General features: G+C 35.4%; 4 protein-coding genes and 2 pseudogenes across 4 annotated transcripts in view; 5 read left to right on the top strand and 1 right to left on the bottom strand.

The window, feature by feature from the left end:
* The first annotated feature begins 57,299 nt into the window (after positions 1 to 57,299).
* LOC150092717 (U4 spliceosomal RNA) lies at positions 57,300 to 57,413 on the top strand (annotated as a pseudogene).
* A 3,196-nt stretch (positions 57,414 to 60,609) lies between these two features.
* On the top strand, positions 60,610 to 132,838 carry LOC150092716 (hsp70-binding protein 1). The gene is made up of 5 exons (XM_090414362.1): positions 60,610 to 60,927; positions 76,097 to 76,292; positions 92,882 to 93,103; positions 102,751 to 102,906; positions 132,157 to 132,838. Exons 1-5 carry the CDS (start codon positions 60,805 to 60,807, stop codon positions 132,438 to 132,440), a joined length of 981 nt encoding a protein of 326 aa, XP_090270488.1. The 5' UTR covers positions 60,610 to 60,804; the 3' UTR covers positions 132,441 to 132,838.
* A 20,478-nt stretch (positions 132,839 to 153,316) lies between these two features.
* Positions 153,317 to 233,692, top strand: LOC150092714 (peptidyl-prolyl cis-trans isomerase FKBP4-like). Its single transcript, XM_090414533.1, has 7 exons — positions 153,317 to 153,859; positions 160,502 to 160,762; positions 178,803 to 179,050; positions 198,390 to 198,473; positions 202,862 to 203,098; positions 211,635 to 211,817; positions 227,964 to 233,692. Exons 1-7 carry the CDS (start codon positions 153,511 to 153,513, stop codon positions 228,102 to 228,104), a joined length of 1,503 nt encoding a protein of 500 aa, XP_090270659.1. The 5' UTR covers positions 153,317 to 153,510; the 3' UTR covers positions 228,105 to 233,692.
* Positions 175,758 to 175,873, top strand: LOC150092715 (5S ribosomal RNA; annotated as a pseudogene).
* A 13,766-nt stretch (positions 233,693 to 247,458) lies between the features above and the next one.
* Positions 247,459 to 265,047, top strand: LOC150092713 (lysoplasmalogenase TMEM86A-like). Its single transcript, XM_090414264.1, has 3 exons — positions 247,459 to 247,574; positions 261,035 to 261,440; positions 264,761 to 265,047. Exons 1-3 carry the CDS (start codon positions 247,548 to 247,550, stop codon positions 265,045 to 265,047), a joined length of 720 nt encoding a protein of 239 aa, XP_090270390.1. The 5' UTR covers positions 247,459 to 247,547.
* Positions 265,048 to 282,965: 17,918 nt separating this feature from the next.
* Positions 282,966 to 288,358, bottom strand: part of Taf11 (TATA-box binding protein associated factor 11) — a 17,535-nt gene continuing 12,142 nt past the window's right edge. The window contains exon 4 of the mRNA XM_090414659.1: positions 282,966 to 283,361. Coding sequence (XP_090270785.1) covers positions 283,228 to 283,361 — 134 coding nt within the window. The 3' untranslated portion in view covers positions 282,966 to 283,227. The remainder of the gene's footprint in view (positions 283,362 to 288,358) is intronic.

Raw genomic sequence — 288,358 nt, 5'->3', positions numbered from 1 at the left:
TCTAGAAAAAATTACCTCATTTAATAAAAAAAAATAACTTTTTTTTTATTATTTATTTAGCCATACAATTTAGTGTATACATTATATATTAACTACATAACATATTCACTAAAGAACCCTACAGTCCTAGCGCATGAGACTAAGTCAATTTACTAATAATTTCCTGCATCAATTTTGCTATATATGTGTAAAAATCTGGGTCTCACTAGTGGTTCGCTATTATCCGCGGAAGGCAATGGAACCAGACCCATGAATACGGTGGGGCCTACGGTACATGATAATTATCCTCTGGCAAGAAACTGTCTAGTAAGCAAGATATATACACGATCTACCAATAATTGTCCAGACACTTTAGCAATTTACAATTGATACCAGCAGGCGAATCCTAATATTGGGTTTGTCCACCTTTGGCTATGATCACCTCCTGCACCCTATGAGGGTGCAGAAGGTGATCATAAAAGCAGCACTGAGTTCAGCGACCGATCGAGAACGTGCTGTTTTGGACCTCAATCACCGCTCCAATGCATCCCGCAGGTGTTCAATGGGATTGAGGTGAGGATTCTGTGAAGGCCAGGGCAGTCGTTTAATACCCATCTCTTTGTACCATTCCATAACAGCTGCAGCTTTGTGGCATATGGCATTGTCGTCTTGATAGTAACACGGGTCTCTTCCATAAAGACAGTGTAGGCAGCACCTGATTATCCAGAATATCAAGGTCACTGAGCTGTCATCATCGAACCGCGGACAAAACCAGTGGACCCACTCCAAAGCAGCTAAATGCACCCAAAACCATTACTCCTCTACCGTAAACTTTACTATGGGTACAACACCCTGGTAACAAGCGTTCGCCGGGCTGCCTCCACACCTTGCCATCAGACTGGAAAGAAGTGAACCTCGATCCATCGCTCCAGAGCATCGTTTTCCACTGGTCAATTGTCCAGTTCACATGCTCTTTGCACCAGGCCAAACGAGCCACCTTGTTTGTTGTGATGTTCGACTTGTACAGCTGCTCTTCCGTGGAAACCCAGTAAATGAAGTTCTTTTCGTACAGTATTAGTACTCACCATGATGGTGCTGGCGCTCTGGAACTCATCATGGATGGTCTCTGCCGATTGCCACCCGCTTTAACGCCCTCCTGTTCGTGTCGGTCATTTTAGTCGGCCAAGCCTAGATGTTTTCCTGCACAATGAATTTCTCCATTCGTTGATCACATCGCAAACCATTGATTTTAGATGCTCCAGTTGAGTGATAATGGCACGTATGGACATGCCACCAATGTAACAGTCCACAATGACACCTGTCTTAAAGTCACTGCGTCAATCATCATCAAATTTCTGATATATACCCTCAAGGGGTGTACGGGATATGAGAGTACTACATGAAAAATTACATCATTACTAACTTCCTATTATAATTTTCCTCAAAATCATTCTGTTACCTGTCAAGACTCCAACATTATCAGTTCTTATATTTCTATCTTCTAAGGCACTTTTTACTGTATCAATCTACTTATATCTTGGTCTTCCTCTGATTCTTTTCCCTACCAAATTGGCAGAGAACCCTTATTTTGCTAATCTTTCCTCGCCCATTCTGTTTAAGTACCCATTTCATCTGAGATTAGCTCTGCTAACGCATTCCTGGATACTAACAATATCAAGTTCTTTCCTAATATCCTCGTTTTAATATGATATTGCCATTGATGCCATCTGTTCATGCCCCTAAACTTTTTCAGGACTCTCATATCTGCGTCTCTAGTCTTTAGTCAAGTGATTTACTTCTAACCCAGCTCTCAGATCCATAAGTTAAAATTGGCTTGAATACTGTCTTGTATACAGCTAGTTTAGTGTTTTGATTAATTTCTCTCTTGTTCCATATAAATTTATTCAGTTGATTTCCTACCATACCAGCTTTGTTGATTCTGTTGTCTATTTCCATATTAAATTTACCATCTTCACTAAAAATCGTGCTTAAGTAGCAGAAATGCTTTACTTGTTCTATAGGTTCTCCATTCACAATGCAGTTGATATTTTCAATATTTCTTCCTATTTTCATTGTCTTTTTAACCGCATGATAAGTTGATAGTCAAACTAGAGCGGATGAGGTTGGATATTAGATTGGTACATTGGATTGGGGACTGGCTATCTGATGGGTATCAACAAGTTGTGTATGGGGGAACGATATCCAGGAAAAGGAGAATTACTAGGGTGTGCCTCAGGGGTCTGTTTTAGGTTCTTGTATATTAATGATATTGGAGAAGATTTGGATGGAGATATTCAGTTCTTTGCAGACGATGCAAAGTTCGGACGAACTATGAACAGTAGAGAAGATGTTGTGGCCTTACAAGACGACTTCAATAAATTGAGTGATTGGGCACTGGAATAGGGATGTGAGTTGAATGTTGCAAATTGTAAGGTTTTAAAATTTGGAAAACAAAAATGGGATGTAGAATTTATGCTTGGTGAGGATATATTGTCGGAGGTGTAAGAAATAAGAGATCTAGGGGTGATATTGGGTAAGGATCTGAAATTTAGGGGACGCATAGCCAAAATTGTGAAGACAACACAAAGGCTTCTGGGAATGATATGGAGGACACTGACTTGTAGATGTAGGGAGATTCAAGTTCCATTGTATAAGGCTTCGATTAGGGCACACATTGTGCCCAGATTTGGTCACCTGGTTTTCAGAAGGCCAAAGAGATGGAAAGGATCCAGAAGCGACTTACAAAGATACTTTCTAATCTCCAGAATTGTTGAGTATGAGGAAAGATTGAGAAGATGCAATTTGCAGAGTCTGGTGGACAGGAGGAAGAGGGGGAGATATGATAGAGACCTACAAGTTAGTAAGGGGTGGTTATAGATCAATGCTGGGGAGGTTTTACAGGAAATAGTGGGAGATCAGGGGGGAACCAGAGGTCATCCCTGGAAACTGTATAAAGAGGGTAGTATGAGTAGGGGAGTGTGAAGCAGGGTTTTTTTTCATGCAGAGTTGTGAATGATTGGAATGTCTTGCCTGAGAGTGTGGTGTCTGCAGAGAATTTGAGTGTGTTTAAAGCACGTATGATGAGCTGTGTTATGGTAGAAGGACCTCCTAGATGAGTCTTTGAATCCATGGGATCTTGGATGATAATAATAACAATAAAAATGCTAACCTTCATACAATATCTATTACAACAGTTATTCAATTTAGTCAGGGAATCTTGCACACTTGTAGCGGATTTATTTAGAAGTATAACATCGTCAGCATAAATCAAAGAGCTGACATTAACATCTCCACTTTTGATATCAGGTTTAATACCACTTTTCTTCATAATGTGATCCATATAGATAATGAATAACAGAGGGGATAATGTACATCCTTGTCTCACACCATATTTAACATTAAACCACCTCCTGTACTTCCTTCAATTCTATCTGCTGACTTACAACTCAAATAAAGACTGAGTATTCCTTGATATAATGCCCCATTGACACTATATAACTATAGCATTTCGAATAGGTTCTCTCTTCGCACCTTTTAATATGCCATTTCCAGATCGACAAAACTTCAATACAGATCTTTGTTATGTTCCCACGATTTATCCACTATTTGTGGTAAAGTCAAAATCTGATCTTCACAACCTCTATTTGGTCTGAATTCAGCTTATTCTTCACCAAGCTTCTTTTTCACAATCCTTATCAACCGTTTCTTAAGTATACTTGCATATATCTTACCAGGAACACTCAGTAGGTATATAGTTTTGTAATTCTCACATTCAGTTTTATTTCCCTTTTTATATATGGTACTATGAGGGCCTTCCTCCAATCATCTGAAATTCGTCCATCTGTCCAGGCCTTCGGGACTATGCAGTGCAGCCACCGTAAGACTTTTTTATACCACCATACTTCAACATTTCTGGTCGAATATCATCTAGTCCTGCTGCCTTTCCACATTTCAGGCGTTTGATGGCTTTTTCTATTTCAAGTATGGATATGTATTCCAGACTGCACGCCTGGTCAGTGGTTTTTGCCACTGTGCTGTCATCACTGCTTGTTCCATTTAGCAATTTTTCGAATTAATTACTCCATACTTCAAGGATATCTTTTTCTCCTGTTTTCATTTCACCTTTATCATCTCTAATTCCTTTTACAGCACTCTTCCTCCATTTCTGAGATTCTTCAACAACCTGCATGTTATCTTGCAACCTTCTTGCTTTTTTTTTCTATGTTCTTACCTAAACAAAAGTCCTCCCATGACTTTTGTTTAGCTAGTTTTACACACTGTTTAGCTTTCTTACATTTGTCTCTGTATTCTGTAAGAGTAAAAGCTGACTTATTTGCCAGGAACTTTTGATATGCTTTCTTTTTTTCCTCCACTGCCTCCTTAACTTCCTGTGACCACCATGGAGTTCTGATTTTTATATCCTTGCAGACAACCTCACTACATGTTTCTCTCCCTGAATCAATCAGGGTTTTCTTCAAGGCTTGCCACTGAATCTCCAAGGTTTGGTTCCTGTTCTCAAATTCTTTCATTTTCTTTTCAATAATCTTTCTGTATTTCAGTCTACAGTTCACATCTGAGAGCTGCTCAACTTTTATTCGCTTTAAAACTTTCTTACATGCTATTCTTTTCAATATGAAATTCAATTTTATCCTGCTCAAGACTAAATAGTGATCACTTCCAATTTCAAATCCTCTGTACACTCTGGTGTCCTGCACCAGGGAGAAAACATCACTATCAACAATAACATAGTCAATGAGATTTTTCTTATTCCTAGCCTGTTCTCTCCATGTGAGCTTGTGCACATTTTTATATGGACATGGACTGGTTATTTTAGTAATAACCAGTCCATCTCCTGAGCAGAAATGCAGCAGGTATTTGCCATTTTTATTAGCTTTACTCTTTTCTCCAAATTTTCCCAATATATTTTTTGTACGTCTGACAATCATTTCCTACCCTGCTAATTAGATCCCCAACAAGAATCAACTTTTCAATTTTCATTTTATCAGTTGCTTTCTCTAAAGCTTTTAAAAAAAAACTCCACTTCTACCTTAGTAAAACCTTCTGTGGAACCATAGGGCACAAACCAGTCTCATTGTCCTGTTCCCTATTCTGATATTTTTGCCCACATCACTCTACTTGATACTGCCTGTCATTCAAAAAGATTAGCCTTGTATTTTGTGTTGAATACTATGGCTACTCCTTTTTCTTGATTGTCATTGCCTGAATATAACATTTTATTTATTGCTCAGAAAGATCTCACCAGTTTTTGTCTTTTTTTGTGTCAGTCACCCCTTTTAAGTCGATCTTGTACTTATCTGATTCCTCAATTAGCTCCATTTCTTTGTCATTCAGGCTTCTTATGTTGATAGTACTGATCTTGAACTCTGGTGACGTTGAGTTGGGGTGGGTTTTAGGATTTGTTCCAGTAGCTGCCTTTTCGTTGTTTGCCCTGGTTTTCTGGCGAAATAACGGGGACCTTGTTTAACCCGTTGTTTACAACCAGCGACGTCCCAGCTGGCATGAAATTCTGTCATGTTGTACCATCACGTTTTATTTTGGTTTAAGCCAATAAGAATACAATTTGGTTCGCTAAATCCCAAATTGCTAGCCCATCCTCGTTCGTTCAGTATCCAGGTAGATACCTAACAGGGTGACCATGAGAAAGTGAGGACTGGACATTAGGTCAGAAGCTCTGATCGGTTCTCTGCATTCCTTTAAAGGCTATGTGGAGGTCACCTCTCAGTTATATAGCTTTGACCCTTAAGTACCCCTCATCAAATTGCTGATATATACCCTCAAGAGGGTGTACAGGATATGATAGTACTACATGAAAAATTACATCATTACTAACTTCCTATCTATAATTTTCCTCCAAATCAGTCTGTTACCTGTCAAGACTGCAACATTATCAGATCTCATATTTCTGTCTTTTAAGGCACTGTACCGTATCAATTCATCTATATCTTGGTCGTGTTCCTACCAACCTGGCAGAGAACACTTGTTTTGCTAATCTATCCCCTCCTATTCTGTTTACATGACCATACCACCTGAGATTGGCTCTGCTAAAGCATTCCTGGATGCTGGCAATGTCAAGTTCTTTCCTAATATCCTCGTTTTTAATATGATATTAATTAATTAATGCGTATTAATATGTATTTAAAAAAATCAGCTAACGCCTTTTTATTCCCGTATATAGGGAGTAGGCGAGGCCATTTTTAGCCCTATCTAACTTTTGGAGACTGAGTGGGCAGTTCAATCACCGGTAGCCAATCAGAGTTAGCTGGCCCAAGTCTATCACTAATTAAGCGGCACGCAGTGAAGAGAGACGGCTCTACAGGTGCCGCCATCTCGTGGTCCCTAACCCTAATACTCGTATTTAATGTCTGAAATAATGTGGGTTCTACGGTCGATTTTCTTGAGTTTACGGGACGAAAAACCCGCTTGCCCATGCCAGAGATCGACTAACTCGGGAACCGGTCGTAAAAAGGCCTAGAAAAATTTCTTCTAGTCACCGACTAGACTCGAAATGAAGTCTTCCTTCGTGCGGCCAAGCGCCGTAGTGTACAAACGCCACATTCACTGAGCTACACAGGCTCTTATGTATTAATCTTAATAAATAAAAAAAAATCAGCTAGCCCGTTTTTGTTCCCATATAGCAGGGGTGTTCAACCCGTCGATCGCAGAGCGATTTTTGGTCGATCTCTTGTGTATTCCTCCTTACTTACAAATTTAATTAAAACTGAAAACCTAATATTTTATTTATCATTATTTTGTATTATTTTTAATTTGCTTTAAGTGTATTGCTATTGTTTATTTATTTTTCATTGAAATTGTCAAATCGGTAATTTTCTTATAAGTCCGGGTAAATGAATTAATTTGGATCAGTGGAAGTCAAAAAACAAGCCGAGTGAATAAGCTTATAATCAAAGTGTAAAAACTCGATTGTAGCTTAAATATTAAATATTCCAAAGCACATTTACATCGATTTTTTACTTAGGTTAAATCCCATATGAATATTGTAAAAAAATAAACTTTATTTGTCTCGGTATAGTTTTAGATGTTTTTGTAAATAACTCTTTTGAAGCTAACTGTATGTACTGCTTTAATAAGAATATGTTAGTGTTAAAAATAAAGGCAATGTTTTTTGTGGCATTAAAAAGATTGTTATTGAAACTTGTATGTATGAGAATGGCTTGCAGGCTCTAAGTGTAAACATCTCCGAAGTCAGTCAGAAAGAGTTCAAACAACTTTCCGATGGCCAGCAACTTACAATCAAAAGAAAGCGGGGGAGAACAAAAGGCGTGCCAAACTTGAAACTTAAAATGAAAGACTCATACCGATTCTTTGGGAGTTGCCAAACTTCATGCGAGGTCTCAGAGGTGGCCTAATAAAAAGGGACTGAAGCAAGCAGGAGGGGACCCGGTTCCATAATTGCTGTCAGAGAGGTGGCCTCCAGGTCCAGAGTCGCCGTCAGAGAGACTTAACGGATCCACGTTGCTTGAGGGAGAAGTTTCCCGCTTCCAGAAAGGAGCTTCTCGGTTCGAGACGTCGCTAGAGAGAGGCTACTTCTAGGCTGCAGACAAGGTTTCAAATTGCCGAAAGGAAGAGTTCCAATTGCCGGAGAAAAGTTTCCAGGCCAGGTTAATGTCAGACATTCACCAGCGTGTTGAGTTTTCATTACAATTTGATGAATCAAACGACTTCACTGATATTGCTCAGTTAATGGTATTTAATCGCATGGTATTTCAAGATTATTCAAGTAAAGAAGAACTTTTGAAAATTATACCATTATTGGGAAGGACTAGGGGAGAAGACATTTTTTCGGCATTTGATGAATTTGTGAAACAACACAAACTTCCGTTTTTAAAACTTGTGTCCATTACTACTGATGGTACTCCTGCAATGATAGGTAATAAATCAGGCTTCATTTCATTATGTAAAATCAATGACAAGTATCCAGATTTTTTAACGTACCACTGTATTATTCACCAACAAGTACTGTGTAGTAAAAGATTAAACACAAAAGATGTTTTGGATCTTACATTCAAAATTGTAAATTCTGTTCGATGAAAAGCCCTGCAACGGTGGTTATTTAAATTACAGGCAGATGGTGATAGGAAACTTCTGTTGTACAATAACGTTCGCTGGCTCACAGAAGTCAATTTTTAGAAAGATTTCTTATATTAATTAACGATATAAAAATTTTTCTTGATGAAAAAGGAGATATATATATCCACAACTGAGTGATAAAAGATGGATGTTACACTTATCATTTTAGTAGATTTCAGTACGAAATTAAGCAATTTAAATTTAGAGTTACAAGGTAGAGATAAAAATTTAATTGACATGTTAAGTTCAATAAAAACTTCCCAACAATACTTACTTTTATTAAAGAAAAATATAAATGACCGCGAATTTAGACATCTCCCATATTTATTAAAATATTTTGAACAAAATCAAGAAATGCTTCGCTATGATTTAAAAGAATTTATTCGTGAAATAGAATTAGTTGAGGAAGAAATAAATTCAAGATTTAAAGAGTTTAATAAAACACTGAAATGATTGTATCTGTTATCAATAATCCATTTCAAGAAAACTTGAACATCACAGAAATTTCAAATAAAATTAGTGGGCTGTTTTATATAAACCAAGCTGAAGTAGAACTTGAGATAATAAACATTCAGAATAGTTTACATTTAAAATCAATAAACAATGAAGTCATTTATAAATACGCACATGAAAAATTCCCATTATTAACTGATATTGCGAGAAAAATTCTGTCGTGTTTCAGATCGACATACTTGTCAGAATCCGGTTTTTCAAATATGACCATCATAAAAAAATCAATTAAGAAAACAAATTACAAATGATCATTTGGATGATTGTCTGCGATTGGCCATTTCTTCATATCAACTTGACTATGAAAATATTGCGAGGTCCAAACAATGCCAAATTTCACATTAACTTTTTTTTTTTAATCAACCAGCATTTCCTGTAACTTGTGAGTTTGTAATCAATCTGTTATTTTTTCTAACTTTGGTTTTCCAAAATAGAGAAATAAATATTTTATTCCAATATATATATATATATATATTTGTTGTATTGAAATAATTAAAAGTGATAAATAAGTTTTTAAATACACAAATAAAGTTTTTAGTTGTGTATTTTTTTCAGTTGTTTATTTGTGCGTAATCATGTATCAGGTTGGTGAACGTGATCTGTATAAGAGAGTAGATCGCCGAATAACTTTTTATAGAAAAGTAGCTCACGTAGTAAAAAAAAGGTTGAACACCATTGCCATATAGGGAGTAGGCGAGGCCGTTTTTAAGATGTATCTAACTTTTGGAGACTGACTGGGCAGTTCAATCTGCACTGGTAGCCAATCAGAGATAGCTGGCCCAAGGCTATCACTAATTAATCGGCACGCAGTGAAGAAGGCGGATAGTAAGTGCCGCCATCTGGTGGTCCCTGACCCTAACACAATATATTTAATGTCTTAAAATAGTGTGGGTTCGACGGCCGATTTTCTTGAGTTTCCGGGAGGAAAAACCTGCTAGCCCCTGCCAGAGATCGACTAACTCTGGAACCGGTCGAGAAAAGGCTTAGAAGAAGTTCCTGTAGTCGGCGACTAGATTCGAATGCCTTTCGTCGTGCGGTCAAGCGCTGTAGAGTGCAAACGCCACTTCTACTGAGCTACACAGGCTATTTATTGATAAATTAATATTATTAATTAATATGTCACTGTGTTAAGGTGTTTCAAATTAAAGTGTCCCTATTGAGAGCAATCAGTAGTGAGAAACAGTAGATAAAATACCCTCAAGCTTGGAGAGAACCCTAAGCAGATCATGGGAATGAGATTTTGACAATTAAACAGAACTTCAAAAGTAACCGATAGAGGAAATATGGCGCTGTGAGCGGGACAAAATTCATTAAAGTGAACTGGATGGCATATGATTGTCAAATTATTCTGAGGCAATCACAAACGAAGTTACTCATTGTTTATTGTACTCATTTCATAACATAATGTGATACAAAAAACATATCACATAGAGCTGACATTCTGCAAGCAGCTATCTAGCATATCTTTATCATCAATGGAAGTGATAGCAAATGTGTTGGCCTTTGCACAAGACCAACAGATGATAACGCCATAGAGCACTGTCTAGAGTTGAACGCAAGTGATTTTTTGAAAGATTACACAAATGAGGTGTGCGATTTTGTCTTTCAAATCAGCCAGGTGAAGAACTTTTCCCCAATACACCGTTCTCTATCCTCTTTATTCAATAATTGTTTAACAGCACATTCTATGTAGGCAGGTGCTCCATCTTGCATCAATACTCCTGTTCAGCACCCTCTTTGCTGTAGTTGAAGGATGGAGAAACTACTCAATATATCCTGATAATGCACAGCCTTCACTGTGCTGGTCACAGGTCCAGTTCAAAGGATTCCTTTGAAAAAACGGCTCAATAACAAACCTGGCTGTAAATCGTATCCACACTGTGACCTTCAGCGAATGCAAGGGAAGTGTGTTGAAATGCATGGGGATTTTCTGTAGCCCACATGCATCAGTTTTGAGTGTTTGGTTCCACAAATATGAAAATGTGCTCCATCACTCCACAATGTTCAAAGGCCAATCCTCATCCACCTATAGGTCAGAAATATCAACGCAAACGTTTCTCAGATGCTGAAATCTCCCATATGCTACATTTGGCTGTGTCTTAGTTTATATGGGTAGAATTGCAATGCTCCAAAGTTCTCCATACTATTGTGTATGGAAAATCTAATTGTCTTGTTGAGTCAAAGTAAGACTTATCGCGCAAGTCGAATGAGTGTAGAGTTAGTCTCGCTTCGTTTATATCGCGTTTTGTCCACCTAGTATACAAAATTCACCATCTTTCCTCAATGACAGCGCCATATTTCTCCTATCAGTTATTTTTGAACATTTTGTATTGTCAAAATATCTTCTTCATCCTTTGGTTAGGGACGATACCCACCACATTTGAGAGTATTTCACGTGTACATCAGTGGGAGTGGCGATTACATCCTCTGTGCTAGGCAGCCCGAAGATAGACTTGAGTTTAAGTGAGTTGCTGACCAGAGGAACTTTTACTAAGACTTTCTTTGACCGTTTCCCTAGTTAATCGATCTCTGTCACAAGCAAGCAGATTTTTCTCCCAGAAACTGTTTCGTCCTATAAACTCAAAAAAATGGCCATAGAACCCACACTATTTCAACAAGAACATATCCTATCAGGGTTAGGTCCAAAGAGATGGCAGCACTTGTTTTCTAGTTTCGTCATCAGTTCTTTGGTCAGCTATCGCTGATTGGCAACTTTTGGAGATTGAACTGCCCACTCAGTCTCCAAAAGCTAGATAGAATTAAAAGGCCTTGCCTATTTCCTATATGGGAATAATAGTCGTTAGCTGATTTTATACACAGTTGACCCTTGAACAACGTGGGTGTTAATGACATCCACCCCCGCGTTGTTCGAAAATCCGCGTATAACTTTTGACTCAACAAAAACTTAACTACTAATTGCCTACTATTGACCAGAAGTCTGAACGATAACATAGCACAGGACCACTGGTCTGGTGCAATCGATGCGATTACTTCGCGGTAGCGTAGCCTATACACTAATGCAATAGTGCTCAAATTTTTATGGATATTGGAAGTTCCTCTTGCAGTTTCTGCCCCCACAGCCCAATTAGGAAAGGTGGGCTTGAAGATGAATGAATGAATATTTGTTACCTTTCACAACAACTTGTTTATGCGAAAGTGGTTTTTCATCTTTAATTACTTTAAAACATAATTATAGGAAACAGGCTGGATGTACCCCTTGTATAGATAGATAAAACTATAGTTGTAGTATAACAATGGAAATAAAATAAAACATATATATATATATATACACATTAAATTTTGTATGCATAAATTAGATATATCGATAAACACAAAGAATGACATACAACTTAACAAATCTTATAAAATTTAAACATTTCACTGTTTAATCAGTGATATGGTTGCGCTTGTTTACGCTTGCACAGTTCATCAATGGTTGAGGTTATCTTGCTATGGTAGAGTCACACGTCATCATCAACATCCAGCCTGTTTCCTATAATTATGTTTTAAAGCAATTAAAGATGAAAAACCACTTTCGCATAAACACGTTGTTGTGAAAGGTAACAAATATTCATTCATCTTCAAGGCCAACCTTTCCTAATTGGGCTGTGGGGGGCAGAAACTGCAAGAGGAACTTCCAATGGCCACGAAGCTCCGCCACCAAGTTCAGGTGTTCTGGTTGGACTCCCAAACGTGTCCACCGAAGGTTTTGGATACAATCTATCCAGCGGACAATGGAAGCTTACATATTGTCACAAGATATCTCAATCAATTCTTCTTTATTGGACAATGGAAGCTTACATTTTTCCAAATCAAATGTAAAGGGGTCTTGAATTCATTCTTGCGTTTCATCAGGGGATGGAAAATACTGCCTTGTAAGAATTTTAAGAGGGCTTAATTAAAAGTAAACGATTATTTGTTCTAACCGTAGAAACCATTCTAGTTCTTGTAGTCTCAAAGAAAGTCGAAACTGGTTGTTCATGAAAAAAAGGTGTACGTCATTGTGGAGTTCAAATAAACGGCAAAGAACATTTCCTCGTGACAACCAACGTGCTTCTGTGTAAAGCAGCAATCTCTTATGCAGGCTACCCATTTCTTTATAGATAATTGAAAAAAGTCGAGACTTCAGTGGTCGGGTTTTGATAACATTAACCATTTGTAAATGCACTCTCATCCAGAACTCTTTTTCAGCTATCAGCGCTTCACGTGAAGACAATAATGAGTGAACTTACATTCTGGTGCAACTTGTTTTATACGACCTGCTAGTCCTGTGATATAACCACTCATTGTAGAAAGTTTTTAATCTTGGGTATATAGTATATTAAAGATACCAAGCAATTTTATAAGCTAGGTTTTAATCCTTTTTCCCAAGTAAGCAAACGGACAAGTAAGTCAAGTTTGCGCCTGTACGTAGTGCAAGTCTGAGGCAACCCTTGGTAAAGGTGGAGTAAGTTCCGATCACTTTCGTTGGTATTTTTCCCCTAATGCAAAGCACATCCCCTTGCAGAGATGTATGATGCTATGCATTAAGGACAAGGGTCACTTTAATGCATAGCATTAAACTCGTGGTAAAGGTGGAGTAAGCTCTGATCACTTTCCTTGGTATTTTTCCCCTAATGCAAAGCACATCCCCTTGCAGAGATGTTTAATGCATAGCATCATACATCTCTGCAAGGGATGTGCTTTGTATTAGAGGAAAAATACCAAGGAAAGTGAGCGGAGCTTACTCCACCTTTACCACGAGTTGCTTCAGACTTGCACTAGGTGCAGGTGCAAACTTGACTTACTTGTCTGTTTGCTTACTTGGGAAAAAGGATTAAAACCTAGCTTATAAAATTGCTTGATATCTTTAATGTAACCACTCATTGCTTTTGCTCCATCAGTATATACAGAAATACAGTTTTTCCATTCAAGGTTGTTTTCGACAAAAAATGAATCAATCGTATTAAAAATATCCTCACCCGTAGTAGAAGTTTTAAGAGGCTTACAAAATAAAATATCTTCAAATATTGCATCCTGGAATTTTCCACGCACAAAAACAAGTAATTGACTTAGCTAGCACAGCTAAGTCTGTCGACCCATCCACTTGTATGGAAAACCACGGGCTACATTGAATAGCTTGAATGAGTTAGTCCTTAATATTACAGGCCATATCTTTCACTCGAGATATGGCTCGAAGAAATGGTTCTGACAAAGTTTGCCTCTTTTTGACCAAACATACAAGAAGCTATTTCTTCCGCTGCTGGAAGAATGAGTGACTGGCCTATTGTGCGAGCCTTTCCTGCTTTGGCAATTTGAAGGCTTACTTTGTAAGACGCTTTAAGTGCACTTTCATTTTCTTCATACCAGAAAAATGTTTAATTATTGTTTTTCTACTACTCAAGTCTTCTAAAAGACGTTCAAAATAGCTTAAGGGCTCATTTTTTAAATGCTCATGTTTTGTTTCAAAGTGTCGCTGTAAAAGAGACGGTTTTATAGAATTTTGAGACAGGACTTCAAAGCAAACAATGCACTGTGGATTTGGTTCTACTAAATTTCCTGTCCATGTAAAGCCAAATTGTAAATATGATTCATGATATTTACGTTTTTAATTTTTTGATCACTTGATTGTTTAACATTTAATGTTCTTTTAGTTACTGCTGAATCCACCTCTTTACTCACATGGGAATCTGCTTCGGCTCCACATTACTTTTCTTCTTAATTATCCATGTGTCAAGGCACTTTAGAAACACGTTCATTTAAGTACTTTGTAAGACTCTTTAAGTTCGCTTTCATTTTTTTCCTACCCAGACAGTAAACTGAAGACTAAAAATAACTTTAAGCACAGCAACTGAAATAAATCACAACAAATACATAGAGCAGAAAGAAGTTACATTCACTCACTTGGAATGGATGTTTTGACTGGGCGATCAGGTGTTCGGGTAAGTTCGGCTCTCAAGTAGAGAAGGGAAGGGAGGATTGACAAACGTATATAGACATGAACTACAGCGCCGCGCTTCGTCACTCAGTTCTCAGAAATTAATCAGTATCAATGTTGCCAACTTAGCGACTCTATTAGATCTAGCGACTTTTGAGGTCTCACGGTAAACCCCCAAAAATTTTACCACTGTATCCCCAAAGCGTACGCGTACACCACACTGAGAACCCTAGACTAATGAATGAATCGTTATAAAATTTTATTTTTATATTAATTAATTAATTTAACTAATTAATAACAGTTAATTTTATGCAGTTATGATTTATATATTATACTGCATCTTTAAGTTTGTTTACATTTCTCTTAACTGCAAATGTTATACCATGTACGGTCTGTAAGTGTTTGCTTGCATAAGTTTTGATAAATTTTAACTTTTTATAATATATTTGTGTATACTTTCCTTGATTTGTGTATATTTCCTCGATGAGTCTGTCGACTCCTTGGAGTTGCCCGGAATAATAATACTTTATGGTAGTAAATGATAAAATAGACTAGTGTCTACATATATATTTTATGTATTCATGACATACCTAATATTTTCTTAATTTTTTCGATATTTCTAGGCTACGCGGTTCGTCTGAGAGGTTTTTTTTTTTAAATTGTCGCAAATCTCCAAAAAAATTTCCAATGTATTTATTTAAAATAAAAAAAAAACGCCTATAAGTGGAACCGCCAGTTCAAACCCGCGTTCTTCAAGGGTCAACTGTATATAGGAAAAAAATTATCCTTGATTATATATGTATATATATATATACATATACTAGAGGGGATACGCCACCTGGCGCCTACTTCAACCCCCCCCCCGAGTTCCGGACTGGCAGGCCGGTTCTCCTTGAATTCTAATGACTCGAATTTTGAAGACTCGACACTCAGGGTAGTCCCTGAGTTTCAAAACGTTTCAAAAAACGTGACATAAAAAGGCTTAGCATTATATATATATATATATATATATATATACCCAAGTTAAAAAGTTTTTTTAACTTGGGTATATTATGTATTAAAGATACCAAGTAATTTTATATAAACTTGGTTTTAATCCTATTTCCCAAGTAAGCAAATAGACAAGTAAGTCAAGTTTGCACCTGCACGTAGTGCAAGATCTGAGGCAACTCATGGTAATACAGAGCCAGTCTGAGGCAACTCGTGGTAAAGGTGGAGTAAGTTCCGATCACTTTCCTTAGAATTTTCCCCTAATGCAAAGTATCCCCTTGCGGAGATGTATGATGCTATGCATTAAAGGCAAGGGGTCACTACCCAGACCGGTTTCGACCTTTATTGAAGTCTCGTCAATGGGAGCCAGACCTGACTAGACTTCAATAAAGGTCGAAACCGGTCTGGGTAGTGACCCTTGCCTTTAATGCATAGCATTATACATCTCCGCAAGGGGATGTGCTTTGCATTAGGGGAAAATTCTAAGGAAAGTGATAGGATCTTACTCCACCTTTACCACGAGTTGCCTCAGGCTGGCACTACGTGCAGGCGCAAACTTGACTTACTTGTCTGTTTGCTTACTTGGGAAATAGGATTAAAACCAAGTTTATATAAAATTACTCGGTATCTTTAATATATATTAATATTTATAATATATATGTATATTAATATGTAATATGTAATATATATATATATATATATATATATATATATATATATATCCTTGATTATATATACAGGGTTATTCCAAATTAAGGAACAGATTGTACTTTTTTATGAATTCTTTATTTTCAGCAATATAAACATGACTAAACGTCACATGACAGGAAAACTGTCAGCTATTCAGGCACTCTATGTATGCACCTCCTGTAAGACGATACACATCAAAACGATAGTCCATTTCTTGCCAGACTCTTTGTACTAGTCGACAGTTATTGACTTCAGTGCTGCTACAATTCGATGCCGAAGTTCTTGCAACGTCGTGGGTAGAAGTGGCAAGTAAACGGTATCTTTAACGAATCTCCAAAGTAAAAATTCGCAAGGGGTTAGGTCTAGGGATCTGGGTAGCCACTTGCACAGCACAAGATCATCTGCCACTTCGACCCGTCCAGCGGTTAGGAAAAGTTGCGTTGAGATATTTACGATGAAAGTGATAAAATTGATTAAGAATTACCTACATTACTATGAAATAGACTTCGCCAATATCATCGAAGATTTCGCTAACAGAAAAGCAAGAAAAAATAACATTTTAGAATGTTGAAATTGAAGTTTTACTTCAAAAATAAACAAAGTGTTTTAATTTTTTTTTTTTTCGTATACGTCGTTTTGACTTTTTGTAATATTTTTGGTATTGAGAGGGGCGACAAACTCAGGGACCGCCCCGGGCGGCAACAGCTCATAGCTATGCCACTGGGTTGGATATCTCATTCCGGTAAAGTACATAACTGTACACTAACTAACATTGAACTGATAGCCATTATCATTTACCTGCACTTCCAGCCTATTCAAATCATCTTGTGAATGGGTGATTTGAACGTTAGGAGTGTCTCTTCTTGCCCTGCCCATCAGCAAATAATTGAAGATCTTGTCAGATCTTTTCCAATATCACTGATTTAACAAAAAAAAAAAAAAAAATTACCTCAAATGTGAGAGATCCATACCCCTCATATCTCACTTTCTGATACCTGTCATTAAGCCATCCACTTATCCAAGCCAATAGTTTACATTCCAATCTTACATTTTCCACTTTTGCAACAGCCTTTCGTGTGATATTCTATCAAAGGCCTTATCAAAGTCCAATAGTACTATAATGTTTGCATTCTTTTTATCCAACCCAGTTGTAACATTATTATAAAATATGAGCAAATTACTCAGACATCAGTTTCCTTTGGTAAACCCATGCTGTTACTTGCAAAGGATATCTTGTTTTCCCACCTATTTCTGTATGCGAGTTCTTACTAACTTCTCCAAAATTTTTAGAATTACTACAAAGATACTGACAAGTCGATAGTTAGGCACATCACTCTTTAAACCACCCTTCTGCAATGGAATTTTCATACATTCTTTTCATTCCTGTAGGATCTTTCCTGAACTAAGACTCAAATTACTCAAATATGTCAAAGCTTAGATTGTTAGGCAGAATATTTCTTTGGCATACTTGCTAATATCACATTTGTCCCTACTGCCGAATTCTTACCTAGGTTCTGAAAGTTTCAGACCCTCCTTCTGATGTACCTCTGCCCTTTCATCCAATGTAGTGGTAGCACTGTGCACTATGTTACACTAGGATAATAGATCTTGGCGCAGTGAGCTCTCACTCATTATTTGAACTACTGCCTCTACTGATGATACAAGGGTACCGTCTGCATTCAATCTTTCTTTCTTTTACTAGTAGCATAAATTTTTTTTAAATTATTTTTGGGTGGCCTGCACATCCAATCTCTTTTATACTGTAACTCAGTTTTCTGAACAACTTTCGTAACTTTTCTTGTTTGCGCTTTACGTATTTCATAAATCTTCTCACTCTTATTCTCACGATATTCCTTCCACATCATCTTCTTATGGATCTCTTGCTTAATAAGACTGCACTTCTATTTCACTCCCATCATATTTGTTGTTCGAACTCTCGGGACATATCCAGATATTGCATCATTTAAGCATCCTTTCGAAGCTTCCCAGGCAAATATCCTTCATATTCAGTAATTAATACATACTGACTGACTTATAATTTCCAGATTTGTACTTCAGCATACAACCAGTCCTGATTGGAACACTCATATAGTTGGTCACTTTCCAGTTAGTATGGCATTCTGTCACCAACTGGTATTAAAAACAATCACATTGTTAACTGAGAGAAATTCTACGCTATAATGAAATCTAACTCTTTGTCTTCGCTTCTTATGCCACTTGAGAAAGTTGTCTCGGCACAGCTCACTGAATTCTCCTTTATTCTTATGAAGAATTTTTTCTGGTATCCAATCAATATTGAGATAATTAGATCACCTATGATAATTACTCGTTTGGTGCCCATCAGGGCAATTTGGCGATGCATTTTTTCATCCCCAGCAAATGAAACGCCAGGTTTATAGCAACAACCCACCATATATTTCATCCTGTTAGCTTCCATTCATACCACATAACCTTAAAGAGAATGCACATCCTCTGATACACAGGATATTATTACTATTATTGCCTTCGCGAGTTTCTATCCTAGCTGGATTCAATTTATCTGGAATTAGTAGTACTTTCCCTCCTCTGCGATCTCTTTTGTCATTCCTATAAATACCCTACTCTTTACATTCAATTCCGCTTACATCATCCGACTCTTAAAGCCAGATTTTGCTAATGCCAATAATTTCATGACATGTATTCACCACAGTAACAAATTTAACCACTTTATTCCTGTGCTCCTCACATTTGCGTATATACATAAATTAGCTTTTCGGCTTTACAGTCTGCTTGGATCAGGTGGTCAAGTTTCTCTTTTCCCTCTCAGATTGTAATTTCCAGAACTCAAAGCATGGTATATCCCTTCACCAGATTCATACCATGCTCATGGACATTCGTATCACTATTGCGTCTGCACATCCAAGCTGGAGTTACATGCACATCCTCGGTATTTCTCCCAAAATAAGGAATATTGAGTATTTCTCCCAAAATAAGGAATATTTGCTTTGGGTCTCCCAAAATGAGACCCAAAGCAAAGAATCAGGGAAACTTAATAATTTCCCTAGGCACCTGAATCCAAATCCATTCAAGTGCATGCCATCTCTTCTTATACAAGTCTTTTCTTCCACTAAACCCACTCCAAAAACTCAGCAATTTTTTTCTACATAGCCTACGCATTGAATCATTTGCTATCACAGCCATCTTTAACTCATTACTGTCGCATTTCGGCAATAAACTAATCATTTTTACTTTTTCACTTTTCTTTCTCGGTTCTCTATCAAATCTATCATATCATTTCATACTGTATTTTTCGCTATTAAATCCGTAGTTCCGACAAGAATTACTATCTCTTACTTTTCTTTTCTGTTTCTCTACTGACTTTGTTAGTGTTACAGCTCCCGTGAAATTCGATACAGTGACTCTTCAAGCACCAGTCTAATTATCGAATCACTTCGATAATTACTACCATATGACTTCTTTTTTTTTTTTTAATATTTTAATTGACTTACCTTGTTATTATTATTATGACACATGGAATTAATACACACAAAACACAGAGGAACTCTTTAATGGCCTAACATAAAATTTTAAGCATATCAAATTAATCACTGCCGATCTGCTTGACCAAGTGAATGAGAATATTAGAGAAAAACAAAAGATTAACCATTTCTGAGTTGAGTACATATTTCTAATATATTTTTTGTTTGAGTATCTTATACGATTCCAAATGAGCTTCCCTTGTGGAACTTACCCAAATCTGATATGCTTTTTTGTCTCATTTTGTAGCGAGATTACTGCTTCATGAATCCACACTTTCAGATGTTCATATGATTCAGAAGTATATCAGTCCTCATTTGCAGTAATGTTTTGCCTAAGAGATAATTCGCATTTTCTATCATTCTGCAGCAGATTAAGATTATACCTAAGCTCAAGAATTTGTCTTCTTCAACAAATACCTTTCAAGAAACTATATTACTTAGGATCTAGTTTATAGGAAAAGCAATTTTTGGAAAACTAAGAGGTAGTGATCAGTATTGCATTTCCCTCCCCCTACCCATATTGACACCCTGAATGATTATTCTTCTAGATAAATTAAGTCTATTACTCGATCTCAATTTAATTTTTTATTTTTATCCAAATACTCAATCATCTGTTTGTTTATTCCCAACTTGGCCGTACAGTTTCCGTTAACTAAAATTCTGTGAAGAGCATCAAACCAAAGTTTCATTTAGATTCGTCAGAGAAGCACTTCAGGAACTGTTCTTCCAAATATCTGTAATATTACTTCAATCAGCTTTCGTTTGACTTCCCATATTCATAATCTTATTTATACATTTCTTTTTTTTTGCAAAAAGGACAATCCAGCCTTTGCACGTTGCATAGCACCTCCTCCAATCCCTTCCCTTTCTTTTTATTTCAGTGAGTATTACTATTTACATTCATTTCCTTAATTTCGTCTGTTGCCTCCACCAATTTCTCTGATAAACTCTGTACATTCCAAGTTCTAAAGCAGTATGACCCCTTAACCCTTGCCAAAGCAGCAGCATCGGGTTTGGAAGCAAAAAAGAGGAGCTAAGAGAAGCCACATAGGAATGATGAAAGAAATGGATATTAATTAAAGAAAATGGAAGAAGAAAATACACACTGGCAGTGGACCATAGTAGTAGGGTAGCCACTCTGAACAAGATCAAGATAAGATACGGAGTCGTGATGATTGGTTGTGCTGATGATGACGTCATGGGTTCGGAATGTTTGGAATTTTTCTGAGGACCATCTGAGTGTGTGACGTCACGTTGTTTGTTTAGTTCGCGTATGGAATTATGGGTGATGATTAGAGAAAAGGATTCGTGTCGTGATTGATGGGGAACTTTGAACAAGACCAAGATAAGATAGGAATCGTGTCGTGGATGTGTGTTGTTATCAGATGAAGATAAGTGACGTAATCTGTTAGTTGTAAATAAGTGACGTTATTGTTTTGAATGGAAAATGAAGATATATTAGTGTATAAGGATTCGTGTCGTGATTGGTGGGATACTTTAAGCAAAATAGGGGTAGGGTGAATGGGGCAAGCGAGGTCAGTGTTGTGGATGTGTGTTGTTATCATATGAAGATTAGTGACCTAATTTGTTACTTGTAAATAAGTGACGTTATTGTTTTGAATGGAAACGGAAGATATACTAGTGGATAAGGATTTGTGGTCTGATTGGTTGGACACTTTAAACCAAACAAGGGTAGGGTGAATGGGGGTAGCTACATCCGTGTCGTGGATGTGTGTTGTTATGACTTGTAGGTAAAGAATCGTGACGTCATGTGTTTGGAAATTTCTGGGGAACATATGTCTCTGTGACATAACGTGATGTTTGATTTGCCTATGGAATTGTGGGCGTGTTTTTGAGATAAGATATCTTGGAATTTTCCCAGGGTGACACACATCCGTCATTGTCTTCAGGTTTTGTGTTTGGTTGCCTATAGATGGAAGTACTAATTTTCCAATATAGTTTGGGGTATTTCTTTCCTGTTAAATAATATGGGAATTCATAGAGTAGAGTAGACTCTAAATGGCGGCAGCGTTTAGGCTTTTCTGAATAATTTAATTATATACTGGTATCCCTCAAACACACACTTCTTTTTTTTCATATACATAACTCATCCAAATATTTTGATTTGTCTACATTAAGATCTTAAAATTCATTACTTTTGCTGATTAAAGTTATCTTTTTTTTACAAAATGTTTTGACTACTGTTATTTTTAGTTTACAGTCAAGAGATAAACCAAATGGTATTTTAAAAATAAATTAAAATAAAGAGAGACTTAAATTGATAACTTTTTTATGTAGTCTAGAAATTCTGATGATAATTTAAATTACTTACAATCTTTCCAGAATGGGGACATCATGGAACTATCGAGGTTTTCAGACTACTCCAAATTGTTGATTTTTAACATATATTCACAGCACAAAACACAAAAACACAAGGTCTGAAACGCACTTGACTCTTTTTCCTTATAGGTTTATATGCGCTTCGTTTCTTTTCTTCACTCATGGTGTCACGGTGTCATTTCCCTTAGCCAATTTGTTGTCCCTACTTCTGAACTTTTCTGACTGGGGGAGCTTGGAATTCTCCTGGTCTTACTTGAGGGTTTGATAATACTTTCCACACGACAATCCAAACTTCACCTTTTTCATGACTCACATCCTCCCTTTGATGTTTTGCGTGGTATTATCAGTTCGGAGGTTTGAGTATGTGAACGAAATGTTTACAGATAACTCAAACATTGTCAATATGTAGCATTAGACAATTTTCTAAAATAATTAATGACAAGATATCAGTTTCCCCAGTTTTTTTAAACCAATATATATAATTCCAATCAATAAATAAATTGTGTGAATTTCTTTTTCCAATACACTGTAGATTTTCAAATGTGTTATCTTAAACTGTGTCATTTCCTTTCGCTTTTTAGTTGAGCCTACTTGTGAATTTTCTGATTGGAGCATTTGCACTGATGTTCATTTATGTTGACGATTTCTGACTCATTTATGCTCATTTGGTTTTCGCTCTCTTTCAGACACTATGGAAACATTAGTATAGACATTTGTAAATCATTAACCACTTCCGTTCATAGATGTATCACGGTATTCTTCAAAGGTAAAAACAGATCATTCTTAGCTGTTGAACTATGGTATTTACAGAGGCAACAATTTTCCATTAACTCATTCGCATTTCTAGAAGCATAGAGATGCGATTTTTTTACAATAATAAAACAGAATTGCATTAAGATATAATGTTATGAACTTTTATATCAATTTGTAATCAAAATAACTGAGTAAAGTTTCACTGTTGAAAACGCAACAACAGCACACACCTTTGTACATTAAGTTACAAATGCATATTTTATATTTTATATTGCTCAAATATAAAATCACTAAATGCTAACAGTTGCAGTTTAATTCCAAAAGCTCTGAACTTACTTATGTAGAAATTTATTTATTTTTCTTTCGTTAGCATTAGTAAGTTAAGTAAAACGAAAATGAGACAAACAAGATTTTTTCCCATTCCTAACTAAACAAAAATTAAGACATTAAACTTAACACGTGTCTGATTTTTTTACAAGAAAGAAAGAAAAATTGTAAAGAAAAATAAATGCTCGGGCTAGTGGAGATGAGCAAGCTCATCATTTGCAGATATCATTAGTAATGTCACCTCCAACTGATACTGATAACTTTGGAGGGAAAAAAACATGCGTTTTTTTTTTAAATATAAAAACACATCAACAGTATATCCAGCAGCATGTGAAAACATGTCACTGAGTCATCTGCACGAAAGGTTCAAATTTAAAGGAACAGTCGGGGTAGGGCATGGTAAGGGTAAACAGTACTATAAGAAAAAACCATAGAGTCGAGTGACTTTGGACTTAAGGCAATCGTTCATCCACTGCAACTGCTGTATTGTGTTGTGGTGTTTTGTGTCCGGTAAAGTAAATATAATGGGTGAGCCACAAAATTCTTTGAAAGTTTGTCTTTGTGAAAAGTTCTAATTGTTTAGAATTTTGTAACAGAAAGTTAACATAAAATATAAGATCAGAGCTAATAATCAGATAATAATAAAAATAATAATAAACTATTTATTTGTGGTGCCATACAGTAACAAATTCCCAATGATCACAAAATGAAAATTAACTTTCAGATGAGAGTCACATTTTCAAAAACCACATGATGACAATTCTGCAAACATGGGACGAACCTTTGAACAACAGCGCAAATTTAACAATAAGAATATTAAGGAACAAAAAATATATTGTATTTTTCACTTTATTTATTTTTATATGTTAGATTAAGTAAATACATTTGTAAATATTATTTCACTCAAATAAAATGTGTAAATTTAAATGAACAAATTGGGTGTTGTGGATGTGTTATAGAAATTTAAGTAAGACCTTTTCTTTTGTCTGTTTCCTTGTGAAATTTCATGCTACAAACTGACCAGAGACTTTTTCTTGAAAATCCACTTAGTGAATTAAAAGTCTTATTTGTTCATGCAAGCCCTCATATATTTCAGAAAACCGTGTCAGTTCTTGCAAGCAAAAGGAATCGGGTATTAAATTAATATCCAGAATTTTAGTGGAGAATATTTCACCTGAAAATGACAATTTTGTTATTATATCCGTAGATACCTCCAACAGACTAGAAAAATAAGTCGTATTTAAAGTACGACTGTTAGAATGTGGTTATTTTACAGAGTGAGACATTAGATATTTTAACCCAACAGGTTACTTACTAAAAGTCTTTAAAATATTGCTGTAGAAAAAAGGTATCGTAGTGTGCAGATAAAATCAAGTGACTTGAGTGTGATTCGAAACTTATTTCACAGCATTAACACCCATACATTCTAGTGTTGGGGAATTAAAAAAACAGAGACCAAAGCAAATAACAGAATTGTAGTTTTGTGAATAAAGTATAAATGAACTGAAAAGTGACAATTTTGTTATTACATCTGTAGATACCCTCACCGGACTAGAAAAAAACAGTTGTTTCACATTCTAACAATACGACTGTTAGAATTTGGTTATTTACAGAGAGAGACATTAGATATTTTAACCCTTCAAGTTACTAAATTCTTAAAGAGTTTCTTGTAGAAAATAAAAAGGTATCGTAACATGCAGATAACAAGTGAATCAACATGCAAATGTCAAATAATAATCGCCATTGGAAGAGAAAAATCAAAAAAACATTAGCATGCTATAGCCAGACCGGTTCTTCATTTAAATGATACCAAATGATGAAAACAATATGGGTAGGAATTTTAAAACTTTGGAAAGCTGATGAATTTCTTGCTTGCTGTGATCATAAATAGTTATTTGAAGGTAAACGATTTATTTTTCTTTACAATTTTTCTTTCTTTCTTACTTTCTTTCTTTCTTTCTTTCTTTATTTTCATTTTGACAACATAGGTAGGAATTTTAAAACTTTGAAAAGCTGAAGAATTTCTTGCTTCCAGTGATCATAAATAGTTATTTGAATGTAAACATTTTATTTTTCTTTACAATTTTTCTTTCTTTTTTTTTTTCGATGGTTGACATTGTTGCATATTGTTTTCAAGAAATATTAACCCTGCTTTCAGACACGTGTTAAGTTTAATGTCTTAATTTTTGTTTAGTTAGGAATGGGAAAAAATCTTGTTTGTCTCATTTTCCTTTTACTTAACTTACTAATGCTAACGAAAGAAAAATAAATAAATTTCAGTTACATAAGTAAGTTCAGAGCTTTTGGAATTAAACTGCGACTGTTAGCATTTGGTGATTTTATATTTGAGCAATATAAAATATAAAATATGCATTTGTAACTTAATGAACAAAGGTGTGTGTGCTGTTGTTGCGTTTTCCACAGTGAAACTTTACTAAGTTATTCTGATTAGAAATTTATATAAAAATTCATAACATTATACCTGAATGCAATTCTGTTTAATTATTGTAAAAAAATCGCATCTCTATGCTTCGAGAGATGCGAATTTGTCGGTAACTGGCTGATCTTATTCAGGAAAAGACATGTTTAGTTAATGGAAAATTGTTGCCTCTACTGTAAAAACACTACTCAAGCAGCCAAGAATGATCTGTTTTGATCATTTTGTGTTGCAAGGAAGTGATTAACTGATAATACCACGAAAAATATCAAAGGGAAGATGCGAGTCTTGAAAAAGATGAAGTTTGGATTGTCGTGTGGGAAGTATTATTAAACGCTTAAGTAAGACTAGGAGAATTTCCAGATCCCCCCCCCCGGTAAGAAAAGTTCATAAATAAGGACAACAAATTGGCTAAGGGAAATGACACAGTGGCACCATGAGTGAAGGAAAGAAACGAAGTGCATATTAACCTATAAGGAAAAAGAGTCAAGTGTATTTCATATTTTATGCTGTGAATATAAGTTGAAAATCAACAATTTGGAATAGTCAGAAAACCTCAATAGTTCCAAGATGTTCCCATTCTGGAAAGACTGTGAGTGATTTAAATTATCATTAGAATTTCTAGACTACATACTAAAGTTATCAATATTAAGTCTCCCTTTATTTTAATTTATTTTTAAAATATCGTTTGGTTTTTCTCTTGACTGTAAACTAAAAATAACAATAGTCAAAACATTTTGTAAAAAAAAGTCTTTAATTAGCAAAAGTAATGAATTTTAAGATCTTAATGTAGGCAAATCAAAATATTCGGATGAGTTATGTATATGAGAAAAAAAGGGTGTGTTTGAGGGACACCAGTATATAATTAAGTTATTCAAAAAATCCTAAACTCTGCTGCCATTTATACTCTACTCTACTCTATGAATTCCCATATTATTTAACAGGAAAGAAATACCCCAAACTATATTGGAAAATTAGTACTTCCATCTATAGGCAACCAAACACAAAACCTGGAGACAATGACGGATGTGTGTCACCCTGGGAAAATTCCAAGATATCTGAATCTCAAAATCTCAAATCTCAAAAACATCGCCCACAATTCCATAGGCAAACCAAAGCATCACGTTATATCATAGAGACATCTGTTCCCCAGAAATTTCCAAACGCATAACGTCATGATTCTTTATTTACAACTCATAACAACCCACATCCACGACACGGATGTTACTACCCCAATTCACCCTACCCCTGTTTGGTTTAAAGTGTCCCACTAATCACACTACAAATCCTTATCCACTAGTATATCTTCCGTTTCCATTCAAAACAATAACGTCACTTATTTACAACTAACAAATTAGGTCACTAATCTTCATATGAAAACAACACACATCCACGACATTGACCTCGCTTGCCCCATTCACCCTACCCCTATTTGGCTTAAAGTGTCCCACCAATCACGACACGAATCCTTATACACTAATATATCTTCATTTTCCATTCAAAACAATAACGTCACTTATCTTCATCTGATAATAACACACATCTACGACACGATTCCTTATCTTGATCTTGTTCAAAGTGCCCCACGAATCACGACACGAATTCTTTTCTCTAATCATCACCCATAATTCCATATGCGAACAAAACAAAAAACGTGACGTCACACACACAGATGGTCCGCAGAAAAATTCCAAACATTCCAAACCCATGAAGTCACACACAATGACGTTATCATCGGAACAACCAATCACGTCACGATTCCTTATCTTATCTTGATCTTGTTCAGAGTGGCTACCCTACTACTGCTGACCATGGATGGGCCGCTTCTCACCATTAGTTTGCAAGGTTTTGACATCGTGATCTTCTTTCCAAGCTAACAGCTTATGGTCATCCTTTCACCTTTTGTGGGTGGATCATCAACTTCTTCTTTGGTCACGATGATTCATGATGGATGGGCCATCAGATTTTTCAATTATTGCTGGAACACACCAAAGCTCTGTGCTTTAATTTACACTCTACGTCTACATTCATGATCTCTCTCTCTCCCTCTCTCTCTCTCTATCTATCTATCTCTGACATTCAATTCTATTCATAGTTTTGCTGATGACAATATTCTTCGTTTACAAAACCGTGTAGTGCTCAGGTGATTTAAGCTTCAAGATGTTCTATAACCAATGCTCTAAACACAATGCCATCAAAACCCAATCCTCTATCAAGAAAAATATGTTCCATTCTTCCTCACCTTTGACAATATGTATTCTGCTCACTAACGATCACTATTCTCTTCTTCAGTTGATGTGACTTTCAAAAAAAAAAAAAAAAAAAAAACCCTTGGCATTCTTTACCCTTCTAAATGATAATTCTGTTCTTCTCGATTCCTGACACTTTATAAATCTCAAATCCACCTGGCCTTAGAACATTGTTCGCACATTTGAAGTGGCGTGACTAAACCTCACTAACAATGCATGACTTTATTCAAAAAAAAAAAGCCAATGGCTTAATAGATGATTCCTCCCCTCTAACTTTCAGTGATAGCTTCCAGTTGCTTTCCCATAGACGCTCTCTTGCTGCATTATATGTTTCCTATAAGTATTTCGATGGATGCTTCTCCACTGAACTAGCCACTACTATTCCTCCACTTTTCTCTAATCATGTACGAACAGAAGTAGTTGCTAGCAGACATTCGTATGCAATTCATCTCAAAATTTATGGTACCAAATTCTCATCATCTTCCATTCTGTACACTTCTGTTCTTTGGAACAGTCTTCCCCTATGATTACAATCCCTCTTTAAAAAATACATTAAGAAATTCCCGCTGTAACCACTTGCTCACACAGGACTGTCATAGTTCTTGATACATGTGTTTTTTGCTTGATTGCAATTCAAGTTGTGTAGAAGGAATGGTGTGCGGTTCATAGATTTATGGAGTGAATCTAATAAACCAAAGGAATTATACTTTAAGGATGCTCGTATCAAAATTTATAACTGTGACGTTCGTTCTCGAAAGACGTGCGGCTCAAAGGGAGATCTAATGAGTAGAACAAGAAAACTAATGACTCTGGGGAAAATGGTTCTAGCGAACTCCAATTGGATAATATTTATATATACACGTATATATAAATGGCAGTTATGCCTCCTGCGGTCAGTCTTTTGATGAATTGTGAGAAGTGTGATAGATATATTGTGAATAATGGTTAGTGCGGGACTTCCGTGATGAGTGTTGGATCCTGTGGAGAAAACAGTCAATAATAATAAGTAGACGATATTTGTATGACGTCAATAATGATTTTTTTTAAAATGCTATTTTAAAGCACAGATATATGAAAATATATGAAAATACCTGTGATTTAAAATGGCATTACATACTATGTTGAAATTTATACCACAGAAAAATCAGTCACAGTTCCAAATTTGCATACCGAAATCAACGTGTGTGTGTTGCTTATATTAATGCATATAACAAGCTGCGCAATAGATGACTTTTTTCTCGAATGCCTTATGTAAAAAGCTGTATTAAAGTGCCATATCAAGGGTTTGATATTATCTACAGAAAATGTTGTCACAAATTCCTTATCAATTGTTCATATTAGGGATTAGTCAAATAAAAGTACGACGATTAATCTCGATTTTCGTTTTTCATTAGTATATAGTTTAGACAGTATAGTCATCGCACCTGTTTCTTTAAATACTTTAACTCACAGTCGAAATATAGTCACTGAAATCGCCTTTTTCCTGCTACCAGTGACATACTTGACATAACTAAGAAAATGGGGTTCTTTTCCTGATTAATTAAGCATATTTTAATGTTTCGATTAGCTCATCTAACAGATGACAACATAATTGTGTTTTGAGAAGCACAATGACTAAGCATACAGAATGATATTAACCAGACAGTTCTGACAGAAAGTATAAAAAGAAAGTTGCACAAGATGTTATCAACCGACCCTTTGGTTCACAGTTTACTTTATTTCCACTTCCTTGGTAACGTTACGGATCTATTAAAACAAGTTCATATGGGGAGAAGGGGATAGAAATGCTTTTATTTAAATCACACCGTCTGTTCAACAACCCTTGCGCTTCGAAGAGCTTCACCGAAAGCTGCCATCCTTAGGCGAACCTGTTCAGTTTGAATCAATCACGAGCTTTACACGAAAAACAATCTGCAACTGGGTCTGTAAATTCAGGTCAGAGAATATCGCATACATCCATCTACTAGAAGGTTGAAATGTCTAGAAATTCGGTCGTTGACATTAACACTTTGTTTTTCGCGAAAGTACTACTCAGTAAAATGATGAAAAGCAGGTTTCAAATAAAGATTTATTTATAGAACATGTCATCAGATGTGCAATGTAATAACAATGCGCGCTGTAGCTTTTGTGGTGTAACGAAACGACGTGTTTTGAATCCCCCCAACGCTGCAGCATTGGGGGATTCAAATGATGCATTCCCCAATTCTGCCACTTCCATATGTACGACACGGGATCATCTGCATTTATTTTAATCCATACTGTGTCTCATATCCCTTCGCATTTCAAGAAGGGAGGAAAACAAATCATGTTAAAAATACAGGACTACCAGAACAGAGAAATTACGTTTCTTTAAGTTTAAATAATTCCTTGATTTTAATATTACTAAATGCAGCTTTTACTAAGCATATTAGTAAACAAAAGCCTATGTTTAAATAAGACTGGTTTACTTTTAAGCATTATTATTTTTCGTTACACCCGTTTTCAGTTAAATCATTTAAGTATGCTTAGTTGTTACGGCACTGAATATTTATTATTTCTATATGATGTGAAAATGGGGGTATTAATATTTTCAAAATATAAAGTAGAATGGTCAAACATCAAATATATATTAGAAAATGCTGCAAGAGAGAGTTTGAGAATAAAAAGAAAATGGATAAGATGCAGAGATCTAAGACAATGGGACGAAGAGATCAAACAGATAATTGAGGAAAAAATATAGCATATAAACAATGGCTAATTGAATTTATATTCAATGAATGAGTATAAAAGGAAAAGAGCAATAGGAAAGAAAGCATGTAGAAAAAAAAACAAAAAACCAGAGAAACATGAAAATTTTATAGCAAAATTAGAACGGGACTGTACGTTAAAAAGAGCTAAAACATACAGAATCTCCAAACAAATGAATAACGATTTAAAAGAAAGAACAAAAATCGATATAATCGAACCAGAAACCTGACAGGACTATTTCCAGAAGTTAAACAAAGCAGAACAAGCAAGTCACCAGGAGAAGATAATAAAAACACAGAGCTTATTAAATTTGCAGGTAAAGAAGTTAATACCAAATTTCTAAAACTTATAAACCAAATATACAAAAAGGGAAAATCTCCAAAAAGCTGGGGAAGAGCTCTAGTGATCCCAATTTACAAAAAAAAGGATAAAAAACAGACTGCAATAACTATCGTTATATATATATATATATATATATATAGATAATGGACAATATTATCAATAAATGGAGAGAAGTAAATACATGTGGCTTCCAAATTAATCGATATACGAAAATAGACAACTGCTCTTTGACCTAAAACTGTCAACGAAGAAAACTAAACGCGTGGCTTTTCACGGAAATAACCCTGTCAGAAGTAAAATAGTAATAATTAATAAAATAATTGAACAAGTTAATAATTTTAAATATTTAGACGGTAAACTATCTTGCATAAATGAAATAGATATTGATTTTAAGATGATAAACTTTATAAAAATCACTGGAGTAATTAATAACAGAACCTTTAAACCTAACAATACAGAAACACACAAGACAAAGTTTACAAAACAATAGCCAAACCTACACTATTATATGGAAATGAGATATGTACCTTCGGAGAAAGAGATATATATATATACAGAGAATTCAGGCAGCAGAAATGAAATTCCTTAGAAAAACAGAAAAACTAATCCTATTAGATAAAAAAAAAGAAGAAATAGTGAAATAATTAAAAATCTTAAAATTAATTCCATAACAGACTCAATGATTAAATATAGGAAAAACTGTTAGACCATATAGCAAGAATGCTGAGAGAAAGATTACGAAAAAGATCTTAATATATAAGCCTAGAGGAACAAGGAATAGGGGACGACAAGAAGACGATGGACTGAGTGCGGAGCAGGCCACTTGGCCTAGAACCTGGATAGGAAGAAGAAAATATAAAGTAAAATAGTTTTCTCTTCAATTAGTCAATAACAAACAAGCAAAATCTATGTTCATCAACTACATGTCTGTGGGGAGATAACTTACAATTCATGAAATGATTTTTTGGCTATACTACTGCACCTCCCTCCTCCCTCTCCATCGTAGCTCCATCCTTTGCAGAAGGATTCTCAAGATCGAAGGCTGCTGGTATATTATTATATCATTCGATCATGAATGCACTCTTTGAAACTTTGAAAACTTTGAAAAAATCGTGTATTACTATGTGTAAAGCAACCAAACACCTTTTTACATAGCTTTTAAAAGAAAAGGACTTTACGAAATTGCCGAAAGCGCTTTAATTCCGCAATGAGAGTAGACGTTTAGTCCTAGTTAACTTTTGAAGACTGATGGGCAGTCAGATTAGCCATCACAGATAGATAGCCCAAGGCTATCACAGATTTTAATTGGAATACAGGGAGAGAGATCGGCAGAAAACTGCTAGTAGCTCCCAACAATGTATGTTATTTTTTGAAATAGTGCGAGTTCTATGTTGATTTTCTTGAGTTTTGCGATTAAAAATCCGAGTTTCCAAGAGAAAAACGAAATCCAAGAGAAAAACTATTTGCCTTGCCAGATATCCAACTCGGGGATCTATTAAAAGAAAGGCTTTGAGAAAATTCAGCTTCGGCATGTAGACTCTGGCCTCAGGTTTGTTGCTAGTGTTCATGGTTCATGTAAAATGTGATATATTCAAGAGAACGGTAAATTGACGCCAAATTTCTTAGTATATTGGTTTCTCGTGGTACCAGTGTGTCTCATTCAGCGTTTTCCACTGCTGGAGTAGTGTGATTTTACTCACTTTAAACTTAGATTCGCTTTCGAGGACTTCTGACCAGAGGTGTCTGATAGTGTGCATTAGCAGTTCCTAATATTAGCATTTCAGGTACCGGTGTGGTCCGTTTTGTGTCCTGAAAATGTTTCAAAATTAAAAAACGGAAATCACACTGAGGCATTCCTTTATATTTTCTGATAATGACAGATCATTTTCATTCTACCTTTGATTGGAAAGAACCAGAATTTGATTCTCGTCGCTGCGAGAAGAATCTTTATATACACTTTTTTTTTCTCTCAATATGTGGCTCCTACCCACGAAAGGCTTCTATAAACCTATAGTACATTAGTACCGTGGGTGGGCTAAGGATATTTATTAATTTTATATATTTTTTGTATTTTTTTTCATGTATTTTTTACGTAGTCCTGAAACTCTGCTCTAGAGACCAAACATGGAACTTTTTCAAACATTTCAGACCTCTAATAAACGGGACGGTGGTCTCACACCTGGCGATGAAATTCCTCTCCCATCTAAAGACAATCACAAACATCACAAAACAACAGCTGCTTTTTGATCAGTTAAAAATCAGAAAGTGTAAACAAAGTAAATGCATGTAATTTCCATGCTATAGAATGAGGGAGATTAAAATTTGCTGTTCAGCTTTGTGGAAAATGTGGAGCATTTAATTAGATTTTTTTTTTTTTTTTTTGCAAGGGGATAGATAAGTGTTTAAAGGTAAATGCATATTTTCTAAGTGCATGTTACTTCTGAATTCCTATCCATACACCCTTGCAAAAGAATGTGGAATTAATTCCACGTATGCTAGTTACAGTTACTTCTAACATACGGAACTAATTGAGCACTCCATATTTTCAATGAAGCCGATTTCAGCCTCCGCGCTATGCGATTCCTAAACTTAGGCCTGGAAACATTTACTAAATTGTTACAATCATGGGCGGATCGTGCATAGGCACTGTGGAACTGCAGCACCCCCAATTTTTCTCGATATATGAATATATTTGTTTGTAATATTTAATTTTATCATCAACAATCCTATACAATTCTCTTATTTTGTATAAAAAATAATAAAAATCTATCTTGTAGCACTTAGGAGGGCGAAGGACGCTAGCAGCACGCCGAACGCTACTGTATATAAGAGTGAAGAATAATGCTTTTAATCCCTGCTATCTGATAGATTACTGTGGAGGGAAAAATTTATGAGCTACGTGCTCAGCCCGAGTTGGGCAAGTTATAGATCTTGAAAGGGAACTAGGATGACCTTAGGTCGTCTATATTTGCATAATTCGATTCATCATAATTTGCTGCTTCTTGGACTGATTCATTTGGATGTGAGGATGATTTTGAGACGTACTTAACTGCTAAAGATTGCAGGAAAGAGTAGATATAAGGGATATTTGTGTCTCGATGAAGTTGAACATTTTTAATGTACTATGGTGCATTTAAGATCATGCGTAAGCATTTGTTTTGCAGTCTTTGCAGTTTAAGTATATTTGAGCTTGAAGTATGGCTCCAGGCGGGGGACTCATAAGTGAGGATATTGAGCTTGTTAACAGAAACTTGAATTTTGGAGAGGATGACTTTTTCAGCGATTTTGCCCATATTGGAAATCAGACTGATGGGGCGATAACTTTGTGACAGCTGTGGGTCCTTACCAGGCTTATAAATAGGGACCACATCTGCCAACTTCGAAGCACAGGGAAAGTATTTTAATCTAGGCATGGCATTTATTATTATTGTAAGATGTACGATGGCCTTTTGGGGTAGCAGTTTAATAACTTTATTAGGAATGCCATCAGGTCCAGGAGCTTTTTTATTTTTTAAATATTGTATGATATCGTAGATTTCGGCTGGAGTAGGTGTGAGTTGGTTGGTACAAGTATCACACTGTTTTAGTTCGTATCTGACGTGGCGGTGGATTTTATAAATATGATTGAAGTTCAGGTTATCATAAGATGGGCTGCACTGCTTTTCTAAGTTTTTGACTACAGTTTCGGCTTTTTCAGCATCTGAGTGAACTATGCCTAAATCCGATTTGAGAGAAGGAAGAGTTTTCTTTTTATTTTTGATATTTCTTAACAGTTTCCAAACGGTTTGATCACCGGGTGAAATGGAAGCTAATTTATCTTCCCATAGTTTGTTTCTGTGGGCCTTCAGTGTATCTCTCACTGCACTATTCAACCGGTTGAGTAACTTTTTACCCTGGTATTAAAGTATCCTTTTCTTGCCTTATTCTTTTCTCTGATTAAGTTTATAATATCTTCTGGAAGCCTTTTAGGCTTAGAAATAGGTGTATTTGAGGTGATAGATGATAAGGCTGCATTGATTTGTTGAGTAAATTTATTGATTGCAGAATCAATTTCTTCTTTAGAGTTAATATGAGGAACAGGACCAAAGTAGCTTGGGAGCACATTGCATAATTTTCCCAAGGTATGAAGGCGTGAGGCGGGGAGAACAGTCCCTTCTCATTGCCTAATTGGAGCAGAATAGGGTTGTGGTCAGAGATTAACCACAACGTCAAGTGAATCCAAGTTGTACTACAATTTGACATTTTGGAGGACAACTATATCTAGGATGTAGGAGGAGTCAATTGGAGTGAGATGGGTTGGTATTGAAGGACCAGCCACAGCTATGAAATTGGAATTTGAGTAGTTAAACAGTATGCGGCCATTTTTGTTGGTAGATTTACTGTTCCAAGTAGGATGTTTTGCATTGAAATCTCCAGCGATGATGACCGGTCCTTTTACTCCAAGGATGGCATCCAGATCTGAGGTCAACAATGTTTTTGATGGAGGGTTGTAGGCAGCAAAAAGTTTTAGGTTTCCAATTGAGTTTGTGAAGACATTAATGCCTGTGATTTCGAGGTTGGTGGTTGTAGGGTTGGTTATTGAATGACGGTTGATATAGTTTTTGATAAGGGTGGCTGTACCTCTACCTCTATACCCAAGTTTGTCGTTTCTGTAAATCTGATACCCTCTGATTTTTAGGTTGTCAGCAAGCCTCAGGGGAGTTTCATTGATTAGAAATATATCTGGGTTATATCTATTATTGAATTCCTGGATTTCCAACACTTTGTTTTTGATACCGATGGGGTTCCAAGCGATAATCCTAAGTGAATCTGGGGTGATTTTTTCCTATGCATCAGACAGTGCAGATAATATGGATTGGGTTTGCTGTAAGAATCTTTTTGTAACACTTAGTGATGGATTTCAGTTGCTGAAATCCTGCAGCACATTTGCAAGAGAAGAGGTGATAATAGCTGATAGATTTGAATGTGGATTAGCCAGGTTCTGGTTTTGTACTATCTGTTTGAAGTGAGCCACATCAGCATATGTTCTCGCTTGATGTTGAAGATTCATTTTCTTAAGGGGCTCAGTTAATGGTAGGCGAGCACCTGTTGTCATGTTCTCACTCTTGGAGGACTGAGGAGCTTGAATTTCAGGAACTCTCGCACTATATGACCAGGTAGGTTGATTATTTGGATCGTTCCATCTGTTTTTGGGGTGATGTATACACCCTCTATAATCAGCAAGGTGAGGACCGCCACAATTAGCGCACTTAGCCGGGGTGGATTATGGCTTGGTGCAGGTGTTTGTGGGGTGATTCGCGCCACATTTTAAGCATCTGTACTGGGCTTTGCATACCTTCTGGGCATGGTCACATTTTTGGCATCTGTGGCACTGCCCAGAAGATGCTCTCTTCTTCAATGGTTCTGGGGTGATTTTAATCCACAGATTGATTTTATATTGTATATGACTTTGTAAATATTATGAATTTCTACTAAGACTAAAAGCATTGGCATCTTATTTGATCTGAACATTCTACTGGCCTTTATGGGAGGTAGTCCTGTAAGTTGAGGTCAGTGACTATTTCATCCGTGTCAATATCCTCGGAGACTCCTAGTAGGACCACTTTCAGATTTTTTTTCGGAAGAAAGCAAGTGAAAACGTGTTCCTCTTGCGTCCAGCTCCTTTGTAAGATTTCTATAATTAGCCACCGTGGCGGGCTGAATTTTTATGCCCTCATTTACATTTTTAGCCGATCTATAACTTATTTGTAAGTTAGCCATGGTAGTTCTTAGTGTTGTCCATCTCTGCTTTTCCCTTAGGATAATCGGTGGCACCTTTTCATTGGGGGAGGCAGAGGGGTCTGAAATGGGAGCGTCTTCGTCCATACCAACATCATTTGTTGGCTCATCAGCGAGAGTTTTTCGCTTCTTACGAGCGTGGATCTCTCCTTGATCAGAAGGATTAGAGGTAGAGACAACTAGATTGAGTTTTTCCTCCATTTAAGGAGAGTCTTCATTTTTCTCATGATCAACCTCGGGTGAAGAATATAAGTTTAAGTAGCCGGGCCATTCTCGTTAAAATTTTTTGAGAAGCTTTTTAACAAAAGTGAGTGCTAGCCCTTTGTCGAGTGACTCGATAATGATGTCAGGGTCGATCATGCTAGTAGGCCATTTCAGCTTGAACTTCTTTTGAAGTTTATTAATGAGTCCGGCTCTTCATCGAGCAAATCAGTGACGGCGTCTAGGTCAGGCACGCTCATATCGATTTAATTGAGTGTGAGCGCAAGAAGAAATTCCGCAGCTCTAGAGACCTGCCAGCAGAAATTATGTAGAAAATCCCGCAGTCGCAGAGGACTGCCAGCAATACCAAGCGTTGGCTAATTACGCGAAGCAATAGCAATTAAATTGCATCAAAAATCAAAAGTCAAAGTCTTACCTTGTGCTCCACTATCAGTGATCAGATGAGTCTTTTCATCTTCAATCAATCACTAATTTACAACACCAATCACTCTGATAATCCTGAAGAAAACATCGTAATCCATTGAACACTCAATCTCTCCGTTTCCCCCTTCCATCGCTAGCAGCACTGTGTTTACCACAGTGTCATATTGCTACGCGCGCAAACATATGCACGTCATAGTCAGATGCGACCTATTAGCGTAATGCGACACTGTCCGTTGCGCGGTTCCACTGTTGTTTATATGCATGTGCCAATAGTAGTGTTCGTAGTACTTATCTTGTTTACCCCGTCTCTTTAAATATTTGGACCTTACAATTAAAGGACATTACAATTTTGAACATTACAATTAATTGTAATGTCCATTGTAAATCCATTCCTTTAATTACAATTAAAGGAATGGGTTATATTTTTAAGTAATTTTGAATTATAAACTGTATAATTTTATCGATAATAAATATATTTTTTCATGTTTAATTTTTTTTTAATTTTTACCAAAATTTTGATATTTTATCCAAACACGTATACACTGTACTTACAGTGTGTATGTATATTTCAAAAGTTGCAGCACCCCACGATTTCAAGCCAAGAGCCGCCACTGGTCACAATAATAATAATAATTCTCACTACATTAAAATGAAACCTTGTCAAGGTATGAGACTGCTGATTATTTATGTTATAAATTATACTGATATAGCTTTAATTCATACCTGAAATATAGGAAATGCAAGCAAAATTAGAATCATATTTCCCGGCACATTTCTACGTGCCCAGTGATCAATATTAGGTCTAATAGTCTTCTATAATAATGATATCCTTTACTTAATCCTCTGGTCAGATATTAAATTAAATATACACGTAATAATCCACCGTTTCACGAATTACATCTGAACCTTACGTAGCAACGCCTTCCAAGTCTTAGAATTAAATTAAATGTACACATAATAAACCACCGTTTCACGAAGTACATCCGAACTTTACGTAGCAACGCTTTCCAAGTCTTAGAAACATTTTCGGTTGCGCCCCCTTTCTTTTCATTAAATTTTCAAATAATTACCTTAACTACTGTATTTACATTAAATGTAATACTTCAGTATCCAAACCTTTGAAATGTATACATTTTTAAAAAAATATAAAAGCGATTCGCACTAATTTTGCTGTGTATAAATTGCTTCCAAAGAAATATGTTTAGAATTCGCAATATATGGCAAATGGTTAACTACGGATTTTTGAATTTATAGTTTAGGAATTTTAGTTTTAGTTTCCTGTTTGTATATACTCTGAAAAATGGCAATTTTAAATATCTACGAGGTGGTCTGAAAAGTTCTCGGCCTAACAATGAAAAAACGAATTTATAATTTCAAAATTATTTTTATTTTTCAACATAATCTCCCTTAAGATTAATACATTTATTTCGGTGATGCTCCAGCACCATTATGCCGTCCCTGTAGTGGTTCTCAGTAAGATCTGCAAAATACCCCTGTACAGCTGCAATCATTCGAAGAAATCTTGATTTGAAGAAAAATACTGATCAGCGAGGAAGAGCTTTAGTTTTGGGAAGAGATAGAAGTCAGAGGGAGACAAATCTGGGAAATAGGGTGGATGTTCCAATAATTCATAGTGCAGATCCCTTAATTTTCCCATTGCCAAAACACCTTTGTGTGCAGGTGCATTGTTCTGATGAAAGATGATTTTTTTCTTCTGCAAACCGGGTCTTTTCTCAAGAATATTTTCATCTAGTCTGGTTAAAAAATGGGAGTAATATTCCCCTGTTATTGTTTTACCCTTTTCAAGATAAATAAAACACAAAATGCCTTTAGCATTTCAAAACACCAATGCCATGACCTTTCCTGCTGATGGAACCGAATTTGTCTTCTTTGGCGATGAACAACCGGCTTCTGTCCCCTGTTTTGACTGCTGTTTGGATTCTGGTGTGTAATGGTGAATGCAAGTCTCATCCATGATAATAAATCATACAAAATCAGTTTTATTCTTGTTAAAACACTCTACAAGCACTGTTCAATGATTTTCATGTGAGTGCGTTTTTGATCTGCTGTAAGCAAGCGTAGCACCGATTTGCGCAAAGCTTTTTCATTTGTAATTCTTTATGCAAAATATATCCTACACCAGTGGTGGCCGGTAAAAATTTTAAGTAGGGGTGCTGCAATACAAAAAAAAAAAAAAAAAAAAAAAAACCTGTTTTTCTTAATCAGTAACGAATTTATTAATAAATAAATTTACATATTAAAAAATTGCTTTATTAAAAATATTTCATCCTCACCACGAACAAACACCAATAAGAAAAGTTTCGTATCAATAGCAATAACAAGCGCAAACGAATATCGGCTTTAGATCGCAGCGCATTTGTTCCGTGTAACGATAATTGAAAAAATATAATTCTTTTCATATTTTCAACAGTAACAGGCGTCATAAGTCAGCCTTGTACCTATAATAAATAAATAATTATATGTTATTTTAACAAAATAAAATAAGATTTACAAAAAATAGTTCACCAATAAACGTTTCATATCTCACAGAAATAACCCGCGCTAGCTTATGATACACTGCCCAAGCGGCAGTGTATCTAATGACGTACCGTGCAATGACAAGCGCAAACGAATATCGGCGTTAGATCGCAGTGCATTTGTTTCGTAATCTAAAGCGTTAATCGAATAATAATTCCAATTATTAACTATTCAATCATTGTCGAAACATAAGCTGTAACCTTTAACATGTTGTATTGCATTTATATAATGTTGTAAGTAGTTATTATTTATAAACACAGACAAAATTTATTTTTTTTAATTTTTTCCTTGGGGGTGCTACAGTGTCGCAGTGCTTATGTACGAGCCGCCACTGTCCTACACGTTCTTTTGAAATGCCTATAGTCTCAGCAATTTCATGCACTTTGCTTCTCCAGTCATCCAATACCATATCGTGCATTTGATCAATGTTTTTTAGTGTTGTTACACTTTTGGACATCCTTCACGTAAATCATCTTCAAGGCTGATACGGTCACGTTTAAACTGGGAAGTCCATTTCTTAAGTGTCGGAAACGAAGGAGAAGAGTGCCCATAAACTTTTATGAACTTCGTATGAATTTCATTTGGCGTTAAACCTTCTTTTACAAAGAATTTTATAACCGCACGATACTTAATTTTATCCATTTCAATGGATACAGACAACACTTTTGCTTCAGACAGCTGTATAAAACAAACTATTTGATAGAATGACTTGCAATTTCACATGGATTCTTATGATATATGTACTGACTTAGAAAAGAAAAATCTTGACGATAGTTTTACCATCTATGGTCGAGGCCGAGAACGTTTCAGTCCACCCTCTTATTTTAGTGGAATTTATGAATGAATGTCAAGGTAGTTTCAAGTAATATATACGGTACTGCTCAAAACAATGTACACAGTCCTATTACACAGTCCTATGCTGTAAGTTATGTACTGTTATCGGGACATTACTTTGCGTGTCCTTCCAGGAAGAAGAAGAAGAAGAAGAAGAAGCTTGTCAAGCTGTCTCGGAGCTTGACTTAATAAAGGATTCTACTATCTATAATCTTTTTAGCCCGATTTTCACAATCAGAAGCACAATACATAAACAGAGTTGTTCCGGTATCCTTGGTTGGGGTATGTTCGGGATTTTAAGCAAGTTTGCAATATGAAAATCATGAATAAACATCAGATATAAATGTAAATATTAGCTTTCTCATGTTGAGTCCTGTAGCTGCGTATCTTGTGTTGCGTGTTAAACAAATTGGATCTGACAATATAACTACCAAATTACTTAAGACCAAAATAGATTTCTTATTGTGCCAGTAACATGATACATTTATTGTACAAGTAACATATCCAGTGGAGTTATCTTCAGGTTCCAATTATTTTAAGCGTTAACCAGAGATAATAATCGCGTCCAATGAACGGTATTATTATTATTATTATTATTATTATTAATTGCCACATTCTGAAATCAATATCAGAATGGAAACAACTGACAATCCCCAAAAAAGGACTATCTATTCTCCACATCAACATCAGAAGCATTCAAAAATACTGGCTGACCCTGCAAGCTTATCTGAAGGAAGATATAGACGAAATAGACATTTTAATACTGACTGAAGTATCTACCACAAACGAAGAGGCATCCTCCTACCAAATGCCACACTTCCAACAACACAAACACTGCAGACAAACAAAACGAGGCGGTGGTATAATAATATTTACCAAACATAAACTAGAAGTAACAGAAATAAACTATAAATTAGAACACGCAGAAAACATATGCATCGAAATTAAAAACATCAAACAAGAAAACTCCCTGTTATTAAACGCAATATACAGACCACCCAACTTAAGCACCACAAAATTCCTAGAAGAACTAAATAGATGGCTTTCAGCCACGAAAGTAGGCACCTCAAAATACTTGATAATAATAGGAGACATTAATATAAACATTAGGAACATAAATAACAACACAGAACAATACCTAGACCTATCATCGGCATATAACATAACCCCATCCATACAGTCGTATACACGAGAAGAGATAGTCGGAAACACAACAACCTCAACCTGCATTGATCATATAAATATAAGGGCCCCTCCTAACAGCCACACAGTAGCCGTCATAACATGCAAACTAGCAGACCATTATTTCACAGCATTGCAGTTACACACTGAACCAGAACCCATAAAAATCACTGAGACTACAAAACAGTATCATAGCATTGTAAACGAAGCAATAGTGAACGATGAAATCAGAAAAACAGACTGGATGCAGATAGTATCTTTAGACTCTGCTGAAGCTGTATGTAATCTTAAACTTGCATTTAACAAAATATACAACAAAGCATTAACAAAAATAAAAATACGCCCCCAAACGAAACAAAATCCATGGATAACAGACAACATACTAACAGACATACAAAGAAAAGATGCCCTATGGAAACAACTTAAGAAGTCACCGAACAATATCGCTTTAAAAGCTGAATACAAAAGAAAACGGAATCTCCTAACAACCCAGATTCGAACGGCAAAAAGAAACTATTACAGCAACAAATTAACAACAGCACAGAATGACATAAAGGAAACCTGGCACCTGATTAATGAAATGCTGGACAATATACACAGAACCACTGCCACAGAAACAATAAAACACAGCTTTGCCTGCGACCCCAAATCCCTCAAACAGTTGGCAAACAACTTTAATCAGCACTTCGTGAACTCTGTCCAAAAGCTACAAGAAACAACCTTTCCTCACACATACGAACATTCTCCACTAGGTCCACAAGCAACCCAGTCGATGTGGTTCCCCACAGTAACAAAAGAAGAACTATCACTGGCAATTCAACAAATTAATACTAACAAAGGACCGGGGATAGACGGAATCAGACCAAAAGACATCAAGAAACACTCAACCGACCTACTTCCAGTTATACAAAAACTGTTAAATAAAATCTTCGAAACGGGACACATACCTGAAACACTGAAGACTGCATTAATCACACCCATACACAAACATGGAAAAAGAAACATAATAAGTAATTACAGACCTATCGCCACGCTGCCTGTAATCAACCAAATCATGGAGCGCATTGTACATCAGAAACTCTCCACATACGTTGAAAAATTTCAAATCATACCCAAAACACAATATGGCTTTCAAAAAAATAAAGGAACAGCAACACTCCTGGAAGATTTCACAGATCTAATAAACGCTGCATTGGACAAAAACAGAATAACATTAGTGGTATTCATTGACCTAACAAAAGCATTGGACACACTAACACATAAAACCTTGTTAACGAAACTTACCCATATCGGAATTGGAGGTCGCCTACTCCAGTGGTTTAAAGCATACACGAAAAACAGAAAGCACATCACACGTATAGGATCAGCACACAGCAAAGAGGTACATGTAACCTGTGGAGTACCGCAAGGAGCTGTCCTATCTCCCATTCTATTTAACATACACACACACGACATAAGCCAACTCCCCCTAAAAAGTAAAATCTTCCAGTATGCAGACGACACTGCCATAGTATCCATTCACAACACTGCAAAAATCGCTTACGAAAATATACAACACGACATCAATCAAATCACTAACTGGTTAACCGAAAACGGCATATATATAAACCCTGGAAAAACAAAGCTAATGATATTCAAAAACCCCCAAACCGTGCCCATAGAAACTAAATATCTCACTATCAAACATTCATCCTCCTATACACAAAGTGCAGAACCTAAAATAACAACCATCACACAGGTGAAAACAACACGCTACCTTGGACTTCACTTCGATGCAGATCAAAGTTGGAATAGCCATACAAACTACCTACATACCAAGCTTAGGATAATAGCAAGCAAACTATACAGATTAAAAGACATTGCCCCAACCCACATAAAAATACTAATCTATAAAGCATTATGTGAAAACATTTTAAGATATGCAATCACATCATACGCATTCTGCGCAGACTACAGACTTAACAGGCTACAATGGTTGCAAGACAAAATGATAAAACTGATATTCTGGGAACAACCCACTCTTATGCAGGAAGCATGGACAAAACACAAAATATTTAAGGTGAAACACTTACGCCACTACACAGTCATGTTAAAACACTACTACAGCCCAACATATAGAGTAACCAGAACAACACATCAAATAACAAGACCACAGTCAACAAACTACATAACATATAAGTACAACAATCACTACGGCAAAGCCACCCGAAAGTTCTACGTACCTGACATGATAAACAAACTGCCGTTCGACAGCAGAAACCTAGGAACATACAGAGAGCTGAAACAGGCACTATATAAATATTATAGCGAGAATGAAAATTAGAGCAATTCCTGTTTCTCTCTCCCTCACCACACATACACAAACACACAAACCACGACAACCCCCCTCTCAAAAAACTACCACTACAAGAACACAAAGAAACAAACACACCATGTCTAAATCCAACCCTATTTGCACAAAAAAAAAAAAAAAAAAAAGTTAAACTGTAATAGCAGTCAAAGTCTTTCAAACACGTACCAACAAACAGTAAAATCAACACCTGGCTTGTGACCACTATAGGAACACAACCATGAAACCACCACCCTCTGTCATCTATTATCTTCCTCAGATAAGCTCTGCTAAGCTTCGAGGAAGAAAATTACTAACTTGCAAGTATCTGTTAAACACACCTGTAATGCTTTATAAATATTATATACATATAATTACTACAGCAACTATGTATGAAATTCATCTGAGACATTAAAAAAAAAAAAAAAAAAAAAAAATTCTGTATAATCCTTATTGTAAATACTGTAAATATTATTATTGTATGTAACTTATACTGAGACATAATAAAATGTAAAAAAAAAAAAAAAAAATTATTATTATTATTATTGAATTGTGTGTGTATGCTGCATTACTGCATTGTATCGTGAATTGTGTGCACATTGGTGCCAATCCATATTTAGCTAGTTTAAAAAAATGTATATTCATATTTATAAAATGTACTCTGCATTTTGTATATCGAATTTTCGTACTGTACAGAAAAGATAATATGTTTTTCATTGTGTGTGTGCAGATACTCTGTGTGATAGTAAACCTTATCATTTTCATTGTAAAAACAAATAAGTCGTTTATAAAAAAAAAAAATAAAAAAAATAAAAAGAAATATTATTATTATTATTATTATTATTATTATTATTATTATATTCTAAATTCAAAAATTCTGTATAAACCTTATTGTAAATATTGTAAATATTATTATTGTATGTAATTTATACTGAGACATAATAAAATGTTTAAAAAAAAAAAAAAAAAAAAAATTATTATTATTATTATTATTTCATTATTTTATTCACATAATGGATTCACAGTCAAAACAGGATATCATTCAAAAAACATTTTGACTGGTGATACAGAGCAATTCAGATTCTGCCTAAGAATCTAAGAATAGTCTGTCAGGTAGCGTCTTAAAATATACACTGTCGCAAGTAATGCCGTTTTTTGTAGATCATATGTGGTCACTTCGTTGATGTTTAATTCTTGTAAATAGTTGAATAGCTTCTTTGAGATTGCGTTAAGTGCACTAATAACAATTGGGATGACTTTGGTGTGTTTGAGCCATAGCCGGCCAACTTCGATTGCCAGATCTTGAAATTATTATTATTATTATTATTATTATTATTATTATTATTATTATTATTATTATTATTATTATTAACTGGATGAACGGCACAAACTGCCCAGTCGTACTTTATACAATATCTGCGTTAATCTGTTTATGTTTATTAATTAATCAGTCATGAGGTAACGCACTGTTACATTATACTTATTCCTTTGTTATTCAATCATTATGTAAAATAGCTGGTTTCGAGGAATATAATTATCGAAAAGCGAAATTAAAGTGGGTAAAATAATATAATTGGAGAAGTGTTTCGATCTATGGTTGTAAAAATAAAGATTATGGAAAGTTACTGTGAAAATATATCGTGGAAATGGGGTAAAATGACTCCAATGAAAAATAAACGGGAATATTTAAAGAGATCGAATTTACATTACAAAAAAATAAAGTAAATTCATCAGAATTTTGCTTATATTTATTTGCAATTCCAGATCAGAATGAAGGTCTACAGCAACATTTCTGTCTGCAACGCCTGAATATTCAAGGAGTCCACAACCGTTTAGGAAATCAAATAATTTTACCAAGCAGATTAATAGTTTTTACACGTGACAATCGTTGAAATAGCTTAGAGGTCTTCAGCTTCCAACAATGATTCATAGGCATCTGCAGAATTCAAAACCCCTGGTCCAGAAAACTTTTCGTTATGTTTTGGCAATGGAGTGGTGAATGCAGTATACTAGAAATTAATATCGTTAATGCAAAAATTACATGTATTTTGAATTTTAAAATTAATATTAGAAAATATTTCATTTAATTAAAACGAGATTTTACAGATATGATGGGAAAAAAATCTTTAATCATATTCCTGAAATGTTATTTTAATTCAAATAAACAAATAGTCATTAAATTCTGTAAAAAATCAACCAATGAAAATTATGTATGAAAAAAAAAACTAAATTTTAAATTATGCAATAATTTATATTTTTATCTATAACCAGAATATGGAATATTCTATAGAATAAAAATCTGTCTTTTCATTCTGTTTACCACCCCTTTCATTTATCAATTTGAAAAAAAAATGAAATTTTCTAGGAACAATTTTTTTCTTTCTTTTCTTTTCTTTTTTTTTTTGTGCATGTTTTTCCAGTCACTTTTATAACGAGTTCATTCCTTGAAAATACAGTGACCAACCATGTTTTGTATTGTCAGCACTCGAATAAAGACCATTTGCAAGGAAGGACGAGTATTTATTTCTAACTACAGACGGCTGCCCTGACTGATATTTGTGACACACACACACACACACACACACACACACACACACACACACACACACACACACACACACACACACACACACACACACACACACACACACACACACACACACACACACACAGAGAGAGAGAGAGAGAGAGAGCCTGTCGTTGTCTTGGGGACATGGAAGCATTACATCATATTCGTTTTAAACAACAATGGAAACTGTTGTATTCATAGAGAAAGAGAGAGTTATATTTTACTTCTGGTAACGATATAAGTTCTCAATGTCATATTACTGATATTCTTAAGTTGTTTGCAAATAACTCAATCATTAACTAATAGTAAAAAGCTGGCACAACAACAACACACACACATACAAATGTTTCATTCCTTTCTGTTATTGGTCTCAGGCTACTCCAGATGTATTTACTAGTATTCAAGCATGACTAAAAATCGTTTGTCTGTTTTCCTTCCTGAGAATCCTCACACCCTACAGACCAATTATTCGGAATATTTCCTTATCAGTGAAATCCTGTTAACGTTCAGAACGGGTCGAAACATTGGGATATAAATTCCACAAGGCACTGAAAGTGTGCTACAGGGATGCCAGTCTGCACAGACCAAATCTCATCTCGTAGTTTCCCTAAAGTAGAGTAGAATACATTATGGATTATGTTGTGAATAACTCGCTTTCATCTCGTCCCACAGCTGCTCAGTTGAACTTATATCCGGTTAATAACAGGACAGTGAAGTATGTGCGGACTGGCACCCCTGTGGCACACTTTCAGTGCCTTGTGAAATTTATATCCCAATGTGTCTACTCGTGCTGAACGTTAAATGAATCGTTCGAGAACAGTTATGATGATATAGCCTTAAAACATGGTTCGAGATCGACATTTAGAGATCGACTAACTTGGTTCCCGAGTTAATCGATCTCTAAAATGGGCAAGCGGGTTTTTTCTCTGGGAACTCGGGTTTTTCGTCCTGTAAACTCAAGAAAATCGACGTCTTTTTCAGACATTAAAAATATTCTGTTGTGGCTAGGACCCACGAGATGGCGTCATATGTTAGCCGTCTCTTCACTGTGTGCCAGTTAAATTCGTGATAGCCTTGGGCCAGCTATCTCAGATTGGCTACCAGTGCAGATTAAACCGTCCACTCAATCATCAAAAGTTAGATAGGGCTAAAACGGCCTTGCCTAATTCCTATACGAGAATAAAAGGCTTTAGCTGATTTTTTTTTTGACCCTCAAGGACTCATCGCGAGAGGTCACTCTACTACTCCGTTACACACATCTCACCTTCTGCCCTGCTTTCCAAATGCACAGAACGCCACCACCACCATCAACTCCATCTACCATCCATCACTACCACCACCAACAACAGTATTTTTTGTCTGTAAATTGCGTGTGTTCTCAGATCGATTTGCCTGAGATTCATAATGCCGCCCTAAATTCCTAACTGGGGTGACTGTGTGAATGTTGTGTCTATTTGTGCAACCACCCTCGATTTCTGCGTGAAGACATCATTCTGCACAATAATGCTGTGTCACATGCCAACCACACACACACACACACACACATACGCGCGCTCGCTAGTGGGTACGACTGTAACTGCAAAGTTTAAACTACGAACTGCACTCTCCTGTTTTTACTATATCTCTGACATTGGACCACGATTAAAGGCTGACAAGCTTCAAATGCATATGTATCAGAATGGATTTCTATATCCTTCATATGAGCACTTGTTACGTTATTTATTTATTTTTTAACAATACCTTTATATACTTGTAGATGGATGATACTGTAATTAAAATCTTACCAGAACTTGAAATGTGATGGCAGAGAATATCGACCTCATTTTTTTATCTAAAAAAAAAAATTAAAAAAAACTCATTAATATCTGAAAATATAACAATTAGATTTATTTCATTTCAACCATGAATCAGCTTTTCTAAATGGCTATTCAGAAAATAGTGAGGAACAGCTCATAATGAGGTTATGAGAATAATTATGCAATTAATTTTGAAACGTTTAGAATATCCTAGAAGCCAAAACCTGAGGAAATTAGAAAGTGAATTGCTCGGGAAAAAAAAATAGAGTAAATCTTTGGAGGCAGTGTAAGATTCCTTTGCAAATTGCGCAGCAATTTTACCCTGCCTCTCCTATTAAACCAGGAAAAAATATTTTCGCCAATCCTGCAAACAAACGTAGGACAAGGATGGAGGTAGGGTATGTTTAAACTCTTTCAAACGAATCACTTTTTTTATGTGAATCCTGCGCATGAAGGTTACAAACTACCGTGGGTTGGTTGAAGATTAGATAATCCAGAATCCCTGCTACTTAGACCATACATGGAACATTTTTCAATAGTTGCTTCAGATCTCTGGTAAGAGGGCGAGGAGTTAAAACCGGCTGTTTAAATTCATTCTCACCTGAAGACTTTCACAAACATTCATGTAATAGTGGAATTCGAACTCACGATATATTGGTTGGAGAGTGGGTTCCCTATGCACTCGGCCAACAAAGCCACAGATTTTAAAAGTTGGGATGAATAAATGAAAGGTTACAGCTTCCATTCACCCAAAAAAAAAAAATATATATATATATATATATATATTAATCGACCTTTTCCATCTTATTTGCATTTTTATTTCTCCACTTTTCCTGAATAATCATAAAACAACACAGCATAGAATTTTTTTAATCTTAAAAATTCTCTCGCTCACTTTTGATCACATTCTGTTTGTCATCCAAGATCAGTTTTCATTTCTTAGGTTGAGTTTCACATCTACCATCCAAAATACTTCGCCATTCAACTGCTAAACCTTTATAAGTCCAAAATCCACCGAAACTTAGAATATTGTTTTCATATTTGGTTTTGCGAAAAAAAAAATCGGTCATGTTGTACCATCAAAAATACTTGATTATATTGAGAAGAGAGCTGTTTGCTTTATTCATGATTCCTTTCACATGGACTCCCCTATATGCTCTGTTTCTGCATAATGTCTTTCCTACAGGTATTTCTATAGGCTCTGCTCCACTGAACTGGTCATTATCATTCCTTCTAATCACGTACGAACAAGGGCAGTTGCTGTCAACATCCATACACGGTTCAGCTCCAGACTTATCGACGCAACTTCTCATTGTCTTCCTTTATACCGTCTTCCTATGCTCTGTGGAATTACCTTACTCTTACCTTTTCCCCCGCTAATGAATACATCCCCCAGCTCTTCAAGAAACGCATTAACAGATTCTTTGCTTCTCTAACGAAGTGAGAACACGTCCGCTGTCCACGTGTAATATGGTTGAGATCTGCAGGGTTCATATAAATTAATAAATAAATATATCTAAATTCCCTAAGCTATCGGTTTATCTGGAAAGAGTTTTGCAAATATCCATTAAATTCACAGTATGTAGCCGCCAACGCTATGACGTAGTCATACAAGCAATTCGTGCACTTATTGTGCTAAAGATGATTGACGATAGCATATTGACAATTGCTATTCTCGACGCAAGTGACATCATCAAATCATTTAGATGTAATATATTAAGACTTGCGAGACATGAAAGCTATCACTCAACCTGTAGTTACCTTGTTGTGCTACTAGTTAAATTATTTCACATAACCATAATTTCTATACAATTAATGGATTATGCTTCTTGATGATACTGCTATAATGACATCTCTCAAGAAGCTCTGCTTTATTCCAGCAAAGCTTCTGAGAGATATATGAGCATTTGTTTGCTCTAACCCTAACACTATATATTTGCTTAATATATAGTGTTAGGATTAGAGGCCACGATACAGTGACTGTTTTTCGCCGTGCTCTCCTTCCTCGATGCCTTTTTAAAATTATTGATAGCTTGCTATGATGATTGGCTAAGGGTGGAGTCAGGGCCGACGGAAACGGGCATGCAGAGCAAACGAGCGTCGATACGAAGGGGCGCCGCCGCTGGGGCACGGTTCATAAGTTCATTTTTAAGAAACAAAATTTTTATCATAAAAATAAAAAATTCTTAGAATGATCAATATTAAAATAAATAAGGCCGGTGTATCCGGCCTTATTTATTTTAATAAATTTTTGTATATATGTTGTACAATATATACAAAATATTTTGTACAATACAAAATTAATAAATTTTGTATTGCTGCCTCTTTGATCAGTTGGCTGTTTACAATTTTGCAGCGAGAGCAGCAAAATTGTAAACAGACGATTGTTGTGTCTACTGCAGATTATCTAAAGTGATACAGTGAACATGCACAGAAACGAATTTTCATACAAAACATTTGTTGCTACGTAAACCAGTCATATGGTACGCACCTCAGTAGGCTACTAACAGTAGCTCAGTGTGGACTATTATTTCGTCTCTGTGTCGTGTTTTGTAATAATATCTTGTGGGTATAAAATAGAAATGGAATCAAAAATTAAATAAAAAGTTATCCGGTGCACAAAATCGTAAGCGTCATGCTGCGAAAGATTCAGATATTAAGAAACAAACTGAGGCTCTTAATAAATGTATTGAAATATTAAAATATTTTGATGCAGATTGTAACCAACTCGATACATCAGAAATCAGAGTTGAAGAACCGTGCACATCATCCAGTTTGCATGAGAGTACTATTGCAACTATTGAACAAGATAACAAGATGCATGATTTAAGTGAAAAACAGTTAGGAGAAGATTTAGTTGTAGTTGACCACGAAACTAACACATTGTTAGTCTCTGTAAATTTAGAAGATCCAGGTGAATGTGGAAATAATGATGAAAAATTACGAGTTGTTTTAATTGAAATGGGGCCTGTTCAAAAGAAGTAAATTTGACGACACTTATTATAATAGAAAAATGGAAAACGGGGAGCTCGTGCCAAGAACATGGCTCATTTATTCCGAAATTTTAAATTCTGTTTTTTTTTTTACTTTTGTTGCAAACTTTTCGCACCTATTGAATCAAGTAGTCTTGTAGAAGGTTATAACGATTGGAGAAATGTAAGTACAACTTTGCATAGACATGAGACTAGTTTAACTCACATGAAAAATTTCTTAAAATGGAAGGAACTTGATAAAAATTTAAAAAACAAAACTACTATTGATTGTCAGAACTCAAATCATGTATGAAATGGAAAAGAAACATTGGACTAGTGTTTTAGAATGCTTGATTGAAATTATAAAATTCCTTGGTAGCCAAAATTTAGCTTTTCAAGGATCATCTGACAAATTATATGAAAGGAATAACGGCTGTTTTTTAAAATTAGTCGAACTGTTTGTGAAGTTTGATCCCGTTATGAAAAAAAATGTTGAAAGGGCCCTACAACGAAACAACAGAGTACACTATTTGAGTAAAGACAGTCAAAATGAAATATTGGAAACTTTAACGCAATTAGGGATACAATTTTATTATCAATTCGAAAATATAAATATATTATTCCATAATTTTAGACTGCACACCTGATACAAGTAAAACAGAACAATTGACCATTATTATTCGATTTGTTTCCTGTGACAATGGAATTGTCAAGATCAGGGAAATTTTTTTAGGTTTTACAGATATATCAGATTCCACAGGACGTGGTTTATGTGCAACAATAATGGAACAACTGGAAAAATGGAACATTCCCATTGAAGACATGCGAGGTCAAGGGTATGACAATGGGGCAAATATGAAAGGGAAAAAATATGGGCTCCAAAATTTGCTTTTGAACAAAAATCCTCGAGCTTTTTAGGTGCCATGTGCTGCTCATACTCTAAATTTAATCATCAACGATGCAGCCAAAGTGAATGCAGATACAATTAGTTTCTTTGCAAATATTCAAGAAATATACTATTTCTTTCCATTCTCTTACAAATGTTGGGCAATCCTTTTAAAGTGCGTAAAAAACTTAACATTGAAACCGCCCTCTACGATATCCGTTAGGAGAAATTTACGATGTACTTTTTGAAAATTTAAATAATGAAAATTTTAATAAAGAAACTCAGAATGAAGCACAAACATTATGTGCTAAAATAAATGACTACAAATTTATTTGCTCTCTTATAACTGCGCATGATTTACTTAACAGAATAAACCTTGTGAGTAAAATGCTTCAATACAAAAATATGAACATTACACTTGCTTTACAATCTATCGAAAACTTAAAAATATTCTTACAAGAGTATCGATCAGATACAAATTTTAAAGAAGTTCTAAAACGGCAAAAGAACTGAGTGAAGAGGTGAATGGGAACAAGAATTTAAAACTGGTACGGAAGTTCGACGACGAAAGAAGACACGACAATTTGACTATGAGCGTTATGACAAAACACCACAATCGCCAGAAGATAAATTTACAGTGAATGTGTTTTATACACTTCTAGACGTTGCAATGTGTTCGTTAATAGAACGTTTTGAACAACTAAACACATATTATGATAATTTCAATTTCTTGTATAGATTACTACAAATTAATAACGAAGATTTACGAAACAATTGTGACGATTTAGAGATTCTCTTGAAGGACGGCGACAATAAAGACGTAAATGCAATAGAACTATATGAGAAATTATGTGCTTTCCGAAGTTGAAATTGATTAAAAACCTGCTTAGAACAAGTATGTTACAAAAAAAAAAAAAAAAAAAAAAAAAAAAACGCTTGTTAGTTTGGCGTTAATAACTATTGAAAATGATATATGTGCGGAATTAGACGTTAAAACTATTCTTTCTAATTTTGTGAATATGAAATCAAAAACCCAAAAATTTTAATAAAAAAATGCCAAGTATATTTATATAATTTAATTTATTTTCGGTTATTCTGTAAAGATTTTATTTTTTGAATACTTTTCTTGTTTTCTCATCTATCTTGAGTTTCTTTTATTTTCCTAAAAGATAGTTCTACTTATAAAAATTATTAAACATTTTTTACAAGTTACTAAGAATTTTTTAAACTTTAGTTCAAATAAATTTAACTTTAATTAAAATTCATTTTAATTTTGAAAGCCATTCGGGTTGGTGAGAAGGCTATAATCCCTGTATCGTTATATTCAACGATTAAAGTGAAGTGGCTTTATCAAAATTTGCTTTAAATTTTGAGAATTTTTTGAATATTCAGGTTTATAACTATTATCCTGCCTAGTCAACACCCCCGGTTCGTTACATTTAGCGAACCAACGTGTGGCTGTTCTGTCAAAAATTATTTAAGAAATTTCAAATAATTTAAATTTTTATTATCGTAAAAGAACCACACAAGCCCGGATCGTTACAGGGGGCGCTTAGATAGAAATTGCATGCGGGCGGCAAAGACCCTAGCGCCGGCACTGGGTGGAGTCACACTAGACTAGTGGACTAAATTAATGAAGTAAGCGATTAATGAGGTATTTCGTTTCATATAAATCTAGTTAATATTTTGATAAGATAATTAAAACTATTGACGTTATTCGCCATGCTGTCAAAGTGTTTCATGGCCAGTTTTCTCAACAAAAAAAAAAAAAAAAAAAAAAATCGACACCTTTTGAAATTAACTAACACGCCTTAGGATTTTCATCAGTTGAAAATCCTTTATAAAGGTATCCTCACATCTTAGGCACGAATCGAACCCCCGTCTTTCTAGCTAGAAAGACATCTTCGGTAGTAATAGTAATTAAGGTAAGGAGGTTCTAATTATAATTTCTGTTAATATATATAGCTCTTGTTATTTAACTGAAATACACTGACAAAAAAAAAAAGCTGATTTTGTTTGTTGTTCTGATTTCGCTTAGGAACTGGCTGAAGTCTGTTGATGACAAGGTATGACTTGACTCTCTCTCCGCTACCGATTCTATTATAATCCATTCATATTTATTTATTTTATAAATAAATTATTAATGTACATATCCTAGGATGAAATAAGATATCTTTTCTAGAAACGAACAGTATTTTCTATTTACTTTTTTTTTATTACTCTTATACTTCATATACAATACATTACATCTACATTCCTAAAAGCCTATTCAGCAAACATTTTCATTCCATCAATTAGAATCTTGTTGATTAATTGTAACAAGTATTTTTTTTTTGGATACATTACCAAGATTGTAATTGGCGGATTAAAACAGTTCACTAGTTTAGGAATATACAGGATTGCCCATAATTCATTGTACATGGCGTACAAAGGGCCTGTCTTTATGAAGCCACTGCATAAGTTTTTTAACATCACCAGATTTTTTTTTATTAGTTATGAAAAACCACATCACGTAAAATGTCTTCCATTTTAGTTTCATAAAATCGGGCCCTTTCTAGGGAATGTTCCATGACCTATGGACTATCCTGTATAAACACCTCTATAATACACTCAGGAATCAGCGAATGCCGTGGTTAACTTTTTATCTATTTACTCTTCAGCTTGTATTGATAGAACATATTAACACTGTTCATCGTGTTCAGTTACAATGCAAGTATAAAAATGATCATTGCACTTACCTTCAAAATTTACTGAAGCAGCCTGTCCGAGAGCTTTATCCTCATTACTGCTTTACTTTTAAAGCATCATTTATGAAAGACCTGTATCTACGTTTAACAGGTTTAAAACAGGGAACGTGAAGAGACCGGGATAGACGGGGGAACATGGAGACGGACCATCCGATAAACATCCTCCTTTGTAGAAAGAAAAAGGTTAAAGAGCATTGAAGGCAGTCGTTGACCTAGAAATACTCTATATCCTCAGGTGTTCATAGAAAGTAGAACAGAAAACATTGTTTTTTACCCTCACAATGTAACAATCCCTTTTTTCCCCCTTCACATACTACATAGATAAAGACACCTAAAACGTTAGAGCAAAAAAATATATATAATTAAATAAAAAAAAATAATTTTTTTTTATTTAATTTTATATAAATTTAATCATATATCTACCTATATATATAAAATGATAATCCTCGCCAACTCCCGTTGTGGAATAAAAAGGCATTAGCGGAATAATATTTTATTATTAAATTAATAACACATTTTAATTGTTGTGATTTTAACATCGCCCTCTGTTTATATTTGAGAGAAGGTGAACTTATGGAAATTCCAATCAATGACGAATCCAAATTTCCCTTTTAGAGGAGGGAATCTCTTAACAAATATTCGGGGTGGGGTTGGGAAAAGGATTAGAATTACTAATTAAGTTTTATCATTTGTTATTTTTGTAATAAACTGCATCAAGAAGATAAAGGTCGATATTGAGAGGACATGGCGTTAAACGTTGGCTTAATTCTATCCGCCATTCGCACAACAGCTTAATTATCTGATTTGTTTGCTATTAAAAAAGCTTTGAATAACAAGCAATAACATTCATTTAATAATTGTAATTTATAATCAGAAATAGATCAATAAAACAGATACATATCTTATTAAAAATTTACGTTTTTTTTTGTATCTGATTTCTTTATGCTGACGATGACCTCTGTCGTTTTCCCTTCTATATCCATCATTATTCCCATGAAATACACTTTTTGTTTATACTTAATATGAAAATATGATTATTAAAAGTAATATCATATTTAATTTTTTTTTCTTGTTAGAGGCGTATTAAATTAGGAATGTTTTAATGATAAGATTACAAGGTATTCTTTGCTTGAAATCCACACTTTAATAGTCTGTTAATAGTTTGTTATTCTGAAAAAATACAAACATCACTTTTTTAACCTACACAATATGTGTAGGTTACGAAAGTGAGAAAAAAAAAAAAAGCCTGCTTACGTGGGAATTCGTTTTCCATTTTTTTCCACTACAAGTGAAATAGCTATCGGGATTAAGATTAGTCTTTTGATTCCATGGAGGTTTAATAATATAATAATAAATAGGAAAGTGTTATTCTAAGAGACAACTGTGAAATCTTGACGTGTCCAATAAAGTCGGTAACCAGATTCTATATATTTTATTTTAAATATATATATTTTTTTCAAGAGAGTTCGCATATGAAGGGCTTTTCGCTGACGTGAGTTAGCCTGTTTCATACTTCGACGAAAGAGTTCTCTCGGATACCTAAGTTTCTCATCTCGGAGGGATTCGAATCCGGGCTTTAAAAAAAAAATGGTAACACGGTCAGAAGACCATACGCATTTAGTATACCTAATACACTGGCTAATGTAATACACACCCATGAATTACCTTGCGCCAGTCATTTTAATCACTCCCTCAAGATATTATTCCCCCCCCCCAAAGGCTAACATAATCATACAAGTGGAGAGACCTGGCCGGTTGATCTGACGCTAAATGGCCTGGAGACAACTTCGATGTTAGCCTTTGCTTCCCCGGGTTTGAAACCCAGACCGGTTTCAACCTTATTGAGGTCTCATGTGAGTAGGTAGACCTCAATGAGGGTGGAAACCGGTGCAGGGAGGATCTGGCTTTGAGAGACTCCACTTGGAGGTAGGTTTTTGCCTGTCTCTGAGTGGGGCCACCGCTAAGATTATGGCTCTGCCTGGTGGTGGGGTGAGCCTGCCACTGGGTAGAACCAATGCTGAGAAGTTCTTCTCGGTGATAGGGTGAGCCTGTCACTGAGTGGAACAGCGCTGAGTTGGGCAATCTTTCGGGATCGTCTTATTTTTAGAGTCCGCTTCACTTATACAAAAGGTTGAAACCAGTCTGGCAATGCTGTAGCCAATGAAGTTTAACTGAGGCCCGGCTATTGCTAATATGAGTATGCTCTCTTAAGGTTTTTGCCTTAAGGGAGCAATTTGAGTCTCCGGGGAAAGTGTTTTCCGGTATGGCCCGGTGAGGGGTTTTGTTGGTGAATGCTTTTCTCCGGAATATGAGCGGTTCTGCTCGGTGGTGGTGGTGGTGGTGGTGGGTGGAAGGCCATCACTGAGTGGAGCCAACGCCAATATTTTCGTCCGTTTTCGACCGCTGCAACAGAAACTTCATTAAAAGAGGAATGCAGCTGCCTTCTGTTGAAAATGGTCGATAGGATTCCAGAATGTATTCGTTCCAAGGATGAGCCTAGCTATTATTAATTTCTGCATTAAAATCAGTTTTAATTTTAATAAAATATATTAAAAACTATATATATATATATATATATATGTGTGTGTGCACTTCATTGGTCATTGCTTATAATAAGTAACTATTTCAAATTTCTTGCAGTGAAGCTAAATATTTGAAGTTTATTTTCGTCTTACTGTAATTCATTTTGTAACATATATTTAACCTTTAGAAGAACTAATTCCTATTAAACGTTACATTAAATTTAGACAATATTGGCTATTTTAACTAACTCATTATATTACGTCAAGAAATTGAAGCAGAATTTCGGTGATTAAAGTAATTAATCTCACATCTGATACGAAAGTAATGCTCTTATTTTTGTTTTCTATTTGAGATCAGTAAAAAGTTTTTTACACGCCACTAAATGGACTGTAGTAGTAGTCTCTACTTCCACCACAGTGCGTGGTTCTGTGAATACTCACAAGATCTCAAAACGCATAATTAGTTTAAAAAGGTGACTGTTATTGATGAATATAAGAAGCAGAGAGTGGCGAGATTGAATTCCTTATAGAAGATGTGACTGTGATGGAAATTCATGGCAGTCTGAAAAATGTGTACTTAGACGGTACTGTTGATATGAACACATTTAGACGCTTGATGAGACACTTTAAAAGTGGTGAACCCAGTGCCGAATTAAACCCTGTGGATTCCCCTAGGCTATCGAAATCTCGGGACTCCTCGTAAATTATCTCCTAATACGTTTTTAATGTTACCAACCAACAATTTTATTAAATCGATTTTATTACATATTATTATTATTATTATTACATAACACCTCCAGGGAGTCCAAGGACATCGAGGGAAGGCACCTGCTTTAAAACTCTCCGTCTCCACCACTCCACTAACTGCAACTACCTTCATCACCAACATCTTCATCTACACCAGCACCATCTATTGCTGACCACCACCACCACTATTTTCACAGACAATTAAAAATATCCATGCCCACGGCGAAATTCGAACCGCAGCCTTCTGGCGCGAGAGCGGATACGCTAACCACTGGGCAAACGAAGCCGGCACAAAACAAACATTAACAATTATTAATGTTATTAACCAATAATTATTAAATATTATGAAACACTATTACACAATATCATTAAACAAAAAGTAAGGGATTCTTAATTTTAATAAACAAACAAAACCTTTAAACATTCACTTTGCTCAATTTTTTGTGGTGAAATTTTTCAAAATATCTTGGAAGTTTACCTTTTGCAAGACATTATATTCAGTGGCCATAATGGTCAGTGAGTTCAGTCGTCAATCGATAAGACTGTCGATAGTTGTTAGTTGATGCTACACTATGCACGCAGTTGATGATTAATATGATGGTTGAGCAGATGATTGAATAGTCGATGCTTTGTGCCTTGCCTTGGGCGATGCTACACTATGTTTTCACCTTTACAGTAGACATTAGAGTGTGAGGTTAATCAAACTTCATTATAACTTAGAAAAGCTAACTAGCTTAACACAGACGTCTGGTATATATACTCGTTGGTTCCCGAAGCTTCTACTCGCGGATATTCTACTAGGATCTGGAGTCGGCGGGAACTCGCGATACACCAATTCACCAATTCATTTTTTCTATTTTTTGGAAACAATTTAAGAAAGCTTGATTGTAATTTTCTTTCAATATTATTTTGATCCGTTGTCAAGTGGCCCATAAACGGCGTGGGGCCCATAGGCCGGTGCCTACTCTGCCTATTTGGTAATCCTGCACTGATGAAACCGGGGTCAGAGACAAGCCTCAAAACTGCCGGCCAACGACTGCAATGATAATAGACAATCAGAGTCACATAAATGTGCTGATGAAGGAGAATCATCACATCGGCTACATCATCTACATCAGCGCTCGTTTCATAAGTTATGACTGACGATTCGAGCGCTTTTGTAGGTCCCGAAAAGGCTAATTGACGTATGCACAAGCTCGGAAAGTCATATATACGGAACTTTGCTGGCACTGTGAGAATGAGGACATAGCTTTCGTGTCATTCGTAGTTACATGTGAAATGAAATTAAACCTGGATTCAGCATTACGATCTTGAAATGAGACAATCGATGGAATCGCGTCATTGCAATTCACTGCACAGTAAGAAATTAAAATAGTCTTCGGAGGGCTAAGTCATGGCATCCGTATTCTAGGACAAAAGTGTGCTTTGCTTATAGACTATTGGGAAAGGTTCAATGTGATCATTTCAGAACAGTATGCAGAAAAGTTGCAGAAATTAAAAAAAAATAATAATAATAAGTGCATCTAGCAAATGAATATCTGCTTTATGACATTGCTGAACCTCTCACCAATTTGCGCACAAAAGATGCTATTTCAACATTTGTCTGGATTTATTATTATTATTATTATTATTATTATTATTATTATTATTATTATTATTATTATTACATGACAGCTCCAAAGACTCATCGAGGAAGGGCATTCTACAATTCTCCGTCTCCACCACTTAATTTACCGACAACACCGAACCGCCACTACTATCATCATCTACACACAACGCCATTCACTACTCACCACCACAAGTATTTAGGTAAAAGTTAAATAAATTATATTTTCTGATTAAAAAAAAAAAAAGGAAACATTACTTTCGTACTCCCTCTCGTAATTCAAATTTCAGAAATGTCGTGTGTCTTGAACCTCAAAAAGAGTAAATTTTGTGTGTTCTGTTTGATGTCTAATGGCTGGACTTTGCACAGCTCTTGATATAATGCTACGAACTTTATCCAGCATTTAACTCTCTCTCTCTCTTTCTCTCTCTCTGCATCTAAAAAGTCCATTTCTCAGTAACTAATTAGGAACCAGTCCGGAAGTGATCCAGTTTTCACGTTTCCTTCACAGCTTTAATGATACTGCTACCATATAGATGGCGCTTTCATTCAAACAGTCTCGAAGGTTCGAAAACATGTTGTGCGTTGGTGTGATTATGGCATTTTATGTCTTGGTATGAGAGTAGTGGTTATATTTGATACACAAATGTGAAGCTTTTATTTCACAAAAAGTAAGTTGTGATCAAGTACTACAAACTTAAAAGTTATATCCTCTTTATTTAAGCTTTATCTCTGTGTCTGTAACTGTCAGTTCTCGGATTAAACATGAGTGGCGAAGATCCCCCACGTCAAACACGCAGTTTAGAGGGTTTGCTGAAATTTTGTTTGCGGGCTACAAGGGAAGAAGATCCTACTGGTTCAAGTGATTATGCAGAAATGGATCCTGAGGTATTTAGAATTTAATTTTAAATTTATATCATCGTGGGTTACGTATTGGTGAATAGGCGATTAACAATATTTCAGATAAAAAGAAGCAAAATCAAACAAGCCTTTTTTGAAATCTATTATTTTTATTTATTTATTTTATTCTTTATTTAGGATAAATATTTTAATAGTGTTGCTTCCCCTTGCCAGAGCTCCATAGCTCAGTCAGTATAGATGAAGTCCCATTGATTGGAAAGACCTGGGTTCAGTTCACGTCTAAGACGTGAGGAACCGTAATCCGGTCTCTTTTAACTGAAGGCGGGGATGCGCAGCAGCTAGGTGCCGGGTGTCACCTAGGTTCTGACACCAGGCCTAAAAAATAATACCATTTAATATTGAAGGTTTCTCCAGTGTCAAGCAAGATCTCATTGCAAATATTTGCAATGAGATAATGACTGTGATGTGCTCTGCCCCGCAAGAAACTCACAGAGGAGAAGTGCTACAAGACTATACATCCATGGCATGAAACTCATCAAAGAAATACCCCACAATAAATATTATTATTATTATTATGGGTGACTCCAGGGAGTCCTTAGACTCATCAAGGGAGACCTAAACATCATGTCCACACAACTATTCGACATTCTCACAGCATCTACCATACCTTGCTTTGAACTCATTCACCATCATAGCACCCACAACAGACTCTGGCAGCTTTCTATTCCACTCATTTACCACTCTAAAAGTAAAGAACCCAGCTCTAACACCCTTGCTAACCACACACTCTTGCCCAACTTCCATAGATGTTCCCTAGTTCTCCAACCACCAGTCCTGATCTCAAAAATATCCTCTGAATTAATCCTATAGAAACCCTTTAGCAATTTGAATATCTCCCCCCCTTTACCGCCTATCAACTAATTTCAGCAACCCACAGATCTTCAACCTGTTCTCATAAGGTTCATTCCATAGACCTGCTATCATCTTGGTCACTTGCCTCTGGATCCTCTCCACCTCCTCCCCATCAAGAAGAAACCTCGTTGACCAAATCTGGGCACAGTAGTCGAGATGAGGTCTTATCAAGGCTCAGTAAAGAGGTACAATAACTTGCTTGTCTCTGCTAGTAAAAGTATTTTTCAACAACCAAGTGAGTTGATGAGCTGATTTAAGCACTTTTGCAATGTGCCCCCTAAACTTCATCTCCCTATCTACCAACACTCCCAAGTCCCTGGCCTCATCAATCTCATGGAGTACAATTCCACCAATGTGGAACTCAACTGTTGCTAATCTTTTCACCCCAAAATGCATAACCTTACATTTTGTCACATTAAATTGACATCCATTCTCCTTAGCCCAGAACTCCAATCTATCCAAGTCTTCCTGCAAGATTTTGACATCTTCTGCATTCATTATTGTCCTTGGTAGTTCTAGTTTCTCTGGTTCTGCACATCTATTTTCACTTCATTCAGCAACACTTTTTTCAGTCTCCACACACCAAATCCATTCAAATGCAGGCCATCCATCTTGTATAAATCCTTTTTCCCATCAAACTCATTCCACACCACACCGTCTACATAACCTGCGCATAAAGTCATTTGCGATTATGGCCCTCCTAAACTCCTCTCTGTTATATCGTGGAAACAGACTTACCATCCTAACTCTGTCACTCTTTTCTTTTGCTACCTTTAACAATACTTTAAAGTCCTCTCTCATAAAAAATTTATCTCCTTTAAATTCATTCGTACCCGCCACAACTATCAATTCTTTCACCCTCTGTTTTTGAGCTCTAATACTCTCACTTACATCCTTAAATTTCGCACCCGGTAAGTACGATTTAGTTAAACTCCCATCTATCACTCCTCTTAATAACGAGTCACCATACAACACTCTTTCTTTCATTTCAGAAACTCTCCCACTCTTATGCTTATTTTTCCTTTCAAACACTTGTTTATTTCCATTAGCCGAGGCACTCTGGAAAGAGTTTTGCAGGTGCTCTAACTCTCGCTGTGCATTGTGTATCACTGCGCGCAACCTGGCGATCTCACTCCCTACAAATAATTCCTCATTTTTTTCATCATTTAAACCATTTTCTTTCTCTGTATAGTTGCTTTCACTCTCTCTTTGATCACCGCTCTCATTGCCATCTTGTACAACATCGCAATTCCCTATCGAGCCACTATTTTCACTCACATTCGGGCTTTTTTCAACCATAACTATCTCATGACCTGACACATACTTCAATGTGGTAGTGCAATATTTACAAAAGAAAACTTGATTCCATCGTCCATTGACTCAACGAACAACAGAAACATTGAGATTATCTCAATCACCTCAGTCTATAAACCGCCAGAAGAAGCTTTTGATTTCCCTGACATCCTCCTCAATATTAATGCATACATGACTAATGTTGTATTAGGTGACTTTAACAGCCATAGTGTTAACTGGGGTTACACAAAGTTCAACAAAGATGGAAAACTTTTTGAAAAATGGGCTGAAAACCTTTCTCTAAACGTGATACATAACCCAAAACTCCCTGCATCTTTCAACAGTGGCAGATAACCCTGACCTCATATTTGTTAGCTCAAAAATATCCAACATTTGTGTTAAAAAGGTTTTAAATCCCATTCCACATACCCAACATAGACCTGTAATGCTTCAATTCAACCAGCCATTATGCTTAACACAGTCCCTTATGGACGATTTAATTTCCAAAAAGTTAATTGGAAGGGTTTCATGGAAGATCTCGACCGCTCCATAGAATAAGTCCCTCCAAACCCTCAAGAGTATCCTGAATTCTTAAAAATACTGAGGAAAATCTCCACCAAACACATCCCTCGAGGATGCCGCACAAACTACATTCCAGGCCTTTCCAGTGACATACAGACCCAATATGCTGATTGCTTACAACTTTACAACACGAACCCCTTCTCAGAAGAGACTATCCAAGCAGGAGAAAAATTATGCTCCAAGATGGCAGAGGAAAGGCATTCCTCATGGAAAAAAGAAATAGAAGCCCTTGATATGACCCAGTAGCAGAAAGGCATGGAACTTTTTCAACAGAATTCGGAAGGATTTCACTAAGCCATATGAGCATACGCAGGTAACAGCTAATCAAATTGCTCACCAGCTGCTGCTAAATGGAAAATTCCCTAAGAAGCACCCAAAAAATAAGCTACTTAGAACCCCAAGTGAGAAACAAAATGTGATTAACTCAGATTTCACCATCACTGAACTCAACGCTGCCATAAACCTATTAAAACCTAGAAAATCTGCAGGCCTTAATGATGTCTGTAATGAACAGATTAAACATTTTGGAACCAGGACTAAAGAGTGGTTATTAAATCTATACAACACTTGCCTCAGAACCCTAAGGATACCAACTATCTGGAGACATGCCAAAGTGGTGGCCTTTCTGAAACCAGGGAAAACTCCAGCAGAAGCAAAAAATTACAGACCTATATCACTACTCAGCAACCTCTTTAAACTCTATGAACAATTAATTTTGAATAGGCTACAACCCCTAATTGAAACCCATCTTATTTCTGAGCAGGCTGGTTTTAGACCAGGCAAGTCCTGCACATCACAAATTCTCAACCTCACTCGATATATAGAAAATGGTTATTGAGCAGAAACTAGCCACAGGAGCAGTCTTTGTAGACCTAACTGCAGCATATGATACCATAAACAATTCCACACTCAGAAATAAAATATACAGAATAACTAGAGACTATCGCCTTGTCCTCCTGATCCAATCACTCTTAGAAAACAGACACTTTTACGTGGACCTGGGGAGTAGGAAGAGCCGCTGGCACCTCCAAAAAAAAAGGCCTCCCTCAGGGAAGTGTGTTATCACCATTACTTTTCAACATTTACGTCAATGATCTCCCCATCTTTCCAGGAACTAGAAATTTTATCTATGCTGATGACCTTGCCATAGCTACTCAATCCATTGAGTGATAGACTAGTTCCATTGAAACTACTCTATCACTTGCCTTAAATAGTCTAATCACATATTATAGCAGCAATCAACTAAATCAAACCCCTTGAAAACCCAGACTGGCCTTTTCCACCTTAACAATAAGGAACCCAACAGGAAGCTACAGATTTCTTGGTAAGGCTATAATATAGAACATTCCTGGAACCCAATCTACCTTGATGTGACTCTTGATCGCACCCTCATATAAAACACACACACAAAAATTCTCATATAAAACACACATATAAAAAAAAAAGCAAAAGGGATGCAAGAAACAATATACTATACTAAGAAAGCTTACCTCCAAATGGGGTGCATACCATAACACACACTGAGATCTTCTGCCTTGGCCCTTTGCTATTCTTCTGCGGAATATGCCTGCCCAGTATGGTCCAGATCCTGCCATGCTGAAAAACTTGATCCAGCAATGAATGAAAGCTGCCGCTTAATTACGGGATGCCTGAAACCAACACCACTAAAAGACCTGTATACTTTGGTTGATATTGCACCCCCTTCAATTCGAAGATCTGCATTCTCAGCTGACGAAAGAAGCAGACAAATGAATGATGAACGCCACTCACTATTCGGCCAGACCGCAGTGCCCCAAAAACTAAGATCCCGACATAGCTTCCTGGCAACTGTTGAACCACCTAAAAACCTCCCAGAGACAAGACTTCAACAATGGCTTGCACTATATCCTGAAAATAATACTGGTATTCCAACAGCCAAACATCTTCCACGTGGTGCCCACTTGGATTGGAAAAGCCTCAACAGACTTCAAACGACAGGATGCTGCAAACAAAACCTCATCAAATGGAGCTACCTCACTGGCCCAGATAACTGTGAGTGTGGGACAACCCAGTCCATGGAACACCTTCTTTCTTGTCCCTTTCTTCCATCACCTTTCACAAAAGAGGACCTTGTATCCTGCACAGAAAGAGCAGTTGATTGTGCAAGATACTGGAGGAACATCTGACCATATTTATTGTATATAAGTTATATATAGTTTTTGTTTTTTCATATTTAATTATTATTCCCTGTATAATTCGCCTACCAAATTTAAGCTGTTCTCATTTGTAATGTATCCTAATTTGTTGTAAATAATGTTGTACCACTTGTGTTTGGATATGAAATAAATAAATAACTGAAGGTGAGTTAGCCAGTGTCATATGGAGATGGGGGGTTTTTTCACTCAGAAACTTGGATTTTTCTTCCCCCAAAACAGGCAAACTGGCCCCATGAACACGTACGGATTTACAGCCATGAAGAGATAGTCCTCACCACGTCGTAATGCCCACATGAGTCAAATCATGGTAATCTACATCCTAGATAGCAGATGCACTTGAATGGGATGGGTTTCTCCTTATCACTGTTATTGCTCCTTCAACAGTTTATTAGCTCATATGCTCTTTCAGGTAACACCAAACTAACTGGAGAACAGACATATTTTTCCTTTGCTGCTAACTAAATAAACTTTATCCTTCAACAGCCTCTCTTTCTCTTTCCCCAATGACTTGGTTGACTCCCGAGATACTCTACATGCTCCTTATAGAACTTTCTTCCCCTTTTTTCTGTAGTGCAATTGAAAGGATATCATTTACTAGGTAGATAGATTTTCTTATGGCATAGTTCAGCTATAGTTCAATGGCCAATGTTGAAAGCCACTCTAGAGCCTCCTTTGACACTTTGTATCTATTGCAGGTTGCCATGGGAATAGTAAAAGAGGCAGTCACTGATATGTTTGATAGTCTGTAGGATATGTGTGCAGTCATAGTAAGGGCTGTTTGCCATATTCGATTATGTAGGAGGTAGCCACATCTGCTTTGGTTCACTCTCATTCTGTAGATAGTTGTCCATAGTCTTCAAGGAAGGATTATTATATGAGCACCTCCATGGAGTCCGAAGACTCATCACGGGAGATCCAATCTATCATATCTCTCCTTGAACCCATTATTAGAAAAAGCACTCACAACTGACTCTGCCAACCCATTCCACTCATTCACCACTCTCCGAGCAAAAAATTTTGTCCTCACACCCCTACTGACCACACCTTTATTCAACTTCCAGAGATGACCCCCTTGTTCTGGTCCCTCTAGCCAAATGCTGAAACATTTCCCCTGCATCTATCCTATAAAATCCTTTAAGCAACTTAAATGTTTCTATCATATCCCCTCTTTTTCTCCTATCAACCAACTTCTGCAATCCACACACCTTCAATCTATCCTCATAGGGAACATTCCACAGGCCACTCACCATCTTGGTTATTCATCTCTGAATCCTCTCCACCACTTCCACATTTCAAGAAACCCAGGGGACCAGACTTGAGCACAGTAATCCAGATGTGGGCATATCAAGGCCTTATAAAGAGGAATTACAATTTCCTTATCTCTACTTTTTGATGTGTTCTTCACTAACCAGGTAATCTTATGTGTTACCTTAGCAATATGTCCTCTAAACTTTAACTCTCTGTCTACCACCACCACCCCTAAATCTCTAGCTTCATCTATTTCCTGGAGTACAGTGCCATCAGTGTAATAAATGGCTTATAATCTATTTATCCCAAAGTGCATAACTTTGCATTTCTCGACAGACGCAAATTATCTTTTGTCCATACTAATAGCCTATTTAAATCCCTGCAAGCTCTCCACATCACCTTGATTAACTATTACTCTATCTAATTTCGCATCATCAGCAAACAAATGAACATTTCCTGTATGATTTATGATTAAATTAAACAGCAGTGGTCCCAGCACTGAACCTTGTAGCACACCACTATTCATTTGCTTTCACCTCGATTCTGCCCCTCCTTATTACCACTTTTTGATATTTGTCCAGCAGCCACCCTCTTATCCACTTAACCAGTGCCATATCCATCCCCATTTGTTTTCATTTGCATAACAGTGTTTCATATGGTATTCTATCAAATTCCTTTGCAAAATCCAGCAAAATAATCGTGTATCCATTTCATTTATACAACTCAGTTGTTACTCTGTTATAGAAAGTTAGTAAATTACTAAGGCATGATCCTTCACAAAGCCATGTTGAACCCTCATAAAGTATCATATTTTTATCTACCCATTCTTGAATTCTCTTTTTTATCAATTTGTCTAATACTTTTACCGCCATGCCTGAGATACTGATTGGTCTATAATTTGCTATTAGAACCTCCCTTTTGCAAAGGAATAATTTTGTCCTCTTTCCACTCCCCTGGAACTCTTGAGAGTTGAGAATTAAATTAAACAGCTTAGTCAAGGCATTGTCAAGGCATTTTGCAATTCTTGCAAAATGCCTTAGTCAAGGCATTTTGCAAGAATGTGCAAGTTCTCTTGCACATTCTTGCAAAATCCTGGCTGATATCCCATCTAATCCCACAGCTGTATTTACATTGAGATTCTGCAATATTGTAAGAATCTCTAATATATTCACCTCTGTTCTCACATTAGTGGCTGTGACATAACTTAAAGCAATAACCTCACTAGGAATATATATGCTTGCAAAGTGGTCACTCAGTAACTTAACTATTTTATCTGTTTCCGTCTCTTCATGACCATCATCACTCATTAAGATTAATCTTCCATAGTCTTACTTGCCACATAACAAAAGAACTCTTTGTCCTGGTCAGCTAAATTCTTCCCATAATCTGATTTTGCCTTTCTCTTTATATACCTTCCACTGCATTTTCTTCTTCTGCAGCTCATGCTTAACAATATTACTCATCCATCTAACTCCTACCCAATTAGCCCTCCTTATCCTAGGTATACAATTTAATACTGCTTCCTCTAGCTGACCCTTAACCAACTTACTCTGCAGTGTTTTATGCCATGGTACAAATTTAAGCTTCTTCCTGAGCATTTCATAATCAACTTACTCTGTAGTGTTTTATGCCATGGTACAAATTTAAGCTTCTTCCTAAGCATTTCATAATCACTTGCCTTGTAGTTCCACAAATACCCCTTCTTGATAAAATATTCTTCATGTTTTACAATTTCCCAAGTCAAGATCACCAGGTCACTTTCACCAATTCGAGGCAATGTTGTCAACTTGGTTATGATAGCTCTTCTTATCCTATGACCAGGTCCAATACTCTCCCACCCCTACTTCCCTCCATCACATTCTGCCTTAAGTAATTATCTCTTAGCAGGTGTATAAATTCTATTTCCTTTCTGCCATGTGATCTTTCTTCCTTCCAGTCTATATCTCCATAATAATCACTCGACCTGTACTCATTGTACTAATTTGGCAATGCATGTCTTCCAGATCATCTGTGGAATTCCCTGGCTTATAGCAACAACCAGCTGTATATTTTGGCTTACTGGTCTTAATCTCACACCAGATTGCTTCAAATGAACAGCCACCCTCCTGCCTGTCTCCTTTTTTTTTTTTTTTTTTTTGTTTAGATTCATCTACTATCATCAACAGTACTCCTCCCCCCCTTCGTACCTTCTCTATCTTCCCTAGGATGAAACCGGGCTCACAGCTGCAGGGTTCTTTCACAAGAGCCATTTTTTGGCAAGTTTATAGTCCATTGTTGGTTCCACATATCACAAGTTGAAGACAATGAGGAACTCTTTATCAAGGACATTAGCCATTCTTGTGTACATGTGGTCAAGCTATGCACAGAAACTGGAAAACTGGCTAGAAGAACATATAATTAATAGATAAAATATACTCTTATTACAGACTTAGTTGGTTACAATAGTTGTGATTGAAAAAATTAAATATTTCATTGCAATGTATCACTTCTCTCAATATATTGGAACTCTTCTTTTGTAGAGTTTCTTTTTAGTACACTTTCCTCTCTTAGGTGACTATTTTCATATTTCCCTAGACTTGGGTGTTGAATATTCTTACAATCAGTGCACCATTGAACTGCTTGAACTAGTCAATTTCTTTGTGTCATTCTGTTCTTCATCTTGATTTTAGCATTAGAGCTTTGGTTAGTGTTCATCACATGGTTACTGCGAATCCTATTCTTGCTTTTGCATTTGTGCATGACAGAAGCATAATTTGCTACTGGTGTAATAGCCTATGTGATGTTCCAATTTTCCTGAAAAGAACCAATAGACTCTCACCATAGGAAAGTAATTTTTCTTTCTAAATTAACCATTTACTGTTCTTATTTTTCATTATCGCATCACCAATAAAATGTAATACACTGAAATTTTGACAAAGTAGCAAGTCATTTTTGTATACTAATTTCTTACTGAGAGGTGTGCATTCTTCTTATGGACTTCCTGTTCTATATATATGATTATCTGCACCTCTTTCATTAGATCAGATAGCAATCCTAAGAATCCTTTAGGAAAATTTAGATCTTATCACCCAAAAAACTAAACCCAAAAGAACACTGACACAATCTAAAATTTGTCCAGCACAGTGAACCGAAAACCTGCATGCATCAATAGCCTCCTTCCCCACCCCAACATTTTTTTGTGAATTGAAATTTAATCAAACCTCCTGAGAGGCTCTCATTTTCCTTTTAATATTTTTATTAAGTGGGACACAGATATGTCTCTGTCCCTCTCCATCCTTTCTAACTATAGTAGCATACTAAAAACAATTCCTTAATAATGAGTTTACTTCTTGGGGGAAAAAAATGTTCTGCATTTCCACAGCATAGTAATGATGCTATTCTTAATAATGTCGTGTCCCAATTTACGATTGTTAGGCTTTCAACTATCCTTACCTGTGAAATTCTACTTGTCTTTGTCCAAATCTTATTTATATACGAGATATCACCCAAATACAAATATTCAAGCTTCTCCTCCCCTTAGTGTCCCTATATATTTATTTTATACTGCGACTTTCAGGACATTTAGTTTAAGATATAAAATTCAAAAACAAGGAGCAATTACCAAAATATGTCTGAGTATGAAACTAATATGTTTCATACTCAGACCTTTATCTCGTAACTTAGCAAATCCCCCCCCCCCCCCGCGTGATTAGGTTCGTACGTTGTTACAAGTTGTGCATTGAGCGGCAAACAACTGTATTTTCAATGAACAAAAGTTTATTGAACTCTTAAACATGGTACAATTCATTCTTTATCAAATAAAACTCAATTCAATACTAAGATTACATAATACAAACTTTCACTTGCTAAACACAAGTATTAGGTTAAGACCCTACGTGAAAATTGTGATCATATCGCCATAACAGATTCTATACACACAAACATGTATAATCCTAGAACTAGTTGATCCTTTGTCTAATCCCTTACTGGTTTGATCATGCTATAATTCTGTATTTTCTAGGATATATATAATCAGTTACTCTAATTTTCTCACTAAGACAATATGGATTAAAATTATCCTTTCGCTGAGCTAATACACACTTTTGACCTTTAAGACTCTCTTAATTAAAATACAATGTACATGCATAAATCTCTAGGCACATGAAATACGTATTAATTAATAATAACAAGCTCATTTGTATTCTAGTTTGACATGTACTAAAGTCCTAGTATAATTCTCATTAATCCTTTCACTGTTCAGTAATTGAACAATGACTACAGCTACATATGATTTGAATTGACATGAGATTTTACAGTACCTTTTGACTTGGGTCCTCTACTGGTCTCTACCTTTTTCCGATATTTTACCTTCCTAGGATGAACTCTTCTATAACTTATCCTTCTAAGTTCTTTTGGCACTAAAATGGGCTTTCACAATCTTTACCTTACATTCTTCAATGAAGGACATACATAGGATCATCTATTCTGTGGCTGTGAAATTCACCACGTGGGCACTGACTTCTTTATAGAATTTTCTTTCTCTCGTTATGATCACTGGACGATGAAACACACTGACATTATCTTCTCTCATTTTAACTAAACGGCGTCCCTCATTTACAATAGGATCACGGAATCGAAATCCCGCACACTTTGTTTCCTTATTGTGTCGGACGGAGAATACTCCTAACCCATCACTCAGGAAAACCGCGTGAAACCTGTACGAAGACTCGTGAAGAAAAACTCTGAGAGAAAAAAAAGCCTCGTGGGGGGGGTTCCTAACCCTTTTATACAATGACCCCCTACTGGCACCTTCAATTTCTTTTCTTCCCACCTTACTGGGGTCGATTTCACTGACCAATTAGAGTGGTGTTTTTCTTGCAAAACATTATGCGGTCCATGTGCATGCAACTGACATGTGACGAAGTCTCAGTTCTCAATTCGGGAATTATGACCTTGAGCTTTGGTTTTTGTTTGAGCTAATCTCTATGTCATCTATACTAAATTAATCCCCTTTCCAAAATTTTCTAAGAATTAACTCAAATTTTTAATCTCTTATTTCAAGTGTCTCTCAGGGGACCCTGTAACCCCTAGAGAGCACGTCCCCTGGGTGGCGGATAGGGGAGCCCACCATGTGTGTGTGTGTACATGCGCGTGCATGTGTGTGTAATATATATATATGGTGGGGTGGTCCGAATATACTGAATAAGGACTCATGGACCAACAGGGCCATAAGGGGCAATCATCTTGATTGTAAGGGAAGCGGCACTCCCATGGACCCCTAGCTGGATCTATCCTCTCCTTCTACTTTGAGGAAGATCCACTTACTTTAATCTTCCCTATAAGGCCTTATCAGCCAACTCTTCTTACTTCATGACCCTTGTGCTATTAGAGTACTCGAGGGCCATGGGGTCTTTTCATTTCTGGCCTTACAACTATGTCCTCTCTATAAACCTTACTATATTTCTTCTATAATCTACCCTTTCCCCTTCAATATACCCTATTCCTCCTATGGGTTTAAATTCGGAAGAAGGTGAGTTCAGAAGCCTTAAGGTAGCAGCCCTACCACTGAACTATTCCATCGTCAGGCTAGTCCCCTGACATGGAGAACATAACCATACTTGTAAGCTGACAGAAAAAGATAATCGGGTTGAATCTATGGGAAACGACCCTGGAATGGAAAAGGGAAAACGAAAATGGAAACGACAAAATATAATACACATAGCAAACTGGAATGTAAGAGGAATAGCATATAAAGAAATAGAATTAGACCAGTTATTAAATGAAAAAAACTTTAAAATAGCAGTAATCACGGAAACAAAAAAGAAATTTAAAGGAACTATGAGAACTGAAAATTTTAATGTGATATACAGTGGAGTCGACAGAGACCAAAGAGCACAAGCAGGAGTCATGATTTGGATTCATAACTCCCTTTCAAAACAGGTAAAACATTATAAATTATGGAATGAAAGAATAATAGAAGCTAGAATAAAAATAGATAGAGGCTATTTAACAATAATTGGTTTATATGCCCCAGAAGAAGGAAGAGAACAGGATAATATTGATTTTTATAATCAGCTACAAAATATATATAATAAAATAAATAAAAATGATTACATAATTTTAGCAGGAGACTTAAATGCAAGAATTGGAAACACAAAAATTAATAATAATATAGGAATACATGGAGAACACTCTCTAAACAGAAATGGTAAAAAATTGATTGACTTTGTAGTTTATAATAACCTAAAAATAATGAATTCCTTCTATAAACAAAGAGACATACATAAATATACTTTGGCAGCAAGAGGATGGAAATCAATATTAGATTACTTCATATTAAATGAAAAGACATCAAAATTTTCACTAGGTGTTAGAGTTCACAGAGGATATGAAATAAGCAGTGACCACTTCCTTGTTAAAATAAAATTAAGATTACCACCTAAATGGCTACAAGTAACAAGAACAGAAAGAAAAATTGAAACATTTGTTTATAAAACTAGACTATTGAATGACACAAATGTACAATGGCTATATGAACAAAGAATTAACCAGTATCTAGATAAAATAAAACAAAATGAAGAAATAGAAATAGAATGGCTTAATATAAAAACGATACTAAATGCAGCAGCAAATGAAAGCTTAGGAAAGACCAAAAAATTCAATAAAAGAAAAAAACTGAAGATCTGGGATGATACAATCAAAGAAATAATCAAAAAGAAAAAAGAAGCCTATCACAAATGGTTAAGCAGTAAAAGATTAGAAGATGAAATAGAATATAAAAGAATAAGAGCCATAGCTAAAAGAGAAGTCAGAAAAAGGCATAGAGAATCATGGAATAAATTTGTTTCTAATTTAGAACATGATTTATATAAAATTAGACCCAATGTATATAAGATTTTGAAACACCTAAATGCAGATACCAAAGGAAACATAAAATTAAACACTGAATTGAAATTAGAAGAATTTCTAAATTACTACACAGAACTGTGGACAGACAAATATTTTAAAAAAGACAACTGGCAAACAATTAACAAAAATGAAAAGGAAATAACTGAAGAAGAATTAGAAATCAGCCTGAAAGAAACAAGAAACGGAAAATCAGCTGGAGAAGATAAGCTAGGTTCAGAACTATATAAATACGCAGGAACAAGATTCAAAGGAAGACTCTTATTATTTTTAAATAAAATTTACTCAACTGGTATCCCCCCAATAGAATGGAAAAAAGCAATTGTGATTCTATCTTTAAGAAAGGTAATAGAGATGACCCTAAAAACTATAGAGGTATCAGTATACTAAATTCATGTTACAAAATATACAGCAGAATCTTAAATAACAAACTAATGAAATATTCTGAAAACTTTATTCTAGAGGTACAAAATGGATTTAGAAAAGGACGATCATGTTTAGACCCAGCCTTCTGCCTAAAATTAATAATAGAGAAAAGAAGAGAATATAATTTAGAAACACATATTGCATTTATTGACTTTGAAAAAGCATTTGACAAAGTTAAAAGAAACATATTATTTAACATATTAAAAGAAAGACAAATACCAAATAATATCCTAAAAGCTGTCACAAGTATATATGAAAATAATCAAATACAAATAAGATTAAATCATGAGCTATCATATACAAGAGAGATAAACCAAGGGGTCCGACAGGGATGTCCCCTCTCAGCAACTCTTTTTAATATCTACTTAAATGAAATAATAATAAAATGGAGTAAAAATTTACATCAAGGAATTAAACTTTCACCTACAGTTAACTTAAACACTCTCCTCTTTGCAGACGACCAAATAATAATTACAAATTCTGAAGATAACTTACAGAAAGCTATTGTAAATCTAAATGAGATATCCAAAGATTATGGTATGATAATATCAACGGAAAAATCAAAAACTATGGCCTTTAAAGGACAAGATCCAGCAAAAACTAAAATAGTATTAGATAACAAGATCTTAGAACAGGTGAATTCATTTAACTACCTAGGATGTATGATCACTTATGAAAATGAAAAAGATATAAACATAAAAATTGCAAAATATTTAAAAATAACAGGAATAATTAACTCTATATTTAAACCAAACCTAGTTCAAAAACAAACCAGGCTAAAAGTATACAATACATTAGCCTTACCGGTCTTAATGTATGGAAGCAAAATCTGGACAATAAAACAAAAAGACAAACAAAGATTAACAACAGCAGAAATGAAGTTTATGAGGAAAACTGCAAAGTATACCCTATTTGATCACAAAAGAAACGAAGATATTATGAAAGAATTAAACCAAGAACCAGTAATTGAAAAAATTAAAAAATATAAACATAGATGGATGGAACACGTTCAAAGAATGAAAACAGAAAGATTACCAAAACAAGCCTTAAAGTACAAGCCATTAGGAAAAAGAAAACCAGGACGTCCTCTTAAACGATTCAACGATGACTTCTAAGGCCGGAACAGGCCATGCTAGGCCTAAATTCTTGATACGTATGATGATGATGATGATGATTTCAAGTGTAAAAACTAGCCTCTCACATATAAAATCCTATGACTAATCTTCTTTGCTTTACTTAATCTTATTTTATCATATCACAACTCTAATAAAATTCCCTTCCTTTTTTTTTTTTTTTTTTATTTAGTTCAACAAACAATTTCAGTTATATTTTTCACTTGGATGTAAGCATATTTTTCTTTCTTTTAATTTTTTGTATTCGTTACTTTCAAAGGCTCTTAACGATATCTTCCTAGGAACAAGCTTGCTTACTTAGTTATCTATACAGGGTTTTTAATTCTTTTCTTGTTACATCATGATAACTGAAATTTTCACATTCTTAAGTTATCAGGGTGTAACAATAAGAACTGGTTCACATGTTCCTGCTTTCAAATTTAAAAAAAAAAAAAAGTCATTCATCTAAATTTTTTAGTTGTACCTTATATGTCTCAAATTCAGAATATTTTTATATTGTTTTCCCCATTTTTATTTTTACAGAGAAGAGAATGGTTACAATCAGTTTTGGATAGTATGACTTCATCTACTGTTGAGCAGATGCTCTGCTGCCTAAGTGTATTGAAGGATGGTACTGATGCTTTAAGCAAAGGAACAACCAGTGAAGAAACATTTTCTAACTTAGGAGCAGCCTTAGATGAACTTATGGAGTATATTGGATCTGCTGATAATGCTAATGGTAAGGCCATTTGTATTTAAAAAAATATTATTTTTAAGTAAATATAGCAAATAATACAGACATTTAGATGATGTCAGATGAATACAAATTAGCAGTAAGATTCCACTTTTTGTTTGTGTTTGTCGGTTCTTAGTGTCTTGGATGCTAACTTTTCTGTATTAGATTAAATAATAATCTTCCACATGTGTTCTCGTGCAGGATGCTCAGTAGTTTTCGGTTTAAGTATACATTTTCCCACAAGAAAATAATAGGAAATATTAAAAATAACTTTAAATATTAAAAATATAAAATTAAAAATTTTACAAATTCTGTAAAACTTTTACGTGTGTAAAAATTTTACACATTTTACAGCATCTCTTTGGAGGGAGGAGCAGGAGGTACCTGGAGTTTGGTAACTTTTGGTTTAGTCTGTTTGTGAATGAAATTATGAGTTTCTTCCTTGCTTTGACACAGTGAATTCACTGTAAGTTACATAGTATGCAACTTCCGCACTTTCAAACTCTGATTACCAGAGCAACCACCTACTGGAACAGTCAGTTTGGCACAGCACTAATGGAGTTTGTCTACTACTTCAACTTCCAAATTCCTGACTCTCTGTGAAATCTAAGAGTATTGGATGTCATGTTATTCATTAGTATGTTCACATTGCCAATACTTTAAAAGAGCAGCAGAAGCCTAACAATAAGGAAAACTGTACTTATTTCCTATTGATTTACCACAACTGTGTGATAGTTAGCAGTTCCCAGATCAAATCCTCAAATTTTCTTAAGATATACAAAAATTTGGAACTTTTAACATCCTTGACAAGGTACCCCAGAAATACAACTTAAATCTACTAGCCATAAAAAAAAATTTACTTGCCCAAGATATTGGTCTGTTTGATAAAAAATATTGTTATTGTTTTAAAAAAAAAATAAATGTTATGATGACAAAACAAAATAATACATTCTTTAATTCTCAATACACATTACAAGTAATTATTCAGAAACATGCTTTTCTTTAATGTTAGTTTAAAATGTGTGCCATAACACCGCTCATAACAACTCAGTTTGTGTTTTCTTTCATTTACTGTTCATAATGAAGAACGAATTTATATAAATTAGCTATAAACACAATAATTTAATACAAAAGACAAATAATGAAATTTATGAAAACAGTAAGTGGGTTGTTCTCACTGTGAAGCAGGACTCACTTTTCAGGATGTACTCAGTCACACGATCTCTTTTTTGACTTGTCTTTGAATTATCTGTCAAGACAAGATAATTCATCATCATCATTATCAGTTTCCTGATATGTACCTTCAAGGGGTGTTCAGGTTACAATGACAGCACTACATGATTAAGTTTACATTATTATTAATCTCCTATCAACAAGTTTCTTCCAAATCAATCTATTACTTGTGAGCACTCCAATATTGTCATATCTAACACATTCTGTGCTTCTAAGGCACTTCTGACTGAATTAATCCACCTACACCTCTGTAGATGTAATACAGTATTTAATTAAATTGTTCCAGTTTTAATTTTTGTGTTTATAATTATCAGTTTCAATACCAGGCTCCCACTGATGAGACCTCAGTAAAGGTCAAAATTAGTCTGGGTAGTGACCTTTCTCATAATGCATAGTATTATACATGTTCATAAGGATATGTGCTTTGCATTATGGGATACTAAGGCAAGCGATGTGAAGTCATTAGCTTCTTTATACAAGTTGCCCCATTCCTGAAAATAGTGCAAACTTGTTTGCTTACACTTGGGTAAAGGATTAAACCAAGAATATAATTTCTTAGTGTCTTTAATTATCAGTTTTAGTTGTTAATGAAATTATATTGTGAGAAAGGTAATTAATTTTCGTTTTAAATAATGGATCATATTTTATAATGGATTAAATAATGTCATGTATACTGTATATGTGTAAGATTAATATTGAATGAAATGAATGCATTGATTTGATTATAAAATTTATTTCTTGGAAATTATAACTGTAATTTAATTTAAATGTATTCACGATATGAAAAACTTACTTGTTTTGCTTGAAATATGTGAGGTTTACTGTTTTCAAATAAAGTGCTACACATAGTGGTGGGGCTCGTGTTTCACACTTCATGACTGAAATGAAGACCGAAAGTATGATGCATAGTGTAGCACAAGTGGAGTGTAAAGAACAATGTATAATCTGTTGGGAGAGAAATTAGAGGAATTTTTGGAACTCTATAGCAGATATTTATAAAATCTTCTATATAGAAAGAAAAATGTTTAAAAGTTATTAATTCCTGCATTATGACAATAATGACAGGACAACTGCTGGGGGAGTTAATTTTAATTGTTTCCTTTTTCGTAGTCTCATATAGAAAGAAAGATAAAGCTCTGAACCTTAAAGGAGATAAATCATCACAAGAAAGTTAAGATGACTGGCTTACATTATGATTTTTATAGAAAATTGGCAACTGAAATTGCAAGTCTGCAAGTGTTTTTTTGAAGTAGCATACAGTGGGTGATTGTTCTAAGTTGCAAGGTGTTTTTTTGAGGTCGGTGTCTTTGAGCTGGGGAATATGGGTGGGTGGGTGGGTGTTTGCAGGTGGAAAACCAGCGGGTGGAGGTGTTTTTAAGCTGGAAAAGATGGGTAGGTATGATGTGGCAGTCAGGGTGGGTGGGTGGGTGGGTGTGTAAGTGTTTTTGTGATTCTTTAAAAGGGAACACTGTAGTGTTCAAATATTAAAAATTTCATATCCAGAAGTTTTATTACCAGAGTTGGAAACAAAACATGAATGAGATCATTCACTCTCAAGGAATTTGATTAGACAGCTTTAGATAAGTTTGAACATATCTAAAGCTGTTTAACACTGATCAATACAGTAACAAACATTTTTTTTTTATCTCTCTTTTCTTTATGTTATTTATTATGCCATATTTAAAAACACCTTTCATTTAAGTCCAGATTTCTCAGGATCGATTAATGGTTTATTGGAGCAAGGACAGTGAAGATCATACTGTGCCTAAGCAAAAGTTACACAGTATACAAGGTGTTATTAAATAGTAATATTAAACAGTGGGACCTCCTGCAATGAGTCTTTAACTCCATGGAGAGTTTTATAATAATACTAATAGTAGTAATGAAGTGATAACTTGATAAATATGTTCTGTACAAAAAAAAGAAAATTAAATTTTATATATATATATATATAAATTATAATTCATAATCAAATGAGCTTATGTAAATTAATCCTTTGTAAAAAAAAAGTTTAGAAAAAACAAAAAAATAAACTTTTTTGCCAGATTGGCAGAACTGAGAAGAAGACCATGATTTGGTGGATTAATACAGTAAAAAAGTTCTTTAGGAGGCAGAAATATAAGATCTGATAATACCGAGCGCCTTGAGAGATAGCAGATTAATTGGGATGAAAATTGTTGATTGGTAATTAGCAATGGTGTAACTCAGGGCTATCCAACCGTAGGTAATCCGGGAGCTGCATTAGAAAAATAAAAAATTTATCCGAGGGCCGCATCACAATGCGTATCTAGTAATTTGGTGAGTAGCAGCAACACAACCTTGAAAGCTGAACAGATGAACAACTCTAATTGCACACTAATTGTGCACTCGCGTTCCCCATGAGTGCCCAGAGTGTAAGAATGCTTCTTTGACACATCTAATATTTGAAAAACACGTGGGTATATAGTGATGTAAAAACACCAAATAAAATTATCAACATCGAGATTATCAATTAGTGATAGAATTAAAATGTCTAATAAGCATTCGATTCAAATCGTTATTTTATTTTTTCGCTCATGGAAATCAAAACCCACAGGCAGGCTGCACAAAATCGTAACCTGGCCACATGCGGCCTGCAGGCAGTGCTTTGGACAGCCCAGCTGTAACTTTTTCATATAGTACTATCATAATCTCAATATCCTGCACTCAGATTGAACAGATTGAAGAATTGTAGGTTACAGAAACCAGTTGATAGGCGAAAAAGAGGTGATATCATTGAAACATACAAATTGCCAAGGGATTTTTACAAGATTAATTCAGAGGCAGTTTTTCAGAACAGGTCTTGAAATGAAGAATTAGAGGCCATCCTTGGAAAATGAGCAAGGAAATGTGGTTAGTAAGGGTGTAATAACTAGATTTTTTGCTTGAAGAGTAGTGAATGAATGGAGTAGGTTGCCAGAGTCTGTTGTGGATGCCATGACTGTGAATGAGTTCAAAGTGTTACAGTTATTGTTCGAATGTATGCTTGGCATGATGTTTAGAGTCACCCTTGATGAGTCTAAGGATTCTGTGGAGTAGCCAATAATAATAATAATAAAGACACATATTGGAAGCAAGTTGAAAATATGCTTGATTTTTAAAGGCTGTGTTATAATTTCTTTGGATAAATAAATCATTATTATTTAAGCATAAATTATTATTTTATTGACCTTTATTTAATATTACTAAGGTTAAGTTTCATTGTTGAGAACCTAACCCCTGTGCTCAACGCATGTTTTGAGAAATAAATTCCGCTTTATGCTGCACATTAGAGACCAATTAACTCATAACGTTAGAACTGTCTGTACTTAATATGAGGTGCTACCCACTGGCTGAAAAGCAAAGGCTTAAATATAAATATATTTTCCCTCTATTTCTCCTTTGCGTGTTAGGCCCAGTGTCCTCTGATTTGCATGGTGTATTATAGCTGTCAACTTCCTTCAGCTGCACTTCTGGCTAGTTTGTGAGATGAAAAACTAGAGTTTCTTCCAGGAAAAACATTGCCACTGCATTATGAGACCAGCTAACTCACTTTAAACTAAAAAGCACCGATATACTTTAAGTTTTTTGTCAGAATTTGAATCCATTGAATTCAAGGGATTCTGATGAATCCCACAACATTCATTATGGGAGATCCCAAACTAATTATTATTCACACAAAACCTATCATAACCCTCCTTAAACTCATTCACTCTCAGGGAACTCGCAATTAATTGTGGCAATCCATTCCTTTCATTCACCACTCTCTTTGCAAAAAAATCTGGTCTGCACATACTTACCACACTCTTACACAACTTCCATGGATGGGACCTAGTTCTCTATTTGTTATATATTAAAAAATTTCCTTTGCATCAATTTTATAAGTCCCATTTAATCTCTTAAAAGTTTCTACAGTGTCTCTCTTTTCCACCTATCAACTAAAGTTTGTTACCCAGAAACCTTCACCTATCTTCATAGGGACATCATATGCAACCTTTTCAACCTGAAGTGCATAATCTTACATTTTACAACATTGACTTGACATTCATTATCCTTTAATCATAATGCCAATTTATTTAAATCATCTTGCAGGATATCTACATTGCCTTTATCAACTATTACTCTCCCCAGTTTTGCATCATTTGCATCAAACCCCAGTTAGAAGTAAAATAGTTATTAATAATAAAATAATAATAGAACTGAAAGATAAATACTTTCAGTTATCTTGGATGTGAAATATCATATGAAGGAGAAAAAGGCATAAAATTAAAAACTTCAAAATTTTTACAGATTATAGGCTTGAATAGAACACTCAATCCAAATATAGTACAAAAAGAAACATACTTGAAAATATATAATACTTTAGCAGTGCCCATATTATTATATGGCAGTGAAATTTGGGCAATAAGCAAGATAAACAAAGAATAAAAACAAGTGAAATGAGATTTATGAGAAGAACTGCAAAATACACATTATTAGACCAAAAAAGGAACGAATCGATAGAAGAAAAACTAAACAATTATAAACAAAAATGGATAGAACATGTAAAACGATTGGCCAACACCCGATATCCCAAACAAATGCTAAAATTTAAGCCAATTGGTAAGAGAAAGCAGGGTAGACCTCAAAAAAGGATATTGGATGGATAATGAGACCGGAATAGACCAATATGGTCTATACTTGCAATTAGCGTTATGATGATGATGAGTTTTGCATCATCAGCAAACAACAGAATATCCTCTCTTCATCTTAAATATTTCCCTATATCATTGATATATACAAATTAAAGAGTAGTGAACCCTGAGGTACTCCACTGGTCATCTTCATTATCTTGGATTCCACTCCAGCATATACTACTCTCTGGAGTTTGTCTGTCAGTCACCCTCTCCCATACATGCTACTAGCTTCATATCCATTCCCATTTGCTCCAACTTTTGTAATAGTTTTCCATGGGGTATTTTGTCAAATACCTTTGCAGAGTCCAGCAGTATCATGCTGTAGCTATTTCCTTTATCCAATTCTGCTGTCACTTTATTATAAAATGTGAATGAATTACTAAGACAAGACCAACCATTTACAGAGCTGTGCTGCCCACTGTAGAGTATCGCATCCCTGTCCACCCAATGTTCAAATTTACCTTTAACAAACTTTTCAATACTTTTAACTACCACTTCTGATATATTAATTAGTCTATAGTTTGCTAACCTCTGTCTTGGAGCCACCTTTATCCAATGCAGTTATTTTATCCTCTTTCCACTCCCTTGGAACCCTGCCAGAGTTGAGCCTTAGATTGAACAACTTCATCAGAGAAAATGCCCATTCACGTAGCACATGGGCTGACATACCATCTGGTCACACTTCTGTGTTCACATTCATATTTTTCAATATGCTGAACACCTCTTCTTCATATACCTCAATTTTGATATGTGTGTCTGTCACATCAGCAACTGCAAAATCTCCACCTGGATGATACACCTCTGCAAAATGATCTCAGCAACTCAACTATTTCTTTTGCCTCTGTCACTTTCCTACCGTAAGCATTGTTTAAAGTCAACCTACCATAGTCATTTTTCCTCCTATTGCTACATAATGAAAAAAACTCTTTTAGATTTAGCTTGTCCTACTCAGCTAATTTTCTTTCATAATCTGATTTGGCCTTTCTTACCAAACAAGTCACCTTTTGTACTGCACATGAGGTTGCTGATCACCCTTTTCTTTATATTCCTTCCACAGTGTTTTCTTTCTTTGCAGCTCTTGTTTTATATGTTGACTCATCCACTTAATTCCCACTAGGTTTGTCTGCCTGACCTTGGGTATAAAGTCTGATACTGCTTCTCTTAAACAATCTCTGACCTCTTTCCATGCACTACTGACATTCTTTCTTTATAGCTTCTCAAGTCATGGCACTGTTTCAAGATGACTCCTAAGTCTGTCATAATTACCAGCTTTATAGTTCAACATAAACTCTTTCTTGACAGAGAATTCCACATTTGATTACTTCCCAGAACAAGGCTGCATGGTCACTATCCACAGTTGGAGGCAAAGCATCTACCTTGGTTATGGATATATCTTCTGATGCTGTTATCAGATAGAACACTCTCAGTCCCCTTGTCCCCTGTATAATATATTGTTTCATGTAATTGTTGTTATTGTTGTTGTATGCACTTTCATAGAGTCCAAATACTCATTACGAGAGACCCAATTTATCCACACAATCTATCATACCTCTCCTTGAAAACCCATTAACAAACAAAGCACTAATAACTGACTGGCAACCCATTCCATTCATTCATTCACAACTCTCCAAGTGAAAAATCTAGTCCTCATGCCCTTCAACTTCCAGGGATGACTTCTTGTTCTGCCTCCTCCAGCTAAGTGTTTGCTGAAACATTTCCCCTACATTAATCCTATAAAACCCTTTAAGTAACTTAAATGTTTCTATCATATCCCCCTCTTGTTTTGCCTATCAACCAACTTCTGCAGTCTGCACATCCTCAGTCTATCCTCATAGGGAACATTCCATAGACCACACCATCTTGGTTGCTCACTGCTGAATACTCTCTACCACTTTCTTATCTCCAGGAGATCAGACCTGAGCACAATGATCAAGGTGTTTACGTATCAATGCCTTATAAAGAGTGTAAAAAATGCTAAATATATATAAAAGCAAATTTTAATAAATTTTACTAGCTTCAAGCAGAGAAGCTAGTAAAATTTAGCTTATTCTTCACTAAGTTTTGATTGCTGGAATTACATAGTTTTCTATTTGGACATCACACTCTCTTCTATGATGATAACTCCATTATCCCTTAGCAGCTGTGTATAAATCCCACTTCCATCTTGTCATGCCTCCTTTCCTCCCTCCAATCTATGTCCATATAGGTTGGAGGGAGGAATATGATCCCCATAGTGAGATAGAGACCAACATTTGTCCTGTTGGTCTCTATCTCACACTGAACAGCTTCAGATGAATCATCTCTGCCAACCTAAAATATTCTCTTTAACTTCTGATTTTATTAGTTGTAATTCTTCAGCTATTGTGAGTAATACCCCACCTCCTGTCATATTCTCTCTATCCTCCTGGAAAATACAATATTACATCCTATCCCTGTAACTATATCATTTCTCTCAACCAAGTTTCACTGATGCCTGTAATATTTGGGTAAGTTGAGCTGACCAATGCCAAAAACTCCTCTCCTTTATTCCTCATACCTCTTGCATTTCAACATCCCCCTTGTACCCACAATTACCTTTGTGTAATGTCATGATCAACCTCAAATGAGAAAAGTGTGAAATTGCATTGAGCATTGCATAATCATTTCTGTACATACTCTCATTTATCATGGGGGATGGCCAGACACATGCTTGATTGTATGCTCCCTGATATTTCTAGTTTGCCTGGTTTTGCAATTCCAAGCTCTCACTAAACAATACTTTCTCCAAACATCTAACTCCAAAACAATTTAAATATAGTCTGTCAGGCTCATATAAATCCTTTTGTCCATCAAATTCACTCCATACATCAATAAACTTACACCATTTGTCCCGTACAATCTTCTCATTAGCAATCATGGCCCCTTCTTTCTCAACTCTAGTATATTATATGGAGGCAGCAGACTCAGCTTTTACTCCTTTACTGTTAATTTTTGCTTCTTTCATATCATTTCATTTCATTGCACATTTCTCCCCCTTTCAAACCATTTGTTCCTACCATAACAGTCATCTCTCTCTCTCTCTCTCACTTCTCCCTTCTGCACACTAACAGCATCACTAACATCCTTGATTTTCGCACTTGGGAAACATGCTTTCGTCACTTGCTCATCAAGTGATCTCTTATCATCAAATCTCCATACAATACCATATTATTTGCAGTTTCTTGCACTTTCATACTTTCTGAATTCACATATTTTCTCATTCTCCCATCTGGTGTATCACATAACAATCATTTCTCTAGTCACTCTAGTTCTTGTTTTGTCCTGTGAAGGTTACAGCATAAACACACTGTTTCACTCCTTACCATCACTTCATCAGCCATTTCTTTCATGCCTTCATTCTGAGCACTATCATTCACTACTTCTGCATTCGCCAGACCAATTTTGCTATCTTTCCTTATATTGTTAACATTCATCAATTCATTTTCTCACTTTCTACACTACTCTCATTTCTTACACTGGCAAAAAACCAAGACCACTTCCAAGAGTTAACTACAACCTGTTAACTCTTGGCAGTGAATACATAGAACATACACTGTATCATTCAAGATCCCTCATTCTAAACTCAGCTGCCATTTTCCTTGTACTCATTGGTGCCATGTATTAAAACGCTTTCTAAAACAATATCCCATATTAAATTTTACAAATACACACTCAACTTTATAGTTTAAAATAAGTAACATATACTAACAATAATCTTGGTTTAATCCTTTATCCAAGTGTAATCAAGCATAGTTTGCTCATGAAATATCTTTTATTTTTATGTGAAGCATACTTACATTTGGATAAGGATTAAATCAAGAATATAATTTCTTGTGATCTTTAATTTATAGTCTGACCAAGTAAAATCTTTCAACACCCATTTCTGAATTCTACCTTTAGATCTCTGAATTCTACCCAGAAGTGGTGTGTAATTTAAAACCTGTTGTGGAGCCTCCTTTATGTAATGGAACTATGTAGTAGTAAAGCACCTCTACAGTTTACTGAGGCTTAAATAGTCCAGTTAGAGACACATTGCCATTTCCCTTAACTTATGGGCAATATATCTCATCCAGCTCCATGGCTGTATTCACAGTGAGATTTTTTAATATCCTAAATGCCTCCACTTCATTTAACTCTATTCTCATCTCAATCCCTCTCATACTGGTCACCATTATCTCCACTTGGATGATAAACATTTGCAAAGTGATTTGGTCAGTAATAATTCAACCGTTTCTTCTGCTTCTAACACTTCCTTACTATTAGCATTATTTAAAATTATCCTTCTATAATTCTTCCTTTTACTTACTACATAGCTAAAGACCTCTTTGGAGTTTCCTTTGATCTGTCCCGCTAATCTTCTCTTATATTCTGATTTTGCCTTCTTCATCATGCTAGTTACTCTTCTTGCCTGTGCTTTTTGTTGCTTGCTAGCCTGTTAATTACGTTACTCTATATATACCCTCCATAACATTTTCTTCCTTTTCAGCTCTCAATTAATAATGTTGTTTATCCATTTAACTCCCACCTAATTTATCCTTCTAACTCTAGGCACACAGCCCCTTAAATGTGCCTTGATCCTTTCTCATGCATTATTAACATTGAATGTACCTCTTCTTTATTGAAACTTCTACATTTTCAGCCACTTCCTAGGTTAAGACTGCATGATTACATGATTATTCTTCTGTCAGTCAGAGACAGAGTGTTTACTTTTTTATGGACAAATTATATAATGTTATCACAAGATCCAGTACTCTCAGACTCCAGGTATCTTTCATCACAAGCTGTTTCAGTTAATTATCAATATCTACATAAATTTTATTTCTTTCCCTCCTTGTGTTCCTTTCCCCTTCCTTGTAGTCTCTATATATGATATTTACGACTTCTAATAGATGGTAATAAATTTTAAAAAGGAATCATTCTCAATAAGCAAAAAAAAAGTATATCCAGTATTTAATTTTTTTTTCCCCTCCAGAAATTCTTTCTTCAAAAATTCAACATATCTCTGTGCTTTTCTTGTTTAGTTAACTCCATGTATATTTAAAGTATAATACATATGTATCAGTGGCATCTCATGCCCATTTAGGATGGGTGTGCTGTCATGGCTTATGCAACCCATGCTAAAAATTCACATCAATTTGATTGATTGCATTTTTATTTGTGTATGAGAGTTTTAGGAGTTGCACAGTGCATCAGCGCTCATCTTAATTGATCCAATGCAGTTATTATTATCATCATCATCATCAAATTCCTGCCATGTACCCTCAAGGGGTGTACAGGATATTATAGTACATGACAAAAATTACATCATTACTAACTTCCTATCTACAATTTTCCTCCAAATCAGTCTGTTACTTGTCAAGACTCCAACATTATCAGATCTTATATTTCTATCGTCTAAGGCACTTTGTACTGCATCAATCCATCTATATCGTGGTCTTCCTCTGGGTCGTTTTGCTGCCAACCTGGCAGAGAACACTTGTTTTGCTAATCTTTCCTCGCCCATTCTGTTTAAGTGACCATACCACCTGAGATTAGCTCTGCTAACGCATTCCTGGATGCTGACAATGTCAAGTTCTTTCCTAATATCCTCGTTTTTAATATGATATTGCCATTGATGCCATCTGTTCACACCTATAATCTTTCTCAGGACTATCATATCTGCGGTCTCTAGTCTTTGGTCAAGTGTTTTACTTCTGACCCAGCTCTCAGATCCATAAGTTAAAACTGGTTTGAACACTGTCTTGTATACAGCTAATTTAGTGTTCCGACTAATTTCTTTCTTATTCCATATGAGTTTATTCAGTTGACTTCCCACCATACCAGCTTTGTTGATTCTGTTGTCTATTTCTATATTTAATTTACCATCTTCAGTAAAAATCGTGCCTAAGTAGCTGAAATGTTTTACTTTCCACAGGTTCCCCGTTCACAACACAGTTGACATTTTCAATGATTCTGCCTATTTTCATTGTCTTTGTCTTTTTATTGCTGACCTTCATACCATATCTATTACAACAGCTATTCAATTTAGTCAGATAATCTTGCAGACTTGTAGCGGATTTATATAGACGTATAACATCATCTGCATAAAGCAAAGAGCTGACATTTACATCTCCAATTTTAATATCATGTTTAATACCACTTTCCTTCATAATGTGATCCATATAGATAATGAATAACAGAGGGGATAATGTACATCCTTGTCTCACACCAGATTTAACATTAAACCATCTTCCTGTACTTCCTTCAATTCTAACTGCTGACTTACAACTCAAATAAAGTCAAAGTATTGCTTGATATAATGCCCCATTGACACCATATAACTGCAGCGTATTGAATAGCTTCTCTCTTGGCACCTTGTCATATGCCTTTTCCAAATCGACAAAACTTAAATATAGATCTTTGTTATATTCCCATGCTTTCTCGACTATTTTTCTTAAAGTGAAGATCTGATCTGACAGCCTCTATTTGGCCTGAATCTAGCTTGTTCTTCACCCAGCTTTTCTTCCACAATTCTTCTCAACCGTTCTCAAGTATACTTGCATAGATCTTGTCAGAAACACTCAGTAGGGAAATACCTCTGTAATTCTCACATTCAGTTTTATTTCCCTTTTTATATATATTGGTACTATGAGAGCTCTACTCCAATCATCGGAAATTCGTCCCCCTGTCCAGGCTTTCTGAACTATGCAGTGCAGCAACTGTAAGACTCTTATAACACCATACCACAGCATTTCTGGTCAAATATCATCTACTCCTGCTGCCTTTCCACATTTCAAGCCTTTGATGGCTTTTTCTACTTCAAGTATGGATATGTATTCCTGACTGCATACCTGGTCAGTGTTTTTTATCACTGTGCTATCATCACTGCTTGTTTCATTTAGCAGTTTTTCAAAGTAATTACTCCATACTTCAAGGATATCTTTTTCTCCTGTTTTCATTTCACCTTTATCATCTCTAAATCCTTTTACAGCACTCTTTCCTCCATTCCTAAGCTTCTTCAACAACCTCCAGAATATTTTACCACCTTCTTGATATTTATTTTCTATATTCTTGCCAAAGTCCTCCCATGACTTTTGTTTAGCTAGTTTTACACAGTGTTTAGCATTCTTGCATTTCTCTCTATATTCTCTAAGAGTGCAAGCTGACTTATTTGACAGAAACTTTTGATATGCTTTCTTCTTTTCCTTCACTGCCTCTTTAACTTCCTGTGTCCAACAGGGAGTTCTGATTTTTTTATCCTTGCAGACAACCTCACCACATGCCTCTATGGCTGAATCAATCAATGTTTTCTTCAGAGTTTGCCACTGAATCTCCAAGGTTTGGTTGCTGTTCTCAAACTCTTTCATTTTTTCTTCAATAATCTTTGTGTATTTTAGTCTACAGTTCACATCTAAGAGCTGCTCAAATTTTATTCCTTTTAAAACTTTCTTACATGTCATTCTTTTCAATATGAAATTCAATTTTATCCTGCTCAAGACTAAATAGTGATCACTTCCAATTTCAAATCCTCTGTACACTCTGGTGTCCTGCACCAGGGAGAAAACATCACTATCAACAATAACATAGTCAATGAGACTTTTCTTATTCCTTGCTTCTTCTCTCCATGTTAATTTGTGCACATTTTTATGTTGGAACATGGTGCTAGTAATAACCAGTCCATGTCCTGAGCAGAAATCCAACAGATATTTGCCATTATTATTAGCTTGGCTCTTTTCTCCAAATTTTCCCAAAATATTTTTGTATGTCTCACAATATCATTTCCTACTCTGCTATTTAGATCCCCAACAAGGACCAACTTTTCCTCTTTCATTGTGTCAGTTGCTTTTTCTAGAGCGTCAAAAAATTCCTCCACTTCTACCTTAGTAGAACCTTCTGTGGGACAATAGGCACAAATAAGTCTCATTGTCCAGTTCCCCATTCTCATATTTGCCCACATTACTCTACTTGAGACTGACTGCCATTCAAGAAGATTAGCCTCGTATTTTGTGTTGAATACTATGGCTACTCCTTCTTTTCCTTGATTGTCATTGCCTGAATATAACATTTTGTATTTATTGCTCAGAAAGATCTCACCAGTTTTGGTCTTTTTTGTTTCAGTCAACTATTATGTCGATCAGGTACTTATCTAATTCCTCAGCTAGCTCCATTTCTTTGCCATTCAGGCTTCTTACGTTGATAGTACTGATCTTTAACTCTGGTGATGTTGAGTTGGGGTTTGTTTTCAGATTTGTTCCAGTAGCTGACTTTTCGCTGTTCGCCCTGGTTCCCTGGCGAAAAAAAGGGGGCCTTGTTTAACCGGGCGATGCCCCAGCCAGCATGAAATTTTGTCATGTTGTACCATCATTTTTATTTTGGTTTAACCAATAAGAATACAATTTGGTCGGCTAAATTCCAAATTGCCAGCCCATCCTCGTTTGTTCAGTATCCAAGTATCCAAATATGCAGTTATTATTATTTATTTATTTTTTATATTGCTTCAACCCATGAAAGGTTATTTAGTAAGCCTATAGTACATTTTTTACAGTGGGTGGGCTAAGGATTTTTTTTCTATTTTTATCAATTTATATATATATATATATATATATACACACATACATATACATACAGCCATACCCGACTTACGCGAATCCGGAGTTACGCGGTTTCTTATATGTACTTATTCCCATCCCGCTTCATGCCACACCACTAGTTATATCTTTCAGGTGCCGGCCGCATTCGCATTATCGCACATGCTGTGAACAAGCACTGACGTGTTTCGTGCGGTCTCCATTCATACACGATTTTTATAGCCTACAAACTTTGCGATTGTTTAATGTTATGTTCTTGATAAAAATTTTATCACATAAAAAATAATAATGTCATCCAAAAGAAGCAAGTCCGATTCTTCTACAACTAGCAAGAAAAGAAAAACATTGACTTTGGAAACAAAACTCAACATTTAAGGATTTTGAAGGCAGAATGAAAATTTGTGAGCTAGCAAAGAAGTTCGATCTACAGGAATCCACAGTAAGAACAATCATAAAAGAAAGGTTTACAGATTTTGGAGGACATAGATTCTAACGAGGAACGAATTGTAGCCACAAGGCAAGGAATAAAAAAATCATTAGCTTGCTATGAAGAAATTTTGTGTGACAAGAAAAAGACATTATGCCGTCAGACAAATCTATTAGATTTTATGAAACCATCGACATCGAAATAACTTTCTTTTTTTTTTAGGTACGAAAAACTACAATTATGATTATATTTCTTAAAAAATATAGGTGTTTTTTTGTAAACCTTTGGTCCCAATTGTATGTTTGTATATATAAATTACATGCAAAATTATACCCTGAGTTACGTGAATTTGACTTACGCGTTTTTTGTTGGTCCCACCTACCGCGTAACTTCGGGATTTTACTGTGTGTGTATATATATATATATATATATATATTTTTTTTTTTTTTTTTTTTTTTTTGCATAGTTTGGCTGAGGATTTTTTTTCTATTTTTATCAATATATATTTATTTATTTATTTTTTTACATAGTTTGGAAACCCTGCTCTAGAGACCAAACATGGAATTTTTTTCAATACAATTCATGCCTCCAATAAGCGTGGCAGTGGTCTCACACCAGGTGATGGCAAAGTTTAAATACTTTAATTTATCAATTAATGTAATTTTAAATATGGAAAGTATAAAGATCAAATGAACAATAGCTATGCTTCACACATGCTGTTTATGTGAGAAGCACAAAGGGTTTACACTTCATGGTGGCAGATGCTAGAGTGAGACACAGATAATTTGAACTTTGATACAATTTTTAAATACAGCCATATATGCACAGAACTTTGGAAATTATGATTTTTTGGGATTGAACTAAAGAAAGGCTGAAATAACTCGTTTTACTTATTTATTTGCACACCTCCTACAACTATAATTATATAATCTGCAAAAGCTCTGGCTAAAGCAGTAGCAGTAGATCTTCAACACTGCTTCTCATTGTAAATATTGGCAAATAAAGTTACACTTCACGCACACAAAACAGATGAAACTCAGAAAACAAAAACAGCACCTCGTGACAAATGACAATGTTCATCTGGATTGGTTGACCCAATATCCAATTATAACCACTGATTTCTGGGTGCTATTGTCTCAACACCTGGGTGGTTTAAAACCACTGGAAAGCTAAGAATTTGATCCACTGCGTCATTCATCTGTATGTCTGTTCAAACCACACATCCAGGATATTTAACGCCAATGCAACGTTTACGTGGCAAAAATATAATATAGGTGATATTGCTATTCGTTGGTGTGCACCGCATGCCCTGAATATATGCTCCTAATATGTATGTAGAATGATGCATATATATATAGAGAGAGTGACGGGTATATAGATGTAAATCGATGTGCTTCAGTGGTGATTGTAAATTTATATTTTAAAGTCCATTTAAAAACAATTTCCTTGCAGAACTGTGCAATGTATCAGTAATAAATTTTTCATGAGCAAAAAACATACTGATATAGTAAAACTCTAATAGTCATCACAAAATTTTTTCTTTAGAGCATAACAAATATTAATTCTCTAAGACAGATTGAAGCGCATCATTTTGTAAAAATGTACGTTACTGTTTTTAATGAACCCATTTTTGATTATATTCTTTATTCTAACATAAATGATTTTCTATTATAGATTTCCATAAGATTGGCGGATTTGAAGTGCTTCAACCATTGCTGTTAGCACCTAATGCTAAAATAAGAGCCAAAACTTCTGAATTAATTGCTGAATTAGCTCAGAATAATCCTTATTGTCAAAATGCAACTCTGGAATTTGGTCTTCTCCCAATGTTATTACAAGCTTTAGAGAATGATTCTGATGAAATAGTGTCTGTCAAAGCCCTTTATGCTGTTTCATGTAAGTTTTTTTAATGTGTTTGTATGCACATACACAAACACTTTTCCTTCTTTTCTGCTTTAGTTTTACAAAAAACTAAAGCAGAAAAGAAGGAAAGTTCTGGTTAAAAAAAAATTTTTTTGAAATCTTTTCTTTTACTCCCTTGATATTATTAAAATATGTTAAAAGTATTTGATACTAATTATTGCAATCAACTCTATTAAGCATAATGAAGGTGTTCTCACTATAAGAGAAAAAGTCCTGGCCAAAGCACCTTAGCATCTACATTATGCTAAACAAAATTCACCATAAGTAATTTACTTATAACAAGCTACTACTACTTCATATAAGTTCCTATAGTGAGAGCTAAATTACAATCAAAGTGATTGTGCATATGCACATGTGCACATACATATTGGTGTTAAAGCAGTCTTCTTATCACATAACAGCAGCATGTTAGTCATCTTATAATCTGACTCATGGAAAAAAATGCAAATAGTTTCTTAATCCTTTCCTTCATGGTTACATGGTGATCAGCATTCATTATTAAAATTATGGAAACAACTACCATGTTATAGAAAAACTTCAGTTTAATATAAACCAAAATAATCACTCGATGTTCAACCTTCATATCAAGGTCATCATCTGGAGCACACACACACACACACACACATATATATATACACACAAAGAACACGCTACATTACAATCTACACGGTATGCTAAAGTTACAGTAAGTTGGTCAACCGTTGTAACTATTGGCCTGACCTCCTTTGGAAAAAAAAACCCCAAAAACTTAATACATAAAAGCTAGAGTTCTATTATTATTCTTTATTTGATTACAAATTATTAAGAGATATATTAAGCTAGAGAGAAACATGCTCTTACATAATTAATCATATAAGAAGTCATCATATATATTAGAACAAAAGAGTATAGATGGTGACTAATATGAGCTGAAATTATTGCTTAGTTCTAAAGTAAGAGTTTTTCTGGAAAACTTGAAGAACTTTGGGCTGAATATGTGCTGTCCAAATTCTTGGGATTTTTATGCCACCATTATTTTTAAGATTAGGATGATCACAATTTCAGCTACTTTTCCAATCTATTTGTTGTAAAGTGTCAAGAGCGTGATCTCTTATGGAAAAGAATAACATGTAAGAAAGTTTTAAAGCGAATAAAAGTTGAGCAGCTCTCAGATGTGAACTGTAGACTAAAATACACAAAGATTATTGAAGAACAAATGAAAGAGTTTGAGAACAGAAACCAAACCTTTCAAGGACTACATCCGGTTTCACCAATACAGCCACTCTGGTCTTGCTGACCATGCGCTGGATACCTGCCATAGAATACGGTGGAAGAAAACCACGATAATACACCGTGGCAAATACAAATATGAAAGGCTTTTCATGGAATCAGCTTCAGCCCTAAGAAACAATCCAAACCTCAACAAATTTGGCTGCATGAGACTGCCTCAAATTTGGGAAACCTACATCAGAAGACCTTCAGCCCAATCGCCCAAGAATACCAACATTGCCTGCTAGGGGCACCATCAGGACTTTAGGATAAATAATAGCTTCCTGCTTCTACCTCACTTACTGTTTGTTGTGCCAGCATGCACGTGTCTTGTTCTTAAGTTCCTTGAAAATGGCAACGTGACGTTGCCAAAATATTGAAGTATATTAAAATTTATTTTAATGTATATCCTAGTTTACGTTGTAATTTCCTTAAATTATTTAGTAAAAAATGCATAACAACGTCTAAGCATTTCCATGAGAATTAGTTATTAATAATAAAATAATAGAACATATAAATACTTTAAGTTATGTTGGATCTGAAATATCGTATGAAGGAGAAAAAGACATAAATTTAAAAACTTCAAAATTTTTACAGATTATCATCATCATCATCATCATCAAATTCCTGCCATGTACCCTCAAGGGGTGTACAGGATATGACAGTACTACATGAAAAAATTACATCATTACTAACTTCCTATCTACAATTTTCCTCCAAATCAGTCTGTTACTTGTCAAGACTCCAACATTATCAGATCTTATATTTCTATCGTCTAAGGCACTTTGTACCGTATCAATCCACCTATATCTTGGTCTTCCTCTGGGTCGTTTTCCTGCTAACCTGGCAGAGAACACTTGTTTTGCTAATCTTTCCTCTCCCATTCTATTTAAGTGACCATACCATCTGAGATTAGCTCTGCTAACGCATTCCTGGATGCTGACAATGTCAAGTTCTTTCCTAATATCCTCATTTTTAATATGATATTGCCATTGATGCCATCTGTTCACGCCTCTAATCTTTCTCAGGACTCTCATATCTGCGGTCTCTAGTCTTTGGTCAAGTGTTTTACTTCTGACCCAGCTCTCAGATCCATAAGTTAAAATTGGTTTGAACACAGTCTTGTATACAGCTAATTTAGTGTTCCGACTAATTTCTTTCTTATTCCATATGAATTTATTCAATTGACTTCCCACGATACCAGCTTTGCTGATTCTGTTGTCTATTACTATATTTAGTTTACCATCTTCAGTAAAAATTGTGCCTAAGTAGCTGAAATGTTTTACTTGTTCCACAGGTTCTACATTCACAACACAGTTGACATTTTCAATGATTCTGCCTATTTTCATTGTCTTTGTCTTTTTATTGCTGACCTTCATACCATATCTATTACAACAGCTATTCAATTTAGTCAGAGAATCTTGCAGACTTGTAGCGGATTTATTTAGAAGTATAACATCATCCGCATAAAGCAAAGAGCTGACATTAACATCTCCAATTTTGATATCAGGTTTAATACCACATTCCTTCATAATGTGATCCATATAGATAATGAATAACAGAGGGGATAATGTACATCCTTGTCTCACACCAGATTTAACATTAAACCATCTTCCTGTACTTCCTTCAATTCTAACTGCTGACTTACAACTCAAATAAAGTCAAAGTATTGCTTGATATAATGCCCCATTGACACCATATAACTGCAGCGTATTGAATAGCTTCTCTCTTGGCACCTTGTCATATGCCTTTTCCAAATCGACAAAACTTAAATATAGATCTTTGTTATATTCCCATGCTTTCTCGACTATTTGTCGTAAAGTGAAGATCTGATCCTGACAGCCTCTATTTGGCCTGAATCCAGCTTGTTCTTCACCCAGCTTTTCTTCCACAATTCTTCTCAACCGTTTCTCAAGTATACTTGCATAGATCTTGCCAGGAACACTCAGTAGGGAAATACCTCTGTAATTCTCACGTTCAGTTTTATTTCCCTTTTTATATATGGGTACTATGAGAGCTCTACTCCAATCATCGGGAATTCGTCCCTCTGTCCAGGCTTTCTGAACTATGCAGTGCAGCCACTGTAAGACTCTTATACCACCATACTTCAGCATTTCTGGTCGAATATCATCTACTCCTGCTGCCTCTCCACATTTCAAGCCTTTGATGGCTTTTTCTACTTCAAGTATGGATATGTATTCCTGACTGCATGCCTTACAGATTATAGGCCTGATAAATAGAACACTCAACCCAAATATAGTACAAAAAGAAACATGCTTGAAAATATACAATACTTTAGCAGTGCCCACATTATATGGCAATGAAATTTGGGCAATAAACAAAGAATAAAAACAAGTGAAATGAGATTTATGAGAACTGCAAAATACACATTATTAGATCAAAAAAGGAACGAAGACATTTTAAAAGAATTAAAAACAAAATCAATAGAAGAAAAACTAAACAATTATAAACAAAAATGGATTGAACATGTAAACCGAATGGCCAACACCTGACATCCTAAACAAATACTAAAATATAAGCCAATTGGAAAGAGAAGTCAGGGTAGACCTCAAAAAAGATAATGAGATTGGAACAGACCAATATGGTCTATGCCCGTAATTAGTGTTATGACCTTGTCGTATGCCTTTTACAGATCTACAAAATTAAGTTCAGATCCTTGATTAATACCCTAATGATTTCCTAAAGTGAAAATCTGATCCTGACAACCTTTATTTAGGCTGAACCCAGCTTGTTCTTCTCCAGGTTTCTCTTCCACAGTCTTTCTCAACCTCTATTCAAGTATGCTTGTATAATTCTTTCCTGGAACACTTAATAGAGAAATTCCTCTGTAATTCTCACATTCAGCTTTATTCCCTTTTTTTATAGACGGGAACTATTAGAGCTCTACTCCAATCATCTGGAATTTGGCCTTCCGATCAGTCTTTCTTAATTTTGAAGTGTGGCCTCTGCAAAACTTATATACCTCCATTTTGAGCATTTCTAGTCGAATATTGGTTACTCAGTAATAGGTGGCACCAGCGAATAATCAACGTTAAATTTGTGCTCCTGCATTTTATCGTAACTGCAAGTGTGTTTTGCACAAAATAAGCAGCAAACGGAAAAGTAACAGAAGTTACTAAGCAGCTGACGCTGACTACTACAGTACAACTTGTAAGTACCCATAGTCCATTAAATCTGCTATATTTTACAACTAAAAAACAGCCACGTGAAAGCGCTATGCCTACCGTCCGAAATAAAGATGGCGGCAACAATGGAAGACTACCTCAAGTCCCGTCAGTGTAGTCACCGATCAACAACAAGCCGAATGACATTAAGAAGTGCCGCAGCTGTGAAACAGAAGTCAAAGAAGGAAAAAAAGTATATTGTGTGATTTCTGCTGCAACTGGATACATATTTCTTGCGTGAAAATAAATGAATCGGTGCACAAGCTTTTCACCGATCTAAACCAGCCCTACTTCTGTATGATGTGCCTCCCTTCCGTAAAACAGATACTAAACCTAGGCAAAAGAGTCACAAACCTTGAGCAGCAGCTTAATATCGTGATCGATACCTTCTCCTCCAAAATCGGAAAGTTGGAAACTAAGCTCAAGATTCTCAACGATCAGCGCCCGTGCCTGCTAACGAACTTTGTGAACTAATCAATCATCGGTACATGAGTCGCTCGAGGCCGAAAATAGGAAACTCAATGCTGTTATCCTAAACTTTCCGACAGAAAACGGTAAATCCCTAAAAGAAGAAATCGGCAATCTTGCAAGAGAGTGCAATTTCGATTCCAGAAACATCGTCAAATGCCATAGTATCGGACCAATAAACAAAAGAATGGATGGAACAAACTATCCATGCCTCGTGAAAGTGACCTGCAACTCCCCAATAAACAACCAAATTTATAACAGCGATAAACAACAAGCTAAAGGACTTGCCCCAATTGCTCATACATGCTCGACCTGATTTAACCTTTTCCCAGAGAGAACAAAGACGCCAACTCCGAAAACAACTAGAAGAAAAATGCCAAAATGGAGACAACAGTTGGGTAATAGACTTCAAACAATCCAAACTAGTACAAAAACCAAGTGATGCCAGTAGCCACCAAGAACACCAGCATGCAGGCACTGCATAGTAAATGTGTAGGACCCTTGGGGTCAAATCCATGCCTTACAGAACCTTGCATATCCACTTCACCAACATCTATGGCCTCAACTCTAACCTCAACAGCATCCACTACCACCTGCAGTCCACCAAACCCCACCTACTCTTTTTAACTGAAACTCAAATCTCGCCTCCTCCAGCACTATTCATCTCAACCTTCCTAACTATACACTATTCAACTTTTTTTGACCCAGGGCTGGCGTCTATGCATATATCCACTCTGACATACCTTGCCAGAGAACAGCTAGTTTGGAATTGCCCGACTTCGACCTTCTTTGGTTGAAGATATCCCCCCCCCCACTCTGTCAAATTCATCTGCTGTCTCTATCGCTCTCCTAACACCACCAATCACTCAGAGCTCTTTCATTTCCTCTCCTTAAAAGTTGATTTTCTCCAGTCCCACTCCCCAAACAGCGAAATCATCCTCCTGGGTGATTTCAACGTCCATAACACTAATTGGCTTTCCTCTTCCAGTCATACAGATCCTGCAGGCAGAGATGCTGAAACATTTGCAGTCACTAATGATCTCACGCAAATTGTTCAAAAACCGACCAAAATACCAGATAACCCAAACCACTCCCCAAATACCCTAGATCTCTTCCTTACTAATGACCCCTCCAAATATGCAGTGAATGTAGTAAGTCCCCTGGGTAATTCTGACCACAACTTAGTGCTTATCTCCTCCCCCATGCAACAACACCTACACAGTTACTCCCACATAAGAGTAGTTTGACATTATAACAGTGCCAAATGGGACAGTCTCCAACACTACTACTATGCTTCATTCCCCATTGATTAGACTATTGTTTTCGGTCTTCCTATCCAGACATATGCACCGAACGCATCACCAAAGTGATCCTCGCTGGCATGAAAGCATATATTCCCCACACTACTCAGACCTACCGTCCGATAACTTAACCCTGGTTCTCCAAAAAATGTGCCAATGCAGTACAAATGAAAAATCAGGCATTCCACAACTGGCTCAAATCAAGAACCCCCATCCTCATTCAATACCTACACTGAAGCCCAAAACAAAAGCAAGAAAACCATCAATACTTCCAAAACAGATTTTGAACGGGCAAAAAGCAGGAAGCTTGCAGCCTGTCCAAACAGAAGCCGTGCCTTTTGGTCCCTTGCCAAGGCAATTGGCCATAACTTTTGCCCTACACTATTCCCACCTCTATCATACCCAGATGGCTCATTTGCAACATCACCCATAGAAAAGCTTACCTCCTGGCATCACACTTTGCCTCCAATGCACACATAACTGACAATGGCAAATGCCCTCCAGTCATTCCAACTGCCCAACATACAGTGCCCCCTATATCCTTTTGCCAAAAAGACATCACAAACCTGCTGTCTAAAATTAGACACAAAAAAGTCTCCTGGTCCAGATGGAATTCCTCCAATTATTCTGAAGGTCTGTGCATCTGAACTAATGCCTATCCTATATCACCTGTACACACTCTCTTACTCCACTGATATATATCCGAAAACCTGGAAACTGGCCTATATTCAGCCCATTCCTAAAAAGGGTGACAAATCACTGCCATCTAACTACCGCCCTATATCACTCACTTCAGTCCTATCTAAAGTAATGGAGAAAATCATCATCAAATTCCTGACATGTACCCTCAAGGGGTGTACAGGATATGATAGTACTACATGAAAAATTTACATCATTACTAACTTCCTATCTACAATTTTCCTCCAAATCAGTCTGTTACTAGTCAAGACTCCAATATTATCAGATCTTATATTTCTATAGTCTAAGGCACATTGTACCGTATCAATCCATCTATATCTTGGTCTTCCTCGGGGTCGTTTTCCTGCCAACCTGGCAGAGAACACTTGTTTTGCTAATCTTCCCTCACCCATTCTGTTTAAGTGACCATACCACCTGAGATTAGCTCTGCTAATGCATTCCTGGATGCCGGCAATGTTAAGTTCTTTCCTAATATCCTCATTTTTAATATGATATTGCCATCGATGCCACTGTTCACGCCTCTAATCTTTCTCAGGACTCTCATATCTGCGGTCTCTAGTCTTTGGTCAAGTGTTTTACTTCTGACCCAGCTCTCAGATCCATAAGTTAAAACTGGTTTGAACACTGTCATGTATACAGCTAATTTAGTGTTCCGACTAATTTCTTCTTATTCCATATGAATTTATTCAATTGATTTCCCACCATACCAGCTTTGCTGATTCTGTTGTCTATTTCTATATTTAATTTACCATCTTCAGTAAAAATCATGCCTAAGTAGCTGAAATGTTTTACTTTCCACAGGTTCCCCGTTCACAACACAATTGACATTTTCAACAATTCTACCTATTTTCATTGTCTTTGTCTTTTTAATGCTGACCTTCATACCATATCTATTACAACAGTTATTCAATTTAGTCAGGGACTCTTGCAGACTTGTAGCAGATTTATTTAGAAGTATAACATCGTCTGCATAAAGCAAAGAGCTGACATTAACATCTCCAATTCTGATATCATGTTTAATACCACTTTCCTTCATAATGTGATCCATATAGATAATGAATAACAGAGGGGATATGTACATCCTTGTCTCGTACCAGATTTAACATTAAACCATCTTCCTGTAATTCCTTCATTTCTAATGAGAAATGGAGAAAATCATCACTTCTCAAATCCTAATCTACCTTGAAGGTACCTGGCTATTAAGCGACCACCAGTACGGATTCCGCCGAAGCCGTTCAACAGGAGATCTACTGTTATACATCACCCATCACTGGACAAGCGCTATGGAGAAATTCGGCGAATCCGAAGTAGTTGCACTTGATATCTCCAAAGCCTTTGACCGAGTCTGGCACAAAGGCTTACTAAGCAAACTCCCATCATTTGGCCTGCCTCGGGTCTTCTGCAGATGGAGTGCCAGCTTCCTGTCTGGACGCACACTATGTGTGATGGTAGACAGTTCCCTATCCTCTCACCATCCAACTAATGCCGGGGTCCCTCAAGGCTCAGTTCTCTCACTGACCCTCTTCCTTATATATATCAGTGACCTACTTCAGTTGACCTCTAACCCAATACACAGTTTTGCAGATGACAGCACACTACATTCCTCCCTTTCATTTGACAAACCCTACCCTACACGACTCACTTCAACCCACAGAATATCAACCGCCACTGCCCTTAATTCTGACCTCCAAGCCATCCTCCGATGGGGCTCAGACAACCTTGTCAACTTCAACGCTAGTAAAACCAAGTTCTGTCTTATTTCTCACAAAAAAGAACCATTTTCTCCCAGCAATGACTGTTGTTTAGCTACTTTTAGACATAGCTTAGCTCACTTACATTTTTCTTTGTATTCTTTAGGATGTCTGCTGACTTATTTGCTAAGAACTTTTGGTATGCTTTCTTCTTTTCCAGGATTGCTTCTTTAACTTCTTGTGTCCACCATGGGACTCTTATTTTTCTGTCCTTACAGCTAACTTCACCATGTGCCTCCCTAGCTGAATCAATCAGTGTCTTCTTCAGTGTTTACCACTGAGACTTCAATGTTTGTATAGTCGAGTCTCAGTGAGGCTTTTCTTATTTCTTGTGTTTTCTCTCCACCTAAACTTGTGCACATCTTTATGTTGGAATATGGTATTAGTAATGACTGGTGTGTGTCCTGAGTAGAAATCCAGTAAATACTTAACATTATTATTAGTTTTGCTCTTTTCTCCAAATTTTTCCAGAAAGTTTCTATATTCCTAGTGTGATTCATTTCCTACTCTGCTGTTTAGATCTCCAACAAGGCCTTTTTTTTTCTCCCATTTTCATTGTCAGCTGCCAGTTCTAATGACTATAAAAATTTGAAAAAACTCAGTTGCATGTGGTTATATTGTGCATATAATCAGCTTGTGTCCTTTTACTATTCTATAAAATTATTTTTTTAACATGGAGGCATATGGCTTATTCATAGGTGTATGTGATCCAGAATTTTTTTGTCAGATAAAATTCTTGTACTGCAACTTTGTATTCATATTATATTCAATCTATCTGCATTGCATTAAGTATTTCTCAGTCATTATTCGGCACTTTTTTTTGAGGGGAGGTTGCGATTTTTCAGTGACTTGTTATAAATCCTAACAAAATGATTTTCTTCCGAGTTATTGCAAATACCGAAAAGTTTTAGCTTGTTTTGAAAGACAAAAATATTTTATTACTTACTAATGATTATTGTTTTTTGTAGGCATGAGCCGTCACAACGCAGATGTTCAGAAATGTCTGGAAAATGAAGATGGTATATCTTCTTTATTAAGAGCAATACAGCGTCCTGTAGAGAAACTTAGGGTCAAATCTGCTTTTTTGCTTTCAAGTTTGTGTAGTGAACGACCATCTTTCAGAGGTAATAATTTACTAAATACACTGTTAAACACTATCAAAACACTGTATTGTAATTTAAACTTAAAAGCTGGAATAATCTCAGTCATCTCATCTCATCTCATATTGGTTATTGCTTTGTTTGCTAAAATTGCTCTTGTATCAGGTTTGTTTACTGCATTAAAAGTAGAAAGTATTCTTATACTTAACAAGAAATTTTATTCTTGTTTAATCCTTTGCCAGAACATATGCAAACAAAGTTTGTGCATGAAGTATCTTCATGACTAGTTTACTTGTATAAAGAGGCTGTTGACTTCACATGAGTTGTCAGTATCCCATAATGCTTTTGCATTATAGGATACTGAGGTCGATACTCAGACTACTTTTGATCTTTATTGAGATCTTATCAGTGAGAACCAGACAAGAGGATACTAAGGCAGTTGATGTGAAGTCAACAGCCTCTGTATACAAAATAGACTAGTTGTGAAAATACTTCACATGAAAACTTTGTTTGATTATGCTTGGGTAAAGGATTAAACAAAAACATAATTTCTTGTCAAGTGTAATATTTTCTAAAACCAATGAAAAAGCTTTCTTTTAAGAATTTTAATCACTTACACAGAGATGAATAATGTTTAAAGTTTAATACACTAATAAAATAAAGATATTGTATTTGTTATTTTAAATATAATCTTATTAACAGTGGAATATTCTAGTTATCTGTGTTACCTCTGTAACACCAAGTTAATCTCTAAGCAAAGAACACTTCATTTTAAGCAACATTGCACTTAATGAAAAATGATCCCAAATATGAATATATTTTTAATGATATAAATTATGAGTGTGATTTCTTGTACAGCTGTTGTTGCTATTCAGAATTTTTTTAATTTTTATGCCAAGCCACCTATGAAAGATCATTAATGTTTGTGTATATTTTGTATCATGTACACACCTGATGTATCCTATCAGATACACTAAACTCTGTTCAAACGAGTGTTAAGGAAAATTCAGATAGTTCATATCTGGTTAATGTGATGACTTTTAAGCTCAATTATTTTTAGAATCCAGAAGATCAGATTTAAAAAAAAAAATATACATATATATATATATATATATGTATATATATATATATATATATATATACATATATATATATACACCTTATTTAATTTACGGATCTGAGAGCTGGGTCAGAAGTAAAACACTTAACCAAAGACTAGAGACAGCAGATATGAGAGTCCTGAGAAAGATTAGGGGCATGAACAGATGGCATCAATGGCAATATCATATTAAAAACGAGGATATTAGGAAAGAACTTGACATTGTCAGCATCCAGGAATGCGTTAGCAGAGCTAATCTCAGATGGTATGGTCACTTAAATAGAATGGGAGAGGAAAGATTAGCAAAACAAGTGTTCTCTGCCAGGTTGCCAGGAAAGCGACCCAGAGGAAGACCAAGATATAGGTGGATTGATACGGTACAAAGTGCCTTAGACGATAGAAATATAAGATCTGATAATGATAATGTTGGAGTCTTGACAAGTAACAGACTGATTTGGAGGAAAATTGTAGATAGGAAGTTAGTAATAATGTAGTTTTTTCATGTAGTACTGTTATATCCTGTACACCCCTTGAGGGTACATGGCAGGAATTTGATGATGATGATGATGATGATGATATTTGCAAAGTTTAAAGAGAAAATCCTTTGTGTCTTATTTACTCATATTTAATTCAGGAATGCATTGGCAGAGCTAATTTCAGGTGGTATATGGTCACTTAAACAGAATGGAAGAGGGAAGATTAGCAAAACAAGTATTCTCTGCCCAGTTGACAGGAAAAAGACCCAGAGGAAGACCAAGATATAGGTGGATCGATTTGGTAAAAAGTGCCTTAGAAGATAGAAATATAAGATCTGATAATGTTGGAGTCTTGACAGGTAACAGACTGATTTGGAGGAAAATTGTAGATAGAAGGTTAGTAATGGTGTAAATTTTTCATGTAGTACTATCGTATCCTGTACACCACTTGAGGGTATATATCAGGAATTTGATGATGATGATGATCATCATCATCATCATCAAATTCCTGCCATGTACCCTCAAGGGGTGTACAGGATATGACAGTACTACATGAAAAAATTATATCATTACTAACTTCCTATCTACAATTTTCCTCCAAATCAGTCTGTTACTTGTCAAGACTCCAACATTATCAGATCTTATATTTCTATCTTCTAAAGCACTTTGTACTGTATCAATCCACCTATATCTTGGTCTTCCTCTGGGTCGTTTTCCTGCCAACCTGGCAGAGAACACTTGTTTTGCTAATCTTTCCTCTCCCATTCTATTTAAGTGACCATACCATCTGAGATTAGCTCTGCTAACGCATTCCTGGATGCTGACAATGTCAAGTTCTTTCCTAATATCCTCATTTTTAATATGATATTGCCATTGATGCCATCTGTTCACGCCTCTAATCTTTCTCAGGACTCTCATATCTGCGGTCTCTAGTCTTTGGTCAAGTGTTTTACTTCTGACCCAGCTCTCAGATCCATAAGTTAAAATTGGTTTGAACACAGTCTTGTATACAGCTAATTTAGTGTTCCGACTAATTTCTTTCTTATTCCATATGAATTTATTCAATTGACTTCCCACCATACCAGCTTTGCTGATTCTGTTGTCTATTTCTATATTTAGTTTACCATCTTCAGTAAAAATTGTGCCTAAGTAGCTGAAATGTTTTACTTGTTCCACAGATTCTCCATTCACAACACAGTTGACATTTTCAATGATTCTGCCTATTTTCATTCTCTTTGTCTTTTTATTGCTGACCTTCATACCATATCTATTACAACAGCTATTCAATTTAGTCAGAGAATCTTGCAGACTTGTAGCGGATTTATTTAGAAGTATAACATCATCCGCATAAAGCAAAGAGCTGACATTAACATCTCCAATTTTGATATCAGGTTTAATACCACATTCCTTCATAATGTGATCCATATAGATAATGAATAACAGAGGGGATAATGTACATCCTTGTCTCACACCAGATTTAACATTAAACCATCTTCCTGTACTTCCTTCAATTCTAACTGCTGACTCACAACTCAAATAAAGACTAAGTATTGCTTGATATAATGCCCCATTGACACCATATAACTGCAGCGTATTGAATAGCTTCTCTCTTGGCACCTTGTCATATGCCTTTTCCAAATCGACAAAACTTAAATACAGATCTTTGTTATATTCCCATGCTTTCTCGACTATTTGTCGTAAAGTGAAGATCTGATCCTGACAGCCTCTATTTGGCCTGAATCCAGCTTGTTCTTCGCCAAGCTTTTCTTCCACAATTCTTCTCAACCGTTTCTCAAGTATACTTGCATAGATCTTGCCAGGAACACTCAGTAGGGAAATACCTCTGTAATTCTCACATTCAGTTTTATTTCCCTTTTTATATATGGGTACTATGAGAGCTCTACTCCAATCATCGGGAATTCGTCCCTCTGTCCAGGCTTTCTGAACTATGCAGTGCAGCCACTGTAAGACTTATACCACCATACTTCAGCATTTCTGGTCGAATATCATCTACTCCTGCTGCCTTTCCACATTTCAAGCCTTTGATGGCTTTTTCTACTTCAAGTATGGATATGTATTCCTGACTGCATGCCTGGTCAGTGTTTTTTATCACTGTGCTGTCATCACTGCTTGTTTCATTTAGCAGTTTTTCAAAGTAATTACTCCATACTTCAAGGATATCTTTTTCTCCTGTTTTCATTTCACCTTTATCATCTCTAATTCCTTTTACAGCACTCTTTCCTCCATTCCTAAGCTTCTTCAACAACCTCCAGAATATTTTGCCACCTTCTTGATATTTATTTTCTATATTCTTGCCAAAGTCCTCCCATGACTTTTGTTTAGCTAGTTTTACACACTGTTTAGCTTTCTTACATTTGTCTCTGTATTCTGTAAGAGTAAAAGCTGACTTATTTGCCAGGAACTTTTGATATGCTTTCTTCTTTTCCTTCACTGCCTCTTTAACTTCCTGTGTCCACCAGGGAGTTCTGATTTTTTTATCTTTGCACACAACCTCACCACATGCCTCTCTGGCAGAATCAATCAATGTTTCCTTCAGAGTTTGCCACTGAATCTCCAAGGTTTGATTCCTGTTCTCAAACTCTTTCATTTTCTTTTCAATAATATTTCTGTATTTTAGTCTACAGTTTACATCTGAGAGCTGCTCAACTTTTATTCGCTTTAAAACTTTCTTACATGTTATTCTTTTCAATATGAAATTCAATTTTATCCTGCTCAAGACTAAATAGTGATCACTTCCAATTTCAAATCCTCTGTACACTCTGGTGTCCTGCACCAGGGAGAAAACATCACTATCAACAATAACATAGTCAATGAGACTTTTCTTATTCCTAGCCTCTTCTCTCCATGTGAATTTGTGCACATTTTTATGTTGGAACATGGTGTTAGTAATAACCAGTCCATGTCCTGAGCAGAAATCCAACAGATATTTGCCATTATTATTAGCTTTGCTCTTTTCTCCAAATTTTCCCAAAATATTTTTGTATGTGTCACAATCATTTCCTACTCTACTATTTAGATCCCCAACAAGGACCAACTTTTCCTTTTTCATTGTGTCAGTTGCTTTTTCTAAAGCCTCAAAAAATTCCTCCACTTCTACCTTAGTAGAACCTTCTGTGGGACCATAGGCACAAATAAGTCTCATTGTCCAGTTCCCCATTCTCATATTTGCCCACATTACTCTACTTGAGACTGACTGCCATTCAAGAAGATTAGCCTCGTATTTTGTGTTGAATACTATGGCTACTCCTTCTTTTCCTTGATTGTTATTGCCTGAATATAACATTTTGTATTTATTGCTCAGAAAGATCTCACCAGTTTTGGTCTTTTTTGTTTCAGTCACCCCTATTATGTCGATCTGGTACTTATCTAATTCCTCAGCTAGCTCCATTTCTTTGCCATTCAGGCTTCTTACGTTGATAGTACCGATCTTTAACTCTGGTGATGTTGAGTTGGGGTTTGTTTTCAGATTTGTTCCAGTAGCTGACTTTTCGCTGTTCGCCCTGGTTCCCTGGCAAAAACAACGGGGGCCTTGTTTAACTGGGCGACGCCCCAGCCGGCATGAAATTTTGTCATGTCGTACCATCATTTTTTATTTTGGTTTAACCAATAAGAATACAATTTGGTCGGCTAAATCCCAAATTGCCAGCCCATCCTCGTTCGTTCAGTATCAAAGTAGATACCCAACAGGGTGCACCACGAGAAGGTGAGGTTTTGATGATGATGATATATATATATCATCATAACACTAATTACGGGTATAGACCATATTGGTCTGTTCTGGTCTCATTATCCATCCAATATCCTTTTTTGGAAAATTAGTTGGACAGAAAAGAAAAGTAATAAAGAAGTTCTGAATATAGTTCATGAAGAGTGGTCATTAATGAAACACATCAATAAGAGAAGAAAAAGCCTAATTGGACATGGGATACTGATTACAGAAATAATGGAGGGGACTGTAGAAGGAAAGAGGCCACGAGACAGACCAAGAATTTCGTATATAAATAACATAATGATGCTAACTGGCACTAAGAGTTATGAAGAGATAAAAAGGAAGTCACAAGACAGGATGTTGTGATGTGCTGCTATATTTACCAATTTTCGGATTGATGCACCAAAGAAGAAGAAGAACCTTTTTTGAGGTCTACCCTGCCTTCTCTTTCCAATTGGCTTATATTTTAGTTTAGGATGTCAGGTGTTGGCCATTCGGTTTACATATTCAATCCATTTTTGTTTATAATTGTTTAGTTTTTCTTCTGTTGATTTTGTTTTTAATTCTTTTAAAATGTCTTTGTTCTTTTTTGATCTAATAATGTGTATTTTGCAGTTCTTCTCATAAATCTCATTTCACTTGTTTTTATTCTTTGTTTATCTTGTTTGTTTTTGTACTATATATTTGGGTTGAGTGTTCTATTTATCAGGCCTATAATTTATAAAATATCATGTGAAATATCATATGATATTTCACATCCAAGATAACTGAAAGTATTTATCTGTTCTATTATTTTATTATTAATAACTATTTTGCTTCTAACTGGAGTTTGTCCATAAAATGGCATTGTTTTAGTTTTATCTATGGAAAATTTCATTCCAAACTGTTCTACTATAATGTTTAAATTATATATTGCTCTTTGTAAATTGTCTTCCTTATCTGATATTATTACCTGATCATCTGCAAATAATAGCATATTTATTTTGTCATTCCGGGAAATTTCTATACCTTGATTGTTTAAGGTGTTCCACTGTAATATTTCATTAATGTAAATATTGAAAAGTGTTGGAGACAGAGGGCATCCCTGTCTTACTCCTTGGTTTATAGATTGTTTTTTAGACAACTTTTCATTTTTATTTCATTATGTTTATATATATTCAATATTGCATGTAGTAAAATATTAGGTATATATATTCTTCATAATATATCAAACAGTAAATATTTTTTTACTTTGTCAAATGCATTTTCGTAATCTATAAACAAAAGATGAGTTTCTAAATTAAATTCTCTTCTTTTTTCTATAAGTAGTTTTAAACAGAAAGCTGCATCCATTGTAGAGCAGGTTTTGTTTTAAGGTGTTCCTTAAACTGTTCCTTTCAATATTTCATTAATGTAAATATTGAAAAGTGTTGGTGACAGAGGGCATCCCTGTCTTACTCTTTGGTTTATATATATATATTAATATATAAACTCCTTACTCCTTGGTTTATATATATATATATATATATATATATATTAATATATAAATGGGGTGCTTAAGGGTCAAAGCTGTATAACTGAGAGGAGACCTCCACATAGCCTTTAAAGGAATGCGGAGAACCGACCAGGGCTTCTGACCTAATGTCCAATCCTCACCTTCTCGTGGTGCACCCTGTTGGATATCTACTTGGATACTGAATGAACGAGGATGGGCTGGCAATTTGGGATTTAGCCGACCAAATTGTATTCTTATTGATTAAACCAAAATAAAAAATGATGGTACAACATGACAAAATTTCATGCCGGCTGGGGCGTCGCCCAGTTAAACAAGGCCCCCGTTGTTTTCGCCAGGGAACCAGGGCGAACAGCGAAAAGTCAGCTACTGGAACAAATCTGAAAACAAACCCCAACTCAACATCACCAGAGTTAAAGATCGGTACTATCAACGTAAGAAGCCTGAATGGCAAAGAAATGGAGCTAGCTGAGGAATTAGATAAGTACCTGATCGACATAATAGTTGACTGAAACAAAAAAGACCAAAACTGGTGAGATCTTTCTGAGCAATAAATACAAAATGTTATATTCAGGCAATGACAATCAAGGAAAAGAAGGAGTAGCCATAGTATTCAACACAAAATACGAGGCTAATCTTCTTGAATGGTAGTCAGTCTGTAGTCAGTCAGTAATTTCATTGTGTCAGTTGCTTTAGAAAAAGCAACTGACACAATGAAAAAGGAAAAGTTGGTCCTTGTTGGGGATCTAAATAGCAGAGTAGGAAATGATATTGTGAGACATACAAAAATATTTTGGGAAAATTTGGAGAAAAGAGCCAAGCTAATAATAATGGCAAATATCTGTTGGATTTCTGCTCAGGACATGGACTGGTTATTACTAACACCATGTTCCAACATAAAAATGTGCACAAATTCACATGGAGAGAAGAGGCTAGGAATAAGAAAAGTCTCATTGACTATGTTATTGTTGATAGTGATGTTTTCTCCCTGGTGCAGGACACCAGAGTGTACAGAGGATTTGAAATTGGAAGTGATCACTATTTAGTCTTGAGCAGGATAAAATTGAATTTCATATTGAAAAGAATAGCATGTAAGAAAGTTTTAAAGCGAATAAAAGTTGAGCAGCTCTCAGATGTGAACTGTAGACTGAAATACAGAAAGATTATTGAAAAGAAAATGAAAGAGTTTGAGAACAGGAATCAAACCTTGGGAATTCAGTGGCAAACTCTGAAGAAAACATTGATTGATTCTGCCAGAGAGGCATGTGGTGAGGTTGTGTGCAAGGATAAAAAAATCAGAACTCCCTGGTGGACACAGGAAGTTAAAGAGGCAGTGAAGGAAAAGAAGAAAGCATATCAAAAGTTCCTGGCAAATAAGTCAGCTTTTACTCTTACAGAATACAGAGACAAATGTAAGAAAGCTAAACAGTGTGTAAAACTAGCTAAACAAAAGTCATGGGAGGACTTTGGCAAGAATATAGAAAATAAATATCAAGAAGGTGGCAAAATATTCTGGAGGTTGTTGAAGAAACTTAGGAATGGAGGAAAGAGTGCTGTAAAAGGAGTTAGAGATGATAAAAGTGACATGAAAACAGGAGAAAAAGATATCCTTGAAGTATGGAGTAATTACTTTGAAAAACTGCTAAATGAAACAAGCAGTGATGATAGCACAGTGATAAAAAACACTGACCAGGCATGCAGTCAGGAATACATATCCATACTTGAAGTAGAAAAAGCCATCAAAGGCTTGAAATGTGGAAAGGCAGCAGGAGTAGATGATATTCGACCAGAAATGCTGAAGTATGTTGGTATAAAAGTCTTACAGTGGCTGCACTGCATAGTTCAGAAAGCCTGGACAGAGGGACAAATTCCCGATGATTGGAGTAGAGCTCTCATAGTACCCATATATAAAAAGGGAAATAAAACTGAATGTGAGATTTACAGAGGTATTTCCCTACTGAGTGTTCCTGGCAAGATCTGTGCAAGTATACTTGAGAAATGGTTGAGAAGAATTGTGGAAGAAAAGCTTGGTGAAGAACAAACTGGATTCAGGCCAAATAGAGGCTGTCAGGATCAGATCTTCACTTTACGACAAATAGTCGAGAAAGCATGGGAATATAACAAAGATCTGTATTTAAGTTTTGTCGATCTGGAAAAGGCATATGACAAGGTGAAAAGTGAGAAGCTATTCAATACGCTGCAATTATATGGTGTCAATGGGGTATTATATCAAGCAATACTTAGTCTTTATTTGAGTTGTAAGTCAGCAGTTAGAATTGAAAGAAGTACAGGAAGATGGTTTAATGTTAAATCTGGTGTGAGACCCTCTGTTATTCATTATCTATATGGATCACATTATGAAGGAAAGTGGTATTAAACCTGATATCAAAATTGGAGATGTTAATGTCAGCTCTTTGCTTTATGCGGATGATGTTATACTTCTAAATAAATCCGCTACAAGTCTGCAAGATTCTCTGACTAAATTGAATAGCTGTTGTAATAGATATGGTATGAAGGTCAGCAATAAAAAGACAAAGACAATGAAAATAGGCAGAATCATTGAAAATGTCAACTCTGTTGTGAATGGAGAACCTGTGGAACAAGTAAAACATTTCAGCTACTTAGGCACAATTTTTACTGAAGATGGTAAATTAAATATAGAAATAGACAACAGAATCAGCAAAGCTGGTATGGTGGGAAGTCAATTGAATAAATTCATATGGAATAAGAAAGAAATTAGTCGGAACACTAAATTAGCTGTATACAAGACAGTGTTCAAACCAGTTTTAACTTATGGATCTGAGAGCTGGGTCAGAAGTAAAACACTTGACCAAAGACTAGAGACCGCAGATATGAGAGTCCTAAGAAAGATTATAGGTGTGAACAGATGGCATCAATGGCAATCTCATATTAAAAATGAGGATATTAGGAAAGAACTTGACATTGTCAGCATCCAGGAATGCATTAGCAGAGCTAATCTCAGGTGGTATGGTCACTTAAATAGAATGGGAGAGGAAAGATTAGCAAAACAAGTGTTCTCTGCCAGGTTGCCAGGAAAACGGCCCAGAGGAAGACCAAGATATAGGTGGATTGATACGGTACAAAGTGCCTTAGACAATAGAAATATAAGATCTTATAATGATAATGTTGGAGTCTTGACAAGTAACAGACTGATTGGGAGGAAAATTGTAGATAGGAAGTTAGTAATGATGTAATTTTTTCATGTAGTACTGTCATATCCTGTATACCCCTTGAGGGTACATGGCAGGAATTTGATGATGATGATGATGATATATAAACCAAGTTTTGTTTAGTTTTAATAAAACTAAAAACTATATACAGAGTAAGCTATGCTTTTGAAATCTTGTCTTTTCGAGAATAAATTCGCCCATGCATTGACTAATCATGTTACTTGTTTGTTTTACATATTTACATATACAATCAGACTGAGCATCTTGTTTTTTTGTTTTTTTTTTACAACAAATTCTTACAGAAAAAATATATGTTCATTGGAGAGTTTTCTATTAGACATTTTCTCAAAATATAAAACTTGTGCTGTTTTCTCCTTAGCATCATGGAATTATGCAGTATTTCCTTATTTAGCATTTATTTTTTTTTTTGCTCATCCTCACTATCTCACTGAGTAAAAGATTGTCTTACCTCAGGCACTTTAATTATAAGGAACACAATCACAAATTCTTTAACAGAGAAAAACAGTTTCCTTTACTACTTGATAAACAAAAATGCATCGGAATACACCTCTTATTCATTAATGTCACATTATAATTTGAGATTTGTCTAATTCCATCACTCGTTTCCAAAAAAAAAAAAAAATAATTCTGATGAATTATTATTTGGGGGGGGGGGGGATTTTCTTGTATTAGTCTTCTTCACTGATATTCTTAAGACAGGTGAAGAAACTTTGTTTTATTATTTCTTTGAACATTGAAATAGAACATCTATTTAATATCTCCTTTTGTTACTATACATTTGTTTATAGTATCAGTCCATCGGTGATAGGATTCAATTCACTTTGCAAAAATTCCATTTTCGAATCTCCCATTTAATACATTCTGACTGTCAAATTTTACAAAAGCTTTCTTCCTGAAACAAAATTCTTTGTGTTCATTCTCAAATTTCTTCTCTTTTTTTTTTTTCTTTTTTTTTGTTACATTGGTACCAAGTGTTCTCTATGTCAGTCCATCAATCTCCTCAGTTAGCATACGTACTAGTTCAGTGGTGTTCAACCTTTTTTACCACGCAAGCTACTTTTTTATAAAAAGTTATTCGGCAATCTACTCTCTTATATAGATCACGTTCCCCCAACCTGATATCTGATTATGCACAAATAAACAACTAAAAAAAAATACACAACTAAAAACTTTATTTGTGTATTTAAAAATTTATTTATCACTTTTAATTATTTTAATACAACAAAAAAAAAAAAAAAATATATTGGAATAAAATATTTATTTCTCTATTTTGAAAAAAAAAAAAAAAAAGTTAAGTGAAATTTGGCATTGTTTGGACCTCGCAATATTTTCATAGTCAAGTTGATATGAAGAAGTGGCCAATCGCAGACAATCATCTAAATGATCATTTGTAATTTGGTTTCTCAATTGATTTTTTATGATGGTCATATTTGAAAAAGCGGCTTCTGACAAGCATGTCGATCCGAAACACGACAGAATTTTTCAGCAATATCAGTTAATATTGGGAATTTTTCATGTGCATACTTCCGAATGACTTCATTTCTTATTGATTTTAAATGTAAATTATTCTAAATGTTTATTATCTCAAGTTCTACTTCAGCTTGGTTTATATCAAACAGCCCACTAATTTTATTTGAAATTTGATGTTCAAGTTTTCTTGAAATGGATTATTGATAAAAGATAGTCATTTCAGTTTTATTAAAATTTTAAATTTTGAATTTATTTCTTCCTCAACTAATTCTATTTCATGAATAAATTCTTTTAAATCATAGCGAAGCATTTCTTGATTTTGTTCAAAAAATTTTAATGAATATGGGAGATGTCTAAATTGGCGATCATTTATATTTTTCTTTAATAAAAGTAAGTATTGTTGGAAAGTTTTTATTATCTCTACCTTGTAACTCTAAATTTAAATTGCTTAATTTCGTACAGAAATCTACTAAAAATGATAAGTGTAACAGCCATCTTTTATCACTCAATTGTGGATAAATATCTCCTTTTTCATCAAGAAAATTTTTTATATCGTTAATTAATACAAGAAATCTTTCTAAAAATTGACTTCTGCTGAGCCAGCAAACATTATTGTACAACAGAAGTTCCCTATCATCATCTGCCTGTAATTTAAATAACCGCCATTGCAAAGCTTTTCCTCAAACAGAATTTACAATTTTAAATGTAATATCCAAAACATCTTTTGTGTTTAATCTTTTACTACACAGTACTTGTTGGTGAATAATACAGTGGTACGTTAAAAAATCTGGATATTTGTCATCGTTTTTACATAATGAAATGAAGCCTGATTTATTACCTATCATTGCAGGAGCACCATCAGTAGTAATAGACACAAGTTTGAAAAGTGGAAATTTGTGTTGTTTCACAAATTCATCAAATGCCGAAAAAATGTCTTCTCCCCTAGTCCTTCCCAATAATGGTATAATTTTCAAAAGTTCTTCTTTACTTGAATAATCTTGAAATACCATGTGAATAAATACCATTAACTGAGCAATATCAGTGAAGTCGTTTGATTCATCAAATTGTAATGAAAACGCAACACTGGTGAATGTCTGACCTTAACCTGGCCTGAAAGCTTTTCTCTGGCAATTGGAACTCTTCCTTTTGGCAATTTGAAACCTTGTCTGCGTCCTAGAAGTAGTCTCTCTCTAGGGACGTCTCGAACTGAGAAGCTCCTTTCTGGAAGCAGGAAACTCCTCTCTCAAGCAACGTGGATCCGGGCAGTCTCTCTGACGGCGACTCTGGACCGGGCGGCCTCCTCTCTGACAGAAATTCTGGAACTGGGACCCCTTCTGCTTGCTTCAGTCCCTTTTTATTAGGCCTCCTCTGAGACCCCGCATAAAGTTTGACAATCCCCAAAGAATCGGTATGAGTCTTTCATCTTAAGTTTCAAGTTTGGCATGCCTTTTGTTCTCCTCTGCTTTCTTTTGATTGTAAGTTGTTGGCCATCGGAAAGTTGTTTGAACTCTTTCTGACTGACTTTGGAGATGTTTACACTTACAGCCTGCAAGCCATTCTCATACATACAAGTTTCAATAACAATCTTTCTAATGCCGCCATGTACAACTTCGGTGATAAAAACATTGCCTTTGTTTTTAACACTCTAACATATTCTTATTAAAGCAGTATATACAGTTAGCTTCAAAAGAGTTATTTACAAAAACATCTAATACAAACTATACCGAGATAAACAAATTTTATTTTTTTATAATATTCACATGGGACTTAACCTAAGTAAAAAATCGATGTAATGTGCTTTGGAATATTTAATATTTAAGCTACAATCGATTTTTTATACTTTGCTTATAATCGTATTCACTCGGCTGTTTGATTTCCACTGATCCAAATTAATTCATTTATCTGAACTTATAAGAAAATTACTGATTTGACAATTTTAACGAAAAATAAATAAACAATAGCTATACACTTAAAGCGAATTAAAAGTAATACAAAATAATGATAAATAAAATATCATGTTTACAGTTTTAATTAAATTTGTAAGGAAGGAGGAATACACAAGAGATCGACCAAAAATTGCTCCGCGATCAACGGGTTGAACACCCCTGCACTAGTTCAACTAATTTGCAAGCAAGAAGTTAGTAATGGCTACCACATTGTCATTAGTGAAAGGAGAATGTCTTTACAATGAACAACAGATATCACTGTACACTTAACAATTTTGAATTAATATAAAGAACCATTAAATTATTATGGTTATAAGAATCTGGCAAGTACATTAAATCTAAAACATTTTATATTATTTCTTTAAACAAATATCAGTTTTTATTTATTTTTTAATATTAATTTGTAGCACTCAGCAACTGCTTTTTAATTGGTAAACGGATTGTTGTATATACTTTGTTTTTTTGATTTGCTAATTGTGTCCACACACTGATGATGTACTGTTATTTTCAGTATGAAATGTTTGTACTTTTTTTAATCAAAGTTTATTACTGTGGAAGCTTAGAGGACATATTGCAAAGGTAGCCAAAATAGCACATCAGATTATGTGGCTATTGAGGGATAGGACATCTACCCCTCAACAGCCTTTTTAGTTATCTTACACCAGCTACTTAGGTGGCGCTTTTTGGAATTGTCAGTTAATGTTTAATTTTTGTGCCTAATTGTACTGAAGATGCCTGTGACACACGGGCGAAAATTATACCATTAAATAATTTTTCTACGTGAGTTTTTCCGTTATATTTTTATGTATAGTTATGTCTACTCACGGTTTACCTCTTTTAAAACTTAACATGCTGTATATTATGCAAACAAGTGGCTTTTCCCACAGAAGATTCAACACATTTTCAGCTCTTACAAACCTATTCCTAACAACACTGAATCTGAATAGAAGTTTGTAATTCATTATGTTGCTTAAATCTCTGAATTAGTTTCAAAGATCCTCAAGAAATATAATGTGATGCCTATGTTTTTTCTGGTCAATAAATTTCCTCTTTGTTGTACTTTGCCAAGGATATGGTCTCATCTTTGCCTCCCAGATATTGTATCAAGTTCCTTTTGATTGTCTTTACTGTTTGTTTTCTGTTCAGAAAAAGCACAGAAACATCTATCTTATATCAGAAGTAATAATCCTGAAATGTCTGGTCTAGCACCACATGGAATTGACTTTGACCACAGATCTTTTAGTCTGAGACTTATCTACTGCACCATTGCTACTTCAGATTTCAGCACTTGTCAAAGAGAATGATACTACTTGCCCCAGCTTAAATCATAATGGCTTTCTTTATCTAAAGTATGGGATCTTATTAGTTGTTTTTTTTTTAATTGCCTCTTGCAGTCATACCATACCATCTTTATTGTTGATATTTGGGTGGTTTATCAGGATTTCGCAGGATTCTTTAAATTTTCTTTCGTACCATGTTTTTGTGCGGTGTAAGGAGCAGGTGCTTTTCCAGTTGATTTGGTGTAAGGTGTTAAGTGCATGGTCTGAGAGGCCTGCTTCACCATAATGGTTATATTTAATGTGTCTAATGTGTTCTTTCTTGCATATAGGGATTGTCCGTCCTGTTTCACCAATGTACGGTAAGTTACAGGTGCAGCGGATGCAATAGACTCCAGGATGTTCTAATGGGAGGAGAGGATCCTTAGAGGAGCTGAATATGGTTTTAAGTTTAGTGGGTGGTTTAAAGGTGGCATTGAGGTTATAATGTTGTAGGATTCTGTTGATTTTTTCTGATAACCCTTTAATGTATGGGATGGCTATGGTTTTACTGTAATCTAGATTCGTTTTTGTTGTGGTTTTATAGAGTATTTTATTGACAGTATTTTTGTTATAGCCATTGTTTATGAATGTGTCACTAATGATTTTTAGTTCTTGTTTCAGGGCTTGCTGGTTAGAGCAAATAGTTGTGGCTCTGTTTTTAAGGGTGTTTATGACTCCATATTTTTGTGCTGGGTGGTGGTATGAATTTGCATGTATGTATTGGCCCGTGTGTGTCGGTTTTCGGTAGACCGTGAAGGATAGACTGCCTGAAGGAAGACGTGTAACCGGTGTGTCTAGGAACGGGAGCGAATTTTGGTTTTCGATTTCGATGGTAAATTGTATGCGTTCGTGTTGTTTGTTTAGGTGGCTGAGGAATGTGTTTAGCGTTTGTCGCCCGTGCGGCCAGATCGCGAACACGTCGTCAACATATCTGAGCCAGATTGTCGGTCGAAGCGTGGCGGAATCAAGAGCCCTTTGCTCAAAGGTTTCCATGTAGAAGTTCGCGATTGGGGGGGGATAATGGTGAGCCCATGGCTGTACCTTCCCTTTGTAGGTAGAATTTGTTTTGCCACAATCAGTTGTGGGGCAAGGAGTGATTTCTGATGTTCTGACTACATGCGACTAATTATGTAATAAAAAAAGTGCAACTAATTAAGGATTAATAACATCATTTAAGAGGTATGATAATCCTTACACTTCATAGAATACTTAACTAGATGTGCTCACATTCATAGCTGCATCTAAGACTCAATGTTACTGAAAATAAGTGTGCTAGTTCTTTATACAGGATAGCTGTAATGATAGAATAGGCATAAAGCTTAAAACATATATGCTATATATTTTATACATGTGGTCTTTTTATATTATATTTTGTTAAGATAAAACAAAGTGAGCAACTCCCATGCAATATATGTTGCATATATGAATTTTTTGACAGTTTGCCTAAGTGTGTGTGTGTTATGCATGTTCTAAATACATTGTTCAGGAAGATTATTTTCATGAAACAATGATGCTATAAATTAACTAAATATGTCCAGCTCTTCAGGAATCCACTGTTTGTCCTAAATTAAATCATCTTATTGTTTATTCATTATCCTAATTTGAAATTATTTCATGGGATGCTTACAGTTTTTTTATTTATCATCATATTTTATTTAAGTATTATAGGGAAACATACAGAAATATGCATATAACTTCTCATGTAGATAGTCTATTGAACTAAAATGAGCCAAACTGCTCTCTTATGTGCCAACTGGTAAATCATATTGTTCATGAGTCTCATCTTCAAAAAAAAATTTTACTTATGTATTGTCAAAACTATTGGATCTTATTCTATGTTCATTAGTTGGTGTAAAGAGCAAGAGCATTGAACATGGGTTAGTATGGATGTCTAAGTGGGTATCCTACTCGCTTTGACTGACTTTTCTGAATTGTTCCTGTTGGGCGTATTTGCTAGCTTTTTTCAAGAATGAGTGTGATTTTTGCCATGTATATCCTAATATTGATCAAAGGATTGTTGTCCCAATGCTATCGATGTTACTATTGTACACCCACAGATGCAAGACCCTTCGACACTTCTGCGCATGTCAGAAGGAGAATTCATTCTGATAATAGGGTAATCAATCCGTCTTGTGGGATGAATTGTTTATCATTACATGTCGGGAAAATTAACTTTTCTTTTATGAACATTGTAGTTTTTGAAGTGGTAACTATTTTGCTTGTATACCAGTTGAAAAATTTTACATATAAAGCACGTGATTTCGTGTGTTGGTGACCAATTTGTACATCCTTTATTTCTTTCTCCCCTTCAGCATGAATTGACTATTCTTGGCAATCTGCCAGACCTGGTCCTATGAACTGTGGACGTACTATAACTGTGATTGAGTAGTGATGTTCCATGTCTGGGAACCATATATAAATATGTCTCGATTCCTGGTTTTGTGCAGACAAATTTTAGTATTTGTGATTTGGATTTCTAGCTATTAGTTTCATTTATATAGAATTGAGGAGCTTTATGCTTTCTTTTCAGAGTATCCATTTGTAAACCAAGGTGCTGAAAATATTTTCTTTAAGAGAATCGTCATTTAGCATAATGTCTCTTTCTGTTTCTGTTCTGTATTTTAGCTACTAATGCAATTAGTATCATTTTTACATTCTTTGTGGTTTGGGGCAGTCTGAATGTTGATTAGCACATCATCATCATCTGCAAAGCAGAGACTACATATGTGGGATTTGGCCTGCCAGACCTTCAAAAGTTGTTAGATACCCATATCTTGTGAGCCTGAAAAGGTAGGCAAGGATAATAATAAAAAGATAATGACAGAGTCTCCCTGAAGATTTCTGGTGGAAATAGGAATGCTCTATCATCTTTCCATTTAGCAGCTCTGGCATGATTCTGCTATAGCTTTAGTTATTTTCAAGAATGCATCATGATAACTGAGAATTTTGAACATCTTTTGTCTGTTGATTTAAATTGAAGAAATTTTTTTTATCTCTTGCTCATTCTAGCAGTCTTCTAAGGCAGTGGATTCTACAATACCTCTGTTTTTAAGAAACCTGTTTGATTTGTGAGCAGAAGAGGTGCTACATGTGATTCAATTCAGTTAGAAGCATTCGGTTATAGATTTTTAGTGGAAAAATCTAGAAAGTAGTGCGATACCATGTAATTTTCTTGGTTGTATCGTTTGGTTTTTGGATATTGATATTATTAAGCTATTAGACCGTCTCTTCATTGTGATGAAATGTTGGATGTTGGTACAGCTGTTGCAGATATTTTATAGATTCCAAAGTTTCTTTCTTGCATGTTTAATAGCCTTTGCTGTTATGACCATCCAGTCCAAATGCTTTCTCATTCTTTTGGCTTTTTAGTACAATTTCAGATTCTTTCATTGTGAAACCATTACATATAATTGGAAGTTTTTTTTTAGATTATTATTTCTGACAAAGCATCAGTAGCGAAGTTCACCAGTGAATTATTCAGTAATGTTTTGAAGTAATTTTTCTACATTAAGAGTTCTTCATTATTGTCCTCAAATAACTTGCTGTTTTTATCTTTGATTCTTGGTTTTTTGGGTTTCCTTTCTTTATTGCATAAGGAATTAGCTATTTTCTGGATTTATGTACATTCTGATATAGTTCTAATTTCTTACAGATAATCTGGATTCAGAAAACCAATATGCACTATGAGCCAACACATTATGACTAACCAGCCTGTTTCCAGCCAACCAGACTGCATGATTGCCAGAAACAGGCATTGGCAGTCTTAGTATAGGAATGGTCCTCCTGGACATCACTGCATCCTCTCATTTCCACTGAACATATCTTAACTGCTAATTTTAACCTGGGGATTATTTCAGACCTTATGTGGTGATGTGGCCCAACAGATCTGGACTCTTCCAGCAAAACTCCCCATGTCCCAAGGCTTGCCTATGCAAGCATGGTTTGAGGAGCATATCTAAGCTAGGACAGTCCGGGCTACACCCTAGTTATGAGTATTTATTTATTTTTTTAAATTTCACTTTTTCTGAGAATTTTCTTTTATTCACTAATGATCAGCGTACACTTTTTTTATATAATAATTCATAAAAGTATAAGCTGATTACTTTCAGAATCATCTACCTGTCCAAGAATTCTGTCCTTCTCTCTTCATGTAGCTTCCTCGGTGAGAGGGTGCAGCACTATGTCCTTCCAGTTCTCTCTGTTGGTGGCTTTCCTTTTTGTTTCTGCATAACCATGTGATCCTGTCCATGATCTTATATCTTCAAGCAATGTCCTTCATTTTTGCCTCTTGATCCTTTTTCCCATAATTTTTCCTTCTAAAACTGTTAGTATTCTCTGTCCTGCTGAACCTCTCAGTACATGTCCTACCAGTCTCATCTTTCTCTGGATCATTTCCTGTAATAAAGATCTCTGTGTTCTCATTCTCTGTAGGACATCTGTATTTGTCACATGTTCTGTCCATGGGATTTTCAGAGCTCTCCTATAGCATCACATTTCAAAGGCCATTATCTGTTGCCTTACTCTCTTCTTGAATATCCAGGTCTCACTTCCATATGTGAAAATTGGCCACACTAATGATCTTATCATTCTTTTCTTTGTCTCGGTATTCACAGAACGTCTGAGCAGATCTTTATTTTTCCAGAATGCATCTTTAGCTATGGCTGTTCTTATTTTTATTTCTTTATCTTGCTTTCCATCTGCAGTAAAGTAGGTGCCTAAATATTTGTATTCTGTTGTATGTTCAATTTTCCTATTGTTTATGAATATTTCTGGCTTGGATCTGCTTTCTTTTGAGATTTTCATAAATTTGGTCTTTTTTATATCTAATCCAAATTCTTTACCTTCTCCAATTAGTAGCTGCAGTAATTTGATTAATTTGTTTCTGTTTTCTGCTATTAGAATGGTATCATTGGCATATCTAAGATTGTTGTATTTTATACCATTGATACTAATTCCTATTTTTTGTTTTTCAATCTTTTTCATCACTGTCTCACTATAGATATTAAATAAATTTGGTGAAGAATACAACCTTGTCTAACTCCTTTTTATTTTCACTACAGAAGTCTCATAATTAAACAACTGCATTTTCTGTTTGGTGTAAATCATTTTTATAATCTTAAGTACATGATCTTCTATGTCTAATTTATCTAATATATTGAACATTTTATTATGTTTTACTGGTCAAAAGCCTTCGGAAAGTCTATGAAGCATATGTAAATATTCCTATTTCTTTCGAGTGATCTTTCTATTAGTATTTTTAGTTCCAGGATAGCATTAATGGTTCCCATTCCTCTTCTGAAGCCTTTCTGTTGTTAACTCAATTCACCGCTTAAGGCTCTTTCAATTTGTTTGTTAACAATGGTTAAAATAATTTTAGATGCATGGGATATTAGGCTCACAGTTCTGTAATCCTCACAATTTTGCGCATTATTTTTCTTTGGAATTTGTATGCAGATAGATGTTGTAAAAACTTCAGGTAATTGTATTGTTTTATAGATGTCCTGAATGGATTCCACTAAATAGTTATTATTGCCAGTCAAAGCTTTCAGTAGCTCAGCCAGAATATTATCACATCCAGGGGATTTATTATTAGGAAGATTCTTAGTTACATGTTCTACCTCTTTTCTTGTGGGCAGGGTGGTATCTGTTGTCACATTTAACTTAAGGTGTCGTGAATCATCTAACATGTTACCATTATTATCATCATCATAGAGATCTGATAAGTATTCCACCCATCTTCCATTTATCTTTTTCTTATCAATAAGTATGTTTCCATCTTTGTCCTGGATGCTATTAGACTGTGTATGTTTTGCTTTTCCATTTAGTTCTTTCACTTTCAGGAATGCTTCTCTGGTTTTATTCCTATTTTGTAGTTCTTCTATCTCAGTGCACTGCCTATTTATCCAGTTTTCTTTCAATCTTTTACATAACTGTTTGATTCTTTTATCCAAAGTTTTATATCTTAACCTTTCTTCTTCATTTGCTCCTCTTTTCCATGTTCTTCTTTCATCAATAAGGTTGATTACCTCTTGAGTTATCCATGGTTTTTTCTTTCTTTCTTCTTGTTTATTGATGTGGTTTTTAGCAGATGTTATGATAGCTGCCTGTAGTGATCCCATTTTTTGAAAACAAAAAACCGGGACACAATAAATTTGAGCTATCATCACAATCACTGCTTTTTGTTATGAAAATGAAAGGAAAGAGATCCTTCAATTTTTCATTGAAATTACACTTTCTTTTGGGCATTTTGTAACAAACAGTATAACTTTATTAATTTAAAAAATACAATATTCACAATTAATACAAGATTGCAAGAATACGAAATGAACAGTTCAAAACTAGGTTATATCACATACCCTGTAGCAATATAAAACAATTTGCATGTGAAGCTTAGTTCGCATAGCATACGATATCCAACGGTCCGAAATGTTTCTCATTGGTTGAAAGAAAATGAACTATCGTGGCAGAGCGTTAATATTCAAAAACATGTCGACCAATGAGAAACATTTCGAACCATCGGATATCATACGCTATGCGAACTAAGCTTGAGACAAAAGATTGCTAAAAATTTATGGCCGGCCAGACGAACGAAATAGATGCTGTGGTTGTGATTAGTTAAACATACAGTTGGGCGACTGTCTCCCTCATTCTGACATTCTTTTCTCTGGCTGAATGAAATGTATGGAACTAAATCATTTTCCCAAAATTCTAACATTCTGGTAATTCACCGAACTACAAAATAAATATATCTCTGCTTTTTGTTTTGTAAACATACATATTTAAAAGCACCCAAAAATATTACGACTTGTACTTATTCTTATTAGAAATGTTAATATTTTTATATTCTAAAAAGTCTGGGACATTTAGTGTCCTGAACTAAACATATCTTGACGCCGGGACAGAAGTAATAAAACTGGGACTGTCCTGGGCAAACCGGGACATATGGGATCCCTAGCTGCTTGTAATCTATTTTACTGAGAGGGTTCATTTTCATTTTGCAACTGTGCAGACAGCAGTTCTGAAATATTTTCATTAAATTTTGATTTTACTATTGGATTTTGTACCATTTGCAGGTTCCATTTTAGGGGTTGACGTCTTTTAAATTTTATTGTTTTCAGGCAAATATTTTTCTTCATTAAGACCAGTCTATGATCAGATCCACAGTCAGCACTTGGCGTCACCTTTGAGTTCTGTATTCCATTGAAGTAACATTTACTGACTATAATATAGTCTAAATGATTTTTGTATCTTCCATCTGGACTTTCCCGTGTGTATCATGCTGTTGGTTTTTGCTTAAAATAAGTGTTAGTTATGATGAGGCTGTGCTTGTTACAGAAATCAATCAGCTTTTGTCCTCTCTCATTCTGAATTCCAAGTCCAAATGGACCCACGTGTGTAGATGTTCTCTCTGATCCAACTTTTGCATTCTAGTCACCCATAGCAAAAATAACTCTATCTTTCTTGCCTCTGACTTCCTTTATACACCATTCTATTTCATCATACATGATATCTATTTCTGCTTTCTCATTCTGTTCTGTAGGAGCATATATTTGAATGATCAGCATATCTCTAGGTTTAGATTTCACTAGAATTGCCATTACTCTGATTTTTTGATTATATGGATAATGTTTTAATTAGTTTTCTTCTCTACAATAAACGCCACACCTTTTCTTGATATTTCACCGCCTGATGTATATATTTTATATATCTTGCCATTTGGAAGTTTCAACTCAAAATCTGATGATCCTTTCCAAAAAGTTTCACTTATTCCTAGTATACTAATATTCAATCTCCCCATCTCTCTATCACATTAGCCAATTTCCCACATCTATTTATTCTATATTCTATCCTTATCACATAAATTTTTCTTTTTGTCAGTGGCTCTTATCAGTCATAGATATCCTGCATTTGCTAGTGTTTTTGTTGGAGATCACCGGATGCAGTCCTCTTTCTTATAATACATGGAAGGAATTTGTTTTTATTGAGGGATAATCATTAGATTTTTATGTACTACATCTATTGTTTCAGAAGACTGGAATGAAAATGGCCCTATATAGGGCAAAATATCCTCTCCCCAACAAATATCTTGTTGTAAATGACTGAAAAGTAAGTTTTATCGTACAGGAAAACCTTGTTTAATGCAAATTCGATATGCCTGATTGAGTGAAATGATACTATTTCCTGCTTTAAGTGGGTGATTAATCAATTAATGCAATATTTTTACATTATGCAAAATTTTTTGCTGCCAATCTGCAGCGAGTGGCAGCACTTTTCAATGTAGTGGGCAGTGGCAGTGCTGCAGGTGGTGGCTGGCGACACTCAGCATTTGACTCAAGGCTATCATCACAAGTGCACGTGCAAACTCTGTTCTCTTGCTCACTCAGTTTTCCTTCATTTTGCTTTAATTTAGATACCTATAAGGCTTTATTATATTCAATCCCTGATATGGAAAAGAGAAAGACTGATAAAGAAAGCAGCAGTAATAAAAAGAAATGAAAAGTAATTACATTAGAAGAAAAGCTGGAAGTCATTAAGAGACATGAAAGTGGTGCTAGTAATACAATGATTGTGCGAGACCTAGGTCTCGCACAATCATTGTATACATGTATATGCATGCACATGAAGAAGAAGATAAGGAGTGTGAACAAGAAGAGAATGTTATAACTAAGAAGCTAACTGCAAAAGAACTTGAGCTAGTTTTCAATCACATTGAGCATGCTAAGGAAATTTTGTTTGATGCTGATCCTGATGTGGAACGAAGCTGCAAAGTCCTTCAAAATCTTGATCACAAATTGCATGACAAAATGAAAAAGTCAACCATTGTTCAAACATCTTTACTTAATTTTTTTGTAAACAAGTAGCTCAATCAAATGTTTAGACATTAAATAAAAATTTAAGCAATTGATTTTTAGTAACTTTGATGATTTTATCCTCTAATATAGCTTAAATTTTTTTTTAATTCATGCTAACTGATGAATGAATTATAATTATTCCTATTGTTTATTGTATGTATTTGCTTAGCACACATCAATTGATGGATTAATTAATCGTGTTAAGCTAGATTTTTTTGTATCACTAAATCCAGTAAAGAAACTTATATTGGCATAATTAGTATAATTAGAGACAACTGATACAAAAATGACTCTACATAATGAAAAACACCTTCCCTACAAGACACTATACTGCATACACCAGGGGTCTTCAATGCATGGCCCGCCACCCATTTTGAAAAAATAACTACTTAACATTAAAACACGATTAAATAAAAAATAATTTCGATGAAGCCTGCGAGCCACTAAGCTATACTGTGGTATTTAGAATTGCAAGATGCTTTCCAGATTCACAAGGAACGCTGTGCATTTGATACTTTACATAAAATCCTATAAAAATAAATATTAAATAGACACACTTCTTCAGCCATCTACCAGCGCCAAGGGGTACTTAAGTACTAGTACTAATGTCACAGGTAGATGGCTGAAGCAGTAGTTCGTTCGAGCACGCTGTCTAGTGCCTTCCAGATACATCTCGAAGGTTCTTGATACTTCATCATTTTCATATAAATACAAGAGGATCTCATCCACAGTCAATCATGAACAGTGTGTGATATTTGCGTATAAGCACACGCAGGTTTATCGTTTCAGCCATAGCCTATTGTGGTTTTATATTGCCAGACTTTTTTCATTGGTGTGAGACATATTCAGTGATAATAACTGTTACACAGCCATTTTGGATCATTTTTTGGTTCACCCTCCATCACTGTGGCGTTTTCGAGTAAAAAGCATAAATCAAGTGGTTCTTGTTGGGTTTACAAGAATACAATATAAAATGACACTATGAGACAAAGCATGCTTCCAGTTTCAATCACCTTCAAGGGCGACTTCGTGTGGACAAAGTGGACCGTCTCCAAATTGATTTAAAATGCCAGCAGGGTACGTTTAAAAGGCAAAGAGAAGAGAGCAAAGCGTGCGTCAAAGTAAGTTATGTAAATAGCTGAAAAAATTGCTAAAAAATCAAAAGCCTTCTTGGGCAATGAGTTTGTGAAAGGATGTCTCATTACTGCTGGGAATATTCTGTGCCCAAAAAATAAGGACGTCTTTAAAAAATCAAGTTTGTCTGGGGTAACTGTAGCATGACGTGTCGAAGAACTTGCCAATGACATTGAAGGAACTTTAAAAAAAATGGTTGTCCGAATTTACTTCATATTCACTTGATTTAGATGAGAGCACATATGTGAAGGATACAGCTCAACTGGCTATCTTTGTCTGTGGCATCAATCAACATTTCAATGTGACAGAAAAACAGCTAGCTATCATACCTATGAAGGGAACGATGAATGGTACTGATATTCTTGAATCCTCCAAGAAAATGCTCCAGTGTTTCGACCTTAGCTTAACCGACCTCGAGGGTGTGGTAACTGATGGTGCCCCTGCTATGGTGGGAAACAACGAAGGGTTTGTTGCATTGCTACGGAAAGAACCGGAACTAGAAGGAAAAGATTTCGTCCATTACCTCTGTTTAATCCACCAGGAGAATTTGTGCACGAAAGCTATTGGATTTGAGAATGTCATGAAAGTTATTGTGACTGTCGTCAACATTATTAGGGCAAGAGGATTGAATCATCATCATCAGTTCCAAGAGTTAGAAGCGAATCACAGTGATGTGGTTTATTATAGTTATGTGCGCTGGTTGAACAGAGGGAAGGTTCTTAAAAGAGTCCTTGACTTAAGGAGCGAAATACAGCAGTTCATGCAAACCAAGGGGAATCTGATTGTGGAATTTAATGATCCAAAGTGGATGACAGACTTTGCCTTTCTGACAGACATCTCGTTGCATATGAATGACCTAAATACACAGCTACAATCCAAAGATCAACTGGTGCACACTTCATTTAATCACATCAAAGCTTTTGTGGCCAAGCTCAAACTTTGGGAGTCACAACTAGCAAAAGAAGACAACTCATTTTCAGCTTCTCGCTGAGTTCAACTGTTTGTCTCTTGATGAATACGCTACAAAATTAGCCATGTTGCGAAGGGAGTTCGAAGAAAGATTTAGTGATTTTCGTAACCAACAGTCTTCTTTGGATTTATTTTCAATGCCATTCAGTATCAATGCTGCCGAAATGCCACGCTCAGTACAAATGGAGCTGCTTGAACTCCAAAACAACTCTTCTTTGAGATAAAAATTATTCAATGTGGCCTTGCTTACATTTTATAAAGACTACATTTCTGAGGACGCATTCCCTAATCTTCGCCAGCATGCTTTGAAGATGTGCACTTTGTTAGGAAGCACATACTTATGTGAGCAGTTCTTCTCCAGAATGAAACGTGAAGTCCAAGACAAGAACTCAGATTATGGACCAACATCTCGAGAATACTCTGCACATAGCAACTTCCAACATTGATGCCAACATCGACAAGCTGGTCAAGGAAAAACATTGCCAAGTTGCCCATTGACATTGTAAAAAAATGAATGTTTTCTTCATTAAATTACCTTTTTTTTTTTCAAGTATTGATTGTATTTACTTATCATGAACCTGACTCCTACCTATGCTCTTAAAGCTGAGTTTGTTTATTTTTATAGGATTTTATGTAAAGTATCAAATGCACAGCATTCCTTGTGAATCTGGAAAGCATCTTACAATTCTAAATACCACAGTATAGCTTAGTGGCCCACGAGCTTCGTTGAAATTTTTAATGTGGCCTGCACTGTCTGGAAGGTTGAAGACCCTGGCATACACATAAGCAGAACAAAGTTTTATTATAGCACCAAACACAGTATTTAACTAAATACTGTCCTAACATCTTCAAATTTTCAGTTGCAGAAAGCAAAAAATTTGTCTGCAGCAAATTTTCAAAAGCACAGGAACAAGTTTATATATACAGGGTGTTCGGGATAAATTTGACAGTTTCGTAAGGAAAAAGAAAATCTTCTTTGTATCTATTAAATTTAATGAATTGACAAAAAACATTACAGGCAGAGTTAATTACAATACTATCAACGAGATTTACTCAAAATAACCACCATTAGCATCGATCACAGCTTCAATCCTGCTTCGGAACCTCGAACAAGCTGATGCTACAGTCTCCCTGGGAAGGGCCGCAAAAACTGTTTTAATTTTATCCATTAACTGGGCTTTTGTATTACTGGAAGTGCGATTGGTGTCTTTTTCAACTGCGCCCCATACAAAATAATCCATGGGGTTAAGGTCTGGGGAGTTTGGAGGCCAAACATTTGGACTGGTGAAGTCGTAGAAATTTTCAGACAACCATTTTTGACTTTTCCCAGAGGTGTGGCAAGGGGCCGAATCCTGCTGCCATACATACGGCCTACCATTGGCTACCCTTGTTATCCAGGGCTTGACTACAGTGTTTAGCAACTCCACGTAGCCATCTGAAGTCAACCTGAGGCCCTCTTGGAAAAAATGCGGAGGCATCACATTGCCTTCAGAGGATACACATCCGAAAACCATCACAGTTTGGGGAAATTTAGTCTGCATTACACGAGGAATGTCCTTTGTACTGTATGCAAGCCATCTGTTATTCTGCGTATTGTGTTTTTGATCCTGGCAAAAGTTTTTCTCATCGGAAAAGAACCAGATTGTTTGTGGTTCCGCAGGATGTTTCACTCTGCTTAGAAGTTTATTCGCATTTATCAAACGTTTTTCACGGGCCTTTTCTGTAAGCAGCTGACCTTTGCGGCGCTTGTATGAGTAGTAGCGGAGGTCTTCATTGAGTGCAAGCTTCATAGTAGAGGCTGCAACATTCATTTCACGTGACAAAGCCCGAATTCCAATGCCAGGGTTCTTCAACACCTGTTCCTGCAGATTTGCGAGGAATTCTGCTGTACGAACGCAATCAGATCGTCTGCTAGGGATCTTTCTTCTTGCTACATCCTCGTAGTCACCATTGCAAGTCTCTAGTTCATGCCTGATTGTTTTTACTGTATTCAGGGAGCATTGGGCAGCAGTCGAAATATCCTTATTTTGATGGCCGGCACGAATCATCATGATTCAAGTTATTCTCTTCCATGATTCAGGTGGGTTCCAGCTATCCATCCTTTCTGACATCTTGTATATGAATGAAGAAGGGTCCAACCTTTTAAATGAAGAGAAGTGTGTGTTAATACATGTAACTTACGGAAAAATATAATTAATTATAAATATGTCAAATTTATCCCGAACACCCTGTGTGTATATATATATATATATATATATTTGATATATAAACTTGAAATCAGTTCAGATTGCATTTGAAAGTTTTTTATATCATTAAGACAATTCATAAATACTAATTTTACAAATAAAATTCTACAAAAAAAAATTGCTACTAGCATGTTGTATATATGTGCATTTATAAAATTGCACTCTGCCTGACACAGAAGTGGCATGATATATGATAAAGCGAGTTCCTGCCTGAAGCAAAAAACTGCCTGCCGTGAATGAATTGAGGCATTGATTATAGAATATCTTGAAGCTTGAGTCTTCTGAGTACTACAAATTTTGTGAATGATGAAGGGGGAATGGAATACACAGTCTTCAGCAAAAAAAATCTATCTATAGGATTGGATATTAGTGAGAGAAGGTCTTACTTCTCTCACTGATATCACCTACATTCTTTCTCCTAAATATTTTCTGGTCTTTAAGAAGACCAGAAAATATATAGGAGAAAGAATGTAGATGAAAGTACAGAGCCTTGAGGTACTCCAGCACTGGTAGAAAATTCAGATGAGAGGAATCATCTATCATGACATGCAATGAATGTCCATAGAGGAAGCTAGCAATCTACTCACAAAGGTAGGAGGGAGACTATAATGTGGTAGATTTAAAAGAAGGCTGCAATGCTAGATTAAGTTAAATGCCTCAGAAATATCAAAAATGGTCACAAGAGGTTCTCCAAATGTTTCCCTGACCTTTTTTTTTCCAAAGGTTGATAAAGTTAGTTCATTCTTCTGTAGAATGAACTTGCACATTTTCTATACTTGGAAAATCTAAACTTAGCATTATAACTTCTATTACATTACATTCAACAGTAATGACAGCTCATGTATCCAGTACATACCAGCTCTGTGAGTTTCATTACACTTACTATGTTTGATGTGGAAGATCATTTTATCTTGATTTAAGAAGACCAGAAAATCAATGATGACTTTTCCCTTGCCTTCGTGAAACATTTGATGGCCTGGAGTTATATATTTGAGTTATACTCATGACAAAAATCTAGAGCTCTCACAGTTTAAATTCTTCTACTGAAGCATATAAAAGAAGCAATATTATTCCATCTTAACATAATTATGAGTTTTTCTATACACTGCATGCAAGTGTATAGTCAGGAAGCTCAACTAATGTAATGGTGCATATTATAAAAATATGTTACAATACTTAATTTACTAAAGAAATTTTGAAAATCATTGTTTGTAAATTTTAAGTATATAATCTTATTTTCCAGTACTTCGCGAATTATCAATCTCATTTTACAAGTTTTTTTTTGTTCATTTTTTGTGATAAAATTTAGGATATATTTTTTATTTACAGATACAGCATTTAAAATGGGATTTGTGGAACAGTTGGCAGCTCTGATTCAGGCTGAGCATGATTCTAGTCATGAGCACTTACTTAGTGCCCTACTTTCATTAGTGTCTCATCATGAATTGTCTCGAAAAGAATGTTATCGCCCAGAACTTTCTCTGAAATCAGTTTTGGAAGAAAAAGTGAGATCACTTGCTGGCAAAGATGAACATCGAGAAGAAAGAGAGTACTGTCTTCAGCTTTTAAATCTATGCTTTTATAATTCTGATGCACAAGAATTGGAGCGATAGTATTCATTGTAAAAAAAAAAAAATCTTGTTTACCGACAAGAAATATTTTGCAGTGATATATGAATAATAATGTATATTTATGTACATAGAAAATATGTACTTACTAATAATAAAAAAAGTTATAAATCCTTAAAATTTTATGCACATTTCACTAATGTGAAAGAAATTCATCTTTGCTATGCACTGAAATATTGGACATCTGGGAGAAAAAAATTAAAACATTACGATTAGTACTTGTTGTCTGCACTAGGTTTATATACCTCAATTCAGTTATTTTGAAATTCAATTTAAGGAAAATCTAATATTGTACTATAACCTACAAAAGGTTGTATTACTGCATTGCTTACTCTCCTAGAAAATAGCATGGGCTTATTAATAAAAATATAAATTCTTCAAGATTTCTGTACAGATTTCATTACTAGTAATGAAATTCATCTTCATTATAGTTTAAAGTACTAAAATTATTGGGTATCTGAGAATGATTTTAAATAAAAATTAGTTGATTTTCTAAATTCTTTACTCCTTTTAGAAGTTAAATTTATCAACACATAAAAACTCATCGCAAGTTTGTTTTTTGATGTTAGACAGTATTCAGCAGGTCTGTTCACTCTGACCAGAACGATTCAGCTATGTGAAATTTTATTGAAGACCTTTATGAAAAAGGTTTCTTTAAGGTCACCTTCACTGTGCATTAATTATTATTATTGGATGTCTGGAGTAAAAAAAAGAAAATCTCTTTATACTTATTGAACCTGTTTAGATGAAGATTATCATTTCTTCTATTTTGTATTTATGGAATGTTGCTTTAACTAAAATCTGAATTTTTATCATGAACTCCATCTTTATGAATATTTGTGAGAATATTCATAGTAATTCTCTTGTTTCATCTGTATTTCACAAAGCAGTTATAACCTTCAAATGCAAAAATTCATGAACTACATTAGCATCATAAATTTCCTGGGTATGTATGCTCAAGGCATGTGTAGAATACTGTTACAGCACCACATGATTAAGTTTGTTATTATTAACTCTTGTGAACAGTTTTTCCCTTGATTAGTCCATCACTTATCAGCACTCCAGTATTGTCATATCTTATTTTTTTGTCTTCTAGAGTACTTCTGTGTCAATATTGACTAGATCTTGATCTTTCTCTGGGGGATCTTTTTCCTGCTGTCTTGGCATCAAACATCTGTTTTTCTACCCTTTCCTTTCTTATTCTACTTAAGCCTTAGCTTCTGGTATTATCTAGGTATATATGTATATTTTCTAGGTGTATATATATATATATATATATATATATATATATATGATATAACTGATTTTCTCAGCTGAGGAACATATTTGAAGTAGATTAAAGTAGATTAATTACTTCTGTGTCAATATTGACTAGATCTTGGTCTTTCCCTGGGTTTTTTCCTGATGTCTTGGCATCAAACATCTGTTTTTCTATCCTATCCTATCCTTTCCTTTCCTATTCTACTTAAGCCCTAGCCTCTGGTATTATTCTAGGGGTTCTATATTCTATATATGTGTGTGTGTCATATAACTGATTTACTCAGCTGAGGGACTATTTGAAGTAGATTAAAGACTGGAAGCAGAGAGATAAAAATAGAAACACTATTTTTTATTTAATTAAAGTGCACAGCTAGTTTCGTTTTCTTAGAAAACTTCATTGGGTGCATTACATGAAAAGGAAATGCAAAAAAATTGCAAGAGAAAAACTATCAATTAAATTGCCAATATAGTTTAATTTAATTTCGATGTTGTTTCCCTCTTTACTAACATGTCTGCAGAGGAAGTTCTCTCTTAAATTATCAGGAAAAAAAAAAAGTTATGTCTACTGACCCATTGCATTAATTCTAATTCTGGTTATTTTCTTTTGAAAGATACTATTTACAAACAGAACTATGGCTTGGCCATTGGCAATCCTTTATCTCCCATACTAGCAAATTTATGCTTAGAAACATTTGATGAAAAAAATGATCTCTTCATTCCCATTAAAACCTAGGTTATTGATGAGATATATATAGATGATATTTTCTTAATCTGGAGTTATGGACCTGATACCTTAAAAGAGTTCCTAAGCCATCTCAATATCCAAAAATACAATTTACGTTGGAATTAGAAGTCGGTGGTTCTCTCCCGTTCCTGGATGTCAAGCTCAATGGTGTATTGAAAAATTAAAAATCTTTATTTATAGAAAAACCATTCACACCAATATATATCTTCATGCATAATTCCATTGTTATCTGCCTCAAAAACTGGGCATAATCTCTACATTAGGTAAATGTTCTTTCTCTGTGAAGAAGAGGATATCAACAAAGAACTTCAGTTTCTTCTTACAATCTTTCAAAAAAATAGTTATTCTAAACAAACAGTTAGAAAGCTACTATTTAATTCACCTCCTTGCTGCACTGAAGATAGGAATGATATAAAAGGCTATATATCTCTACCATATATCAGCTCCATTTCTCCTAAGTTAGCTAAATTCTCAAGAATTTAAAATCCGGAATTCTTTCACTCCTCTGCCCAAGCTCCGTTCCTTACTCAGTACATCTAAACAAAAACATTGTAACTTTAAATATCCTGGTGTTTATCGTCTTTGGCACAACTGCAACATGCCTTATTTTGGTCAGACTGAAAAATCCATTGAATTATGTCTGGAAGAACATATGAGAGAGATTACATATGGCAGAACTAGGGCTAGCGCACTGTCAAATCACATCTCTAATTCTGCTGACCCTAATGATAAAAATTGTGTCATTCATCTAGTCATCTGGAACAAATCAGAGAACATTTTTAGATGCTATGACGAACTTGAGAGAGGAATTGTAGAATCTAAGAAAATTGTCCTCAATCCAATAACACTAATCTTAGCTATAATCTCTCTGATTGTCACTGCACTGCTATCCAACTTTGGTGTTCATGAGACCATGACTACATATACGTGCCCAATAACACAATGGTATTCGGAAGGCCTTCAAATGTCAGGAATATGTTGATTTCATTTATAGCTTTTCTCTTGCAAATTTTTACAGAATTTCTCTTTTCGTGTAATGCACCTGATGAAGTCTAAGAAGACAAAACTGGTGCACTTTAATTAAATAAAAAATAGTGTTTCTATTTTTATCTCTCAGCTTCCAGTCATTTAATCTACTTCAAATACACACACGCACACACCTAGCAGTACTTTGAAACAGTATCTAATATCTTGCACTATAAAAATAACATACTACAAGGAGTCATTATCAAACTCATAAATACAAGAAGTAATAAATTCTTAGCTCTAGCACAAATTTGAGCATTTAGCAGAATCCACATTGACAACTGATGGTTATGTACTGGTAAATTCATGAATTTAACAGTTTCTTTCTTGGATATCATAAATTAATTTATCAAATAATTATACTTTTATTTCAGTTTTCGGCAACTTTTATTGTAGACTGTCATGTTCAGAGTAGTTTTTATTACTATACTTTATTTAACTTCAAATTTTAGAAATTAGTTAACACCAATAATTTCTTTGCATTTTTAATGTAACATCTAAGTAATAATACATAATAGATTTTTTTTTTATTATTAATATTAATGTGACTAGCTTAATAATTGTTTACTGGTAATATCGGGGTTGTAAAAATGCTTTCCCCCAATCCTCACCACAAGACCAACTATTATTCATATTTGCATGTTGTAAAAATAATCATGAGCGATTTGTATCTGTTACTCTCATAATCTGAGTCAACTCCCACTTTGGCTAGCATGTTGGGACCAAAAAAAAAAGTTTTGTAGGGAATTTTTGAATTTCATTATTTGCAGTAGGAATCTCAAATAGCATGCTGTGTGGACTTTGACAGATGGCTACACTAATTTACTATGATGTTTGCAATAATGTGTATCAGTTAGATATGATCTGCTCCTTGGAAGTGCAATGGTTACACTTTTGACCAGATACACAGCTGAGCTGTCTGATCTTTGCATAGCCATATAACTAGTGTATGTAAATGTTCACATTTTCTTTAGTGTAATTCTGAAAGAAATAGATGGAATACTCTGAAACTTCTTTTCTGAAAAAATATTTATTACATATTTCTGAGCTGCTGGTAAAAGCCGTGTTCTTAAAAGCAAGATCTGCTTAGGTACATATAAGAATGATGAAAGAATTTAGGTTATAGTTTGAAATATATAGATACTTGTTACATTTCTGTTTTTTTGTTGAACTACCTATCATTATTCTTCAACTTTCTTTCAAGACTTAAAGAATGTGAGCAATTGATGGCGAACATTCATTGATTGTCCAACTTCAAACCTACTGAACTAACTTTAGTTGCTGCTCCTCTTACATTCCATCTCCCTCTGTTTGAAATAGAACAGCCTCCATCACTCTTGTCTTCTCCAAAGACCATTATTTTCATCTTTTCAAGAAACACATCAACAGATTTCTTCTTTCTCTTTATCTTCTTGTCCATACATGGTGCTAATGTGTTGTAGGTTTAGGAGCCTTTTGTGTGTGGGTTTAATAATAAAAAAACAAAATTGAAAGAAAAAAAAATCAGATCAGTGTTACTCACAGCATATTGTATACATGTCATGTCGTATGTATTTCAAGGCCTTAATATTTGACTGGAATGTATTCTAAAAATAGGTAATTGATTGTTAAATGGTAGGATCTATGGATGGTTTTTTTTTTCTCCATAATTTAGTTATGATGGAGAGATACATTCTTGATCAGCCAGAAAAATCTCAGTAACTGCTCTTATGCTATTAGAATAGTAATCAAAAACTAACTTGACTGGAGTGTCAATACGTTATTATTTAATGATAATGTTGTTTAAGCACATGAAAAATGAAATAACCATAGCTCTTATAAATTTTTTATACAGTAACTACCTAATAATCTCCTCAGCTTACTGGTGGCTGTTGTTGTTGTAGATTTTGTACTGGTTCATGTAGTTGACAATGGTATGGTCAACAAGCCTAATGATTAAACTGTTTCACCTTGGCTTCTCTTTCTCATTGATTATTTCTAAATGCAATATGTAACATTCATAGTAAAGTTCTAAAAGAAATTTCTATAACTGCTACAAACTACAATTAAAATAATCAAAAGAAATGAGAGAGGCCAAGGCTATGGTTGAAATAGTTCAATAATTAGGCTTGTCTGAAGCTAATACTCCTATCTGAACAATAAAGATTTATCTCTTCAGATTACAGTACCTGTCCAACATGTCTTTGTAACATTTTTTATTTAAAGAATTGAATGCTAATCAAAGGGAGCTGCCATGAAAGTAGAGATCTACAATGATTATAGTTCTAATCTTTCATATGGCCACCAGTATACAACATTTTGCACAGTTTCTGGTTTGTTCACTGTTTGAACTTAGTCACTCTTGCTTTCTTAGAATGAGTGAGAAAAGAATAGAAGTCTCTTAAGATAATATTTAGATAAATTAAAGAAAGTCAAATCATGGCTTTCTTTTTCCCTTTAATAATTTCACCCATAAAATATATGTTAGTACTGTGGCCATACTTGCAACAATCAATATTAGGTGTATCATTGTTAGGCATATTAAATTACAGTGATGATTTCTGTGCTGTGTTATAGAATTTTTATTTCTGCATCATTTGACAGATTATAGGAAGGGATTAAAATGTATAATTGTCTAAGCTTAGGGAACCTGTTAAAACCATATATATATAATCAATTCTCACATAAGAAGCATTATTATAACAGGCTGGATCACAGTAACAAAATACTGAAAAGTTCCAGCTAAATTTGCACAGGTACAATGCTATGCAGGAATTCACTGTAACAAACTATCCCTGTGTTCTCTATAAGTTTGTTATAATGAGTCATCTTGTTACTTCATAGTTTGCTTTCTAGCATTCATTTCTAGTGATGCACATGAGTTCCTTCTTGGTAATATGTATTGCAGTACTGTTAGAAATAAAGATACCAAAATATGGCTTCATATTTCTATTTCTACCAGTTTGTTTATAATTGAAGCTATCTAGCATGTATTTTGTTAAAAATGTGCCATTTATGCAAGCATAATTGTTATACAGTAAAGTTTTGTTATAATTTTTAACATCTTTCAAGACAGAATGAAATGAATGTTAATTATACCTAAGTGAAATTAGTGTGTCTAAATATCAGTGTAAATTATTAAGTGCTTACAGAAAAATAATATCTGTCAGCTTTTACTAACTTATTTCTTATTATATATAATAATTTGGTACATAATGCGTGATTTGTTTTACTTGAAGAAATGGGACAAAATTGTTCAGTTACCAACTGAAGAGATGATTTAGTTGCACACTCTGCCTACAAAAGTTGAAACTTTTGTTAATTATATGTTAAAAAAATTAAATGTGTTAACTATTTCTGTAAAGTGCTAAATTTTTTTAAATGAATGTGAACAAATCATCCAAATGCTAATTTGTTAATCCCCCCCCCCCACACACACACACAAGAACTGAATACTTTTGATTTATATTTCTTGTGGATTCAGTGAAAACTTTCAAAATATTCTAAGGTAATTAAACATCAAGACATGAATTGTGCTTTTTCTCATATGCATAAAAATACAATGAAAATACAGGGTTTCGACAAAACAATGGTACTTGTTATATATATTTATATTTATTAGTATGGTGTTGGACCACCTTTTGTCTTCAATACAGGCCTGAATTCTTGGAATGGACTCGAGTTTCGAATAGTTTCTTCATTTTTTGCATCATTTTTCTTGAAGAACATCAAGTTGTTTTAAAGATGGAGGTGGGAATCTTTCTTATTCTAGTCTCCAAAACTGACCAGAGTGGTTAAATAATGTCAAAACTGGATTGTGTTGGCAAGGGAAGATGTTGAAGTTCACCTGTTCTTCAAACCATGACTGTACAGTCCAAGCTGTGTGAATGGGGGGCATTGTTTGGATCGTGGGATGCACTTCGATTATCCATAATGCCCAAATAATCATTTGCAATAGTTCTGCCATGAAGAGTAATAATAGGACTAACAGAATATCATAATATCTGCCCAGACCATCACAGAACTGCCCTCATGCTTCGCTGTTGGAACCATGCATTCCGGATTGTAGGCTTCTTTGGGTATTCTCCAAACATAAACTTGTCCTGATGTAGGAAACAGCATGAAGGTCAGCTCATCTGACCATATTACGTTTCCAGTTTTCTAATGTCCAGGTTGGATGGTCATAACACCATTGTTTATGCATCTGAGCATTCTTTTCAGTAATCAGTGGTTTAACCATTGCAGTTTACCATGAATATTGGATTTATGAAGCTCACATTGGTTAGTGTTTGTGCAAATAGGTTCTGTGATTTTTCGAAACAATCCCTGTCAGAGTAATGTTTGATTTTTGACTGCTGTTTCTCTTCGATAATGTTTTCTTGCCATGATCTGTGTATATATATGTGACATAACCTTAGAAACTGTTGATCTCGATACACCTAATAATGTGACAGTTTTTGTTACTGATGCTGCATCTAAATACGCACCAACAATTTGTCCTCTTTCAAAGTCAGGCAAGTCTCCCATTTTCATTTTTTTAAACATGAATCATCACTAATATGCTTGCATGAGAACTACAGATTGTAAACAAAATAAAACAACATTGAGTGCTGCCACCATGTGTTTTTTTAATCTAGCCAACACAAATTCCATTCCTAAATATCTTAGTGTGTGTCCATCATTTTGTCCAATTCCTGTCTATCCATCTAAATGGCCAAACTGATAAAAAAAAAAAAAAAAGTTGCAAATCACTTAGACTTTGTTACATGTGATAACTGCAGTTAGTTTTTTTATATCAACTTTGACCATGTTCATGTTATGTATAAAATTTAATGAAGCTTGTTAAATCACCCCCAGATACCATTATTCAGTATTAAAGAAAATCGTTTACTTAAATAGTTATGTTTAGCTGGAGAGGATATGATAATTAGCAAGAACCAGGATCTAAAATTGCTTTTGCATGAATTGAAGACCTTATCAAATTCATCTGAAATCTAGAGGTTGAAGACTTAAACTTACATATCACTAATTGCATTGTCCTTTCTCTGTATTGCCTGAAATGTATAATTATTAAAACAGAAGTTTGTGTAAATTTCTGTTTTGGTCCATTTAATTATATGGTAAGGATCTAGTGCAGCTTAAATTCATTTGTACTAAAAAATTTCATGTTAACATACATGAAATATCTACCATTCATTTAATTGTAAAAGGATTTTTCATTCCATTAGACATCTCAATACATTTGATAATTACATCAACCTAGTAGAGGCGTTCCATTTTTTGTGTTGTCAAATGTAATTTATTAATCTAAATAATCAGAATACAAATATTTATGCATACTTTACAAGATGTTAAAGATGTCTGATTTTATATTTTGTTCTCAAATTATTTTTATCTTTCACATGTTTACTTTTGAAATGGATTTATTATATATGTGTGTGAAAAAGAAGTGCTTAGAAATGCCAAAAAATGTGGTCTAAAATTATACATTTGGAAGATTTTTTCTGTGTAAAATTAAATAATTGTGTAATATTCATATAAATGTCATTTCTGATTATGATTGAATCAAATTTTACCCACACTGCAAAAATTTCATAAGAGTACTTGGGGAGAGAGTTTAATACTGGCTTGGATTAAAAATAGAAAATTGTTACTCTTGAAAGATTCTGGGCATGTATTTAATGGTCTTCATTTACATACAAATTCTCTATCTGGAGAATTACAGCATTTACTTGGGATAGAAATTTTATCATCCCACCTAGATGTTAGAGAAAATATTGTTGGCTAACTGCTTATTCCTTGCAGTTCACTGCATATTTTGAAATCAAAGTACCAGTTCTTACATGTAAGTTTGTAAAATTCCAAAATTAGTGACTTGGAAAATTATAACAAATGTTGTAATAGTATGGTATATTTATATATCAACTTTTGAACATTTTAATATTTACAAATTGGGATAGACTTTAGGTCTGCTTCAGTAGCAGGCAAATAAGGATTCTCAAATAAGTCCTTATCTGCAAAACAAGAACTGACGAAGAACACTAGACATTCAAATGTGCAGTCCTATGTAAGAACACACTAATTATTTTTTTATAAATATCTTAGTTTTCATTTATGTTTTACCCTGATGTAAACAAACATGAAGTTTATGCATGAAGTATGTTGGAAGTTTTTTACACTTGGTTATACTATAAATTAAAGATGCCAAGAAATTATATTCTTGGTATACACTTGGAAAAGGATTAAACCAAGAATATAATTTATTGGCACCTTTAATTTGTAGTAAAACCAAGTGGAAAAACTTCCAACAACTATCTCTAATCCAGAGTAATTGAATAATAAGCTATAACACTTTTTGGCTTCTCGTACTGGTAAATATGACTTCATTGCTTCAACCTTGCTGGTGCGTAATGGCGGTTGCCAATTGTTTATATATGTGATCAGTGATTTAAATAGTTGTTATGAATAAAATTCGGAGTGTTGATTCAGATTTTTGATATAAGCGGAAAGTGAAGGTAATCAAGTAGCTGATGATTGTGTTGTTAATTAGTGATTGCGGTCTCGCGATAGTCCTTTAATGTGTTATATTTTGTGTTTATATGCTATACGGAAATCCTTGAGATCCAGCTCAGGTAAGCATATAAGCATATATTTGAATATTTCAAACATGACCAGTTTAAGTCCCGATAACTTTATCCAATTGTTGGATAAGAAGCTAGCGCTCGACCTCCTCAAAATACTGTTGAAGAAATTTGAGGTAGAGTGGCCAGGGTTTCTAAACCTATATTCAGCGACAGACGACTCCACAGAAGGGGACAACTCAACATCAGGGGAAGAAGGGAAGATGAACCTGATAATCTCTGCTCCCACTCCAAAACATGATACAGAAACCCATGCACAGAAAAAACGTAAAACAGCGGAGACTCAGATAAACGAGGGGATGGAAGAAGATGTCCCCAACACTGACCTCCCCATGCCCAACAACGAAAAAGTTCCCCCAATTGTTCTACAGGAAAAAGAACGTTGGACGCCCCTTAGGCCTATTATGCAAAACCACCAAATTGCCTATTCTTGGGCAAAAAAAGTAGACGACGGAGTTAAAATCCAGCCTACCACAGTAAGCGACTACAGACTCCTCACAAAAACCATGGACGAGTCAAATATTAAATATCATACTTACTCACTGAAGTCGGAGAAAAACCTAAAAGTTGTACTCAGGGGAGTAACAGAAAACATCTGCACAGATGAAATTACTGAAGACCTCTGCCTCCACGATCTCCCACCTGTCAAAGTTAGCAGAATGCTACGGGCTGACAAGAGTCCAATGCCCCTAGTACTCGTTGAGATACCTAACACACAAGAACATATACAACTTAACAATGATCTGTGGCCTGAAAATCACAACAGAACCACTAAGAAAAAGATCCTCATCAGGCCAGCGCTACAGATGTCAGAAGTACGGACACGCACAGAAACTGCAGAGCAGACTACAAATGCCTCAAATGTGGGCAAAACCACCCCACAGCAACCTGCTCAAAACCCAGGACCTCACCAGCGAAATGCGGGACCCCCCCCCCCCCCACCCGGCAAACTACAGAGGCTGCAGTCACTACCCTAAGAATAAAACAGACAAAAGGAAACAGATCTCTGAAGCCTGTCCACAGGCACCTGAGTTGACTGCTCCCCAGTTGCCTGAACGCAACAAAAGACAACAAAATACCAGCTCTCACAAGTGGAAAATACCAACAGTCTGGAAAGACACCGTCGAAGCAGGACATATGCCGAAGTAGCTCGCTCATCCAAATATATATCCAGCAGGACCAAATTCTTCCAAACATGACAACAGTCATCACAGCCTCATTGGCAAACATGCTTCAAGACTTCAGTAAGTCAAACCCTTCACCAAACTCCACAAAAAGATTTCTAAAAGAAACTCAAACCATATTATCAATGCTTGTTAATGAATAAAACTAGATTAATGCCAGACTCACTACAGATCGCCGCTTGGAACGCCAATGGCCTAAAAAACAAGACTCTGGAACTTCAAGAATTCTCTCACAGATACAACCCTGATGTCATCCTAATTAATGAAACTCATCTAAGACCTGCAGACAAACCAAAACTGAGAGGCTACACACTATACAGAAACGACTGACTGGACTACAGAGGTGGTGGTACAGCCATATTTATCAGGCACAATGGAATACTCACCCCCCCCCCCTAACCTAGAACTCACTGGTGTCGAAGTCCACACAAATTCAACTGGAAGACTTAAAATCTACACTGCCTACAACTCCCCTGCTATTTTCTGACTTGGATGCTGTACTAGGCACAAATGAATCCATCATCGTCGCTGGGGACTTAAACTTCAAACATCCCTCCTGGAACAGCAGAACCACAAATAAAAATGGCCGTGTCCTCTTCAGCTACACAGGATTAAACAACGCTGTCGTAACAGGACCCAGTGAACCAACCCACCACAGCCCAAATGGCACAGCCGACATCCTAGACATCGCCATTCTACACATCAAATACCAGCACAGCATTCAAGCACTGAACGAATTATCATCAGACCACAACCCAATCCTACTTCACTTAGGGAACAAAGATCAGTCACCTCCCCCCCCCCAAACCTCCATCATCTGGGAGAAACTCAAGAAAGTGCTACCAGAACACATTGGTCCGGTTCCCCATATAAAAGCCAAGGAAGAAATACACAGCAATAAAGAACCTCACCAATCAAATCAATAAAGCCATAGCAGCCACAGTATCCACGATCACCCACAAACAAAATCGTCTCCCGGAAGAAATCATGGACTTAATAAGAGAAAAAAACAGACAAAGAAAAAGATATCACAACACTCGTGCTCCCCAGGACAAAACAGCCCTCAACAGATTAAACAAATCTGTCCAAGAAGCTACCACAGGAACCAACAATGGGACAACAAGCTCACCTCCATCTCCACAGCAGATCATTCTATATATGAAAATTCCTAAACAACCTCAGGATCAAGCGCAAATTCCTCCCCCCCTCTGCAAGCAGAACAGCACCTTGCATACACAGATGCTGACAAAGCCGAAGCCATAGCAAGAAACCTAGAGAAACAATGCAGTCCTGCATATGATAACCTAAACATCAGCCACGTATACAAGATCCATCATAAAGTCAGGTTCACAGTAAATCGTCCCGATGTCAATCCAAGTCCTATAATGCCTACCGAAATAATCGCCATCATCAACCATCTCAAGATCAAAAAAGCCCCAGGTCCGGATGGCATCACTAACCAAGTCATCAAGGCACTACCACGCAAAGCCGTAGCACATCTGGCAAACATCATAAACTCCATCCTCAAATGGCAGCACTTCCCCCAGTCATGGAAAATAGCTGACATCATCCCAATTCACAAACCAGGCAAAGACCCACACCTACCTGAAAATTACCGTCCCATCAGCCTGCTATCCAATTTAGGGAAAATAGCTGAGAAAATCATCCTCATCAGACTCCAAGATCATGTCAACCAATTAAATATCATTCCAGAAGAACAATTCGGCTTCCGTCAAAATCACAGCACCACCCATCAAATCCATAGACTGGTAGAATACATCACCACAGGATTCAATTGGAATCAACACACTGGAGCTGTCTTCCTAGACATCTCAAAGGCCTTCGATAAGATCTGGCACCAAGGCCTCCTCTACAAACTTATCATCGCTAACCTTCCACTAAACATGATACACCTGATCAAATCATACCTCTCCAACAGGAGGATACAAGTCAAAATCAATGAAACAGTCTCAACCCAACGGAAAATCCTTGCTGGAGTTCCTCAAGGATCACTGCTAGCCCCGATCCTGTTCAACATCTATATGGCAGACATCCCTCAAAATCTTCTCACATCCACCATCACCCTTTATGCTGATGACACGGCTATTCTAGCCAGGTCTCGTCAACCACTTCTCGTCACCAAAAAACTACAAGACACCATCCTGAATCTAGAAAAATGTTTAAAGACTGGCGACTACAATTAAACCCCCAGAAAAGTACAACGATACTCTTCACAAGAAGACGAGCATCCCCCAAAGGAGACATCACCCTGTTCAACTCTAAAATTCCCTGGAAAACTGAAGCAAAATACCTAGGAATACTTCTCGATAAGCGATTATGCTTCAACAGCCACATCAAGAGCATATGCACCAAAGCTTCAAAAGTTATCGCCCAGCTATAACCCTTGATCAACAGACACAGCAAACTAAGCTCAACAAATAAAATACTACTGTACAAGACAGTGATCCGTCCCACAGTCATATACGCCTCCCCAGCCTGGAGCCATACCTCCAAGACAAACATCCTCAAGCTACAAAGACTACAGAACAAATGCCTGCGAATGATTCTGGACGCCCTGTGGTTCATCAGGAACGCCCAGATCCACCGGGACATAAATATCCCCTACATCTCTCCACTACTACGCTCCCTAGCAGAAAAATTCTTTATGAAGACATCTGTCCATCCAAACCAACTGATACAACAAGCCGGAAACTATGACGGTAATGACTACTGGAAACATAAAAGACCGAAAGCCATCCTAACACCCAACGACGAATAATCACTTCTGCCCACTCAGGGCGAGCTAAAATAGCTCACAAATCTCTCCCATCACTGCTCCCAAAACAGACAACAGGGAATATGAAAAGCGTCAAACTTCACCCTCTACGCCATATATGTCCCGCGTCCCGCGTCCTGGTATCACCTATGGGTCTGGCTCCCACTTAAGAGACCCTGAAAAAGGCCAAAGCTGGTCCGGGTAGTGACCCTAGAATGCATAGTAATATACATGTCCATAAGGGTATGTGCTTTGCATTATGGGATACTAATGACTTGCCTTAGTCATTAGTATCCCATAGCAGAGTTTTCCTGGCCTGAAAATACTTCAGGCACAAACTTTGTTTGCTTACACTTGGATAAAGGATTAAACCAAGAATATAATTTCATGGCATCTTTAATTTAATGCATGAAGTATCTTATAACTTGTTGCCTGCACAATGATAGCACTAGTCTCATATTGTATGGCTTTGCCTCCAAGTAATGGGTTTCTCATCTGCAAAACAAGAACTAACCAAAGAGCACCAGAAAACATAATACACGCCTCATTGCCTATGTTGCTTCTCTATTAAGCTGCTTCAACTGTGATTCCAAATAACAGAATCATCGTGGCCAATTCCAATTTTACATTGGAAAGAGTCACAGATTAGTTTGGATTTTAATGCGTTCTCATAGACATGCTTGAGATCTGTGATTACAATAAAAATAATATAATAATCTTAACACTTTTATTCTCCAAAAGATGTAGGTTAGGCAGTTCAGCTCTAACTTTTGGAAATGGACAGACTCAAATCCTCAGTCACTCAGATATATAAAAACTGGCTTAAGATTATAAGTGGCACAATAGTATATATATATACGATTGTCCATTTGAAATATTGATTGTGAGTTGTATGGCTGATTGTCTTGCATCGTGGGGATGATAACTTGAGAGTTTTCCAGGAGGAAAAAAATCTACTGCCAGTACCACAGATTGATTTACTTAGGAACCAGTTGAAAAAAGGTATAGAAAAAGTTATTCTAGTCAATTACCAGAATGAAACTCAAATCAGCCTTTCTTTAGGTCACATGGCCCAACAAGACCACCCACCCACTTTTTATTCCCAAATGGAGTAGGAAGAGCTCTCTTAGCCTTAAGTAACTTTATGGATTGATTGGAGGATAACTCCACCCTTTGCCATCTATGTTGACTAACTCCAAAGCTACCAATGCTTTTATTAGCATCAGAGGAAAGAGTATGGCAGGCAACTGTTGTCATCGCACTATCCTAAAACTAAAAGGTATTTATATTATGCATGAAATAGAGTGCATTCGATTCTCTTGAGTTGTAAGGTAAATAAAACCAAAGTACATGATAGGAAAATTATATCTGCTGTGAAAGATCGACTAACTGGAACTAGCAGAAGAAAGGAGCAGAAAAGGTTGTTGACTAGGATTAAACCCATAACAGCCTTTTTCTGGCAGTTCATAAGAGGCCCATTATACATCCAAAATTGAACCTACCATTTCAGGGTTCATTATAGGTTCGATTCTAGTTCCAAGAAGAAATTTTTTTACACTAAGCGATCTTTTTTTATAAAAATTTATTTTTTGTTATTGCTCTATCACGATGGAGCTAATCCTGCATTGTACTCCAGAGTAATACAGTATTATTAGTCATACACGGATGCTTTGCTTTGTAAATGCTTTTTCTGCCAGAAACATCGGGTTTTCCATCCCATAAAAGCAAATTGGCTAGAAAACAAACGCAATTCACAGACAAAAAATATTAGTAAAGATAAATGACATTGTGTGGGGATTGGGGATTAAACATTACGTTTATCACAGCTCTCACAACAGTGGGTTATGTAGAGTAGAGTTCCCTCCCACGATGAGTACTTTTAATAATTATTATTATTACGGGCAGCTCCAAGAAGTCCTTAGACTCATCGAGGGAGATCCAACATCATGTCAAGAACAACTATTCAACATTCACACAGTATCTATCATACTTCACCTTGAACTCATTTACAGTCATGGCACCCACAACAGACTCTGGCAGCTTATTCCACTCATTTACCACTCTTCAAGTAAAAAACCTAGCTCTAACACTCTTGCTGACCACTTTCTTACGAAGCTTCCATGGATGGCCCCTAGTCCTCCCACTACTAGTCAAAATATCTTCTGAATTAATCTTATAGAAACCCTTCGGTAATTTGAATGTCTCAATCATTTCCGCCTATCAACCAATTTCTGCAGCCCACAAATCTTCAACCTATTCTCATAAGGTTCATTCCATAGTCCTGCTATTATCTTGGTCACTCGTCTCTGGATCCTCTCCCCGTCGAGAAGAAACCCTGGCACCCATATCTGCCTCAGTAGTCTAGATGGGGTCTTATCAAGGCTCGATACAGAGGAACAATAACCTGTTTGTCTCTGCTCGTTAAAGTGTTTTTCAGCAACCAAGTGATTTGATGAGCTGATTTTGCCACTTTTGCGATGTGTCTACTAAACTTCAGCTCCCTATCCACCAACACTCCCAAATCCCTGGCCTCGTCAATATCCTGGAGTACAGTTCCACCAATGTGATATACTGCTGCTAATCGCTGCAAAACCTTACATTTTTCCACATTAAATTGACATCCAGTCCTCCAAATCATCCTGCAAAATTTTGACCTCCTGAGCATTCACTATTGCTCTACCTAACTTTGCATTATCCGCAAACAGATGCACAGTTCCTCTCAGATCCTTTCCTATATCGTTAATGAACAAATTAAACTGTGGTCCAAGAACAGAACCCTGCGACACACCACTAGTCACAGGCCGTCTTTTGGACTCTACTTCTGAATAAACTACTCTCTGATATCTCTCCATCAATCACCCTCCTATCCATCTCACCAACTCCATATGCTGCAGTTTACTGATTAGAATTCTACGTGGTATCCTATCAAAGGCTTTAGCGAGGTCCAGTAGAATCACTGTAAACCCGTTACCCTTATCCAGTTCAGCTGTCACTGTGTTATATAGAACGTGAGCAAGTTACTGAGGCATGATTTACCCTTCACAAAACCATGCTGTCCCCCATATAGTATCCCATTTTCATCTATCCAATCTTGTATTTTCCTCTTGACTATTTTCTCCAAGACCTTGATAACAATTCCCGATATGCTGATTGGGCTGTAATTTTCAACAGCAGTCTTGGAACCTCCTTCATGCAGTGGAACTATTTTCCCCTCTTTCCACCCCCTTAAGACTAACCCAGACCCGAGACTCAAATTAAACAAAATGGTCACTGACAATTCTTTAGCCGCTTCTCGTACGACACGACCTGGTATGCCATCTAATCCCGCAGATGAATTGACATTGAGGTTTTGTAATAGACTATTCACCTTCACTTCATTCACCACAATTCCCGTTTAAGCTGTTGGTTCTTCCATTTCTGCAATGTCACCTCGTGGATGATATACTCTTGCAAAGTGCTCACTCAGTAATTCTACTATATCAACTGATTCGGTTACCTCCCTACCATCAGCATTCTTTAAACACAATCTGCCATATACATTTTTTCTGTTACTTGCAACATATCGAAAAAACTGTTTGGGATTCTCTTTAGCCTGCATGGCTAATCATTCATAATCTGCTTTTGCTTTCTGTACAACACTTGTTATCCTTCTGGTCTGGGCTTTATTACAGTTCATGTGCCTGCAGGTCACCTTTCTCCTTAAATTCCCTCCACAGTTGTTTCTTTTTTTGCAGCTCAAGCTTAATGGTGTTATTCATCTATTTAATCCCTACTTGATTTATTATTCGGACTCCAGGTATACAGTCAGCCATTGCCTCCTGCGAACACTTCTTAACCGTCTCCCATGCACTATCAACATCCATCCCTTGCAGTTTTACATGCCATGACTGATCCAAGCAATCTCCTAAGCTTGTCATACTTACCAGCCTGATAATTCCACATGTACCCGGTCTTAATTGTAAATTCCACACCTTTAGCCACCTCCCAAGTCAAGACCCTATGATCATTCTCGCCAATTAGTGGCAATGTGGTCATATTCGTGTTACAGTCAAATCCTCAGATGCAATTACTAGGTCAAGCACTCTCAAACCCCCTAGTATTTTCGATTACATGCTGTCGCAGATAGTCATCTCTTAATAATCGCATAAAATCCAATTCCTTCCTCCCATGTGTCCTCTCTTCCCTCCAATCAATGCCACCATAGTTGAAATCTCCCATAATAATTACCCTCCTTCCACTCATTTCTTTTATTTGCTTATGCATACTATCGCCACCATCTTTTCCATCACCTGGTTTATGGCAACACCCAATTGTATATTTAGTTTTGCTAGCCACAATCTCACACTAAATGGCCTCAAATGTGCTCTTTTCTCTATCCTGCAATTCAACTTCTATTCTCCTTGGCTGCAGCTCATCAGCTATCATCGATAATACTCCTCCCCCATTTTATTCTCCCTGTCATTTCCTGAACACACTATACCCCTCACATTCAATCCCACTAGGTATATCATCTTCAGTCAGCCATGTTTCACTAATGCCAATAACCTGTGGTCTGGAAGTGCCAACCAAGGCCCAACATCCTTCCTTCTTGTTCCTAATACTCCTAGCATTAGTATGCATGAATTGCAGATCCCCAGTAGCTCTATCCCTACCTTGATGCCTTATACTAACTATCCCATTCTGATTTGTTGTCCTCCTTATTCGCTCGGGTATATTATACTCATTCATACACTCAACTGCCTCCCTGAGGTCTACACATCTACTTCCCCCCTTAATAAATCTAGTTTCCCTAATTTTGCACATCCACTTCATTCAACAACACTTTTTCAAGTCTTCTTACACCTAATCCATTCAAATACAAACCATCCATCTTATATAGATCCTTTCGCCAATCGAACTCACTCCACACGTCCACAAATTCCACACTACTCATCCTCATAACCCACGCATAAAATCATTTGCAATTATGGCCCTCCTTCTAAACACTTCACTGTCATACCGCGATAAAGGACTAATCATCTTAACTCTCTCACTCTTCTCTTTTGCTACCTCAAACAATTCCTTCAGGTCCTCTATCATTTCTATTTTATCTCCTTTCAAATCATTTGTACCTGATGGCCATAATAATGGGCAGACAAACAGGAGAAATGTTGTCATGCATTCGACAAAAGGAACTTTTTCCCCCAGTTCTCTCACGGATGTTTAGCGCATGAGAATCAATTTTACTCTCAGAAAGAACTATGATATAGCCAATTTCAAAAAAAAAAAAAAAAAAAAGATGAATGGCAGCGTTTTTTCTGTTTGAAGTTTTTCAGTATTCTTCCAATATTTCTCATTTAATGGAAAAAATCATTGACATATAAATTTTGCACTATCTGGGAGGACAAAGTCTGCTACCGAAAGAAATGAAGAATTCTTATAGACAGCTACTTGAATATTAAAATTCGTAAGTATATTAGAGATAAGTTCAAATATACCTTTAACATAAGAGATAGGAAATGTCATTAACGTCTTACAGTAACTGAGAATATCGAGCATTGTTGCTACCAGGGTCCTGCAATCTATGTAGTAAAGTTTTACTGCATGAATAAGCATTGTATAAAAATTTACTGTTATTTATCGTCTGGAAATGGCGGCCCTCCTGATCACAGGGCACGACCTGTACACCAGCACAGGGAGACCCAGAATGCTACTGATAACTGATGATAAAGGATGTGGGTTTGCTGTGCTGTATTTTCCGAAGTAACAAGATCTCAGTGAATAAGTACAATAAACCAAGATTTTGAAAAATAAAATAATAATTTAATACCGATTATGTGCAGCCTGTGTAGCTCAGTGGATGTGGCGTTTACACACCACGGCGCTTGGCCGCACGAAGGAAGACTTGGTTTCGAGTCTAGTCGGCGACTAGAGGAAATTTTTCTAAGCCTTTTTTCGACCGGTTCCCGAGTTAGTCGATCTCTGGCACGGGCTAGCGGGTTTTTCGTCCCGTAAACGCAAGAAAATCGACCGTAGAACCCACATTATTTCAGACATTAAATATATTGTGTTAGGGTTAGGGACCACGAGATGGCGGCACATTTGAGCCGTCTCTCTTCACTGTGTACTGCTTAATTAGTGATAGCCTTGGGCCATCTATCTCTGATTGGTACCAGTGGAGATTGAATTGCCCACTCAGTCTCCAAAAGTTAGATAGGGCTAAATGGCCTCGCCTATTCCCCGTATACGGGAATAAAAAGGCGTTAGCCGATTTTTTTTTTAACACCGATTATTTCGGAGGTATTAGAGCTCGAGTGCGATAGACATCTGCTCCATCTCGTGATCCTAAATTCTAACATTCCTATTGTTGTCAGAAACTGACTTCTACGTTTGATTTTTGAGATGCAGGATTAAACAATTTTCTAAGGGTAAAAATCTACTAAAGGTCAACAGGAACAGTTGATAAAAGGCCCAATCAAAATTTCGTTAGTCGACTAGAATCCCACATATGACCATCTTTTGTGAAACATTATTATTATTATTATTATTATTATTATTATTATTATTATTATTATTATTATTATTATTACGTGACACCTCCAGGAAGTCCAAGGACTCATCGAGGGAGGGCACCTACTCTCTACGATTCTCCACCACTCAATTCACCAACTTCAACAACATCTACCGCCGCCGCCACCACTAGTATTTTTTCGTCGCTTTTATGGGAAATACTCTTCCTTGACTCTTTTCATCGTTATTAATTAATTATAATGGGCATTAATTTTGTTATATATCCCACTTAAGTGTATCCTAATATTAATTGCCTGTTGTTGCCCTATTGAGTCTGTTAAATCGCAGTGAATATGTTAGATTTATATTATCTGTGCCTATGTTTCAGTCATTTTATAATGAAATTAGTTGTGAAACATGACCAAAACTTTTATGTATTGCATGATATCTAAAGATATCTAAAGAATTAATTCATCTATTCGTAAACACACACAGATATCCATTCGTTATCAGCAGCAGTAAATATTAATGGCACATTTCATCTTTCTAGAACAACGTGTTTGTAGTTTAACGGATGCGACATAAATTTTATACTACATCTATTCTTTTAAAATAGACTTCCTTTGAAGGAAATGATACTATTTCGAGCAACTTGTTATTGTTTACTAAAATCTAAGTTATAGAGGGCACTGCAGCATATAATGTTTGACTGCCACTCACGAAACTTTTCTGGGTATTTGTTCTCGTCTTGATATCAGCTGGAGGGTAGTTTAACTTTTGTATTTGGCCGAGTGGTTGCTTAGGTGCAACAGTGTTATTGAAGTTTTAATATTAATAACGAAATATATGCCATGACAGAATTATAATGCTTTTTAGTTATTTAATATTTCTGAATAGCTCTCCTTGATATTTCTTAACGTTTGTTTGTTTCTTCTTTTTTTTAAAAAAAGAAAAAATGACTAAGGTAGAACATATCTTGAATAGCAGTGATTCGGAGAGAGCTGTCGGGACTGTTGATGCAAATGAGATGGTCTCTGTCGAAACGACAGAAGATATTCAAAAAACCATAACAGAAACGCATTCAGACTCCGTTGACAAAAAAGTAATTGGCGATAACGCTACGGACCTAACTCCAGAAAAAAATGGAGGAGTATTGAAAGAAATTATGAAAGAAGGAGAGGGTGATGCTGTGCCCGGTTTTGGTGATCGTGTTTTTGTACATTATACGGGCTGGTTGCCAACTGGAGCAGTTTTTGACAGTAGTAGAAATCGAGAAAAGTGCCTGGAATTTGCACTAGGAAAAGGTTAGTGTAGTAATGCTTAACAAATTGAGTGAGTTTTTATTACTTTTCAGGGACTCATCGAGGGTGGACTCATCACCAGGCTATCACACTTATTTTTGAATTCATTCACACTGCTTGCACACACAACAGCCAGTGGCAATACATTTCAATCATGCACCATCCTATAAGAGAAAAATCTATTCCCCCCCCCTTCTTAGTTGGCATTCATTCTCAGCTTCCAAAGATGCCTTCTTGTCCCTTCTCCACCCTCCATGAAATGAAAAATTCGTTCAACCGAAATCCTGTATGACCCTTTCAGAAGTTTGTAAATATCAATCTTATCTCCCCTCTTTATTAGTGTCTGCAGTCTACAAATTATCGCAATCTTGATATCATTTTTAACACTACTTTGCTCTCTCTCCACTGTATGAGAATCACAACGGAAACCAGGAGACAGACCTGCACACATGTCCAAGTGAGGTCTTATCAAGACCTTGTAAAGAGGAAAAATGATATCCTTATCTTTACATGTGAAAGTCCATTTCAGCATTGCAATTATCTTTCGAGTTGTATTTGCAATCTTTGCTACATGGCCCCTGAACTTCAACTTGGTATCTACTAATACTCCAAGATACCTAGCCTGATCAGTTTTTTTTTTTTCTAGCATAATCCCACCAATATAATACGACGCTGGATATCTAACCACACCAAAGTGCATGATTTTGCATTTAATGACGTTTAAGTGACCTTCATTTTCCCATGCCCACAATTCCAGCCTATTCAAATCATTCTGCAAGTACTGCATATCAATAGCTAGCATTCCTGATTACCCTATGTTTGCATCATCAGCAAATAGCTGTATGTTGCCTGTCAAATTCTTTTTGATATCATTAATATACAGATTGAATAACAGTGGACCAGGACTAATCTTTGTGATTCACCACTAGCTACTTAAATCTTGCAAATGCACATCCTCTGTATACCACTTTTTGATATCTGTCAGTCAGCTATTCAAAGTAATATTTTATAATCCAAACTCATATTCTCCAATTTATGCAACAGTCTTCATTGCTCTCTTCTGTCAAAAGTCTTAGCAATCCAAAGTATCATGGTATATCTATTCCCCTTGTCTAGTTCAATGGTAACATTATTGTAGAATGTGAGCAAGTTGCTAAATCTTCCCTTAGTAAATTATCTTCCCTTAGTAAATCTGTGCTGTTCATTGCAAAGTAGGATATTCACTGTCAACCCATTTCTGAATCTCTAATCAATTTTTTTCAAAATCTTCACTACCACTCCTGAGATACTGATTCGTCAATAGTTGGATACATCAGGTTGAAAGTTTTATTTCCACTTGGTTAGACTATAAATTATATATTTAGTTTAATCCTTTATCCAAGTGTAAGCAAAGAAAGTTTGCTGCTGAAGTATCATCAGGACTGGGTGCAACTTGTGGCAAAGGTGAACAAAGCTTCGCATCACTTGCCTTTAGTATCCCCTAATGCAAAGCACATCTCCTTGCTGACATGTATAATGCTATGCATTATGGGAGGGGTCACTACCCAGACTGGTTTCGACCTTTATTGAGGTCTCCTCAGTGGGAGCCAGCATCTCCCCCTTATGACTGGTTGAGCCTTCCTAATAAGGGATTAAGTATTTATTTTATGACTGTAGATCTGTGCATGTGTGTTCATGGGCTAGTTTACCTGTTCATCTGTTCTGATTTATTAAATAATTTATCTTAGCAAATAAGTTAACAAATTTCCTAAAAGAATATAGAGAAAAATGTAAGAGAGTTAAGCTATGTGTAAAATTAGCTAAAACAAAGTCATGGGAAGACTTTGGTAAGAATATGGAAGGTAAATATCAGGAAAGTGGCCAAATGTTCTGGAGGCTATTCAAAAGGCTTAGAAATGGGAGAAAGATTACTGTAAAAGGAATCATCATAAATGTAAAAGGTGACATGAAAACTGAAAATAAAGAAATCCTTGATGGTTGGAGTAATTACTTTGAAAGACTTAAACAAAATAAGTAGTAACAGAACAATAGTAGAAAATTTTCAAGAGAAATGCAAACAGGAATACTTATGAAAACTATCACAAACTTGAAATGTGGAAAGGCAACTGGAGTAGATTATATTTGACCTGAAATGCTCAAATATGGGGGTATAAAATTTTTTCCAGAAGCTAACTGCATAATTCAGAGGACTTAGTCAGAAAGTCAAATTCTGGAAAGTTGGAGTAGAGCTTTTATGTGAGAATTATAGAGGAATTCTACTAAATGTTACAGGAAAGATTTATGCAAACATGCTTGAAAAGATGCATATAAAAATTGTGAAAGAGAAACTTGGAGAAGAACAAGCTGGGTTCAAGCAAAATAGGGAGGTCAAGATCAAATTTTCACTTTACAACAAATAGCTGAGAATTATAGGAATATGATAAGAATCTGTATTTAAGTTTTGTAGATCTGGAAAAGACATACAACAAGGTGCCAGAGAAAAGCTTTTCAAAACACTACAATTATTTATTTCAATAATGACATACTATGAAACATCCTAACCTACAAGAACATGGAATATTATTAACTCCAGGATGTTTGTTGAAAGGGTTGTGATCCTTGGGTGAGCATAAAAGATTTCGTACTGTCATAATAAGACTTGATAAGACCCCATCTAGACTATTGTGCCCAGATATGGGTGCCAAGGTTTTTTCTTGATGGGGAGGAGGTGGAGAGGATCAAGAGACGAGTGACCAAGATGATAGCAGGTCTATGGAATGAACCTTATGAGAACAGGTTGAAGATTTGTGGGTTGCTGAAATTGGTTGATAGATAGAAAAGTGATATGATTTGGACATTCAAATTAATGAAGGGTTTCTATAAGATTAGAAGATATTTTTGAGAATAGGACTGGTGGTGGGAGGACTAGGGGCCATACATGGAAGCTGGGCAAGGGTGTTAGAGCTAGGTTTTTTACTTGGAGAGCGATGAATGAGTGGAATAAGCTGCCAGAGTCTGTTGTGGGTGCCATGACTGTGAATGAGTTGAAGGCGAGGTATGATAGATACTGTGTGAATGTTGAATAGTTGTTCTTGACATGATGTTAGGGCCTCCCTTGATGAGTCTGTCAACTCCTTGGAGTTGCCTGTAATAATAATAATGGGTTTGAATGCCACACTATATTCCATGTTCTTCTGGCCTTAATTACATAGGGCAAACATTGAGAAGTTTAGAAATAACACAAAAGAAGCATATTGGAGAAGTCAATAACAACAGAGAAGACAGCTCAGGTTGACATTCCATTTCTCCCACACTCACCACAACATTGAATGGGACAAGAGCTCCATGCCATACATAGAAGATAACTTCAGTGCCTACAACATTAAAGAGGCTACAATGGTAATCCACTCACAAGGCACTCAACAGAAACCAGGGAATGATTTTATGTGACATTTGGAAGCTACTTATCAGATCTTTAAACACATCAGACTTTAGTTTTTCTGCAAACTATCAGGTAGACCTGATGAACAATGACCAACCATGTGCAAGCTTCCATGCTCCATGTGTTTCTGTCTTACTTTTATTTGTGTGTAATGGTTCCTATACATTCTGTGTTTTAAGTTATATGATGATTCATATTTAAGGCTTGCATATTTGTGCTTTCATCCTAACCCAGATGAAGCCACTAGCTTAAGTGGTGAAACTAAGTAAGTTTTATTAAATAATTATTACAACCTATAAACCTAGTGTTAGTTATTTATTACATTAGTTTTTTGGTCAAAAGAAAATCACCATACTTATCAATAACTTCTCCTCTGAAGCACAATGGAGTGATGTTGGAAAGAACAGGTAACCATGGGAGAGGAGCAGATCTTAAGGTTCCAGAAATTTTTCTCATAGTTTTGTTGTGTGTCCATAAGAGTCATCTGGTGACTTTGGCCAAACTGGTGAATAATACTCTGAAACAGGGAAGACCAGAATCAGGACTACTGTTCTAATAGTCAAGGCATTACAACTCCAAGTTGTGTCTGTTAGCTTGTTTATGATGTGCTTGGTAGAAATCTTTAACTTATTTTTTTCCAAATGTTTTCGGTAAGTTAGACTATGATCAAGTATGACACCAAAGTAAAAGTTACTTTCGTGGATTAGAGTCCTGTTGCAGAAGTTTATTTTTAGTTTGCTATGAGTCATGGTTATTTAGGTGGAAAGCAGAAACAACAGTTTTATTGGAATTAGGAGATAGACCCAGCTTTCAAAGTAATTTTGTAGTGAGCTCAGATCTTTGTCTAGTACTCCATGATTGCCTTGGGAGGTACTGTTTTGGGTGGTGATAGCTATGTCATCAGTATGATAAACTTTCAGTAAAGATTAGTTAATGCTATATTTTTGAGCTATTATCTCATTTCCAAAAAATACAAATAATTTAATATGGTTCTATATCAAAATATTTTTCTTCATTCCTTTTTTAAAAAAAAAAAAACAATTTGCTCATTTATTTATATATATATATAGAGAGAGAAAAGTGGTTTTTTTTTTTTTTTTTTGCTTTAACACTTTGTCTATGGATCCAAACCACATTTCAAAATCTTACATTTAGTTCCATTATTGATATTCCTATTCATTTGCCTGTCTTTCCAGCTTATTCACATTGTCTTCAAGAGCTAAAACATCAGCATCATTACTTAATAACCTTTCCAAGCTTCACATCATCTTCGAACAACTGAATATCTCCCTTTAATCCAGTAATAATGTCATTGACATAAAATTGAACAGCAATGGTATCAATAAATTAGTGCTCCCGAACAGCAATGGTATCAATAAATTAGTGCTCCCGAACAGCAAGGTGATTAAGCAGTAATGGTCCCAATGATCCCAATCATTCACCAGTGATGAGTCTTCAGACTCCATGGAAGCTTGGAAGTAAATACTGAACCTACAGAACTCAACTTGTAACCTTCTTATTCCTTTGTACTGTTCCCCTATATTCAACTCTCTGATATCTGTAAGCAAGCTAGTTATTAATCCAATTCACTAACCTGATATTCATATCCATGTGTTGCAACTTACTTGTCATACTAACTTGTCATCTGGCACCCTTCTTTGTATGTTTTAACTGCTCTTTTTACTCTTTTGTAAAAGGCAACTAGATTAATAAAACAAGAGCATTCCTTAACAAATCCATGCATGTATACAAGTTCTTATCAATTTTCCTGAAATCTTAACCACATAAGAAATACAAACAGACCTCCATTCTATCATGATATCTTGTCCTTCCACTCCTCAAGAACTGGCTCATTGCAAGACTTTTAGTAAACAGCCATGTTAAAGGCACAGTCAATTCCACAGCACTAGATATCAGAGAGTTGAATATAGGAGAGCAGTACAAATGAATAAGGTTACAAGTATTTGGAATTCATCCTCCTTGTTCACTTCTGATGTTTCCCCTCCTCTAAGAATAAATTCTTATTTACCAGGATGAAACACTGATAAGAGTGTCCCATCCTGAGTGATTATTAAATAGCTCAACTATATCATCTGCCTTGATTACCTGGTCCCATCTCCATCTAGCAAAGTATCTGCCCACAGTCATTTTTCTTCCTGCTGGCCACATAGCAAAAATATTTCTTGGTATTCTAGGATTATAGTGCAAGTCTCTTCTCATGTTCTAATTTTTCTCTGTTTACTATATTAGTCATCCTCCTAGGCCTGAACATATATTCCTCATATAGCTGTTCTCCACCTCTCTTTGTATTTCATAATATGATCTCCCCTGCACTACTGGACCACTCTTTCATCAAATTCTTTCATCCGTTGTACTGCTCTAAGCTGGTTTCTGTCATAGTTTCCTGCTTTATAACTGTACATGAATCCCACCACCTTTATACTTGCCTATTCATCTCCCAAATCAGAACTGTGTGGTTACTCTCACCAGCTGGAGTGGGTGGAGGGGGAACACGAGAATCAAGAGTTTTGGACTTTGTCTTTGAACAGGATCTGATTGTGACATCTCAGTCACAGTCAGACCCACTGATGCTATGACCAACTCTTGATCCTCATGTTCCCTCCAACACACATTGCCTAAAAAGACTATTCTTCCTCAAAAAATTAAAAAATTCAGTTTTATTAGTATTGCAAGCTGTTTTATCTTCTCAGTTTATATTGCTATAGTTGATGTCCCCCCATAATGATCACTCAGTTTGCACTTGCCAAACTAATTTGCCTAAACATTTCCTGCTCATCATCATCATCTATATTTCATGGTCTGTAGTAGCATCTCACTAAATATCTTATACTATATTTAAAAGAAAGTTTTTAGCATTTTAAGTATTTTTATTTAATGTTAATTATTTTTTCATTTTAAATTATTTTTAACTTTTTAATTAATTTTTTTTTCAAAAAATATTTTGCATTACAAAGTGTTTTTAGCATTTTTAATTATTTTGTATTTAAATTTTAAGTATTTTTGTTTAATTTTAATTAGCTTTATTTATTTTTTTTTTTACTATTTTTATTTGATATTAATTTTTATTTAATTAAAATTTTTTTAATTAAATTTATTTAAAAAAAACTTTTAAACATTAAAAATATAAAACTTTAAATTTTTTTCAAAAGTAAAACATTTAAAATTTTAAGACATTTATTCTTATTTTGCAATTACTTTTTTAGGCATGGTAATCAAAGGCTGGGATTTAGGAGTAGCTACCATGAAGAAAGGAGAAGTAGCTATGTTCATCTGTAGTCCAAACTATGCATATGGAGATCTGGGCCACCCTCCAAAAATTCCTCCTTGTGCAACATTATTTTTTGAAATTGAATTAATAGATTGGAAACTGGAGGACTTGTCACCTAGTAAAGATGGCGGAATTCTAAGAAAGATTTTAGAAAAAGGTGAAGGAACATCGCCAAATGATGGAGGAATTGTTACTGGTAAGGCTTCTGTTGAGATATTTTGGTGTTCAGTAGATAAATGCATGGAGTGATTTTGATGTGTGAAAGATGGCTTGCACCCGAATGGATTTATTGTTATTATATGGGTATTGTCATGGGAGACCAACACTATACTTATTTATACCTCTCCTTAAACTCATTCACAGTCAGGACACTCGCAACTAATTCTGGCAATCCATTCCACTCACTTGCTACTCTCCAAACAAAAAAACCTAGTCTGCATGCCCTTACTAACACACTTGCACAACTTCCAGGGATGATCTCTAATTCTCACTCTGTTCATCACATATTGAAAAAATTTCCTTTGTGACAGTCTTGTATGTTTCTATCATGTCTCTTTCTTTTCCTCATGTGAACTAAAAAATATATTGAACATAATACAGTGTCACAATTTTATAGATATGCCATACTGAATTGAAGGCCTTCTGTATAAGGCATTATGGAGAATATTCTCATATCCCCTCACAGACCATTCCAACTAGTGAGAGTGACAATGTAGTCCTGACTTGGAAGATGGATAGGTATATAGAAGTATGAAGGTGGATGGAATTTTATGTGGGATTATAAAGCAGGCAACTATGATATGCTTAAAAACCAGCTTAAAACAGTACAAGGGTGAAAGAATTTGATGGAAGAGAGGTCCAGTAGTGCATGGGAAATACTTAAGAAAAAACATCAGTGGTAGATCATATGCCTCTAGTGAAAAAGATAATTAAACAGGAATTATAAATGAAATAGAGATTTCAGAAGGCATAAAGAAAGAGAGTAGGGGTTGAGAACAGCTGCATGAGGAACATATGTTCAGACTAGGAGGATGATTATTAAGTAGAGAAAAAATAGAATATGAGAAGAGATTAGCAATGTAAACTGGGAAAAGAAAGCAGCATACAATACTAAGAAAACTGAATTTTTGAATTTTTTTTGAGGAACAAGTCTTAGATAGTGTGTGTGGGTGGGTGGTAGGGGAACATGAGGATCAAGAGTTTTATTATCTATTCCATACTATATCAGTATGGAAGAGATAGTAAAATAGTATGCCTAATTAAAACTCTTTACTGTTCCTCAGAAATGTTAATAGAAATCACTGGCTATTATAGCAAGCTCTTCAAAATGGAAAGAGGTGTGCTTCAAGGGTATGTACTTTCACTGATGCTTTTTAACCTATACTTGGAATATAAAATAAACTTAGCCTTGGAAAACAGTGGTATTGAATTACAGTTGACGGTAAAAAAATCAATCTTAGATTCGTCAATGACATTGACCTAATAGAGAATGAACATCAATTAGAAGAATTGACAGAATTTCTAAGGCACTTAGTGATTATGGATTAAAGATCAGCATTCACAAATCAAAAGTGATGTCTTCAAGCAAAAAGCCTATGAAAATTTCAGTTAATAATGACACATTGGAAGAGGTAGAAAGATCCAAGGTAGGTGGAAGTGTATAACACAGATGGCCACTCTAAACATCATTTTAAAACATGCATTGCTAAAGCAACCGTTGTCCTTCAGAAGGACAATAAAATGCAGCTAAATACAAGACTTCTACATTGACACCCTTGTTAACTGTCTTATTATACAAATGTGAGAGTTGGACATTGCTAAAGGAAGATGAGAAAAGGATATTGGCCTTTGAGATGAAGTGCTACAGAAATGATGAGGTTAGAAGGAAAATCTGCTTTATTTCCATCTCTATTTTTTAATCCTCTTATATAATAAGCTAATGCCTTTTAACCTAGTTTCTAGCTTTTGGAGACTGAGTGGGCAGTTCAATCTCTACCAGTAGTCAATCAGAGATAGCTGGCCTATGACTGTTGCTAATTATAGACAGCCACCAATGAAGAGACCAGCAAACAAGTGCTGCCATCTCTTGGTACCTAACCCTAAAGCGTTGTGTTGTTACTGTCCGAAATAATGTGGGTTCTATGGTCAATTTTCTTCAGTTTACAGGATGAAAAACCTGAGTTTCTGGGAGAAAAAAATTTGCTTACTCGTGCCAGAGATCGACTAACTCAGGAACCAGTTGCAGAAAGGCTTAGAAAAAAAGTTCCTCCAGTTAGCAACTAGACTTCAACTATAAATTTATCTTCAGGCAGTCTAGCACAGAGGATGCAAGTTCCACTTCCACTGAGCTACACAGCCCTCTTATATAATTTCATTACTTTATTAATTTAATTAAGCAATTATCCTTTGTCCATTCTGTCCATTTATTTTAGTCATCCTGCAGGATTTCTACATTATCTTCATTGTCTGTCATTTTTCCTAGATATGTATCATTAGAAAACAAGTGAATATTTCTCCTTGAATCATTTCCTATATCATCATCATCAGAATACTATGATAGTATTACCTTACATAAAAAGTTTACTTTATTACTAACTTCCTATCAACAGTTTTCTTCCAAATTTATCTTTTTATAATCAAGTAATAATGGAGTTCAATAAGGAAATAGCTACTCAGTGATATTGCTAGACTTCGCAAAAGCATTTGACAAGATTCCGTGTAGAACTCTACTGCATAAATTAGAGCAAATGGGGATGGATATGAATATGGTGATTTGGATTAGAGGGTGACCGATGGACAGATATCAAAGAGTGGTTTGATATCTGTTATTTCTCAACCCTGCTTTGTCTTTTTTTGTTCTTTGGTTAAACTTCGTGAGATGTTGTAATGATGACTGCCTTAACTATTGACTGCTGCCATTTATTTATTTCTACTAGATCCCATATCCTCACGATCTATAGTCTAACAAATTTGTTTTATTTTAAAAGATTATAAAACACCTTAAACTAAAGACAAAGCAGATATTGTGAGCATTCCCTTCTTATGTTAATCTTTACCTTTAATTAGTTCATGGCTTTGCTTTATCTTATGCAGGTTCGAAATTTTCAGGATATAGTGCATTGACAGAATCAGTCCAGTGTGTTGTTCACAAACCATTTAATCAAATCGAAAGGAAATATTTACAGTTTGGTTCACATTAACATATATATATATATATATATATATATATATATACATACATATATACAGGGTGTTCGGGATAAATTTGACAGTTTCGTAAGGAAAAAGAAAATCTTCTATGTATCTATTAAATTTAATGAATTGACAAAAAAACATTACAGGCAGAGTTAATTACAATACTATCAACAAGATTTACTCAAAATAACCACCATTAGCATCGATCACAGCTTCAATTCTGCTTCGGAACCTCGAACAAGCTGATGCTACAGTCTCCCTGGGAAGGGCCGCAAAAACTGTTTTAATTTTATCCATTAACTGGTTGTATTACTGGAAGTGCGATTGGTGTCTTTTTCAACTGCACCCCATACAAAATAATCCATGGGGTTAAGGTCTGGGGAGTTTGGAGGACAAACATTTGGACTGGTGAAGTCGTAGAAATTTTCAGACAACCATTTTTGACTTTTCCCAGAGGTGTGGCAAGGGGCCGAATCCTGCTGCCATACATACGGCCTACCATTGGCTACCCTTGTTATCCAGGGCTTGACTACAGTTAGCAACTCCACGAACAAAGCCCGAATTCCAATGCCAGGGTTCTTCAACACCTGTTCCTGCAGATTTGCGAGGAATTCTGCTGTACGAACGCAATCAGATCGTCTGCTAGGGATCTTTCTTCTTGCTACATCCTCGTAGTCACCATTGCAAGTCTCTAGTTCATGCCTGATTGTTTTTACTGTATTCAGGGAGCATTGGGCAGCAGTCGTAATATCCTTATTTTGATGGCGGGCACGAATCATCATGATACAAGTTATTCTCTTCCATGATTCAGGTGGGTTCCAGCTATCCATCCTTTCTGACATCTTGTATATGAATGAAGAAGGGTCCAAACTTTTAAATGAAGAGAAGTGTGTGTTAATACATGTAACTTACGGAAAAATATAATTAATTATAAATATGTCAAATTTATCCCGAACACCCTGTATATATATATATATACACACACACACACACATACAATTTACAACTCTTTGTTATTTTCAATTCTTCCTAATTCAGACTTTGTTCAAATTTCCTTCCTTAAAGCTAAATCACAATCTAGAATATCCTGCCAGTTATATATACATAAACTGACAATAAAGCATACCTTGAGTAAGCTTATTTTAATATCAATTTACATTATTTTATTGTCCTCATAAACAGACACTCTTGATGCACAATCTTGTTCGGAATTATCACATACATAAGTACTCACAATTTTCATTCAGCACTACCTCTTACATGAATTTTTGTTCACACGAAGGTGCTCCCTTTTGTTCTTTCTTTCTGCTGGCTCATTCTTGATATCCTGCCAAATTTCTTCTTTGTTTGAGTCGTCAATTATTCTATGCTCTTTAGGACCCTTGCAACTTGTGATGCTCCTCTTTTGATTACTGACAATGGACCTCACGTGGTGGTGGACCCAGGTAGAAGATTCCAAAACCTAAGACATACAACGCTTCTCTTTCGATTACTGACAATGGACCTCACATGGTGGCAGACCCAAGTAAGAGAAGATTAAACCCTAAGACAAAGTCCTTCTCGACGTCTCGCCTTATATAAGCCTGGACCTCCATTGTACACATGCGCTCGTCTCTCGAAACTTTCATATATGCTCATGTATTGGCATCTGACCATAATGACGTCATACTTCGGTATGGCCATTCTTAGAATTCTTCAGTATTCTTAGAATCAGACATGAGTTAACAGCATCGCATAATGATGTCATGCGCCACATTATTTTAACAAAGGTTCATAGTTAAATAATTATAGACAAAATAACATTTTTCCAAGTACATTTCCCTTAAAAAAACATATAAAAGCGAACATAAGTTACATAGTTACATATCATGAGAGATTTTACAATACCACAGGGCTCAGTACTTGGTCCTCTGTTGTTTAATTTCTATATTAATGATACAAGAAATGATTTAGTTGTTTGCTAATGCTAAACTGGGAAGATCAGTGATAAATGAAGGTGATGCAGACATTCTACAGGAAGATTTAAACATACTAGCAGTATGGGCAAAGGTAAATGGCTGTCAGCTTTAATGTGGCCAAGTGTAAAGTGTTGCCCTTTGGGAAAAGATCAGAAGCTGTGTACTACATTAATTGAACTGAGCTGGATGAAATTGATGAGGCCAGGGACTTGGCTGCAATTGTGGACAGGGAGTTGAAGTTTAAAGGGCACATTGTGAAGGCAACCAAAACAGCATATCAGATTACGTGGTTGTTGAAGAACACTAACAAGCAGAGATAGAGAGGTTATTGTTCTCTTATATAAGGCTTTAATAAGACAACATCTGGATTACTGCGCACAGATCTAGATTTCCAGATTCTGTGGAGGATGAAGAAGCCATGGAGAGGCTCCAGAGGTGAATGACAAACATTGTGGCAGGTCTGCAGAATGCACCTTATGAGAAGAGATTGACATTTTGTCAATCTATAACAAAAAAAATAACAATTTTGTTGTCATTTTTACTCTGTCGGTGATGTAAGACTCACTACTTGGTCTGCAGCTGCAGACCAAGTAGTGAGTCCTACAGTACATCACTAGTCACTCACCCTCTCCTGAATTAATTTCCCTCATAAACTACTCTTTGATATCTGTCCATCAGCTTTCCTCTTACTCACTCAAATAATGAGCCTCATATCCACCCTCATTTGCACCAGTTTATGTAGCAGAATTTCATATGGAGATATTATCTCTATAATATCTCCCATATCCAGCAATATCACCGTATAGAATAAAAAGAATATAAATGAAATTATATTCTTTAATTCTTCACCCACATATAAGCAAACAAAGTTTTGTGCTTGAAGTATCCTCATGACTAGGCTACTTGTATATACAGGCCAATGACTTTGTATTGATTGCCTTAGTATCACATAATGCAAAGCACACATCCTTCCAGGTGTGTATAATCTATGCATTATGGGAAGGAGCCACTACCAAGACTACTTTCGACCTTTATTGTGATCTCATAAGTGGAAGCAGCCCAGAAAAGATACCAAGGTTGAAGTAATGCAGAAGTCATATCTCCCATATTTAAGTAGTAAAAAAGATGTCACATCTAATCCAGAGTATTTTAATACGGTGTTAAGCCTTTTTCACTACTTAAATATGGGAAATATATGATTTCTGCATTACTTTAATCTTGGTATTTCTTCTGGATCTGGCTTCCACTGATGAAACCTCAATAAAGGTTGAAACCAGTCTGGATTGTGGATCCTTCCCATAATGCATAGCATTGTGCACACCTGAAAGGATGTGTGCTCTGTATTATGGGATATTAAGGCAATTAATGCGAAGTAAACAGCCTCTACAGTGGTCTGAAAAGTTCTCGGCCTCGACCATAGATGGCAACACTATCACCAAGATTTTTTTTTCTAAGTTGGTACATCTGTCATAAGCATCCATCTGAAATTGCAAGTCATTCTATCAAGTAGTTTGTTTTATACAGCTGTCTGAAGCAATAGTGTTATCTGTATCCTTTGAAAAAGATAAAATTGAGTATCATGCAGTTATGAAATTCTTTGTAAAAGAAGGTTTAATGCCAAAAGAAATTTATACAAAGTTCATAAAAGTTTGAGCACTCTTCTCCTTCGTTTTCGACAATTAAGAAATGGGCTGCCGAGTTTAAACATGGCCATACCAGCCTTGAAGATGATCCACGTGAAGGATATCCAAAAAGTGTAGCAACACTAGAAATCATTGATTGAATGCACGATATGTCATTGGATGACCGGCGAGTTCAAGTGCGTGAAATTGCTGAGACTATAGGCATTTCAAAAGAACATGTAGGATATATTTTGCATGAAGAATTGCATATGAAAAAGCTTTTTACAAGATGGGTGCCACTTTTGCTCACAGCAGATCAAAAACGCACTCGCATGAAAATCTCTGAACAGTGCTTGGAGCGTTTTAACAAGAATAAAACTGATTTTGTGCGTTGATTTATTACTATGGATGAGACTTGGATTCACCATTGCACACCATAATAAATTTAGTTTAATCCTTTATCCAAGTGTGAGCAAACAAAGTTTGCACCTAAAAATATCTTCAGGACTGAGGAAAGGTAGTGCAACACCAGGCAACTCGGAGCAAAGGTGGACTAAGCTATCATCACTCCTATCTCAGTATCTCCCATAATGCAAAGCACATCTCCTTGCAGATATGTATAATGTTATGCATTAAGGGAAGGACCACTACCCAGACTATAAATTTATTATAGTCTAACCAAGTGCAAAATAAACTTTCACCATTACACACCAGAATCCAAACAGCAGTCAAAACAGTGGACAGAAGCTGGCTGTTCAGCGGGACAGTCAGTTCCATCAGCAGGAAAGGTCACGGCTTCGGTGTTTTGGGATGCTAAAGGCATTTTGTTTATTAATTATCTTGAAAAAGGTAAAACAATAACTGGGGAATATTATTCCAACCTTTTAACCAGACTAGAAGAAAAAAATAATCTTTTATCAGGACAATGATGAAACCTCGGATAAATTTAGGCCCACAAAGGTGTTTTGGCAATGGGAAAATTAAGGGATCTGCACTATGAATTGTCGGAACATCCACCCTATTCCCCAGATTTGACTCCCTGCAGATCTTCAGAACACACGCAGTTTACAGACAAAAAATACTAGTAGTGGTGGTGGGCAGTAGATGCCGTTGATGTTGATGATTGGTAGTAAGGTTCGGTGTAGTGGCAGAGACAGAGAGTTGTGCAGAAGGTGTCCTCCCACGATGAGTCTTTGGACTCCTTGGAGGTGTCACGAATAATAATAATAATCTTACTGAGAACCACTACAGGAACAGGATAATGGTGCTGGAATAAATGTATTAGTTTTAAGGGAGATTATGTTGAAAAAACATTTTTTGGAAATTTTAGATTCATTTTTTTCATTGTTAGGCCGAGAACTTTTCAGACCACCCTCATATATACAAATAGTCTAGTCGTGAAGATACTAAGAATATAAATAATAAGAATATAAATTTTATTATTATTATTATTATTATTATGTGACACCTCCAGGGAGTCCAAAGACTCATTGAGGGAGAGTGTGCCAACAGCATTGAACAATTGAACCCCTTCCAACTACTAACCATGCTCAAACTTACTTAACTTTTTGCATGAGCCGTTAGTAGCAGAGGCTCTACCAATCGACCAATAGCATCTTTCATTTAATTTATAACCAAATGAAAAACTTTCATCCATAGTAGAGCAATATTCCTGGAAATACCTCTAGAAAAGACATGAAGCAAGAGAGGATCTATAGGAAAGCACATAGTCTGTGAGAGAAGGGGATCAATTGCGTCTGAATGTAGTCAGGTACTCTCAGAGAGGTCTTAGGTGCACCATCCAAAATGCAGGAACAGTACTCTAAGATAGGATGAATTTGAACTTTATAAAGTGTCAGGAGTTGAGCAGGAGAGAGGTACTGTTTAGAACAAAAAATAACATTAAGGTTTCTTGAGGTAGAAGAGACTATGAACCTGATGTGTTTGTGCCAGGACAGGCTAGATATGAAAGTCAACCCCAGAAGAGAAAACTGATCCTGGTTAGTGAGTAGGATATTATAAAATGTGAAGAAGGGTGAAACATGGTCTTTTTTCTAGGAAATGAATCAGGAATGTATTTGGCATAAAATTCACTAGGTTATCCACACAGCGCTCGAGAATTGCAAGGTCATTGTTTAAGGCATTGGTTCCCAACCGATGGTACGCGTATCTCCAGGGTACGTGCTGGGCCGTTTAGGGGTACATGAAAAATAATCAGTCATGGTGAAAAAACAACTATTTTCCACTATTTTACATTAAGATAGACACTGAACAAAAGTGTCAGTATTTAAAAACAGTTATTTTAAAAACAAGGGGTACAATTTATAGAAATGGGTTTAAAAGGGGTACACAAGTGGAAAAAGGTTGGGAACTACTATTTTAAGGCATTAGTTAAAGAAGATCAAAGCGTGTGACTTACCTGAACACTACAAGGGTTTTGAAAATAAAAGAGGAGTGGAGAGTACTATCAGCAGCAAAGCAAAGGATTGGATGTTAGAGAGAAATTGTTTATGTATAGGAGGAAGAGAGTGTAGGTGAAAGCACAGGGCACTCGAGTAAACTAGCTTTTATTGAAAAGTCTGCAAGTAAACCATCCACCATTATCTGCAGTGAACTGCTCGTTGAGGAAGCTGTCAGTCTATTTGCAAGGAAAGGAGGAATACCATAAGATGGTAGCTTGATAAGAAGGCCACATTACCAGACTTGATTAAATGTCTTAGAAATGAATATCAAGAGTGACCACTTAAGTTTCTCCAAACCTTTCCATGGCTTGTGTCCAAAGGTGGGTAAGGTCTGCCAGGAGATCTGCTGTGGAACAAGAATGATGGAATCTGTATAGGTTATCACTAAGTAATTGGCAAGCCTCCAAGTAGTGAAGATTTGGCTGTTTTGACTATTTAGACTTGCATGCTAGTTTGAGCTCATAAGCTTTAATGAATTCTCGTAGACAGGCTTATACGTTGGTTATGCATTTCTAAATCACTTAGGGAATTGAACAACGTAGATCCGAATATAAATTAAATTATCGTACTGTCGTACTTTGGCCAAACAGGCAGGACAGCGAATATCAGAATTTCTGAACACAAGGACTACATCCGGTTTCACAAGTACAGCCATTCTGGTCTTGCAGACCATGCTCTGGATACACGCCACAGAATACGGTGGAAGAAAGCTACAGTAATACACTGTAGCAAATACAAATTCCGAAGACTATTTATGGAATCAGCCTCAGCCCTAAGAAACTCCCCAAACCTCAACAAATTTGGTTGTATGCAACTGCCTCAAATTTGGGATGCATACATCAGCAGACCTTCAGCCCAACGGCCAAGAACACCTACTTAGCCTGCTAGAGGGCACCATCAGGACTTCTAGGAGAACAATAGCTTCATACCTTCATTCTCAGTTACTGTGTTGTAGTGCCTGTGTGCACGTGCCTTTTTGTAAGTTCCTTTTGAAAATGGCAACGTGATTGCCGAAATATCGGAAATATTTATTAAAGCATAATTTAATTTATATTCGGATCTGCGTTGTTCAATTCCGTAAGTGATTTAGAAAAGATTTAATGAAATAAATACAGCACAAATCTCAGTGACTGAGACAAATATAAGATTGATTAAATGTGTGTTTAATTATTTATTTGTGCTGCATATATTTCATTCAACTTTATAACCAGTTGGCTATTAATAACCTTTCCATTTTTTGAGAGTGTTCAAGTTAGGACAATAGTTTGGTTGACTTTTGTCTCTTTTTTTGGAAATCAGCTGGACAAAAAGCTTGCTTCCAAGCTGTAGGATAGATGCCAACTGAGTATGACAGCTTAAAGAGATGGTACAATTATAGTAAGTTCTGGAGCGCAAACCTTTAATGCAACTGGAGGAATATCATCAAGGCTAGGAGACTTATTAGTATCAATATTATTGAGTATTTTTCTGATGTCCTTCTGGCAAAATTTCAGAGGAGGCATACTGTGAATATTTCATGGAATAGCAGGAGGAGATTTACCTTGGTCATCTATACAAGAGTTGGAGTGAGAAAAACTGATGCTACTAAGTCTGCCTTATCTTTAGGGGATGTTAAATAATTGTACCATCTCTTACAGATGTAAGAAGTGGAAATATGGAAGGACAGAAGCTGTGTCCCATAGCCTTGGTGAGGGACCAATATTCCCTATAATTTTTGTTGGCCTATGTGCTCATGAAAAACATTTTGTGCATGAGTTCCCAGTCTCAGACTCAATGTGTGAGGTAGCCTGTGCTCACAATAACAACAGTAATAAACTGCAAAGTCTTCATTTGATATACACCTAAAATTTGTTGCATCTTTGTTAAAAGATCCTGTACATTGTATGCCAAATATTTCCATAAGAGCAACCTTGAATGCTTATTCCTTCAGTTAATTATAATTATTGCAGTTTATAAACAAATTGTCAAGTTCTAGAATGATTTATCATATATATCATATAATAGATCATTCTATTACATGAATGTTATATGGAAACCATGTGTTATGTGGTTATGTGTGAAAGTAGCTAAAAAAATAATGGGAAGACTATGCTGAGAAGATACGTGGTAAATATCAGAAAGGTGGCAAAATGTTTTGAAAAGGCTTAGAAATGGAGGAAAGAGTGCTGTAAAAGGAGTCAAATATAATAAAGGTGTCATAAAAAACTGAGGATAAGGATATTTTACATGTCTCTGGAATACTGTAGAAAATTTTCAAAAGAAATACAATCAGGAGAATGAGAACATCTATACTTGAAATAGAAAACACCATCAAAAACTTGAAATGTAGAAAGACAGCTGGAGTAGATAATGCTTGACAAGAAATGCTGAAATATGGAAGCATAAAAGTTTTGCAGAGGCTACACTGCATAATTCAGAGGTCAGAAGGGTCCATCAGAATTCAAGATAATTGGAGAGTTCTCTTCTATTAAAAAAAAAAAAAAAAAAAAAGGGGGGAGGGGAGGAATAAAGCTAAATCTGAGAATTAGAGGAATTTCTCTATTGAGTATTCCAGGTAAGTTTATGCAAGCACACTTGAAAAGAGGTCTCAAGAAATATTATAGAAGAGAAACTTGGAGAAGAACAAGCTGGGTTCAGGCCAAATAGAGATTATCAGAATCAGAATTTCCCTGACAACAAATAGTTGAGAAATCATTGGAATTAACCAAGGATCTGTACTTTAGTTTTGATGACAAGATGCCAGAGAAAAAGCTTTTCAAAACACTACAATTATTTGCGGTGAATGGAGCATTGCACAGTGCAATATGCAGTCTATATTTAAGTTGTAAATCAGCAGTTAGAATTGAAAAAAATACAGGAAGCTGTTTTGATATAAAGTCAGGTGTAAGACAGGGATACACATCACCTCCACTCTTATTCATTGTTTATGTAGATCACATTATGAAAGAAAACAACATTATACCTAATATTGATACAACAGTTGCAAGTACAACATCATCTGCTTTAGGCAGATGATAATGTACTTTTAAACACATCCAGTTCAAGTCTCTAGGATTCTCTAAATTGAATAACAGTTGTAACAAATTTGGCATGAAAATCAGCAGTAAAAAAGACCAAAATTAGGAAAATAGGCATGAACGTAGAAAACTTCAGCTATATTCTGAATGGAGAGACTATAGAATAAGTAAAATATTTCAGCTATTTAGACAGTTTTTAGTGAAGATGACAAGTTAAATCTGGAAATAGACAACAGAATAAAATAAATAAATAACTGGTTTAGTTGGCAGCCAGTTGAATAATGGTATGATAAGCTGTGTGTATGATAAAAGGGCCTCCCAGATGAGTCTTTGACTACATAGGGTCTTGGGTAATAATAAAAATAGATTTATATGGAATAAGAGAGAAATTAGCACAGCCAAACTAGCAGGTTCAAACCTGTTTTAAGTTATGGATTTGAAAGTTGGGTTAGAAATAAAGCTTAATCAAAGTCAAAGATCAAAGCACTTGACCACAGATATGAGAGTTCTGAGAAAGATTAAGGAAGTGAACAGATGGCATCAATGGCAGAATCATATCAAAAATGAAGACATTAGGAAGGAACTTGACATTGTTTACATTCAAGAATGTATGAGCAAGGCTAATATAAGGTAGTATAGTCACTTAAATAGAATGGAAGAGGAAAGGTTAGCAAAACTGGTGTTTGATGCCAAGATGGCAGGAAAAAGATTCAGAGGAAGACCAAAGTCTAGGAGAATTGATTCAGTCAGAAGTGCCTTAGAAGAGTAAAATGTTAAGAGCAAAATATTGGAGTGCTGACATGTACCAGACTGATTTGGAAGAAAATTGTTGATAGGAGATTATTAATAACATAAACTTAATCATGTAGTGCTGTCATAGTAACCTGAATAATACCTCTCGAGGGTGCACATCAGGAAACGATAAATCAATCCCATTTGTCATCTCCTATCTAGGAGGTTGGCTACCATGATGTGACTCATGGTTGACTATAAGCGTAATGACATATGACGAGGACCCTATCTCTTCCACATATTGTCGTAAGTATTCATGGCTATAAATCCGTGTGTTCATAGGACTTTGCCTGTTCTGAGGGATGAAAAACCCGAGTTTCTGGGTGAAAAAACCGTCTCATATGAGACCAACTAATTCACCTTCAGTTGAAAGAGAACATGGATGGGAATCGAACAAAGGGCTTATCAGAGCCTCTGTAGCTCAGTCTGTACCAACTGAGCTATGGAGGCTCTGATAAATCAGTCAAGTATGATTTATTATATAATTTGTTTTTATAGTATGTTGAAAATTTGACTGTAAATATAAAAGTTCTGAAAGAAAAAATTTTGTGCGTGCAGTTACTAGGCATGTGTGCTCCTTTTATGACTGATGTGCACACACTCACTGCATAGAGGGGACTTGTGAAGGCAAGAAGGTTTGATTGCCATTTGAACAGGGAGAAATAACCTTGTGCACTTGGCCCTTTCACAGTTGTTACAAGCTGTATATAAACAGAGTGAAAGGCTGAACTTTTTGACTCAAGCTTTTGAGTCAAAAAGTTCATTGTTGGAGAACCATTTTCGATAAAGGTTGAGGGTTTTTGAGTGGATTGAGGATAAATGTGTTCATACCAATGAAAATAATTTCTGTTATTAAATCAGAGCAGGTGCTATGATTGGAAGAGCAGAAGCAGAATCAGACTGTGGAACACGACTAGAAATCTCGAAGCTCATTCCAATTGTCGTCATTGTGGTGCCACAGGATGTGAGGCTAAGAATGACTGGGAGAAGGAAACTGTAGAAAATGAAACATGGATGAGGGATTATGGCCAGACTTGCCGAGAAGAATGTTAAATATTCAGTTTTAACCTTGTTGATTTGTAATCCTAGTTTTGAGTTTTCTGAACATTATTCGAATGATCCAACATTTACAGCATCCAGCATATACAATTTAGCTCCAGACTTATTGAACCAACTTCATATCCTCCTCTTTCATTCTCTGCACTTTTGCTATTTGGAACAGCTTCCCTATATATATATATATATATATATATATATGCAGCATAATGGATTTACTCGGCTGAAAGACATATTTTTTTAAAATATTAAATGACTGCAAGCTGAGAGATAAAAAATAAAATACTGTTTTTATTCAACACGACTAGTTTTTTCTTTAAGAAGACTTCTTCAGGTGCATAAAAAAAAAGAAACAACCAGCAAAAACTGAAAAGGAATAAAGCTAAACAGCACAGCATTAACGTAAAAAAATGTTAATGTTAAAGTGTTAGTGACTGAATATTTAAAGGTGAATAAAAACAGTGTTTTATTTTTTCTCTCTCAGTTTCCAGTCATTTAATATTTAAAATATATATATATATCCCTCCTCCCCCTTAATGACTGCAATCCTTAGGTCATCAAGAAACACATCAACAAATTCTTCACTTCTAATGATTTGTCCACACTTGAGACTGTCTTGTCATAGGTCTTGAGACCTCTTGAGTGTGGAGTTGATAAAAAAATAAAATAAATTCTGAACACCCCTTGAGGGTACATGTCAGGAAATCGATAATGATGAGAAAATCTATTTTGGTTTAACCTGTGCTTGATTTTTTTCTTTCTTAATCTGCCCATTCAAGATACACATGTATTGTAGCAGTAGTTTGATTTCACACATGCTAGTGTATGTGTACTGAAGGAATAGCTCAAGATAGAAAAGAATACTACAGGAAGCTTATCCTAATGCTGAGTACTAATTCTTCTTACTATTATCCTACTCATTCAGGTTAAACTTCTAAGTAGTCACTAGTTGAAATACAGAATTATATATTGCAGTACTGCTTTGATGGATGGGATTTGGGATTTAGGATATAGACAAGATGATGTCCATGTGGTTCAGTTTAAGTTTTCATTTACCTAATTTTTGACAGAATGATTCAGAGTGATATTGTCAGCGGCCAGATCGGTTTGAAAGCACCAGTTCTCATCTGATCACTGAAGTTAAGCGAACCTGAGCCAGTTAGTACTTGGGAGGGTCCACCTGGGAACCCTGCGTGCTGTTTGGTGGGCCATTGATGCTGTCTCCCTCAGGTGTGGTCTCCTTGCAGTCGAGTTGCTTGGGAGTGCAGCCCTAAGTGGGTGGTAAACTCCACCTAAGACTAAATACATCCAACTCGGATGGCTAGCAGCCTGGTTGGCCGAGTGGTTAGTGTATCCGCTCTCCAGTCAAAAGGCTGCGGGTTCGAATCCTACTGTGGGCATGGATGTTTGTGATTGTCTGAAAAATACTAGTGGTGGTCAGCAGTAGATGACATTGGTGTATATGATGAACGTAGTTGAGTGATGGAGACGGACAGTTGTGTCCTCCCTCGATGAGTCCCTGGACTTCCTGGAGGTGCTGTGTAATAATAATAATGATGATGATATTAATAATGCAGGTAAATTAACCAGTCTTGCTATTAATGGGCAGCAGATAGTATTTGATGCTGAATAGTGATAGTGTACTACAGATACAGTATTAAATAGCATAGACATTGGGTTGCATGGTGATATGGAGTGTCCTCCTACAATGAATTCTTTTACTCCATCTAAGTGTCAAGTAATGATGATAATAATTCTTGAAAGTTTTAGGTTTCTGTAGTTATAAGGACTACAGAAACTTAAATATCCAATATAATGACCACATGATGAAAACCTCTATTATGTCCTAGAACCATTTGGTTTCATTTAGGTTTATTTGTTGTGATAATGAATCTTGTTACTATACCAGAATATCTTTGTGAACTTCAACTTTTTGTTTATGATTGTTAGCAGTCATTTTCTTACTGCTTTGCGAAGGATACACTTTCTCCATTGGCATTCCCTGGTGTTATCAGATTCCTTGCCTGTAATTTATTTTAATTTTATCTATCTGAGAGATCTGGAGACTATTTGTTGCCAGGAAATTTTGTAGAAAATACCATGAATTAAATAATCAGAGTTCTACAAATTCTGTGCCATTTCATGCTATCTGTTCTGTACAGGACTTCAGTATTTATTCTCACATAAGAGTTGAATCTTTTCTATCAAATCTTGTGTACAACATAGGGTTTGTGGGAAAAGATTAAAGTCCTATATGAATGATATAATCACGTAATCACAAGAAAGATATTTATTTAACCAAATATTTCGGTCTGGAAATAGCAGACCATCGTCGGTGGTATTACAAGAACAGTTTAAAAAATATACAAGCTAGAATACTAACAATAGATCGTTGAAATTAGAACATGCCGCGTGATGTTATATCACTAAGTATGAAACGAAATATTTTGAAGTAGAAACATGATTGAATTTGCTATTAAAAAAAAAAAAAAAAAAAAAAAAAAAAAAAAAAAAAAAAAAAAATTAATGAGTAATCTTGATTAGGCTTTCCCAGATTTTTGATATAGATATGCAGTCATTATGATTCAGGTTGGGATGATGGAGCAAGGCCTCCACGCTTTCCTTGAACAAACGTTCGAACCTATAACGGGATCTATGTAAGAGGCGCGTTTTGGACCAAAGGATGCTGTGGTCAGTTTCAATCCCGTGTTGAGCCAAACCAGACTTTTCAGGTTTATTGTGAAGAATGGATGATTGATGTTCTTGGATTCTTTTTTCAAGAGAACGTCCAGTCTGTCCAAAGTAAGAGAGATCACAGTTGCAAGGAATTTGATAAACTCCAGGAAGAGATAAAGTTGAGCGTTTGTCTTTAGGAGAAGGAAAATGAGAAGACAATTTGTTAATAGGAGAATACGTAGCTGTTAAATCATATTTCTTCAAAATTCTTGCGATAGGTTCTGAAATACCGGAGATATAAGGAATAGGTACTCGACGTATTGAATCTTTGTTGTTTTGTGGAGGATTATAAGATGTAAGAAGACGTTGAATACTTTTTTCAGAAAAGCCATTGAGTTTCATGTGTTGCTGGATAGTAGAAAGTTCTTTCTGTAGATAATCAAAAGTAGAACAATTAGTTTTGGCTCTTTTGATGAGACATTTTATAATTCCTGTTTTATGACATGGATGATGGGCTGATTCTTTCAGAATATAACGACCTGTGAATGTTGGTTTCCTGTATACTGTAGTTGTAAGAATATTTGAAGATGATCGGATGAGGAGAACGTCTAAAAAAGATAACTGGTTGTTTTCTTCTAATTCCATAGTAAACTTTATGCGATGATGTAAGGAATTAATACTGTTTAAAAAGGAAGATCTATTGTTAGTATTCTAGCTTGTATATTTTTTAAACTGTTCTTGTAATACCACCGACGATGGTCTGCTATTTCCAGACCGAAATATTTGGTTAAATAAATATCTTTCTTGTGATTACGTGATTATATCATTCAGTCTTATGTCGCAAGTATCCTTAAAACAACTAAAGTCCTATATGTGAAAGACTAAAGACTCTATCTGAGAACGGATTCCTCATGGAAAATCTGTACCAGAAAGTTGTGCATTGTTCATATCCATGCAGATCTGATGGACTGTGTTCTTCTTTGCTGTGGGAAGTAATATTAACAATTCTCATCAATTTTGGGGTATTTTTTTTTATTGTATATGTTGTTAAGTCTATATGGAACGCACTCACATTGAGTGAATGAGTAAAAGTTCTGTGAATAATAAAAATATTTTTTGCGTAAGTAATCCATATTTAATTGTTTTTAAAATGTCAACTTACATCTCAAGCCACAAATGAAAGGAAAATTGAACTTTTGGAGGTAGCATCTGTTTCAAAATAATTTTAAACTCCAGTTTTGATCAGACAAAATGTATTTACTGATAACATACTCATTTAACTGCCAAGATTTAGCTTTTCTTCAAATTTATTAGCAACAGCTTTCTATGAATTTTTACTCACTGATCATTTACATATTTTTATAAACAGAACTGTTATTTTGTTTTGAGAAATGTATTTGTTATCATGAGTGGCTCATTAAAAATATATACTGAGTAATATGTTTCTTTAAATTTCAGTTCATCTTGTTGGATACTATAATGGTTCTGCATTTGAAAATCGAAATGTGGAATTTCCAATTGGAGAGGGTGGTCAGTTTGATATTGTTGAGGGAGTGGAAATTTCTCTGTTAAAATTTAAAAAAGGAGAAAAGTCTCTAATTAAACTCAAATCCAAATATGCTTTTGGAGCTGAAGGTAAACTAGAATTTAACATCCCTGCAGATTCAGATCTTGAATATGATGTTACATTAATTCATTTTGAAAAGGTCAGTTTCTTCTATCCTTGAAATAATATTTGTGAATGTGCGTGTGGATGTGGGTGTGTTGAATATTTAAAGTTTTAATAAAAAGATGTGGTCTTATTTAAAAAAAAAAAAGTTCTGAAAAACTTATAAAGGAACAAATGTTTTAGAAGCATCCCTCCTATGCACTCTAAGTACAGAATTACAATTTAAAATGACATAGAAATGAATTTCATGTGATTGCAGTTGTAATAGTGTTAAGTTTAAAATAAAAAAACAACAACAATATAATGATATGGAGGTTCTATTGTTTCTACAATATTTAACTCATTTCATCTTCAGGAGCAAAGAAATACAGGATGTCTCAAAAAAATGTATACACACTTTGAATGATCATAAAGTTGGTATTTATTACAATACAGTTAACTTTCACATTGTAAAGTACACTACATAAATGTATTTTTCATCCCTCAACGTCTGTATTCAAACTGATGACTGTCCTGGTCCAGGCACTGCTGATAACGTGCAGCAATGGAATTGCAAACATTGAGAATCATTTCATCTTGTAGCTTCTCTTTTGATTGCTGCTTTCAAGTCGTCGACTGTTGCCAGTTTTGAAGTATAAACTTTCTCCTTGATAAATCCCCATAAGAAGAAATCTATTGCCGTGAGGTCTGGTGAACACGGGGGGGGGGGGGGGGTATTCTACAGATCCTCTTCTTCAAATCCATCTGTTGGGTAGAGTCTCATCAAGATAGGCCCTCACATCTCAATGGTTTCCAAGTACTACTCACAAAAACTGCATTCTCCTATCCGGAACATCTTCGTTGAGAGCGTGTACTCTTCTTGGAATGTAACTTTTATGACTGCACTTCAACATGCGCAGTCATTGATTTTGATACTCCTATCTCATGAGACTTGTTGCACAGATTTTCTTGAACTTTGACGATATGTTTCAATTAACCTTTCTTCTGTTGCGGGGCCTCGTAGCTGTTCGTGGTCTTCGTGAACATTGCTTATGGACATTTTGAACAGTTCCATCTTCTTCAAATTTATCTAATTCGAGTGATAGTAAGTCTCGTAGGTGGATCTCATTGAAATTCTTTCTAAACTGTCTTTTCACTTCCACTACATTTTCATATTTTCAGTAGCATTTTAGGATACATTTTCTTTCCTCAAAGCTTAGTCTGGTTTCAGCCATTATTTCAAATCCATTAAACCTGCAAAATAACGAAAATTAAGTGAGTTATCAGGCTGTTGAGGTGTGTATACATTTTTTTGAGACACCCTGTATATAAGAAAACTAAACTTTTTTTTTTTAACATCAATCTCATGCGACTGGAAATTTCAAACCCTGAAACACAACAGCACCATGTTTAGAGTAAACAAGCACGAGAAAGGTTTTCCAAAGAACATGAATAGATGGAATGAAAGAGGAGGATGAGAAGTTGGCTTGGAGTTGAACTGTTTTTTGCTTGCTCAGAAGTAAGCAAAGAAATAATGATGGCTTGCTCATTAGAGCAGCATTCCATACAAAATACATGTAGAAAAGGCATAATGCAGAACAGTACATTATGAGAAAGCATTTGAAGTATGTGAGAAAGGACTCATCTGTTAAGTAGTCTGTCTTATGAGCATCAGGCTCCTCCACCAAACTGGTATCCATTTCTCTGCTTTCTGCTGGGCCTGTTAAAACATAAGCAGCAGATACTCATGTTTTATATCCCTTTACAGCCCAACTGTAAATCCATGAACCTGCTTTCTCCTCTCATTCTATATACATCTGTTTTCTGGAACAGCCTTCTTCATGAAATGTTTTGTTCCCCAACAACTAAACTTTTTCAAGTTAACAGGCTCTTTCTTTCTCAATTCTACACATGGCATTAATATGCTATGTGGTCTTCCACCTCTTGTGTATGAGACTGATATTAAAACAATAAAAAAACATTTTTAGCAAGGGGGGGGGTGTACCATCTCAAATGTGAGAACTATTCAAAGCTGAGCAAATTTAGAATGAATATACACTTTTAGAAGTGGTACAGTTGAGAAATAGTGTTTGAACAGAGCAGGATCCCAAGTTTTTTAAGGTTATAGATCTGGTGAGTTTGTGTCAGTAAAAGCCAGAAGTATTAGTTAACCTAAGTCTGCAAATTTGATCTTGACTTGAGATCTCGTTATTGAGGATAGCAAGAAATGGAAAAGTGATCTTTCTTATGAGAAATAAAATAGGACTGTGTTTTAGTACTGAAGTTCACTGAATGGACTTACATCACTGAAGAATGACAAGGAGATCAGTATTTAAGATGTTGGTTATGGAAAAGTGGTGTACTGTCATCAGCAAAACTATAAATTAGGATTTGAGCTTAGTGAAAGAAGATTGTCAATGTATAGGATGAACAGCATGTCCAAAAATAGAACCCTGGAGAACCCTAATATTGATAAATGAATGTGAAGAGAGAAAACTATCCACCATGACATACAGTGAACTCCAGTAATGTGGAAACTGAGAGTATAATAAGGAGGCCTCTATGTTGGACATGACAATGTCCTGGAGATGCTGAGAGCAGCCACCTGAATTTCTCCAAACCTTTTCATGGCTTGTGACCAAATGGTAAGGTTGGCTGGTAGATGTGCTTTGGAATGAGAGAGTATGGTAGAATTCATATTTATGATCACTACTTAATTGGTGAGACTCCAAGTACTGAAGAATTTTGTTGTTGATAACCTTCTCCATTGTTTTCAAGAGAATTGAGGTGTGGACAGTTGGGATGAGTTTGAAGACTGACTTTTATCTTCCTTTTTTGAGAGAGACTGAATATAAACTTGCTTCAATAATGTCAAGGTAGATGCATTCTATTATGATAATGACAGCATGTAAGGTAGGACCATATGGAATGACTAATTGTGGAGTGTAAAATTTGAGCACAGTTGGGAGGATGCCATCAAAACTTGATGATATCCATTAAGCATGTGTAGCAACAAGTCTAAGAATTAGTTTTTTTTGGTCTTTCTGGAAAAAAAGATCAGTAACTGTTCTTGGTATAGTGAAAGGTGATCTTCTTTGGTTAAAGAACTGGAAAAGAAGAATGGTGCTAGGAGGTCATTCTTATATCTTTTAGGTGATGTTATTATGATACCATTTGAATCTGAGAGTGTTTCAAGAAGATGAAAGCATATATTGTATCCAATAACCTTGGCAAGTGAATGCTTAACTGTTATTTGAGTATATGTGCAGCATTTGGCCATATCAAGGTCATATCTGGAGTTCTTCATAGTTTTTTTAATGAATATTTGCTGTAGTATTAGCTGAATCGAAGTTGGATGTTTGACAAGTTACTTAAGATAAGCTTTTTTTTAAAAAAATAAATAAATAAAAAAATTGGACTGCTTTGGCACACTTAGAGAAACAAGGTTTGGATTGTGGCTTTAGGGTTGTTAGATCTTGAATGGGGACTCTTTTAACAAAAAAGTCATTCATTCAAGATTTAACAAGAAACACAATTCTGAGCTAGAAATGCTTGCACTATTAGTTAAGTAAGAAAAATATAAAAGAAAACCTGTTACAATTACCTTGGAAAGAAGTAAAGTTGAGGAGAAAATTGAATGTCTAAGTAGAATTATATTGTTAAAATTATTGATGTCAAAATTATATTGTGCAAGAATTAAATCTAAGTGCAAACAAAGGTTTAAAGGTTACTAGCTAACTGCCTACGATGATATAACGCCGCAACGGAAGCATTTGTGGAAGGCAAGCTGAACTTGCGTTCGGCAAAATGAGCACTCTTCAAGGAGCTGAAGTGTGATGCAATCATGTAGGGGCGAATAGGAGAGCACAGTGAGAAATCCTCCATTACGAAAAGAGGGCGCTACAAAGAAGAATAAAAAGCGAGTTCACTCGGGTTTGAGCCCCCCGTTTTTCTGTTCCTGTTTTCTCGTGTGGACAAGCAGAGTGCTGACCGATCGACAGCGCCGGAAGTAATCTCCTTCCCGGTTGCTAGCTGAAGGAGTCGGGCATGCTATACGTGAGCTAATGGCAGGCACCAACTAGGGCCATCGGTAAAAGTTTACCGATGCGAAACAGCGGAAAAAGTTCCCCAAAAAGGACGGCCGAGATGATGATATCGATCCAGTAGACGAGCGTTTGTGCGGCAAAGTGCAAGGAATGGCGATTTGCGTCGATCAGCGTAACCTCCACGTGGGCATGACTCGATGAAGCAGAAAGACATCTGACTACAAAGGACGGATGAAAAGAAGCACGATATCCTCTCAGGACACTGGTAACGTACAGTAAATTCCTTATTCTTGTAACAATTTCTAATTGAGAAGAAAGAGAACTTTTAAGTGACTTTTGTGCTCAGTAACATGTTAATCATATTGGACTAGTAGTCTGAAAGCCTGAGAGTATGCAACACTTAGTTGAATGTGAATTGATCTTTGTTAGCAAGTTTTACATAGAATTTTGAACTAGTGTTTTATGATGAATGTACTTATTTAACCTAGAGATGTAAAATTGGAGTATTTTGGTAATTAGAATGTTCCTTATAGCTCAGCTAGTGAATTAGAATTTTGATATGACATACCTTCGATGTGTGGGAATTTATTGTATGTAATTTTGATAATTAATAAACATGTTTTTCCTATGTAAGTCTGAGTTTGTCTGAGCATGAGACTGAATTTACCACTCGCTAATGTTCGGACCTGTGAATAAGGGGAAATTAAAGAAAGTATAGAAAATTTTAGGCCATGACTGCAATGTTGAAGTTTCTATAGGCACTTAACTCTTGTTAAAGTGTTAATACTTGAACTCTGGGAAGGCTTCTTTGTACAAGAGTTCTTCTATACTAGGACCCTGGCTGGCGCAGCTACAATAAACAAAGTTTGTCAGAGTTCCGAAAGGAGAAGCGGTCCCAGAGAGATAGGCTAGAGATTTCAGGATTAGTAGGTATGACAGGGATTTAGGATAGAGAAATAACAGGAAAGTGATGCCATAACCAAGGTGCACAGCAGAAACACGATATGTATATAACAGGGTATAAGGGGATGAATAGAGGTTTCATGAAATTGGGAATGAAGTCCTTCATTTCAATGAGAATTCTTTTTGTTACTGGGCTCTTAACTATATGTGTGGATTAGAAGAGACCATGAAAAGGAGAAATAGAAGAAGATAACATTGTATTGGTAAAGAACACAAGCTAAATTGGCCTGGTAAGGATGCTCTGTAGAAAAGTAAATATTTATTATTATTATTTAGGCCTTCAAGGAGTCAAAAGACTCTTCGCAGGAGGTCCTTCCTAGGAAACACAAGTCTATTGAGACTCAACTTGGGAAGTCTCTCCTAGGAAACATGAAGTCTATCATACCACTCCTTAAACTCATTGACCGTTCTCACTCTCACCACTCCATCTGGCAATGCATTCCACGGTTCAACCACCCTCCATGCAAAGAAACCACTCCTCACTCTCTTGCTCACAGTTTCCTTTCGTAACTTCCAGGGATGGCCCCTTGTCATCTCTCCTTCCCACTGTTCAACCAAGTGAAAGAACTCCCCAGTGTCAACCCTGTAACCACCTCTCAACAGGTTAAAAGTCTCAATCGTATCACCTCTCCTTCTTCTATCCACCAAACTCTGCAGTCCATATTCCCTCAGCCGATCCTCATAACTAACATTGTACAGTCCTGAAACTGTCTTTGTTATCTGCCTCTGTACCCTTTCCACAGTTAATTTATCCCCTTCAAATCGTGGGGACCAAATCTGAGAACAATAGTCCAAGTGTGGTCTGATCAGGGTCTTATACAACAGAATGATAACTTTTATCTTTGCAGCTCAGTGTACTTCTCATTATTGCAGCAATCCTTTGTGTTACCTTCACCATCTTTGCAATATGTCCCTTGAATTTCAGGTTTCTATCAATCATCAACCCCCCCCCCCAGATCTCTTGTCTCCCCTACTTCCTCCAGTATATCTCCTCCAATAGAGTATGCAGCATCCCATCGATGTGTCCCAAACTTCAAGACCTTACATTTTGCTGCATTAAAACGAAACCCCCCTTCATTTGCCCATCTGTCTAGCTTATTCAAATCCTCTTGCATGACTACCACATCTGCACTATTACTAATAACCCTTCCCAGCTTCACATCATCTGCAAACAACTGAAACATCCCCCCCCCCCCCTGCAATCCACTGACAATGTCATTGATATAAAGGTTAAACAGTATTGGTCCCAGTACTCTTATATAGACAAGGTTATTATTTAAGTTACCAAGAAAAGAACTGATATTTGCAGTATATTTATAAGATAAGCTGGTTATGAAAAGGTTCAGGATGTTGGTAGGATGATGATGATTATTTAGTCTTTTGATAAATGTACAGTTTGTGTTATTAACCAAAAATAAAAAAAAGACTAAATTAAAGATGCCAAGAAATTATATTCTTGGTTTCATCCTTTATCCAAGTGTAAGCAAACAAAATTAGCGCATGAAGTAACTTTATGACAAGGCAACTCATATATAGAGGCTAATGACTTCACATCAATTGCCTTAGTGAAGTAATTATCCTCTATATACGAGTTGCCCTGTCCTGAAGTTACTTCATGTGCAAACTTTGTTTGCTTATACCTGGATAAAGGATGAAACCAAGAATATAATTTCTTGGAATCGTTAATTTATAATATATCCAAAATGGGAAAAGCTTTCAATAAAAGACTGTGATTGGCTTGCTTTATGATAAGCAGTTATTACAACACCAATTTTTGCAAAGAAACACCAAATTTACAAGCCTAGGCAACAGGCTATTTGAATCCCATGATCAGCATGGATGTCGGATGTTTATGAAGGTTTGGAAGAATCCCAACAACAGTTCATTGAACATCATTCAACTGAAAGAGTAGTTTGTTGAAAAACAATTAACCAAAAAAGTAATTAATTGAACAATAATTAACTGAAAAAGCATTTCATTGAACAGCAGTTTAACCAAAAAAAAAAAATATTTAACTGAATATTCACAATTTATTTAAAAAAAAAAAGTTGCAATTTGAAACAGCAAATTATCAAAGAAAGCATTTCACTGAAAAATGAATTGAGTGTCAGCAAAACTGTAATTGATGCCTAAAATCTTTTAAATATCAATATTCTTGTTGAGAGGCTTATATGCTGGTTAAACATGATAACTAATATTTAAGGAATTGACAGCATATACTAGAAATATAAATTAAATAAACTTTAATATATACTTTCCGATATTTCGGCAAACGTCACGTTGCCATCTTCTTGGGAACTTAATACAAAGACACGTGCACACAAGTACTACATAACAGCAAATGAGAACTGAAGCTAGGAAGCTAACGTTTTCCTAAAGTCCTGGTGGTGCCTCCTGGCGGGCTATATTGGTGGTTCTTGGCCTCTGGGCTGAAGTTCTTCTGATAATTGTTTCCCAAATTTGGGGCAGTCTCATGCATCCAAATTTGTTGAGGTTTGGCATGTTCCTAAGGGCTGAGGCTGATTCCATGAATAGTCTTTCATACTTGAACTTGCTGTGGTGTATGACTGTGGCTTTCTTCCATTTTATTCTGTGGCGAGTATCCAGAGCGTGGTCTGCAAGCTCAGAGTGGCTCTACTGGTGAAATTGGATGTAATCCTTGTGTTCTGAGATTCTGATATTTGCTGTCCTGCCTGTTTGGCCAAAGTAAGACAATTTACAGCTGCAAGGGACCTGGTACACACCAGGTAGGTCTAGGGGAAGTGGTTGGTCTTTAGTGGAGCGGATAAGGGATGCCAATTTTCTATGTGGTCTATAACAAGTGGTTAAGTCGTGTTTTCTTAAGATTTTGTTGATTTTTTTCCGAGGTGCCTCGGATGTAGGGAATGGTGATGGATTTAGAGTAATCTTTTTTGTGAAGGGGAGGGGGTGGTGGGTTGTGGATAACTGGGTTAAGTATTCTCTGGATTTTTTTTTTTTTTTTGGGGGGGGGGGGGTAGCCATTGGTTGAGAAAGTGTCATGGATGTGATTTAGTTCAGTGGTTAGGGCTTGATCATTTGAACAGATTATTTTTGCCCTGTTAAATAGTCTCTTAATAACTTCATATTGTTGTGAGGGGGGGGGGGGGTGATGGGATTGTTGGTGAATGTATCTGCCTGTATGAGTGGGTTTTCTATAAACTGAGAAAACCAAGGTTCCATCAGGTTGGCGGGTGACTAGTGTGTCTAGGAAGGGGAGGTTATTGTTTTCCTCTTTTTCCAGGGCGAACTTGATTCTAGGGTGTTGGTTGTTTAAGTGTGTTAGGAAGGAGAGGAGTGAATCCGGGCCATGTGGCCAAATAGCAAACACATCATCAACGTAGCACAGCCATATGGTAGGTTTTTGTGGAGCTGAGTTTAAGGCTTTCTCTTCAAAAGTCTCCATAAAGAAGTTGGCCAAGGGTGGGGAAAGTGGTGAACCCATGGCTGTCCCCTCTATCTGTTTGTAGAATTTTTCCTGCCAAACGAAATAGCCTGAGTTTATTGTAAACTGAAATAGGGCTGAGATATCGGGAGGAAATTTAGCTTGAATTAGCTCTAGGGTTTCTTTGAGGGGTACATTCGTGAATAGGGAGGAGACATCAAAACTGACCATTATGTCATTGTGTTGCAGTGTAAGGTTTTCTATACTGGCTTTGAAGTGGGCTGAGTTTTTTATGTGTGATGGTTTGTTGCCAGTATAGTGTGAGAGCGCTGTGGCTAAATGCTTGGCTAGTTTGTAAGTGGGGGAATCAATGCCATCCACTATGGGATGTAATGGCACATTTTCTTTATGTATTTTAGGGAGTCCATATATGCAGGGGGGTCTAGAGTTATAGGGTTTTAGTCTGTTGGTAACCTCGCCAAGAAGTAACCTTCTTAAGGAGCCTATGGAGTTTTCTAATTTGTGAGTTGGTGGGATTGTAATTAATGGGGAGGTAAGTGGATCGATCTAATAGCAAAGCCTTGAGCTTACCTGTGTAGTCATTAAGGTTGAGTACCACAGTGGCGTTCCCCTTATTCGCTTTGGTGATCACTATTTCTTTGTTTCTCTTCAATTCTTGTAGTGACTTGTATTCACTAATAGATATGTTGGATTTTGGAGGTTTTGTTTTTTTGAGAACACAGGCTATATCCAATCGAATATTGTTGGCGATGTGACTTGGAAGTTGGCGAATTCCGCGTTCAATTTGGATCATTAATTCCTCGGCCGGTAATTTCTTAGGAGCAATGGCGAAGTGGAGTTATTAAGAACCATTCAACAGGGAAAAAATAATCTGTTCAAATGATCAAGCCCTAACCACTGAACTAAATCACATCCATGACACTTTCTCAGCCAATGGCTACCCCCCCCCAAAAAAAACAATCCAGAGAATACTTAACCCAGTTATCCACAACCCACCACCCCCTCCCCTTCACAAAAAAGATTACTCTAAATCCATCACCATTCCCTACATCCGAGGCACCTCGGAAAAAATCAACAAAATCTTAAGAAAACACGACTTAACCACTTGTTATAGACCACATAGAAAATTGGCATCCCTTATCCGCTCCACTAAAGACCAACCACTTCCCCTAGACCTACCTGGTGTGTACCAGGTCCCTTGCAGCTGTAAATTGTCTTACTTTGGCCAAACAGGCAGGACAGCAAATATCAGAATCTCAGAACACAAGGATTACATCTGATTTCACCAGTACAGCCACTCTGGGCTTGCAGACCACGCTCTGGATACTCGCCACAGAATAAGATGGAAGAAAGCCACAGTCATACACCGCAGCAAGTTCAAGTATGAAAGACTATTCATGGAATCAGCCTCAGCCCTTAGGAACATGCCAAACCTCAACAAATTTGGATGCATGAGACTGCCCCAAATTTGGGAAACAATTATCAGAAGAACTTCAGCCCAGAGGCCAAGAACCACCAATATAGCCCGCCAGGGGGGCACCACCAGGACTTTAGGAAAACGTTAGCTTCCTAGCTTCAGTTCTCATTTGCTGTTATTATTATTATTATTATTATTACGGGAAACTCCAGGGAGTCTATGTAGTACTTGTGTGCACGTGTCTTTGTATTAAGTTCCCAAGAAGATGGCAACGTGACGTTTGCCGAAATATCGGAAAGTATATATTAAAGTTTATTTAATTTATATTTCTAGTATACGCTGTCAATTCCTTAAATATTAGTTATCAAATATCAATATTATTAAATCACAGAGGTTATGAAATGCTGCAACTTGTGCTTTTTAGTTAATTATGAATTATTTTTAAAGCTTTTTATTGTACTCCCTTCCCATTTGTAAAGGCACTTATTTTATTATGCTTATAATTAACTCACTCTCAATGCATTGGTTTGTTTTGTTTGCATATAACAAAAACCAAAAGAAAGAAAGGAAAAATTAAATGAGAAGCAGCAAAAGAATCTGTGTCAAAATGGCACAGATTCCATTTTTTTGCCAACCATTGAAAAGAATTGAATAACTTCTGGATTATTCAGAATTACAATTTTAAAATTTTTTTTTTATCGAAAGAAGCACATAAGATATGTAATTAGTTACAACAAATATGAATGAGCATGTTGCATTTTAATATAATAAGATTTATAATTGTCCAATTATAATGATTTAGTTTCTTATTTACACCCAATTCTCCATTTACATGGTAGATTGATTCCAGAAAAAAAACATGTAAATGAAAATTGTGTAAAAAAGAATACAGTGCATATGAAAAAAAACAGAAGAACATCTGCGCAAATACACCTACGCATATGATTATTAGTTAAATTTTATTTGCCATCACTTTCTAACAGTAGCTGCATTCTTTTGTGTGAGACTAGAATTAAATCACTTCCATCACTTGAAACACTTTGGTCATCCTGTTCATACTGCAATGGCAAAACTTCAGTAAAAGGAACTAAATTAGCACTAATTTCCAATAATTCTTCAGGTTGATTTTTTTTATTATTATTATTATTACAAACTCTGTAATTAATCACTGAGATCATGTTTTGACTAGATCTTTGTTCTTGTTGAAAGGCTTATATGCTGGTTAGACATGATAACTAATAATTAAGGAATTGACAGCGTACACTAGAAATATAAATTCCATTTCACCAATATAAATTCGATTTCACTAGTATAGCCACTCTGGGCTTGCAGACCATGCTCTGGATACCCGCCACAGAATAAGGTGGAAGAAAGCCACAGTAATACACCGCAGCAAGTTCAAATATGAAAGACTATTCATGGAATCAGCCTCAGCCCTTAGGAACATGCCAAACCTCAACAAATTTGGGTGCATAAGATTGCCCCAAATTTGGGAAACATATATCAGAACTTCAGCCCAAAGGCCAATAACTACCAATATACAGGGGGCACCATCAGGACTTTAGGAAAACGGTAGCTTCCTCGCTTCTTTTCTCATTTGCTGTTATGTAGTACTTGCGTGCACCTGTTCTTTATTTTAAGTTCCCATAGAAGATGGCAACGTGACGTTGCTGAAATATCTGAAAATATTTATTAAAGTTGTTTTAATTTATATTTCTAGTGTACGCTGTCAATTCCTTAATTATTAGTTAACTAGATCTTTGTATAATTCTTCATATTGCACCATATGACTTCAGTTCATGTTTAAACTATTCAGCTCATTCTGTATTTGGATCATGTGTAAGAAAATGACTTTGCAATTTACTAGCCATTTGAAGCCCTTCTTTAATTAATCCTGCAGTGAATGGAATTTCTTCATCATCATCATTATTATTATGTAGCACCTCCAGAGAGTCCAAAGACTCATTGAGGGACGGCACCTACTCTACAACTCTGTCTCCACCAACTGCAATGAACTGCAACTACCATCATCATCCACACCAATGCCACCTACTGCTCATCATCATCATCACCACTAGTATTTTCACAGACAATCACAAACATCCATGCCCACCAATTCAAACCCATAGCCTTTTGGCTGGAGAGCAAATGACCACTTGGCTAACCAGGCCAGAGAAAGATGCTCCTTGGGCATCACTTTTGCTTTTTCATCGAGATTCTCAAGGATAGCTTTTATTTCATCATCACTAACAGCCTTGTCAACCATCATTTCTTCAATATCTGCAGACGAAAAATCATCAAATCCATCTCTACCAACTGCATGTGCTAATCTGATGATATTGGGATATTCAGTTGTATGCAAAAGTACATGGTTTTTCTTTTTCACACATTCTGACCAAGTAGTTTTCCAGTATGCATTTTAAAGTTGAGGGTTTCAATTCTGATAATGCCAACTTAGCAAGTTTGATGCAATCCAAAATAGAAAATTTCTTCCACAAATCAATAACTGTCAGTAAATTATCCTTATCTAGTTTATCCAAAATGTATTGGAATGTTCTTATGTAGTAAGTTTTGAAGGTAGCGATCACACATTGGTGTAGTAGTTGTATTAGGCAGAAAACAAAATTCCACATTTGGGTGTTCTAGAACAGGTCATCATTATTCTTACTTTTACTCACCATGTAGCAAATGAACACTGGGATTTTCTTTTGACTTCCTTCAAGTACAGCTTATCCTTCTTGCTTGTGCTTTGCTGCTCATGGATTGTCACCTTTCTCATTATATTCTCCACAATTTTTTCTGCAACTCTTAATTAATAATGCTGCCTGTGCATCTAACTCCTACCTAATTTATTCTCCTGACTCTGAATATATATGGTCTGGTACCTCTTCAAACATCCCTTGACCTACTCTCATGCACTGCTAAAATCTTTCCAATCTAAATTCTTATGCCATGGCACTGCTCTAACTAACTTATCAGTTTGTCATAATCAATTGTTTTGTAATTCCACATCATAATCCTTCTTTACCAAAGCATGCTGTATGTTTGGTAATCTCCCATGCTTTTCCTGGCTGGAAGGAGTGTGGCTGTCTAGGACACTGATAGGTTCTCTGATGCTGTCATCAGATCTAAACTCTCAAACTTTGAGTTCCCTCCATTGCATGTTATCTCAGGCAATTATCTCTAGTAGCTGTATAAATTCCATTTTTCCTTCCCTCTCTGTGACCATTCCACCTTCCAGTGTATGTCCTACGCTGCTTGGAAAGAAGTCAACGGACACTCCCATGAGGAAGGTGTATCATGCTATGTAATGAGTCACATGTTGGGAGCTGGCATTAATTGGAGAAATATGATGCTCCCAGGTCAGTGCAACTGTAGCAGGATGAAATGGCTGTGAGAAGGAAACTGACTGAGTTTGAAAGAGGTATTGTGATAGGATACCATGTTGCAGGCCTATCTTTTTGGCAAATTGTGCCATCCCAGTTCAACTGTCACTGATATGGAAGTCCAGGGAGTCAATTTCAAATGCTACCTACAGTGGATGACTACCACACTTGCCAAATGTGACCATAGGGTGCTACGAAGGATAATATATAAAACCACCATTCATAAGCTGACATGTTAAATGCAGAATTTCCTGTATTTAAAACCTGTAGAAAAACATTCAGAATCAACGCTCACAACTTGGGTTTCCATGTTAGGACTGCAATATGCAAGCTCTGCATTACCTGAACCAAATGCACCATTGTCTTCAGTGGTGCAGAGTGTATATAGTGAGACGTGGAAGATTGGAAAGCTGCTATGGAGCAAGAAATCGCACTACACCATCTACCAAACAGATGGATGAGTGTGGGAGTGGCTGATGCCTAGTAAATGTCTCTTAACACAGTGCGTAACCCTAACTATGAAATTCGGAGGTGGCGATGTGCTAATATGGTCCTGGTTTGGCCTCTGATCTCTGTTTGTGGTGTCACTGACATTGAACTCAGAGTTATCTAAATATTTTGACCAGTGCAGTGCTTCCTCGTTTGTGGTGTTTCTACCGAACTGACCATTGTCTCTTTCAGCAAGGCTATACACCATGTTATAAGGCAGCGGATGTAACTGCGTGATTTGTGGACATGAACTTCACCACACTTGACTGGCCTCCACAGAGCCTGATCTCAACCTACTGAATATCTGTGGGATGAACTGGAGCATTGGATGAGGTCAAGGTATGTCTGTCCCCACAATAGTCCAGGATCTCATCACGTGCCTACATAAAGAATGGTCCAAAATTCTGTCCATCACTCCTTTCGCTGCAATGTATGCAGCAATCCTACAGGACATGCTTTCCACAAGTATGTCCTGTAGGATTCTCCTCAAAGATCCCCATAATAATTGTCTTGCACATGTGCTAATTTGTCAAATTCTTCCTTGTACTCCTAGACTGTAGCAGCAACCAACTATATTTCATCCTTGTTGATCTCTATATCTCATCAGATAGCTTCAAAAGGACCCCTCTGCATTCCTATTCTGATGTATTCCTACTCGTTTTCAGCTTCAGCTCTTCTGCTATCATAATCCCATCTTCATCCTTCTGTCCTCTCTGAAAATGCCTCTTGCATTTGCCACTGTGACTTTATCACCCTCTTTCAAGCAAGTCTCACTAATGCCTATAACTTTTAGCCAAGTTGAATTGACCAATGCTAAAAACTTCTCTGCCTTATTCCACATACTTTTGGCATTATTATATATAAACTGTAATACCCCCTTATTCCACACCTTTCTCTATCTTATCTGAACTATGGGAACTGCATTCAGCATCATGTGATCATCTCTCACTCACTTCTAGGATGCCTGCATCCATGCTCCCCTGCATTCCTGCCCCTCTAAACATTTCCATGACTTTGCACTTCTGAATTCTCAATAATACTTTCTCAAGATACCTAACTCCAAATTTATTCAAATGCAAGCCATCATCATTGTATAACTAGTATTCTGTCTTCATCTTTTACAGCAGTCAAAGACTATCTGTATTATCAGAAACTTTTTTATATTCTTTACACTGTTGTTATTTTCTGTGGTTCTTATCATTTTTGGGTTATGTTTGTGCTAAAATTTCGTAATATATTTTTTTTCTCTTATTGTTTTACAAATTTCAGTATGTTCAGTATTTCTTATACCATGTGCAACTTGTTTCACTTTCTTCTTTTTTCTAGTAAGTTTTTTTTTCCTAGATAAATTTTTGGCATTCCATATTATATACTGGTGTCCAAAACCTAAGGATGAACACTTTCTAAAGATTACAACCACAAATTCAGACAAATTAGCTTGTGGTAATTTGTATAACTATTTTGAATAGAAAGTGGGTACACATTCAAATTTTCGAATTGAATGCAAAAATGGATCACATGGTAGCACTCAACAGGATAAAATGCTACGCCAAGCGAATTGTGTTTGAAGGAAATTCTTTTCTTGAAGGAATAACGTGCAAACTTGAATGTCTTATAATGTCTCAAAGACATCATATCATCTAGATCCGTGGTCGGCAGCCTTTTTCCTATGAAGGGTGCCATGATGCTCGCGGGCGCTTTTACAATTGTAAAAATTACAATTGGCATGAATGGTTTTGAAATGTCTTTCTACATTACTTATTTTTAGAAATAGCCATACTATTATTGCATAATAAACAAATATATTTGCCATTACGATTGATAAAGCAAGGCGCTCGCATCTGATCTGACAGATACATGCTAATTGTTAACATGAATATTCTTTTTGTATTCATTTTTTTTATTTTTTATGGTATTTTATATTCATTCATATGTGACAAAATTATGTGAAAGAGAGGTAAATTAAATAATGTTAAAATTTGAAATCTCATTTTTTTTAAAAAACAACTAATCATAGAATTTCTAAGCCTGAAATGAGAGAAAAAATGCCTGTGTCACGAGCCCTCCAAAACTCTTGTAGTTTCTATATTCGGCTATGAAATAATGTTGGATTTGATATTTATTATACATGTCCCTCTGCAAGATGTGCTTTACGTTTATGGAAAATACTAAGAAAAGAGGTCTGGAGTTTGCTCCATCTTTACTACGAGTTGCCCATAAGGCACTACTTATGCTTGCATCTGCCGAAACTTTTAGTTTTTATATATTCGGCACGAAACTCTTGTTTCTATATTCAGCTATGAAATAATGTTGGATTCAATATTCACTTAATTTGTACCATCATGTATTATATTTGCAGTGTTTTTTCTTTATGTATGTTTTCTTGCATTTTAGCATATACTAGTAATGAATGCATCTCTCAGATATACTTCAATCTATGCTGCAAAATTACCGCTGCGAGCTCCAAAGCAGTTTACAATAATTTCTCTGAGGGCGCAATAAAAATTCACTGCGGGTGCCATGGAGCATGAAGATAGATTTTTGGTTATAACAGCAAACGTAATCATTGCAATAGGGCAGGGCAGCTTGCAAGTTGGTTCTATTCAAGCACAGGTAGGCCTATGCACTCTAAGGTCTGCAGTCAGTGTCCCTTTATCCACATCTTATTGTAGAGCATGTTTTCAGCAGTGTTGTATCCATAAAAATTTGGACACGTCGCGAATGAGCTAATGCACTCTTTACAGAAAGAGTTTTAGTCCTTCCTCCAATTTTAGACAATACTTGATCTGGCATGAAAGTGGTATTGTTTACCATCACAAGAATGTTCTTGGAAAGTATAGATATGGTGGTGCTGAGGTCATGGTGTGGGGAGACATTATGCTTAATAGACGCACCAAGCTACAGGTGCTGAAAAAGGGATTATGACCTGGTGAACATCTTTTAACAAAGAATTTTTATGGATAACAATGCCACACCACATTGTACATGAGCAGTGGAGATACTAATGGACACTGGGGATATTAATTAAATAGATTGGCCAGCATACTCCCCAGATTTCAATCCCATAGAACATGTTTGGAACACAATAGGGAGATGCATTGCTGCTCGAAAGTCTACTGCAGAAAGCAAACAAGGTTTTATCCTTTCTTTGCAGGAAGAGTAGGCCAGTTTGCTTCAAGAACTCCTGAATCACTTTGCACTAAGCATGGTATGACATTGTGAGAGCTGCATCACAGTTTGGGGGTGAACGTGTGTCTCTGCATAGTTTTCTGTAAACACTGTACATTAATTCCTTAACTACATCCTTGGAAATTTGTAACTTTTGCCAAAAACACATCGCAATTTAATTTGTTTGAAATTTATAACACAATTTTTTGGTTAATATAATTTATTAGTATGCTGGCAATAAATTTATGGCCACATTTGACTGTAGTCATGAAAATTTTTTCATATGCAAGTAAAAATATAGTTCATCCTTAGCTTTTAGACAACAATGTACTTGTTATTAAGACGGTATTGAAATTTTTAATATTCAATATTAGATCTATTTTTTTAATGTCTTTCTAAATTTGCTTGAAAATTTTTTTTTTTAGTTTTTCATTAGTTCTAACATGTTTATAGTTTTTTTTTCTTTTCATTCTGAGATTTATTGCTATTTTGTTTTGAGGTAATCTGGGATCTTTGCTTAATCTTATTGTGTAATTTATCTTTGTACATTGTGGTTTGTCTTTTGATGTGTACAATCTATTTCATTCTTCTTATTTCTATTTAGGTTTTTTCATGAAAAAAAAATGTCATATCACAATGACTAAATATGAGATACACCTTAAGTGTAGTACAAGTTTATCTTCCTATAAATAGCTACACAGATGAAGTGGAACTTATGACCAGAATACATCACTGTCTTAGAAAATGGTAAACATTTTAACCATTTCACTGCTATGCTTGAGTTATTTTAAAATGGTATCCTTGCTGAGTTTGTATATTCTCATGTACACTTGCACAAAACTCTTGTCAGATGTGTCTCATGGTCCATGTATTCCCAGGGATAGTAAATATAGTGAGAAATGTGAATGCTGACCACAAGTCATAAAAATTGCATGAAATAGTCTCAAACTCAGTGCTGCTTCATTCAGTGCTATCTGGTGTGAATTTGAAGTTAACAGGATGAACTATGTGTAGTGGGGTCTTGCTATAGACCTGGCAGTTCATTTGCTGAGGATAAAAAAAACTCATCGCCAAATTACCCAGATGAGTACTAAATGAATAATTATTATGGATGACTTAAATTATCCGAATATTGATTGGGTATGAGAGAAATTGGGAGAGATTGGGTATCCACTCTCCAGCCAAAAGGCAGTGGGTTCAGATACTACCTTGGCATGGATGTTTGTGATTGTCTGTGAAAATACTGTGGTGGTGGTCAGTAGATGGCATTGGTGTTGATGATGATGATAGTTGTAGTTCACTGTAGTTGGTGGAGACAGAGTTGTAGAGTAGGTGCTCTCCCTTGATGAGTCTTTGGACTCGGAGGTGTCATGTAATATTAATGATATGTGTCTTTCGTGTTTTATCACTGTGGCAATGCACCATGTAATCTGTACTTTGACACAGAAAGAAAGTTATAGATAAAAGAAAAACATCAGTCTTCTCTATGTATATGTATTTATTTTAATTTTTACAGATGCTCTTCATATTAGATAATCAACCTCGTGACAGTTTGTTCAATCAAAATTCATAATAAAAACAGCATTTTTATCTAAATTCATGAATCATAGTCTAATGCAGTAGTTGCCAAAGGGGTCGATATGACATTGTTAGAGGTCGATTCGGGCTCAGGGGCCGATTGGGGGTCGACAGAAAAATATAAGACATCATTGTATGGATAATATTTAATTCGGTTAACTTGGATTACCTCCATGACAAAAGACATGGAGGTAATGACAACGCAATTAAGAGTGAATCATGGGATCAGTACCTCCATCTTACAGGTCCATGAATAGGACCTGTAAGATGGAGTAAGGTCATGAAAATAGTTACTAAGGCCAATCAAGTAGGCCAAAATTATGTATTTACCAATAAACAGATGTTGGTGGTTCCTGCCGGCCGGCACAGTGGGAGCGAGATTGCAACACGTGCGTGGTTCTTATTTACTGATACTTACAAGTATTCAATCCCAGTCTCATTTTTGCGCATCGACATAAGGGAGCATTAATGTTCTAAAATTCATCAACATACATATTATAATTCAATTGTTATTCATTCACGAACTAAACTTCTCTATATTGAGCAGTGCTGGTAGTAATACCAGTAGTTTATTAATATCACTAGTAATACCAGTGATATTACTAGTAATAGTAATATAATAATATATACTATATTATACATACAATAAACACTGTAACTATAAAATAAACAATCTAAAAACTCACATAAGCGTCTTTTTTTGCTTGTCCTATTATAATTACGTGATAGTAAAATATAGGGGGTCGATAAAAAGTCAAGAAACTCTTGAAGGGGTCGACGGGCAAATAACTTTGGCCGATCCCTGGTCTAATGACACAACCAACAGGATTGTAAAATAAACATAAGATAATATTACTGTATAATGGCAAAAAAGTTTTTTTCTGTTATTGTTATTATTTAGCATTATTTCTCCCCTCTAATTTCAGGCTAAAGAAATCTGGGAAATGAACAGTGATGAAAAATTGGAGTATGCTCAAATTGCAAGAGCAAAAGGAACTTCATATTTCAAAGTTAGTATTTAACTGAAATTTTAGTATATTCATAAATTTTAGTTATTTTACTATTTAAATTCCATTTGAAAAGTTTCGATCACCTCATAATAAATATTATTTTGTAATAATATTTATTATGAGGTGATTTATTTTATTATAATAAAATAAAATAAGTAATTATGATAACTTATTTTATTGATTTATTATTATAATATTTATTATTAAATATAATAATAAAAAATTTTATATTATTATTATTACCCATGACCGCATGGAGTCGAAGACTCATCTAGGAGGTCCTTTTTTATCATACACACACACAGCCCATCATACAGTGCTTTAAACACACTCAAATTCTCTGCAGACACCACACTCTCAGGCAAGGCATTCCAATCATTCACAACTCTGCATGAAAAAAACCTGCTTCTCACTCCCCTACTCACACCCTCTTTATACAGTTTCCAGGGATGACCTCTGGTTTTCCCCTGATCTCCCACTATTTTCTGTAGAACCTCTCCAGCATTGATCCTATAACAACCCTTTACTAACTTGCAGGTCTCTATCATCTCTCCCCTCTTCCTCCTGTCCACCAGACTCCACAAATTGCATCATCTCAATCTTTCCTCATACTCAACATTCCAGAGGTTAGAACTACCTTAGTCAGTATGCTTCTGGACCCTTTCCAACATCTCTTCATCCTTCTGAAAACCAGGTGGCCAAATCTGGGACACAATAGTCTGTGTGGCCTAATCAAAGCCTTATACAATGGAACAAGAATCTCCCTACTTCTACAAGTCAGTGTCCTCTGTATCATTCCCAAAAGCCTTTGTGTTGTCTTCACAATTTTGGCTATGTGTCCCCCTAAATTTCAGATCCTTATCCACTATCATTTCTGGATCTCTTATTTCCTCCACCCCCAACAATATATCCTCACCAAGCATAAATTCTACATCCCATCTTTGTTTCCCAAATTTTAAAACCTTACATTTTGCAACATTTAACTCGCATCCCCATTCCTGTGTCCAATCACTCAATTTATTCAAGTCTTCAGTTAAATTCAACTTTATTAAATAAATAGTTAAATTTAACTTTATTCAGTTAAATTCTGCTAATTGCCAGAAGGTATTTTCAGTACAGAGGTTAAACAATATAAGAGAAAGAACACAGCCTTGTCTGACACCCTTCTTTACTTGGAATTCCTCTGCAGTTTCTCCTGATATTTTCATTGAGGCAGTTTGCTCCCAATATAGATTTATCAGTAATACGTTATCTTTACCACCTACTCCCAATTTTTTGATGCATTCTATTAGTTATTCATGTTGTATATTTTCAAAGGCCTTTGTGTGGTCAATAAAACATAAGTAGACTTCTTTCTGCTTCTCTAGATATTTTTCTATAATAGTTCTAATGTTGAATAGTCCTTCTCTAGTACATTTATTTTCATAAAAATCAGATTGTGTTTCATTAATTTCCAATTTAATTTTATGTTTATTTCTTTCTAGGATGATATATTGCATAACGTTTGCTATCTGACTGATCAGACGGATTGTTCTGTACTCTTCACAGTTGATTGTCTTAGATTTTTTAGGTATTTGTAGGAATGTCAAGTGCTTTTGTTACATATATATCAGTCAGTAATCTCATAGTCTTATCATTTAAAGCCGTTAGATATTCTGCCATAATTCCATCTGTTCCTGGAGCTTTTCCTGGTTTCAGTTTCCTAATGGCATTTGTTACTTTCCAGGTTTGCATAATCGTAGTTTGATATGGTATTTTTCAATAGCTGATTGCTGAAATTTTTCCATGTGTAGGTTTGCTAGGTGTGGAGAAATTGCTGCACCCATTGCTCAGCCTTTAGATTGCTCAAAATAGCAGTCTTGGAATTTGAAGAAAGTGTTTTCTAGGCAACATTTGAAAATTTAAAAGTATCAGGTGGGAAAATATCTTCTAAAATTGAGATTGTTTTTTCTTCTCTCGGGACAATGGTGAATAAGCTTTTTACATTCAAAGTAGCCAGGATGAATGTGAAATTAAGTTTAACGTTTTTTCTCATTTTGTTTATGAAATCCTTAGGTTTTTTTATATATGAGTGGGATAATGTTTTACCTATATATGGTGCTAGTAGGTGGGATAGATATTTACAGAGGTGATATGTTGGTGAATGTCTTGCATTTGTCATGAGTAATTCAGCCTTGTGGATTTTTGGAGCACCATAAATATGTGAAATAACCAGATGTTTTGAAGAAATTTATTCTTTTGCTCCTTTGGACTAGTTAGAGATCTCTTATTAAATTGTTAGTCTTATTATGAATTATCAGGTTGGGTCAATGTTGCCTGTATGTGTTGGTATCATGTAGTAGATCATTCATTTTGATTTATATAATCATTTGAATCCAAAATAACAATGGTATTTCCTTTGTCAGCTTTTAAGATTAAAGATGTTCTAATTTTTTATTAGATCTTTCAAAGCATTGTATTCAGCAGTAGAGATATTTCTAGATGATTGTTTAAAAATGGATTAAAATTGTCACTATTTTTATGCATATGATGTCTGCTGAATCTTTAGGAATTCTATATTTTTTTTCTATATTTGCCATAATGTTAACTTTGGGGATGTTACAAAATTGAACCCTTTGCCTAAGTATCCTGCTGTGTATGTGAGCAAGAATATGAAGAATGATGAAATACTATTTTTTGTACTAGCAGAATAGTTTGTTGATAAGATTTATCTTTTAAGAGATTTATTGAGTTTATATTTTAATGTAATTTTCTTTATTAGTCACATATTCCAGTTTAATTGCAGTTAGTCTATTAAATTCCATAGGTCTTCTGGAAGACTTTTATGTGCTAAACTTAAATGATATTCATGTAGTTCTATTTCTGATAATACAAATTGGGTGTTGGAAATTTTTTCTTGCAGCAGTGTTAAAGATGACCTTTTGTAAATCTCTTGTTTTATGTCTTTTCAAATTTGCAGTAATTATTGAACATGTACTGTGGAGTTTATATTCCTGTGGCTTGTAGTATTCATAATTATGAAAATCAATATTGGCACAAAAAAAAAAAAAATCCAGAGGAAGACCAAGATCTAGAGGAATTTATGCAGTCAGAAGTTCTAGAAGAAAGAAATATAATGGGGTGCTGACAAGTGATAGACTAATTTGGAGAAAGATTGTCGATAAAAAAAAAAAAAAAAGTATTACCTGATTAAGTTTATACTTTTATAGCATCCTGTACACCCCTTCAGGATTCATATCAGGAAATTGATGATGTCAAACCATGAGTACATGGAAATAGTTAATAACATTTCAGATTCAGATATTATTTAGAGAAAATGTCTGTGTGCTATTGCACACAGTTAAGCATTTGAGTGTGCAGCTGGCAGAGAAGTCCATATGTTCTAAGATATGACCAGATCAGCCTAAAATACTGATTGGTAGGCACCATTGTTCTTGGAGAAAGCTAGCTACCTCATTTTATGATTACACCTTAGAGAATCTGTGTTTGATGTGCTTGCAGATTCTCTAGTTAACTTTATCAAAATAACTGTTTACTGATTTATATAGTACCATTCCTTCATTATCCTGTTGGTCAGAATTATATGTGAATCTCTCTGAACATAATTTATCAAAGTAATGCCACAGTTCAAATAACTGTTTTTGAGATATGTTCTAGCTACTCATCTAAACAAATGCCAAGGGTTTCATCTTCCTCGTAGTCCTAGGTAGCTAGTGGTATTAACTTTTATTACAGTTTATAGTAAAATGAAACAGTTCAAATGAACGAATTTATGTTTGACATTTAGTTACATAAATGATCATTTACAATAGTTTATCTTTTAATTATGTAAAGGCAATAATGGTTACTTTGTTTAATGCTTTACTGTTTTCTCTCTTAATGAATGGATGTATGAATGAATATCATTCATTCATTCATTCATTTGTATGCTTAATTTTCAAAATTTAGCTTAGTGGTAAGTTATGCATCAAATTGGAATATTCCTTACTTATAATAGTCGACCTTGACTTTCATCTGCTGCACCACTGACCATTTTTCACTTGTGACACTACTTCTTTGCATTCTGCATTGATGCACTTTATACATTCACAACTTTACAGTGACTTTTCACTGGTGGGGTGTATTTCTTACTAAAAACCACTTCTTTCTTCATAATATTTCAAGCTAAGATAGAGTAATCTTCATTAGTGCTGCTTGCTGATTGTATAATACATAACTCCAATTTATAGTTCACCATAATAGGTCATTAGGAAGAAATAAAAGTGATATAATTGTAAAAATGGAAAAGAAAAATAAATGCCATTGCATTTATTTACTATCATAAATTATGCTTGTAAAAGGGAATTGAGAACAGATAACTTCAAGTTTAAATTCCTTTTTCCTTTCAGGCAGAAAAATATAAGATAGCCTTGAAACAGTATAAAAAAGTTGTTGGTTATCTTCAGAATGAGCCTGGGCTTTCAGAAGAGGAAAGGGAAATGCGAAGAGCATTGCTTTTAGCTGGCCATCTTAATGCAGCATTGTGTCATTTGAAACTTCAGAATTATTTAGAAGCAATCAGGTCTTGTGATGAATCTTTGAAACTGGAACCAGAAAATGAGAAAGCACTTTTCAGAAGGTCACAGGCAAGTGTTTCTTATAATAAATAATATTAAAACTGCTTTTTAATTCTTTATTTTCTGAAAAAAGTTATGCATATTTAACATATGCACAATTTTTCATAACAGTATTTGGGTATTTAATGCTTAGTAATTTGGAATGGATCATTAAAATAGCTAATGAAGTATTATATAAATTAAAATTTTTTAAAAGATAACATGGCATGTCTTTCTGCATCTTTAGTACTGTGTTTACATATGTTGTTAAATTTTTGCATGTTTATAAAGCTAATATGAGCAGGAGGAGGAAAGAAGAGTGTATATATTATGTTAAAATAACTATAAGAATGACTCCTATTTTAGAAGGAAACATGCTGTGAGTCTTCATCACATGTGGCATGTACAGTTGTACAATTAATACATAACTCCAATTTACAAACTCATAGGACCACAGGAGTTGTCTATTGTAGTGGATAGTTTGATGTATTGTTCCTTTAGCATAGCAAAGCATTGTGTATATGCATATGGGACTGTCATCAGAACTTTTCAATAGTTTTTGTTATAGTGAATGAGTTTGTTATGATGGCATTTACTGTGGTGAGAGTTGATTGTATGAGGCAAACAGATACACCTTGAGTTGTTTGTACATTTGTATACTGTCAGTGACATGTGGAGAAGAATTTATGGACTTGAAGAGGTATTATCATAGGAGTCCATATCAGTAGCCTATCTATTCATGGCTGGTAAAATCAGCTGTTGGCAACATTATCACTATCAGTGAATCAAAATGTAAAGGTGCTACCATCTCAGCCAGGAAATGACAAGATTTACACTTATCAATTCTTAGCTGAGGTGGTAGTAGGGCTGATTTGGAAATTGATACGATAGTTTTGATCAGCCATTGCAGATAGCAGTTCAAATGAATCATCCACTTGACTAATCTGATAAAGAACTTGTAATTAACATTTATTAATGATACAAAGTAAAAGCATTGAATTATGGATATTATTTCTGGGAAAACTTCCATGTTACTCCTCTTAACAAACTATTATATTTACGGCTATTTTGCCTGCTTCTGTTTAGGAGTGCCCCTGTTTAAATGTCATTGGCTTTTTACTCACGGATTCTGAGGGCATTGTAGATGTATATTTACCAATAAATATATGTAGCATAAAGGAAGAGAAATTTACACATACCCTTTTCTGGGTGTTGTGGCTTTTCTTCTTTCTGCGATGCACAAACTACTGCAGTTAGGGTGTTTTTGGAAGGAAGTGTGTGTGTAGGGGGGTGGCAGTGTGGGAGAATTAAAATAGAAAATGGAAAAAACCTGTTTTTTTTTTTTTTGTTTTTTTTTGTATAATATATATATATACACATTATATTATTAGGGATGGGTGGAGCGTTTTTTTTTATATAGGGTGGGAAAGGGTGAAAGGGGTTGAAACTGATTTTTAGAGGGGGTGGGTGGGAAAAGGGGGTTGAACAGAGTGCAGTCCGTTGCATTGAATATTTTGATCCAGTATTTTGCCTATCAGTAACTGACACATTTTCAAGGATGAAGATAAAGTAAACAAAGTAACTTGAATAGGAACACATATCAAGCAAGTATTTATATATTTTGGCTATTCTGTCTGGGCACAGTCAAAGGTGGCAGATTTTTTCTTGTACAATCAAGACTTGCTATAATAAACTTATAGGGCCACAGGAGTTGTCTGTTGTAGTGGATAGTTTGATGTATTGAATTTCCTTTTGCATAGGAAAGCATTGTGCATATGCATATAGGATTGTTGTCAGAACCTTTCGATAGTTTTTGTTATAGTGAATAAATTTGTTATAATGGTATTTACTATGGTGAGAGTTGACTTTATGATGCAAACAGATATACCTTGAGTTTTTGTTGATTTAAGCATAGAATTACTGTCTACCAGATATTTGGAAGTTTTCATGTCCACACTTGTTTAGATTAGGCGTATTTTGTAAAGCATAGGTAGATTCCCAAAATAATCTGTCATTTTTGAAGTATAGTCTTTATAGAATAACAGTTTCTCCATCTAAATGCATATAAGTGTCAGACATACAGTATTGCTAATCCACATTATCCATTTTGGTTCATAATTATATAATTCGGGTGTTCTTCCCTTTGTTTTACTTCAGATTTTCCAGACCATCCATAATAAGCAGTTTAAACACTGGCAATGTCTAATAATGCAGTGCCTGTATACTCCATGTACTGATAATGGGTGAACTTCATCTTTTGGAGAACAGATAAGGGAGGTTGCTTTTAATATTGGTTTATTGAGTTTTTTTAAAAAAAATTCAGATATTCCTGTAATATAAGTTAGTAATACCATTTTGGAGGGATATAATGACTTTCTGTTAGTTTGTCTGCTATTAAGTGCAGATTTAACAATATCTTTTTTTTAGGATTGTAACCATTATTTGTGAAATTACAATATCTAATTCTTTTTTTTATTATTATTATTATTCAGGCCTCCATAGAGTCAAAAGACTCATCACGGGAGGTTCTTCGTAAGGAACACAATGTCTATCATACCACTCCTTAAATTCATTGACCGTTCTCACTCTCACCACTCTATCGGCAATGCATTCCATGGTTCAACCACCCTCCATGCAAAGAAACCACTACTCACCTTCTTGCTCACAGTTTCCTTTCATAACTTCCAGGGATGGCTCCCTTGTCATCACTCCTTCATGCTGTTCAACTAAGTGAAAGAACTCCTTAGTGTCAACCCTGTAAACACCTCTCAAGAGTTTAAAAGTCTCAATCATATCACCTCTCCTTCTATCCACCAAACTCTGCAGTCCATATTCCCTCAGCCGATCCTCATAACTAACATTGTACAGTCCTGAAACCATCTTTGTTATCTGCCTTTGTACCCTTTCCACAGTTAATTTATCCATTTCAAATCCTAATGACCAAATCTGAGAACAATAGTCTTAAGTGTGGTCTGATCAGAGTCTTCTACAATGGAATGATAACTCTTTTATCTCTTCAGGTCAGTGTCCTTTTCATTATAGCAGCAATCCTATGTGTTACCTTCATCACCTTTGCAATATGTCCCCTAAATTTTAGGTTTCTATCAATCATCAACCCCAGATCTCTTGTCTCCCCTACTTCCTCCAGCATAGCTCCTCCAATAGAGTATGCAGGTCAGTTATAGTCTCAACGAGGTCAGTTATAGTCATCTCTAAGGGAATGAGATGAGATTAGGCTGAATGGAAGAGATGAATGCAAAGTGAATCAGAGTAGGAGTGAGAGAGTTATGGGAATGATATAGACGAGGAGAGAATAGGAACAGTAGAAGAGGGGGAATGAGAGAGAGTTATGTGAATGGTAGAATAGGAGAGAATAGGAACAGTAGAAGGCAGGGAATGAGAGAGAGTTATGTGAATGATAGAAGAGGAGAAAATAGGATAAGTGGAAGAGAGGGAATGCTTAATTCTTTTTGGAGTATATTGCCATTTCACTGTATAGTTCTATCTCTTTGTGTTAATGTTATTGACAGAACTCTTCCAACCTAAATGGATATGGATGTAAAAAAACTGAGAGGCTCTAATTAAAATTTTAATAAATTAAATAATTTTAATTAAATTTACATTTAAAAAACAATTCACCCTTTGGCTGTGCCCCAGAGAATACAGTCAAAATATTTGAATGCTTGCTTTTGATATTCTGTTTTCTTGTTTAAATTAATTATTCTTAAAAATGCATCAGTTCCTCTTAAGCAAAATATTAGATTAAAATATTCAATTTTTTACTGCTATGTCATAAATAAACCATTAAAGTTACTTATTAACATAATCAACACAGTCTGAATAAGCACATTACTAATTTACATGAGAGCCATTGACTACGAAAGTATTGTTTCTTATGTGTATATAAATTACTTTTGTTGAGTATGCTATGTAATGTGCATTTTTTGTTTGATCATCATCAAATTCCTGACATGTATCCTCAAGGGGTGTACAGGATATGATAGTACTACATGAAAAATTTACATCATTACTAACTTCCTATGTACAATTTTCCTCCAAATCAGTCTGTTACTTGTCAAGACTCCAACATTATCAGATCTTATATTTCTATCATCTAAGGCACTTTGTACCGTATCAATCCACCTATACCTTGGTCTTCCTCTGGGGTGCTGTCAACTGGGCAGAGAACACTTGTTTTGCTAATCTTTCCGCTAATTTAGTGTTCCGACTAATTTCTCTCTTATTCCATATGAATTTATTCAATTGACTTCCTACCATACCAGCTTTGTTGATTCTGTTGTCTATTTCCTTATTTAATTTACCATCTTCAGTAAAAATCGTGCCTAAGTAGCTGAAATGTTTTACTCGTTCCACAGGTTCCCCATTCAAAACACAGTTGACATTTTCAACAATTCTACCTATTTTCATTGTCTTTGTCTTTTTATTGCTGACCTTCATACCATGTCTATTACAACAGTTATTCAATTTAGTCAGGGAATATTGCAAACTTGTAGCGGATTTATTTAGGAGTATAACATCGTCTGCATAAAGCAAAGAGCTGACATTAACATCTCCAATTCTGATATCATGTTTAATACCAGGGGTGCTTAAGGATCAAAGCTGTATAACTGAGAGGAAACCTCCACATAGCCTTTAAAGGAATGCGGAGAACCGACCAAGGCTTCTGACCTAATGTCCAATCCTCACCTTCTCGTGGTGCACCCTGTTCGGTATCTACATAGATACTGAACGAACAAGGATGGGCTGCCAATTTGGGATTTAGCCAACCAAATTGTATTCTTATTGGCTTAAACCAATATAGAAAATGATGGTACAACAAGACAAAATTTCATGCTGGCTGGGGCGTCGCCCGGTTAAACAAGGCCCATTTGTTTTCGCCAGGGAACCAGGGCTAACAGCGAAAAGTCAGCTACTGGAACAAATCTGAAAGTACACCCCACTTCAACATCACCAGAGTTAAAGATCAGTACAATCAACACAAGAAGCCTGAATGGCAAAGAAATAGAGCTAGCTGAAGAATTAGATAAGTACCAGATCGACATAATAGGATTGACTGAAACGAAAAAGACAAAAACTGGTGAGATCTTTCTGAGCAATAAATACAAAATGTTATATTCAGGCAATGACAATCAAGGAAAGGAAGGAGTAGCCATAGTATTCAACACAAAATAAAAGGCTAATCGTCTTGAATGGCAGGCAGTCTCAAGTAGAGTGATGTGGGCAAATATGAGAATGGGGAACTGGACAATGAGACTTATTTGTGCCTATGGCCCCACAGAAGGTTCTACTAAGGTAGAAGTGGAGGTATTTTTTGATGCTTTAGAAAAAGCAACTGACACAATAAAAAGGAATAGTTGGTCCTTGTTGGGGATCTAAATAGCAGAGTAGGAAGCGATTGTCAGACATATAAAAATATTTTGGGAAAATTTGGAGAAAAGAGCAAAGCCAATAATAATGGCAAATACCTGTTGAATTTCTGCTCAGGACATGAACTGGTTATTACTAACACCATGTTCCAACATAAAAATGCACAAATTCACATGGAGAGAAGAGGCAAGGAATAAGAAAAGTCTCATTGACTATGTTATTGTTGATAGTGATGTTTTCTCCCTGGTGCAGGATACCAGAGTGTACAGAGGATTTGAAATTGGAAGCGATCACTATTTAGTCTTGAGCAGGATAAAATTGAATTTCATATTGAAAAGAATAACATGTAAGAAAGTTTTAAAGCGAATAAAAGTTGAGCAGCTCTCAGATGTGAACTGTAGACTAAAATACACAAAGATTATTGAAGAAAAAATGAAAGAGTTTGGGAACAAGAACCAAACCTTGGAGATTCAGTGGCAAGCCTTGAAGAAAACCCTGAATGATTCAGCCAGAGAGGCATGTGGTGAGGTTGTGTGCAAGGATAGAAAAATCAGAACTCCATGGTGGACACAGGAAGTTAAAGAGGCATGAAGGAAAAGAAGAAAGCATATCAAAAGTTCCTGGCAAATAAGTGTCAGCTTTTGCTCTTAGAGAATACAGAGACAAATGTAAGAAAGTGAAACACAGTATAAAACTAGCTAAACAAAAGTCATGGGAGGACTTTGGCAAGAACATAGACAATAAATATCAAGAAGGTGGTAAGATATTCTGGAATTTGTTGAAGAAGCTTAGAAATGGAGGAAAGAGTGCTGTAAAAGGAGTTAGAGATGATAAAGGTGACATGAAAACAGGAGAAAAAGATACCCTTGAAGTATGGAGTAATTACTTTGAAAAATTGCTAAATGAGACAAGCAGTGATAGCACAGTGGTAAAAAACACTCCACAGGCATACAGTCAGGAATACATATCCATACTTGAAGTAGAAAAAGCCATCAAAGGCTTGAAATGTGGAAAGGCAGCAGGTGTAGATGATATTCGACCAGAAATGGTGGTATAAGAGTCTTACAGTGGCTGTACTGCATAGTTCAGAAAGCCTGGACAGAGAGACGAATTCACGATGGTTGGAGTAGAGCTCTAATAGTACCCATATATAAAAAGGGAAATAAAACTGAATGTGAGAATTACAGAGGTATCTCCATACTGAGTGTTCCTGGCAAGATCTATGCAAGTATACTTGAGAAACGGTTGAGAAGAATTGTGGAAGAAAAGCTAGGTGAAGAACAAGCTGGATTCAGACCAAATAGAGTCTGTCAGGATCAGATCTTCACTTTACGACAAATAGTTGAGAAATCATGGGAATATAACAAAGCTCTGTATTTAAGTTTTGTCGATCTGGAAAAGTCATATGACAAGGTGCCAAGAGAGAAGCTACTCTTTCCTCCATTTCTAAGCTGTTATTGACAGAACTCTTCCAACCTAAATGGATATGGATGTAAAAAAACTGAGAGGCTCTAATTAAAATTTTAATAAATTAAATAATTTTAATTTAATTTAAATTTAAAAAACCTTGGGTTGGGATGTTGCATATTAAAATTGACTCCCCTTCCTGCAAAAAAAAAAAAAAAAAAAAAAAGTCTGGGTGTCAAGATATTTTAATTAAAATTTATATTATTTAGTTTAGTAGGAGACTTTCTTGGAATTTTTATAGCTACTCTGTAGCTATAAAATAAACAGATATAAAACCTTCATATATATCTGTAGGATATATATTAAGGTGATTCATATACCCAGTCTAATTCAGTTAATTTTTTTTAAAATTAAATTGTAAGGAAAACACACACATTTTGTGTACAGTATTATGCATACCTTTTTCTCTAAAATTCTCAAATTAGAAGATAGTTTATATTTGAAATAGTTAGAAATCAGTTAAAAATAATTAGAAATCAATAAGTAGTTATTATATATTGTGACATATGCAGCAGCAGTGTTTAATAAATAAGATAAGTTGTTGAATCCTTATCATTCTAAAGATATCGTTTATGATACATTAAAACATGAATATTTGTCTGTGTGTTTAATTAGATTTGGATTCTATGGATACAATTTTTATGTACAAATTTGATATGAATAATTGTATATTGTCTATGCATACAATAATTTAAAATTTTTGTTGTAAATGCAGTGGAAATAAAAAAATGACATTATAGTAGTACTTGTAATATTTGTTGTTTATTATTAGTAATAATAACAAATAGCAAGTATGTTGTTATTATGAGGAGCAGTACAAAAATTAATGTCTCCTGTTTTGTCCTTTTGATTGCAGTGTGGCAAAAAGCTTTCACTGTGTAGACAATAGTAGTTTCTAGTTCCACTACAGCGAGTGGTGCTGCAATCACTTACAATCGCAGCACATAGGTATTTCAAAATGGTAGCTATTATAGATGCACATATGAAGCAGAGATTAGAGATTCAATTCCTTACTCTGGGAAATACAAGTCCAGTGGAAATTTATACCTATCTGAAAAATGTGGATGGCGATTATTCTGTTGGCACAAATGCAGCTAGATGCCAGGTTAGACACTTTAAGAGTGGCAGTAGCTAACCTCACCAGTTTGTGCACAAGGAGTGCAATTACAACAGTTCATTGGACTTATCTTTTTCATTCTAACCATAGCCTGAATATGGCACTCTCTGACTACCACCTGGTTGGCCCTTGAAAAATTTGTTCCTAGGATGTTCATTTTACCAATTATGAGGAACTGAAACAAGCTGATTTTGAAGAGCTTTGATGTTGGACTTTTACAAGGTTAGCATACAGCATCACATTCATTGATGGCAAAAATGTATAGAGAATGGTGGAGACTTTGAAAAATTACAATGTCCATAAAAGTTTTTTTCTCAGAAAATTATATTTTCTGGTAAAAAAAAAAAAAAAAATAGGAAGCATTACTCATACTGCACAGTAATAAATAAAAGAACTACATATTCTAAAATAATTCAAATGTCATTATATGAAAATTGCATAAATGTTAAAAGGTAGAAAGTCATAAATCATAGCCTTATGTAAGTTTTAAAACAGATAACTTCATATGAGAAGTAATGAGAGTTTTGCTAAATCATTGATATGTTGAAATGGGCAAGTATTTGACTTTTAATTTTTTTTTTTTTCCCCTTGTAGGCAAGGATGGCTATTAATGATTATGAATTAGCCAAGGATGATCTCCAGTCATTATTAAAGCTGGATAACAACAAAGCTGCTATAAAACAGTTGCTTCTTTGTAATATAAAAATTAAGGAGCAGCTAGAGAAAGATAAGAAAACGTACCAAAATATGTTTGACAGATTTGCTAAAAAAGATAGGGTAAGTCTCAAAATATCAATTACATTACACTTCTTAGACAAAAACAGCAACTATGGTTATTAATGAAAAGTAAGCTTTCACACAGGACTATTGAGTATTTTCAAATTTCAGTGAGTCTTTTCCGATCTTCTAGAGAAAGAGAGAGAGAATTTTTGTGGTCCCCACCAACGAAAGACTTATAAACCTATAGTACATCCATTCCATGGGTGGGCTATGGAATTTTTTTTATTATTATTAGTTTTGTTTTGTTTTGTTTTTTTCACCCTGTCTGGAAAGCTTGCTCTGGAGACCAAACATGGAACTTTTTCAAGCTACTTCTTGCTTCCAATAAGCATGGCAGCAGTCTTTCATTGGACAATGAAATTCATCTCACACCCAAGACAATCACAAACATTCATGCCCATGGTAGGATTTGAACCTGCAGCCTGTTGGTTTGAGAGTGGATATGCTAACTACTTGCCAACAGGACCAGTTACCTTTCCATATCACAGAAGCAAAATATTCAAAATAGGTAGCTGTTGTTTATTATTTTAACGGTATAATAGAACACAGAAACTAAGTAAATAATTAATTTATTGACTTGATGCTGATATTTCGCTGGTATTATAACTAGCATCTTCAGAGCACAAAAACACTGTTTGTCACAATACGCAAGACTAAAACAACATGGTGTACTTAACCAAAATTGTAGCAGCAACACAAAGACTAGAGTCCTGACTTTGGCGCCCTCTATCTGAGGGAAAAAAAAAAAAAAAAAAAAAACACTCTATCATATATTACTAGAGTCCTAGAAAAGTGCTAGTTTTTTCTTAATATGACTGTCTCCCAGATCTTCGGCAAGTTAATACAGCCATATTTGTTGAGATTTGGAGTGTGTTTTATAGCTTCTGTCGCCTCTAAGAACAATCTCTCTGATTTATATGGGTTTCTGTGTAATACTTTTGTGTTTTTCCAATTGATCCTGTGTGCAGGGGTATCCAGAGCATGGTCTGCTAGGCCCGACTTCCCGTAATGATATTTCCGGACGTATCGTTTATGTTCGCTGATGCGGATATTCACAGTTCTTCCTGTTTGACCGTAGTAGGCTTGATTGCATGAGCAGGGTACTTGGTAGACTCCTGGATGTGATAAAGGAGGAATGCTGTCCTTGGGTGAGCGGATGAGGGTGGCTAATTTGCTACATGGTCTGAATGTGGTGCGTAGTTTATGTTTATTGAGGATTCTTGAGATCTTTTCGGATGTGCCTTTAATGTAGGGGATGGTGTCGTGACGACTCCTTTTTCCGTCGTGTTCTAAATCTATCTGGTTTCAAGTCACTTTTATGAATAATACAACTAATTACGAAATGATCACCGATCCAAAAGTAGGGAAATTTATATTTATACTGCGCCACCCTATTCTTAGATTAGTCTATATAAATAGTAGGATCAGTTCTAAATTAAGTTAGCAGTCATCTCATTAGGCCGAATCATCTATTATCATTTTTACTTGGGGTTCCCGCAAGATTCGAATGTTTATGAACGGTGCAATAATAAGGAATTCAGGCAAACACAATATCTAGATCAACAAAATAAAACATTTAATATATGATATGGTTAACAAATACAAGAACTCTATTTTAAAATGGAACTATACAATTAACTTAACACATCTTCTTAGGTCACTGATGCTAATTCAATGTTCTAACTTTCATATACTATTCACAGTCTCAAAAACACAAATCTTCTTATCTCAAGTTAATATAACAATTTCACATTTAATCAGTCTTCACAAATCTATCAGCTCAATGTTTATATTCACAGCAGGCAATAAACTACGTTAGCTATTTTCCAAGTAAATATATTCCCGGACTTTGAGCATCGGAGATATATTACAGTTAATGCTAGAATAGAGAAACTTATACAACTACTCTTACCAGACAAATTCTTCAATACATCAAATTATTGAGAGAGCACTTATGAATTAACTTAGTTAACATTAGCGGAACACACATAACAAATATTCTCCATAGTTTAAACTGTATTACTGTAAGTCGCACTTCACTATTCCAAACAACAGTAATTAGGTACTAATATCTTTTCCTGTTCACTTTTCTCCAAGTAATCAATATAACCTTTTCTTAGGGCAACATAGAATTTAATCGTAATCCAGATTAACTAGAACTAATCAGAATTTTCGCATTGACTGTCCAGTTTCCTTTTATCTGATTACGGCATCAACCTTTCTTCATGACAACAGCAAATTTCGCTTATAACATTAAACTTTATGTTTCACTACTTATAGGTTCACTTCCGAACACTATACTCATAAATTTCTGCCCTGAGGATTTTATAATCTTGGTTCCTCAAAACTCTCTCCTCACTCGCTTAATAATAATTCTTCTCCCTTCCCTGTCTTATCTATGACCTTCCTTCTCTTTCTGCCTTCTCTATCTATGACCTTCACTCCCACCTTACGTTCGAACACCACGCTCTACTCCACTCGTGGTTGTTTACGCGTGCGTCTCCATGACAACAGACTAAGCGTAAACATTTCGCCAATGTAATGTATGCTCTATTACTGCTACATGAGTGATTACATAACATTAAATATTTCACAAATAAGAACAATATAATATTTAAGCTATTTCTTCAACTTTTTGATTACGTATACAGTTAAATATAAAAATACACTTTACGTTACATCATATATATTTAGTTATACAAAATTCTAAACATATTATTATTTTATAAACTAATAATAGGTCAGGTTTTGAATAAATATTTAATTAGTAATTCTTATTTAAGGAATAATAAATAAATTTATATGAGCCATGATTAATATTTAATAAGCAATGTTAAATGTGAATGAAAAATAATAAATTACATAACATAGCTTCATTCGCAATTTAACAATGGTGACTGTTTTGTTGTAGTTCTCTGTGGTGGATGGTGGGAGGGGTTTCTTAGGAGTGTTTAGTATTTTGTTTATTTTATGTGGATTGTAGCCGTTGGCCAAGAAGGTGTGGCGTAAGTGAGTCAGTTCAGCAGTAAGAGCCTTGTCATTTGAACAGATTGCTCTCGCTCTATGGGTTAGCGTTTTTAATATGCCATATTGTTGAGAAGGATGATGGTGTGATTGTTTGTGTAAGTATCTGCCTGTATGTGTGGGTTTTCTGAAAACTGAAAATGATAAGGAACCATAATTGTGTTCTATTATATCGTTAAAATAATAAACAACATGTTCGACGAACACATAAGTCTGTCCACACGTTTAAAAATAGGTAGCTGTCTGTTTTTTGAAGTGCATTTCAACAAAATAATAAAAATAATAATAAACAAAAAAATAAAACGTATGATCTATTCATCCACCTAGATTAATGAATGGCATTTTCATTCTCATTGAGATAATTACATTGAGATAATTGAGATGCATATTCATTGAGATAATACAGTTGGATAATACAATTTGAAGATTTACAAACAATCAGTACCTAACCATTCATTTTCATTTTATGTACTTCTTGATGAGTTTGAATGTTAGACGGATGATTCAGGTTGGATGATTCTAATGACTCCAAAAGTAAACTCTATAAGGAATGCTTTTCCACAGGGATCTGTACTATCTCCATTGTTCTTCAGTCTCTACACATATGACATCCCTACTACTGTCTCATGGAAATTTGTGTGCAGATGGCATTTCAGTTGTAATGCAAAACACCTCCTTTCAGATTGCAGAGAATAACAGAGCACTTATCAAACTTTATACTACTTTAGACAGTAATGCTTACAACCCAATCTGCAGAAACCTAAAATCACTGCCCGTCCAGTGTTACTGGTAACTTCCAGTGACTTTTATGTTCTAGGTACTACTTCTCAACCATATAAACTGATTGTATAAATCCCAAACTTGAAATACTGGTCACACATTTTGCATGGTATACCTGAAACCTTCAAGAATGCTTAATGCTATCTAGAAGAGGGAAATTAAATGATTCCCAGCAAAGCTGTTTTCACTTCTACTACTTGTGTATCAACCCACCACATATAGAATATATTTCGATACATGTCTTTATATTAAAACATATTATCTTTTAGTGCCATTTTACAGTTGAAATAATAATAGAACATTGTCCCCCTTTGATTGGAAAAGACCAGAGTTCAATTCCTGTTGTTATGAGAGGAACTTTATGTGGACTTTAATTGAAGATGAGTTAACCAATCTCATATGGAGGTAGTAGGGTTTTCTCTTCCAGAAACTTGGGTTTTTCATCTCTCATGTAGATAAATCAGTCGAAAGAACATACTCAATTTACATACAGAAAATGCAATTGGTGGCGGATGGTAGATAAGATTTACAAATAAATGTGCATTGTGTGTTGATGGTAGTAGTGTTGCTGTGTATTGGAGGATTTAGTAGGAGAAATGGTAAGGTGTTTAGTGTGCCCTTGCACAATGAGTCCTTAGACTCCTTGGAGGCTCCTTATTAATATAAGATATTCTTCAGATATTCCTAATGTGTGACACAACCATGGCTATCAGATAAAAACCATCTTCCTCTGCCACACTGTGCAATGTGAAATCCCATACACATCTTTCACATTCTCCTAATTCTCTAACACATGCTGCTGCTGAATCCCAAAATTGAAATATAACCCCCCCCCCAGCCCTTCTTACTTGTAATCAAGCTATGAAATCCTCAATTATGCTCTGAATAATATAATTTTTTAAATGGTGGCTAGCTGGGCAACAGCATTTTAGAATTGGTAGCCACAATGTTGATTATGATCGATATAACTGGATACAGCACAGAGAAAATAATATCCTAAATAAGACCATGCATCAGTCATACAAAAAACACCTCATCAATTTAAATAGTGCAAACTTAAAAAACAGTATTGGTAATGAAATAAACAAAATCCTTTCTTACTACTAATACTTATCTTTTTTTCACCAGCTCATGTCGACTAACTACATATGTCATCACATGTGGATTGAATTTTGTTAAAATCATTCCACTCAGATCTGAGGAATAACTTTTATTATTATTATTCAGGCCTCCATGGAGTCAAAAGACTCATTGCAGGAGGTCCTTCCTAGGAAACACAGTCTATCAAGACTCATCACAGGAGATCCCTCTTAGGAAACACAGTCTATCAAGACTCATCGCAGGAGGTCCCTCCTAGGAAACACAAAGTCTATCATACCACTCCTTAAACTCATTGACCGTTCTTGCTCTCACCACTCTATCAGGCAATGCATTCCATGGTTCAACCACTCTCCATGCAAAAAAACCACTCCTCACCCTCTTGCTCATAGCTTCCTTTTGTGACTTTCAAGGATGCCCCTCCTTGTCATCACTCCTTCCTGCTGTTCAACCAAGTGAAAGAACTCCCCAATGTGAACAGTGTAACTACCTCTCAACAGTTTAAGTCTCAGTCATATCATCTCTCCTGTCTACCAAACTCTGCAGTCTACATTCCCTCAGCTGATCCTCATAACTATGATGTACAGTCCTGAAACCATCTTTGTTATCTGCCTTTGTATCCTTTCCACAGTTAATTTATCCCCTTCAAATCCTGGGGACCAAATCTGAGAACAATAGTCTAAGTGCATGTGGAATAAGCTGAGAAATAACATGACAAAAGAAATGAATTGAAGTGAAATGAAATGAATTCCTAAAGAACATTAATTGTGCATGCATGCAAATCTATATGCTATAATCAAGCGTATTTTAAACTGTCTGGAAGTTATATGTGAAAGTATGCACTGGAATAAAATACATTTAAAAACAAATTTTTGTGCAATGCATGACTAGTTATCTATTGTTCAATTTATAATTAAATTGCATTATTATTCTCTAGTTTGAAACCTTTGCCTGATGTAGCACATAATATTGATAAAATTATTTCACATGACTTGCTAGTTATGTATATTAATCATGAATATGTAAGAACTGATCAACTTGACAAATAATAGCCTAGTTTTGAAGAAAATTGTTGATGATAACTAGTCAATATTCTGTTCAGCTATCATATTTCATCTGTAGCAGGCGATTCCAGGTTCTGTCCTTTCCAATTGGAAATAGTGTTTGCATCCTCTGTCCTGGGCTGCCCAAAGTTAGACTTGCGACTATACTTGAACTTAAGTTCAAGTATAGTCGCAAACTGGATGAACTTTTTCTTATCCTTTCTTTGACTGGTTCCCAAGTTCGTTGATCTCTGGTATAGGCAAACAGGTGAAATAATCAGTTTCAGAATCTCAGGGGTTTTTTGTCCCATAAACTCAATAAAATTGACCATAGAACTCGCATTATTTCAAACAATAACACCTCTTGTTAGAGTTAGCTACCAAGAGATGGCAGCACTTGTTTGCTTGTCTCTTCATCAGTTGCCACTTATAATTAGTGATAGTCATGGGCCAGTTATCTATGATTGGCTGCCACTGGAGATTGAACTGCCCAACTCAGTCTCCAAAAGCTAGATAGGGTTAAAAAGGCCTTGCCCTACACCCTATAAGGGAATAAAAAGCATTAACTGATTTATTTATTACAATTCACGTTTCACTTACCATCATCAGTATATTACAGTTGGAAATTAAAAATTAACAGTGAAGGTATATGGAGAATAGAATCTCCTTATATGCATTCATGAGACAGCCAAGTAAAAACCAGTACTATTAGGATTACACAAAGTGTGTACATGTGTGAGATTAAAAAAAAAAAGCATTATATAATATTAAACCATGTTGAAAGTTTATTTTTCACTTGGTTAGACTATAATAAATTTAGTTTAATCCTTTATCCAAGTGTGAGCAAACAAAGTTTGTTTGTTTTATCCAAGTGTGAGCAAACAAACTTTGCTCACACTTGGATAAAGAATTAAACTAAATTTATTATAGTCTAACCAAGTGAAAAATAAACTTTCAACATCTTTCTCTAAATCCAGTGTAATTTAATAAAAAGGTGACACACCATTTGGCAACTCCTATAGGTAGAGATGACCTTGCTAATGCTTCTGCCTGGTATCTCCACTTGGGCCTGGGTCCCACCAAAGAGACCTCAATAAAGGTCGAAACTAGTCTGGGTAGTGGCCCTTCCCTTAATGCATAACATTATACATATCTGCAAGGAGATGTGTTTTGCATTATGGGAGATACTGAGATAGGAGTGATGTTAGCTTGCTCCACCTTTGCAACGAGTTTTCCAGTGTTGTACCACCTTACCCCAGTCCTGAAGATACTTTCAGGCGCAAACTTTGTTTGCTCACACTTGGATAAAGGATTAAACTAAATTTAGTATAATATTAAACCATATAGTTTTTAATAATAATTTTCCAGATTTTTTGTATGATAAGTCCATAATTAGGTTGAGATTTGGGTGATGTAGAAGGACTTCAGCTTGAATGAGATGCTCATATTTATGCAAACCTGTGTAGTAATTTAGTATCATTCCAAAGGATCTGGTAGTTAGTATAAGTAATCCCATATTCTGTTCGACCCAATTTGTTGTGTTTCTTGAAGGGAATGTAAGATTGATGTTCAGAAATGTATAGGGAAACAGAGTGGATTGTTTGTCCAAAGAAGAATAACTGGTGGTTACATGGAACTAAGTAAACTGCTGTATCTAGAAGTGGAAATTTATCTTTTGGAGATAGTATTAGAGAGCTGGTTGAATTCATAGGCTTGAAAATAATAGAGATATTAAATTTCTCTAAGATATGAGAAATGCATTTTAAGATGCTGCTATTAATGTATGGGATGGCAATTTTATATATTCTATATATATGAGTCATCTCTTCTAGTAGAAGATGGAGAAAAATGGTTGATAATCTTCTCTATTGTTTTGGGGTTGTAACCATTTTGAATGGCTGTTTCTTTGATTGTAGAAATTTCTTTTAGATGCAGTTCAGAAGAACAGATAATAGAGCTCTTGAAAAAGGTATTTAATAATACCATATTTCTTTGAGGGATGGGGAGCAAAATTGTGGTGGATATACTGGCCTGAGAAGGAAGATTTGTGAGAAACAGATGTTGACAAGGAACCATCCAATTCTCTTTCTATAAGGTCATATAAGAAGGATATAGTCCCATTTGATTCAAATTCTATAGTGAATTTGTTCTGTGATGAAGGTTGACTTTCTCTAAAAGCTGCTAGATGCACACATGAATTATTCCAGCAGCAAAATCATCATCTATGTAGTGAAACCATAGGAAAGCTTTCTGCTTGTGGAAGAGTAGATTTTGATTTTTCTCATCTTCACTTTTGTATTAGGCTCCAATGGCCTGTCACATGGCCAAGGAACTTGGCTTCTTTGAAACCCGATACTGAAACCCACTTATGATAGGTCAGTTAATCTTATCTGCACTGTGCTGTGGCTGTAAATTATGTGTACATGTTTTTCTGGCCAGTTTGGCTATTTTGTGGGATGAAAAACTCTTTTAAGTTATGTTTTTTAAGAGAATGTCAAATTTCCCATTTGTTGGTAATTAATGGTATTCAATGTAGTCAACTCTTGCTATTCCTCTGCTACATATCCTAAGGGCAGGTATATTTTATCTGTAAATTATGTGCTCTCTGTTCTGTTTGTATGAATGGGATGAAAAACAATGCCAGTTCAGTATAAGACCAACTAACTTGCATTCACTTGAAATGTCTTATAAAGTTGTTTCATATCATTAATGGGATTCAGTTTGAAGGTGTATCCAACAAAAAGATTAAATGTCACAACTTCCTTGCTTCCATTTATTTAGCTGACTTAATTAACCTATCTACTCTCCAGACGACAGGCTGTGATTTTTGGATCCGATCCCACCATGGACACGGATTTCTTTAGGTTGGAGATGAATTTCATTTCCTAGTGTGAGACAGCCACCTGAATGCCTAAATTGGCTTTAAAAAATTCCACGTATAGTGTATATAAGAGTGTTTTGAAATATCTAACCCTTAGATCACTTGCAGTCCTAATACTATATATTTTGAGCTAATAGTCTTTCATGTGGAATTCACATTTTTAAAAAAATTGTTTATAGATTGCAGAAGCACAAATCATTTTTGTATTTTATTACTTCCTCCATAAGTACCGATCAGAGTATCTGAGAAAATTTCTAGAAAATCCCTTGAAGTTATTTTATATTGATGCCTGGAGGAAATTTTGTCTTCATCATAGACACAGTCCCCTTCCCTCTATGTTTTATGTTGAAAAATGGAATGTATCTGAATAAGTCATATTGAAACTAGTCATAATATTGTTAGTGTTTAAGGTTGGTAATGTAGTCTTTGATTGAATAATGATATTATTTTCCTGAGCTCCATGGAGTCACAAGACTCATCGTGGGAGGTCAATACAAAGCCTATAATACCACTCCTTAAACTCATCCGCTGTCTGGATGTTCACCACTCTCTCAGGCAATGTTCATTCCGTGCTTCTACCACTCTCCATCCAAAAAACTTACTTCTTACCCTTTTGCAACTTCCAGGGATGGGCCCACCTTGTTCCTTCCTCTCGTTCTACCATATGAAAAATTTACTTGATTATATGGAAGAAATCCCATGTTGATAAAGCCAGAATTGTGGTGCACTGATTTGTAAACTGGCCAGCTGATAAGATTTTCTAAAGTGTGCATAGATATCTTATTCTAGTGTCTTATTTTGGAAGATATCAGATATCCAAATAGGACTTTCTGTTTGGATATTGTTAGGATTGTTTTATATATATATATAAAAGTATCAATTTCATCTGATATTAGGAATAATGAAATGAAGTTATTCCAATTTTAAAAAAATCGCAACATTGTCTTTTGTAGAAGACAAATTATGGCACTAGATTGGCATTTCAAAATGTTGGATGTAGCTAACTTAAAATTTTTGATACTTCCAAATATTAATGACCTGATACCTCCTTCGGTGTTTATCAAGAAATCGTATATCTCAGTTTTCATGAAAATGGAGTAAAATGGAAATGATTTATGTAAATAAATATTTTATTCTAATATTTGTCTTATTTTTGAAGCTATTATCAAGCTTCACTATTAAACAACTACAAGTGAGAACATCTTTGAGTGAAAATAACATGCAAGTATTGTGGCACACAATCTGTGAATAGCTATAAGCCAAGAGGACCCCTGTTAAAAATTAATAGCATTTTTATAAAAGTGAAATGAAAAGTTAATGTGTAAAATTTAGAACAACAATCTAACAGAATTGGGAGCTATACACAGTAAATGAGAGAAATTTGGCATATTACCAAGTTGGACTGTAATATCTGCAACACCACACTTCTTTGGCTAAAATAGTGTATTGGAGTGTTCAGCTGTGTATATTGTTTAATATCTGCCAGTCTGACTAAAATATGGTGGATCACGGCAGCATGGAATCTTGTAGATGCCAGTGGATAATGGATCCAGTAAACGTTTAGCCACCTAGCCAGCCTTGATATGTACACCTCACAGTTGATATGGATGCAAAGTTCATATTAAAATTGTAATACTATTGATACTACATTGAATTATAATGATAATGAAGTGCATAAGGAGTGATATATTTCATCCATAGTGACATAAATGCAGTTAAAGGTAGAAAGCATGAAGCCACCTTACAAGATCAGGCAGAAAATGATTTAGTGAATTAAGAACCTTACCTGCTCTTTCTGCAAGTTCTTTATGGGATGCATATGCCAGCATGCCATGCACCCTAAGTTTTGGCAATAGTGTATTTCACAGCAGAATAATGTTGCTCCAGCATAAACTTAAATGCTTACACCTTGATGGTCAGTGTTTATCTTAGCCAAGCTGTCATTTCTCTCTTTCTCTTAAATAATAAGATCAGCACCAGTTTATTGGCTTCCATCTCTTAATATTTCTCCTTAGTAATTCTTGATTTAGGCTTTACATAATTTGAGGGATAAAATACTAGTGATTTGCCTATAAATGAAGACATTTCCCATATTCATACTCAGACATAAATGTAGATGAACTACTTGTAGCAACAACTCTCCAGCATGCATGTTGCAATTCTTGATCCAATCACCAGGCAAAGCGTTTTGATCTTCCAAGACAGCAGTAACAGTCTGTACTTAACTAGGTCAAAACAGGATAGGATATGGAAGATGGAAACAGATGCTAACTCTCCATATTGTGATTGTGCCAGCTTAGTCCAGATTATTAATCATATTGTTAGTGACTTACTGGTATTCTTTTACTTCTGAACTTATTCAGGAAATGACAATCAAGGAAAAGAAGGAGTAGCCATAGCATTCAACACAAAATACAAGGCTAATCTTCTTGAATGGCAGGCAGTCTCAAGTACAGTGATGTAGGCAAATATCAGAATGGGGAACTGGACAATGAGATTTATTTGTGCCTATGGTCCCAGAGAAGGTTCTACTAAGGTAGAAGTGGAGGAATTTTTTGATGCTTTAGAAAAAGCAACTGATACAATGAAAAAGGAAAAGTTGGTCATTGTTGGAAATCTAAATAGCAGAGTAGGAAATGATTATCACACATACAACAATATTTTGGAAAAATTTGGAGAAAAGAGCAAAGCTAATAATAATGGCAAATACCTGTTGGATTTCTGATCAGATCATGGACTGGTTATTACTAACACCATGTTCCAACATACAAATGTGCACAAATTCACATGGAGAGAAGAGGCAAGGAATAAGAAAAGTCTCATTGACTATGTTATTGTTGATAGTGATGTTTACTCCCTGGTGCAGAACACCAGAGTGTACAGAGGATTTGAAATTGGAAGCGATCACTATTTAGTCATGAGCAGGATAAAATTGAATTTCATATTGAAAAGAATAACATGTAAGAAAGTTTTAAAGCGAATAAAAGTTGAGCAGCTCTCAGATGTGAACTATAGACTAAAATACACAAAGATTATTGAAGAAAAAATGAAAGAGTTTGGGAACAGGAACCAAACCTTGGAAATTCAGTGGCAAGCCTTGAAGAAAACCCTGATTGATTCAGCAGAGAGACATGTGGTGAGGTTGTCTGCAAGGATAGAAAAATCAGAACTCCATGGTGGACACAGGAAGTTAAAGAGGCAGTGAAGGAAAAGAAGAAGGCATATCAAAAGTTCCTGGCAAATAAGTCAGCTTTTGCTCTTAGAGAATACAAAGACAAATGTAAGAAAGTGAAACAGAGTGTAAAACTAGCTATGGTTCTTGCCAAAGTTATGGGAGGACTTTGGCAAGAACATAGACAATAAATATCAAGAAGGTGGTAAGATATTCTGGAATTTGTTGAAGAAGCTTAGAAATGGAGGAAAGAGTGCTGTAAAAGGAGTTAGAGATGATAAAGGTGACATGAAAACAGGAGAAAAAGATATCCTTGAAGTATGGAGTAATTACTTTGAAAAATTGCTAAATGAGACAAGCAGTGATAGCACAGTGGTAAAAAAACACTCCAAAAGCATACAGTCAGGAATACATATCCATACTTGAAGTAGAAAAAGCCATCAAAGGCTTGAAATGTGGAAAGGTAGCAGGAGTAGATGATATTCGACCAGAAATGCTGAAGTATGGTGGTATAAAAGTCTTACAGTGGCTGCACCGCATAGTTCAGAAAGCCTGGACAGAGGGGCGAATTCTTGATGATTGGAGTAGAGCTGTAATAGTACCCATATATAAAAAATTAAATAAAACTAAATGTGAGAATTACAGAGGTATCTCCATACTGAGTGTTCCTGGCAAGATCTATGCAAGTATACTTGAGAAATGGTTGAGTAGAATTGTGGAAGAAAAGCTTGGTGAAAAACAAGCTGGATTCAGACCAAATCAGAAGCTGTCAGGATCAGATCTTCATTTTACGACAAATAGTTGAGAAAGCATGGGAATATAACAAAGATCTGTATTTAAGTTTTGTCGATCTGGAAAAGGCATATGACAAGGTGCCAAGAGAGAAGCTATTCAATACGCTACAGTTATATGGTGTCAATGGGGCATTTTATCAAGCAATACTTAGTCTTTATTTGAGTTGTAAGTCGGCAGTTAGAATTGAAGGAAGTACAGGAAGATGGTTTAATGTTCAAACTGGTGTGAGACAAGGATGTTCATTATCCCCTCTGTTATTCATTATCTATATGGATCACATTATGAAGGAAAGTGGTATTAAACATGATATCAGAATTGGAGATGTTAATGTCAGCTCTTTGCTTTATGCGGATGATGTTATACTTCTAAATAAATCCGCTACAAGTCTGGAAGATTCACTCACTAAATTGAATAACTGTTGTAGTAGGTATGGTATGAAGGTCAGCATTAAAAAGGCAAAGGACAATGAAAATAGGTAGAATTGTTGAAAATGTCAACTGTGTTGTGGATGGGGAACCTGTAGAACAAGTAAAACATTTCGGCTACTTAGGCACAATTTTTACTGAAGATGGGAAATTAAATATGGAAATAGACAACAGAATCAACAAAGCTGGTACGGTAGGAAGTCAGTTGAATAAATTCATATGGAATAAGAGAGAAATTAGTCGGAACACTAAATTAGCTGTATACAAGACAGTTGTCAAACCAGTTTTAACTTATGGATCTGAGAGCTGGGCCCGAAGTAAAACACTTGACCAAAGACTAGAGACCGCAGATATGAGAGTCCTGAGAAAGATTATCAGCGTGAACAGATGACATCAATGGCAATCTCATATTAAAAATGAGGATATTAGGAAAGAACTTGACATTGTTGGCATCCAGGAATGCGTTAGCAGAGCTAATCTCAGATGGTATGGTCACTTAAACAGAATGGGCGAGGAAAGATTAGCAAAACAAGTGTTCTCTGCCTGGTTGGCAGGAAAACGACCCAGAGGAAAACCAAGATATAGGTGGATTGATACGGTACAAAGTGCCTTAGACCAGCGCTTCCCAAACTGTGGGCCACGGGCCCCCTTCGGGGCCGTAGGTTTTGTTGAGGAGGGTCGTGAAATAATGAAACAAATTTAAAATGTTTTAAGACTAAGTAGATTTTTTATTTTAAAAGAAATGTATTTAACTTTTATTATTTATTATTTCTTTTTTGTTATTTTTTATATTTTAATGGAAAAATTCACACATTGGTGTTGGTTCACAAACTTTGCTTCCTGCGTATTTCGGCGCTTAATGAATATTAGTAAATATTGCTTGTTCATATGTTTCATTTCAAAGCAGTGGTTAATTGTATTTACTTCGAATGCTCTCCAGGGAAGCTCCAAATCTTGCTGTTCCTTTCATCGGGCGTTCATAATCAGGGACTGTTGATATTGACTTTATATACATATTAAAACTCATTTTATATTATCACTGTCATCTGAGCTAGTTTTCTGTTACCAATAAAAGTTTCACATATACTTCACACATGAAAAAAAGCTTAAACAAGTTCGTGCAGGGAGATAGTAACTGTTTGCAGTGGTAAACAACACGCCTCCCTAACAGCCGCTATACTGCAGAGGCAATAAAAACAAGTACTTTTATATGCCAGTGAATAAGGTATGAGGAGTCTGTGTAATATATTTCTCAACAAATAGTCAATTAGAGACAACTGGGATAAAAACACACTAATTAATGAATCACATGTCCCCTCATCAGAAACTATGCTGTATAGACTGAAATAAAACCATATGTTGCATGGCCAAACGCAGTATCTAACTAAAAACTATTGTTATTAATTAGATGTGTGCAAGTTCGATTTCTGAAGGCAGCAATAAAATTCAACCGAATGTGTTAAAATTCGTAAAAGTGTTAAAACTAAGTAATATATATATATATATAAATATATATATATATATATATAAAATGAATGTTATGGCAGTTTCACGTATGGAATTCGGTTGAAGAGAGTTAGCATTTCAACTCAATTGTCAGCTATGCTTTTATCTTTCGGTTGCGCGATCTTTTGTTAATACCGCACCAATCATATGCACGGTTTAATAAAAGTTACCTGCCTTTGCTGTATGTTTCGCGTTAGGCTTAATTACCTTAAAGGGAGAAAAGTCATAAAAGAGAAAAATGTTCCAGGTCCACAGATTCCCTTATTGAGGTAATATTCACTAATTTCATGTTATCAGTCTGTGGTGTGCCAGTATCGGTAAGTGGTGATATTATTTGATCTATTCTACGTTAAAAAATTTAACCCTGAGATGGATAAGTGGCTGATAAAAAAAAATAAAAATTCCCGTGAACAATCAGAAGAAGCCGAAACAGACTCAAAAAAAAGGACAGTATTTCATATTTTACCAGAACAGCCCACATCATCTTCAGACCCAAACGGTAAGAGGCAAAAAATGTAATATAAGCATTTGATTTTCGCAATATTCGCTGTGTATGTTTTGTATTGAATATAAATACAATAAATATTATAATAATATATCTCTCTATTACGATTTTTTTTTGAGGGGGGCCGTGAAATATTTAAATGTTTGCAAAGGGGACCCTGACATCCAGAAGTTTGGGAAGCACTGCCTTAGACGATAGAAATATGAGATCTGTTATTGTTGTAGTCTTGACAAGTAACAGACTGATTTGGAGGAAAATTGTAAATAGGAAGTTAGTAATGATGTAAATTTTTCATGTAGTACTATCATATCCTGTACACCTCTTGACGGTACATGTCAGGAATTTGATGTTAAACCTGAAGCTTTAATGTGAACTCAGAATCTGTTAAACTATAATGCATTTTTTGTATGTACATATTTTGCTAAATATGTAAATGATGCATTACACAAGCTCAAGCTGAAGAGGCAAAATATCCTAGATGTTGCTTTTAATTAGAAAGCTTACCCAAGGGTTCTATGAAGTACTCTGAAATACTTTTCTTCTCAGCAAAAATGACTGTATGTTAGTATATGTGTATTTAAGTAAAAATGGTTCTCTTAATTAATATCCATGCTTTTAGCTTTGGCCAGTGTCATTTTGATTTTGTTCAGATAATTATTTTTTTTAGTTAATTTTTCTGTCTACAGTAGCTTGCCTCTAATGACCATATGGTCACATTGGCTTATGCATGCATTGTTTTTTGCTTTGATGTTTTATCATCTCAGCAACTAAGTAATAATTTATTTTTTATTAACAGAATAATTTACTATTTCTGTTAAGTAGTTATATGCTTTTATAAGTTTGAGAACAGAAAATCATTCAGTAATATTTTGATATTAGAAATTAACTTCCTGATGTGTCATTTATTTCTATAGGAATTGAATAGGTATCTTCAGAACAATACAGTGGAAACTGGTGTATGGCAAGGAACAGAAGTGAACCCAGAAACTCTCAGAACAACATCTATATTGGAAGAAATATGTCAGACTGTAAGAAGTGATGATGTAGCATTCTAACTTCAATAAATAAATAAATGAACCAATTTGTGAAATATAATTGTACAAAATGTATCTTTTAATAGAAATTACAAATTGTAGTTTAACTGTAAATATGCTTAATGGCCATTTCATAAACATTTCAAAAGGAAAATTGCCTTTATTCACAAAATGAGATCTTTGTATAATAAGTTGATTTTTGAAATGATAAAATATGTTTTAATATAAAAATCAGTGGTTACATTGATAAAGTGTTAAGCATAAAATATCAATGAAAATGAAAGGAGCCTAGTACTCTAATTATTTATTCTAGCTAGAATTAATAAAGTATTGTTGTTGTTATTATTTGAGACCTCCAGGCAGTCAAGGACTCATCGAGGTAGGCTACACATCACTCAAACCAGCTGTCATACTTCCCTTAAATTCATCCATGTTAGATGCACTCACTACCTCTAAAGGCAAACTGTTCCCCACTTGCTACTCTGTGAGAAAAGATCTAACTCTTGCCATTTTCTTGACTGTGAACAGGGCCGGCTCTACCGACGGTGCAAGACGTGTATTTGCACAGGGAGGCAAAGTTGGCATAAACTATACAAAAAATAAGGGAGAAGGGGTGGCAAAATATGCTACTGCACGGGATGGCAAAATTCCTAGGGGCAGCCCTGACTGTGAATAAACTTAACTTCCATAGATGCCCCTGTGTTCTCCCCCCCCCCCCCACCTTCCATATAACAAAAATTTTCATCATATATCCTATAACATCCATTCAGAAGTTTATAGACCTCTATCACATCACCCCTCTTTTTCCTGTTAACCAGAGTCTGCAATCCACATACTTGCAATCTGTCCTCATAATCTAAATCCCATATAATCTTTCTAACTCTTCTTTGCACCCTATTCCAAAGCTTTTTTATAGCTATGGGATAGGGTGCAAAGAAGGGGCTAGGGCACAATAATTACAGCTGTGGGATAGGGTGCAATATTTCAGGTGTGGTCTTATCAAGACCTCATAAAGAGGTAAAACAGCTTCCTTATCTCTACTTGTCAAGGTTTGCTTCAACATTGCAATTATCCTCTGAGTTGTATTTGCAACTTTTGCTGTGTGACCTTTGAACTTCAAATTCCTATCCACCATTATGCCAAGATCCCTAGCCTCATCGGTTTCTTGTAGCTAACATAATATCGCTGGAAATCTCATCATGCCAGAGTACATCACTTTACGCTTACTAACATTAAACCGATAGCAATTTTCGTTTGCCCAAATTTTCAGCCTATTCATATCATTCTGTATGTGCTGGATATCAGTAGCATCCCTTGATTGCCCAGCCTATCTTCACATCATCATCAGTAAACAATTGCGCATCTCCTGTCAGACCCTTCCTAATGTCATTAATGTAAAGATTGAACAACAATGACTCAAGGACTGAATCCTGAGGTACACCACTGGTCACCTTAAGTCTGGCAGATTCACATCCACTGTATACCACTTTTTGATATGTCTGTTCCACCATCCACTTATCCAATTCATGTCAATAGTTTATATTCCAATCCCATATTCTCCACTTTATGCAACAGCATTTTGTGTGGTATCCTGTCAAATGCTAGTAAAATCAACATTATCATAATATATCCATTCCCTTTATCCAATTTGGCCATAACATTGTTATAAAATATAATCAAATTGCTAAAATGATCTTCCTTTAGTAAACCCATGCTGCTACTTGCAAAATATAGCTTCTTTGTCTACCCATTTCTGTATGCAAGTTCTTACCAACTTTTCTAAAGTCTTCACTCCCACACCAGAGATACTGATAGGTTGGTAATTAAATACAGCCATTTTTGCATCATCCTTGTACAATGGAACTATCATACATTCCTATTCTTGTGGTATCATTCCTGAGCTGAGACTCATGTTATATAAACGTAAAAAGCCTAGCCAATTGGGCTGAACAGTCATTTAGCAAATGTGGTGATATTTCATCTGTCCTTATTGACAAATTCTTATCCAGTTTATGCAACAGGTCTTCAATCTCATTCTCATACACTTCTAACTCTTCATCCAATGCAGCAGTAGCATTGTGCACCTGATTGATATATCTTTGCAAAGTGAGCACTCATTAATTGAAAACTCGTTAGCTTCTAACATTAGAGTACCATTTGCATTCAGTCAAGTTATTCTTCCACATTCATTCTTTCTTTTGCTTGTGACATAAATAAAATTCATGTGGATTGCCTTTAGCCTGCATAGCCAATTTCTTTTCATACTCCAGTTTAGTTTTCCACGCAATACTTTTCTACCCTGCGCTCTGTATATTTTATAACTCCTCTCGTTCTTATTCTCATGATATTCTTTCCACATCAACTTTTTGTGGATCTCTTGGTTAATAAGGTTGCACATTCATTTCACTCCCACCCTATTTATTCTTCAAACTCTAGGGATACATTCAGATACCATCTCATTTAAGCACTTTTTCAAATATTCCTATGCATTGCTGACATTTTTCCCATTCAGTAACTGATACCATGGGACCAAAGATAGTTCTGAGTTGATCATAATTTCCAGCCTTGTAGTTCAGCATGTAACCTGTTCTAATTGGAACATCAATATAATTAGATACTTCCCAAGAAAGAACTGCATGATCACTTTCACAAACTAGTGATAAAATAGTCATATTTTTAACAAGACCCCCTTCTGACACTATAAGCAAATCTAACACTCTTTGACCTCAAGTTCCTTCTTTCACATGCTACCTGAGAAAGTTGTTGCAACAATTCAATAAATTCCTCTTCATTCTTATCAAAAGATTTCTCTTCTACCAATCATTGTTGGATAATTAAAGTTGCCCATAATGATCACTTGTTTAGTATCCATAAGGCTTTGCATTTTGGCGATGCATTTAATCTTCCCTGCAACTGAGCCATCTGTAGCAATGTCTCACAATATATTTCATTCTATTAGCCCTCACTTCACACTAGACCTCAAACTCACTGCTGTATAGGACATTTTATTGTGATCATTGTTTTCTTGCATTTCTACCCTAGCTGAACTTAAGTCATCTGATATCATTAGTTTAGTAGCTCCCCCCCTCCTTTCCTACCTCTAATACCAGTTACACATAATCCCAGTTACCATATCTGATTCTGATCGCTAACAATCATAGCCCACAACATATTAAAGCAACAAATGGGTCTGAACCCAAAGTCTATATCTTCACCAATTTGCCTGATGCATAACCATGTTCCAAGCCATTCATGTCTTTGTCATGTTTGCATACCATAGCTGAATTTTCATGCACATTTTCCCCATTCTTCCCTTGATTTTATTTCTCTGACTCTTTGCATTAGGGCTCATCCCAATAATTTTTCCAGGCTGCTGATGCCAAATGTATTCAAGTTCGGGCTGTCCTATAAAAATCTTTTCTGTCATCAAACGCACTCCACGCATCTAAAAACTTGCATCCATTTCTTCTGCACAGCCTATGTATTGAATCATTTCTTATCATTGTCCTCCTTAAGTCAGTATTGTTGCTTCTTCCAACAGACCGTTCATTCCTCTCTCATACTATATTTGTCACTACTTAAATCATTAGTTCCTATAAGAACTACCATCTGTTTAACTTTACTTTTCTTTTCTGTTTTTCTATTACATTTCTTATATCTTTCATTTTTGCCCCTGGGAAGCTAAAACTAGTGTTTCCCCTCAACAAGTGCAACTTTTATGATTGAATCACCATACCATATCATCCACCTCTTTTTTCTTAGATTTTAATCTGAGATCAAGAAGTAAGTATAGTGGAATTGTATATTTTAGTCGTCAAATGTAAGATTGTGCAGTTTCAGAATAAGTCTTGTGGCACATCTCTTAAGAAATGAAGCATATATGTTTGGTACTGTAACTTTATACTTACTCTTATAAACATTGCTCTGGATGTTAGATATTCCATATTCATTTAGGGATAGTTTTAATGTATTTTGCATATTCATTTAAATATTGCATTTGTTCTTTTGAATTAGTTTACATGTAAGCATCATTACTTTGATGGGAATTGAACTACTTAGTATTTTTGTAGCCAGAGTCATATAGAAATGTGTAGGTATTTTATGGGTGTTAAATTTAAGACAATATATTTCACCAAAAATCAAATAAATCAGTTTATTGAAAAGATGAATTAATATGGCATCATTTTTAGTATGCTATACTTTTAGCAGTTAGTTATTCTGCAACTCTCCTTGTACAGAAATATTTCCTTTTAATTCATTTGATTTTTGGTGAAATATATTGTCTTAAAATGATTTATGGACACTAAATTATGCATTGATTTTAATCTTGTCATTTGCTGCAACTATATTAAAGTTTATATCATATTACTATTAAATAGTACGTTATACCAAGTATGACTCCAAATCAGGTGACTCGCTATTTTTAGCACTTCTGTCAGAGTTTATTTGCTGAAATTCTTGGTACTTCAAGTGATATCTTATTGTGTAAGCAATCTTTTTCTTTAGAAAAAAAAAAATTGTTTTAACACATATACTATTACAAGAGCCTCCATAGATCAATCAGTAATGACTACCCTTCAGTTGGAAAGACCTCGGTTCGAATCTCTGAAGAAATTTTATTTATTAGGGCTTTTCAACTGAAGGTGAATTAATTGGTCTCATACAGGGTGACAGGGTTATTCATCCCAGAAACTCAGGTTTTTCATCCCACAAAATAGGTAAACTAGACAGAAGAACATGCACAGTTTGCAGACAATGCAGATAGGATTTATTTGTATTGAATTTGTCTTTATCTTCTTTTACAAATAGCAGAAACTATTCCAATTCATCGTCAAAATAGATAATATCTATATCATTCTTATAGCTCTTTTAATTTTTCCATTGAGATCGGGCCTTAGCAGCCACTAGGTCCAATACCTGCTTGATCTGCCTCTGTCTATCATAAGCATTAAGTGGGTTTCTAAGAAACCAAGATACTTGACTAGTAGGCTGTTGAGCCTAAAATGAAAAGGGAAAATGGAATGGAATATATACTATTACATTAAATTTTCATTCAGACAGTGAGCTCTGTTAATGCTTATTAATGCTTTAGCGATGGGACTGTCTCAAGTTCTTGTAATCCTTGACTAAATCTCACTCCAAAAATATACTAGTCCCAAAGATGTGAAAACAATTTTAAATTCTCAACTTATCTTTACAGGAAGTGTTTGGCATGCTACATATGCAGAACAAAGGATTTTATTTATTTTATTTTTTTTTTGAATGTTCAAAAAAATACAATTTAGATTTATATATATATGCTTAAAATGAAGATTAAAAATGGAAAATTTAAAAAAAAATAATTGTGTTATATCCTTTTAAGTTTAACTTTTGAGTAGTGAGTTTAACAGGTGCTCATGAATAATATTCTGTATGCATCATACTGATATTCTACAGTTAATGAATAGTATTAATATGCTTATTTTGTCTCTCTGCAAAACATTTGCATATTTTATAATAGTTGTAATGGCAACACATAATGTAGTACATAAATTGGTAACACAGTTTAATGAAATTATGAAAAGAATTGTGTTTTTATGGATTGTTACCAAATAAAATAAATATATATATATATATTTGTTTTTATTTGTATATATATATAAACACTAATTTCATCACAAAATGAGTGGCTTCTTTAGGGTGAATAAGCAAAAGTGACAGATAACACAAATTATTGTGAAAAAAAAAAAAACTGAGAGAAACCTTATGGTATTAACAATTGAAACAGAAGGAGCCAGCAAAGTGTGATACTTGTTTTCTAGCATGTTTGGATATGACTGGTTGAAAAGTTGAAGTCAGATATGTGAAATGATCTAATTAAAGAGTTCGTTTTTTGTTGAAGGAATCGTGAATAAATGGCAGAAGTGGAAGATTCTTAGAAGATGAGTAGAAAAAGGAATTACAGTTGCTACTTTCAACCAGGGTCATTTTCAATGGGTATTCAAAGAGCACCATCTAAAAATACTATTTTCTAATCCTCGTCCATGGCAAAATCTTGGCATTTCATTTCAATCCCTTATATCAGTAATCTCTCCATTAAATTTGCCAATCTTCTTAATCGTGCATCAGAGTGGCCTATAAGCCTGTTCAAGGTTTATGCAGACTTTTACAAATATCCCAGGCTATACAGAATTTTTTGTTTTTGTTGTCTTCTCTGCCTGCATAAGTCAAAGTTGCAGAAGTTTTGAAGTAAGAAGGAACATCTTAGTAATGCAGTTTATAACAAAGAGGAGAAATCAGGAGTTCTCTCCTGATTTTCAACACATTTTCAACACATCATGATATCAATTAGTTTCATATCTTAAAGAAAACATTCAGATTAAAGAATCTACCTCATTTATTTACATGGGTTCTCTTAACAGAAATGAAAAACTTATCTTAAATTATTAAGTTAGGCATGGTAAGCAATCTAATTAAACTTTTTAGTCATCTCCAAACAATGCTAGAAAATAATCATACATCCATGCACTTTCATTTAATTTCTCCTTGCACTTTCATTGTTAATAACTCTCTCTCTTTTTTTTTTTTTAATGGTCACTTGTATGTTACTTGTTCATCTTTGTTTATTCACTTGAAAGAAGTCACTCATCCTTTGTGATGAAACTGGATTCTTTGTTTTTTATTTGTTAATGACCAATAAAAACTCAATGCTTTTCATCATTGAACTGTGATCATAAAGTTTTCATTGTCAACATTTTTAATAAAGACATTTGTGATGCACAGTTGGAACACAGGAAAACATTCCTACATGTGAGTTTATATGATAACATTGCTGACTATCATCATGCCGTATAGTCCAGTAATAAGAAAGAAGTTTGCTGTAGCCATTTGCTAAACTTTCTATTTTGTTAATAGATATGCAAGTGTTTCTTAACTGGTTCCTTAGCAAGGCTTCTCTAGTATCATTTTGGGAGTAATTTTAATTAGACCAACTTCAACCTAAACAGCTTTAGCCATCCAAATGGCCATACAGATAAATATCAAATATGTAAGCTTTATATTCATGTTATATTTCAATAGTATCCAAATATTACACTTCAATGGAGACTTCACATCCATGTAATTATTGACATATCAAGACTAGTTCAATGGTTAAACTTCTTTGCACTAAGAGGCAGCCAAAATAAGACATTAGTTATTTTTATTATGTCCATTACAATTTAAAATTATATTTATTTAATACTTGATTTTAGTCTGTACACCTTGACAAGTTGGTTGTACTCTAAAGGTGCCGGTTTGAAATCCAGTGCTGTCAGCAGCTATGTAAACATTCTGTTTTGCTATTATGTTCTTATGCTTATTCTAACTAAAATTTTGATGAATAACTGATCAATAAGTTTTACATATTTTTTTAGCATTTGTAACTTAACGTTTTCTTAGTGATATACAACTTATGCTTTCTGAGCATCTTGATTATACAAGATTTTGCTGTGCCATGAAAGGCAATGCTACATGAGGCATTATGATATAATTGTAAAACTTATGCAGTAAGGCCATTAATTTAATTTGCTAAAAAAAATTGCTGGTGTATCACCATTGTTAATACCACTGCTAAAGTCACAAAGGGAGCCATGCCAGCAGTTAGTGGGATGCTGCAATGAAGATGCTAATTTAACTCAATGTTTTTGTGAGCTCTGGCTGTATTAGTTATAAAGCTTCATTAGGAAATGGATAATTTTTATGAAAAGATATGTGAAATCAAAATTTCTATTTATTCAGTTCAAGTATTTTGTCTTATTCACAGTTGTCTTTTCATTCTTTGCATAAGCACTTTTGTTGAGCTCGTAAGTGTAAATCTGGCATTTATTCTGTGAATTAAACTACTATGTAAATCCATATTTTTAAAAATCACAAAATGCTGAATGTAACTGTATTAAAGAAAATCTGAAAAAACTATACTAATTTTTTTTTTCTTATTCATTGTTTGGTACACAATTATTATTTCTTGTTGAAAATTTGTCATATGCATATGACTTAACGTCATATACACATAAGCAAAATCTTTTTGTGAGAGTTTCATTTTAGGAACGTATTTTAGAGATGAAGTAAAGCAGAAGCATGATTTTAAACCAGATAGATTGTATAGATTACATTAACTTTTTAAGAATAATAATTGAATAGGCAGGTGAATTTTCTCCTTTTATGTGTATTATATTTATATTTTTTTTGTAGATCTCAAAAAAAAAAATAAATCTTCAACTCAGTTGTGTGAATTACACTTCAAGATAAAGGGAATGCTACAAAATATAAACCTGTTGCATAGGAAAACCTGTGGAACTTCCATATTTATTTGATACATGTCAGTACATTTACTGACATTTTGTGTGCCTTGTGAAACATTTTTAGTTTGTATAAAAGAAAAATAATACAAATTTGAATACAACTGGACAGTGCAAAAAGAATTCCATTGCTTGCCTGCAATGGAAATCTTTTGCCTGATCTTCCTGTTTGACCAAAATAAGTTACAGGAATGTGGAACGGAACTTGATAAACCACCAGGTAGCAAACAGAGAGATTTATCTCTATGGTATTTAGCAGATTTGGTTAATTGGTTTGAAGGTGGCAGTGAGTTGGAATTTTCTTAGGAGCTTTCCTGCATATTCAAAAATGCTTTTATGTATGAATTTTTGATGAGAGAGATGAAAAAACTGATTTTCTGTGTCATTTTTGGCTTTTAACCCTTTGAAAAGACTGTTTGCTGGATAATTTCTATTTCATGAGCTTCTGAAAAGCAAATTTCACGAATTGTTGATATTAAAGTTCTACTTCAGTATTTTTGGAATCTGTGGTGTGCAGAAGTGATATATCTATATATGTATAACCTGTAAATGTTGATTTGCAGCAGATAGGAAGTGGACAGGAGCCATCAGTTTTGCATCTAATGAAAACATCTAAAAATTATATTGCTCATATAATTATTTTTTTTCCAAAGTAAATGTCATTCTGAAGTATTTATTTAAAAAGAATAGCAACTCTTGATCTGTCTTTTCATTATGGCAAATATGTCCTCCATGTAGCCACCAAACAGATGGTTTGAATTAAAATTTGAGACTTTTTTTCCTTTTAAATGTACAAGATAACAGGGAACTCATATCGGTTTCTTTGATTTCTTTATAAAGTATTTCTTTCTAGGTAAAATAAAATACCTATAGTTGATAGTAAATTTGAATAATTCTGTAATGTCCATTTGAAATTCTCAAGTTAAAAATTCTGTTTCAGAACAAAGTACATTAAAAAGAAATGCAATGTCAAAACTAACCATAATATCAAAGAATTCAACTTTATCTTATTTATTATATGACACCTCCAGGGAGTCCAAAGACTCATCGAGGGAGGGCATCCACTCCACAACTCTGTCTCTGCCACTCAATCCACTAACCCCATCTACCAGTAGTAGATAGCATTGATGCCCACCACCAGTAGTATTTACACAGACAATCGCAAATATCCATACCTACAGCGGGATTCAAACTTGCAGCCTTTTGGCTGGAGAGCAGATATGCTAACCAGGGTGGCCTAAAAAGAAATTTTTTAGAGAAATTATGTGGAATTTTTAAGCAGAAGCAGAAGGACCAATTATATTGGACAAAAATTTAGAAATTTTCATGTCTGATTATCTAAGGAATCAACAGTCAATGAGGACAATTATTTTTATGTAGTTTTGATACATCATAAATCCTGAAAGGTCTAATGTGAAATGTTCGAAGTTTTTAACTTGATGCATAGAAGTATTATTTTACAATTTAAACTTATTTAGCTGACTTTAGTTGCATCTCAGGTGCTTAGGGAAATAGCATAGTCAATAAGAAGAAAGACCATTATAAATTCAGTTCTGATTTAATCAATTTGGAAAAGCCAATTAGAAGTTTGTGCTATTTCAGATAGCAATATATATAGTTTAGAAACCACAAGATCAGCATTTGTTTGCTGTATTCCCCCCCCCCCCCACACACACACACTGCCTGTGCTATGATGAAATCATTTTTGATGGTCTTGTCTGCTCCCTTTGTGGAATATAAGGTATTAGTAAATTTATTTTTATGAGTTGGATCTCTGCTAATTAGAGAATGAGTATTTTGGTCTTATAAATTAAATTCATTTCTCAGTTGCATGTTTTAAAGTCTCAACCAAGTGATGTGCTCCTATTGTCACTAATATTTGTCTACTAATAGTGTAAAACTGAGACAAAAGTGCAGTAGACAACTGCAACCATCTCATGTTTGTAGTGCACATTCTACAGTCAGTATTTCTGAGTAGTTTTGGGGGTTTTCCTGGAGATAACACTATTTTTGCATGGTTATAATTCATTAACTTAGAAATGCTGAAGGAGGCTTGATTTGGAGGTTTTCCTGGAGATAACACTATTTTTGCATGGTTATAATTCATTAACTTAGAAATGCTGAAGGAGGCTTGATTTGTCTAGTACAGTCCAGCATTATTGAACAATGATTTCCTAAATTCTACACAGGTTCCTGTTCAGTACATGTACGTTAATGACTTCCCACAAATTCTATCCATAGTTTTTGCTAGACGATAAACTTCATTCCTTTTCAATTGGCTAACCTTGTAGTGCTCAAAACCATTCAAAGCACATCAACTTAATGCTACAAAAATAAAAAATAAAAGTCTATAACTACTATTTGGGTTTTTTTTTTTGGTCAAATTTATTTTAAAAAACTAAGTTATACCAACTGTGGCTGTTAGCTTTATCAGGGTAAAAGATGTATAAAAAATAAGAACACTTAAACGCTAAAAATTGTTTACACTAAAACCATAAAATGAGCTGAATACAATTGCATTTTTATAAAAGCAGAAGGATGCGCATATATGATCTACTAGTTATGTAGGGACGTTCTGTAGTTGGCAGCAAAATTTAATTCTGGCATGTTGAAAGATCTAATTAGGTCTTCCAGATCTCCGGCAAAATCAATCCTTTTCTATTAAGGTTTTTTTATAAATTTTGCTGCCAACTACAGAACTAGTAGATCATACACGCGCTATGCGCATGATGTTAACTGTTAACTAATGTGGCTTTGATGGATATCAGTCCCGTGGACTCTGATCCCTTCATCGCTATGAATGATTTCCAGTTTAAAGGAATAAAGTTTTTAGCACTTGGCTCACCCTATTTAGGGTTGTGTTGAAAGATTTCAATTAATTATTAGGGCCGCCTTTGGGCATTTATGTTTCCATCTGTCTTTTTCATCGTAATTTGATGACTCACAAATGAGTAGGTTGAGATGGAGTGATGCTTGAGTAAAGTACTCGGTTGCTATCTGGAGGAGAAATGTGGGTATATCTGTCAGGTTTCCATCTTGATGGAGGATGGTATTCCTTACAAACCATGGGGCATCGAAGATCATTCGGAGGCATTTAGTTTGGACTATTTGTAATTTTTTGATGTTGCTAGGGGAGGTGTGGCTCCATGCTGGTGAACCATAAGTCAGTATGGGGCTGATGATTGCCTTGTATATTCTTAATTTGTTTTCTGGGCTGACTTTGCTTCTACGGTCGAGTAGAGGATAGAGTTGAGCAATTGCCGAGTTTGCTTTGTTGCAGGCATGAGAGATGTGTGAGAGTTGAAGTTGAGGCGGTTGTCTAGTTGAATACCTAAATATTTGATGTTGGATTTCCATGGAATAGTTGTGTTGAAAAGTTTGACTTCTCTGTAGTGTGATGCCTTCCGTCTTGTGAAGAGAATGACAGTACTTGCTATGTGCTTGATGTACGCGTTCTTCTGCTTTTATAAAAATGCAATTGTATTCAGTTCATTTTATGGTTTTAGTGTAAACAGTTTTTAGTGTTTAAGTGTTCTTATTTTTTATACATCTTTTACCCTGATGAAGCCAACAGCCACAGTTGACGAAACTAGTTGGTATAACTTAGTTTTTTTAAATAAATTTGACCAAATAAAAAACCCAAATATAGTAGTCATTCATTCTCCTATAGTTCTTGTGTTATTTCTTAGAAGAAAGATCTCATTTCACATCTAGTTTATTTCATACTATCCATATCTTCAGGCAAGATCAAATAGATCAACATTTGATCTATTCCTCTAGTCTTTCTTGATACAAAACATCACTTCTTTGGCCTCCAAAAAACTTGACCAACCTTTCTGCTCAAGATTGTAAAATGTAAACACTATATAAATCTAAAATCTTTCCAACCTTAAAATATTGTTCCAACATATAGGGTGGTACACTAAATCTAAAATCTTTCCAACCTTAAAATATTGTTCCAACATATAGGGTGGTACACTAAAAATCTATCTAGAAATACTTAATAATTAGCCAGATTAATAATAATCCTCTCACAAATTCACTATGTTATAGACAACTTTCTCAGAGGCTTTCTGCTTTATGCCTTTTCTCTGAATTGGCTTCCATATTCGTGTTGGAGGGTTAATGGAATATTATCAGCTGAGAAAGGATTAAAACTAATTTTAATACTTCCAATATTTCGTATCCGTCACAGAGACAGACCTTCAAGGATTATAAAAAAACTTTTTATAACAAATACAATAGTGAGTGAAACTAAAGTCCTATCTAGGTGGTGCACCCTCTATGGGCATTTGCAGGTGGCCTAGGATGTAAAGAGGTATCTCTGATAATATTTCCCAAATTTTGGGAAGTTTAATGCAACCGTATTTGTTTAAATTAGGTTGATTCCTGAGTGCAGTTGCAGATTCAAAGAACAGTCTTTCTTTTTTGAATTTACTATAGTGAGCATGGTGTTTTTTTTTTCGGGAGATCCTGTGGGTTGTATCCAAAACATGGGCTGCAAGGCCAGATTGACCATCGTGATTGCAGATGTATGACGTGTTCTAACTGGATGGTTGCTGATCTGCTTGTCTGTCTGAAGTAAGCCAGTTTACAGGCACAAGGTACTCTATATACTCTATATATTCCAAGCACTGAGAGAGGAAGGAGGTGATCTTTGGTAGAACGATAAGGATAGCAAGTTTATGGTGGAGCTTAAAAGCTGTATGGAGGTTGTACTTTTTTAATGATGTAGCTATTTTTTCTGATGTACCACAGATGTAAGGTACGGTGATGGCATTTCTGAAGTCCTGAAGAGATGGTCGGGGAAGGACTTCATTATTTTTTTAAATTCTGTAGTCACTAGCCATTGGAAAGGAAGGTGTGCTGTGTATGTGTTTGAGTTCGTTTGAAAGGGCAGTTTCACTGGAACAAAGATTGTGGGCTCTATCGATTAGAGTTTTAATAATGCTGAGAGGGGTGGTGGGAAAGTTTGTGAATGTATCTGCCTGTATGAGTAGGTTTTCTATATACAGAGAAAGAAAGAAAGGTTACCATTAGGAAGGCATGTTACCTTAGTAACACGCCTGCAATCACATATCTACAATCACGATTATGGTCAATCTGGCCTTGCAGATCATGTTTTGATACAACCCACAGGATCTCTTGGAAAAGAAAAAAAAAAACACCATGCTCCACCATGGTAAATTCAAAAAAGAAAGACTATTCTTTGCATCTGCACTCAGGAATCAACCTAATTTAAACAAATACATTGCATTAAACTTCCCAAAATTTGGGAAACATTAATTATCAGAGGAACCCTCTTTACATCCTAGGCCACCTTCAAATCCCCATAGAGGGTGCACCACCTAGATAGGGCTTTAGTTTCACTCACTATTACTGTATATTGTATTTGTGTGTGTGTTGTTACAAAAAGTTTTTTGTAATCCCTGAAGATGTCTCTGTGATGGAGAGACGAAATATTGGAAATATTAAAATTAGTTTTAATCCTTTCTCAGTGCTGATATTATTCCATTAAACTTCCAACATGAATTCTTCACAGCACTTAAACCTCAATACATGGCTTCCATATTCCTCCACTTTCCTCTATGCCTATAAAAAGATATGAAGCTAATGGTTTATCTTCAAACTAGATGCTGAATCATCGAAAACCAGTGTTTTCGATGATTCTTGTTTTCCTCTTTTATTCCATTTACATGCCCTCTGAAATGGCTTTCTTTGCAATGTTCTCCCAAAGGACTACAATTACTATCTGTAATTGTAGAAACACAAGTTCATTGTCCTTTCTCTTTAACCACTTACCCATGTACACAGGCCTGTTTTCTGTACTGGGGTGCAATGAACCTGGGCGGTATAAGCGTTCATAAAATTTATTTTAAAATATACATTCCTCTTAATGTACAGTATAATAAAATGATTCGTAACATGTTATTGTACTTTGGGATCTTAATTTTTAATGGAAGGGAGCACAAAAAGTTTGCACCCGGGTGGTACAACCCATGGAGCGGCCCTGCATGTAAATATACATCACTGCTATGCTATAAGTTTGCAGAAAGTATATTTAAAGAGAGCAGTAGGAATAGACACTGGTTTCTTAAACACTGGTGTGGAAAGATCTCTGCACCCACAAATTGCTGTTTTAGCTCTTCCATACTAGCAGGGGCACGCAAAGGGTATTTGCCACCTGAGTGCAAACTTTTATCGGCTGCCCCTAATACTGCATTGTATATATAATCCAATTTAGATATTATTTACATAAAGTGCTGCCCTATCAATGTTGCCACCCAGGTGCAGTGCACCCTCGGGTTGGCGCGGCCTTGAGCAGGAGGATGGTGCGGAAAGTGTTTTCTTGGCACTCATTATTGACATTGGTGGAACAATATCTGAATATCATAATCTACTTGGGCATCATTGTTCATTAAGTGCATCCTCATGATGTGACAAGGTACATCTTTTGGGAATGATTCCAAGAGCTTTACCATAATTTATTGACTTGCTAAGTTACCTAATCTCAACTGAATTGAGCATCTGTGAGATGAGATGGAATGAGTTGTTTTTCAATAGGAACTCACTATAGTCTAGTCATAGAACTATGGAGTCCTGTGAAAACATTCCTGTGGAACACTGTATTCCAAATTTGGAATATGGTTATTTTTTATGTTTAAAGGCATCCAAAAATTCAGTCTGATTAGACAAAGGTTTTTGTGTAATCAGGCTATTGTAGGTGGTTTCCAGGGGAAAATGCTGGTCTTGAAATTCACGCTTACTCTTGTTATCATTCAACATTTACAACAAATACAACATTTATTTTACAAATGATATTCTATCTTTTTCAATTTAACTACTTGAATAAAAATTCTACCCTATGATTATTCTTTATGAACTGGTCAATAACGTCATAAAAAGTTGGTTGTAACTTAATTTTCCCAAGCAACACGCGCACTTGTAAAGGCTGGCTGAAGCTCACTGGCTAGAGCTACTTGACTGCATATTGCCCGTGTTCAAGACGACGTGAAGGGAGCGGAAATGGCTATGTGCATGCATGAAATCACAGTGCTGCAGCAAGGATCTGGAAGCTCCCACAACCGAGCAAGCCAAGGTAGCTTTGACTAGACAAGCAAGCATCAGCCTTCGATACACAACGCTAAGCTAAATAATTGCCGCGCAAGCTTAAGACGTCTTCTGTCTACAAAAATAAAAGCCTAAATGGAATGCTTCTAAATGCATGCATTTTTTAACAAATAAATATTACTTCTTTCTCAAGTAATGGGCTTGAGAACCAAATGGAGAATTCGCCCCTGGTGGTTTCTATTCTCATCTGGCAGTTTTTATTATTATTAGCATAAAATTGTACTTTACATGGCCTAAGTTCAATATAGACAAATTCAGCTCAAACTAAAATGTGTGTGTGTGGGGGGGGGGGGGAAATTATTGGACGTTAGCTTCCTAGGTAGACAGATCACATTGTTCACCCGTTTTTGACAAAATCCAAGATATCGTTCTTTCTTGCGTTGTTTAAAGCCATGTTATGAATTTCTGCATAATTGGACAAAAGGAGATTTTTAAAAAAATGTCAGATGCTACTGCAGTTCTCATTGTTCTGCCGATTTCAACCAGTTATTTGTTTACTGTTTTACTTCATTTGAAAAGAAAATAATTATAAGTGATGCCATGTAAAAAAAAAAAAAAAAAAAGAGCAAACTAACGATGCAGGAGGATGACTGTAATTTTGGTAATAATACAGTATATGCATTATTGCCAAATGAGTATTTCACAGGAAAAAATCTTCTGATTAAAATTTTCATAATGCCAAATAAAAACTATAGGGGAGTTTGTCCATCCATACTGACATGTTGATTTACAGCGATCAACTACTGCCTTCTTTTATAACAAATTGAGATTTATTTGAAAACGCAACATGTTTCGTCGAGATTGACTTCATCAGGCATTAAGACCATAGAAAGATATTAAAAGACACTGAAAATAACATTGAGACACTTTCAAGCTATACAATTATAAAGCTATAATATTCGACTGTAAATTACAGTTATTATGAACTTGTGCTATAGTCCGGGTTAAAGTTCTATTGTTGTACACTTATGCGTGTGTGGAACCACGCGATCTCCAGTATAGCTGAAAGAGTAGAGCTGAAAAGCTTAGTAGAGCTGAAAGAGTCAGGCAAATTATAGCTGAGATTATTGTTCATATGAAGAGGGTCTGAGGTGATTTCTTTTGACCCTACAATTCTACCTCATCATGGCAAATGTGTAGGTTTGAAGTTGTTGTCCAATTTACTTCAACTTCAAACCTACACTTCAACTTTAAAATATGGAGAACAAGAAGTTCTCCATATTTTAAAGAACAAGATTTCAAATAAAATGTTCTCTCTACTATCTCACTGTGTAAACTCTAGCTATTTTGAATTCGAAGGTAAACTATATAAAGAGGTCAAAGGATTAGCTATGGGAAGCCCCATCTCTCCTATATTAGCCAACATTTTTTTCGAGGATTTTGAACAAAAGGCAATCTCCTCTTCTAGTTTAAAACGAAGAATTTGGCTTAGATATGTGGACGATATATTCCTCATATGGGAGCATGGTATTGAGAATCTTCAGAGGTTTCTCAACCACTTAAACAACCTCCATCTGGATATAAATTTGACCATGGAGATTGAAGAAAATAGTTCCCTCTATTTCCTTGATGTCAAACTCGCCCGAATCAATAAAAGTCTCTATATTTAGAAAGCCAACACACACGGACAGATATTTGCATGCGTCCTCACATCACCATCCAGCGCAAAAGTTGGGTATTATATCAACTCTTGTGAATCGTGCAAGATCTGTACTGTCAGATGAAGAAGAACTAAAAAAAAACAACTACAACATCTTAAATGGACCTTTAAAAACAATGGCTACTCTTTAAAAAGTATTAACAAACAATTATCCCACCGTCAACGTAGCAACATAGAGACACAGAACGACTCCAAAGGTTATATCTACTTGCCATATATAACCTTTGGATAGCACACTATTCAAAAAACTGAGTAGAATCTTAAAGAAATTTAACATACAAACGTGCTTCTCGAACTCTTCCAAAAATAAGATCAAGTTTCAGCAACTATAAACAATCTCACAACCTTCTACAATTTCCAGGTGTATACAAAGTCACATGTGAGTGCGGAAAATCTTACTATGGCCAAACGGAGAAATCTATCCTCCTACATCTCGAGGAACACCAGAGAGACATTGCCATGTCCTGTTTTCAATAAACACGAACAACGAAAGCCGCCAACATGAAGTAAATTGGGCAACAACTTCAAATCTACACATTTGCCATGATGAGGTAGAACGCCGCATTGTAGAGTCAAAAGAAATCACCTTGGGACCTCTTCATATGAACAATAATCTCAGCTATAATTTGCCGGACTCTTTCAGCTCTACTATCAGATACTGGAGATCGCGTGGTTCCACACACGCACAAGTGTACAATAGAACTTTAACACGGACTATAGCACAAGTTCATAATAACTGTAATTTACAGTCGAATATCATAACTTTATAATTGTATAGCTTGAAAGTGTCTCAATGTTATTTTCAGTGTCTTTTAACATATATATATTTAGTGAAAGTTAGCAAAAAATAATATTCGTAATCAGTGGCGGCTGACAATAGAAACAGATGGGGCCAGGGGCCAAAAACAACTTAATTTTTTTTAATATTTATATAGTGGTTCTATTATTGATTTATAGTTATTATTTCTATTACAATAAGGTTTAGTCAGACTGAACTGATGCACTGAGCTATTAATTTTTTTAAATTGGAAAAACGAGAAACGTTTTTCCAATAAACTATCGATTTTGTTCATAGTTAAAATATATTGTTTATGGACGTAATAAAAATTTAAACTTTAAAATAAATTATAACAAAAAACGACAACAATAATTAACCTAAACAAACAATACAACAGAACAACAACGAGAATAAATAATAAGTCAATGAATCGCGCGCTATTTACGTACAAACGCAGTGATTGGGTCAGACTAAATGGGCCCGAAGATAAGCGTTGCGCCTGGTAAATAAACATGATCGCTACTGCACGTACCTCATACATGCCATGCCCTGTGTTCTACACGTATAAAATAGGGCCAACCATGGCTGGCCCCAGAGACCGTAGTAAGTCGCATTATACAATATTGCCACAAAACTCTACAGTGTTTTTTTTATTAAACAATAAAACAGATCAAAAACGAGAATAATAAGACAATGAAAGAATTGCGCGCTATTTACATACAAATGCAGTGATTGGGCCAGACCAAACGGGCTACAAAATAAGCGTTGTGCCTGGTAAACAAACACGATTGCTAGTGCACGTAGTTCACAATCAAAGAATCGCGCACTATGTACGTACGTGGAACACAGTGACTGGCCAGACTAAACTGGCCCCAAGACAAGCCTTGCGCTCGGTAAACAAATATGGTCGCTTGCCCCCAGAGACCGTACTGTCGTATTATACAATATTGCCACAAAATACTACAGTATTTTTTTTTTATTAATCAATAAAACGTGTTGGAAATAGATAAAAAAAATAATAATTACAAGAAACATATGTTTTAAAACTACAATTATTGGGCTACTTATAGAAATATAGGTGGGGCCCGGTCCCTATAGACAGCTGCCCTTGCCCGAAATAATGATAAACATGTACTATTTTTTGTAGCTTTCTTGTGGATAACAGGGGAAAGCGACATATTTGATCAAAAGAAGTCATTAAAGCAAAATTTGATTTTATGTGACTACTCAATGTATTGTTTTCACAGAAGGAAAACAATGATTAATTATCAATTTACTTTACTGAGTCAAATTAATAAGGAGTTTCATATTCAGTGTTCAAGTCTCGAGATGTTTATATAGAAAATTTCTCCTTATAAATGCAGATGACTTACACTTGCGGGGAGGTTACATTTAGTAGTTGCTTTTATGCGATATCAGGAACAGATGTTAAACATAATATGACATTTGAATTCTATTCTTCGTTTCCTCTGTGGATCAGTGACGTCGGAAAAAACCAGGTATGTCATATATAGATGAAGGTGCTGTTCACTAGCTAACTAAACGCAGATATAGATACATGAACAGTATTAGGAAATATGATAGGAAGTTTCACTGTCCTTGAGGTAAGTAGATCAAGTTAGCTAAAACGAATATTGTTTTCACGGCTTTTGCTAGCATATAAGATTTTGTTTTGTTTTTTAAGTAAATTATATTTAGCGGAAAACTCTAAGCGCGATTCGTGTTTCATTCAGGAACATGATTCAGGTAATAATGGATTATTATGAAATCAAATTCCATAGTAATTTATTCTAACACCAATATAGCCAAATAAAATGCAAATGCAACTTGGGAACAATTAAATAATTTGCGGTGTTGGTTCTGGAAAGGGTGTTCTCTTGTCATTAAAGAATGAGTTCTGCGTACATCGGAATGGTAGATAATCTGGTTCAGGTAGATGTCTTTTCATTACAATTTAATAAAACTAACCCTACTTTTCTAAAACTGTTCGCTATTTGGCTAATGTATTAAAAAAAAAAACGCATTGAAATTATTCTTGTTCCTTTATTCAAACAAACCATCCATTGGGAGCCTTAAAAAAATTGCATTCTGCTTCCTTAGATGCAATTGGATGAACGATAGTACATTGCGCCATTCAATTGAAAAGGACCTGAGTTCGATTCTCGTCGTAGCGAGAAATCTTTATATGGGCTTTTCAACCGAAAGTGAGTATTTTTGTCTGTAAATTGTGCGTGTTCTCATATGGTGGAATCGTGGTATGGGATTTTCAAGAAGCGTGATGTGAAAGAAAAAAGTTTACATTAATTTTTGTTTTAAACTCAGTAAAACTACAAAGACAGTTTTTGCAAATATGATTTGGAATTAGGCTCATTATTCCTGTATCCTAATAAAAGCAAGGAAATCCGATTGAATATTACGGATCATAATGACCGCGTTTCTTTCACGATAACTGATGGAGATTCGCATTCATTCATTTGGATCGAACTGTCTCCATCTACCCGGGTGCTCTTCAGTACCACACAAGAAGGGTGGTTTGGGCAGTTCAGCCACGCTAACAGGTAAGTTGATGCAGATTTTTAAAAAAAAAAAACTTTTAAAGTTTAATTTTTATCTGTGTTGTTTATTTTTCAATCTCTCTCTCATTTTCTTTTTGGAGGTAAGCAAAGCCTGCTGTAAGATGTAAGAGACCTCAACCGCTCAATTTACCAAACAATAATTTCTCATGCTTACTTTTTATCTTTAGTATTTTAAACAGTTTTCTCGGTTTGACCGAAGTACAATAATCGAACCTTGGAAGAACAGATAGTTTTTTGGTGTGAATATAGTGTCTGTTCGAATATTATAAGATTTTTAAAGTGCTCAGATATATTGAACAGAAATAGATTTGCTATGAACAGCATTTTCAGGGCGACATGGACTGAAACCTTTTGTATTGGCAGAGCCATACTTATGTACCTGCGCACGAGACTCTAGCGGGGGAAAGCCGAAAAGTTAGGGCTAATTCAAGAACCCCAAACAATGAGAGAAGGTCCGAGTACTCGAGTCCCTCCCGCCTTAGGAAAAGTGTAAGTATGGCCCTGCATATTGATGCACAAGAAAGTACATAAAATCGAGTTCAGAATTTGCTAGTTTTGAGGAGTTGGTATTGTGGATGCGATTCTTGGTAAGCATACTGTTGTGAGTTGATGTTGCTCTGTAGATAACAAAGAGCTATCACACAGATGTGTGATAACCAGAGCAAGTTTTTTTGCTGACGTAGAAAGTATATTTGATAGAAATTATATTATTGTTTTCATCCATATTTTATCCTAGTGTGAGCATAGTATTAATCGGGTGCATAACATGGAAAGGGAGCCTCTGTAGCTCAGTCGGTGCTCTTTAGTCGGAATGACGGGTTCGATTCCGCCCATGACGTGAGGAATTTTTTTCGGGTCTCTTGCCTAGAGGGTTTTGGGAGGTAGAGAGTTTTTTGTCTCTCAGAACAGGCAAACTGACCCTGTGAACACACACACACACGGAACTATCCATGAATTCTTACAGTAATGTGAAAGAGATAGGGTTCTCACATTATCTTTAAACCTGTATTCAACCATGAGTCGCATCATGGTATTCAACTTCCTGGATGGCGACAACACATGATGTTGGACATGAAATACATTACAAGAGACTGCTATCTATAAATTACGTTGCAAATAGATTGCTGACATTTGAAACTCTGTTTTTTAACTGTACAACATTAACAAATTCGTAGAATTCACACCACAGTATCAGTCAGGATTAAGAAGACAAGGTAGGAGCTGTCAGGCATATTCTCTGCCACAGTGAGTCTATAAATCATCAGTAGAAATGAACTCACCTACTAAATGGTGACAGTTGTCTAGCAATTACTAAAATTTAGAGTGAAAGAGGATTCTGCCTATTAAAAGGCATTTGTGGATTTTTAAATAAAAATTGACTGACAGAAGATGATATATAGTTAGTGGGATAGAATGTGTAAGGTATAGTGTGTTCAGGAGGGACAGAAATAATAAAATGGGGGAGGATTGTTATTGATGATAGCTGATGAACTGCAGCTAAGAAGAACAGAAGTTGTATAACAGGATAGTGAAAAGAGCACATTTGAGGCTATTTGGTGTGAGATAGAGTCTAGCAGAACAAAATATACAATTGGGTGCTGCTATAGACAAGGTGATGGAATAGATGGTGGAGATAGTATGCATAGACAAATTGATGAAACGAGTGGAAGGAGAGTTATTATTATTATGGGGGATTTCAACTATGGTAACATTGATTGGAAGGAGGAGAGGACACATATGAGGAAGGAACTGGATTTTATTCAGTTACTGAGGGATAAATATCCTAGTAATAGCATCTGAGAATTTGATAGTAATGAATATGACCATGTTGCAACCTATTGGTGAGAGTGATCATAGGGTCTTGACCTAGGAGGTGGCTAAATGTGTGAAATTTTCGATTAAGACAGGGTACATGTGGAATTACCATGCTGGCAAGTATGACAAGCTCAGGAGATTGCTTGGTTCAGTGCCAAGGCATGTAAAACTGCAAGGGCTGGATGTCGATAGAGCATGGGAAGTGGTCAAAAAGAATTTACAGGAGGTTATGACTGATTGTATACCTAGCTTCTGAATAGCAAAACAAGTAGGGGTTAAAAGGATGAATAACACCATTAAAGCTTGAGTTGCAAAAAAAAAAAGAAACTGTGGAGGGAATTTAAAGAAAAGGGTGACCTGCAGGCACATGAACGGTATAAAGCGCACGCCATAAGGGTAACGAGTGCGGTTGAGAAAAGCAAACACGGATTATGAAAGGAAATAAGCCATGCAAGATAAAGAGAATCCCAAACAGTTCTTTCAATATGCTGCTAGTAAAAGAAAAACTGTACACAGCAGAATGCTTTTAAGGAACGCCGATGGTAGGGAGGTCACTGAATCAGTCGATATAGTGGAATTACTGAGTGAGCACTTTGCAAGAGTATATCATCCAGGTGGTAACGTTGAAGGAACCATTAGTTTATATGGGAATTGTGGTGAATGAAGTGGAAGTGAATAGTCTATTACAGAACCTTAATGTGAATAATCTGTGGGAATGGATGGTATATCAGCACAGGTCTTACGTGAAGCAGACAAAGAATTGTCAGTGCCCTTGACCTTATTGTTTAATCTGAGTCTCGGGTCTGGTTTAGTCCTGAAAGTGTGAAAAGAGGGGAAAATAGATCCCCTGTATAAAGGAGGATCCAAGGCTACTGTTGCAAATTACTGACCGATCAGCATATCAGGAGTCGTTGTCAAGGTCTTGGAGAAAGTAGTCAAGAGAAAAATACAGGAATGGTTTGATGAAAATGGGATACTGTATGGGGCAGCATGGCTTTGTGAAGGGTAGATCATGCCTCAGTAACTTGCTCAGGTTTTATGACATAGTGCCGGCTGAACTGGATAAGGGTAATGGGTTTACAGTGATACTGCTGGACCTGGCTAAGGAATTTGACAGGATACCACATGGGATTGTAACCCATAAACTACAACATATGGGAATGGATAGGAGGGTGGTTGATGGAGAGATACCAGAGTAATTTACTCAGGAGTAGAGTCCAAAAGATGGCCTGTGACTAGTGTGCTGCAGGGTTCTGTTCTTGGACCACTGCTGTTTAATTTGTTCATTAACGTTATAGGGAAGCATCTGAGAGGAATGGTTCGTTTGTTCACTGATGATGCTAAGTTGGGTATGGCAATAGTGAATGCAGATGTCAAAATTTTGCAGGATGATTTGGATAGAATGGAGATCTGGACTAAGGAGAATGAATGTCAATTTAATGTTGCAAAATGTAAGGTTATGCATTTTGGGGTGAAAAGAATAGCAGCAGTATATCACATTGGTGGAACTGTACTCCAGGAGATTGATGAGGCCAGGGATTTGGAAGTTTTGGTGGATAGGGAGTTGAAGTTTAGGGAGCACATCGGAAAGTGGCTAAATCAGCTCATCAAATCACTTGGATGCGGAAGAATACTTTGACGAGCAGAGATAAGCAAGTTATTGTTCCTCTGTATCGAGCCTTGATAAGACCCCATCTTGATTACTGTGCCCAGATCTGGTCACCTAGGTTTCTTCTTGATGAGGAGGTTGAGAGGATCCAGAGGTGAGTGACCAAGATGATAGCAGGTTTATGGAATGAACCTTATGAAAATAGGTTGAAGATTTGTGAGTTGCAGAAATTGGTTGATAGGTGGAAAAGGGGAGATATGATTGAGACATTCAAATTGCTGAAGACCATGGTATCTGAATTATAGGATTAATTCGGAGGATATATTGAGAACAGGACTGGGGGACATCCATGGAAGCTGGGCAAGAGTGTGATTAGTAAGGGTGTTAGAGTTGGGTTTTTTACTTTTAGAGTGGTGAATGAGTGGAATAAGCTGCCAGAGTGTTGTGGGTGCTATGACAGTGAATGAGTTCAAGGCAAAGTATGATAGATACTGTGTGAATGTCGAATAGTTGTTCTTGACATGATGTTTAAGGCCTCCCTCGATGAGTCTAAGGACTCCTTGGAGTCACCCATAATAATAATACCTCAAAGGGTGCAAGCAAGGCCATTTAGCTCTAACTTTTTTTGGAAACTGGTAGACAGCCAATCATGACATCTGGCCCAAGATATCAATGATTTTCAATTGGTATCTGGCGAATAGAGAATGGCAGACAAATGCCAGTCTCTTGGTCTCTAACAGTATATAAAATGAAAAATAAATAAATCCTCTAACACGTTTTATTCTCCAGAAAGAATAGGTAAGGCCATTTTATTCCTAACTTTCGGAGAGTGGGGAGAGAAGTCAATCTCTACCCTTAGCCAATCATAGAGATCTGGCACAAATTTTCAATGATTTTAAACATCTGGGGAAGTTAGGTAGACAATTGCCACATCTTCTGGTCTCTAACGCAATATGTTATTTTTTTAAATAGTGTGGGAACATCAATTTTATTGAGTTGCAGGATTAAAAATCTGAGTTTCTGGGAGAAAAACCCTACTTTTCCATGCTAGGGTTGACTAACTCAGGAACCAAGCAAAGAAAGGCTTAGAAAAAAAGTTCCTTTAGTTGCCAACTAGAATCAAACTCAGAATGCTTTCTTCATGTGGCTTAGCACTATGGATGCAAAAGTCCTTTCCACAGGGCTATATGAGATTACTAACACTATATATGCATTATTAGTGTGAGTTCTATAGTTGATTTTTTTAAGTTGTGGGATTAAAAAAACTGAGTTTCCAGGAGAAAAAACATTCTATTGACCTATGCTAGACATCAACTAACTTGGAAACTGGTCAAAGAAAGGCTTAGAAAAAAAAAGTTAAAAGTCTTTCTTCAGCTAATCTAGGACTAAGGATGCAAATGCAGTTTCTACAGGATTACACAGGCCTTGAATTTTGACACATTTAAATTTCTGTTCCTAAACTACAGTATGTACTGTATATACACAAAGGTTGGTCGATTGGTAGAGCCTCTGCTACTAATGGCTCAGGCAAAAAGTTAAGTGGTTAATAGTTGGAAGGGGACTGATCCTTCGATGCTGTTGGCACATTCTCCCTTGATGAGTTTGTGGACTCCCTGGAGGTGTCACAAATACACTGCTTGGAAAGAAGGCAACAGACTCCCCCCCCCCCTTCCATGGGAAGGTGCATCGTGCCATGTGATGAGTCATGTTTGTAGGCCATTTTGTAGTATGAATTCAAGGAATATGATGCTTCCAAGTCACTACAACTGTGGGTGCAAGAAACTGACAGTTTGAAAGAGGCATTGTGATAGGATGCCATGTTGTAAGCCCATGTTTGCTGCGCTAACAATAAATGTTAGTGTAGCAAGTGCAAAAAGTTTTTCCAATCTTAAACAGATTAAAAATTATTTGTGATTGGATGGTCTAGCAACTATATCGATAGAGGATAGGCAGACATTGCTTATAATTTAATTTTAGAAGAGCTTATAAAGTTTTATTATGCGATATCCCCGTAGAGCAAACATTTAATTAATATTATTATGTAATGTTTGTTTAATGTTTAATTGTTTGCCTCAGGGTGCAATCTAATTTAGCGACAACCCTGAGCAAATTGTTGACAAATTGGATCATTCCAAATCAACAATCAGTATTACCATATTGAGATGGAAGTGAGGGCATCAACTGCAAGTGCTACTTGCAGTGGATTATCCACCACTCAATGAATGTGACCATAGGGTGCTACAAAGCATAAAAACCACCATTTGTCAGCCTATGTGCTTAATGGCGAGTTCTAGACATTGACTGGAAAATGAATCTGCACAAAAACATTCAGAACTGAGGCTCAAAACATGGGTTCCTTGGTAGGACCATAATATGCAAGCTCCACATTACTGAAATCAACATACAGCATTGTCTTCAGTTGTACAGAGTATTGTACTGTAGTATGTGGAAGCTTGAAAAGCTGTTATGAGTGATGAATCACACTACTCCTCTACTACCAAGCAGATGGATAGGTGTGTCAGATGCCCAGTGAACATCTCTTACTAGTGTGTGTAACCCCAATTATGAAATTCAGAGGTGACAAAACAGAGGTAACAAAAAATTTTATTAATTCTAGATAATGCTCCAGGTCATGTCTTGTACGGATCTTCACCAAGTTCAAGGTCATGTTTCTCCCTGCAAACACTACTTCATTGATCCAACCGATGGATCACGGAGTTCTTGCAGTGTTTAAGACTTATTATCTATGGACAACTTTTTCACAAGTCATTTCTGCCACTGAAGGAAATGACCAGACTCTCATGCAATTCTGGAAAACATCCAACATTTATCATGCTATTAAAAATATTGTTGTGGCTTGGGACGAAGTGACCTGTGAATGTATTAGTGGCATATAGAAAAAAAGATATTAAAAAGGTTTGTTCATGATTTTGGAAGTTTGTAATAGTGGGCCTAGCAAACAATGTGAATCTTGAAGTGAATGATGATGACACAATTCAACTCATAGAAAGTTCCCTTGAAGAGCTGACCAACGAAGAATTGGTCAGCTTTTCAGACTGGAGGAACAACTGTAGCAGAAGAAGAAAAACGAGAAAAGGAAGAGGGAAAAGAGATACAGGAAGAGGTAGTTAAACAATTTACAGTGAAGGGTCTTGCAGAAATGTTCTCTGCAGTTAGCAATGTTCTCAAAATTGTTGAAGATATGGACCCCAATGTTGAATGCTACTTATTAGCAGAAACGAAAGTACATGATGCATTTGATTGCTATGAACAAATTTATGATGAAAAGAAGAGGAATAAGCAAAGCACATTGGAATAGTGGCAGTAACACACAGTACAATTTTATAATAAGGTTTAAAAATTAAAATGACAGTATACTTATTATGGTTAAGTTCCATAACCCCTATAACTCTGTTGATTTAATGTATCGACTTATGTCCGATTCGACTTACGTCCTGCCGGATGGAACGGAACATGGATGCAAATTAAACAATAATGGCCCCAAAAAGATCCCTGAGGGCACACCACTAGTGACTTTCTCTTCCAGAATATCACTCCCCCATACACAACCTGGTGATATCTGTCAGACAGCCAATCTCCAATTCAGCATACTAATCTACTACCAACCTCATCTGCTCCAATTTAAATACTAACTTGTCATGTGGCAATCTATCAAAAGCTTTTGCAAAATCTAAATTTGAGATTATTCGAGGCCCGAAGTAAAATAAAGTATCACTGTTCGGTCATAGACTAGGGTTTCTTTCTGGAAATTTAACTCTATTTTTCTAGTTAATGAGAACAATATTTCATTATTTTCAATGTAACAAGCACTTTTAGTCATTTTTCACAACTGCATAAATATGATAATCATTTCTTTCTTTATTTTTATTTATTTAAGGAGGAATCTGATAATTTTCTATTGTTATAAAATATTACATACAAGGGGTGTTCAACTGAACTTTACTTTTTAAATGGCGTGCCAACCGGCACAGAGAGCACGCTATGCCTACTGAGCACACGCCTAACAGCAGGTTTGACAACAAACTGCCATTTGTCCTGTTCTGCTATGAGCATTAGTTGTCAAGTTACATCCACTGAAGTGAGCACGTGCACAAGCTGTTCATCGGATTAGTGACAATGAAAGAGATTGAAGAACCATGTTGAAATCAGTAAGGAACTGTTTGCCATTGCAAATGGTAATGAAAACTTTCATATATTATTTAGAACATTATAACAGGAGATGAGACATGGGTTTATGGCTATGATGTTATAACCAAGATGCAATCATCGCAGTAGGTGGGGAAAGGGTCTCCTCGACCAAAAAAAGCACAGATGAGTCGGTCAAAGATCAAGGTGATGTTGATTGTGTTTTTTGATTGGAAAGGCATTGTCCATTATGAATTTGTACCACATGGTCAGATGGTAAACAAAGAGTTGTACCAGGAAGTTTTAGCATGTCTGAGGAATGCTGTACACAGGAGGAGGCCTGAATTGTGGAAAGCCAGACTTGGATGCTGCACCACGACAATGTGCCAGCTCATGCGTCGGAAAAACATCAGACATCCGTTGTGCCCCATCCACCAGACTTAGCCCCAGAAGACTTTTTTCCTGTTTCCCAAACTTAAAACCACTTTGAAAGAAACATTGGGAATTGTGTATCACCAGTAGAGGGGACAGTACTTAAAATGCTGTAAAATGAGCAATAAAATCTTTATGGCAAAAGTTCAGTCTTTTTTTGAACACGCTTTGTATGGTAATATTACTATTGACAGCAATCACTTTTATTAACCACTGACAACCCTTCAGATTAACCAACCCTTGCATGTCAACCAACTTCTGGTACAGCATCCAACTCTTCAATTATTAGAACAGCAAATTGCATTCTCACCATAATTGGACAAATGGTAACTTACTGTATATATACTCTGCACGTGGGTTTCCAAATTGGTTATTAACACTTACAGTGACCAAGTCAAACAGAAATGAAGAGTAAAATAGTTTGTGTACTGCACTGTTTGGAACAAATTGCAAGATGGATTGTTGATTGACTGATGATTCACTTTTTTGCTCAGGAACCACTTCTTAATCACATTTCATAAATTGCAGTATATTTATTTTTCTGTTTATTCAAATTTTACACTTTACATTTGTTCATCTTATTATATGGATATCTGCATGAAGTCTGAAGACTCATCGTTGGAGATCCATTATTCACACAATATCCATCGTACTCCTCCTTAAACTCATTCGTTGACAAAGCACTCATAACCACCTCTGGCAACTCATTCACCACTCTTCAAGTGAAAAATCATTTCCACAGTTTTCATGAGTGACTCCTTGTTCTCTCCTTTTCTGCCATGTACTGAAAAAAAAAGCCTTTAGTGTCAGTCCTATAAAACCCCTTTAATAACTTAGGCTTCTATTATGTCTCGTCTTTTTTTTTTTTGCCTAACAGCTAGTTTTTGAAGCCTTCAATGAGAATAGACTGAAGGTCTATTCTCATAGAGAGCATTCTATAGACCTGCCACAATCTTTGTCACTCACCTCTGAATCCTTTCCACCACTTATTTCAGCAACACACATCTTTTACACTAAGAAAGAGTGTACCTCAACTCATTCCAATTTCTAGTTATTAAATTAGCAATAAATTGAGTGTAAATTGTCAGCAAGATAACATTTTCAGTATACTTTCTCTTAATGAGTTAGGCTTATCACAGTCAACTTGGTTTCACCTAAACTAATGCTCTGATAGGGATGGCTTACCCATTTTACTGGACGAAAAGATGTGGAGGTTTCAAAAATTGTCACATATGTCTAGCTGAATGAGTTACATATGTAACTCATTCAGCTAGAGCAGGGGTCGCCAAACGTCTTTGACCGTCGACTCCTTCAAGAGTTTCTTGACTTTTTATCGATCCCCTCTATTTTACTATTACGTAATTATAATAGGACAAGCAAAAAAGATGCTTATGTGAGTTTTTAGATTCTTTATTTTATAGGTACAGTGTTTATTGTATGTATAATATAGTATATATTATTATATTACTATTACTACTACTATCTGGTATTACTAGTGATATTAATATACTGGTATTACTATCAGTCCTGCTCAACTCTTCAACATAGAGAAGTTTAGTTCATGAATGAATAACGATTGAATTATAATATGTATGTTGATGAATTTTAGAACATTAACGCTCACTTGTATGTCGATGCGCAAAAAATAAGACTGGGATCGAATACTTGTAAGTATAAGTAAATAAGAACCGCACACGTCTTGCAATCTTGCTCCTGCTGTGCCAGCCGGGCAGGAGCTACAACATCCGTTTATTAGTAAATACATCATTTTGGCCTACTTGATTGGCCTCCATAACTATTTTCATGACCTTGCTCCATCTTACAGGTCCTATTCATGTCACTGTTCCCACGATTCACTCTTAATTGCGTCGTTGTCATTCAGGATGGAGGTAATCCAAGTTAACCAAATTAAATATTACTAGTACAATGATGTCTTATAGTTTTCTGTCGACCCCTAACAATGTTATATCGACCCCTGGGGGTCAATATCAACCGAGCTAGAGGGACGGAGGGGGCAGGATCCTTATCGTCCTTTACATTCTAGACCAGATTATGAACTCAGGTCTTTCCAACTAAAGGACACTGTTATTACTGACTGAGCTATGGAGACTACAACACTTACAGTATATATATAATTGCACACAAAGAGTAATACAAAATAAATTATGTATTGTATTTGCTGTTTAATTCTAGGGACAGTTTTTAACTTTCATGTTTAATTCTATAATTATTTTGTCAAAATAGATTTCTACTGAATTACTGAAGTGAATGAGTTTGAAAATAAGAATCCAACCTTAGAGACTGAATGACCAAACCTAAAGGACAAATACACTCTTAGCCCAAAGAACATGAAGTTGCATTCAAAGACAGAACAAAAAAGCATTCTCCTCATTAGTCAAGAGGAAGAAGCCAGAACAGGAAATGTAAAAAAGTTCTCTGTTTGCAAAAATCAAACATCACAGGAATATCAATATATATTATGTCCATAAAGAATACTGAAAAAAAAAAAGAAAAAAAAACCATATTGTATGCATTATGCACAGCCTGAAGATACTTCAGATGCAAACTTATAAAGGATAACAAAATAGGTATTTTGGACAAAAAATAAAAAAGATGCATGTGCCCTTTTCTTTTTTTTTTTTTTTTTGACTTTCCCACAATGCAGAAATACCTCACGGGTTTGTTCTGTCACCTACTCTTTTTCCTATACATAAACCTACACATAGTTTTGCTGATGATAGTACACCCTTCATCCTACTCATTTGACTAACCACGTAGTGTCCAAACATTCCAAGCTGCAAGAACTTCTGTAACCAGCACCTTAAACAGGATCTTCATGCTGTTCTCTGATGAACTGAGGATAACTCTTTCACCTTCACTGCTACCAAAATACAGTCCTACCCTTTTTCATGTAAAATGATCTTAATTCAACTTCTTAACATAAAAATCACCAGACATTAACTCTACTAAATCCCAAATCCACAGAACCTTAGAATACTATTCTCATTTTGGGATGGTGCACCAAGGACTTCCCTAAAAATTCTGGATGGGTTGAGAATGGCAGTGCTGCTGATCAATGATCCCTCAGTGAGAGCAGAATCCCTGACAGATTTCAGCTACTGTCACAGATGGTCAGTCTTATGTCTCTTCCACTGAACTGGTATCCAATCTCTGCTTTTCACTAAGCTTGTTAAAATGCAAGGCAGCTGCTAACATCTTTTTCCAGTCAACTCCAAACATATTGAGCCTGCATCCTTCTTCATTCCATTTGTCTGTTCTCTGGAACAGCCATGAAGATTTTCCTTTTAAAGAGCTGGAGTCTCTAGTGACTAGAGACTCCAGCTCTTTATGAAGATCAGTAGGTTACTGATTCTTAATTTTCTCTAAATTGTCTACACACACCACCATTTGTTATAGGTTCTGAAATATCTCATATGTGGTTTATATCAGAAACTTCAGGAGAGAACTAATGATAAAATTTGTGATGAAATCTTGTTTGGACTATCACTGAGGTTTGGTTGGCTGTCGGAAAATTGTTAAAGCTATGAAGCGAGTGGATTATGTTTGTAAACTGTGTATTTACTAGCCACTTTGCATGTTATTTGGAACAAAAAACAACAACAACAACAAAAAAAAAAATTATCTGAGGAAAATCTTCTTGTTTCTATTCTATGCCTTATTCTAAAAGTATGTTCCAGCAAATAATAACAGTGATACCTCTACCATAAGCCTATAGCCATGTGCAGAAACCAAAATGAAACTTTGTCTATGAATAAAATTTTGCTTATGTGGATATAATTGCAGTGTGTGTGTGTGACTTCCATGAACTCTGATATACTTAAAGGGTTTAAACAGTTAACATTTGGCACCATTGCTGCCACTTAATATAGTAACAAAAATTCAATCCAATGAAAATTTACCAAAATGATGTCATCTGGTGTAAACTGTCAGCAGAGATAAAGCTGAAATATCAGGTTTTTGACTCCTCCCTACATCCATCCACTACTGACTTGGCAAATATTTATTTCAGGTTCTAAGATATACTGTATTTATATGGTTTTATGAAGATGATTTTTAATTGCATACAATCGACTCTCGCTATTGCAGACTCACTCACTATAATAAACAATAAGTCCCAACTGATGTTCAACAGGTATATTAATGCTATTCTAAAGGAAAAAATTCACTATAATGAACTATTCCTCTAGTTCCTATGAGTATGTTATAGTGAAAGTCAACTGTACTGATTATACACTGAAAGAGAAGTTTTAATAGAATGAATAATGAAAAATATATACAGTAGAAATATTGCCAGAGTGAATCCCATCACATTTATCAACTTGAAGGTAAAATGCACCAGTGTTCCAACTAAATATTATTGTATAACTAAGTAGTTTTGTCAACTTTCATGTAGTAGATTTGCATCAACATGTATATAATACTAAATGTTTTCTTTTCTTTTTTTTTTTTTTTTAATTCTTTTAAGATGAAATGTTTGATTCCTCAGCTGGCACCATTCTTTTTAGCTGCAAGCATCTACCCTGTTCTTGCCATTTACACACGCAGAGTACATCCAGAATATTTTTGGATTGTCTGCATTGAAAAGTGCATCCCAGTATTATACCTGTGCATTTTTGTAATATTAAATGGAATGCAGAGTCATGAGAAATACATTTACTCCTGCTGGATTCTAAGTGGATTAATGTTCTCTGCACTGGGAGATTACTTTGTATGCTGGCCTTTCTACTTCCACTGGGGGATGCTAGCATTTGCAATTGCTCACATAGCATACAGTGTTGCCTTTGGTATGCATCCTGTGAATTTTCCTGCTGGAGTCTTATGTTTGGCATTTGCTATGCTTGGTTATTACATCCTTTATCCTGGATTACATGGTAAGTGTGCAAAATTTATAAACAATAGTTATTTAATGACCCCTTAACATGTAGTAATTATGCTATAGAAAATCTTGGCAGAATCACTTTCATACTTTTACAAATACTAATGACGAAACTTTTTTACAAGGATTTAATTGTAATTTTGGAGGCTAACTAAGAAAGCTCCACATACTACTTTGGTACACTTTTGGAATATTTACATGGCATTAATTTGGAAAACTAGTATATAAAAGAGTACAATAGTAATCTATAGTCTTCTTAGCATGCATTTTATTCTAGTAAAACTAAGATGCTCTTTTTTTTTTTTTTTTGACAGTACATAATTATGCTTCAAACCAAACTAAACGTAAAATAGCACACAGATATTTATTTCAAAATTAGAACTTTTACATTTCTAACTTAGTATATTAATCACAAGTGTTTTTAATGCTATATTGCAGAACAATAGGTCGATGGAAAAGCAAAAACATGCAGGAACTGTGCTCAAAAATAAACAATAATAATTGCCATTGCCTTGCTTCCTCTAGAAATGGTCCTGTAACTCCAAAGAGGGGGGGGGGGTGCAGTTTGAAAATCACTGTCTTAAAGTGATTTTCAAACTTAAAGTTATATGCATGAATATTAAAAGAGAAGCTAAACAGTATTGTAGAGCAGTGCTTCCCAAACTTCTGGATGTCAGGGCCCTCTGTAGAAAAATTAAAATATTTCACAGCCCTCATAGAAAAAAAATCATAATATAGACACATATTATAATATTTCTTGTATTTCTAGTAGCAAGGCTTATACGCTGGTCATACATAACTGGTAATTAGTTACGGAATTAACAACGCATATAAAGTATATTAATTAAAGGTAACTTTAATGAATAACTTCTATATTTCGGCAATGTCATGTTGCCATCGTCAGGAACATAAAGATATGGTATGTGCACACAGGTACTAACAAAAGCAAATGAGGAAGAAAGCAAGAAACTAATATTGTTCCTATGGTGAACCCATGGCATTTTGTTTGGCAAGGAGAGTTCTACAAACAGATAGAGGGGACAGTCATGGGTTCACCACTTTCCCCACCCTTGGCCAATTTCTTTATGGAGACCTTTGAAGAGAAAGCCTTAAACTCTGCCCCACAAAAACCCACTATTTGGCTTCGTTACGTGGATGAAGTGTTCACTATTTGGCCACATGGCTCAGACACACTCCACTCCTTCTGGACACCTCGGAGTCCAGTTCACCTTAGAAAAAAGAGGAAAACAACACCTTCACCTTCCTAGACACTTTAATCACTCACCAGCTTGATGGATCTTTGGTTTTCTCTGTTTACAGAAAACCGACTCATACTGGCAGATACATTCACCAGCAATCCCACCACCCCCTTCACAACAATATGGGGTTATAAAAACACTATATAACAGGGAAAAATTAATCTGCTCAGATGACAAGGCCCTAACTGCTGAACTAAACCACATCCTCAACACTTTCTTAGCCAATGGCTATAACCCAAAAAAAATCCAAAAAATACTAAAACCAGTAAACCACAACCCCCTCCCCCTCCACAATAAAGATTATGCCAAATCTATCACCATCCCTTACATCCAGGGCACCTCTGAGAAAATAACCAATATCCTCAAAAAATATGACCTTACTTCTTGTTACAGACCATATAAAAAGTTGGCATCCCTTATCCGCTCTCCCAAAGACCAACCACTTCCCCTAGACCTACCTGGTGGACACCAGGTCCCTTGCAGCTGCAAATTGTCCTACTTTGGCCAAACAGGCAGAACAGCAAATATCAGTATTTCAGAACACAAAGACTACATCCGGTTTCACCAGTACAGCCGCTCTGGGCTGGCAGACCATGCCTTAGATACTCACCATAGAATTCGTTGGAAGAAAACAAAAATAATACACTGCAGCAAGTTTAAATACGAAAGATTATTCAAGGAATCATCAGCAGCTCTAAAAACGTTCCTAACCTCAACAAATTTGGATGCATGAAACTACCCCAAATTTGGGAGACTTACATTATGAGAACTTCAGCCCACTGCCAAGACAACCAAATTAGCCCACCAGAGGGCACCATTAGGACTTTAGGAACAATATTAGTTTCTTGCTTTCTTCCTCATTTGCTTTTGTAATGCCTGCGTGCACATACCATATCTTTATGTTCCTGAAGATGGCAATGTGACGTTGCCGAAATATAGAAGTTATTCATTAAAGTTACCTTTAATTAATATACTTTATATGCGTTGTTAATTCCGTAAACTAATTACCAGTTATTTATTGTATTTATATTCAATACAAGTAAAATAGTGATAGATAATAAAATATTAGAAGTAAATACTTTCAAATACTAGGGATGTGATTTATTGTACAAAGAAAAAGGATAGACACTAAAATATCAAACTTTGTCAAAGTAAATGGCATAATAAATAATATATTTAAGCCACCCCTAGTACAAAAACACACCAGAATCAGACCATATAATGTCTTGTCAAAACCAACTTTACTATATGGAAGTGAAACATGAAAAATGAATCCAAACAGCAGAAATGCAATTTCTCAAATAAACAGCTGGGTATACCAAGTGGGACCATAAAACAAATGAAGAAATTTTACAATCCCTGAATATAAAACGAATTAATTACTACATAAGGCAGTATATAAACAAAAATGGATAGAACGTTAAATCGGATGGGCAACAGCAGACTACTGAAAATATTATACAGATATAAAATAAAATAAGTGGAAAAAGAAGAATAGGAAGATCAAGAAAGAGATGGCATGAGACCAGAACAGGCCACCTGGCCTAAAATCCATGTTAGGAAGAAGAAATAATGCACCCTTATAAGTAACAATAATAAAAAAATCTATTTGCACACCTGAAAATTAAAAGAATGTATTTATATGTTCAAGCAGGGCCAAAAAAAAAAAAATCATGTAATGCATTTGATACTGCACCAAACCCTCTGGTAGGATTTTCCTTCTTTGTAAATCTGAGTTGATAATGGATGAAAACTACCTTTTTATTCACCATTCACATTTTTTATTATTTATTATTGATGAGAGATTGCATTAAACAAGTTTATAGTTTTAATGAACACTTTCAGATTTAATGATAAAAAAAATAAGGTGATACCTACATTGCTTTATTTGTCAACCTACTGTCAAGTCAGCTATTTAACTAGTTTTCGATAATTTTTTATAGAAATTTGAAATTTTAAAGTGGAGGGAGTGATCCAAATTTTCACTTTTCAGATTTGTTAAATTTGTTGGTTATATTTTTCAAAACAATTTAAATTTTTCTGCATTTTTTTATAGGGTTTTATGCTGTAGCTGTACCTGTTTATATATCATTTCTTGCTTTCATGACATGGCGTGCTGTGGCTAGATGCCAGCTCCCTAAAGATAAATGGATATTTCCAGAACTATGCTCATGTGTAGGAGGGATTCTATTTGCAATATCAGATTTCATATTAGGAGTGCATAAATTTTGTCCAGATGCTATTTCTAAACAAACATGGCCTGCTATCATAGTTACCTATTATGTAGCTCAGTTATGCATAGCATTATCTACAATTAACAATACTGAGAACAAGTATATTTAAAACATGAAATTATTAAGTGAAGTTCTATCAAACATATGAGGAATGTGGATGACAATGTATATATATAGTAATTTTTCTTAATAAAGTTTAGAAACATTTTGAATATGCACTATGATTTTTGAATAGCAAAAAATCAGTAGAACTAATGGTGTATTTAATAGTCAATATTTAAAAAATATATTTTACACATCACGGTTCTAATTAATCAAGAAGATTGTCTCATTGGGCTGATTTCCCTCTAATATGATTGCAGATTGTAGCAAAAGTTATATGAAATCAGAGTGCTGGCCCAATTCATTTATGTTTATTTTGATGCTAGAGAAAGAAAAAAACAACAACTTGGGTATGCAGAATAACTTTTGGTTGCCCACTGCCACTGAGTAACTATAACCTATTCAACCAACCCAGGTAAACTTTCTATACATACTAAATAAAAATAAGTCAATCACATAGGCTACTTTGACTTCATATAGTTTTGCTACTATTTCTCTAATAGTTATTAAAGAGGTTTTGTACACAATGTGGATATAACATGAAAATGAAAAACAAATGTACGAGAGTCAGAGATGTGTTCTTTTACTGTTATAGTTAACACTTTACTACTTAAAAAGTTTTGTATTCCATAACAAATGAATCTCATTTGCTGTTTATAAGTTTCAATATAAGGGGTGAATGAAGGCCACACTGTATAACTTTCATTTCTTATAAACCATAGTAATGCTTGCTGTACTCCTTGTGGATGAATTAATACACAGAATTTAATTCTTATTAAATAAAAATTAAAAACATTTAATCACAAATCCTATCTTTTATCTCTAGAGTTCCTCTGTAGTAGTTGGCAGCAACATCTGTTCACCAGAAAGACCTGGGTTCAAATTCCAACTAGAATATGAGAAACATCAAAGCTTTCCAGATGAGGAGTCAGCAGTCCCATACAGAGGTAGCATTGAGAACAACAAAGAAACACAAGAAAAACAAACAAGGTTTACTGATAATAAAAATAAAAAAATTTTGGATAGAAGTAACTCTATTCTACTCATCATCAGTGATAAATTCAAAACAAGGATGAACTAACATAACAGTCAACTAACTATTAATAGTAAATGATTTGCTAGAAACAGTAAGCTATTTGCTATAAATCTGGCCTTGCTTTGATTATTGTTATCTCTGATGTTGGATGGTTATTTTCTATCCAAAAATTGCGATTTTTATAATCAATAAATCTTATTTATTTCTCCTATGTTTAGGTGCTCTCAGTATTGATTATGTCATCAGTAGCTATGAAATAAGACACACAGCATGGTTTTTCTTTTTGGAAACTTGAGTTTTCCCTCCTGATGTTTTTTAAATAAAGATTTCATATCTTATGCAATACCCTTCAATGCATGTCAGTCATTTCACATCACAACTGCAGTTTACATGATGGACAATCTGATTTGTTGTGTTATGTGATGTCATGATGAAAGGAGTATTGCCATCATGCATGATAACAGTGAGATCATGGAGAAGAGAAAAATTACATTCAAAGTGAAGAACACATGGAGAAAGGTTTTCTTCTCCTCCCAAGGGATGAGCTTTCAATAACGAATTTGCTGATGTAGAAACAAAAAAGACAAAAACTGGTGAGATCTTTCTGAGCAATAAATACAAAATGTTATATTCAGGCAATGACAATCAAGGAAAAGAAGGAGTAGCCATAGTATTCAACACAAAATACGAGGCTAATCTTCTTGAATGGCAGTCAGTCTCAAGTAGAGTAATGTGGGCAAATATGAGAATGGGGAACTGGACAATGAGACTTATTTGTGCCTATGGTCCCACAGAAGGCTCTACTAAGATAGAAGTGGAGGAATTTTTTGAGGCTTTAGAAAAAGCAACTGACACAATGAAAAAGGAAAAGTTGGTCCTTGTTGGGGATCTAAATAGTAGAGTAGGAAATGATTGTGAGACATACAAAAATATTTTGGGAAAATTTGGAGAAAAGAGCAAAGCTAATAATAATGGCAAATATCTGTTGGATTTCTGCTCAGGACATGGACTGGTTATTACTAACACCATGTTCCAACATAAAAATGTGCACAAATTCACATGGAGAGAAGAGGCTAGGAATAAGAAAAGTCTCATTGACTATGTTATTGTTGATAGTGATGTTTTCTCCTTGGTGCAGGATACCAGAGTGTACAGAGGATTTGAAATTGGAAGTGATCACTATTTAGTCTTGAGCAGGATAAAATTGAATTTCATATTGAAAAGAATAACATGTAAGAAAGTTTTAAAGCGAATAAAAGTTGAGCAGCTCTCAGATGTGAACTGTAGACTAAAATACACAAAGATTATTGAAGAAAAAATGAAAGAGTTTGAGAACAGGAATCAAACCTTGGAGATTCAGTGGCAAACTCTGAAGGAAACATTGATTGATTCTGCCAGAGAGGCATGTGGTGAGGTTGTGTGCAAGGATAAAAAAATCAGAACTCCCTGGTGGACACAGGAAGTTAAAGAGGCAGTGAAGGAAAAGAAGAAAGCATATCAAAAGTTCCTGGCAAATAAGTCAGCTTTTACTCTTACAGAATACAGAGACAAATGTAAGAAAGCTAAACAGTGTGTAAAACTAGTTAAACAAAAGTCATGGGAGGACTTTGGCAAGAATATAGAAAATAAATATCAAGAAGGTGGCAAAATATTCTGGAGGTTGTTGAAGAAGCTTAGGAATGGAGGAAAGAGTGCTGTAAAAGGAATTAGAGATGATAAAGGTGAAATGAAAACAGGAGAAAAAAAGATATCCTTGAAGTATGGAGTAATTACTTTGAAAAACTGCTAAATGAAACAAGCAGTGATGACAGCACAGTGATAAAAAAACACTGACCAGGCATGCAGTCAGGAATACATATCCATACTTGAAGTAGAAAAAGCCATCAAAGGCTTGAAATGTGGAAAGGCAGCAGGAGTAGATGATATTCGACCAGAAATGCTGAAGTATGGTGGTATAAGAGTCTTACAGTGGCTGCACTGCATAGTTCAGAAAGCCTGGACAGAGGGACGAATTCCCGATGATTGGAGTAGAGCTCTCATAGTACCCATATATAAAAAGGGAAATAAAACTGAATGTGAGAATTACAGAGGTATTTCCCTACTGAGTGTTCCTGGCAAGATCTATGCAAGTATACTTGAGAAACGGTTGAGAAGAATTGTGGAAGAAAAGCTTGGTGAAGAACAAGCTGGATTCAGGCCAAATAGAGGCTGCCAGGATCAGATCTTCACTTTACGACAAATAGTCGAGAAAGCATGGGAATATAACAAAGATCTGTATTTAAGTTTTGTTGATTTGGAAAAGGCATATGACAAGGTGCCAAGAGAGAAGCTATTCAATACGCTGCAGTTATATGGTGTCAATGGGGCATTATATCAAGCAATACCTTGACTTTATTTGAGTTGTAAGTCAGCAGTTAGAATTGAAGGAAGTACAGGAAGATGGTTTAATGTTAAATCTGGTGTGAGACAGGGATGTACATTATCCCCTCTGTTATTCATTATCTATATGGATCACATTATGAAGGAATGTGGTATTAAACCTGATATCAAAATTGGAGATGTTAATGTCAGCTCTTTGCTTTATGCGGATGATGTTATACTTCTAAATAAATCCGCTACAAGTCTGCAAGATTCTCTGACTAAATTGAATAGCTGTTGTAATAGATATGGTATGAAGGTCAGCAATAAAAAGACAAAGACAATGAAAATAATCAGAATCATTGAAAATGTCAACTGTGTTGTGAATGGAGAACCTGTGGAACAAGTAAAACATTTCAGCTAGTTAGGCACGATTTTTACTGAAGGTGGTAAATTAAATATAGAAATAGACAACAGAATCAGCAAAGCTAGTATGGTGGGAAGTCAATTGAATAAATTCATATGGAATAAGAGAGAAATTAGTCGGAACACTAAATTAGCTGTATACAAGACAGTGTTCAAACCAGTTTTAACTTATGGATCTGAGAGCTGGGTCAGAAGTAAAACACTTGACCAAAGACTAGAGACCACAGATATGAGAGTCCTGAGAAAGATTAGAGGTGTGAACAGATGGCATCAATATCATATTAAAAACGAGTATATTAGGAAAGAACTTGACATTGTCAGCATCCAGGAATGCGTTAGCAGAGCTAATCTCAGATGGTATGGTCACTTAAATAGAATGGGAGAGGAAAGATTAGCAAAACAAGTGTTCTCTGCCAGGTTGCCAGGAAAACAACCCAGAGGAAGACCAAGATATAGGTGGATTGATACGGTACAAAGTGCCTTAGACGATAGAAATATAAGATCTGATAATGATAATGTTGGAGTCTTGACAAGTAACAGACTGATTTGGAGGAAAATTGTAGATAGGAAGTTAGTAATAATGTAGTTTTTTCATGTAGTACTGTTATATCCTGTACACCCCTTGAGGGTACATGGCAGGAATTTGATGATGATGATGATATTTGCAAAGTTTAAAGAGAAAATCCTTTGTGTCTTATTTACTCATATTTAATTCAGTGATGAAGCTTAAACAGTGATAAAGAAAACATTTGATAGAGCCTAAAATTGTTCTAAAATACATAAGTCTCTATAAAGTAACTCTATTTCATGAAATTTGGCAAATAGAGTTACTTATGAAAACAGTGTCATCCCTTGTTATTTGTTGAATATAAAGAATGATGATATAATGAAAGTTGAGAAGTCCTGGAACATTAATTTAAATCAGGGCTGTCCAACCTTAGGTAATCCAAGGGTCGCATCCCAATGCGTATCTAGTAATTTGGAGAGCAGCAGCAACAACACAACCTCAATAGCTGAACAAACGAACAACACTAATCGCGTGCTCACATTCCCCGTGAGCCCCTGGAGTATGCGCGTTGGAACAAAACAGTGTAAGAACACTTCTTTGACACATCTAACATGAGGATATATAGTGATGTAAAAACACCAAATAAAATTACCAACATCGAGATTATCGATTAGTGATAAAATTAAAATATCTAATATGCATTCGATTCAAATTGTTATTTTTTCACTCATGAAACCCACACAAAATCGCACTGTGGGCCGCATCCCGCCCTGATCTAAATCATTCTAATATGTATCTTAGTGTTCTACTAGTGAAATATGATTTATATATGAAAAAAGCTTCGCTCATTCACGGAAAAGAGTATTTCTGTGTAACTATTATGTATCATTGAGAGGTAGGAACTATTTTATCTAATTATTAACTATGTGGAAGTTGGATGCTTAACTGAGGTGACAGTTTATTCTTTCACCACATTAGAAGAGAAAAATAATGTGCTAATTTGGAATAATTAGTTATGAAAGCAATTTGTTATTGTCTGGAGGAGTGTTAAGGATTTGTTGTATGCTAGGCACATCAAAGGATACATTATTAAGCTATTACTTTTATCAAGTTAAGATGATAGTCAATTTTTGTTGTGGAATGAAATCTACTTCATTGCATACATGATATATACAGGCAACCCTTGTATAACGCGGTCTACAAATTGTAGGCAACCCTTGTTCAGCACGGTATTTATATAACGCAGTTTCGATATAACGCGGTCTACAAATTGCAGTAATCCTTTATCTTTTCATATATTTTTCACCTCGTGACTTAAAAATCAAATTTTATCTTCGTTAAATTTGTGTCTGCCCATATCGCGCATGTAGTTATAAGCAGCGAAGTTTAGGGGAAATACCCTTAAGCACACATGTACATCAATTGTTTACCATGTAAAGTGTTAATTATTGTTGAAAGTTGTCTTCGTTTTCTGCCAGGAAAGCGCATTAAAAATCATAAGTGTGTTCGTCTCAAGCTGAGGACTTTATTTCCTGGTGAGGTACATACAATATGTAATGCTTTTTTTATGTAAAAAAATTATTTCTATAGTAATGGCCGCTTAGAGGGCTTTTGCGATATGGTGGAAAACGAAATTAGTGAATTGATTGATGAGGAAATGAATTTAAATTAGGAGGAACCAGTACAATTAATAGATGACGTCGAACCAAATTGCAGGGAAAGTTCTGTCGAAGATTCTGATTGTGATGAATCAATTAAAAAATTCAGTTTAAAGAAATTAGCAGAAGGATTGGACTTGGCAAGAAAGTTAGGAAGCTATTTTACTGATAATGATCCCTCAACGAGGGCTCTGGAAAATTCATGAGACAATTGGATATTTGTTTAGCTCCATATTATGAACTTAATAAAAAAATTGCAGCATAGTGGTAAGCAAGGTTTTATTACTGACTTCTTGATAACTAAACCAGCTGAAATATGCAATGAGAATTATACAAATTATGTCCCAGAGATTTCAAGTAATGACGATTAAAATATGCACTTTATTATGTGCAAAGAAGTTTACGTACAATTTGTAATTTTATAAGTTTATACTATATATTTATTTCATAGTTTATATATTTTCTTAATTTACATGAATTACAAGAATTAAAAAATAAAAATATTTTTGTTGGGTATGTCATTGTTGTTTATATAATTAAAAAAAATGATTTCGGAACCTAACCCTACTTTTTCTATGTAATCTGAGTCTCGCATAACGCGATTTATATAACGCAGCATTTTTATGGAATATAACATCCGTGTTATACGAGGGTTACCTGTGTGTGTGTGTGTATATATATATATATATATACAGGGTGTTCGGGATAAATTTGACATATTTATAATTAATTATATTTTTCCGTAAGTTACATGTATTAACACACACTTCTCTTCATTTAAAAGTTTGGACCCTTCTTCATTCATATACAAGATGTCAGAAAGGATGGATAGCTGGAACCCACCTGAATCATGGAAGAGAATAACTTGTATCATGATGATTCGTGCCCGCCATCAAAATAAGGATATTACGACTGCTGCCGAATTTCCCTGAATACAGTAAAAACAATCAGGCATGAACTAGAGACTTGCAATGGTGACTACGAGGATGTAGCAAGAAGAAAGATCCCTAGCAGACGATCTGATTGCGTTCGTACAGCAGAATTCCTCGCAAATCTGCAGGAACAGGTGTTGAAGAACCCTGGCATTGGAATTCGGGCTTTGTTCGTGGAGTTGCTAACTGTAGTCAAGCCCTGGATAACAAGGGTAGCCAATAGTAGGCCGTATGTATGGCAGCAGGATTCGGCCCCTTGCCACACCTCTGGGAAAAGTCAAAAATGGTTGTCTGAAAATTTCTACGACTTCACCAGTCCAAATGTTTGGCCTCCAAACTCCCCAGACCTTAACCCCATGGATTATTTTGTATGGGGCGCAGTTGAAAAAGACACCAATCGCACTTCCAGTAATACAAAAGCCCAGTTAATGGATAAAATTAAAACAGTTTTTGTGGCCCTTCCTAGGGAGACTGTAGCATCAGCTTGTTCGAGGTTCCGAAGCAGAATTGAAGCTGTGATCGATGCTAATAGTGGTTATTTTGAGTAAATCTTGTTGATAGTATTGTAATTAACTCTGCCTGTAATGTTTTTTTGTCAATTCATTAAATTTAATAGATACAAAGAAGATTTTCTTTTTCCTTACGAAACTGTCAAATTTATCCCAAACACCCTGTATATATATATATATATTTTTTTTTTTTTTTTTTTATATATAGCAATTGCATAATTAGAGAGAGAGAGAAGTGAATGAAAAATATAAATTTTATTTTGTAAATAAGTTATGTTTCTTGATTCAAATACAGTAGAAACTCCTTTTCTATGCATTTCCAAAACCACATACAAACTGGATTACAAAGAAAACTCTTTTAAAGATATTTATAAAGAAATAATAACATATCAATAGAACATACAACTGGTGCAGTCATAGACTTAATGACAGGATGCACTTATTTTATGCTTATGCAGCCAAAAAGAATTGCACAAATATTTAACATAACTTAGCTACCAGATCTAATACATGTCAAGGGAGAGAGGATGGGATATTATTTCATTTATTACAGAGACATCGTCACCAGAAAATAATACTTAAAATTGTAGCTTGCATGCAAACTATAGTGCAGTGATGTGCCAAAACAAGCTCAAGTAAGCTAGTTGTTAAATTTTCAAGAATTTTGCAAACTAGTTGCTAAACTTATGACTATAAACTATAGTGGCGAGTGTGCTTTGACTCATAACAGCTAGTGGAATTTGGATGATAAGCATGTATGTGCTATGCTGACATGGAAAATCCAGCAGGGACACACTTATTTCAGCACCCTTTGTGCTTCTTTTCTCTCACCATTTCCCTATGCAGCAGCCTGTGCAGAGATCTCCTCCTCTAGCAATTTTACAGGAATATTATTTTATAAGCCCCCTGCATAATTTTGCCTGGACTACTGCTTCTTAAGATAATAACATTCCCATGCTCAACATCTGTCATGTTTCTAAAATTTTCATGAACCTAATAAGGTCATTACCCTAAGAAGTGACTTAGGTAAAATAAAGTGGCAGATGTTTGCTGATAATGGAATTTATTTATACTTTCATGGGAAAGGAGGTTGTAATTCTCACAAAGGGAGAATTACAAGCTCAGTTACTACCTGCTGCAGTTTTTTTTAGCCAGTTGTTAAAAAATTCCTAGGACACCCCTGCTTAAATGTGTCTTAGTTACATTTCTTGCATGCATTCTTCTTAAGATAATAACAATCCGATGCTCGATATCTGTCAAAGATTTTGCGTTTCTAGAATTCTCATTAACCTAATAAGGTCATTACTTAAAAAGCAGCAGCTGCCCAGGTAAAATTAAATAGCAGATATTTATTGATAATGGAATTTATTTATTCTTTCATGGTGTGTGTGTGGGGGGGGGGCTGTAATTCTCACAAAGAGAGAACCTGCTAGGGTTTTTTTTTTAGCCAGTTGTCAAAAAATTTCCATTCTGTATGCAGGCTGTAATGTTCAGCCCTAGAGAATTGAAGATTACAACTTGCATCTATGGAACTGGCAGGAGGCCTTAACAAGAGTTTCCTAGATTGCACAAAGATTTAGGCATATATAATATTTCAGGATGGCTCTCAATTCTTGGAGAAGCCAACTTGCATTTTTATTTATGGTGCAATATGGATTTTTTTTTTTTTTAAAGATAATGAATTTCACTATTGGTCCAGCAATGATCTGCAAGACCTGACTATCCATAGTGATGGTAAGTAATGCATGGATTTTCTGTATTCTTCAAGGCATGTTGGAAGGATCAGGTTGGCAAGAACCAGTAATTCTCTGGGTACTTGAGAATGCAAGTGATCTTTAGATGATCGTATACACTGTTAGTTTTGGTGCTAGGGGAATGGAAAAAGTGCCAGAGGTTATAATCTATTAAATTACAAGATGACCAGGTTATAATTTATGTTTGTCATGCTTTTAGTAAAAAGCAAGTTCCTTTTCTACCCTTTAAAGAACTATGGAATGTTTGATGAGACATTTAACATTTCTGAATCTAATTAAATCTCTTCATGCACATTTTCTTTCCAATATAAACTGCAATAGTTAAATATCTCTGATCTTTATGAAATCTTATTGCCTTAATTCATTTTTAATGGTAATACTTAACAGCATTGAATATGTAATATAATACAGCATAAGTGGTGTGCCTCAAGAGTCTGTTTTAGGGCCTTGAGGTCCTAAAACATACAAGTTAAACACTGCTGTTTAACTTGTATGTTAATGATGTTGGGAAGATTTGAATGGGGATATTCATTTCTTTGCAAATGATGCACAGTTAGGTAGTAAAGCAGATGTGGCTTTATAAGAGGACTTCAATAGACTGAGTGAATGGGAAAGGGAGTGGGGATTCCCATTTGATATTGCAAAGCATAAGATTTTAAAATTTGGAAAACAAAGATGGGATGTAGAATTTCCACTTGGTGGGGATATATTGTTGGAGGTGGTGGATATAAGAGATCTTTGGGGTGATGTTGGATAAGGATCTAAATTTTAGAGAACACATTGCCAAAATTGTGAGGACAACACAATGAATTCTGGAAATGATGCAGAGGATACTGACTTGTAGAAGTAAGGAGATTCTGGTTCCATTGTATAAGGCCTTGATTATTCTGCATATGGACCATGGTGCACAGATTTGATCACATGGTTTTCAAAAGAATGAAGAGATGTTGGAAAATGTCCAGAGGCAATTCACTAAGATAGTTTATGGTCTCTGGAATGCTGAGAAGATGCAATTTACAGTCTAGTAGACAGGAGGGGGGGGGGAAGATGCATAAGTTGGTAAGGAGTTGTTATAGGATTAACATTAAAGAGGTGTTTCATAAAATGGTGGGAGAACAAGAGGTCATCCCTGGAAGCTGCATAAGGAGGGCAAGCAAAGGAACGAGAAGCATGGAGAGTGATGAATTATTGGTATGCACTACCCAAGAACATGATGTCTACAGAGAATTGGAATGTATTTAAGGCACAGTATGATGGGATAATAATATACAACACCTCTTCCGTATTGCCTACAAGCCTGGGCAGGCTTTTGGATAGAACTTGCTGTTTTCATATAATTATAATTCTATGAACCACTAATTCGATTTAATATTAGCTTTTTTAATTATAAATCTTTCTGCAGCCATCAAGGAATAACACAAATAATGTCAAACCTTGTACAATGAAACAAAGATCGTCGTCCAGTAGCATCCTCTAGCAAGAGGGTTGCAGCAGATGAGCAGCTCTTCTCCATTTCTCTCTGTCTGTCGCTTCCATCATTCTTAAACCAGTCCATTCCACGATGTCATTAAACCACTCTCTAGTTGGTCTTCCACGTCTTCTCTTCCCCTTGTAATATAGTTCTTGTCAGGTGTCCCGAAGAACCTCTCAGAAGATGTCCTGCAAATCTAGTCTTTCTTTGCATAATATTCTTTAACAGTGTTCTTTCCATCCCAACTTGTCTTAAAACTTCTTGATTTGATATTCTTTCTGTATAGCTAATCTTTTCCATCTTTCTATAACACCACATTTCCAATGCATTAATTCTTTCCATATCTCTCTTTCTTAGTGTCCATGACTCACTTCCATAACTTGCAATACTCTACACTGTTGCTTTAACTATTCCAATTCTAACGCCTATTTTAGTGTTCTTGTTTATTAAAATTCTCTTCATTTCCATAAATGCCAATTTAGCTTTACCTATTCTATTTCTAATGTCCAACTCTGAAGTTCCTTTCTCTGAGATCCAGCTACCTAAATATTGAAATCTTTCCACTTCTTCTAAAATCTTTCCTCTACATCTTATTTTTACATTATCTCCTATTTTTCTACCCATTATCATTATCTTGTTTTGTGTTAATTCTTAGTCCATGCTCTTTACAAGTTTTCAATTCTTTGAATAATTTGTTGTAACCCATTTTCACTTTCTGCCATCACTACTACATCATCCGTATATCTTAAGTTATTAATGATTCTTCCGTTTATTTTTATTCCTTCTTCTACATCCTCAAGTGCCTCTCTAAACATTTGTTCACTATAAAAGTTAAACAATAATGGTGATAACTTGCATCCTTGCCTGACTCCTCTCTCCACCGGGAATTCTCCTGTTTCCTCTCCATTTACACATACTGATGCTATTTGTGACCAATATAATCTCTTTAAAATTTCCAAGTCATAAGAGTCAATATCAGTATTTTCTAGAATGTCAAAAAGCCTTTCATGTTTCACTGTATCAAATGCCTTTTCAAAATATAGAAATCCCAAAAACAACTTTCCACCATGGTTTAGTGTTTTCTCCCCAATAATTCTTAGACAAGTTATAGCTTCTCTAGTTCCTCTGTTGGTTCTGAATCCAAACTGTTCCTCATTCATTTCTTTTTCTATTTTATTCCTAATTCTCTCTAAAATTATTTGCACCAGAATTTTTTCTGTGCGAGTTATAAGACTTATTGTTCTAAAATTGTTACAGTCTAAAACTGCCATCTTTTTTTGGAATAGGGATAAAAATTGATCTTCTAAACTCCTCTGGTAATTCTTGTCCTTCATAAATTCCGTTAATAATTTGCCATAACACTTCCATATCTTTTTCACCTATATTCCTTATAAGTTCTATCTGTATACCATCTATTCCAGGGGATTTTCCTTCTTTCATCTTTTGAATTGCTAGATTCAATTCCTCCCTCATGATGCACAGTCTCTGCCCACTATGTTCTTTCCTTTGATTTTCTCCTCTTTCCCTGTCTTCGTAAAGTTTACTTACATGTTCTTCCCATCTCTGTAATATCTTCTCTTTTTCTATCAGAATTTCACCTCTTTCATTCTTGATTGCTCCAGTCCTTAGCATCTTTCTCCTTCCTGTCATCATATTAATGTTTTTATAAACACCTTTTATGTCCTTTCTTTCTGCCTTTGCTGTTGTATCTTTACTTATTTCATCTAACCACTCTTCCTTTTTCCTTCTTATCTCTCTCTCTTTGTATCTCCCTAATCAAGTCTTTATACTGCTTTTTTTCTCCTCTGTTTTACTATTAACTAACATTCTTCTTTGTGTTATTTTCCTCAAAATATTTTCCGTCATCCATGGTTTCTGTCTTTTCTCTCTTTCCTCCTCTTTTTTAGCTAAATGTAATTCTGTAGCAGTAATTATGCTTTCCTTCAGAATCTTCCATTTTTAACTTGCATCATCATTTTCTTGTATATTTCTCTCGTTCATTTCTTCCTCTACTTTCTTTGAGAATTCATTCACCGTACTTGGTATCTTCAGCCACTCCATGTTCCATGATTTGTTCCATTTCCCTGTAGTTACCTTTTTTAGATTAATCCTTATCTTAGTTGACAACGATATGTGATCTGTATCACAGTCTGCTCCTGGATGTGTCAGTTGCTTTTTCTAAAGCATCAAAAAATACCTCCACTTCTACCTTAGTAGAACCTTCTGTGGGGCCATAGGCACAAATAAGTTTCATTGTCCAGTTCCCCATTCTCATATTTGCCCACATTACTCTACTTGAGACTGACTGTCATATCTTTTATAATGTTTCTATATCTTTTGTTTATCAAAATATAATCTATCTGATTTCCTCTACTATTTATATCCTCCTCTGGGGCTTTCCATGTGTACAATCTTCTTGGATGTTTCTTAAACCAAGTGTTCATAATTGATAAATCATGCTTTCTACAGAAATCCAACAACATATCTCCTCTTTCATTTCTCACTCCCAATCCAAATATCCCAACAATATCTTTCTCCCTTCCTCTTCCGATTTTTGCATTCATATCGCCTTGTATTATAATTATATCTTTTGTTTCTTTACATTTCAAGCCCTGTGCTATATCGCCATAAACTCTCTTTACCTTCTCATCCTCAAAATTACAAGTAGGTAAATATATCTGGATAAGTAGAATATTTCTTGGTTTTGCTTTCAACTTTACCAATAAAACTCTGTCTGAGATTTGCCAGTAGCCTTCCACACATCCTGCCACTCATTTATTCAATATTATTCCAACACCTGCTTGATGTTGCTCTTCCCCTCCTGAGTAAATTATTCTTATTCCATCCTCTGTTCTAAAATCTCCTTTTCCTTTCCATCTCACCTCAGCCATTCACAGAACATCTATTTTCAATCTTAGCACCTCCATCTTTACAATCTCCAATCTTCCAGTTTAATGTAAGGCATTCACATTCCAAGATCCAATGCGAAAATTACTTTTAGCCCCTTTTCCACATGAATACTTTCCATCTTCCACTTCTCCACCTCCCACAGGCTTTAGTAAAGAAGATTCATATGACTGACATGCAATCTGGTCCATATCCCTACAGGAACAAGTGATCTCCCTGGTAGCCAATTGCGCAGTTCTGGACCCAGGGGACCCATCCTAAGCTGTGCATCACTCGTCATTTTGATCTTTACTGCTCATCCAAACTAAGATATATTTTGTAATATGTTGAATTCATCATCAGTGTTGTAAGCACTGATGTTTAGTGAGACACAGAATTAAATGTGTTAATGAATTAGATTAACTTTTCATTTTGGTTATATGTTCTTGAAATTACAGACATTAAATGATGGTGAAGCCAATCACACTGCCTGGATAGAACACAGTGTTATTGCCACCACATTAACTAAGCAGCTTAAGGCAGCATCAGTAATATATCTGCATGCACAGTCACCTCGTGTTTGAGCAAAAATTTTAAATGAATGAATTATTTTCCCTATGCATTGGCAATCCATCCAAAACTGGTTTGCAGTCCACGAAGAAACCAGAATCAGTTTCACACTCAGTCTATCCATATATAACAGTTCAATTAAATTTCTTTTGTTGAATATTATTTTTATGTCTCATGTGGAAGTAGTGAACTTTAAAAGGATGTTATAATATACACTATATCGAATTAAGTACAGTGGGTGATCAGTTAATGAACAGTTCAGACTGCGAACAAATCGGACAACGAACACTTTTGCGAAAGATTTTTATGTTCAGATAGCGAACACCTCGCAGAACAAACACAAGAAGAAGCGACGGTGTGTGTAAGATTTGTAGAACTGTATTTTACTGCCATCTATGAACGGTTTCTGGAACGAGACTTTGACAGTTGTATACATAACCTTTTGTGTGCGCTAGTTGATTTCTGTTCTCTGAATTTTTGTAAGTGCTTTTCTGAACTTTTTAATCTGAAGATATAATCAAGAAGACTCAAGCAACTAAAGGAGTAATGAAAATCACATCTGAGAAACAAAGATGTGCCATCCATGAAAAAATGGAGGGATTGCTTTTAGTTTGAATAAAAGAAAAGGAAATGAAAAGAGATGTAACTAGTATGACTATCATTCAAGAGAAGGCTAGAGAAATTTTTGAAGAACTAAAGAAACAAACTCCATATTTGTCACACGAGGAGATAGAATTCAAGGCTACCACTGGATGGTTTGCAAAGTTTAGAAGGAGATCTGGCATTAAACATGTGGTAATGCATGGCGAGTCTGCTAGTGCAGATAAAGAAGAAGCTGAGAAGTTCTGTCTCAAATTTCAAAAATTCTTTAAAAAAGAAAGATATTGTCCATAACAAATTTTCAATTGTGATGAAACTGGTTTATTTTGGAAGTGCATGCCAAACCATACCCACATCATGAAAGATGAGAAAAATATTCCTGGGCATAAACCATGAAAGACCGATTGACATTACTTTTAGGAGCTAATGCTAGTGGTGATATGAAGCTTAAACTGCTTCTTGTCTATCACTCTGAGAACTTTAGAGCATTCAACAAAAATTCCATAATTAAAGAAAGACTGCCAGTGATGTGGAGATCAAATGAAAGGGCATGGGTCACGCAGGTTCTTTTCAAAGAATGGCTGTTTAAAGTTTATGTTCCAAGCATCACCTTCAGATCAATGAATTGACATTGAAAGCACTGTTGCTATTGGACAATGCACCAGGACACCCAAAAGACCTTGAAGATAATTTACCTCCAAGATAATCTACCTCCAAATACCACTTCTTTGATTCAGCCAATCGATCATGAGGTTATTGCGGGTTTCAAGAAATTGTACACTTGCGCTCTGTTTCGTCGGTGTTTTGAAGCATGCCAGTTCTCCTCAATGATGACATCAAAGATGTTTTGGAAAGAAAAATTTGATATTCTTGAAGCTATCTGGCTCATTCAAAAGGCGTGATTAGAAGTCACTCAATGACAGTTGAATTCTGCTTGGCGAAAGCTGTGTCCATCTTGGGGATCTCTACAACGACAATGCTATTAATCACTTCCGAAAAATCCCGAAGAGAGAAAAGCAATTGACATTGGACATATTCTTTAACACCCCACAAACGAGGAGGAAAAAAAAAAAAAACTGTGTATGTATGTATTATTGTTATTATAAATAAATGTAGTAAGAAATTATATAATTTTTTATTTATTTTTTTGGGTCTCCAGAACACATTAATCAAATTCCCATAAAAATCTATGGTAAATCGATGATCGGTTAACGAACAACGTCTTTGAATGGATTATGCTCGTTAACCGATCATCCTCTGTTGGGACACCACCTATTTTAGAATGCAACATACTGATATATCCCTGGAATAGTGCACATCTGTACTATCAATAGCAAGAACTTATGAACTTTGAGAGATAACTTCTCATAGGATGCTATAATAATGGCTTATCCATTTGTAACATTGGTAACAGACTGCATTACCCAAATTAACTGTAGGTAATGTTACTAGCTGATGGAAATGTGATGTGCAACGTCTGCCATGAAATAGACAAGATATCCTGAGAAAGGGAATATAGGATGCTTGGAAAGGTGCCTGTATTCCAGGGATATATCAGTATGCTGCATTCTAAAACAGGAGGTATCCCAATACTTAATGAAAATCTTAGTCTGATATGGAAATGATCAGCCAGAATTTAAAGTATGTGTGTGTGTGTGTGTGTGTGTGTGTGTGTGTGGGGAGGGGGAAAATTCAGGTTAGTGGTAGGATACTACCTAAAGAGCAGCACAATCTGTTTCTAAGGCAGGCAGCAGAAGTGGCATTTGCACCCACAGCAGTAGGCTACCCAAAAAAAGCCATTCCCAGTTCAAATCTGGTTCTCAAGTTAGTCGATCTCTGGCATGGGCAAATGGTTTTTTTTCTGGTAAACTCAAGAAAAGTGACCATAGAATCTACACTATTTCAAACAATAAATATATTGCATTAGGGTTAGAAACCATGAGATGGCAGCACTTGTCTTCCAGCTCTTCACCAGATGCTGTTCATAATTAGTGATAGTCTTGAGCTGGCTATCTCCGATTGGATACTGGGGGAAACTGAACTCATCCATCAGTCTCCAATCAGTTAGATAGGGATAAAATGGACTCACCAATTCTCTATAGAGGAATAAAAGGCTAGAAGATTTATTTATTTATATTTTTTTTAACCTGAAATATCCTACACTTAAATATACTGCTTCCACACCTGGGGCAGGATGTATAATATCCCTTAAATATCACTGATTCTCTTCAAGAGAGACCAATATGGCTAATTAAAGAACCCTTTGCTGACTCACTTCACTCTTATAAAGATGATCTGCTGGTGTTCGATGCTCTTCTGGAAATAATTATACATTGGCACTTTTCAAATGAATAAGCATTTATAATTCTATAAAATAAACACGAAGAGCATCTAGTAGCTTTTTATACAGTATCCCTTGATAATTACAGCTACTGTTACAGTTTCTATGATTTTATGTTTTCATGATTAGTTTCTGATTGCAATAAGAGTTCTCTTTCCCAACACTTATAATAACAATAATATACTACAGCAAGGGACCCAAATGGTCTGCATCTCCAAAATGACAGTGGATTTTTTAAAACTTTCACAGATTTGAACTAAATAATCTGTACATAAATAATTATTTTTAAGATTTGCATTTTAATGAATTTTGATTATAACTAACATCTAATTTCTGCTTGTTCATCAACAAGTAGACATCTTGCTCCAGATTTTGTAGAGAAATTACCAATATAAATAACATGCCATCTTTCTCCTTAATTATATTAAACAAAATTATAATCAACTCCTCAACAGTGAACTTGCAGGACTAAAGGAATTAGTCTGTTACAATTTCAAGATTTAGTGAATTTTCTTTAGAATGGAACCGATACTTTAGTGTTTTAGATGGCACTTTCTGTTTTGGTGAGTGAGTTCTCTATAACAGTGTCTGTTGTAGTCATAAATGACTATATACAATATTGCATTATACTTATCAATTCACTATAATTGTTATAGTGGATAGTCTGCTATTCTGAATCTCCTTTAGCACAGCATTATGCTATGGGACTTAATATCAGATTATTAACATAATAATATTCATATACCGTGTACATCAATAACATTCAACTTTTTTTTTTTTGTAATATGAGCTACAAAAGCAAAAACTGATAAACCATGTGCTATATAGGCCTTAACCTTTTGTGTAATGAGACTGCTATTTAAGATAAAGAAAATGTATTTTTTAGAAATCTTTTAAAGTAGTTTGATGTGTACAATTTTTACAACTATTAACTGTATACAATATCAGCATATATGATACTGAATATGAAAAAAAAAGACATCAAGGTTACATTGGTAAGAAACTAAACAATAAAGATAACATTTCTTTCAGCAGAACATTACATATTCATGCGCTTCAATCACAATATTAGCAATTTGTAATAACTACATTTTATAAGGTTACTGTGCATAAAAAAAGAAGCTAAAAAAAAAAGATGTCACCTAAAAAACATACACGGTTTTGCTCTGCTATTAGGTATGGCTCCTCTAAGTCTAAGCCTACGCACAGCTTCCCTTAAATGCCTTGGATGTAAAGGACCAGTTTCCCCATTTTGTTCCATTACATCTAGAGCTATAGAAATAAAATATAACTATACAATGTATATATGACAGGGATAATGAATCAAATGATACAAAAAGGTATGTTCATGTGTTCATTCTTACATTCTATGAGAAAAAAAAAAGTTCTGTTGAACTTTTTTTGTAGCACTGTAGCTTAACATAGCTTGCTTGCTTGTAAAAAGCCATATTACGCTGAGGAACTTATCATTTATCTGGAAGATGTATGATGCAGAATGAGGTCAACAGTGGGATTTGAACTTAAAAATTTTCATTGTACAAAATACACTATTTAATAAAAAATAAGCACAAAATAACTCAAATGCACCTAAAATTCTAAATGCTAATTTTAATATTCTTTTTATTCCAGATGATATATGATTGTTGTGTGATTAATTAGTGTAGTGAAGTGGACAAATATTAAAGAACAAAGATTCTACAGTAGAACTTCATGTCCAATACAGTCATTTAACACGTTCGCTGCCACGCTCCTCGGGCATAGTTTGTTACCACACACCAAGCACTTTCACTTCTACAAGATCAGTACGAGTTATCTCGTAGCTGGCTTATCAGACAGGATTTTGTTTCATACACCAATTATGAGTAATCTCATATCACCCCCCACCTATGTCTTACATGCACTGACGACTAACTTGAGTTCAGAGTCAGTGACGTTCAGCATTCAGTGCAGTAAGGTTTATTGCATCTAGTCTTATAATTACTTAAAATTATCTATATAAAAACCTTCAATTATGCCATGGCCAGTAAAAGAAAACGTACTGATGAAGAATTAGAAGCTTACGCTAATATGAGCGATAATGAATAGAATGAATTATTTGGTTCCGATTTCAAAGATGATTATAATCCTACAGATGACTAGCGATGACTCAGATGATAATATATCGTATATAAATATATGTATATGTTGAAAAAACTTCAAAAAAATTGTTTTATTTGCATTAATAAATAAATACACAGTTTATGCAACAATACCTCTTATAATATACTATACTTTTGCTGAAATTATTTTCCTTCTACCAAGCCACCCGACGTGCTCTCCACTTTATTCACAAGCCAAGGGTCCAAATTAACATGCTTATACTATGGATTAACTCGTGTTTGACATAGGAGGTCGGTAATCGACATACGAGTATATTCATAGTTGGCTTGTGTGGCTCATATACCAACTACGAACTACGAGTATACTCGTAGTTGGCAGTGAATGTGTTAAGCATTTAGATTTCAAAAAGTACAATATTAACATTCTTCCAGGAACACAATGCTCATATATGCCATTATTTCTTTTAAATCACCAGTTTACAAGCCATGTCTTCTCACGGACCACTCAAAAGAGTTTCTATGGCTGACAATGTTGTTGTATTTGTATATAACGCTTTCAGCATACGCCATGCTTTTTTAATAAGATAAACTGCTATAGGCTGTGAATAATGAGGGCATCCCTTTGAACCGCAGTGAAATATAATATGCATATGTATTCCTTCCTTTCTACAAAATTCAAATGTAAGAACTTAATGAAAACAATAAAAAGACATGGACTTCTGTAATGCATTTCTTTGAATACTTAAGGAGGTCAACATAAGTGCTTATGTCAAGACAAAGCTCAGTTTGAACTGGTCATATAATAAGCCAAAACATTCTCTTGATAAACTAGTTTTGTATGATATATAAAATTTCCCATTTTCAAATAAATTGTTCTCTCTCTCTCTGCTTTCTTGCAGTAACTATAAGTTATAGTATTCTGTTTTCCACTTTGAGGATCACCGTATCATGTCAATCCTATGCCTAGAACTAGTGATGATAAAACTGTTCTCTGAGTATAATTTCTATTGTAGTTAATTCTTATTTGATAAGAATCTGTATCACTTTTTTTCCCCATTTTTATGAATCTTTCTCAATATATACCCAATTTTCCATTTACACATTTTTTTTTTTCTGGAACCAGTAGATCAGTTCCAGAAAAAAAAAAAAAAAAAAAACGTGTAAATGAAAACCATATAAAAAATATAGAAAAATATAGAAAACCAGTAGATCGGTTCCAGAAAAAAAAAAAAAAAAAACATGTAAATGAAAACCATATAAAAAATAATACAGTGCATTATGAAAAAATAGAAGAATGGTTCCAGATGTGAAAACCCGATACAAAGTTATTTTCAAACAAAACATGAAAATCATTGAATAAAACTCTATTTAATTTTAATGGAATATTTTTTATTTTAAATACTTATTTAAAATATATACATATGCATCTTTCTTAAAGAAAATAGTGTGTAACTAAGAATTTCTTTCTTAGTGACAGGAAATTCGAAAAGGCCAAAATACATCCGTGCATATGGTTATTAGTTAAATTTTCTTCGCCGTCACTTTCTGACAGTAGCCGCATTCTTTTGTGAGAGATTAAATGACTGGAATTAAACCACTTCCATCAACTGAAACACTTTGACTGTCCTGTTCATACTGTAATGCCAACACATTTTCTTCAGTAAAAAGAACTATATTAGCACTAATTTCCAATAATTCTGAAGGTTGATTTTTTTTACCACGAACTCTGTAATTAATTGTTGAGATCCTGTTTTGACTAGATCTTTGTATAATTCTTCATATCGCACTATACATTACTTCCATTCACATTTAAACTGTTCAGCTCATTCAGTATTTGGATCATGTGTAAGAAAATGACTTTGCAATTTACTAGCCATTTGAAGCCCTTCTGAAATTTGTAACCCAACCTTTTTTTTGTTTGCCTTCCAGTGCACTGGTAACTTGTTAAAATCCATATCTTTCATTGCCCACAGTCTCAGGGATCAATTAATGAGTAATGGTTTTAATATATGATCTAATTTAAAGCCACCAATACTTTTTTGTGATTTCACTACATAGCCACCGTTTTCAAATTCTGGACAGTTTTGAAAGAAATTCCCTAGCTGCCGGCTCATTTATAGATGCACCTTTTCCTTTTATTTCTACATTATGAAGCGCGTATCTTTTGATAAATTTTGTAAACCAACTTGTGCTTGCAGAAAAATCACAATTGTTGTTTGATGTTGTTGGCTCCTTTTTCTGAATCCATTTGTACAACCGTAATGCTTTCTGTTGATGATATTTCCGTCTAAAGGTATTCCTCTTTGGAGTAATCTTCTATCCACATCATTAGGGCCTTTTCCATTCTTCACTTTTATAATGTCTCTTGTATACGATGACGACTTGACACTTAATTTTGTTCCATAAAGAACAGATTTTCTAATAGCCTCTTCATTTTTCTTAACCGTTCTCATGGTAGTTTCGTTCAATCCAAGATATTTCCCTAAGGATGTTGAACCTTCTCCAGCAGCTAAACAATCTAAAATTTGAATCTTGCTTTCTAAGGAAATAGCTATTCTTTTCTTCTTCTGTCTAACTGAATTATCTGACATCATGATTAATGGGGTAATGTTATGAAAATATCTGAACATAATCAATAATTAATTTTATAATTTGATATTATACGTACAAAACTTCAAAATTTAATACATACCTGTATAACTCTATTGCACGAACAAAACACAAGGCATGTAAAAATTTCAAATTGTAAACAAGAAATGATTGTTTCGCAAACAGCTTAACTCCTTCCAAGCAGCTTTTTATAGGTGGGGTCTCCCATAACAGAAAAAATTAACTTTACGGAATCAGCATAGCACCCATATGCTTCCAGGAACCAACGGCAAGTGAATATAATGGATCATCTGTCAGCTTAACTTCGGGGAATTGTAATTACAAAATTTATTTTTTTTGTTGTCACCACAATTTTTTATGTTCTGTAGCGTAGAGTAATCCCCGATATTTAAAACATCGAGGAGGTTTCCCAAAATTCAAGTTTAAGTACATATGTACCTTCTAGGAAATGATAATTATAATGGAAATACCTTTTTTAAACAGAACTGAATTCAAACAGAAATTTTAAAAATAAGCACCATTTGAACCATGTTAAATCAAAACATACATGCAAAAATAGAATTGCTTTTGTTTTCTAAACTGTGTTATTTCGAAATTGTGCAAAAAACAAAAGCTGTGTAAAAAGAGAATTAGCTGTATTTTTGCCATTACCATTCTCTTTCTTGTTTTAATGGTATTCTCTTTTCAAAGATCCATGGCTTTCTAGGCTTGTCTGTTTGCACTTTGTTAAATTTTCATTATTTTAAACCTAATTAAAATTTTTTTCACTAGAAATTAAAGATTGGTATCCACGTTTATTTTTTTATTCAGAGTTTCTGTAATTCATTTTACAACTCTATGTAAAGCAGAAAGTTATTAAATTTAATAAATTTACAATACTCCATTCATGGTGTATTTGCCATGATATCAATAGCAATTTGTGAAATGTGATCGTTAATTAGTGGAAAAGACAAAAATGGGATTTGGTAGATATTTTAGTAAGGTTAAGTTATGGCAAGTTCACATGATGTCACAGGGTCACTCTTATATGCCCCTTCCTCTGCTACCCACTTGGGTTTTTGGTGCTGAGCGAGTATATTCCATTAATGGGATTACAGTTATATGAACAGCATGGTATGGCTATTAAAATAATCATTTCATGATCATTTTGAGAATAACAGAGAGAGAACCTGACTGTCAATTTCTTACATGGTATGCTTCTTGATAGGCTGTTACCCATGAATAGAACTTGAAAAGTGTACAGTTTGAACATTACTATGTAATATGCAAATGCTGTACAAATTAACAAATATGATGCTAGTGAAGATTTGACAGGAAATCCGCAGTCCAATAATATTTGTCATTGGAAGCCATTCATGTAACTGAATAATAAGGTATGGTATATTTAATTTTATGAAGCGATGTTTTTTTTTTTTTTTGACTTTATCTGCTATGGATTTCCACAAAATTTTTATGCCCCACATAGTTCTTGATTTGTGCATAGAAATAATGAAATAATAGAAATGAAATCAACACTGTTAATTACAACAAAGCAGAGTGAATAGATTACCCAATGGATGC

Source organism: Typopeltis vanoorti, chromosome 25 (assembly GCF_054136105.1).
Source record: "Typopeltis vanoorti isolate ZY-2024b chromosome 25, IOZ_Tvanoo_1.0, whole genome shotgun sequence".
NCBI classification, from domain to species: Eukaryota; Metazoa; Arthropoda; class Arachnida; order Uropygi; family Thelyphonidae; genus Typopeltis; species Typopeltis vanoorti.
This window is presented reverse-complemented; position numbering and strand designations above follow the sequence as displayed.

What these genes read in the sequence shown, in the direction of transcription:
- LOC150092714 (XM_090414533.1), top strand. Translation starts at nt 153,511, where the DNA reads ATGACTAAGGTAGAACATATCTTGAATAGCAGTGATTCGGAGAGAGCT. An exon ending in GGAATTTGCACTAGGAAAAG is followed by an intron (nt 153,860 to 160,501) that starts GTTAGTGTAGTA and finishes TTACTTTTTTAG; the next exon opens with GCATGGTAATCAAAGGCTGG. An exon ending in AAGGAACTTCATATTTCAAA is followed by an intron (nt 198,474 to 202,861) that starts GTTAGTATTTAA and finishes TTTTCCTTTCAG; the next exon opens with GCAGAAAAATATAAGATAGC.
- LOC150092713 (XM_090414264.1), top strand. Translation starts at nt 247,548, where the DNA reads ATGATAGGAAGTTTCACTGTCCTTGAG. An exon ending in GAAGTTTCACTGTCCTTGAG is followed by an intron (nt 247,575 to 261,034) that starts GTAAGTAGATCA and finishes AATTCTTTTAAG; the next exon opens with ATGAAATGTTTGATTCCTCA. An exon ending in CCTTTATCCTGGATTACATG is followed by an intron (nt 261,441 to 264,760) that starts GTAAGTGTGCAA and finishes ATTTTTTTATAG; the next exon opens with GGTTTTATGCTGTAGCTGTA.
- LOC150092716 (XM_090414362.1), top strand. Translation starts at nt 60,805, where the DNA reads ATGAGTGGCGAAGATCCCCCACGTCAAACACGCAGTTTAGAGGGTTTG. An exon ending in AGCCCTTTATGCTGTTTCAT is followed by an intron (nt 93,104 to 102,750) that starts GTAAGTTTTTTT and finishes TGTTTTTTGTAG; the next exon opens with GCATGAGCCGTCACAACGCA. An exon ending in TGAACGACCATCTTTCAGAG is followed by an intron (nt 102,907 to 132,156) that starts GTAATAATTTAC and finishes TTTTATTTACAG; the next exon opens with ATACAGCATTTAAAATGGGA.